The sequence below is a fragment of the Euleptes europaea genome, chromosome 18, assembly GCF_029931775.1.
Source record: "Euleptes europaea isolate rEulEur1 chromosome 18, rEulEur1.hap1, whole genome shotgun sequence".
NCBI lineage: Eukaryota > Metazoa > Chordata > Lepidosauria > Squamata > Sphaerodactylidae > Euleptes > Euleptes europaea.
This window is the reverse complement of record NC_079329.1, coordinates 3,141,204-3,417,649: the sequence shown is the minus strand read 5'-3', so window position 1 is coordinate 3,417,649 and position 276,446 is coordinate 3,141,204. Positions and strand designations below refer to the sequence as shown.

Below are 276,446 nucleotides of genomic sequence, written 5' to 3'. Positions count from 1 at the left end.
GGCGCTCCCGCCCGCCCTGGCCGCCTCCTGCTTCACCTCCAATTTCAGCAGGTCAAACTCGTCCAGATACTCCAGAGCCAGGGGGCTGGGGGGCAGGGCGTTCATCCTGCGCAGGGAGAGAGGGAGAGAGAGGGTGAGGGGTGTGTGGCAGATCGGCAGGGGGAGAGCTCCCGGTGGGGTGAAAACCACGTTCGTGGGTTAGTTTTTGATACAGAGAAGCAAAGCCCTTCTCTTCCCAAAGCGTCCCTTGGGTGGGACCAGAACATCTGGATTCCCCCCACCCCTAGGCCATGCTTCAGTGGAGGAGCATCTGCTAGGCATGCAGAAGGTCCCTGGTCCAGTCTCCACCAGTTAAAAGGACCAGGAAGTAGGTGATGTGAAAGGCCTCAGCCTGAGACCCTGGAGAACTGCTGCCTGTCTGAGTAGTAGGGCTGCCAGGTCCCTCTTTGCCACCAGCGGTTTTTGGGACGGAGCCTGAGGAGGGCGGGCTTTGGGGAAGGGAAGGACTTCAATGCCATAGAGTCCAATGGCCAAAGTGGCCATTTTCTCCTGGTGAACTGATCTCTATTGGCTGGAGATCAGTTGTAATAGCAGGAGATCTCCAGCCACTACCTGTTTGGGGAGGGGAGGGACTTCAATGCCATAGAGTCCAATTGCCAATGCGGCCAATTTCCCCAGGTAGGGTTGCCAGCTCCAGGTTGGCAAATACCTGGAGATTTTAGGGGTGGAGCTTGAGGAGGGCAAGGTTTGGGGAGGGGAGGGACTTTGATGCAATAGAGTCCAATTGCCAAAGCGGATCCCCAGGTCCCACCTGGAGGCCGGCATCCCTAGAGGCAAACCAGCCCCGTGTGAGTCCACACACTGCCCCTCACAAAAGCTGCGATGGTGCGTAAATGGTCAGCCGCGCACACAAAATCACACTTTTTCACTCCATGGGTTTATGGTGTCTGAAATGCTAGCGCTCCAGCTATGCGTACGGAACGGTTGTTTCCTGCTTCTCGCCTTTTTGTCCCTGCAGCTCAGTTTGCACGGCAAAGCGATTGTGTTTTCCACTTTGAAAAAGCAATGCTCTCTCCCCCTGCTTCCCCCCCGCCGGACATTTGTTTCTGCCGGGTGGAATGTAGGACTATGGGTGTCACAGGCCCCTTTTGCAAACCTCTGGGGCAGATGAGCAATGTGCCCCCCTCCACACACTTTTACTCGAAGCCAGCTTTAAAATAGACGGTCCAGCAGTTTGTCCCCCCCCTCATTCTACATGTAAGTGCTATCAAATGGCAACTGACTTAGGATGACCCCAGAAAGGGGCTTTCAAGGCAAGTGAGAAGCAGAGGGGGGTTGCTACCTCCTTCCTCTGCAGAGTCTTGCTTGGTGGGCTCCCACCCGAGAGCTGAGTCTGCTTAGCTTCCGAGACCTGACAAGATCGGGCTATAGCATGCTGCCTCCCCCCCACCTCCATTATGCACAGACATAATGTTATGTTCTTGTTATCAATAGGAACTAGGGTTGCCAGGTCCCTCCTCGCCACCGGCGGGAGGTTTTTGGGGCGGAGCCTGAGGAGGGCAGGGTTTGGGGAGGGGAGGGACTTTGATGCCATAGAGTCCAATTGCCAAAGTGGCAATTTTCTCCAGGTGAACTGACCTCTGTTTGCTGGAAATCAGTTGTAATAGCGGGATATCCCCTGCTAGTACCTGGAGGTTGGCAACCCTAATAGGAACGTCTCTGATTATCTAGCAAAAAAAAAGACTGAAATGCAAGCAGGGATTGTTGCAGCAGATCCTGATTCAAAGCCCTCCTAGATCTCTCGGATCCGGTGAACTCAGGTTCACTTTCTTTGTACCATACGCACCCGTGTGCTGCACGCTTTGCCATATATGCATGGGCTCTGTACACATGTACTTGGAATCGCTTGGTTCATCTTTTCAATCTCACCCCTTCAGTGTCTCCACACGTCCGCACCTTTTCCGTCTTATATCCTTAATGTGATCATATGTCCATTTTTAGCCAGCTCCTGCCATGACCAGATACTGGAGGTAGAGCCAAAAGCTGAAGGTAAGGCTGCCAACCTCCAGGTGAGGCCTGATCTCCCAGATTTACATCAGATCTCCAGACTGAAGAGATCAATTGCCCTGGAAAAAACGGCTGCTTTGGAGGATGGGCTCTGTGGCATTATACCCTGCTGAGATCTCTTGCATTCTCAAACTCTGCCTTCCCCGGGCTCCACCCCCCCAAATCTTAGGAGTTTCCCAGCCCACAGTTGGCAACCCTAGCTGATAGCAGTCCCTGCCTGCCAAAGCCTGAAGTCAGAGGCAACATGGGAGAAAAGCAATTCAAGGAAGGAGATGGAAAAGACTTGTGGAGAGGAGGGGATGCAGTCCTGGGAGGCGGCTGGGAAATCCACCCCCTTGGTAAGCTCTCTGCACTCTGTGCCCACCAAGAGAGAGAGATCCAGGTGCCAGGACAAACAGAGCTATCAGGGCTCAAACCGAATCCGAACCCACCTGTTGGCCTGCGTGTCCATCTCCAGGGTCCAGCTGTTGACCTTCCAACCCTGCCGTGCCCCTGTGCGTCACCGCCAGGGGAGGGTGGCCGCTGCCCAGCCCAGAGACCAGAGCCCAGACACCGGGGTCCCATTTAAAGCTCCGGGGAAGCTGAGCTCATAAGAATACATTAGGCGCCGGCCAATGGGGACCTTGGACTTCATTCGCATAGCAGGGAGAGGGGCAGGGCCCCGAAGCTGTTTTCTCTCCCGGAGGCGATGGGCCTGCCCCCAGCTGGGCCTCCTCCCCCCCCCCCCCAGGGAGAGAGGGTGACCGTGAGCCCTTCCCCCGCCGCAGGCCAGGGCTCTTCCTCCGGCAGGGGCTGGCTGACAAAATCAGAGGAAGTTTTGTGCTGCTCCGAACTTCCTCATCTGGCGAGCAGAAAATGGTTTTCGGGCTGGCTGAGAAATCCGCAGCCGGACATCACGTGCGCGGGATTGCACTGCTGCTCTCTGGATTCACTAATCTGGAGTAGCCGGATCACTAAAGGTGCCCGTAGCTCGCTCCCAGATCCCTTCTGTGGTGTCTCTGCTTTCAAACCCCTCAACAACCCTCTGCCTGCTTTAAAAAAAAAAACACAACCCACAGGCTTAACTCCCTAGTCCTCACTGTTCTACGAAATGAAGTCCCAGATGCATGGAACTGCATGCGGTCCTCCATCAGGGGAAGAAGAAGAGTTGGTTTTTATATGCTGACTTTCTCTACCACGTAAGGGAGACTCAAACCAGCTTACAATCACCTTCTCTTCCCCTCCCCACAACAGACACCCTGTGAGGTAGGTGGGGATGAGAGAGTGTGACTGGCCCAAGGTCACCCAGCTGGCTTCGTGTGGAGGAGTGGGGAAACCAACCTGGTTCACCAGATTGGCCTCTGCCGCTCATGCAGAGGAGTGGGGAATTGAACCCGGCTCTCCAGATCAGACTCCACCGCTCCAAACCACCGCTCTTAACCACTACACCATGCTGGAGGAGAAAAAGTAGTTTGACGGGTCCACAAGACTGCAGCTTATTCTTTTGCGGTCTGTGTTTTTGCCATGTGCACAGATGGGGTGATGCGCTTCACCTCAGGCCGAAAGGAGAGGTCCCTCCCCTGTGGACTGTGCAATCTACATTTCTCTCTAGAGACTGTTGCAGCAGGTTAGAATTCCTGCCTGCAAACCTGAAGAAAAGGATGAGAAAGCCCACCGTCTGAGTAGCTCTGAGCTGCGTCTGACATATTCCTGTCAGCGCATTAATGCCTTTTCTCTTTGCCTCCTTCTCTGGTGACATTGGCTGCCCCGGTTTCATCCCTCCTTCTTTCCCCCATGAAACTAACTGCCCCACGACATTATTTCTCCCTTCTCAAGCACCACATTCCTTCCACAGCTTGTTTTCAGGGCAAAGGCCAAGTTCTGGGACATAGGAAGTGATCGGAAGTGTCTCTGTGCATGTGCAGGGCTCTTTTGGAGTGGTGGACTCTGATCTGGAGAACCGGGTTTGATTCCCCACTCCTCCACGTGAGCAGCGGAGGCTAATCTGGAGAACTGGATTTGTTTCCTCACTCCAACACATGAAGCCACCTGGGTGACCTTGGGCTAGTCACAGCTCTCTCAGCCCCACTGACCTCACAGGGTGGTGCCTGTTGTGAGGAGGGGAAGGGAAGGTGATTGTAAGCCGGTTTGAGTCTTAAGCGCTAGAGAAAGTCGACATATAAAAACCAACTCTTCTTCTTCTCCTTCCTTCCTTCCTTCCTTCCTTCCTTCCTTCCTTCCTTCCTTCCTTCCTTCCTTCCTTCCTTCCTTCCTTCCTTCCTTCCTTATCTGGGCAAGTACAGTTTGTCCCCTCACTCACATGCCAAAGATCATAGTTCAAGGACTTCAACCAGTTTGCCACTATTCCCTAACATCTATTTTTAAAAACAAACCCTACTGTGCTTCTTGGGGGTGAGGTATATTACACATGCTCGAAGGCGGTGTGTGCTTGGGTCCATTTGTTTAAACCACAGTCAAGGAAAAGGCATGCTAAGCATACTTTAAAAAAATCGCCTTTCAATCTTTTTTTTTATTTGTTGAAACAATGTTGTTTTCCTGAGACAAAAGGCACTCTAGGTATGCTCAGAGTCTGATTATTTGAAAAGGGAAGCTGGCAACCTGAACTCTGATGGAGCCAGCGTGGTGTAGTGCTTACAGAATCGGGCAAAGATCTGGGAGACTCAGGTTCGAATCCACACTCTGCCACAGCAGCTTGCTGGGCGACCTTGGCCCGGTCACACACTCTTAGCATGACCTACCTCGGAGGGTTGTGAGGATAAAAACACAGGAGAGGAGAATTACGCTGGCCACCTTGCTGTGGGGTGTAAATGAAGCTAATAAAAACCCAGAATATATATATTTGAATTCCCCAGTCCTCTTTCAGCGCTGCTGCCACTATGCATCACTGCCCTAACACCACACAGCAACTCAGTGTGAACAAAGTGTGCAGCGCACGATTCCAGATCTCTTCATCCAGATTATTTGCCCCCCACAACCTGTTAATGTGTACTTTCAATCGTGGTAAAATTGCAATACTGCAGAGTCGCCGGCTCTGGGTGTGGGAAAACTGCTGTTTTCTGCAGGGGAATTGATCTCTAATTGTCTGGCGATGAGTGGTAATTCCAGGAGATATCCAGGGGCCCCACCTGGACATTGAGAGTTGCTTTGCCCGACCCATAGAAGGATAGCTATTATGCACCTCTGGATATTACATTAAGGAGTATCAAAAGCTGCAACGTTATCTGGAACGCTACGTATAACAGCACAGCAGCAATTTATATGCGACTTAAGAAAAATAATATTGAAATAGGAATTACCGGATGACCTATCTCGCTACTCAAGATTAATTTGAAATATATATATCTGTTATTCTAAGGACACAATGGGGAGAGGCTGTGGCTCAGTGGTAGAGCATCTGCTTGGCATGCAGAAGGTCCCAGGTTCAATCCCTGGCATCTCCAGCTAAAGGGACTAGGCAGGTAGGTGATGTGAAAGACCTCTCTGCCTGAGACCCTGGAGAGCCGCTGCTGGTCTGAATAGACAATACTGACTTTGATGAACCAAGGGCCTAATTGAGTATAAGGCAGCTTCATGCGTTCAATAAGGACTGATACTTTGAATAGACTTGAAACATCGCTGCAGAACATTATACTTTGTAACTCTATACAGGCAATTGAAATTGTATGAGCATTTTGCTACTGTTGAACAGTTGTACAAGAATTTTCTCATCTTTGCATGTCACACTTTTTTTTTTTTTAATAGACATAGGTATAGATAGGAGATAGTATAGATCAGTGGTTCCCAAACCTTTTGGGCCTCCGCCCCCTTGGTTCCACAAACTCAACCCCAGCGCCTCCTACCCTATCCTATAAAAAGCATTGTTCAAAATAGGGGTTTGCATGATGCACTAAAGAAGATAAGAACAATAAAATTTCAAAATAGTAACAATTAATTGCACATCTATTCAAGATCAAATCAAAACTTTTTAGTTGAAATTTATTCAACAAAACTGATGAACTAGTTTGATCCAGTGGTACCAGCTCCTCAAAAGTCTGGGAAAAAATTCTCTAGCGCCCTCCCCCCGCTGCCCCTTTGCCTCTTAGTGCCCCCCATGGCAATCCCACCTTCCCCCAGGGGGTGGTAATGCCCACTTTGGGAACCTCTGGTATAGATAGATTTTGATAGTTATGCCACGTTGTTATAGTGCACAACAAATTGTTAGTTTCATATATACATGGCCAGCGTTGCTGTTTGTTTTAGATAGCCCACCTGGACACTGGCAACCCGACGCCACCCCTATTTGTGAGTGAAAAATATCCTGAAAACAGAAACACAGGGGGATAGTAATTAATTAAGTAATTAACTAGACAGAATCTGACCTATGCACACTAAAAGTCATTGTTGGCCAGTGGGGGAGGCAGACCAGCAAATTGCCAGAATCCAACCCCGCAGGCCGGTTGCCATGACTTCTGCCCCCCCCCCTTCCCTGCCTGCCCCTTTTCTCGTGTGCAGCGCTGGCTGAACAAAAGGCGCAGGGCGCGTTGCTAACCCGTTGTGACAGGGGATTCTCTGCCTATTCAGGGCGAGGTCGCCCTGTCATCGGGCCTCACCCCACTGCCCGCCCGGGCCCTGGGCCTCGCTGCCACCCCTGGCGTGACCTCCCCACCTGACCGGCTTCTGTTGTTCAGCAAGAGAAGGGAGGGGAGAATCCCAGCTCCCGCCCCCCCGTCCCGTCCCGCTAGCTCTGCTGGAGTCCTGTGGATGCCTCCTCCACGGGGGCCCCAAATCCAAGCATTGGGGCCAACCCACAAGAGGTCACCTTTTCACCCCATACTCATGCAGCTGTAGGTGTGGGCACATGGGGGCAGGGATCCTAGGTCTGAACTGCTGTGGGGCAGGTGGAAAGACAAGAGGCAAACATCCCCACATCTGTATCCCTGGCATCTGATTCTATGACCTTTGGCAGATGATGAGAGGGAGGGCATCTTGACCATCTTCTGGGCATGGAGTAGGGGTTGCTGGGGATGTGGGGAGGGGAGGCAGGAGTGAATTTCCTGCATTGTGCAGGGGGTTGGACTAGATGACCCTGGTGGTCCCTTCCAACTCTGTGATTCTATGATTCTACAGCAGGCCCTCTGGGTCCATACTAAAGTCCAGTTTACACATGGGGGGTGGGGGGAAACTTCGATGCCATAGCGTCCAGTTGCTGAAGCGGCCGTTTTCTCCAGGTGACCTGATCTCTGTCGGCTGGAGATCAGTTGTAAGAACAGGAGATCTCCATCTAGTACCTGGAGGTTGGCAACCCTATGAAGTAAGCACCCTTGCTCAGAAGACCCGACTAAATTGTGGTATGTCTGTAAGGCGATAACCCTACACAATGGCTGGGAAACTGCAGAGGGAGGGAAGATGGGGCACAAACTCAGAGCGATTCTGCTGCTGTTGGATCGACAGCTCAGAAAACACAGAATAAAGGTCCTCGTGCGGAAAAGCCCCTGGATAGGAGTCCCGTGCAAGAGAGTCTAGGTAGGGCTGCAATCGGAGGGTCAAAGTTTCTCCTATAGTAAATTGCTGGGGTGACTCAGCCAATCCGCAGCCTCACCCTGGGGTGTGGGTATTCAAGCAGTGGGCATTGAAAAAGGCTTACATTATCACAGCGTGGTGTAGTGGTTCAGAGCAGTGGTTTGGAGTGGTGGACTCTAATCTGGAGAACCGGGTTTGATTCCACACTCCTCCACATGAAGCCACCTGGGTGACCTTGGACTAGTCACAGTTCTCTCCGAACTCTCTCAGCCCCACCTACCTCACAGGGTGTCTGTTGTGGGGAGGGGAAGGGAAGGTGATTGTAAGCCGGTTTGAGTTTCGCTTAAGTGGTAGAGAAAGTGGTGTAGTGGTTAAGAGCGGTGGTTTGGAGCGGTGGGCTCTGATCTGGCGACCCGGGTTTGATTCCCCACTCCTCCACATGAGTGGTGGAGGCTAATCTGGTGAACTGGATTTGTTTCCCCGCTCCTACACATGAAGCCAGCTGGGTGACCTTGGGCTGCATGATTCTTAAGTGGCAGAGGAAGTTGGAATATAAAAACCAACTCTTCTTCTTCTTCTCCTGCTTCTCACTCACGACTGTGGCTTCATTTTCCTTCCAGCTGAAAACCCCCTCTGGATCTCTAGCTCCCAAGACCCCTTCCCGTCTGCGTCCTTCTCTGCCCAGCGGCAGCCGAAAGAGGTATCAGTCTCTGAAGTTCCTCTGCGATGCATATGAGAGTCCTGTAGCCCCTCTGATGTATACAGCGCTCTCATTGAGCCCGGCCTTTTACGAAAGAGGAGAAACAGGTCTCTGCCCCAAGGCATGTACATTATAAAGTTTAAGGTAGGCTACAGAGGAGAGAGAGGTAGAGATGAAGAAAGGAAGAATCTACATTTGTTCCAATTAAATGTGCTTAGATAGGGTTGCCAGGTCCCTCTTCACCACTGGTGGGAGGTTTTTGGGGCAGAGCCTGAGGGGGGCAGGGTTTGGGGAGGGGAGGGGCTTCAAGGCCATAGAGTCCAATTGGCAAAGTAGCCATTTTCTCCAGGGGAACCGATTCTATTGGCTGGAGGTCAGTTGTAATAGCAGGAGATCTCCAGCTAGTACCTGGAGGTTGGCAACCCTATGTTTAGGCCTTATTGCAACTCTCGCCATACTCCACCCTGAAATCTCCAGGAATTTCCCAATCTGGAGTTGACAACCCTAGGGGTAAATATGGGACTAGAAGAAGAAGAAAAGTTGATTTTTATATGCCAACTTTCTCTACCACTTAAGGCAGAATCAAACCGGCTTACAATCACCTTCCCTTCCCGTCCCCACAACAGACACCCTGTGGGGTAGGTGGGGCTGAGAGAGCTCTAAGAGAGCTGTGACTAGCCCAAGGACACCCAGCTGGCTTCGTGTGTAGGAGCGGGAAATCCAACCCAGTTCACCAGATTAGCCGCCACTCATGTGGAGGAGTGGGGAATCAAACCTGGCTCTCCAGACTCCACTGCTCCAAACCACTGCTCTTAACCTCTGCACCACACTGGCTCTTAGTAAAGGCATGTACATTATGGGATTAGAGGATGGAATATAAGCTAGGTCTAAACAGGCGCTGGGGCTCACTCCCAGGCCTCCAAGTTTAATTGAAAATATCTGGCTGGAATTACTCAAAACACAGTCTGCACATGCTCATGGATGCCCTGTTTGCTCAGAGGTCCCAAGGTGTACCCTCTCTTTCCTTTTGCAAGATACACACCCTGTAGGGTTGCCAACAGGCCTGGAGAACAATGCCCTGTCCTTTCAACAGAGGTTTCATGTGTGGAGATGGGCGGCTGAAGCTTTTCGTAGCATGCAGGTCAGCCACACTCCCATTAAGCTTCTGTTCGTGGGACTGGGCTTTTAAATCTTGCTGTTGCCGACTTTAATTCTGAGCTGGGGGGGGGGGGAAGACACCCTCCTTCTTTGGAGTTCTGCAACTTCTCTTTTGGTGCCTTGTGGGTGCCTGGCAGAACCAGTGTGCGTGGGGTGGGAGAGAACTGGTTGCGGCTGGACTGTCTGTCAGTGACTCAGTGCTTTGCCAGCAGGGCCACCTTGACTCAGCACGAATATTCCCAGCTCTCATAGGGTCCCATTTGTCTCCAGTATTGACCTATGCATTGTATGCTGCCCTTCCTCCAAAAAGTCCGTGGTGGCCGACCTGATTCTCCCCTTTTCCATTTTATCCTCACAACAACCCTGTGAGGCAGAGACAGTGTGGCTGGTCCAAAGCCTCGCTTTGTAACTTTTTTGGGGGGGGGGGATTTGAAGAAATTCTAGTCCTGGTTCTAACCATGAAGCTACATGAACCCTGCGGTGCCTTCAGCTGCAAATGGAGTTGCCAACTGATCAGAAAAACAAAACCCAGCCTGTTCTTGTCGCTTGGGGAGAGAGAAGCACAGTCACTTAGAATCATAGAGTTGGAAGGGACCACCAGGGTCATCTAGTCCAACCCCCTGCACAATGCAGGAAATTCACAACTATCTCCACCCCCCACCTCCCAGTGACCCCTACACCATGCCCAGAAGATGCCCGAGATGCCCTCGCTCTCATAAATTGCCTAAGGTAATAGAATCAGCATTGCTGACAGATGGCCATCTAACCTCTTCTTAAAAACCTCCAAGGAAGGAGAGCTTACCAGCTCCCGAGGAAGCCTGTTCCACTGAGGAACCGCTCTAACTGTTAGAAAATTCTTCCTAATGTCTAGATGGAAACTCTTTTGATTTAATTTCAACCCGTTGGTTCTGGTCCGACCTTCTGGGTCAACAGACAACAACTCGGCACCCTCTTCTCTATGACAGCCCTTCAAGTACTTGAAGATGGTTATCATGTCCCCTCTTGGTCTTCTCCTCTTCAGGCTAAACATACCCAGCTCCTGCAACTTTTCCTCATAGGACTTGGTCTCCAGACCCCTCACCATCTTTGTTGCCCTCCTCTGGACACGTTCCAGGTTGTCTAGCTTGCCGAAGGCCGCCAATCAAGCAGCTCTTGAAAGCCCAAAAACTTTAGCCAGTGGAACAAATTGGCATCCTGAATAATGAACATGGATGCTACAACGGAAGAAGCATCACTTATGGAAACTTGGCATGTTGCTGTGTGGGTATACACACTGTTCTGACATTAGAGGTGCCAACCTCCAGGTGGGGCCTGGAGATCTCCCAGAATTACAACTGATCTCCACGCTTCAGAGATCAGTTCCCTGGGAGAAATTGGCTGCTTCAGAGGGTAGACTCTATGGCATTATACCCCACTTATGTTTCTTCCCTCCCGAAACCCGCCCTCCCCAGGCTCCACCCCCAAATCTCCTGGAATTAATTTACCCCAAGCTGGCAACCCTAGCCTTATTAAAAGTAAAAACCCAGAAGGAAAGAAGCACATTGGCAACTTGCAAAAGGCCTGGGGTAGAAGAAACGTTTTTGTGCTTGAAACTCAGCACGTTCTCAGCATCGGGCGAACTGATGAGGGGAGAGATTGCCCTGACCCGGCGTCACCACAGAGAAGGCCCCGCATCCTGTGCTCAGCCGCCTCGCTTTGGCAAGTTGGGGGCCTGCTTCATGGGGGCTCGCTGGCAGAGCTTAGCCAAAGGGCCGGTCTTGCGTGGGAGAAGGCGGCCCTCTGAACACAGTGATCCCAGGCGGTTTCCAGCTTTGGAGGAACAACTAGCCAGACAAATTGTGCCCCTCCATATGAATGCCACTTGGGGTTGCTAGGTCCTTCTTCGCCACCGGAGGGAGGTTTTTGGGGCGGAGCCTGAGGAGGGCTGGGTTTGGGGAGGGGAGGGACTTCAATGCCGTAGTGTCCAATTGCCAAAGCGGCCATTTTCTCCAGGTGGACTGATCTCTGTCGGCTAGAGATCAGTTGTAATAGCGGGCGATCTCCCGCTACCACCTGGAGGTTGGCAACCCTACTCCCACAGAAGCCATAATTGTTTTATTGGGCAGACTTGCCAACCTCCAGGGGGAGCCTGGACAAAACGGCTACTTTGGAGGGTGGACTCTGTGGCCCTTAGACCTCACTGGGGCTCTTCTCCAGGCTCCACTCTGAAATCTCCAGGAACATCTCAGCCCAGGGTTGGCAACCCTATACCAGAGTCAAGACTCCCGAGCGTGGCAGCAGGTCTGGCAAGGAACTGGGTTCATCCTCTGGCGGGAACCGAGAGGCGTCTATTTTAAACCCGGAGTTGTGGGGGGGGGGTGACTTGCACTGTCCAGTCAGCTCAGCTGAGCGGCTCGTGATCTCTCTTCCGCGGACCCGGGGTGACCTCAGCGGAGAAGAGGCAAGAGAGTTTCTTGCACCCGTCAGCAGAGGCGAATGAGGAACTTGCGGAGAGAAAGGGGAGGCCGGTGGGGAGAAAAGTGGAAAGTGGGGGTGGGAGGGAGGGGCTGGGCTAGAGGGGCTGGGAGACCAGGGCCGCTGGACGGGGAGGAAGTGAAAAAGCAAAAAGCAACCTTCCCCCCCTCCCGAAAAAGCTCTCCGGCCTGAGCTCTTTTCGTGTTCTGTGCACCAAAGTAATGTAACGCCAGATCTTGGACTGGCAAAGAGCAAATCTACTGGAAATTTAGACCCCTGAAGACAAGGAAAGCAGGAAGCTAATGTGGTGTAGTCGCTAGAGTGATGGGCTAGGATCTGGGAGAGCCGGGCTCAATTTCCCTCTCCGTGGAAGCTCGCTGGGTGCCTTTGGTCCAGTCACACACTCTCAGCCTAGCCTACCTCACTGGGGTGTTGTGAGGATAAAATAGAGGAGAAGAGAATACATAAGAACACAAGAAAAGCCATGCTGGATCAGATCAAGGCCCATCAAGTCCAGCAGTCTGTTCGCACAGTGGCTAACCGGTAGGGTTGCCAGCTCCAGGTTGGGGAATACCTGGAGGTTTTTGGGGCGGAGCCTGAGGAGGGTAGGATTTGGGGACGGGAGGGACTTCAATGCCATAGAGTCCAATTGCCAAAGCGGCCATTTTTCCAGGTGGACCGATCTCTATCAGCTAGAGATCAGTTGTAATAGCAGGAGATCTCCAGCCAGTACCTGGAGGTTGGTAACCCTACCAACTGGGTGCCTCTAGGAAGCCCACAAACAAGTCGACGGCAGACTGCCTGTGTTCCACTGCACCACATATAATAGGCATGCTCCTCTGATCCTGGAGAAAATAGGTATGCATCATGACTAATATCCACGGATAGCCCTCTCCTCCATGAACATGACCACCCCACTCTTAAAACCTTCCAAGTTGGCTGCCATCACCACATCCTGGGGCAGGGAGTTCCACAATTTAACTATGTGTTAAATGATGTGAACCAGTTTGGGTCCCCATTGGGGGAAAAAGCAGGGTATAAATGAGGCAATTTAAAATAAATTTTTAAAAAGAATACAGGCCTCAGATGCATTAAGCAAAGGAGTCGTACATATGATAGGCTGAAACAAAGCACTTGGCTGCTTATTACACACCTGACTTGCTGAGGTGATGTGATTTATTCGTTTAATTTGTTTTCCTCGCCTCCATTTTAGCTTCACAACAACCACCCTTTGAGGTAGGCTAGACTGAGAGCACCTGACTGACCCAAGGTCACCCAGCAAGCTTCAGTGGCAGCTTGGGGACTGGAACCCAGATCTCCAAATTCCTAGCCTGCTACTCTTAACTGCTACACCACATTGGCTCTCAGTGATGTCACAGAATGCACATGAACATCTTAACTGCTCTGGTTGAGTGTTGACAAATAAGGGCACGTTTTATGACACAGTGAGTGATCCAGTTGGCTAAGAGGGGGAAGAATCTTTGGGAGGGACCACCGGCCTGATACTCTGTAAACTTCCTTGCTGGCTGTCATAACAGGATGCTAAGGGAACACATGAACACATGAAGCTGCCTTCTACTGAATCAAGGTCAGTATTATCTACTCAGACCGGCAGCAGCTCTCCAGGGTCTCAAGCCGAGGTCTTTCACATCACCTACCTGCCTAGTCCCTTTAACTGGAGATGTCGGGTATTGAACCTGGGACCTTCTGCATGCCAAGCAGAGGCTCTACCGCTGAGCCACAGCCCCTCCCAAAAATTAACTGAAGATTCCACCAAGATTTGAACTCGGATCGCTGGATTCAGAGTCCAGAGTGCTAACCATTACACCATGGAGCCTCTGTTGAAGCGCATGGGCATCTCCAAGACGAATGTTGCAATCTGAGTGTCTCTGACTCGGAGCACACTTCGTGAGTCGTGGAGTTGCAGCGGTCACCCAGTGAGTAGGCGCCTTTTCTGCCGGGCTGAGATGTCTAGTGTCGAGATCAAAACGCACAGCAACGTGGGAAAACATCGGATTTTCGCTGTGATCAGGATTCGAACCTGCGCAGGGAAACCCTATTGGGTTTCGAATCCAACGCCTTAACTACTCGGCCATCACAGCTGAGATGGGTGTTGAAGAGCTCAGAAAAATACAGCAAACGGCAACCCGAATTATCCTGCAGTTGGAGGGCCTACCTTACGAAGCAAAGCTAAAGCATTTCAGGCTTTTAGTGCTGGGGAGGGGGGGAAAGGCAAACATGAGGCAACATTACAGAGGTCTGAAGAATCACGCATGGTTTGGAGAAAGGGAGCAGAGAGGAACTTTTCTCCCTCCTAAAAACTGGGGTTACCCTATGAGACTATGGTAGATTCAAGAGGAAGTTGATTTACTTGGGCAGTTCACTGCTAGGAAATGTGGTGACAGCTATTGGCTTAGATGGCCTATTCCTGGCTAGCAGCCATTTGGGTTCAGAGGCAGAATGACGTGAATTGTCATGATGCATACCTGTTCTCTCCAGGATCAGAGGAGCATGCCTATTCTATTAGGTGCTGTGGAACACAGGCAGGATGGTGCTGCTGCAGTCTTGCTTGTGGGCTTCCGGGAGGCACCTGGTTGGCCGCTGTGTGAACAGACTGCTGGACTGGATGGGCCTGGATCTGATCCAGCAGGGCTTTCCTCATGTTCTTATGGAGGACAGGGCAATCAATTGCTACTAGCCAAAATGAATACTAGTCATGATGCATACCTATTCTCTCCAGGATCACAGGAGCCTGCCTATTACCTTAGGTGCTGTGGAACACAGGCAGGATAATGCTGCTGCAGTCTTGCTTGTGGGCTTCTGGGAGGTACCTGGTTGGCCACTGTGTGAACAGACTGCTAGAACTGATGGGCCTTGGTCTGATCCAGCAGGGCTTTTCTTATGTTCTCTCCAGGATCAGAGGAGCATGCCTATTATATTAGGTGCTGTGGAACAAAGAGATCTGGATTTTCTGTGGGCCCTAACCCCTTAACCCAACAACGGTGCTTGTTTGTGTCTGAACCAGGACTCTCCAAAACCAATAGGATGGAAGATCTTTGGTTGCTGGGAGTTTGGAGGGATATTTTCATAGTTAGGCAGTGCCACCTTGTGGCCAGAAGCTGAACTTTGCAGATCATTAGCTAACGTCTCCAGGGCCCTTTCAGCCCTATAACCTTGCCTGAAACCAGACTGAAAAGGATCCCGACCAGATGAGTTATTCAGAGAGACCTGGGGTTAGATCACGATGAGTAGTCATGTTAGTCTGTCAATAGCAGTAGAAAAGAGCAAGAAGCCAGTAGCACCTTAAGGACGAACAAAATTTTCTGGTAAAATATGAGCTGTTAATTTCCTGCATTGGGCAGGGGGTTGGACTAGATGACCCTGGTGGTCCCTTCTAACTCTATGATTCTATGATTCCATCTCTTCTTAAGTAGAGACAAATGAATTAGACACACAATGGCAATGTAAATGTCAAAAGTAAGTAAATGACATTAGCAGGCGTGATTGGATTAGGTGTGATATGCAGAGGGGTAGTATAAAAGGTAAAGGTCCCCTGTACAAGCACCGAGTCATTCCTGACCCATGGGGTGACGTCATCCCGATATTTCCTAGGCAGACTTTGTTTACGGGGTGGTTTGCCAGTGCCTTCTCCAGTCATCTTCCCTTTAACCCCAGCAAGCTGGGTAGTCATTTTACCGACCTCGGAAGGATGGAAGGCTGAGTCAACCTTGAGCCAGCTACCTGAAACCTACTTCCTTTGGGATCGAACTCAGGTTGTGAGCAGAGCTTGGACTGCAATACTGCAGCTTACCACTCTGCGCCATGGGGCTCTTAGAGGGGTAGCAGGCATGGAGAAATTAGCATTGGTAATGAGACAGCAATCCCAGATCTCTATTCAGACCAGGAAAATGCATTGTCTTGGGGTTGGTCTCTCAATCACCTTGCCCAGATAGGGCAAATTAGCGACAGGGTGATAATTGGCCACATCGTTTTTCTGTACTGATATACCCTGTGACTGACTTAGGATGAACACCCATTGTTCATTTACATGATTTCATCAGTAAGGATGGGCAGAGGGGCCATGGCTTAGTGGTAGAGCATGCAGAAGGTCCCAGGTTCAATCCTCGGCATCTCCAGATAAAGGGACTAGGCAGGTAGGTGATGTGAAAGACATTTCTCTGCCTGAGACCCTGGAGAGCTGCTGCCGGTCTGAGCAGACAATACTGACTTAGATGGACTAAGGGTCTGATTCAGCACAAGGCAGCTTCATGTGTTCATGTGAGATCCCCAGCATGTGTGGTGGCTTTCATAGATCCCAAGATCCTGTCGACATCCTTCATGGGAACTGGGTTGAAATGGCCCATGCACAGAACAGACTATGCATGAGGCATATCTCCGGTCTGACCTATGTTCCAACAGCATCCAAGGCAGAATGTATTTCAGAGATTTTATCGCAAAACAAAACAACTTTGCAAAAGCATCACAACTGATTTCCTGTTACTGAAACAATAGATGCTTGGATTTAGGAGCCAGCAGATGCTGAGATCTGTCAAACAGCCGAGATGGTTGTGAACTAGCTGATGCAACAGTGGTGGAGAAATAATTCTTTGTTGTGTTGTGGAAACATTCAGTTGACATAAATGCTGCCCTTCAGAGCAACCAATTGCAACCAGCACACCAACACTGAGAACGAGCACGGGGTAGCGGTTAGCCGGTCAGACAAGGTACCCGGGAGACCCAGGTTCAAATCCCCACTCTACCATGGATGCTTGCTGGGTGACCTTGGGCCAGTCACACGCTTGTGGCCTAATCTACCTCACAGGGTTGTTGTGAATATAAAATAGATGGTAGGAGAACAATGTAAACTGCTTTGGGTCCCCATTGGGGAGAAAGGCAGAGCATAAATGAAGCAAATGAATAAATAAACCTCATCCCGTCCAGGGACGGTCATCTTGCTTCTAGTTAACCCAACTGCCGTCAGGCCCAATCGTTTATGGTATCTGGGTGACCTTGGGCTAGTCACAGTTCTCTTGGAGCTCTCTCAGCCCCATCTATCTCACAGGGTGTCTGTTGTGGGGAGGGAAAGGGAAGGTGACTGTAAGCTGGTTTGATTCTTCCTTAAGTGATGGTGAAAGTTGGCATATAAAAACCAACTCTTCCTCATGTTGTTGATTCTACTGGCTCACTCTAATCTGCAAGTCCTATGAGGAAAGGTTGAAGGAGCTGGGTATGTTTAGCCTGAAGAGAAGACTGAGAGGGGATATGAGAACCATCTTCAAGTACTTGAAAGGCTGCCATATAGAGGAGGGTGCCGAGTTGTTTTCTGTTGCCCCAGAAGGTCAAACCAGAACCAACGGGTTGAAATTAAATCAAAAGCGTTTCCGTCTAGACATTAGGAAGAATTTTCTAGCAGTTAGAGCGGATCCTCGGTGGAACAGGGTTCCTTGGGACATGGTAAGCTCTCCTTCCCGGGAGCTTTTTAAACAGAGGCTAGACGGCCATCTGCCAGCAATGCTGATTCCATGACCTTAGGCAGTTGATGAGAGGGAGGGCATCTTGACCATCTTCTGGGCATGGAGTAGGGGTCACTGGGGGTGTGGGGGGAGGCAGTTGTGAATTTCCTGCATTGTGCAGGGGGCTGGGCTAGATGACCCTGGTGGTCCCTTCCAACTCTATGATTCTATGAATGAATCCAAGAAAGAAAGAAAGAAAGAAAGAAAGAAAGAAAGAAAGAAAGAAAGAAAGAAAGAAAGAAAGAAAGAAAGAAAGAAAGAACTGCTTTGGGGTTCCGATTTCCGAGATCCAGAGCCCCTTGCTTGGTTTATTGGATGCCTCAGCCTGTTGCTTGCCTTCGACCCACCCAGGGAAATCTTCCTTGCACCTCGGTGACAAAGGCAGCCAGTAAGTAACGCAAACAAAGATAGGAATAAAACCAAAAACCTGTCCCCTTCTAGGGGCGTGGCCTCAGGTGGCCAGGTGGCAGCAAGTGGGCGTGACCAGGGGACAAGGGGCGGGGCCAGGCGGCGGAGGGTCCCTGCCCTCTGCTTGCCAGGCGCAGGTCGGTCCGCAGGGCGTCCGCGCCGGGGGCGAGGAGCGGCGCTCTGCACGCGCTCAGGAGCGCTTCCCTGCAGCCGGATCCGGTGGCGGAGGCGTTTCCCCGGGGCTGCCTTGCAAGAGCGGGCGGCTCTTACATCAGGCCCACCGTATGGGGCGGAGGAGGAGGCGGTGCCTATGGGGTGCCCGGGCCGGCCAGGGGGGCGGGACCCGGCCGCCTCCCTCCAGCCCCGGGGCCGGGGAGGGCTCCCAGCCGCCCCTCCCTCCCCCTCCCTCCCTCTTAAAGCGGGCTCCCGGACGCCGGGGTCCAGCGCGAGCGGCCAGGGGCTGGGGACACGATGCCGGCGCCCTACACGCGGATCCTGGGGTGAGCAGAGCCCCCTTCCCCCCCCCTCCCCGGGTACCGACGCCCCCTGCCTGGGCACGATCCCCCACCCCGGTCCTGGCAAGCGCCGGCTCCTTCCAGCGATGCCTCCTTGCCCCGTTCCTGCCCCGGTTTGCGCTTTTGCGCGGCGCACCCCAGGGGTGCGTTGGCCCTATATGCCTGTCCCTTTCGTACCCCCTTCGGTCCCGATCCATGCCCCTCCTTTGCACCAGCCCCCTGCATCAGGGGCGCTTGGAGGAGAGGGTGCTGGAGGAAGGTCGCTCCCTAGCCTTTGGAAACATGGGGACCATGGAGCGGGCAGGGACCCCAAGGAGGGAGTTGTGAAATTCCTGCATTGTGCAGGGGGGTTGGACTAGATGACCCTGGTGGTCCCTTCCAACTCTATGCTTCTATTCTATAACTCTAGTCCAACCCCTGCACAGTGCAGGAAATTCACAGCTCCCTCCCCCCCCCCCATGACCCCTTCTCTATGCCTTAAACACTCCCCCCACTACTTTTCCTTAACTGTTTTCATGAATTGGAGAGGCTTAAAAATAATCCTCCTGGTTGTAAGCAGCATTAAAGAAGATCTCTGGGCGGACGGCCTGATCTTGTTAGATCTCAGGAGCTAAGGGTCGGGCCTGGGTAGTGTTGCTGTGCAGAGGCAGGCGATGGAAATCACCTTAGTTCGTCTCTGGCTATGGGGCTGTCATCACTCGCCTGCGGCTTGACAGTGGAGATGGGCTCTCTCCCCCCAGGAGTAGGAGCTCCCCCCACCCCCAATGCCTGCCCCAGCCATTCCAGCTTTGGCCCAAACTTGTGGGTTACTGTGTGATAAATATTGATTGCCCCGTCTATTTTCCCGGGGTGCTGTCCTCTGCCTTCTCAGCCTCCGCCCTGCTCCCAACTTCATTCATTCATTGTATCTCCCTTTCCTCTGCCTTAGACATTGCATGCACAGAGTTCATTGAACTGGGCACCGCCGTGTGAATGCCCCAGAAAGTGGGGCGGGATCCGGGTAGCAGGGAATGCTTTGGGCTCAGGTCAGAGGGGGCCTTTTTCGGGAACACCCCTGGCTGGTGAAACAGTCCGGCTGGAGGCCAGGAGCACGGCGGAGACCGGACGAGAGTTGCAGGGTCTGGGCTTTGGAGAGTCACAGCTCCCTGCCTCCAACACAGGAAAGAAGACCTGGCTGGCGAGACTCTCCCCGGGCCTGACTTCTTCCTCTTCGCCCTCCACGTCACCCGCCTCCCGGAGGGACTAGGGCCCCCCCTCGCCAACCTTTCACCCACAAGAGGAAGCGGCAGCCCTGAGCCAATTCACATCTCTCCTTTGTTTATTCTTCTTTTATTTCCTTTGCAATTGCACCCAGGCCAGATAAACAGGGGCATGGATAGTCTCGGCCCCAAAGAGGAAGCAGGAAGATAGTAAAAAAAAAACTCCCCAAAATTGCAGCCACCTGTCTCCAACAGGGCACTTATTATTATGTTTGAACACCGGAGTCCAAATCCCGCCTCTGCAACTGACTGGCTGTGTGTGTCCCTTGCCTGCATATCATTGCTCGGCCTCAGTTTTCAGGCTGTAAAATGGGAATAGCGGAGGCCTACCTTCCAGGGTCGTTGTCTGGCCAAATGCAAGGAACTCTGTCGAGCAAATTAAAAGGGCAGCATAAGTGATAGATATGCAGTATTAATTAGGGGCAGTATTAATTAGATGTTCCCCCTCCCCAGGGGTTTTTAACGACTTTATTTAGAGGATTTGTATTCTGCATTTCTACTCTTTTTTTAGTGCTTGTGGGAGCTATCTGACAGCCATCTCCAGAAATTAAAACAGCCAGCGTGGTCCTGTTTTTTTTTTTTTTATGTTTTCTGTGTTTTATGTATTTTATCTGTGCTGTAAGCGGGCACTTGAGCTCTGCAAGGAAGAAAGGCGGCAAAAGAATATTTAAAATAAATAAAATAAATAAATGGTGGTGGCTTGAGCCAAGGTTAGGGGATTCAGTCAGTGGCAGAGGCGGGAAAGCTGAATTCTCTGTAGCAGGTTTCCTAGAGGCCCCTGGTTGGTCACTGTGTGAAAAGACTGCTGGACTTGTTGGGCCTTGGTCTGATCCAGCAGGGTCTTTCTTATGTTCTTTGGTATGGGGCAGTAGGTTCGCTTTGAGTCCTTCCCATAGATGTAGGGACAGACAGAGAAGTGGACCTACAGAGAGCCAGCCTGGTATAGTTGTCATGATGCATACCTATAGCATGGCCTTTCTTATGTTCTTATGAATACTAGTCATGATGCACACCTATTTTCATCAGAGGAGCACGCCTATTATCTTAGGTGCTGTGGAACACAGGCAGGATGCTGCTGCTGCAGCCATCTTGTTTGGGGGCTTCCTGGAGGCCCCTGGGTCGGCCACTGTGTGAACAGACTGCTGGACTTGATGGCCTCGGTCTGATCCAGCATGGCCTTTCTTATATTTTTATATAACATTATATTAGGTGCTGTGGAGCACAGGCAGGACAATGCTGCTGCAGTCGTCTTGTTTGTGGGCTTCCTAGAGGCCCCTGGTTGGCCACTTTGTGAACAGACTGCTGGACTTGATGGACCTTGGTCTGATCCAGCAGGGCCTTTCTTATGTTCTTATGTTAGGTGAAGCGGGCTCCCATAAGGAGTTCTAAGCCCCAGAGAATGTGTGGTTTGCAAAGAGGAAGCAGAGCTGGAGGACGGACTCACACTCCTCTTAGAAAATGGGGGTTCTTATGAGTTTGGGGAGAAGTCTGGCTCTTTTTTTAAAAAAAAATAAGAATTCTTCCTGGAGGAACAGGAAGGAGCTGAGTGGAAGCCCCACGGAAGGTGTTGTGCCTGTCCAGGTACAACATGTTCCCTTATCCTGGCCTATGCCCCCAGGGCATAGCCGGACCCTCCCTCCCTGCTCTGTAGGAAACCTCGGCTGGAGTGAAAGTCCACCCAATGTGGCTGTCCCTTGTACTTTACTTTGCTGCTTGGAGCTGGGCCAATGTTGCCCCACTCCGTCCTGGGCAGCCAGCCAGTCCCGGTCCGTGAGGGGAGACGTGAACCCTCACCTGCTGCAAATCTGGTGTGCAAGGGTCAGGGCGGTTAACAAACAACGTTGGGGTGTGCTTCTCATAGTTAGGTTCACAGGTGTGCGCTGGGAAGGATGGTGTGTGCGGACGCGGCTAAACCATGGCCCGAGTTCCGAATCTGTCACCAATATGCTTTGAGCGTAGGGTGGGCATTGGTGTGTGCCATTTACACGTTGCCATGACTGCGGAGGTACCCGTGCAAGAACCAACATGCCCCTGCACGCGCAAGCAGGAGTGCCGGAGCGTGCTGCGACATGCTTTGAAATCTTTGTGCAAGCTCCCATCGCTCATTGTGCGTGCAACTAAATTTAAAAAGCACCTTAAGCAGCAGCAATGACATTGTACATAAACAGTCCCCCATTATCATAGAATCATAGTGTTGGAAGGGGCCATAAAGGCCATCTAGTCCAACCCCCCTGGACAATGCAGGATCAGCCTAGAGCATCCCTGACAAGTATTCCTCCAGCCGCTGCTTGAAGACTGCTAGTGAGGAGGAACTCACCACCTCCCTGGGGAGCCGGTTCCACTGTTGAACAACTGTTATTGTAAACTCCCCCTCCAATATCCAGCTGGTACCATTCTGCCCATGACTTAAACCCATTATTGCAAGTCCTATCCTCTGCTGCCAACAGGAACAGCTCCCTGCCCTCCTCTAAGCGACAGCCCTTCAGATACTTAAAGAGAGATGTCCCCCCTCAACCTCTGCTTCTCCAGACTGAACATACCCAAGTCTCTCAGCCAAGTTCCTCGTAGGGCCTGGTCTCCTTTGGAGATGCCTGCTTTGTGCCTCAAAAGTGTGGGTGCTTTTATATGCGCTGTGTGGCCAAGCCATGCAGTTTGAACCCTGGTGTGTGTGGTTCATTCCTTCTGGAGATAAACTCCATCCTCCTCACGGTCTCTGGGGTCTCAGGAGGTTCCCGTCTCTAGGGTTTAACCTTTGCCTAGAAGGAGCACGGTTTGGATGTTGTTTATCCAGGTATGCCGCTTTGGGACATAACTATATGCGAATGGGTGTGAGAAAAGACATTTCTTGGAAAGGAGACATTGAAGCTTGTGCCAGACTCGGGTGTGTGTGTGATGTGGTGTCTGCAGGCTCCGGTTTCTGTTATTGGCTCATGGAAAATGTGTATGCTTCCAGATAGGCATGTGAGTTCATGCTTCTTCTTTTTTGACAGATGCCCAGCACTACACCGGGGTGCCCAAAAATCATGCTTTTAATTTATGCTCACAGAGGCATTAGCAGCTCTTATTGTAAATCCGTCCCCCCAATATCCAGCCGGTACCTTTCCGCCTGCAATTTAAACCCATTATTGCGAGTCCCATCCTCTGCTGCCAACAGGAACAGCTCCCTGCCCTCCTCTAAGTGACAACCCTTTAAAGATTCTTGTAGGTTATCCGGGGTGTGTAACCGTGGTCTTGGAATTTTCTTTCCTGACGTTTCGCCAGCAACTGTGGCAGGCATCTTCAGAGTAGTAACACTGAAGGACAGTGTCTCTTCAGTGTCCTTCAGTGTTACTACTCTGAAGATGCCTGCCACAGTTGCTGGCGAAACGTCAGGAAAGAAAATTCCAAGACCACGGTTACACACCCCGGATAACCTACAAGAACCAATGAACTCTGACCGTGAAAGCCTTCGACAATATTTTGAACCCTTTAAAGACTTCAAGAGAGCAATCTTGTCCCCCCTCAACCTCCTCTTCTCCAGAATGAACATCCAGCCAAGTTCTTTGTGGGCCTGATCTCCATTAGAGATTATTACTTTGTGCCTCAGAAGTATGGGTGTGTTTATATGCGCTGTGTGGCCAAGGCATGTAGTTTTAACCCTGGTGTGTGGTTCATTCATTCTTTGCATACTCGTGAACGTTCTTGTAGAACAGGGGTCCCCAAAGAGGTGGCCGTGGGTGCCATGTCACCTGCCAACACCTTTCCTGGTGTCCGCCAAGTGTTCTTAGAAACTGACATGGCTTCCGATTGGCAGCGCTTCTGCCTTAAATATTGAAGTGTCACCATGAGAGTTGTGCATAACCTCGCTCCCTGGCATTTTGTGGTTGGCTCTGCCTCCTGTGGCGGCCATTTTGTTGTTGTGCCCAACATCAGATTTCCAGAGGTGCCCACAGGCTCAAAAAGGTTGGGGACCTCTGTTGTAGAATCTCTTACGTGGTTGTCAAATGTTTTCCTGCAGTGTGCAGGCACAGAGGAGCATATTTATGCATTGACGCATGTTTATGTATTTCATTACTTTGCAAGATGTCTTTGCAAGTCTCTTGCACTGAGATTTATGGGCGTTCTTAGGCGTGAGCATTTGTGTGCGCTTTCGCACCAGTATAGTTTTGCATCTTCTGGCACATGCACAGATATATTTGCAAGTTTGCACGTTCATGCATGTGTAAAGAGTGTACATTTTTGCATAACTTGGGAGAGCCATGGGTGAGGCCCCTGCTTCTGGGCATGCTTGCATGTGCTTGCGGAAGATTTACACACTTGGGTCTATTTTCACCATAGAGGAGCACCATAGAGAAGGGTGTGTGTGGTATGTGAGGTGTAGCTGATCAGAGATGACCCAGCTGGTTTCTTTCTTCCCCCTCCCTTCTGTACCCTTCTGCCTACATTGGGGGTCCTCAAGCTTTTTGAACCTCTGTTGGCATTCTGAAGGCAGTTAAGGGGAGACGTGATAGAGGTCTATAAAATTATGCATGGTATGGAGAGAGTGGACAGGGAGAAGCTTTTCTCCCTCTCTCATAATACCAGAACGTGGGGTCATCTGCAAGAGTCAGAGCCAACCACAAAATGTCAGGGAGTGAATTCATGCAAAAACTCTAGTAGTAACTCCTCAACGTTTCAGGCAGAAGCTGTGTTTAACAGGATGCCTTTTAAAATGAACGGATTGTTTTAAAACACTTTCTGGCTTCCTACAGCTTACCTTCAGCCACGCAGCTAAGATCCTTGCGCTGGGGTGGCTGCTGAAGCAACTTTTTAAAAAGTCTGTACAGCCAATCAGAAACCCTGCTGGGCAGAAGCTCCACCCACTTTCTAAAAACACTTGGCGGGCACCCAGAAAGGTATCAGTGGCCCCCATGGCTCCCATGGGCACCGTGTTGGGGACCCCTGGTCTACATCAGTGCATTCCTGATCTCATCCTTTCTCCCTCTTCTTCCATTGCAGCCTGGGAGCTTCCTCTCTCAAGTGCTGGTCTGCCATCCCAGTGCGCTGGGCCCATGTGCCACGAGTCATCCATGGCGATCTCAGCAAACTTTCGCGGCCGGTGCAAGAGTTTGTGGAGCACGGGGTACGGCTCTGCCAACCAGAGAACATCCACATCTGTGATGGAACCGAGAAGGAGAACGGCAAAATCTTAAACCTTCTGGAGTCGGAAGGCGTCATTAAACCACTGACCAAGTATGAGAACTGGTAAGCGCCTCCGTTGGCCGGATGTGGGGTGGTCTAGCAAGAGAATGCAACAGAGCGCATTGGAGCTGCCTTATACTGACTGAATCAGAGCACCGGTCCATCAAGGTCAGCATGGTCTTTTCAGAGTGGCAGCGGCTCTCCAAGGTCTCAGGCAGGAGTCTTTCACATCACCCACCGCCTGATCCCTTTTAACTGGATATCCCGGGGATTGAACCAGGGGCCTTCTGCATGCCAAGCAGAGGCTCTTTCTCTGAGCCACAGCTCCTCCCTATTATCAGTCAATAGCCTGCAGTGACTCTTGGGAGTGCTGTAGGGAGAGCCAGCATGGTGTAGTGGTTAAGAGCGGTGGTTTGGAGTGGTGGACCGGGTTCGATTCCCCACTCCTCCACATGAGCAGTAGAGGCTAATCTGGTGAACTGGATTTGTTTTCCCACTCCTGCACATGAAGCCAGCTGGGTGACCTTGGGCTAGTCATAGCTCTCTCAGCCCCACCTGCCTCACAGGGTGTCTGTTGTGGGGAGGGGAAGGTGATTGTAAGCCGGTTTGATTCTTCCTTAAGTGGTAAGAGAAATAAAAGCCAACTCTTCTTCTTCTCCTTCTTCGTCTACTCGTGTTGCCCCTGCAGTTGTGCCATGGTGCTCTCAGCCTGGGGAATGTAACCCCCACCGCCCCAAACACGGAGGTATAACAAGGACCACTCACGGATGTTTTCTTCTCATAGCTGGCTGGCCAAGACCGATCCTAAGGATGTGGCCCGTGTGGAGAGCCGGACAGTCATTGTGACGGAGAACCAGAGGGACACCATACCCATCCCTGTCTCGGGAGTCAAAGGACAACTGGGCAACTGGATGAACCCAAAAGCCTTCCAGGAGGCGATGGACGACCGGTTCCCCAGCTGTATGAAAGGTGAAATGGCTCAGGGAAGCAGAGAACACAATATGGGCTCTATTTCCTCTAGGGTAGGGCCCGCAAGCCAGCCGAGGCAGCCACCCCCCTCCACTCTCGATCTGGGCTGGTGAGGCATGGCCCGGCCCCACCAAGTGACATTTATGACATATTCCACCCTAGTAACGTCCGAAACCCCTGCTCTAGGGGATGCCTAGAGAGCCAGCGTGCTGTAGTGGTTAAGAGCGGTGGCTTGGAGCGGTGGACTCTGATCTGGAGAACCGAGTTTGATTCCTCCACTCCTCCACATGAACGGTGGACGCTAATCTGGTGAACCAGGTTGGTTTCCTCACTCCTCCGCAGCCAGCTGTGGTGACCTTGGGCTAGTCACAGTTCTCTTAGAGCTCTCTCAACCCCACCTACCTCACAGGGTGTCTGTTATGGGGAGGGGGAAGGAAGGTGATTGTAAGCCGGTTTGATTCTTAAGTGGTGGAGAAAGTCGGCATATACAAACCAACTCTTCTCCTTCTCCTCATTCCAGTGTGAAGCCCTGTTTGAAGGATCAGGCAAGGAGATCATGAGCTTAGTTCTCTAGCCATGTGACTTGCAGTAACCTCTCTTCCTATTTCTTTACACCCCTATAGATATAGATATAGATAGATAGATAGATATTCCTCTGTCAGCTCATTGATTCCAATCCCCATCCTCCCTGATAACTAACCCATCTTCATCCATTGACAAAACTGTCTGCCCACCATCCATCTGTCCCCACTTGCCCTCCACAACATCCCCTTCCCTTCATTGTGGACCATTCTCTGTTCCTCCTGCAGGCCGTACCATGTACATCATCCCATACAGCATGGGGCCCATTGGCTCGCCCCTGTCCAAGATCGGGATCCAGCTCACAGACTCGGCCTATGTGGTCGCCAGCATGCGCATCATGACCCGCATGGGTGCTGCGGTCCTCCGCAATCTGGGTGACGGCGAGTTTGTCAAGTGCCTGCATTCCGTGGGAAGGCCTCTTCCTCTGGACGGTAGGTGACACCCTATGTCTCAAGTGTGTCTCGCTGCTGGGAAAGAAAGATCTGGCCACTGCAATGCAGGCCCCGGTTACCTCTGGATTAGATTACTGCAATGCGCTCTGTGTGGGGCTGCCCTTGAAGAGTGTTCAGGAAGTTCAGTCAGTGCAGAATGCTGCAGCCAAGGGTGTTGACTGGAGCAGGTTGTTGGGAGCATGTCACTCCAGTCTTGGCCCATCTACATTGGCTTACAGTCAATTTCCAGGCACAATTTGAGATGCTGGTGTTGACCTTTGAAGTGTACATGGCTTGCGACCAGCATACCTGAAGGAAGAATTTTCTAACTGTTAGAGCAGTTCCTCAGTGGAACAGGCTTCCTCGGGAGGTGGTAAGCTCTCCTTCCATGGAGGTTTTTAAGCAGAGGTTAGATGGCCATCTGTCAGCAATGCTGATTCTATGACCTTAGGCAGATGATGAGAGGGAGGGCATCTTGGCCATCTTCTGGGCATGCAGTAGGGGGTCACTGGGGATGTGGTGCGGGAGGTAGTTGTGAATTTCCTGCATTGTGCAGGGCGTTGGACTAGATAGATGACCCTGGTAGTCCCTTCGAACTCTATGATTCTATGACAGCCTACTCCCTTGTAGCTCCACCCAACCACTGCCGTCATTTATTGAAGCCCTGCTTTGGGTGCCCCTGCTTTCTGAAATTAGATGGATGAGGAAGGGTGCCATGGCTCAGCAGTAGAGTATCTGCTTGGCATGCAGAAGGTCCCAGGTTCAATCCCCGGCATCTCCAGTTAAAGGGACTAGGCGACTAGGTGATGTGAAAGACCTCTGCCTGAAACCCTGGAGAGCTGCTGCTGGTCTGAGCAGTCAATACTGTCTTTGATGGACCAGTCTGTGTGATTTGCCTGCCACTTTGACTAATGACTTTAAGCGGCAGAGCATGGACTGATTATCCATCCTGCTGGCTGCCCTGCAGAGTAGGCCTCATTATGGAAATTATTTGCGAGTTTCTCCACGCAGAAAAAAGTGTGGCATGATTGTGGACTTCCATGTGCATAAACCAATAGCTAATTGCATGGAGAAGCACACCAATCTGAATATATAAAATCTGTCTAAAATCTCTGTTTAGTGCCAAATCAGTGGTTGGTGATGGAAAGTGCCACAAAGTCGCAATTGACTTATGGTGACCCCGTAGGGTTTTCAGGGCCAGAGATGACAAAACAGAGTTGGTTTCCCATTGCCTGCCTCTGCATAGCAACCCTGGACTTTCTCGGTGGTGTCTTACCCGAGGACTAACCAGGGCCGACCCTGCTTGTCTTCCGAGATCAGGCTAGCCTGGGCCATTCCCGATCAGGGCAAACCAGTAGTTAATTTCCTAAAACAGGAGCTGGGGCACTCCTCAGTATAAATTCCATGTGCATACAAGTGTTGGTGGGGCACTCCAAAGGATATATACCATGCTTGATCTCTCATGCCTTATGGCTTTGCCTCTTCTGTCTTCTGCCGTGCAGAAGAGCTGGTGAATAACTGGCCTTGTAACCCAGAGAAGACACTCATCGGACACGTCCCGGAACGGCGCGAGATCGTCTCCTTCGGCAGTGGCTACGGGGGCAACTCCCTCCTGGGCAAGAAATGCTTTGCTCTCCGTATTGCCTCTTGCATTGCCAAAGACGAGGGCTGGCTGGCTGAGCACATGCTGGTAAGAGGAGCTGGGTTGAAGGGAGCAGGAGAGGAACTTTTGTAGGAAACCCCTGGTAAAGCCACTGGCAGGGGCTGTGGCTCAGTGGTAGAGCACCTGCTCAGCATGCAGAAGGTCCCAGGTTCAATCCCCGGCATCTCCAGTTGAAGGGACTGGGCAAGGAGGTGACGCGAATAGACCTCTGCCTGAGACCCTGGAGAGCCGCTGCCGGCCTGAGCAGACAATACTGACTTTGATGGACCAAGGGTCTAATTCAGTATCAGGTAGCTTCATGTGTTTAACAAGGGGTGTGCTGATGTTGGAGGGGTTGCTTTGGCCAGCAGTGGCATCCGTCGGCTTACCTACTTTCTCCTGTTGTGCTGCCGGTCGGGGTCGAGCAGTTTGAACCAGACCGTCAGCAGCGTGGGTGGAGGTGATGTCTGGGTTGGGTTGGCGTCACTGATCAAGGCCACATCTGAGCCGAGCAGCCTTTGAGGAGACGCCAGCCAGCAAAGGCCATTGGGTTCACTCCTGGGCAGCCTTGATGTCCCAGTCTATCGCTGGGGAGAAGAGCTGAGGTCGGAGGAGAGGAGGCCGGACATTGGGATCCCAACTGGTGGCCAATTTCTAACCACATCTTTGGGTGCCCTTACTTTTTTCTCAGCCTGCCTGTGTGAGACCTAGTCACTCTTAACCTGACCGGTACTTACGTGGGGCTATTTGGGGGTTGGGTGTGTGGAAAGTGCTGTCAAGTGGACATATTCATGGAGGAGAGGGGTATTCATGGCTGTTAGTTAGAATGGATTCTAATCATGCTGCATACCTGTTCTCTCTAGTATCAGAGGAGCATGCCTATTATTTTGGGTGCGGTGGAACACAGGCAGGATGGTGCTGCTGCAGTCGTCTTGTTTGTGGCTTCCTAGAGGCACCTGGTTGGCCACTGTGCGAACAGACTGCTGGACTTGATGGGCCTTGGTTTGATCCAGCAGGGCCTTTCTTATGTTCTTACGTTTTTATAACAGCTGGTTTATGGCGACCCCATAGCGTTTTCAAGGCAAGAGATGTTCAGATTAGTGTTTTAATGTTTGGTTGTAATGCTTTATTTTAGTGATAGTTTTTTATTATTATTATACAGTTGTGAAGTTATAAAATGACGGTATCCACCCTGAGCCGGCTTGCTGTGGGGGGCGGCCTACAAATATGAAAAATAAATAAGTAAAAAACAAACAAATGAATAAATAGAGGTGGTTTGCCATTGTCTGCCTTTGCGTAGCAACCCTGGACTTCCTTGGTGGTCTCCCATCCGAGTACTAACCAGGGCTGACCCTGTTTAGCTTCTGATACCTGATTAAATCAGGCTAGCCTGAGCCCAGGCTATTGACTGGCTCTGAAAATTCAGGGCCCAGGCTATTGACTGGCTCTGAAAACAGGTCTGGGGGCTGATCCTAAGCTCAGAATGAAGGCTTGCTATGGGGACAGAAGGGAGTCTAGCGAGGGGTTTGGGGAGCCAGAATGGACGGCAAGTGGAAGAGGAGTTGATAGTTGGAATGGCCGAGAAGAGACCAAAGGACAGTGGTGTTTACATTACCTCTCTGGGGACATTGTGAGCAAATATTAATAGGTTAATGAGTGACGAAAGGGCTACTGAAATCCGAAATGGGGAGGATGAGTCTGACGCACAAAGGCGGGGAGGGAGGAACAGGTGAACATGCAAGATCCCCCCCCCTTGGGTCCTGCAGGTCATTGCCCCTTGGGGAGGGGACATGTGGGGAGCAAAGGGCCATGGGTGAAACCATGAGGCCATGGGCTTGACTGCAAAGCATTGTGGAATAGTTTGCACAAGGCCGTGGTGGTTTTCACACGAAAAAGGGTCAACAGATGGAGATGCTTCAGAGCATTGTGGGCAGTTTTGGACTGACTTTCTCTCTATATACACAGCACTGATGGGCAGTTTAGACCTGCCAGATTGAAAACACACGAACACATGAATCTGCCATTCTGAATCAGACTGGTGGTCCATCAGTGTCAGTATTTTCTCCTCAGACTGGCAGCAGCTCTCCAGGGTTTCATGCAGAGGTCTTCCACATCACCTACTGCCAGTTCTTTGTAATTGGAGATGGCAGGGATTGGACCTGGGACCTTTTGCATGCCGAGCAGATGCTCTACCACGGAGTTACGGCCTCTTCCCAGCAATGACCCGTGGATAGATTTTTCCCACAGTAAAATTCTCAAAACGACAGACCATTTAGATTTCCTTCCTGTAATCACTATTGCACGGTCCAGCAGGGTTGAATTTTAAAATTACATGCATGGCAGAAAGGATGTCACCGTGAAGCCACAATTTCTACCCTTTGTTTGGCAGGACCACTGCGGGGTTAAACAGCTACACGGCATGTAAAAATGCAGCAGTCGAAGGGTTAACTTTTGTGTGGGAGCCCCCGCCCTCGGGGGTTGCCTGTCATGCAGGTTTTGAAGGCAGCGAGGCAAAAGGGTCAGGAGAGAAAAATGTGGACAGGCACCTGTAAAAATTTCCATAGGCTTATGGCCCAAATATTATTCATGGCGGTTGACTGCCCACCTGCTTCGTAGCATAATAAACTTGGGTTTCTCAAAAGAATCAGCTCACTTGTAATGCTAATGGCACATCTCAGGTGGAGTATCGGATCAGGTTCAAGGTGCTGGTTTTAAACTTTAAAGAAGAAGAAGAGCTGGTTTTTATATGCCGTCTTTGTCTACCACTTAAGGAAAAATCAAACCAGCTTACAATCACGTTCCCTTCCCCTCCCCACAAGAGACACCCTGTGAGGTAGGTGGGGCTGAGAGAGCTGTGACTAGCCCAAGGTTATCCAGCTGGCTTCATGCAGAGGAGTGGGGAAGCGAATCCAATTCACCAGATTAGCCTCCGCCGCTCATGTGGAGGAGTGGGGGAATCAAGCCTGGTTCTCCAGATCAGCTCCAAACCACTGCTCTTAACCACTACACCACTCTGGCTCCCTTTTTTTTTAACTGTAATATATTTTAAATGTTGTGAGCTGCTCTGGGCCCAGCCGAGGCTGTGGCAAGAGCGGGCTATAAATTTAATAAATAAGGGACAAAACCAGCGCCTTGAATTGTGTCCAGACACAAATTGGGAGCCCGTACAGATGGATTTCACGTCGCAATCTTGGGAAAGGCCCTTTCTGTGTGAGGTTTTGGAAAGCAGCCGCTGGGCTGAGCCAAAGCAGAGCTCAATTTCCGGGCTCTGCCTGAGGCTTCTGATATCGGCCTCTGGGTGCCTGTGGCCCTTAGCGTCTGGCACCTGCGTGATGCGCCCCGCCAGCCTGCCTGTCACCCACTTCTCGGGTTCCCTTTCAGATCTTGGGGATCACAAATCCGGAGGGGAAGAAGAAGTACGTGGCGGCCGCCTTCCCCAGCGCTTGCGGGAAGACCAACATGGCCATGATGAATCCCACACTGCCCGGTTGGAAGGTGGAGTGCGTGGGAGACGACATCGCCTGGATGAAGTTCGACAGTGAAGGTGAACTTGTGGGGTGGGGGCAAAGAGCCGGCAAGCGCTGGCGTAGCACCCCCTCACATGGGGCCTGCCGTGCCCGCTTCTCTCCTGCCTCTATCACATTTCATAGAATCATAGAGTTGGAAGGGACCACCAGGGTCATCTAGTCCAACCCCCTGCACAATGCAGGAAATCCACAACTACCTCTGCCCCCACACCCCCAGTGACCCCTACTCCATGCCCAGAAGGTGGCCAAGATGCCCTCCCTCTCATGATCTGCCTAAGTACATAGAATCAGCATTGCTGACATGGCCATCTAGCCTCTGCTTCAAAACCTCCAGGGAAGGAGAGCTTAGCACCTCCCGAGGAAGCCTGTTCCACTAAGGAACCACTCTTAACTTTTAGAAAATTCTTCCTAATGTCTAGACGGAAATTCTTGATTTAATTTCAACCCGTTGGTTCTGGTCCGACCTTCTGGGGCAACAGAAAACAACTCGGCACCCTCCTCTCTAAGACAGCCCTTCAAGTACTTGAAGATGGTTATCATGTCCCCTCTCAGTCTTCCCCTCTTCAGGCTAAACATACCCAGCTCCTTCAACATTTCTATGCTGCCCTTTCTCCGTGGGACTTGCAATGGCCTGCGTGGTCCTCCGCTCACATCAAGCCTGCGGGAGTGGCCAGATTAAGAGAGAATGGCTGGGTCAGAATCAGCCAGAGGGGGGGATCTCAACCTGGGTCTCTCTGGTACAGAAATTCACCCCCTCTTTGCTCCCGCAGGGCGCTTGCGAGCCATCAATCCCGAGAATGGGTTTTTTGGAGTGGCCCCGGGCACGTCCACCAAAACCAACCCCAACGCTATGCACACCATCCAGCGGAACACAATGTTCACCAACGTTGCCGAGACCAGCGAGGGGGGAGTCTACTGGGAGGGCATTGACCAGATGATCCCATCAGGGGTGACCATCAGCACCTGGCAGGGGAAGCCCTGGAAACCTGGTACGTGTTCGGAGCCGGTGGTGAAGGATTCTGGATAACTGGAGAGGATTTTGGGGGGTCTTGGAGGAGGAAAGGACCAGTCATTAGTAGTGTGTGTGGGGGAGGGGGATTCTTTTATGTTAGGTTAGACTGCAGAAGTGTGTCTGCTCATTCCACCTTGGGTTGCCAACTTCTTGTTGGTAAATTCCTGGATATTTGGGGGGTGGAGCCTTTGGAGAGTGGGGTTTGGGGAGGGGCCTCATTAGGGCATATAATGCCATAACGTCCACCCTCCAAAGCAGCCGTGGTTTTTTTCAGGGGAACTTGATCTCTTTACTACAGAGATCAGTTTTAATTCCAGGAGATCTCCAGCACCCATCTGGAAAATGGCAACCCTAATCCACCACCTCAAAATGTTTAACAAAATCTTTTTCTATGGATGCTATTGCAACATGCATGGAATATTTCATTTGGAACGATAACATTTTGCCTTAGTTCTCAACAAGGTGCTAAGTACTCTGGATTTGGCATTAGTATATGGCATACATCATTTTAAAACACTTTTGCATATTTGCCTATTCTTCCCACCGTTCTGCCTTGCCTATTCTGCATCCTTTACTAAATATGTGGGCATACACAGGAGCTGGGACTAAGCCCCTGATGTATTTTTAAATACCAGAACTCAGCCCAGGGCAGATGAGAAGTTGCAACAAAGGCAGGGGTGCCTCTGATCATGTGCAGAGTGCCTTTCTCCTTGCCATTCGGTGACCCCTTGCCAGCTCTTTGGATGCACAGGACATGTCTTCCGGGACATGTCTGACCTCAACGTTCACCATTTCTAGAAATCAGTGACTGCAGAGCTCCTACGGGCGAGGTGACCTGAACTCTCCCTTCTCTCTCTCTCTCTAGGTGACAAGGAACCTGCCGCCCATCCCAATTCCCGGTTTTGTGCTCCAGCCCGCCAGTGCCCAATTATGGATCCAGACTGGGAATCCCCCCAGGGTGTCCCTATTGATGCCCTCATCTTTGGGGGCAGGAGACCTGTGGGTAAGAGCCGCCTGCCTTGTGTCTCTCTCCCCCCCCCCAGCTTCTGCTGGCTGTACCATATCCTTGGGGTGACCTTTTTGCCATCTCCCAAAGTGGGCTGGTGTAGCCTGATCTCATCAGATCTTGGAAGCTAAGCAGGGTCGGTACTTGGAAGGGAGACGACCAAGGAAGGCTCTGCAGAGGAAGGCAATGGAAAACCCACCTCTGCTTAATCCCTTGCCTTGAAAGCCCCTTGCTGGGGTCGACATAAGTTGGACGCTAAACAGGGTCAGTAGGCACTGGCAAAACCACCTCTGTTAGTCTCTTGCTATGAAAACCCCAAAAGGGATCGCCATAAGTCGGCTGCGACTTGACGGCACTTTACACACACACACAAACAGGGTCAGTACTTGGAAAGGGAGACCACCAAGGAAGACTCTGCAGAGGAAGGCAGTGGGACATTGTTCAGGGCCGAATTGGCCATACGAACAGTATCATTAAAGTGAGTACCAACGGGTTGAATCAACAGGTTCAAATTAAATCAAAAGAGTTTCCGTCTAGACATTAGGAAGAATTTTCTAACCGTCAGAGCAGTTCCTCATTGGACAGTCTTCCTCGGGAGGTGGTGGGCTCTCCCTCCCTGGAGGTTTTGAAGCAGAGGCTAGATGGCCATCTGTCACCAATGCTGATTCTATGACCCTACGCAGATCATGAGAGGGAGGTCATCTTCTGGGCATGGAGTAGGGGGTCACTTGGGGTGTGTGTGGGGTAGATAGTTGTGAATGTCCTGCATTGTGCAGGGGGTTGGACTAGATGACCCTGGTGGTCCCTTCCAACTCTATGATTCTATTCTATGATTCTAAGTAAGAGGAAGGCAGTGGCAGCCCACCTCTGCTTCTCACTTGCCTTGAAATCATCTTGCTGGGGTCGACATAAGTTGGAAGCTAAACAGGGTCAGTACTTGGAAAGGGGGACCACCAAGGAAGGCTCTGCAGAGTGAGGCAGTGGCGGCCCACCTCTGTTTCTCACTTTCCTTGAAAGCCCCTTGCTAGGGTTACCATAAGTTGGCGTGACTTGACAGGACTTTACACGCACACACATTATTCCCCCCCCCCGCAGGAGTGCCCTTGGTGTACGAGGCGTTCAACTGGCGCCACGGAGTCTTCGTGGGCAGCGCTATGAGATCTGAGTCCACGGCAGCTGCTGAACACAAAGGTGAGGATTCTCTGGGTTTCTCCCTCCTGGTTCAGGGGATGACCACCCCTCTGGAAGGCCGAGCTTGTGATGAGCTGCAGACAAAAAATAGCAACTGGGTTGGGGAGAGATCCTTTAAGTCTGGCGATAGATGGCTTTGGAGGCTGGCTGGCAGGCAAACAGCTAAAAGGAGAAGCAAATCTCTGGGAAAGGCACGGGGAAGCTGGCGGCAAGGCAGAGGGCCAGCCAAGTTAGCTTCTCCCAGCGCTGCAAGGTCATATTTATTTATTTGGGACATTTCAATACTGCTTCTTCAGAGACCTGCTGAAGGCAGCTCACCAAGTTAAATATGATAAAATCCTAGAGACAACCTAAAAATCATTAAAATTCACAAATCCTAAGGCACCCAACCATAAAAACAGCACAAACCATCTAGTAGCTCAAAATGATATCTGTAAAACGTGCTAGAAGCAGAGTGTAAAAACAGATCTCTGTTGCCCCCAACAATAGCCGGGTTGCCCATTTTGGACCAACTAAGCTCTGCTGCTTGTGCATGCATGTTTAAAGTAGATATCTCTCCTTTCTGTTCTCCTCTCCCCCACTATATACAGGCAAGGTCATCATGCACGACCCCTTTGCCATGCGCCCTTTCTTTGGTTACAACTTTGGCCGCTACCTGACACACTGGTTGAGCATGGAAGAGCGCAAAGGCGTCCGGCTTCCCAAGATCTTCCACGTCAATTGGTTCCGGAAGGATGCCGAGGGGAACTTCTTATGGCCGGGCTTCGGGGAGAACTCTCGCGTCCTTGACTGGATCTGTCGGCGTGTCGATGGAGAGGGGAGCGCCCAGGAGACACCCATCGGGTACATCCCCAAAGAGGGCGCCCTGGACCTCACGGGCCTCAAGAAAGTGGACCACCGGGAGCTGTTCTCCTTGCCCAAGGAGTTCTGGCAACAAGAAGCACGGGAAGTGAGGCAGTACCTGACCGAGCAAGTGAACGAGGATCTGCCCAAGGAAGTGCTGAAGGAACTGGAGGCCCTGGAGGACCGCGTAAAGAAGATGTGAGGGACCTGGGGGGGAAATAAGAAAGGAATCTGACCAAAGACACATCCCCTGCATCTCCCGTGGGGAAGGGGAGGAGATGACAGGGAGGTTTGTTTACAGAATTCCCCTTCCCCGCCTCTTGCCAGCTGTGCCTCTCTGGCGGTTAGGATTCAGCCGTCTTTGTTTCCTGGGTCGCGAGGCAGCCATCTTGCTACCTGGGCACCATGAGCCAGATAGACTGTTTCTTAGCTACATCTAGGGTTACCAACCTCAAGGTGAGGCCTGGAGTTCTCTCAGAAATACAGCTGCGCTCCAGAGTGCAGAGATTAGTCTTCCTGGAGGAAATGGCAGCTTCGGAAGGTGGCCTCTGTGGCAACCCTCGCGACATCAGCTCTGTTCCCTTTCTCTAGCTCAACTGTTCCTTCGTCAGAACCATCCTTCCATCTTGTTCTGTCCCCTGTGTACGTTGGTTCTCTTTTGCTCTTCTCATTGTCTACTTTTGGGGTCTCTATTTGCTTGAGTGGGTTTTTAATCTTTCACAGATTGTCTGTCCCTCCAATGTCAGCCTTTCCTTTCTAAATCACTCGTGGTCACCATTTTTGAGTGTACAAATTAAGAACCAGTTGCCTTGTTAGCTGTGACGTTGATAGAGAAGAAAGATCTGCCGTCAGCCATGGTCTTCAAAGCAGGCAGAATTGTCTTCAGAAGAAGAGTCCGTTTTTAATACCCCAATTTTCTCTACCTTTAAGGAGTCTCAGACTGGCTTACAATCACCTTCCCTTCTTCTCCCCACAACAGAAACCTTGTGAGGTAGGTGAGGCTGAGAGAGTTTGGAGAGAACCGCGACTGGCCCAAGGTCACCCAGCAGGCTTCACATGAACAATGAAGCTGCCTTATACTGAATCAGACACTTGGTCCATCAAAGTCAGTCTTGTCTACTCAGACTGGCAGCTGTTCTCCAGGGTCTCAGGTAGAGGCCTTTCACATCACCTACTTGCCTAGTCCCTTTAACTGGAGATGTCGGAGACTGAACCTGGGACCTTCTGCATGCCAAGCAGATGCTCTACTACTGAGCCACAGCCCCTCCACAGCTTCATGTGGAGGAGCAGGGAATCAATCCATGCATCAGCTGTGTCAGAGTTGTGATGTATAATATACTGTCCCTCCAAATCCTCAGTCTCTTAATTAAAGCACAACTCCCTCCTTAAAGCATCTTAAATGTAAACGTTCAACCTTGAAAGCTCAATCAGAACTTGAATCCTCTCAACATTGTATAGCTTACCTTTTGCAACTGAGCAGATAAGGTTGGGGACCCTTGTTCTAAGCTCTTGTCTCTATGCAGTTTGCATAAATTTAAAAGAATTAACATAGGCAAACGATCAAAGACCTTGTATTTTTCTTCCACTCTTGAACACATGAAGCTGCCTTATACTGAATCAGACCCTTGGTCCATCAAGTCAGTATTGTCTACTCAGACTGGCAGCAGCTCTTCAGGGTCTCAGGCTGAGGTCTTTCACATCACCTACTTGCCTAGTCCCTTTAACTGGAGATGCCAGGGATTGAACCTGGGACCTTCTGCATGGCGGGAGCAGTTGGGAAGAAACACAGATTGAGAGCTAACCATTGGGCTGCAATTTAATTCAGGTCATTGCTTCTTTTTTAAACAAATAAAGCACATATTTTATTAATAACAAACATTAATGATAATAAAAGTATAAAGGAATAAAAGGCTATAAACTTCATGAAGTTGTAGCACGTAGATGTCTGTCCCTTAGTACGAATAACCAGGTACATTCACACTGCATTTGGGAAGTGTTTTGTGGGCATGTTCACCACATTGCCTTTAAACAGCTTTGAAAAATTGTTAAAACTTCTCCCAGATCTCTGGGAATTGTAGCTGGGTGTGGGTCCTTCTCAGAATTCTTGGGGTGGGGGGGAACGGGACCTGCAATTGTTACACCTCTTCCAATTTGGTTGTGTGAATGCATCTTAAGAGTGTTCACATGGGGAGGAGTGGAGACTCTTCGACTGTGACCACGAAAAGGAAGAAATGCGAAAGGAACACACCAGATCTGTGTTACCTTACATCTCAGTGGACTGAATATGGGGGACCTCTGTGAGTTACTTGGAGGAGTGAACTGGGTTTGGGGTTGTGGACGGGCACACAGATGAAGCATTTGACTGCTTGGGTAAGCTGCTGTTATTGGAGATGAGAATGCACCTTGAAGGTACAAAAACTACACAGCTTTGTCAGGTGGTATCAGAGCTATCAACTTGTGACAAGATGTTCCTATGATGGTTCTTTTCTGAGTCATGAGAATTGTTCCACTCTACATGGCCACATCTCATCTGGAGTCCTTTGTCTGTAAAGATTATATTTGAATCTAGTAGCATCTTAGAGACCAACAAGGTTTTTGGCGTATACACTTTCAAGACAAAGCTCCCTTGGCCATATTTGAGGCGGGGAGCTTCAATTCTAAAAAACTGATACCCTGAAACTCTTGTTGGCCTCTAAGATGCTACTGGATTCGAATCTAGCCATTCTACTGCCTACCAACACGGCTACAGTCTGAAACTATGTTTAAGAAGGTTGTAGACAAATAGGAATGGTTTCAAGGAGGGTAATGAAGATGGCTGGATGCCTTGAGAAGAAGGCCTATGAAGGAAAGTGGAAAAGAACTGTGTGTTTAGCTGGAGAAGAAAATACCAAAGGGTTGTGTTCTTCACGTACTTAAAGGGCTGGCACATGGAAGAGGGCAAGGGTTATTCTTTTAAGATGGCACTGGAGTTTTGTATTGCTACACGGGACTAACATGACTACCTCCTGGAACAAAAATGCTTAAAAGAGGGCAGATTTTATTGTCAAATTGTAAGGGGCCATACAGGCCATCTGGTCTAACCCCCTGCTTTTCAGGCTGGAGGGTTCACATATTAGTCTCAACCTGCTTTTGAAGGCTCCAAGCTGGACACCAGCTATTCTTGGCAGCCGTCTGGTGGGCCGATTCACAAGTCTCTGGAGGGGTAGTAAGATGTGACTCCTGGGTCATTATTTCCCCATCACAGTGTTACATGCTCAGGATCTCCTTTGAAGAAAGGAGGTGAATGCCCCCCCCCAAATGTGGATTACGTTTTAACCCAGCCCTTATTGTGAAACACATTTATATAAGATTGCGCATGCAAATGCAAACCAAGGAAAGCAGTGTGAACAAGATTTTTTTATTAAAAGATTTTTAATAAATTTTCAAACAAACAGAAAAAACAAAATACAAACAACAAATAATATATATATATAAGATAAAAGACAAACAAAAAGTAACAATATAGATAGCTACATAATAAGAATAGTATATCTGTAAAGACGTTCACAGAAAAATAACCAAACATACAATTGTTACATTCTTATTACAATTATCCATTATGTTCCCACCTCCCTCCCCCACCCACCACCGTGTTGAACTTCCGGAGAAGTGTCTAAACAGTTTATTAATAAATCATTTTATCAATAATTTGAATTACAAAACTGAATCTGCAACTTGTTCACTATACTAACAAAATTCGTTTTTTCCAGTTTATCCCAATATGCGAATGCTTTTGACCACATAGTTTTAAAATCTTCCACATCCTTCCCATGCAGGGAATCTGTTAATTTAGCCATCCGCATATATAACCATAGTTTTTCCCTCCGGTCCTTAATTAGAGGTCTATTTACAAGCTTCCAGGATTTAACAATAACCATCCTAGCTGCAGCAAAACTATATTGGCATATGACTCTATCATTCTTATTCATACGATTCTCAAACAGATAAGAGGGCGACTGTGGCTGGAAGAGGAAAACAACTTTTTGGTCTGTGAGATGGAGGTTTTTTTTTTTTACAAATCTGCCTAGCCTTGGGGCAGAGAAGTTGGAGGTCATATAAAGCGTCTCTGTGTCTTTGTTCCTACAACAACACAATTGGTCAAAGTTCAAAGGGTTAACTTCTTATCAGAGAATCCATTCTTCATAAAGGATCAAGTCTCGAGCTGTAGAACTGCAGCCCTACATACATTAACTAGGGAGTGTGCCCTGTTGTGTATCAAGGGACTTGGTTCCGATTCCAAGTGAAGTTTACAGACTCGGGTCTTGTGCTGCACTCATGTAACGTGTGAATGCGGGTTTTGGTGGTTTGAGGCTTAGGAGTGGGCGGCTGTCAGTCGAAGGAAATGGAGATGGAATAGCGAGGACCCGCCCCCCTCCTCCGGGACGTCTTGAACTCGCAAGTCGATACGTGTTTCCAGCGTTCGGAAAGCCCGCCTCGGTAACGTCAATCACTTTTCCCCCGTCCAATCAAAAAGCAATTATTCGTCCCCACCCCCAGAGACTCAGGAACAGGCCTCCTTCCTGAGATGTCAATCATCGGCTCCCAGCGCTTATTTAACAGGTTTCGCAACCCGTACAAGACAACGTCAAGATTGCGGGAACCAACCACAGGAGGACTCTGGAGTCTACGGTCCCGCCTTTCGGGCCTGTTGTCCAATCGGTGAGCCGCTAGGCTATCATCCAGCAGGATCGATGCGCAAGGCAGGTGCCGTTCTGACCCCGCCTCCTGAGAGAGAGCGAGGCCAATCCAAAGAGCGCCTACGCTCTTTAAAGCCCCACGCTCACCCACGTGGGCGCAGAAACGATTAGCCAATCAACCAGCAGCCGGCTTGACCCGCCTTCTCTGCACTCCGGTTAGAGGCGGCTGCGTCCTTAAGATGTAAACAAGGCCTTGCTCTGCGACCGTTAGAGGGTGAGGAGGGTCTCGCTTAGGCCGGGGGGCGAATAGCTTTCGGAGCGGCTTTTCATTGGTCGGGCGGACTCGACGGAAGGGGGAGGCCAGTAGGAGGGAGCAGCTCGGTAAGGAGCGGCGAGCGTTCTGATTGGCGGGCATAGCGGGCCATTAGGAGCGGAACGCTGAGGGGGTAGCAAGAGTGTACCTCCAACACGGCGCCTTCTGATTGGCCGAGCCGTGAGCATGGGCAGTGCCCATTGGCTGAAAGGTGGCTGATGAGTCAGGACGCTGTGCTCTGGTTGGTAGTCCAAGGCTGTTGTCTTTGGTGGTGGTAGGGAAGGGGGCCTCTGGAGCTAAGGGGAGCAGGGGTGGTAATGTGTAGTTCTGCACCACTGTGTGGTGTGTGTATTGAGAGAAGCTCTTCAGTGTTGGATGCTATGTTGGTGGGGCTGGCTGTTTGCAGGGGGTAGTTAGAGAAAGTGCATCATGTAGCCAAGAACGAGGACTCAGGCTGTGGGCTCCAATTGGTAGGTGGCAGCTTAAAACACAGGGGCGAGCCTGAGTCTGAAGAGGTTTGACTGGTAAGTAGCTTTGACTGGAGAGCCAGCGTGGTGTAGTGGTTAAGAGTGGTGGTTTGGAGTGGTGGACTCTGATCTGGAGAACTGGGGTTGATTCCCCCACTCCTCCACATGAGCCGTGGAGGCTAATCTGGTGAACTGGGTTGGTTTCCCCACTCCTCCACACGAAGCCAGCTGGGTGACCTTGGGCTAGTCACAGCTCTCTCAGCCCTACCACCTCACAGGGTGTCTGTTGTGGGGAAGGGAAGGTGATTTTAAGCTGGTTTGAGTCTCCTTTAAGTGGTAGAGAAAGTCGGCATATAAAAAAACCTAACGACAACAGCTAGCTGCAGCTCTGCTGGAAGGGGACAAGGCCACCGCCACCTGCCTTCCCTGATCCAAAGTGCTCTGATTAGTGGCTGAGGATTTTCCTTTCAGGAAGTGTGTGTTATCCCAATTGGATTACTGGACACTGAGAGAGAGAGGACGTTGGGAGGCTGTGGAGAATGCCGTAAGACATGGGCTCCCGCAGCAGCAGCAACGCCGGCTCGGGCGGTCGGGATCGCCAGGGCAGCTGGTTGCCGAGGGACTCTGGGGTCCTGCGCAGCGAGGAGGAGGACGACGAAGACGAGGATGTGGATCTGGCCCAGGTACTGGCATACCTACTGCGCAGGTAACTCACCTCCCCCCCTCCCCTTACCCCTTTTCAGTCATTGCAGCTATAGGGGTGGCTGACCCATCGACTGATCAGTGCGGCTAAGGAACAAGAGAGTCCTCCCTTGGTGAGACTGCGGGTGAGAGGAGCTAGGGGGCAGTTCTTTGCAGAATCGCAGAATGGGACGTGGAGTGGGAATTGGTCATGCCTGTCTGATCCATTAATCTGCACAAAGAGAATTCAGTCCTCTTGGTAACTGGAACCTGGTCGTGGTGGTTGGCGTGGAGTCTACCGGAAAATCCGGTCTCAGCTGATTTCCTGCAGAGCTCTTGTCTGATGGAGCTAGGATTTTACAGTTGGGTGGAGAAAGGAGTGAGAGGACATAGTCCCATATTTCATTGCAGTGTGATATGTTTGATGATATGAAGGGCATAGGTGAATGTTAACGGTACCGTCTCATTAGAAACACAGATTGTGGTAGTACGTTCATGCTCTGAAGTAGGGAGGGGTGGGGCACAGTACAGGTTTAAGTGTGCTGCAGTCCTCTGGAGTGCCGCCTCAGTTGAAGGGTATCATACCAGTATTTAATGAAGTGTGTCACCAGCTCCAGAGGTCCACGGTGGCTGCTTCCCTAAAAGTCAAGTAACGTGTTTTTTTTCCTGTGGAGGGCATGTGATGCCACACTTCCATGCATGCTTTAGACATTACAAAAAATATTTGGGGTCATCATTCCAGCAGGTATTTCACACTGTGGGAGATGTTTCTTGATTTAATAAGTGAACTTCTTCACATATTATCAAAATTATAAGAAGTTGCCCAGTGCAAAGGAAAAGAGGAATGGGCAGGTGTGAAGGGTCGAGGTTGTGTGTTAAAATGTATTGTGGAGGGTTCAGACCCGTTGAGCCAGACTATGTACTTATGTGGGAGATCTGTGATTGAATCTCCTGATATTTTCTTCAGCACTACACATCCTGGTTTGAAGTCCTGATTTAACCCTTCTTCCTCTTCCTTCCAAAATTTGATATAATTTCATAGATAGAAATTGTCCCTGGAACTGTTTTAGTCATGGTAGGGGGGAAAAAGTATCCAGCTGGGGACAACTTTGATGAAGGAATGCAGCCTGGGTGGGGTGCAGCATTGATCTCTGTCCCTTTAGGCCCTGCTTCCAGGTTTAACCAGGAGTCCCTTGCAGCGGCTTTTGAAAGTTAAAGAATACCATGGGACCCCACTGCTCATTGGCCCTGCTGTTACCTCTAACAGTTAGATAAAAGGATGAACCACCTCCTATGGGGCATTCTTCATCACTGCCTCCATGTGTCTGATGTCAACTTATGTACTACAAAGCACTCTGCGGGTCTTTTTTGTTTTTAAACATATTGCCAGCCCTGCCAAGTAGGATTTGGGTGGTCACACTTAGACAAAATGGAACTCTCCGATCGTTTGGTCTTTTGAGGGAGATTAATAGCCTTAGGGTGTTCCTGGACCCCATCACTGTATGTAAAAGTGACGTGGGTGGGTTAATGCAAGCTCTCAGACTTTCTGCCAAGCTTGCATCTTTGTTCCACTCGTAGCTGGTGAACACCTGCCCTGATCCTTGCCTATGTTGGCTCCAGTTGAAATCGCTCAGAGTCCATTATATGAAAACTTCAGAATTAATGGCCAGCTAAAGGGAACAGGAGACAAGCAGTTGGTGTGCCGTTATGTCTAGTGTGAGCGGGGCAAAATGGGCTGATAATCTTTCTTTATGTCTTTCTGTCCCTCTCTCCTTCCCTCCAGAGGACAGTTTCATCTGATGCAGGGCGGGGGAGCAGCCAGTGTCCAGGTGGTCCACGCACTGTCCGACTCGGACGACGACAGTGACAGCGCGTGGGAAGGGCGGCTGGGAGACCAGTACAAACCTGCAGGTACCGGCCAGGACTGCTCGTAAGAGATCTGGGGGGGAGCGGGGTGTTCAGAATGTTAGTAGGCTGCTATCATGGTAAGCTGAGGCTAGCAGGACTCCTAAGCTTCAGCTTGGTTTAGCCCACTCTCCTGGCTCCTAGACCGGGCTGCCGTGTAGAGGGCAGGGAGATGGCTGGGGTGGTGAAGCCTTGTCTTAGTTCTGAGAGTCGGGTGTAGCGGTTGGGGCAGGGCCAACAGAGCAGTTGTGGGGTTCTCTTCTATTCTATCTATGCCTGTCCTGTCTCCTGCAGTGGATTTGGCGCCGGACACCCGTGGCCTGGAGAACAATGAGATCAAAACTCGCATCCAGTTGGCGACGGGCAGGCTGGGCCCCAAGCGAACCAACTGCAGTATCCCCAAGCTGCTTTTCCAGGTGCCCTTTCTGCTGCTTTGGGAGTGGGGGAATGGCATGAGGCCAGGAAGGGATATGAGCTTCTTGTAGTTTTGAGAGGTGGGGTGGGCCAGTCTGGAAGGCCAACCTTTGGGAGGATGAAGGCCTCTGGGGAAAGGGTGGTGGCTCAGTGGAAGAGGCTCCGCTTGGCGTGCAGAAGGTCCCAGCCATTTTGGAATGGCACTCATCGCCCCTCCTCAAAATTCCGGATGTGCCTGCAGGCTCGAAAAGGTGGGCGTCCCCTTTTCTAGGCGGTTTTCCAGCACCTTTTGCCTTGGGATTCAGAATGGATTGTGAGGAGAGATCCCCAGAGACCTGAATGACATGCATCTTTCCCCCTCTCCCCAGAGAGAGCGTGGCCTTTGCCATAACGGCAGTTTCTCCCCCGGCGAGTGCTCACGGGTGGTGTCACAGTGAGTATCTGACCTGGAGGGCCCAGGAACGAAGGGCACACAATTGTGAGGAAAGTCTTCCCTACAACTCCGTCTCTGCTCTACTTCCAGCTTCCTCCCCAACTACTTGACTTTCACAGACTGCTACTCTCAGAAGGCTTTCTGTGGGATCTATTCCCAGGATGGACAGCTGTTTATGTCAGCTTGTCAAGGTAAGTTGGAAAATTACTCCAGAGCTCTCAGAGCTGACGTCCGCTTCCCTGCTTGGCATTATGGGGGAATATCCCAGGACTTGTTTCTCTTGCCGCTGTTTCTGTAGTGTAGTGCTTGGCATTCCAGCTACCAAGTGTCTGGAAATGCCGCCTGCCTGGGCCCCTTTGAACAAGAATACTGTCCCAAACTGCATTGTGGGTATGCCCAGACACAATCCCCAGAAAGGCGCAGGGCCCATAAGTATTCCTTAGACCAGGGGGCCCTGTGGGTGCCTGCTGTTGTCATTCTTGGCACCCGCCAAGCGTTTTAGGAAAGTGGGTGAGGCCAGGTGGGGCTCTTGCCTAGCAAGGCTTCTGAATAGACTATGGAGATTTGATTGGCTGTGCAGATTTTTAGAAGCACTGCTATGGGAGCAGCTGCCACCACAGCACAAGGCTGTGTGATTGAAGATAAGCTGTGGCTGCTGTTTTGTGGCTGGCTCCGCCTCCTGCAGCAGCCATTGTGCAGCTACTCTCACCATGCCACATCAGAATTCCCAAGAGCTTTGGGCTGGGGATCACCAGTAGATTATTGTTTGTAGAGTGTTCACAGTGAAATGCTGTAAAATGTCATAGAGGTGAAGGATTGGGGCACTTGGGAATCCTACCGTAGGCAAAGCCCGCTGTGACTGTTCAGGCAGGTGGGTCTGCCCGCTGAGCCGTCGTGGGCTAAGAGCCCCCTCTGTCCTGCCTCTCGCTGTCCCCCACCAGACCAGACAATCCGCTTGTACAACTGCTCCTATGGAGCCTTCCGGAAATTCAAGAGCATCAAAGCGCGGGACGTGGGCTGGAGTGTGCTCGACGTCGCCTTCACCCCGGATGGGGCCCACTTCCTTTACTCCAGCTGGTCGAACTACAGTGAGTGGGGCTGGCGTGGAGTTGAGGTCCCCTCCCTGGGTAGCCCCTGGCCCCGCAGGGGGAGTGTTCACTCTCTCTTCCTCTTTTCTCCCTCTGCCCTCTTTAGTACACATTGGCAACATCTATGGGGAAAACGAAACCCACACGGCGCTGGATCTGAGGTAACGAGAACCCCACAGAGACCCAGGCAAGAAGAAAAGGGGTCCTCTGTTGGCCTCTCACTTCCTTCTCCTCTTGGCAGGCCCGAAGAGCGCCGCTTTGCCGTCTTTTCCCTCACAGTCTCCTCAGACGGACGGGAAGTCCTGGGAGGGTGAGTTGGCCTCCTGTTCAGCCCCTCCTTCCAACCACCTCTTGAGCTGTAGCATGTGAGCCTTTGCGCTTTGATCAAAGATGCTCCTATCTTTAGTCCAGGGGTCCTCAACATGATGCCTGGGTTTCCATGGCGCCCACCGACACCTTTCCTGGCACCCTCCAAGTGCATTCTGGAAGTGGGTGGGGCCAGGGGAGCTTTTCCTAGCAAGGCTTCTGACTGGCTATTGGAGATGTGATTGGCTGTGCAGATTTTTAGAAGCGTTGTTTTGGTAGCAGCTGCCATCACGGCACAAGGATTTTCACTGTGTTATTGAAGATAAGATGTGGTCGTTGTTTTCTGGCTGGCTCTGCCTCCTGCAGCAGCCATTTTGTGGCTGCATGCACCACGTTGTATAAGAATTGCATGGGTGCCTGCAGGCTCAAAAGGTTTGGGGACCCCTGCCATAGCATATAAGCCTTTGAGCTTTGACCAAGGAGGCTCCTGTCTTTAGTCTAAGCAGGTTGTGTTCTTCTGCACAATTAGAGGATGAAGCTCTCTTTCTTCATACCCAGTCCTTGACCAAGAGGATTCTGGGAACCTTTCTGGTCACAGCATACAGCAGAATGCCTGCTCTGGCTGATCTGGATTAGAGTTAAGCATGCTGCCAGGGGTCCGTTGGCCCATTTGGCCTCCGCTCCCTCATTTGCGTCTCTTCTCCCACTGAGTCCACTTTGGCTTTCGATCCAGGGCCAACGACGGCTGCGTCTATGTCTTCGATATGGAGCAGAAGAAGCGGACGCTCAAGGTATGCTTGTACCTAGGTCCCCTCCCTTGCCTCTCTCGCCACTTTCTCTTCATCTTGGCATCTCCTCACTCCTGGGCCTTGCCTCCTTTTCCAGCCTAAAGCTCCACACCCTTTCCTTGACTGCCCCGCTTCTCATTCTCTCTTCCCCCGTCTCTGTGAGCACAGTGCGCTTCTCCAAGTTTTTGTGTGCGTGCGATTGCTCTGTTTCTCTGCATCGTGAGGAACTGAATTATTCAACCGCACTCGGATGCTGGTGTGCCACTCAACAGCTCCCTTCTCCCCAAGCTTTTCTCCCCTGCTCTAATCAAACTCATTACATTTTTCGTTGTACTTCTGAGTCCCGACTCCCTTCTTTGCAACACTACTCCCACCTTCAGGCTGGGATATAAGGACTCAGGGGTCTCCATTCTGCTCATATCTGACGGAGGGGGCTTTGACTCCGGAAAACTTATACCCCAGGAATCTTGTTGGTCTTTAAGGTGCTACCGGACTCAAATCTTTCCCTTCTGGCAGAAGCCAACTGGAAAAATGAAAGGCCCAAGCCATGAACTGTGCACAGAGGCTGTAAGATTATCTGCCCAGTGGGTGGGGACATTGGGAGCCCCCAAAAGCCTTCATGACTCTGTCTATCAATCTAGTACATTTTTATCCACCCCCCCAAGGAATTAGCGTACATGATTTTCCTTCCTCTACTTTACCCTCATGACAGTCCTGCGAGGGAGGTGGGATGAATGATTGACCCAGGTTCACCCAGGGAGCTTCAGAGAGGGGTGTTGGGGATTCTAACCTGGGTTCTGGTCCACCGCTCTAAGCACAGATGATTGGAGACAAAAGCACGGATTACAACAATTACTCTAGGCACTACACCCTACTGGGTCTGTTTCTTGTTCCTCATAACCAGCCAGCGTGGTGTAGTGGTTAAGAGCCGTGGTTTGGAGTGGTGGACAGATTTGGAGAACCAGGTTTGATTCCCCACTCCTCCACATGAGCAGAGGTCTCTAATCTGGTGAACCGGGTTGGTTTCCCCACTCCTCCACATGAAGCCTGCTGGGTGACCTTGGGCTAGTCACAGCTCTCTCAGAGCTCTCTCCGCCCCACCTACCTCACAGGGTGTCTGCTGTGGGGAGGGGAAGGTGATTGTAAGCTGGTTTGATTCTTAAGTGGTAGAGAAAGTCAGCATATAAAAACTAACTCCTCATCTTCCGCCTCTTCTTTCTCCTCCATCCTGAGCCTACAGCTTAGGAATTCTGTACATGAATGTCTGGCCCAGCATGGGCCGTCTGCTTGGTTAAACCTGCTTTCTGTCCTCCTGCTAAGCTTCCCTCTTCTCACAGATTGAGTCCCACGAAGACGACGTGAATGCCGTGGCCTTTGCTGACACCAGTTCCCACATTTTGTTTTCCGGGGGCGACGATGCCATCTGCAAAGTATGGGACCGGCGCACCATGAGGGAAGGTGACCCCAGGCCGGTGGGGGTCCTGGCCGGTCACCGGGACGGCATCACCTTCATAGACAGCAAAGTAAGCCTGCTGCTTGTTTGATGGAGTGATCTCCCCTGCAAAAGACTAAGAGGCAGCCCCACAGCGTGCCTTAAGGCACGGGAGTGCTGCCCAACAAATTCGGGACACCAGAGGGGTTGCTGGGAGTTCTGCTCTCTCAGTGGCTCTTCAGGGCCCATCAACAGAGGCATAACTTCCAAATTGCAAGATGTCATAGTTCCACTGTGCACTGCATTGGGCAGGCCGCCTCACTTCAAAAAAGATGTGGACAGAATGGAGCAGGTTCAGAGGAGAGCGATGAGGATGATCAGGGGCCTGGAGACCAAGCCCTACGGGGAAAGGCTGAGGGAGTTGGGAATGTTTGGATAAGAGGAGGTTGAGTGGGGACATGATTGTTCTCTTGAAGTATTTGAAGGGCTGTCACTTAGAGGAGGGCAGGGAGCTGTTCCTGTTGGCAGCAGAGGACAGGACTCGCAATAATGGGTTTAAATTGCAGGCAGAAATTAGGAAACATTTTGGATTTGGATATTAGGAAACATTTTTTTACAGTAAAAGTTTGATAGTGGAATCAGCTACCTTGGGAGATGGTGAGCTCCCCCTCACTGGCAGTCTTTAAGCAGAGGCTGGACAAGCACTTGTCAGGGATGCTCTAGGCTGATTCTGCATTGAGCAGGGGGTTGGACTAGGTGGCCTGCATGGCCCCTTCCAGCTCTATGATTCTAGGAAGGAATATGGGTGAGGTCGTCACATAGAGGGAAAGCAGAATGAAGATTCTTTTAAACTGGAGAGAGTCACGCACTTTAACAGACAGTAAATTGTCTTTGTGCTTTAGCTGTGAGACTGTGGAGGTGTTGACCGGATAGGAGCGTCTCTTAAGCAGTTGTTCAGCCTCTTCTCCTCCCCCCCCCCTCCCCAGGGAGATGCCCGATACCTCATCTCCAACTCCAAGGACCAGACAATTAAGCTATGGGACATGCGGAAGTTCTCGGGCCGCGAGGGGCTGGAAGCATCCCGCCATGCCGTCACCCAGCAGAACTGGGATTATCGCTGGCAGCAGGTGCCCAAGAAAGGTAGGTGCCCTGGAGAGGTACCTGGGGAGGAAGGGACGGAGAGCAACACAAGGAGGGGGGTTCTGATTGGTCTTCTCTCCCCCCCTTCCACCTCCCCAGCACAGCGCAAATCGAAGCTCCCAGGCGATAGCTCGCTCATGACGTACCGAGGCCACGGAGTGCTACACACCTTGATCCGCTGCCGTTTCTCCCCCGCCCACAGCACTGGGCAGCAATACATCTATAGTGGCTGCTCGACGGGCAAGGTGGTGGGTGAGTGATGGGGCTGGGAGGGGCCGTGGCTCCATGGCAGAGCGCCTGCTTGGCATGCAGAAGGTCCCAGATTCAATCCCCAGCATTGCCACTTAAAAGGAACAGCTAGCAAGTGATGAGAAAAACTACTGCTAGAGACCCCGGAGAGCCACCTCCCGCCTTAAGTAGACACTACTGACCTTGATGAACCCAAGGGTCTGGTTCAGTATAAGGCAGCTTCATGTGTTCAGGGCTGTGGCAGAACCTCGCCTGATCAACTGGTCATGTGGGTGATTCCCAGCATTCTGTGCAAGCACACAGAATCTTGCTCTGGCCAGAGTGTGGCTGTGGGTTTGGATTTACCAGCTCAGGGAGCCGAAAACGATAGGTAACCATTTGACACATGCCAGCGTCGGTTGTGGATGGAAAAATGTGGGCTTGGAGCTGGGAGGTGGTGGGTAAAGAGGGAGCAGCTCAAAACAGAGGCACCGGGGTCCGTTGGTGACACTTCTCTGTCCTGCTCTCTTCCCCCTTCCCGCCCTCCCCAGTATACGACCTCATTAGTGGCCATATTGTGAAGAGGCTGACTGATCACCGAGCCTGCGTCCGTGATGTAAGCTGGCACCCCTACGAGGAGAAGATTGTCAGCAGTTCGGCAAGTGTCGATGGAAGGGGACGGGAGAGACCAAAGGAGCAGGGGTGGTGGGATTCCCCTCCCCTTCTAGGGATCAGGACCAGGAGGGGTGCCATTGCCCACCTGGGGGAGGGGCCGTGGCGCAGTGGTAGAGCCTCTGCTTGGCATGCAGAAGGTCCCAGGTTTAATCCCTGGCATCTCCAGTTAAAGGGACCAGACAAGTAGGTGATGTGAAAGACCTCTGCCTGAGACCCTGGAGAGCCATGGAGTGGGGCCGTGGCTCAGTGGTAGAGCACCTGCTTGGTCCCTGGTTCAATCCCCGGCATCTTCAGTTAAAGGGACTAGGCAAGTCGGTGATGGGAAAGCCCCCTGCCTGAGACCCTGGAGAGCCGCTGCTAGTCTGAGTAGACAATGCTAACTTCGATGGACAGAGGGGGCGCTGGTTCAGTAGACGGCAGCTTCATGTGTTCATGGTGTGTGCAGCCAACGGGGCCTGGGTAGGCAGGTGGAGCAGCTGTCCCTCGAGCCTTATGGGACACGGGCTGATCTAGCACAGGGGTCCGCAGCCTGTTTGAAGCTGGAGGCACCTTGGGAATTCTGACACACTGGGGGGTGGGTTCAGCCACAAAATGGCTGCTGCAGGAGGCGGAGCCAGCTGCTAAATGGTTCGCCACTACTGGCCTAGAGCATCCCTGACACGGTGCCTACGGGCAACATGTTAGGGACCCCTGATCGAGGGGATGGGAGCCTCAGCATCCGGCCAAGTCTTTGCCTTTCCCCTCTCTTGGGGTGTGCCAGCTGCTTTGCTTTAGCAGCCTGAGAGATAAAGAGCCCTGCAGAAGCGTTTGACCCGCTGTGTTCCTTTCTCCCTTCTGCAGTGGGACGGCTACCTCCGGCTGTGGGAATATCGCCAAACGGAATACGACGAAGACGCTTTCCGGAGCCCCCAGCAGCTCCCCACCACCAGAGAACTGCGCCCCAGATCTTCCTTGAGAGCCTCCAATCAGTAGCCTTTCCTGCTACTCCGCTGGACCCTATTCTTCAGTTTTGGACTTACTGGGGAGTTTTTTTTTTGGGGGGGGGGCAAAACTGACCATAGAACATTGGCGGGGCAGGGGGCTGACCTCAAGTGCGTCCCTATTCATAGAGCACTTGCTGAGGGCTGGCCATAGGGCCAGCAACCACCAGATGACGGAACCGGGAGGGGGAGGTCAGAGCAGGGGAAATTTAGCTAAGAAGTGGGTTGAGCAAAATTGAAAGATCAGGTTCGGGGTTGGGGGGTGAGTGTGAAAATTACAGTCCCCCCCCCCCTGTTCCCAATCTGCTGTGTTTTTGTTAACGGGATAGGGTGGGAAATCATGAACAGGCACGATGCAAACTGCCCCACTAGCCATGGGCTTCAGCTTGCTTTGTGTGTGTGTGGGGCGGGGACAGAGGGGAGGCCTCCCTTGCCTTGGATAAAGCCAGACTGTGATCAGCTGGCCAGTCCAGCAGGGAGCATGGATCCTTCTATTCCCTCACAGGTGCCATGCCAAAAGTTCAGGAATAGGGACCGTAAGGAGTTAGGGAAGTTTTCCCACTGGGGTGGAGCAATGCAGCAGGGTAGGCGCTTTCCGGAGAGCTCCCTTCTGTATTGGGTGTCCGGCCACGAGCTGAAATGCAACCGCGGGAGTAGGGGAGGGTGGGGAAGGGGGCGCCCATCCCCCCCTTGGGATTCTCATTGTCTCACATACCCAGGAGAAATTACTCATGTGGGAGTAATTGGGTGAGATTCATCCCCAAGGGGAGTTGGGGGCAGCTCCTTTGGTGCATTTCCTGTGACGGGGATCCCGGTCCACAGATGCTTGATCTTTTGGGGAACGTCTCTGCCATGGTGGGGATGGCTGGTGAGTGTGTGTGTGTGTGTGTAGTGTGTGCAAGCTTGTGTGTAAGCTTGTATACAGTGGGGTAGTAGGAGAGGAAAAGGCCACCGTTTCTGGGTTGCAGCGAGGGGCTGGCTGGCCTGCCGAGCGACGTTCCTCCCCTGAGCTGGGCCCACCTCTCTTCTTTTGCACCCCCCCCCGTTACTGTTCTGTCACTCACCTGTCTGTCCTTGTCTCACCTCTGCCTTCAGCTCTCCCCACCCCCACTGCCCTTTTAATTGCCTGCTGGGATCCCTCCCCAAGGACAATTTCTAGTCTCTCACCCTTCCCTTCTCACGTCCTACTTGGGGACGCAGGCATGGCGAGTCTCTTTCAAGTGGGGTGGGGTTTTTTCCTCCGTTGAGCCCCCTTCCTAATAAGAAGAAGGTATAATTGTATGTACTAGTTTGGGGGTACATTGGGAAGTTACCCCTAATGTCACTTGCTGGAATTGTTAAAGCTATTACCCTACCCCACTGTGGATATAATGGGGGGGTGGGTCTTCTGCTTTTTTTTAAGCATATAGAGATTGTTTTTTAAAACTCGGAAAAGACAGATAAGGCCTTGATTAAGCTTTTGCATCTGAACTGGGGGTTGTTATGCCGCACAAAGTCAGAGCAATCTGTATGAGAGATGGGGGGGGTGCCCCTCTTTGTGGGGAGGGCCATTTTCCTCCTGAGTGGCTTCCTGTGCAAACTACTGTCTGTGTCAATAAAAGTGGTTGAAGTTTCTCTTTCAGCTTTGCCTCCCCCTCCTCCGTTTTGTCGAGTTTGCTACGCCCTCCCTCTCATTTCTCCTGCTCCCAATCAGCTGTTCGTGCCAAACTCAATATGATCCCAACAGCTGTCGTCAAGCGTCAGTTCTGGGTGACGCTTCTTGTTTGAGGTTTCCCCCCCCTTTCCCTTTCCTCCCCAAACGGAGGAGGGGGCGGGTCGTCTGGGCCCTGCAGGTGGGCGAATCCAGGGGGATGGCAGAGGGATCGGGAGTCAAGAAGCCCTCCTCCCGGCTGACCACGGTAGCCGGCTGGGCCCAAGCCTTCTGCCGGGCCTTGGTGCGTTTTTGGAGCAACCAGCTCGCCTGGCTGCTGGGGGTGCCATGTCTTCGCCGGGCGTACCACCTGTGGCTGGCAGCCGTCGTCATTTTCGGGCCGCTGCTCCAGTTCTACGTGAACCCGCGGGCCATCTTTGCAAACCACCACAACTACTTTAACATGTGAGTGAGCCGAGCAGGGCGGTGGGAACCAGGACCGAAGACTGGCCCGAAGGGAAGGGGGTGTTCCAGCCGCACATCCCCATTTGGGTCAGAGAACCTCCTGGGTCAGCTTCTGCCCTTCAGTCTCTGATCCAGACTGGACGAGTGCCAGCATGGACCTCTCCCCTTCATGAGCACCTTGCAAGAAGGGCCAAATAGGAGTATGGGGAGGGGTGTTGGGCTTAATTTGCTGTTCCTTCCCCCCCCAAAACCCCACACACTTACAAAAAACAGTCTCTGCAGTCTAGCATGAAGAGGCTGGTGCGTGGCATTGCATCTATTTAAGGACTTGGGATCTTGCACATTTTGGCGGGGGGCTCGCATCTGAATAGTAACTGAATGGTAAGGACAGCTAGCATGGCGTAGTGGTTAGAGTGTTGGGCTAGGATCTGGGAGACCCACGTTTGAATCCCCACAATGCTATGGAATCTCGCTGGGTGACCTTGGGCCGGTCGTACGCACTCAGCCTAGCCTACCTCACAGGATTGTTGGGAGGATAAAATGGAGGAAAGTAGAATGCTATAAGTTGCTTTGGGTCCCCACTGGGGAGAAAGGCAGGGTATAAATAAAGTGTATAAAAAAACAATTGGGCCTTTGGCTGCCGGTGTCCTATGGGGTTGGGCGGGACCTGCCCCTCTGATTGCCTGCTGGCCCTATTTTGGCGGCTGCCTTGCCAGTCTCTGTTGCCCAGGCTCCCTTGAAGAAGAAGAGTTGGTTTTTATATATCAGCTTTCTCTACCACTTAAGAGAGACTCAAACCGGCTTACAATCACCTTCCTCTCCCCACAACAGACACCCTGTGAGGTAGGTGGGGCTGAGAGAGCTGTGACTAGCCGAAGGTCACCCATCTGGCTTCTTGTGGAGGAGTGGGGAAACCAACCCGGTTCACCAGATTAGTGTCCACTGCTCAAGCGGAGGAATTGAACCCAGTTCTCCAGATCAGAGTCCACCGCTCCAAACCACCACTCCTAACCACTACACCACACTTGCTTGGTGCACCTGTTGCTGCTGTCATGTATTGTCTCATGCCCCACCTGCTGAGCGCTGGAATGTTCTGGGCGAATGCTACAGCAAGGCCGGTGAGGAGGCGGACAGTGCCATGGGGCGGGCGTGGTGCTGCGCTGCCGTTCCCCTCCCTCTAACCCCTCTTCGCTTCCTTGCAGCAAGTTTGTCCGGTCCGCCTGGGGCTGGACGTGCATCTTCCTGGGGGGCTTCATCCTCCTGGTGGTCTACCTGGCCAGCCAGCGGCTCCTGCTGACCCTGCGCCACCTCTGCCGGCTGGCGGTGGGGGCCGGGCTGTGGCTGGGGGCCACGGAGGCCTTCCTGCTCATCGAGAACCTCACTGGCTACTGCTTTGACTCCGTGCCTGTGGGCGTCTTGGTGAACAACCTCCCGGACAAGCGGGCCTGCCTCCGCCAGGGCCACCAGTGGCACGGCTACGATGTCTCCGGCCACACCTTCCTCCTCACGTTCTGCTGCCTCCTCATGGTAGAGGAGACCTCCGTCTTCCGGCGCTACCTGGCCCAGGGCTACCCTGCTGGCGTTCCCCTCCGCCTCATCTTCCTCCTCAACGTCCTCCTCCTTGGCCTGTGGAACTTCCTCCTGGCTTGCACCGTGGTGTACCTTTACGAGTACAGCCACAAGGTCGTGGGGGCGGCCATCGCCACCCTCTGCTGGTACCTCACCTATCGAGTGTGGTATCGCTCCTCTTGGTCTCCGGGGAGGCCAGGGGCGGGCCTGTTCCTCAAAACAGTGCCCGGAGAGGCGAAGAAACGGAACTGAGCTCGCTTCGAGGTGTCAAGGCCTGGAAAGGGGCCTGGGAACGAAGCATCTGTCCTGAGAGACAAATAAAAATGGGATCCTTTGAGCTTTGTTATGTCAGTGTGGTTTATTGAGGGGGGAGGACAGTTGGGTCTTGGCCTGAAACTGCAGTGAGGTTTAAGTCCAGGAGGAGCCGTGGCTCAGTGGTAGAGCGTCTGCTTGGCATGCAGAAGGTCCCAGGTTCAAATCCCGGCATCTCCAATTAAAGGGACCAGGCAAGTTGGTGATGTGAAAGACCCCTGCCTGAGACCCCTGGAGAGCTGCTGTTGGTCTGAGTGGACAAGACTGACTTCGATGAACCGAGGGTCTGATTCAGTGTAAGGCAGCTTCATGTGTTCATGTGAATACCTTAGAGGGTGTCACCCAGCTGGCTTCATGTGCAGGAGTGGGGAAACAAATCCAGTTCACCAGATTAGCCTCCGCCGCTCATGTGGAGGAGTGGGGAATCCAAACCGGTTCTCCAGATCAGACTCCACCACTCCAAACCACTGCTCTTAACCACTACACCATGAAGCCAGCTGGGTGACATTAGGCAAGTCACAGCTCTCTTAGAGCGTTCTCAGCCCCACCAACCTCACAGGGTGTCTGTTGTGAGGAGGGGAAGGCGATTGTAAGCCAGTTCGATTCTTCCTTAAGTGGCATAGAAAGTCAGCATATAAAAACCAGCTCTTCTTCTTTGTCAGACACATTAGTGAGGTGGCAAAGCTGACTCTGAGTGGCATTCGGCCAGACTGACAAGCAGGGTCTATGACTCTGAGGGGAAGAAGCCAAGGGACATGCCTTGTACCTGAGAGACAGCAAGGGTCGCTTAGAGCCCATGCATTGGGCCTGATCCTTTTCCTGGTGCCGCCAGCAGGTCACGCATAGCGGTGCCACAAGGGTGACCCTGAGCTTGCACAGAGTACATGTCCTTCACCGGGCGCCATCGCAAGCTGGCCCTCCTGGATCGTCTTCAAGGAGCAATGGGCTTGCTTCCTTGCAAGAGAAAAGGCAGGCCTCGCCAGGTCTGCGTGGGTTGGAGACCAGTACTTTATTTTTAAACTTTGTATGCAAGTAAGACTCTGGGACTCCTTGTACCTGGATCCCGTGGGGCGTTTCTGCGAACAGCTTCTTGGGGGGTGGGGGGAAAGGGAGGCAATATTTCAGGCTCGAGAACCTTGAAGAGGATTCCCCGCAAGCTCTGCCCTCCCTCTGCAGCTGGGGCATTATCTCTTGGCAATCACACCCACCATTTCCTGGCACGGCAGAGGTTCTTGCCCACGATACGGCTGCTTCACCCAGGATCATGCCAGGGCTCGTTCAGGCCGTGCCTACTCAGGGGTGCGCCCTTTCTGCCCTGGTGGGAGGGGGGGCTGGGTTGGAATGCCCCCTCTGCCCTCGCACAAAGGAGAGGTGGGTTAAAAAGCCCTTTCTGGCAGGAAATTCATTGGGTGACGTGTAGGGTTGCCAACCTCCAGGTTGAGGCTGGCAATCCCCCTCCGTTACAATTGATCTCCAGGCGACAGAGATCAATTCACCTGGAGACAATGGCCGCTTTGCAAGGTGGACTCTATGGCATTATACCCCATTGAAGCCCCACCCCTCCCCAAACCCCACCCTCCTCAGGCTCCACCTCCTAAATCTCCAAACTGGAGCTGGCAACCCTACCTAGAGGAGGGCAGGGAGTTTGGGAGGGTTCTTTGGGTTGGGAAGAAGGGGCAGCAGGACTTGGGGGGGGGATGGTGGCTCAGAACTGGGCGGACGCAGAGGAGAGGCCAGGTTGGGCTCTGCAGGTAGGGTTGCCAGCCTCCAGGTGGTGGCTGGAGAACTCCAGCTATTGCAACTGATCTTCATGTGACAGATCAGTTCCCCTGGAGAAAATGGCCGCTTCTCCAATTGGACTCTATGGCATCAAACGCCCTCCCCAAACCACACCCTCCTCAGGCTCCATCCCCAAAACCTCCCTCACCGGTGGGAGGTTTTTGGGGCGGAGCCTGAGGAGGGTGGGGTTTGGGGAAGGGACGGACTTCGATGCCATAGAGTCCAATTGCCAAAGAGGCCTTTTCCTCTATCGGCTGGAGATCAGTTGTAACAGCGGGAGATCTCCAGCCACTACCTGGAGGTTGGAGATGAGGGCAGCACGAGGCTCAAAATAACTTCAAAATACAAATAAGCCTTAGCCAATTTAAAGAAATATTTCATTCATCAAACAAACTGAAAAACAAACAAACGAAGGAACCTCTTCAAGAGAGAAATATGTGTTAAATCACACCAATATGCCTAGCAGGGATCATTTATCTCTTTAAGAGGTTCCTTAGTTTGTTTTAGTAGAAAAGGGCAAGAGTCCCGTAGCACCTTAAAGACTAACAAACATATTTTCTGGCAGGGTATGAGCTTTCCTGAGCCACAGCTCACTTCTTCAGATACCTGAAGAAGTGAGCTGTGGCTCACGAAAGCTCATACCCTGCCAGAAAATATTCTTGTTAGTCTTGAAGGTGCTACGGGACTCTTGCCCTTTTCTACCACTGCAGACAGACCAACACGGCGACCCACTGTGACTCAGTTTGTTTGTTTTGCCGTTTGTTTGATGAATGAAACGTTTCTTTAAACCGGCTAAGGCTTATTTGTATTGCGAAGTTATTTCGAGCCTCGTGCTGCCCTCCTCTCCAGTCCCTGGAGCTTGGCCACCCTAACCCCGACCTTGCAGGGACGTTGTGAGGAAGGGGAGGGGCCCCCGACGCGCGCTCCACGCACCTGGGCCGGAGGGCAGGGTGCAAAAAAAGGGGGAAAAAAGCATCCTTTGGACCCCCACCTGCCCGCCCGCCGCTAGGGCAGAAGCCAAAGCATTGCAGCGATTTTCGGTGCTGCGCTCCAACCCGCTGCAAACGCGCGCCCCGTTGCATTGAGCTCCGGGCCGGCTGCCCCTTTCGGATGGCGGCCTGCCTGCCTGCCTGCCCTCGCACGGGAAGTCCCGGCCGCTTCTCTCCGCCCCCTTCGCTTTCATTTTCGCTGCGGGGCGTGTCGGGCCGGCCTCTCCCCGCTTCCTGCAGCCGCTTTCGGGGTCCGCCGCGCCCCAGCCGCGATCATGGCCGATGCCCTGCACGTGTCCCCCGAGTGCGAAGCGCAGGTAAGGGCCGGGGGTCTGGCAGGCAGCGCTCTTCCAACGGGGGAGGCTCCCCGGAGTCGGGGTCCCCAGGAGAAGCTTCACCTGTTGGATTGCTGGGAAAGGCCCAGGGCAGGAGGGGGGGCTTGTGGGGTGCAGGGCGCGTGGGAGGGAGTGTCAAGGGGGGCAGATCAGGGGCAGGGGGAGGTTTGGGAGCTCCCAGTGAGCTCCAGGTTGGCACAGGGGAGATCGACCCAAATTGGCTCCAGGTTGGCACAGGGGAGATCGACCCAAGTTGGCTCCAGGTTGGCACAGGGGAGATCGACACAAGTTGGCTCCAGGTTGGCACAGGGGAGATCGACACAAGTTGGCTCCAGGTTGGCACAGGGGAGATCGACACAAGTTGGCTCCAGGTTGGCACAGGGGAGATTGACCCAAATTGGCTCCAGGTTGGCACAGGGGAGATCGACACAAGTTGGCTCCAGATTGGCGCAGGGGAGATTGACCCAAATTGGCTCCAGGTTGGCACAGGGGAGATTGACCCACATTGGCTCCAGGTTGGCACAGGGGAGATCGACCCAAATTGGCTCCAGGTTGGCACAGGGGAGATCGACACAAGTTGGCTCCAGATTGGCACAGGGGAGATTGACCCAAATTGGCTCCAGGTTGGCACAGGGGAGATCGACCCAAATTGGCTCCAGGTTGGCACAGGGGAGATCGACACAAGTTGGCTCCAGATTGGCACAGGGGAGATTGACCCAAATTGGCTCCAGGTTGGCACAGGGGAGATCGACACAAGTTGGCTCCAGATTGGCACAGGGGAGGTTCTTTCCTCCCCCAAAGTTGTGCGGGGGCGCAGGCATGGGGGAAGAGACAGACAGGCGGGGGGGAGATGGGGGGGCACGAATTGGCACTGTGTTCTGTGGCTTGTCACATCACAGGCCGAGCGGGGCGGCGGACAGGTGTGCAGAGTGATCGGGTGGCGGAGGGGGCGGCTGGCGCGCTGCCCAGGCGCACAATTGTCTGGGACGGTGCCACTTTCATATTCCAGGAGTTTCATGTTTCTTTTTCTCTGGCTCCTTCGCTTTGCAGGTGGAATCCTTCAGGAAGAACCTGTGTGCTCAGGTGAGGTGCAAGCAGCTTCCTCTGGCAGGGCCTTCCTTATTCCCCCCCCCCCTCATTAAAACCTGGGAATTTTGCACTGGGATCCCTCCAGAGTAAATTCTCAGGCCCTAGTCAGAAAATGGGGTGAGAGCGGGACTTGACTCAGCAGCCCCTGAAGCTGGGAACTCAACCTATGAAGTGCTCCAGTTCAAGCCTGAAACCCATGAACATGCTGCATCAGGAGTGCCTCTGAGCACATGCAGAGTGTATTTCTTGGGGTTGCAGGAGCCTCTGAACCAAAGCTTGCCAAGATTTCAGGCCTCACTGGAACAATTTTTTTTTAGACTTTGTGTTTCAGTTTGATAAAGTGCAAATTTGCCTCAATTAAAATTTTTTTTGGTAGAGTGTTTTGTTTGTTTGCCTCTATGGAGTTCTAACCTGGGTGCTCTTTCCTGTATTCCTCACCCCTATTCTCTCCCCAACCCTCAAGGCTGAAGAACTTGTTGCTCAACGTTTCCCAGAAAAGATTGTGGAGCTAAGTAATTTTTTGAAGGTGAGCCTGCTGGCATGGGTGTTGGGGGGCGGGGGATATCTTGGCGGAGAGCTTTTAATGAAGAATAGAGATGGGGGGCTGGTGAGGGGGGGACTCCATGTGTTTGAGAGCCTCTAAGCGTAAGGGGCAGGATTGGGACACTGTGGGTACAAGGAAGGGGGATGCTGCTGTGGGGCTCATGTAGTGTTGCCAACTCTGGGTTAGGAAAATCCTGTTGATTTGGGGGGAGGGCTTCGGGAGGGGTGAGACCGCAGTGGGGTATCAGGGCATAGAGTCCACCTTCCATAGCAGCCATTTTTGCAGGAAAACTAATCTCTGTTGTCTGCAGATGGGTTGTAATTCCACGAGATCTCCAGGCCCCACCTGGAGGTTGGCAACTCTAGGCTATAGTCAGTAGGAAACTTTGGCGTCAAGGGATCCTTCCCTCTCCCCCCAATCAAGAGAAAAGTGTGGGATTGGATCAGGATAGTAGAAGCACCCCCGCAAAAAAATTTTTTTGCCCCCATCAGTAAGCAAAACTGAAGACCGTTTTTGGAGAATGGTACAAAACTGGAATACCCTTATGCTACAAAACAGCAAACTACAAATAAACAGCATAAGCCAAAAAGGTGCAATGTATGTATATATCAAAAACTATCACAACCACAAAGTATGTGTCAATAACACATATTCACAGACAGAGCAATACACAAATATACATCACATATTATAGAAATACTAAGATATATTTTCTCTTCTTTGACGTTTTCTCCTTTGGAAAAGGAAAAGAATAAAATACAAGCTTCTAGCCATATGGACTACTATTCTTCCACTTACCTTTCTTTTGTGATGTATCATTGTTCATATCTCCTGCAAGAGATTAAGAAAACACCATGTGTCAGTCTTAATATTTCTATAATATGTGATGTATATTTGTGTATTGTTCTGTCTGCGAATATGTGTTATTGACACATATTTTGTGTTTGTGATACTTTTTGATGTATACATACGTTTTTGGAGAATGGCACATCACTTCTGAATAACGGGATGTAATGCAGACTTTTTCTATGAGAGGAATGTGGGCGGGGACCCCCACGGCTTGAAATCCGTTTCTCAGAAAGTTGAAGTTTAGCTTACGGCTGTGTATCGGGGAAGGAACGGTTTTGGGGGAAGCTGGCACAGGGGTACCTTTGGGGCATCGGAAATTTGGCGTGGAATTGCAAGCTGGAGGTTTGTTTATCGGTAGCCTCTTCAATACAAGCATGATTTAGTTAGTGTTGGCCTGGATGCCACTGTGATGGTGGAAGGGGTAGAGTCCCTGCCCCAGAGAGCTTACAGATGTCCAAAAAAGGAAAGGAAGTCGGATGGGGCAGAGGATAACAGGGCTCTTTCTTCTCCTCCTCCCAGGACCCTGAACTGAATGTCTCGGACCTCATCTCGCTCCGCGCTGAGTTAGACATCCCCGTGCCAGACCCCAAGAAGGACGAGGAACGCCGGAAGAAAAAAGAAGTGAGTGGAGGCTGGGGGGACGGTGACTTAAATCTCAATTCTTGTATGTGTGTGTGTGGGAAGCTCAGTTCTAAGATGAGCTCGTATTTCAAATGTGAGAAGGGGCAGCTTAATTTGGGGGAGTCCCACAGACCAGCGGGGGGCTGCTTCTTTACACCTCCTTCTGTCTTCTTTTATCCTGCCTTCCCAGCAAATGGCTTTTTGCTTTGTGGCAGAATTGATTGTTGGTTGTTTCAGTTTTCATGCGATATCTCTCTTCTGGGAAGTGGTAACTCTTTTTGTGTCCATTTCATTCTTTTATACCCTACATTTCTCCCCAATGGGGACCCAAAGTGGTTTACAAAGTGGCCTCTATTTTATCCTCACAACAACCCTGTGAGGTAGGTTAGGCTGAGAGTGTGCGACTGGCCCAAAGTCACCCAGTGAGCTCCCAGGGCATGAGTGGGGATTTGTTCCCAGCTTCCCCAAGAAGTTTTATTTGACGTGCAAATGTGTGCATGTTTAAGGTTGCGTTCCCTTTATCCTTTGCATTTCTACATTATTTTAAATGCTGTTTATTTATTAGCAATTTTTAGGGATAATAGCAATAATAAAAATAATAGTAACACATAAAGAAAATGAATGAAATGGTTAATTAACAACCAAAGAAGGACGAACAATAACAGTAACCGGAGAGACAATGTGGTGTAGTGGTTCGAAACTTGGACTAGCATCTGGGAGACCCCGGCTCAAAGTCCCTATTCTGCCAAGGAAATTCGCTGAGTATCCTTGGGCCAGTTGCACCTACCTCACAAGGGTGTTGTTGTGTGGATAAAATGGAGGAGAGGACACGATTGCTGTCACCTGCTTTGGCAGGGAAGGAATCTAGTTCTAGTATTATGGGAGAGGGAGAAAAGCTTCTCCCTGTCCACTCTCCAAACCATGCATAATTTTATAGACCTCTATCATGTCTCCCCTTAGCTGCCTTCTTTCCAAGCTAAACAGCCCTTAACCGCTCCCCATAGGACAGTTGCTCTAGTCCCCTAATCATTTTGGTTGCTCTTTTCTGCGCCTTCTCAAGCTCTGTAATCTCCACGGCCCTCATGGCATCCTGGGAGAAACATCAACATGATTCCTATTTCGAGTTGTGAAACTGGAGATGTGCCCAAGGCCAAATTGTGAGCCTGTGGCAGAGGCGAAAACAGACCCAGCCTTTGACACAACTGCATTACTCCAGCTGAGGCGGGGAGATGTGATCTCATTCAAATGCCTCCCTCTTCTAATTGAGGCTCTCCGCTCTGCCCTAAGCTCTGGTCTGGAGCAATATCTTTGACTTTGACTCTCCCTGCCCTACTGGGAGAAAGAAGCCAGGAGCTGGGAGGCGTGAGCATCTCATTTGCCCATATTTCCTCCCCCATTCCTGTTTCTCAGTGCCTGGCAGAAAAGGGCTGGTCTCTCTCCTCCCTATGATTACTTTTAATTTCTTTTCTTCCTCCTGCAGGGTGGAGGCGCATGATGCTCTCATGACTTTGTGGTTGTGTTTTAGCGGAGATTATGTGCTTCCATGGGTGTGTTTGTGTGTGTCGGTATTTCATTTTGTGCTTTCAGATTATCTGATCCGGGGGTGGGGGTTTCTTGGGAGCAGGGGGTCAAATTTCTCTCTCGTGCTCAAGATCCGTGTTTCTTTCTTCCAACCAAAAGGGGGGAAATCATCAGGTGAAAAACTTGAGAAATCCGAACTGAGGTGGGACACGAACTGGGGGTTGAGAGTCCCGATCCTGCAGCCAGCTTCGACGTGGACATTTCCCTCCCTTTAGAAAACGGAAATATTACAATGGCCTACTTGGAATTGGAATTGAATTTGCACTCACACCGCCTGAAACACACTGAATGGGGAAAGTGTTGGGAAAGAGGTCATTTTTGCACCAAGCGAATTAAAGCTCGGAGTGGAAATGTACCTCATAAAAAGGTAGCAGAATGCTGCCTCCCTTTATTAGAGGAATGCTGAAACAGGAACAATGTTGGCGAATTCTACGGCTTGAAAAATGTATAGGGGACTTATGTAGATGTATATAATTTTTGAGAACTAGGGTGGTGCAGTGCAAGGGTCCCCAACCTTTTTTAGCGTTTGGCCACCTTTGGATCCTGACGCAGCATGGTGGGCACGGGAACAAAATGGCTGCCACAAAATGGCTGCCACGTGAGGTGGAGCCAGCCACAAAATGGCTGCCACATGAGGTGGAGCCAGCCACAAAATGGCTGCCACATGAGGCGGAGCCAGCCACAAAATGGCTGCCACAGCATACCCTCAGTTACAAAGTGATCCTAGTGCTGTGGTGGCAGCTGCTGACAAAGCAATGTTTTTTTTAAAATCTAAACTGCCAAAAAAGCCCCACCTGGCCCCACCCACTTTCTAAAAATGCTTGGCTGGTGCCAGAAAGGCTGTCAATGGGGCACCCTGGCACCCATGCACGCCACGTTGGGGACCCCTACTATAGTGGATAGATTGCCAACAAAGTGTGACTTGGGGAGATCTGAATTCAAATTCCCACTCAGCTGTTGAGCTGATTGGATTACCTTGGACCTGGTCACTCTCTTGCAATCTAACCTTCCTCATAAGGTGGTGGTGGTGGTGGGAGAAAACTGGAAGGGGCACCACACTTGGAGAACCTTGCACAGGGAGGGCAGGATAAAACTGTGGTAGAAAGATTGGGTTCCTTGGTGGGTTAAAACTCAGCCTGGCTGTTCAGCTTAACCAAGAAGGGCATCAATATATGGATACGGGAACTCGCAGCTCATTGTTCTCTTCCTGCCTCTCTCCTGGTGCAGAAAGAAGGAGACGGGAAGAAAGAGAAGGATGGCAAGAAATCGGACGATGAGGATAAAGGTACAGAGGGAGGGCTCGAGATGGCATGGGAGGTCTGGATGGGAGACATGTGCAAGCCAACCATCGCAGTGGCAGGAAAGAGTTGGAACACACACACCCCTCAGTAGGGGAACATACTTCTAGACCAGGGGGGTCCAGCAGGGCTCTTCTGATGTTCTTATGTTTCTCAGTGGCCAGGGGTGGGGGGCACTAGCCAGCGTGGTGTAGTGGTTAAGAGCAGTGGTTTGGAGCAGTGGACTCTAATCTGGAGAACCGGGTTTGATTCCCCACTCCTCCACATGAGCGGCGGAGGCTAATCTGGTGAACCAGGTTGGTTTCCTCACCCCTACACATGGAGCCAGCTGGGTGACCTTGGGCCAGTCACAGCTCTCGCAGGGCTCTCTCAGCCCCACCTACCTCACAGGGAGGAGAAGGGAAGGTGATTGTAAGCCGGTTTGATTCTTCCTTAAGTGGCAGAGAAAGTCGGCATATAAAAACCAACTCCTCCTTCTTCAACGTCTCCAGTCAGCCTGCCAAACTTAGCTCCCCCGTCCTGGCCCAGGGATTATACATGAAGCTGCCTTCTACTGAATCTGACCCTTGGTCCAACAAAGTCAGTCTTGTCTACTCAGACAAGCTGCTCTCTGGCGTCTCAGGCAGAGGTCTTTCACATCACCTACTTGCCTAGTCCCTTTAACTGGAGATGCTGGGAATTGAACCTGGGGCCTTCTGCATGCCAAGTAGATGCTCTACCACTCAGCCACAGCCCCTAGTAGCCACTGATAGGAGTTGGATTCTGGCCTTTCTAAGTGTTCTCTCTCTCTCCCAGCCCCTCCCTGCGGCCCCGTGGCCCACAACGAGAAGATCACGGCCCTCCTGAACCGCATCAAGCCTGAGATCCAGGGCACCAAGGAGAAGATAAATGTGGTAAGGACCTAAGAGAATGTGTTCCGCAACCCACACAACTGTGTACACGTGCACCAACGCGCACGATGACATACGTTCATCTGGCGTCCTCCCTTTCCTCTCCCCAGATCTCTCTGTGGCTGCAGCTTCAGGTTCCCCGGATCGAGGACGGCAATAATTTTGGGGTGGCAGTCCAGGTGAGTTCTTGCTCCAGCACCCCACCCCCAGATGTACACACCCAGTTGTAATGTTAACAAAGACACTCCTACACTCAGCACTGGAATACAGTTTCAGAAACAGGCCTCATCCCTGGTACATGCGTGTGGACAACTGGAGTGCCTCTGAGCAGGTGCAGAGTGTATCATGGGTCTCCAACCTTCCTGAGGCTGTGGGCCCTTTGGGAATTTTGAGAGGGGGTGGTGAGCGCCACCCTTCTACAGGGAGCCGAGCCAGACCCAAAATGGCTGCCAAACTGAATACCTCCTTCCCTCGACACACCTCCTGGGAAGAATGAAATGTTGAAGGGAGAACGAAACCCCACGCTGCCTAAGGAAAGCCCCGTTGCTTACCAGTCCCTCCTCATCCTCTAGTAGGTAACTCTTTCATTTGAAGGAAAGAAGCCAGTAGCAAGCCCTGCCTTACAGTGGCCCCACCCCAGTTTCTTAAAAGCTCAGCAGATGCCAAGGGAGTAATGGCGGGCGCCGTGATGCTCGGGGGAACCCTGGTGTATCACCTTACCCTCTGAGTAACCACAACTAGCCCTCATGCACTGGGGATTAAAAGCACAGGTTCCACATCTATGTAATTTATATTGGAGTTCCTTTTTTGGGGGGGGAATCCCCCAAGTTTGACTCCCTGCCAACGTTCTGTTGTCCTTCTGCTGTGACCCTTTCCGTTTCAGAACCTTTCTTTTTCTTTCTCCTGCCCCAGGAAAAAGTGTACGAGTTGCTGACTTCCGCTCGAACGAAGCTGGACGGATTCCAAACTCACATTGCCAAGTGAGTCTGAACTCAGATCCTTGACTGGGCTTCCTCTTGTATCGCGGGTGGTGGAGGAAAGTGTCATCAAGTCCCAGTCAACATAGGGCAACCCTGTAGGGTTTTCAAGGCAAGAGACGAACAGAGGTGGTTTGCCATTGCCTACCTCTGCGTAGCAAACCCTGGACTTCTTTGGTGGTCTCCCATCCAAGGACTAAGCTTCGCTTCTAAGATCTGTTGAGATCAGGCTAGTCTGGGCTATCCAGGTCAGGGCAGACTTGCGAAGGTGCCAGCCAAAATGTGGGCTGCCCCCTGAGCAACTGGAACAGGGAATGGCTAGATTTGAGTCCGGTACCACCATAGAGACCAATGAGATTTTTGGGGTACAAGCTTTCGAGAAACGAAGCTCCCTTTGTGAGATGAAGAAGGAGAGTTGGTTTTTATATGCCGACTTCCTCTATCGCTTAAGGAAGACTCAAACTGGCTTACAATCACCTTCCCCTCCCCATAACAGACACCCTGTGAGGTGGGTGGGGCTGAGAGAGCTATGACTAGCCCAAGGTCACCCAGCTGGCTTCGTTTGTAGGAGTGGGGAAACCAACCCGGTTCACCAGATTAGCATCCGCCGCTCATGAGGAGTGGGGAATCAAACCCTGTTCTTCAGATCAGAGTCCACTGCTCCAAACCACCACTTTTAACCACTATACCACGCTGGACCTACAGTCCAGCACAGCCACCCTCTGGGGCACAGAAGCAGGCCAAGATGGGGTCATCCGGGTCAGGAGAGGCTTGAGGAGGTGCTGAACAGAATGCAGGCTTCCCCCGGAGCAACTGGGACAGCAAAGCAAGCCAGGGTTGGTCTCCCTCTTCAAAGTATAAAAATCAGCCATAAACTTGGGGGAGGGATTATTCCTCTGAATAGTCCCATGGGGAGGATGTTCCGGACCAAGATCCAGAACATCGTTGCAAGTACCAGCAACAGCCATAGCACTTCTGCCATGAGCCCCATGGGAACATGTCCTCGTTGCCACAAGGTGGATGTGTCATTATGACTGTGTCCCTGGACTCTTTCTCCAGAGACTGTAGAGAGCACAAGGGGAGGAGCTGTGACTCCGTGGTAGAGCCTCTGCTTGGCATGCAGAAGGCCCCAGGTTCAATCCCCTGCATCTCCAGTTAAAGGGACTAGGCAGGTAGGTGATGGGATAGACCTCTCTGCCTGAGACCCTGCAGAGCCGCTGTCAGTCTGAGTAGACAATACTGACTTTGACGGACCAAGAGTCTAGTTCAGTATAAGGCAGCTTCATGTGTATATGTGTGCATGTGTACTACAGCACGGAGCTGGGGGGGCTGCATCCCCCCCATCTGTTGCAATGCAAAGGCCTCCAGGGGAGTGCCCTGCCCTGCCTTGAGATGCAGAGACCGGTGAGTCGGACTCCCACACTGCTAGATCTCTGTGCCAAAGGGGCGGCTTGAGACGATTGCCTTCTCTTGCATCAGGATTGCACCTCAGGCCCTCCTTACGGTTGCCAGAATCTTCCTTTTTGGGGGGAGGGGGAAGGGCTTCCGTCCCTTCAGCAGTAGCCTGCCTGGCAGAAATTTATGTTATTTATAGTCCACCTTTCTCACTTGGACTCAAGGTGGATTACCCAGAGTGAGTCAGTGCCCTTGACAGATGGCATGTTCAGTAAACAGTGCAATAGGAGTAGGGTTGTAGAACCAATCAAAAGTCGAAAAACAGAACTAAAGCTAAGCACTGGGATCTGAGAGACCCGGGTTCGAATCCCCACTTGTGCCGTGGAAGCTTGCTGGGTGACCTTGGGCCTGTTGCACGTTCTCGGCCTAGCCTACCTTACAGGGTGGTTGTTGTGAGGATAAGACAAAGGAGAGGAGAATTGTGTTCATTGGGGAGAAAGGTCAGGTATAAATGAAGTAAATGAATAAAAATAAATCCATTAAAACTTTTGTGCAGCTGCCCAGGGTGGATCTGGGGCATCAGAGCCCCCCCCCCGAAGCAGATAGTGCACCAGATAAGCAAAGACAGGCAAGATGGGGCGGGAGGGGGTCATCCTGTTTGTGATTTTGTGGCTTTCCTCTGAGCCCTTTTTCTGGGAGGGGCCGTGGCTCAGTGGTTGAGCATCTTCTTGGCATGCAGGAGGTCCCAGGCTCAATCCCCGGCAGCATCTCCAGTTAAAGGGACTAGGCAGGTAGGTGATGTGAAAGACCTCTGCCTGAGACCCTGGGGAGCCGCTGCCGGTCTGAGTAGACAATACTGACTTGGATGGACCAAGGGTCTGATTCAGTAGAAGAGTTTCATGTGTTCGTGTGAATGTTTAGGGGCAGTGGCTCAGTGGTAGAGCATCCACTTGGCATGCAGAAGGTCCCAGGTTCAATCTCCAGTAAAAAGAACTAAGCACGTAGGTGATGTGAAAGACCCCTGCCTGAGACCCTGGAGAGCAGCTGCCGGTCTGAGTAGACAATACTGACTTTGATGGACCAAGGGTCTGATTCAGTATAAGGCAGCTTCATATGTTCATTTTAAAGCTGTCGAGTGTAGAACCGAACTCGGGACATCAAATGAACTCAGGGCAGGACTGAGCTGAGCAGAACTGCTTGTTCCTGGCTTGGCAATCACACTTAAGGGTGAAAGACGGCAGCTTTCCATGCGCTACAAATCCCTGTTTCGGTCCTGAGGCTGCCTCTCTCCTGTTTGTTTCCAGGTACTATACTGAACGGGGCGATGCCGTGGCCAAAGCAGCCAAGGGTCCACACGTGGTAAGTTCCATCCCAGCTGGGTTCCCTGGCATTACTGAGGACAGCCCTGTGGGTTATGCAAAATCCCTCCACTACCGTTTTCTCCTTTGGCTGCAGGGCGACTTCCGGCAACTGGTGCACGAAATCGATGAAGCGGAGTATGCCGAAATCCGATTCATGGTCAACGAGCTGCGGAACATTTACGTGAGTAGCGCACCACGGCAGGGTTCCAGCTTGTCTGCATCCTTCTTAAACTGCAGTGCCCAAAACTGAACACAATACTCTAGGAGAGGTCTAGCCAGAGCAGAGTAAAGCGATACCATCACACACGAGGACACACATGAAGCTGTTGTATACTGAATCAGACACTTGGTCCATCAAAGTCGGTATTGTTTACTCAGACCGGCAGCGGCTCTCCAGGGTTTCAGGCAGGGGTCTTTCACATCACCTACTTGCCTGGTCCCTTTAACTGAAGATGCCGCCAGGGATTGAACCTGGGACCTTCTGTGTGCCAAGCAAATGCTCTACCACTGAGCCACAGCCTCTCCCCACTTCGCGTGATCTGGACACTACAGAATGGGAGCTGCAGCAGGGGGGAAATAGGCTCCGGTTGATGTCAGGTGGGCACCTGAAATGGGAGAACAGCCGGTATGTGCTAGGCCTGGGCACCTTTGTTTGCTGGCTGCTGCGAACTCACAGGTCTATTGTAGGGACCCCGGACACTCCGCCCACACACAGCGTTCTGTTATGTCTGCCTGCTCTCGCTCAGCTACGAGTTTCCATTGGGATTTGCCTCTGCGCCAGCCTCTTTCTGATCGTTTGGCCTAGGGCTGTCCCCGCGGCGGCTTCCATTTCTCCTTTTGTCTCCCCCTTCCCCAGGCTGTAGTCTATGATGTTGTCCTGAAGAACTTTGAGAAGATCAAAAAGCCAAGAGACGAAAACAAAGGGATGATCTATTAAGTGACCAATCGGAGACCAGGATAGAAGAGCGTCCCACCTCCCAAGAACGGAAGCTTCCTGTCTTCTTCTCTGCCAGGCAAATCCCTTCCTCTTACAAATAAAAGAGATTTTAAATTTCACAAGGATTTTTATTTGTTTGTTTAATGTTTAAATTACAACTCTAAAAAGTGCAGCGAAAACAAAATCTGGAAATCTGACTGCCTAGAAGCACCACTTTATATATATATTTATATATATTCTTATATATTTAAAGATCAGCTGGAAATATAGATTTGGTGTATTGTGCTATATGCCCATTTATTTGTATTCAGTGAATATTTTGGGTATGTCCTTTTCTGTGCGAAGGAACAAAAACTGCCAACTCGAAATCCACAGCTTCTCTTCATAACCGTTCACCTGGTCCTCTCTCTCTCTTTTTTTCTAATGGTGGATGGGAACAGCTGGGAGGTCTGAGATGATTCTTTGCCCCTCTTCTTGCCCCTCCCTCATCTTGGCTACTACTGACCAATCACAGTCCCTCAGGCACTGCCATTGGCCACTGACACCAGCTGGGCGATTTCTGTGTTGAGCTGCTGATTGGTCCAGTCCTCTCTGATGTCATCCAGGTGGACATCAAAGTCGACCAATTGGGTGTAAGCTTTGGCTTCTAGGAGGGACTTGCAGATGTGGCGAGAAGATTCCCAGTCACGCCACATGATCCTGAAAGAGACCAAGGAGGAGAGTTTATTTATTTATTCGCAAAATTTGTATCTCACCTTTCTGACCATACAAGGACCACACAGGTGTCTAACCATTCATGATGGTTAAAACCATTAAAATCAACCCCCCTCCCAAACAAACATTAAAACATTTTTTAAAAGAATTAAAATACACACAAAACATAAAAAAAACATTGGTTAGAGCTCTGGGGCCATGACTGAGAAGGCCCCGTCCCAGGTTACCACCCCAAAGATGACCGTAGAGGTTGGACAAGAGTTCGATCCTGGATCATTGGGTTCCCAGGAATTGGATGGGAACAGGCCCAGTAAGGAATGGCTAAGAGCCAATATGTCCCCTGGGGACTGTCTGGCTGAGTCCCACCTGTGCTAAGGCCCTAGTGCAGAGGACACCTTTCCTGGGGCCTGCCAAGTGCTTTTAGAAAGTGGGCAGAGCCAGGTGGGTCTTTTCCCAAGCAAGGCTTTTGATTGGCTATTGGAAGTTTGATTGGCTTTGCAGATTATTTAAAAATGTTGCTTTGGCAGCAGCAGCCCCCATAGCACAAAGATCTTCACTGTGACTGAAGGTGGCAGCCTTTTTATGGCTGGGTCTGCCTCCTGTGGCAGCCATTTTGTGGCTGTGCCCACCATGTTGTATCAGAATTCCAATGATGCCCCCCAGGCTCAAAAAGATTGGGGATCAATGCCTTATGGGGTCGCTTTAAGTCGGCAGTGGATCGATCGATGGCCCTTTCCAGAACCACGTCAATTGTAGATAACGGCAACTCACAGGTTTTTGTCTTTTGGGACCCACTGACGATCTTTCTGTTCCAGCATGATTATCGGAGGCACCCGGGGATTGTCTGTAAACTTGAGGTTATCCAGCTGAGGAAGAAATTGGAGTGAGAGAAGGACGTAATTAGGTGCTTTGGTCCCTGGGCTTGAGGGCTCTCTGCAGTTGGGGACCCTGGTGTTAGCGCATCCTTTCATGTTTAGCCTCTTATGTAAATGTCGTTGAGTCTCGCCCTCTGGCCTAAGGAAGGATTCACCCCCATTAGCCCCGCCGATTATCCTTTTAGAGCCAGCATGACCCAGGGCACTGTTGAACACACATGAAGCTGTCTTATACTGAATCAGACCCTTGGTCTGTCAAAGTCAGTATTGTCTACTCAGACCAGCAGCGGCTCTCCAGGGTCTCAGGCTGAGGTCTTTCACATCACCTACTTGGCCTAGTCCCTTTAACTGGAGAGGCCGGGGATTGAACCTGGGACCTTCTGCGCGCCAAGCAGAGGCTCTACCACTGAGCCAAAGCCCCTGTTCTCACCATTATTAGCACCGCATCATCATACAATTCTGCTATCCGTCCGGCGGTCTTTTGCGCGAGAGGGGAAGGGCTGTAGGGAGCAGAGAAAGACAGAGTTAGGGACAACAAATAGAGACACCCCCCTGCCCCATAACCATAAATCCTGTTCCCTAAAAGTACCTCTTGTCGTCAATCCCAGAGTTGGCCTGGTAATAGCCAGCAAGGAGCAAATCCGACTCTGCGCTCCAGAGATCTATCTGCAAAAACAGATGCAGTCGAGAACCGTCAAAGACTTTTCATGGAGTTTTGCTTTTAACCAGCTGATAGGCACAGAAAGGTTGGGGACCCCGATGGATCTATCGGCATCTTTGGAATGCTGACACAGTGATGGGCGCAGCCACAAAATGGCTTCCGTAGCTTCTCTTCAGTCACACAGTGGCGGAAGCGGCTGCCAGAGCAACATTTTTACAAATCTGGATAGCCAATCAGGTCTCCAATGGCCAGTCAGAAGCCTTGCTGGGCAAAACCATTGCCTGGCCCTGGCCACTTCCCAAAAGCACTTGGCGGGCACCAGGAAAGGGGTTGGCGGGTGCCATGCCACATGGGCACCATGTTGGGGATACCTGATGTACATATTGGAAAAAAATCTATGAAGGTGTAATTTAGAGAACTAAATAGAGAATATTTTCTCTGACTTGCCTTCATTTCTCTAACTTTAATATTTTCTTTTGCTAGCCTTGGAATGCGAAATAGTTCTAATGGAAACAGCGTACCAGTGCCAAAGAAAATTAAACAAGTTTAAAACTCATCAGTATTATAAGAGAGCCTCAGCTGAAAAATGGTTTTAGATCAATGTTGTTAGTTTTAGTTGCTTCAACTGTAAGAAAGGAAAGTTGACAGGAAAAGCCAATCATAAAGTTTGAGGGGGTCCTTTGAGACAGCCAGGGTGGTGTAGTGGTTAGTGTCGGACTAGGATCCGGGAGACCCAGGTTCGAATTCCCACTCTGCCATGGAAGCTTGCTGGGTGTCCTGGAGCCAGTCACACACTCTCAGCCTCACCTACCTCAAAGGTTTGTCGTGACGATAAAATGGAGGAGAGGAGAATGACAAGCAGCTTTGAATTCCCACTGGGGAGAAAGGTGGGGTATGAATGAAGTAAATTAAATAAATAAATCCTATCCCAGAATTATTTCTTGTCGTCCCCACCAATGAAAGGGTAAGGAGTGGGAACTTCCACCTGTGACTGCACTTCAAGCCGATTCATTTAGGGCCCTAGAAAGTTTGCAGTAGAAAAGCAGCCCAGGTCTCCTGGACTCTCGCAGGACCCCGCCATTTGCATCCCTTCATGCCCACCTGGTTCAGCGCCACCTCCAGCATCACGGTGAGAGACAGGTTGCTGTGGAAGAGGGGGATGCAGTCCGTAATGCAGAGGCAGTCCGGCTGCCCGGCCACCGTCGCCTGGCGCTTTTGTGCCAAGAGCAGCCCGTTCACGGCTGTGTGGGGGTAGCGGGCAGCGTGGAGACACATCTTGACGTAGGCCCGGGCGCAGATCTCCACTTCTCCTTTCCTAGCAGGCCAAAGAGGGATCATTCCAAGGCTTCCTGTATCTGTCTTACAACCACCCACATGATCACCAGGAATCTTCTAGTTCCGCCCCCTCCCCAGCCATCCCACCCCTCTCCTTGGCTTCCCTACTTCTGGCTTCCCTCAGCCCCTCCAAAACCCTAGCCTTCCTTGCCTTGGCTTTTCTAAGCAACCCACCAGCTTCCTCCCCAACTTCCAGCTCCTTGCCTCGAGCCCCCCCCAGGTCTCCCAGCTGTGCCTCTTCGCTCTCCCAAGATCTGCACACATTACTACTCTCCAAAAATCCCACCTCTGCCAACTGCACCACATCACATGATCTTGTGCCAGTCATTGCCAATATGCTAACAGTAAACTGTAGCAATGTCAAAATTGTCAATGTTTTTCAGGTGATTATCCATAAAACCATAGAGTTGGAAGAGACCACCAGGGTCATCTAGTCCAACCCCCTGCACAGTGCAGGAAACTCACAACTACCTCCCCCACACGCCCCCAGTGACCCCTTACTCCATGCTCAGAAGATGGCCAAGGTGCCCTCCCTCTCACCATCTGCCTAAGGTCGTAGGATCAGCATTGCTGACAGATGGCCATCTAGCTTCTGCTTAAAAACCTCCAGGGAAGGAGCTTTTAACCAGTTGAGGATTCAACCACTAAGAATTGTGCGAGAGTGTCTGTGAATGTTTTATCGATGTGTAAACCACTGGGGAGGGGATAAAACCACAAATAAATACAACACTCCAAATTTAAAAAACCAGTTCACCTGATTGGCTGTGCAGAACAAAATCAAGACCAAAACTATAATTATTATTTACATATCCTCTCTCAAATGGTGAAAGGGATATTGGAATCGCCAGTCTGATAAGGAGCTGGTAAGTAATGCCAAGACGTGATGCCGTGGAGTGCAGTAGTGAAACTGAGGTACCCACTGACCTCTGGGGAAGAGTTGTAAACAGACAAGGACAACCCCATCCACGGCATACCCATGGCTCAGGTCTTTGGGTGTACTAAAATTAGTTTTTGGTTCCTTGGGGTCCCTCCCACTTGAACAACGAGATCTTTATTTTTATTAAACTCACACTTAGTAAAACTTTAATTGCCTTGTAATGGTTTGAGTGACCCAGTGTCGTGTAGTGGTTAAGAGCGGCGGACTCTAATCTGGAGAGCCGGGTTCAATTCCCCACTCCTCTGCATGGGTAACCTTGGGGCAGTCACAGATCTCTCCGAACTATCTCAGCTCACGCAGAGGCAAGCAATGGCAAACCACCTCCGAACCTTTCTTGCCTTGAAAACCCTACGGGGTTGCCGTAAGCCGGCTGCGTCTTAACAGCACTTTCCACCACCAATGATTTGAAAAACAACCTTTAAACCACTCTTCATTGTTCCCTTAATAATTTAACAATTATTTACAATGATTTATTTTTCGGCTCAGGTATTTGTTGTTATTGGCACAGAAACCTTTATTTTTGCATTCCAAATAACAAACTAAAATAAACATGTGAAATGTTCCGATCCAGATTTCTCCCGATGACCTGCACCCCGCCCCTCTAAACAGGCAGGCTCTTGCGCTTCCAAGGTGCTCAGAACAATCCTTCCCCACTCTTATAATCTCCCCCACCCCATGGATCAGATTGCAGTCCGGATTGCCAACCTCCAGGTGCGGCCTGGAGACCTCCTGGAATTACAACTGATCTCCAAGCGAGAGACCATTTAACCTGGAGAAAACAGCTGGAGGTGTGGGCTCTATGGCATTATAACCTGGCATTATATAGGGGAGGGGTTTTGGCACAGTGGGAGAGCATCTGCTTGGCATGCAGAAGGTCCCAGGTTCAATCCCCGGCCTCTCCAGTTAAAGGGACCAGGCAAGAGGGTGATGTGAAAGACCCCTGCCTGAGACCCTGGAGAGCCATGGAGAGGGGCTATAGCTCAGTGGGAGAGCATCTGCTTGGCATGCAGAAGGTCCCAGGTTCAATCCCCGGCATCTCCAGTTAAAAGGACCAGGCAAGTAGGTGATGTGAAAGACCCCTGCCTGAGACCCTGGAGAGCCATGGAGAGGGGCTATAGCTCAGTGGGAGAGCATCTGCTTGGCATGCAGAAGGTCCCAGGTTCAATCCCCGGCATCTCCAATTAAAGGGACCAGGCAAGTAGGTGATGGGAAAGACCTCTGCCTGAGACCCTGAGTAGACAATGCTGACTTTGATGGACCAAGGGTCTGATTCAGTGTAAGGCAGCTGCATGTGTATCTGTGTGTGTTCATGGCATTATACCCTGCTAAGGTCCCTCCCCTTCACAAACCTCCCTAACCCCCCCATGTTCCAAATCTCCAGGAATTTGCAACCTGGAGTTGGCAACCCTACGTGAGCACCTTCCACCCGGACTCCATGGCAGGGGATTCCCGGGAGGGGTGCACTGCACATGCTTCCTTGCCCCCCTCCCTCCTCCACTCACCTTTCCATTGCGTCCAATGGTTGCTGTTCAGGGTCCCCCTACTGCAGCACCCCTCGCTTCCCAAGCTCCCTGATTGGACAGCCACGCACCAATCACAGGGGCAGCCTTTCCCATAGTCCACGCCTGTCCTCCCCATTGGTTGTACCACCTTTCCCATGGATGGTGCCGGCTTTCCCTTGCATCCCTCCGAAGTCCCGCCCCCTTCCAAAGTCCCGCCCCCTCTGCCCTTTCCACGCCTCTTCCTCATTCGTCATCATCACTGAGGCTGGAACAGAGAAGTCTTTATCGAGACTTCCGGTCCCGAACCGATGGCTTTTTTTGCACTTTTAAAAGTTTGAAATGGAAAAAGAAAAAGGCCTCATCAGGGCCACCAAGGTGGCCAACAATTTAAAACATGCATAATAAAATCACATTTTAAAACCATTAAAATCAACTCTCCCCCACCTCAAACTCACATAATTAAAACAAATTTTTAAAAAAACAAGAGTTAAAATATGTACAAAGCCATAAAAACAGCAATTTAAACACTGGTCAGGAAGGAAGAAGAGTTGGTTTTTATATGCTTTCTCTACCACTTAAGGGAGAATCAAACCGGCTTTCAATCGCCTTCCCCTCCCCCCACAACAGACACCCTGTGAGGTGGGTGGGGCTGAGAGAGTGTGACTAGCCCAAGGGCACCCGGCTGGCTTCATGTGGAGTGGGGAAACAAATCCAGTTCACCATGATTGATTTTTATTATTGCGGCGATAGCCAGATAAAATCCAGTTCACCAGATTAGCATCCACCGCTCATGAGGAGGAGTGGGGAATCAAAACCGGTTCTCCAAATCACCGCTCATAACCACTACACCACACTGGAGGGATAGGGTTGGCAGGTCTCCACTCTCCTCCGGCGTGAGATTTTTGGGGTGCAGCTGGGGTGGGATCACACGTACTAGCATTTGGGGGGGGGGTTGAGTGGTAAAACGGCCCACAGCATTGCGTTTACACCCAGAAGTGACTTAACTGCGTAGCCCGTGATCCCCGCTCCTGAGCCGGCTGATGAATTGACGGGCAACCCTAAGGAGATACCACTGAGGGAGTGTCAAATGGAACAAAAAAAAAGTCTTCACTCGCTGGTGGAAAATGGCAACATAAGGGGGCAGATGAATCAGCTCAAGGCAAGAGCTCCAGAGCTCGGGGCCATGACCGAGAAGGCCCTCTCCTGGGGCTGCCACACACTTAACCTAAAATATCAGCCGCAGGTCCCTAAGAACGAGAAACAAAGAACCATTGAAAAAAGGAATTTTATTGAACAAGCTAGCTCTTTCAAGCATCACAAACGCCTCGTGCTCAATGCCTTTCATCAGGCATAGGGATTTCAAGCCCAAAATACGAATAATTTTGTTTTACACCTCAGTTGATGGATTCTTTGGCTGTGTGTGCTGTTCCTCAGAACAGAGGAAGGCCTGAGCAGGCTGCTTGACCAGATCACAGGGAAAAGGCAGAGGGATCAACTTCACAATGGTCCTGACTCAAAGCAAGACAAATCTGGAAAAAAAATGTAGCTAGAGAAAACAATTACGACAGGAAACTAAGATATTTTCTCCACCTTTAATTTCATTCAGTTTCACAGAACAAAAAGAAGTCTCAGCCTGTTTCATTCTGATATTTGTTTCTGACCCAGCAAAGGCGATTGTGTGTCTACTTCTACATCTCTCTGCCCTCTATACCCTTCTCTTTTTGTGTGGTACCCTGGGGAAAAGGGCAGAGACAGTTGCCACAGAATCCACTGAAGAGGACCTCTCAGTACATGGACGGTTTCTCTTCCCCCTTGGGGTTGGTCAGTTTCTCCAGGTTTTTGCTCAAGATGTGGTACAGTTCAGCCTGTGCAGACACAAAACGGGAAATATTTTGAGACTGCCCTCTCTTTCCTCCCTTCCTCAAGCCGTCCGCCCCGTGCCTAATATACTCACATAAAACCCACGGATATCGAGCACCATCATCTGGATTTCCCGGTAGATAGCCTCATCTCGTTCATGGACGAGACACCGGTAATCCATCTGGAACAAATTAAGAAACACAAATCAGACCGCCAAGGGACCCTGCTTCGAGGACATTCGCTACCCCAGTGTTATTCTCTTGGTGGACATCCCAATCCTAGGACTCATGAGTTGCGGCCAAGAAACCTGGGGGAAGACTTCAAATCCATCACTCTACATTGGATTTCCGGTCAGGCTTTGGAGTGGGACAGAGCAGGTTGGACTCCTAAGGGAGGGAACATCTGCTACTCACCACGTGAGTGTCCTTAGAGGCCTTGGCCACAGCTTCGCCACGCTCTGAAAAATACCTAGAAGAAGAGTTGGTTTTTATATGCCGACTTTCTCTACCACAAGGAAGACTCAAACCAGCTTCTAGTCACCTTCCCTTTCCACAACAGACACCCTGTGAGGCAGGTGGGGCTGAGAGAACTGTGACTAGCCCAAGGTCACCCAGCTGGCTTTATGTGTAGGAGTGGGGAAACAAACCCGGTTCGCCAGATTAGCCTCTGCCGCTCATGCCAAGGAGTTGGGAATCAAACCCGGTTCTTCAGATCAGAGTCCACGGCTCCAAACCTCTGCTCCTAACTACCACACCACGCTGGCTCTCTGGAGCAGCCCCCTTTTCTGTTACACCCCCCCCACCACCACCACATACTTGGAAATGGTGGTCTGGAACCCTTCTGCCTTGGTCTTCAAGGCCACAATCCGCTCCAGGACTTTCTCCTGTCAGAGGAAAAGGGGAAACACATGAGATTGAAGGGCAGGAGAAACAAAGGCTTCGTGAGCTAGCGCTGTGGCTCCTCTTACCTGAATCGCCACCCCAAAATCATTGCCGTCTTCTATTTTGGGAATCATGTACTGAATCCAGGTAGCAACCTGATAGGGGATGAAGAGAAGGGAATTGGGTTACAGAGGCTGAGGGCCCACAAACCCCGGAGCAGCGGACACTGCTGTGAAGATGCTCGCAGCGGTGCGGGTCTAAGGACGTGAGAAGTGGGGCGAGGCAGGGGGGCATGCTGCCGAGATGCTCACCAAGACGCATTTCTCTCGGAACTCCCGAACTTCAGGTTTGACCCGATCCAAAAGGGACACAATGGACTCGTTACCCTTAAGGTAGCCACATTTGGGGGCTGAAGGCAAGGAACAAAGCGGTGGTAAACCCACAGAATACCCCAAGAGTCCCCTCCCCACAAACCAGTCCCCTCCCCTCTGATTTCATTTCCACTCACCTTCCTTCTCCTCCTTCTCTGTTTCCATCTGTATGGGGAACAAACCAAACAAAATGTGGATATGCTCTTTCCTTACAGGTGTGTTTCTTGGTGTCGGGATTTTTGGGGGGACGGAGGGGAAAATACCCCTCAAATGTCTCACCTCATCCTCTTTGGGAGGGGGGTCTGGAATGGGGATGTCCAGCGGGGCGCGAAGAACTGACAGATCTTTAAGGTTTAGTTGGTCTTCCTAGAAAAGGAGGAAATACAAAGAGCCCTGCAGGATTAGACCAGCCTCAGTCCTCCATCCGGCCTCCTGCAGTGGCCCACCAGGTGACCCTGGAGGACCCTCGAGCAGGACACAGAAGCCAAAGCCTCCCCCTGTCTTTGCCTTCCAGTAATAGGCATTCAAAGGTACACTGCCTCTGATCATGGAGGCTTCCCGTAGCCGTTACGGTGAACAGGGACAGGGTTGAAAAGTGCAGCAAGAAAGAATCCACCTTGGAGTTCTCATACCCTCAAAAACTGATCCAGCTTTAATATTTTTGCAGGTAAAAATGTGGACAGAAATTCTTCTGCCTGTAGGACAAGGTAGAAAAAGAAATGTAAGAGGACAGGGATATTTGATGAGGTGGTGAGGGGATAAGGGTTGCCCGTTCCTCTTGTTACTGGTGGGGCATGGGGGGGGGCAGTGTTGCCAGATCCAGGTTGGGGATCTCCTGGAGATTTGGCGATAGAGCCTGGGGAGGACAAGGGCCTCAGTGGGGTACAGGGCCATGGAGCCCACCCTCCAAAGCAGCCATTTTCTCCAGGGGAACTGATCTCTGTCACCTGGAGGTGAGCTGTAATTCTGGGGGGATCGCCAGGTCCCACCTGGAGGCCGGCATCCCGACGGGGGACCACAATGCAGCCAAAACCACCTACCTCTTTAGAAAGGGAGTCTCTGAAATCGATCATCTAGAAAGACGAGAAGAGGAGAAGGTGAAATGCAGAAGTCTCTGGGCCCGGGGGCAGTACTTTAGCCCGGGGTTTGTGGGGTGGGGGCCATGTATTCCCAGAGCCTAGCCAGGTGGCTGGGATGCACTCTGCACATGGGCAGAGGCGCAGTTTTCATTCTCAGGTGACAGGTGTTGGACCAGGAGGGGTGTGCGTCTCGTTTTCGAAACCAGCCTCCAGCGGGCATCCCCCGCCTGCCCCTCCTTTCGACCCTACCCACCTTTTTCCTTGTCTCGTTGCTGACTCGGATGGTGCAGGTTTTGGCCATGGCTCGGGGTCCGGGGGGAGCGTCAAACCAGCTTAAGGGGGGGGGGGTCCTTTCCCGGAACGAAACGAGGCTCGGGAGCGAAAGAGAAGCCCGGCTCGTTTTCACTTTCGCATTCACACGTTCCGCCCCCCGGCCCGCCTCCTTCCACCTGTTTCCCCCCCCCAGGTTTTTGTGCGTGCAAAACAGTCGTGGGGGGGCGGAGAACACGCCAAGCACCTCCCTTCACCCCCCCCCACCCAAAAGATACTCAAAGAAAGTCAACTTCCAAGAAACTTTTGCAGATCAGAACTGCAAAAAGCCAGGCTTTGGGTCCGACGTGCCCCAATGCAGATTGCCCCCCAGTGCATAGGGTTGCCAGGTCCCCCTTCGCCACCGGCGGGAGGCTTTTGGGGCGGGGCCTAAGGAGGGCGGGGTTGGGGGAGGGGAGGGACTTCAACGCCATAGAGTCCAATGGCCAAAGCAGCCATTTCCTCCCGGGGAGCTGATCTCTATCGGCTGGAGATCAGTTGTAATAGCTGGAGATCTCCAGCTAGTGCCTGGAGGTTTAGCAGATTAAACAAATAAAGGCATCACTATGCTTGTACCTAAGTAGGTTTGGGAATCAGCACAGTCAAGATACAAAATTATTATTTGTGATTAGGACAAATTACAACTAGTGCTATACAACAAATACTGATCCTACTACTATAATACATATGTTTCACGTGATGTCAACCATACAGGTGTGCAATTATTCTTTGTGACTTGAACCAGTATTGGATCAACGATTAATGACAAATTACCAGACTTTGGGTTTTATAATGGGATTTGATTGAACATGGGGCTGAAGAAAACATCTTGAAGCGGCCGTCCCCCAGCTCATTCTTTTTGGATTATACCAATCATTGGATATCCTACTTGAATTGGACTTTTTCAACCGTATTATAAATTGCATATTTGCATCTAGAACACAAAGAATAATTGTACACCTGTATAATTGCACACCTGTGCTGGTTTCCAAACCTACTTAGGTACAAGCATAGTAATGCCTTTATTTGTTTATAGCAGTAGGATCAGTATTTGTTGTATAGCACTTGTTGTAAATAGTACCTGGAGGTTGGCAACCCTACCAATGCAGATTGCCCCCCCCCCCAGTGCAAATCCCTCCCAATGCTTAATCACTTTGGAACAGGTAGGGGCGTGCACGCTGAATTCAAACGTGCAGGGACGAGAAACCCTTAAGAATCCTGTTTAGATCCTGGACTAAAGGCTTCGCCACCCCCGAGGCGGGAGGGGTCGCCGCGCGCCCCTCTGCACTCTGCACGCGCTCAGAGGCCCCCTCGCCCTGAATGCCGCCGGGGCGCGTGCAGTTCTTCCTCCCCGTCTGCGGGTGTCTCTCTCTGCTGGGCGGGTGGGGCTGGTTTCTTTTTCGGGTTATTTTTTTTCAACGCCTGCATTTCCTGCCCCCCCTCCTTTCTTCCTTTTCTGCTACCAGCTGTTGGGAGTTTCGCAGGACAAGGGGGGGGGCTCTTGGGTCTTCATCTCCCCCCCCCAAAAAATAACAGGTAAGCCCCTCCTCCCACCCTCTCCATTTCCCTGGAGTGCAAGCGCGGGGGGGGGGATAGGAAGCCTCAAACTCCCCCCACCCCTGTAATACATCCTCTCCCTGCCCCCCCTTCCATTATTGGACTAGAAACTAATTCAGAGTTTTTGCAAAGAAGGGAAAGTGGGAGGCAGGAATCCCCCCCCCAAAAAAATTGGAGATTGGGGGGGAGCAATATTGAAAAGGGGTGCCTGCTGCCCATGGCTTTTCAAAGGGTGGGGGGGGCAGTATTCCACCTGCTGCACCTGAGCCTCACCCCAGGGTTTTTTTTATGGGTGGGGGGAGAGAGATCTAGTTTAATGAACATGACAGCTTGCATTTAAAGAACCAGGGCTTCTTTTCAGAGTAGGAAAGTTTCCAGGAAGATCAGCACAAATCAGGGACTGTTTCCCCCCCCCACCGCTCCAAAGGCCACCCAGATGTGTGTGTCTCTTCCCCCCCCCCCCCAGCTCAAGGTGGATTTTCAAGATTCCTGGTGCCCTTCTGATGTTGGGAAAAAGAAATCACCATTTGTCTAATTTTAATAAAAGTTTCTGACTTGACTGTTTCCTATAAATCTGCTGGGTGAGTCATTAAGAAACGGAAAAGCGACAACCCGCACGGATCTCTAGTTCTGGCAATTGTGAGTTTCTCAATTGCGTAAGGAAGGGATTCTCCAAGGCAGCTTCTGGGGCATAAAACTGAGTTAGCCTCAAGGTACCTTAAAGGTGTTTGTTGGAGCCACAACAGGTGAGTGCAGCGACCCCTCTGGAACGGAAAAGCATCCATTCCTGTGGAGCACAATGTAAATGGACTCTGATCTGGAGACCCGGGTTTGATTCCCCACTCCTCCACATGAGCGGCGGAGGCTAATCTGGTGAGCTGGGTTGGTTTCCCCGCTCCTTCACACGAAGCCAGCTGGGTGATCTTGGGCTAGTCACAGCTCTCTCAGCCCCACCTACCTGTTGTGAGGAGGGGAAGGGAAGGTGATTGCAAGCCGGTTTGATTCTTCCTTAAGTGGGAGAGAAAGTCGGCATCTAAAAACCAACTCTTCTCCTACATTAAAAAGAGATTGAAAAAGTTGTGTGGGGTTGGTGGTGCAAATGTGTTTCTTTGGGTTGTGAAAAAAAATCACTGATTTTGGACACGCGTGTTTTGGAATTCAAGGCTGGCTATAGTCCCATTTTCTGCCTGGAAATTAGTTTTAGAAATTTATGCTCATTTATGGTCACCACTCAATTTTTATTAATATACCGAAATTTATTCTTCAATATTATTGTTATTGTCATTTATTGCTTAACATATTCTGTATATATTTTTTCTTTCTTTTTCTTTTGATGAAATTGTATTCAGTTTATATTTTCTGGTTTTTTCCTCTTTCCGTTAATTAACAAAAATAAAATCTTATTTTAAAAACATAATTTTAACGCAGCCCACACACGCACATCCCATTAGTCTCTTGGTCACTTGCAGATAATAGATCTGCACCCTTAATTTTTGACAGTCTTATCTTGCCTGCCTCCTGCCGCCAATCTTCCTTCTGCTGGCAAAGGCATAATCTGCCCCCCTCCATTAATTCGGCAAAAGTCTCGCCAATCCTGCCCACTATGATCCAGGGCATGAAAAATAGGTTCAGGGGCAGGTTAGGAGCAGTGTGGTGTAGTGGATCGAGGGCAGGACTTGGGGGAGGCCCACATTTAGATCCCCACTGGGACATGAAGCTGACTGGGTGGCCTTGGGCCTGTGGCTTTCTTTCTCGGCCAAACCTACCTCGCAAGGCTGTTGTGGGGATGATGCTTTGCTCCTGGCCCTCCTTGCAGGAAGGGTAGGATACGATGATGAATCGCAAATGAAGAAACCTAGGCCTCCACTGGGGGGATCCTCTTTCTTAGGGGTGCCGTCTTAGTGGCTTAGAAGGGCCGACCCCAGGGTGGGGGTCTTGCAAACGAGGGTCTCATCTCTCAGGTGCTGTCTCTGTTTGTCCAGCGGCAGGCATGGAACTCGAACTTGTGTGCCTTCGGGATGAGCTGGTGGCAGCTTTGATCCAGAATCCTTCCGAGCTAAATCTGGACTCTTTGCAACGGCTGGTGGAGATGCCGTTGCCCCCGGTCAAGAAGTACCGAGAGATTGACGTGAAGGGCATTATGCGGGCCAATATCCAGGGGGAGGTAAGAGGGGGAAAGCTGAACTGGTAGGACACTTGGAAGATTTGGAGCAGCAAGAACTGAGTCTCAATCCCCCCTCCCTGCAAAGGCTCCTGTGCCTTTGAAATTCAGCAAGGGAAGCATTTCCTATCGCTGTATCTGCCTGCCAGTGGGATTTCTGCCTGGAATGCAGCTGCCTGAGAACAACCCTGAAGAAAGCAGAGAACATGAATGTGAAAGCCAAGATTGGGGGATTTAGCAAGCAAGTGTTGGCTTGGGGTGTGAAGAGCCAGCTTGGCGGGAAGATTATTGGGTCGTTGTGTCAGTTCTGAGATTAGTGTTCTGATCACGCAAGATAGAAAACAATATTGCAGAATGAGGAGTCTAGCCCCTAAGGTTGTAGAAATAAGGAGGCAAAGGTGTACGCAGAGGCCTGCTGAAGGCTTGGAGGCCAGCGGGACCTGCGATTTATTTATTTTAAACATTTATTAGCCGCCTTTCTTCCTTCTGGAGCAATCTGCATGTGTCGGTGAAGGAGTGGCGTGTAGCATTGTGGGAGTCTGAGAGGTTGCACCTGCAGCGTAGAGTTCCCTGAGATTCTGGGCTGCATGGAAGACTTGTGTGTGTGTGTGTGTGTGTAAAATCTAGTAAGAGACGATTCCAAAGATACAGTGTGGTGTAGTGGTTAAGAGTGGTGGTTTGGAGCAGTGGACTCCAATCTGGAGAACCAGATTTGATACCCCACTCCTCCACGTGAGCGGCGGAGGCTGATCTGGTGAACTGGATTTGTTTCCCAGCTCCTACACATGAAGGCAGCTGGGTGACCTTGGGCTAGTCACAGTTCTCTTAGAGCTCTCTTAGCCCCACCTGCCTCACAGGGTGTCTGTTGCGGGGAGGGGAAGGGAAGGTGATTGATTGTAAGCCGGTTTGATTCTTCCTTAAGTGGTAGAGAAAGTCGGCATAAAAAAACCCAGCTCTTCTTCTTCTCCCAGACCCAAAAAGACCTGCGGTTGATCTCAACTGCTCTTAACATCCTTGAGAAGTACGGGCGCAATCTCTTGAACCCGCACAAGCCTCGCTTCTGGCGCACAGTAAAATTCAACAACCCCGTCTTCCGGGACACAGTCGACACCATTCAGGTGAGAGGGAGATTCCACCCCTGACCCTTTTCTAGTTTTATTTATTTTTTCCTATTTAATCTCCATTATTTGTTGGTTTATACCCCAAACGTGATGCCCATAGGCACCATGATGCCCGCCGACACCTTTTGTGGTGCCCACCAACTGTATATAGGACATGCGTGGGGCCAGGTAGGGCTTTTGCCCAGCAAGGCTTCTGATTGACTATTGTGCAGATTTTTTAAAATGTTGCTTTAGCAGCAGCTGCCACCACAGCACAAGGATCTGTGCTGCGTGACTGAAGTGACGCTGTGGCAGCCATTTTGTGGCTGGCTCTGCCTTCTGCGGCAACCATTTTGCTTCTGTGCCCACCATGCTGTATCGGAATTCCCAATGTGTGTGCAGGCTCAGAAAGGCTGGAGATCCTAGTTTTATATGAATGGAAACATAGGGCTGCGCCAAAGTACCTTCCCTCCCAATTTTACAGGTTTCTGAAACATTTCAGTGGGAATAAGCCTGGTGTGCCTCTCTTGGAGTCTATAGATGAGGGGCCACCACATACAAGGCCCAACTTTCAAACAGAAAGCAGTCTTTTTTCAGATAATGAAGGGCCTCACCTGGAAAATTGTTGTATGTCTCAGAGAGGGACCAGCCTGTACAGCCCCCTGCCTGTTCTGCCCTTCTGATTTTCTGCGTGCCCCATGTTTCTGGCAGGGCGGACGGGACGTGCTCCGCCTCTATGGCTATTCGGAAGAGCAGAGCGATGGACTCTGCTTCCCTGAGGACCTGCAGGAACCGGACACGCTCCGAGTGGCTTCCATCACTGTGGACGTCATGTTGTTACGAGCCGAGCTGAACCTTCTGCTTTCGGTATGGGGGGGGGCACAGTGATGAGGGGAAAGCGTAGTGCTTAAGAATGATGGTTTGGAGCAGTAGACTCTGATCTGGAGAATTGGGTTCGATTCCCCACTCTTCCATATGAGCAGCGGAGGCTAATCTGGTGAACCGGGTTGGTTTCCCCTCTCCTCCACATGAAGCCAGCTGGGTGACCTTGGGCTAGTCACACTCGCTCAGCCCCACATACCTCACAGGGTGTCTGTTGCGGGGAGGGGAAGGGAAAGTGATTGTAAGCCGGTTCGATTCTTCCTTAAGTGGTAGAGAAAGTCGGCATATAAAAAACCAACTCTTCTTCTTTTCTTTTTCCCCCCTTTTAGGACAATCACCCCAACCCTCAGATTTTGCAGGAGTTGTTGCAAGCTGGGAACGGCTTAGAGGTGAGCGAGGGATGGGGACTGTGAGTAGAGGACTGGACCAGAGATGATGAGCATATGCCCATCCTTGTCCGCAGAGGGCCACTTCTCTTGGCTTGCTATGAGAGCCAGGTTGTAGAAATAAGGAGGCAAAGGTGTACGCAGGGGCCTGCTGAAGGCTTGGAGGCCAGTGGGACCTGCAATTTATTTATTTAAAACATTTATTAGCCGCCTTTCTTTCTTCTGGAGCAATCTGCATGTGTCGGTGAAGGTGTGGCGCGTAGCATTGCGGGAGTCCGAGAGGTTGCGCCTGCAGCGTAGAGTTCCCTGAGATTCTGGGCTGCGTGGAAGACTGTGTGTGTGTGTGTGTGTGTAAAATCTAGTAAGAGACGATTCCAAAGATACAGCGCGGTGTAGCGGTTAGATTGTTGGATTAGGATCGAGGAGACCCAGGTTCGAACCCCCACTTCTGCCTTGGAAGCTTCCTGGGTGACCTTGGGCCAGGTCTCAGCCTTACCTGCCTTACAGGGTTGTTGTGAGGATAGTTAAGGAAGAGAGGAGGAGGATGTAAGCTGCTTTGATTCCCCCATTGGTGAGAGAGGTGGGACATCAATGAAGTGAATAAATAATAAATAAATTGCTCCTGAGCTGCTTTAATGGCCCAGTCCACCTCATTACAGCAATTCGCATAGTCTAGCCATATGACTATAACATAATATATTTCAGCATGTGCAAAACAAAATTACAGATACTAACAATAACCCACCTGTGATTACATACATGATTAACACACATAACATACATCAATTAGAATGTGCGGCTAGTAACCTACTGACTCACTTCCCAAAATCCATACTTCCAGTACAAAATTTCTCTAATGACTCAGAACCTATATATGTTGTTAATTCAGTCCAAAATCTCATGAAGATTGTCCAAGAACATGCACGACAATCAGTCCAAGAACATGCATAACAAAGAACAAACACAAGACAGAATTTATCCTCCAGAGGCACTCAAGCCGTTTTATGAAGATTACTTCTTCGGTTGTTTACGTTCTTTATTATGTCTTTGATTCCATATTGCATGTACTCCTATGCAAACCTCATATACTGCTGCATGCAGCTTGTAAAGTTCCTGGCGTTCCTGTCTGGATACCGGTTTGTCTCTTTCCCAGGGCAACCTCATTACTGACGCGGCTCCAGAACGCATTCCTCCGCACCCGGTGCCTGCATTATCGCATACAGGTAATGGGGAATGAAGAGCTGGGTAATGGGTATGGCCCCAGCTCTCTGGGGATTGTGAAATCTGAGAACTTGTGGGTTTTTTTCCCCCCAGAGTGTAAGAAAACTTGCCAAGTTTCTTGCCCTTGTGACAGTAGAGCAGGGATCTTTTTTAGCCTGTGGTCACCTTTGGCATTTCGACACAGTGCGGTGGGCGTGGCCACAAAATGGCCACCACTGTATGCTGCTAGAGGAGATGGAGCCAGCCACAAAATGGCTGCTGCTGCTTACCTCAGTTACACAGTAAAGATTCTTGTGCTGTGATGGCAGCTGCTGCCAAAGCAACATTTTTAAAAATCTGCACAGCCAGTCAAAAGTGTTGCTGCCCAAAATCCCCACTTTGCCCATCCACTTTCTAAGAACACTTGAGGAGTGCCAAGAAAGGTGCCAGCAGGCACCATGGTGCCAGTTGGCACCACGATGGGTACCCCTGCTGTAGGGCGACCCTGAAAAGCGCTTCTGTGCTTCTGAGAGGGCTTTAGCCTTATGCGTGGGGCCTCAAGTCTTACGGCAAAACATTTGTATAGATTATACCAACTGCAGAATGTGGCTTTCCTTGGCTAAAGTTAGGATCCCTGGGAATGACACAGGCTCACATAGATCTTAGGCAGTTCATGAGAAGGAGGGCATCTTGGCCATCTTCTGGGCATGCAGTAGGGATCACTACGGGTGTGTGGGGGAGGTGGTTGTGAATTTCCTGCATTGTGCAGGGGGTTGGACTAGATGACAGGGGGGTCCCTTCCAACTCTATGATTCTATTCTATGATTCTATCTTTTCCCAACTTCTCTGCCCCGCTTCGCACAGAGTACTTGCCGCCAGATTCCTGCCTGCTTTGTGGTTTGGAGCCCCCATCGCTGCATTGCCCCTCCTGTGCCCAGTCTCTGTGCCCAGACTGCGACCACCTCTTCCACAAACACCCGTCTCGGACGCATCACCGGCGGGTGCCCTTGAAGGAGCAGGCATGGCGGAGCACGCTGCCAGCAAGGTACCATCTCTGGGGGAATCAACTTTCATCTCTGCTACTTCCACAGAACAGCTACCCTGGTGTCACGGCAAAGCAGGGAGACCTGGTTGGAAATGGGAGGTTTCAGGGATAGCCATGGAGTTTAGGGTCCTGTAGTTTTAGGATCAGCTTTTTGGGTTTTAGAGACACGAAGGAGCTGGAGATCTGTGGAGGCTGAGTTGGGTAAGGCTGTAAGGCCCAACCTTTTTGAGCCTGCCGGCACCTTTGGAGTTCTGACACAGTGGTGGGTGCAGCCACAAAATGGCTGCTGTAGGAAGTGGAGCCAGTCACAAAATGGCTGCCGCAACTTACCTTCAGTTGCACAGTGAAGATCTTTGTACTGTGAGGGCAGCTGCTGCTGAAGCAGTGTTTTTAATGATCTTAATGGTCGGTTTGATTCTTCCTTAAATGGTAGAGAAAGTCGGCATATAAAAACCAACCCTGCTTCTTCTTCTAAACTCTCTCTGACTCCATCGGCCTCTGTGCATTGACCCTAAGGGAGAAACATGGCATTGTAGGCAAAAATATGGAAAAGAACCTCAATGATTCCTTTTTCTAGGGAGAACACATTACTAACATTGTCCTTGTTAATTCTTGATTCCTTTGTTTGTGGCATGATTCTTCTTAACCAAATAATTTGGTTTCTTTCAGCCTCTCCACTGTGACCCCTGATGTGGCATCTTTGCATCCCCCAATGAACAACAGCTGGCGCAGCCTCCACGCCCAGCCGCCAGCCCTGCGCCCTGCCTGGTTTTGCGCTGCCTGCCGCATCCTGAACGATGCCCGCTCTGTGCTGTGCGTGGCCTGCGACCGCCCCCGGGGCTGCAAGATACCCGCAAGCCTCAGTTCGGAGGAGCAGCTGGCCCGCGGACATTGGTCTTGTCAGGCGTGCACCTTCGAGAACGAGGCGTCCACGGTGTTGTGCACAGTGTGCGAGAGGCCCCGTCTGGCTGGGAAACCCGGCACAGGTGACACCAAGCCCCTGGTGGCCTGGGGGGAGGCGACGGAGGAGCGGCAGAAAGAGGTGAGTCTGTTTGCTGGGCAGGGCGAGCCTGACGCCGCTCACATTCAAAAGTTTTCCCTCCGCAATCATGAGGTCTAGCAGCTTGCTTTTATTTATTTGTCTTTACAAAATGAACGTTCACATTTTCAGGAATCCGTCTTTGGTCCAGAGTTTTCCATAGGCACCTGCAGCTTAATTTGAGGCAGGTTTTAGCCCCAGGATATATTTTATGCACCAAGATCCACCTTTGAAAAACACAAGATATTTATTAAGAAAATAACACCGACCATCTGCCATCCTTTGGGGATTATGAGGCCAGTTTTCCTGGTCAAAAGATAATGTCTGGGCAGATTTTGAGTCCTTTTAGACCACTGCATAGACCTCTCTATGGCTATAGGGGTCTCCAGCATAGTGCCTGTAGGCGCCCAGGTGCCCACCAACACCTTTCCTGGTGCCTGCCAAGTGTTTTTAGAAAGTTGATGGGGCCAGGTGGGGCTTTTGCCCAGCAACGCTTCCGAGTGGCCATTGGAGATTTGATTGATTGTTGAGATTTAAAAAAAATATTGCTTTTCCACACAGCATGAGGATCTTTGCGGTGTGACTGAGGGTAAGCTGCAGCAGCCATTTTGTGGCATGCTGCACCTCTTGCGGTGGCCATTTTCTGGCTGTGGCCACCACACTGTGTCAGAATTCCTAGGGTGCCCACAGGCCCAAAAAGGTTGGGAACCCCTGGGCTATACCATCACTGAACTGTAGTTGTGTTCTTCAATGCCCCTCACCTCTTCATTGTTGCTAGTAAAGATGGATACTAGTCATGATGCATACATTTCTCTCCAGCGTCAGAGGAGCATGCCTATTATATTAGGTTCTGTGGAACACAGGCAGGATGCTGCTGCTGCAGTCGTCTTGCTTGTGGGCTTCTTAGAGGCACCTGGTTGGCCACTGTGTGAACAGATTGCTGGACTTGATGGGCCTTGGTCTGATACAGCAGGGTCTTTCTTATGTTCTTATGGAGGATGGGGCTATCCTTGGTTACTAGTTAAAATGGATACTAGTCATGATGCATCCCTATTCTCTCCAGGATCAGAGGAGCATGCCGAATATATTGGGTGCTGTGGAACACAGGCAGGATGGTGCTGCTGCAGTTGTCTTGTTTGGGGGCTTCCTAGAGGCACCTGGTTGGCCACTGTGAGAATGGACTTGATGGGCCTGGGTCTGATCCAGCCTGGCTCTTCTTATGTAACCCTTCTTCACCACAGCTAGCTGGCTGGCAGTGTGAGCACTGCACCTTCTGGAACCATATCCCTGGGCGAGTGTGCGAAGTGTGCAACCGCACCAGCCAGCGAGGGGGTCCCGAACCCACGCTGCTGCGCTCCAAGCCAGAGGGGGAGGAAAAGCCCAAGAAGGAGCCGGGTGAAATCCTGGCAGAGCCAAAGAGTCTGTTGAAGTCCCTCTCCCACGAGGAGGTGGAGCGTCAGAGGCAGGAGAAACTGCGAGAGGATGGCCAGAAGATGATCGCCATGATCAGGGTGAGCCCTTCCCCGGAAACGGGGTCCCTGCACAACTGTCCACACCTGTCCACGGTTCACTCCTTAGGTCTTTTGAATTTCTGCACCCTTGCTTTTACTACCCAGGATGCACAGCTAAAATATTCCAAAACTGTGCACCAAGGAATCATGGGATGTCCAGTTTTGAAGTGAACTGGGCAGGGTTTTTTTATTATATAGACTGCAGCCTGCTGCTTGTTCAGGGTGTTTTTCAAGGTTGTAGAGCCCTGTGGTGCAGAGTGGTAAGCTGCAATACTGCAGTCAAAAGCTCTGCTCACGACCTGAGTTCGATCCTGACGGAAGTTGGTTTCAGGAAGCCTGCTCAGGGTTGACTCAGCCTTCCATCCTTCCAAGGTTGGTAAAATGAGTACACAGCTTGCTGGGGTTAAAGCGTAGAGGACTGGGGAAGGCAATGGCAAACCACCACGTAAATTATAGTCTGCCTAGTAAACGTCTGGATGTGATGTCACCCCATGGGTCAGGAATGCCCCGGTGTTTGCACAGGGGACTACCTTTACCTTTATTTCAAGGTTGGGGAACAAAGAAGGCAAAGAAGGTAGATGGGGGGAATGGGATAGTCACCTGGGAATAATCCCAGCTTCCTGACTGGGCGGTGAGCTGGCTGGGGAAGTCTGGGGAGAAAGTAACCCCACACTGACGAGGCCGTCAAACAGTCCTGCCGAAGAATGGGATCATCCCAACCCACGGTTACAGTAATGGTCTTCACCACACTGGGCCCTGGAACTATTTGCCCCTAGTCCCCACCTTCTCAGTGACCCTCCACTTCCTGTCTTGAGGCCACACCCACGCCACTGCTGTCGCGCTGGAGTCTTGCTTCCTTCCCCACAGGAAGCCGAGGCGGTTGGCGTGGTACCAGAGCTGGTGGCCGCCGCTCTGCGCTACTCGGGGGCAGAGCGTCCTCTGGCTTGGCTGAATTCGGAGCTGCCCTGCGTCCTGGAAGGGGTGGCGGAAATGGCCACGCAGCGAGGGGAAGAGGAGCCGGGGGGCGGGCTGGGGGCTGTGACCTACCAGGAAGCCCAGACGGCCTGGACGGAGAGCCAAGGAGATGTGGACGAGGCCGTCAGCCGATGCCTCGCTGCTCGCCGCAGCAAGGTGGGCCCAGGTGGGGTGGGAGGGGGCTGGTGGGAGGGGGCCGGAGTAGGCAGAATATTAGTCTCTGAGTGTGAGTAGAATACCTTTTTATTATCAATCGATAGACCTTTATTGGCATATACTCAGAAATATGACGTAAGTAGTAAACAGAATTCACTGTCCATACATTTTCGATTTAAATATGGATTAGACTTTAGTCCTTATATTGACAACAGCCATCAAAAATTCCACCACCTTTAAAGTGACTTCAGGAATAGTATCATTCAACAAAAACCGGCATACAGAGAATTCTTGGTTAGATTTCATTTTATCAAGTCAAGGGTAGAATTGTATTTTTATGAAGACCGTAGTGCAGGTGACAATTTATGATTATATGCTGTAGCGTATCGTGTTGACTCAAGCCACGTACGCATAATCTTTTCTCAAAAGAAATATTTTTAAACCTGCCATTTGGTACCACCTTTTTATTATTATGGGTGAATATTAGGACCTGGTGCCCCTGTGTTGCAGAATGTGACTTCCAGTGGAAGCAAGCTCTGTCTTGGAGAGAGTCAGAGGCCTAGCTGGGATTCGGCCCCTTAATTAGGGTTTCCAGACTCCAGGAGGGGCCTGGAGATCTCCCGGAATGACAACTCAGAGATCACTTCCCCTGGAGAAAATGGCTGCTTTGGAGGGTGGACTCTAGGGCGTGTACCCAGTGAGGCCCCTCCCCAAACCTTGCCCTCCCCAGGCTCCACCCCCCCCCGAAATCTCCAGGAATTCCCTCACCAGGAGTTGGCAACCCTACTTCTTATCCTCGGTGCTGGCTCTGTCCCTGACTAAGGGGAGGGGCTGTGGCTCAGTGGTAGAGTGTCTGCTTGGCATGCAGAAGGTCCCAGGTTCAATCCCTGGCATCTCCAGTTAAAGTGACTAGGCAAGTAGGTGATGGGAAAAACCTTTCTCTGCCTGAGACCCTGGAGAGCCACTGCCGATCTGAGTTGATAATACTGACTTTGATGGACCAAGGGTCCGATTCAGTATGAGGCAGCTTCATGTGTTCATGACTTCCCTTTTCCCAAACAGGTGCGGGAGCTGAAGGTGCTGGGCTTCGCGGAGCAGGCTCCCGTGCTGCAGGCCCTCTACCAGAACAAAGGCGACGTATGGCAGGCGCTGGTGCAGCTGCAGCGCCAGCGGCTGGAGCCCTTCCACCAGCGCTTGTGGGAGAGCGAAGAGCTCCCGTTCGACTTCCACAGCCCCGACCGGCAGGTGAGAGGGAGGCCCGAAAAGCCAGCTGCTCTGGGCACGGCCCTGCGTGGCTTTCACCAACCGCTCTGCCTCTTCCCCCTTTCCAGGCTCTTCTGCGGCGCCTCCTGGCCTCTCTTTCCTTGCCCAGCTGGGGCCGGGCCGAGCTGGTGGTGTCGCTGATGCTGGAGAAGCCAGGCGAAGGGGGATGGGACCTGGCCGACATCGTGGAGGCCGTGAAGGCCTCTCCCAGCCGGGACTTCATCAAGCGCCTGCTGAACTGGGAATGCGCCGTCTGCAGCTGGGCCCTGCCGCGCAACAAGGTAGCCTGCAGTGGGCTGGGCCCCCAGCAGGTGGGGCCCAGGGATTCTGGCGGGGCCTGCTGACCCCTGCCTGCACACCTCCTCTTCCATTTGCCTGCATGCCCTTCCCTCACCCACTGGCTTGCAAGCGTCCCACCCCTTGTGCCACCGGCTTCCTGGGCTGCCCGGCACTGCCAGGGAAAAGCATGTGGGTGGTACAAGCAGTTTTTAAAAGTTGATTTAAGAAGAATGTAGACAAGCTGGGACGTGTCCAGAGGAGTGCAACAAGGATGGTGAGGGGTCTGGAGACCAAGTCCTATGAGAAAAGGTTGAAGGAGCTGGGTATGTTTAGCCTGAAGAGAAGACTGAGAGGGGATATGATAACCATCTTCAAGTACTTGAAAGGCTGTCATAGAGAGGATGGTGCCGAGTTGTTTTCTGTTGCCCCAGAAGGTCGGACCAGAACCAACGGGTTGTAATTAAATCAAAAGAATTTCTGTCTAGACATTAGGAAGAACTTTCTAACAGTCAGAGCGGTTCCTCAGTGGAACAGGCTTCCTCGAGAGGTGGTAAGCTCTCCTTCCCTGGAGGTTTTAAAGAGGAGGTTAGATGGTCATCTGTCAGCAATGCTGATTCTGTGACCTTAGGCAGATGATGAGAGGGAAGGCATCTTGGCCATCTTCTGGTCACTGGGGGTGTGGGGGGGGAGGTAGTTGTAAATGTCCTGCATTATGCAGGGGGTTGGACTAGATGACCCTGGTGGTCCCTTCCAACTCTATGATTTTAAAAATCTCTTTTAATTGTTCTCTATATTGAGGGCCTCTAATCAGGTGGAAAGGTGGCATACGAATATATTAAATAAATTAAAATATTGTGTGGATTGGCTCTTTCCTCCTTTGACGGTCACTCTCCTTTTCCCCCTGGCAAGATGCAATCACTGACGTCCTGTGAGTGTACCATCTGTCCCGAATGCTTTGCCCAGCACTTCACCATCGCGGTGAAAGAAAAGCACATCACAGACTTGGTGTGTCCGGCTTGCTCCGAGCCAGAGATCAGCGACGAACGGGAACTCCTCAGCTACTTCTCCACGCTCGACATCCAGGTGCCCACCCGGCTCCACCCCCAGCCTGGCATTTCTGAAAGTGATAAATCTTCACCCCAGATTTCTAAGTCCTGTGCTAATGCCACTGTTGTTGTGGACTCGCACACCAATTTGGAGGGAACCCTCTCTTCGGTTTAATGGAGTTTTGACATCCTTGTCCCCGAGACAAAGCAAGGAGGGAGGAAGAGTATGGTCCCCTCTTTAAGGAGGCATACGTGCCCCTGCTTCTGAAGAATTCCTGTACCCGGGGATATTGCTGGTGTAAGCGCTGCCCCTTGCCAAGATTTTGCCACCCACCAAAAGCAGAGCAGAGAGGAATTCTGTGACGTGGTGTAGTGGTTAAGAGCGGTGGTTTGGAGCAGTGGACTCTGATCTGGAGAACCGGGTTTGATTCCCCGCTCCGCCACATGAGGGGTGGTGGCTAACCTGGTGAACCGGGTTGGTTTCCCCATTCCTACACACGAAGCCAGCTGGGTGACCTTGGGCTAGTCACACTCTCTCAGCCCCACCTACCTCACAGGGTATCTGTTGTGGGGAGGGGGAGGGAAGGTGATTATAAGCCAGTTTGAGTCTCCCTTAAGTGGGAGAGAAAGTCGGCATAAAAAAAAACAGCTCTTCTTCTTTCTGTCTTTTTTCCCCCTTTAACGCCCCTGGGTAATGCCCGTCTCTTATCCCGCTCCTGGTGCCTACTTCTCTTCCCCAGCTACGCAGCTGCCTGGACACAGAGACGTACGAGCTTTTCCACAAGAAACTGACTGAAAGGGTGCTTATGCGGGACCCCAAGTTTCAGTGGTGCACGCATGTGAGTAAGCCCCTTGGGGGTAGGCCAACAGGCTGTGTATGAAGGGGACGATTGCTCGTAAGATGTGTGTGTTTATGTGCCGTCGGATGTGTGTGTTTATGTGCCATCAAGTCCCTTTGGACATATGGCGATCCTGTGAATTAATGTCCTTGATCTGGATGGCCCAGGCTAGCCTGATCTCGTCAGATCTCAGAAGCTAAGCAGGGCCATCCTGGTTAGTATTTGGGCGGGAGACCACCAAGGAAGTCCGGGGTCGCTACATGGAGGCAGGCACTGGTGAACCACCTCTGAATGTCTCTTGCCTTGGAAACTCTTTAACAGGATCGCCATAAGTCACCTGCAGTTTCACACCACTTACCACCACCACCACCATGAATTGATAACCTTTAGAGCAACCTATCATTGACAGCCTGGCTCAGGTCTTGGCCATGCCTTAGCATGACCAAGAGATGAGGCAGGCCTTAGCAGATAGCCTAGATCTCTTATTTGGTTTAGCTTAGCCGAAGTGCACTTACGTGGGGGTCAGCGAAAGCCAAAAACACTCCAGGTGTCCCTCCCTAGATTGCAATTACCATGGAAGTAAACTGCTTTGCTCAGACCAGTTTGGGGAGGCAAGGGGGGGGTGTTGCTGCATCCAGATCCTCACCAGATCCATTTGCCAAGTGTCTACCAAGGACAAATCTGGGAGGGCGACAGCTCAGATGAGCAGTCCTTTTCCCTTTCGTTATATCCAAGCACGTTAGTCGCACAGAAAACTGGAAGGCAGAAGTTAACTCAGAAGAATTTTCTAACAGAGTGGTTCCTCAGTGGAACAGGCTTCCTTGGGAGGTGGTGAGTTTTCCCTCCCTGGAGGTTTTTAAGAAGAGGCTAGATGGCCATCTGTCAGCAATTCTGATTCTATGACCTCAGGTAGATCATGAGAGGGAGGGCACCTTGGCCATTTTCTGGGCTTAGAATAGGGGTCACTGGGGGTGTGTGGGGGGGAGGTAGTTGTGAAATTCCTGCATTGTGCAAGGGGTTGGACTAGATGACCCTGGTGGTATCTTCCAACTGTATGATTCTCTGATTCAAAGATGAGTGCTGCAAAGTTCCAGCTACCCCTGAATCAGAGTTTGAATCTCTTTGGTGCTTTGTAATAATGAAGATGCCCTTCTGATCTCTCTCCCTCTCCTCTCTAGTGTTCCTTTGGATTCATCTACGAGTCTGAACAGCTGGAAGCGAAATGTCCGCAGTGCCGCAAAAGCTTCTGCGTCCAGTGCAGGCGCCCGGTCAGTGTGGCTGGAAGGGGAAAGCGGGGGGAACAGTGGTGACTCTGAATTAGGGCTCAAAGTGCTTGTGGTTATGATCAGAGAGGTTGCGAGGGGGCTGGGGTGGGGGGTTACACAAGAAAAAGAGGTGCCGTACACGTGAAGATGTGGGACTCGTCTCGGTGAGGGCCAGGTCTCCCGGGTTCAGGGGTGACGTAGAGATTTGCCCCAACTACTATGGGGCTTTAATTTCACTCAGATAAGGGGAAAGTTGCTCTTTACATCTATGAGGCAACCAAAGAGGGGCCTAATGCTGCTCCTACAGCCCACAAGAATCAGGTTTTGGGCCTAGCTGCTCAGTCACATCATGGGTTCTTATCCTTGTTCATGCTATACTGACTTGTATTTATATATTTGTACATGTTGTTATGGGTAGTTTGTGCATTTATTAGATTCTCCCAAAAAGCTCAGGGAATCATAGAGTTGGAAGGGACCACCAAGGTCATCTAGTCCAACCCCCTGCACAATGCAAGAAATTCACATCTACCTCCCCCCCACTTCCCCAGTGATGCCTACTGCATGCCCAGAAGATCCCCCCCCCAACCTTCCAGGATCTCTGGCCAATCTGGCCTGGAGGAAACATACGTGATTCCCTGAAGCACCTCTTTTTCCCCCCTCACAACAACCCTGTGAGGTAGGGTTGCCAATTTCCAGGTGGTGGCTGGAGATCTCCTGCTATTACAACTGATCTCCAGGCAGTAGAAATCAGTTCCCCTGGAGAAAAATGGCCACTTTGGCAATTAGACTCTATGGCATTGAAGTCCCTCTCCTATCCAAACTCCACTCTCCTCAGACTCCACCCCCAAAATCTCCAGGTATTTCCCAACTCTGAGCTGGCAACTCTACTATGGGTTGAGAGGGGGATTGGCTCAAGGTTACCCATTAGCTGAGTGGAGATTCGGAATTTGCATCTCCATGGTCTAAATTCAGCACTGTGACACATCTCCCATACTGCATATCCCAATTATGATTAATTAGGGTTACCAATTTCCAAGTGGGGGCTAGGGATCTCCCAGTTTTACAAATGATCTCCAGACTCCAGGCTATAGAGATCCCTTACCCAAGAGAAAATGGCTGCTTTGGAGGATGGACTCTATGGCATTATACCCGGCTGAGGTCCTGCCCTCCCAAAACCCCACCCATCCCACGTTGTACCCCCAAATCAGCAGGATTTTCCCAACCTGGAGCTGGCAACCCCAATTAGCTAGTTAATTTAATCTGAAATGTTTTCCCCAGGGCTTTCCAGGATGTTTTTAAGTTATCTCATTGTTTACTTCATTCCCAAGTGAGTGTTTTCACTTTCAGTTCAAGGCTACTTGGAAATTCCCTTCACAAAGCATAAATTCTAGCCCACGGCCCACCTCAAAGCCAAACAGAAAAGGCAGATCAGTATCCGCCACTGACCTCAGCTCCTCCAGAGTAATTACAGAGGGTTTGAAAGCAGCTTTGGTGGGAAAACCATCTTAAATACAAACAGACGTTGTGCTGGGAACCTAAGCGCTGTATCTTCTCGATGGAAGATAAAAATGACAGGCGCTGAGGTAATGCAGATGCAAAGGGAAATGCAAGAACGGTAAAACAAACTTATTGGTTTTGAGGGGCATTTGGGTAGGGAGTAATCTTCATTTTTTTTTAAAGAGAGAAGACCGAGGCAATGTTGTAAATTTTTGAATTTCTCAGGGAAGTCTCTAAATCCTTTGTTTCCGGGATTATTGCTTGGGAATCGAAAGAGTTTCTACTACTAAGCTGAAATGTGCCCTTAAACAGAGAGCCTTGATTCTGTGATTCCAGGTAGTGCAAAAGAAGATTTCGTGAAGAAATCTCATGATCTAGGACTGTTAAATTGGGATCCAGCATAAGAAAGACTTCCTCTGGAGGCGGTGAGCTCTCCTTGCATGGAGGTTTTAAAGAAGAGGCTAGATGGCCATCTGTCAGCAATGCTGATTCTGTGACCTTAGGCAGATGATGAGAGGGAGGGCATCTTGGCCATCTTCTGGTCACTGGGCGTGTGGGGGCGGAGGTAGTTGTGAATTTCCTGCATTGTGTAGGGGGTTGGACTAGATGACCCTGGTGGTCCCTTCCAAATCTATGATTCTATGAGATCTAAGGCACGGCTAAAGAAGGTAGAGGTCGCTGAGCGGCCACTTTGCCAACCTCCAGGTGGGGGCCTGGAGATCTCCCAAAATGACAACTGATCTCCAGATTACAGAGATCAGTTCCTCTGGAGAAAATGGCTGCTTTGGAGCGTGGACTCTATGGCATTGTACCTCACCGAGATCCCTCCCCTCCCCAAACCTTGCCCTCCCAGTCTCCACCCCCCCAAAAAAAATCTCCAGGTATTTTCCAACCCAGAGTTGGCAACCCTAGTGAGAGGAGAGCTTTTTCCAAAGTTAAAACTCTCCTGTGACAAATTTAAACTTCTTTTTAAAGATCCTAGCCACCTTCTGAGTTACATTGGGATAAGCTGCCCGATGCCGAAGGAGCTGAGAGTTTAAATCTTCCGTGCATTTATGGTGTTTGCAGCACCCTGCATTTGAGACCTTGAGACTCTTGCCAGCTATGTAATTATGTACTTTCATTCCTTTAGAAAATGACCTGCTTCTTGACAGGGTTTTTATTTTTATTTTTTAAAATTATTTACCTCATTTATACCTTGCCTTTCTTACCAGTGGAGACTTAAAGCCGCTTACCTCATTCTCCTCTATTTTATCCTCACAACAACCTTGTGAGGTTGGGTTTTCAAACTGAGTTACAGATGTCAAATTAAAAAGAAAAACAAGACGTTCTGACCATAGAGTTCCTGGTGATTCCTAGAACTACCCAAAAATGACAAGGGTAGCTCTAGGAATCACCAGAAACATTATGGTCAGAACTTCCTATAAATAGATAAATATATTTGTTTTTTTAAATTTCCCCCTTATCCCAGTTTCTGCCCACCGATCACCCCAATTACATAAAGGTCTCCTGATAAGTTCCCCATAAATGGGGAACCCTATCACTGGGTAACTTTGGGCCAGTCAGACTTTCTCAGCTTAACCTACCTCACAGGGTTGTTGTGTGGAGAAAATGGGGGAAAGAAAGCTGTCTATGTTGCCCTGAGCCTTTTGAGGGAAAGACAAGATAAAAAGCATATTAGATCGATAATAACATACTGATATGTGAAACATGTTACTTGTGTGATACACCAACGATGCATCAGGCATTTGAGAATAACAAACCATGTCATGCTAAGCTGATGTTTCCTACTGATCTGTCTGAGCTAATCAGATTCCGGCTCGCCGTCAGAACCAGGGGTGACATCAGCTTTTGGATCCGCTTTCAGATCAATGCCTTGAGTTTGTGGGACTCCCTTGGGCAATGATATCACAGCTTTCTGGAAGAAGTGGTTTTGCCTAATGGAATCTGCCATGCCAGTCCATAATGTTCTCTTTCCACGCTTATTAACATTTGATATTTGAAGTATTGCTCAAGTATATGGGATAATTAATCCACTCTTCAGATCACATTGCACAAAGCCTATCAGAATAAGGTATAAATTCCCCTATCTTCCATTTAACATGCTGAAGGGAGAGAGAAAGAGTTCTGTGGGAGCTGAAATCTTGCACGCCCCTGCAAAGACATGGAGAACAGAAACCATTTTACAGAATTCGTTTCTTCTGCTGTCGAAGGAAGCCAAGGGGTGGGGGGAGACTCCTTGACTCCTTCTGACCCGTGCTGTCTTTCTCTCTCTCTCTTTCCTTGGTCAGTGGGAGCCGCAGCACCAGGGCTTGTCTTGCGAAGGGTTCCAGGAGTGGAAGCGAACCAATGACCCCGAATACCAGGCCCAGGGCTTGGCTGCGTACCTGCAAGAGAATGGCATTGGTAAGATGTGTTTTCCTGATCTTTGGAGGCTGGTGGCCTAGCTGGTATGAAGTTGCCACATTTGGTCCTCTGGGGAGGGGCCGTGGCTCAGTGGTAGAGCATGTGCTTGGCATGCAGAAGGTCCCAGGTTCAATCCCTGGCATCTCCAGTTAAAGGGACTAGGCAAGTAGGAGATATGAAAGTCCTCTGCCTGAGACCCTGGAGAGCCACTGCCAGTCTGAGTAGATAATACTGACTTTGATGGACTGAGGGTCTGATTGAATATAAGGCAGCTCCATGTGTTCATGTGTAACCACTGGGGTGAGATTGCCCCTCTCCTTTTTCTCTGGATTGGTTCCTTCTCTCCTGGGTTTTGGGAGTAAGGTGGGGCCTGGAGATCTCCCGGAATTACAGACGATCTCTAGTCTGCAGAGATGAATTCCCTTGGAGAAAATGGCTGCTTTGGAGGGTGGAATTTATACCCCTCTGAGGTCCCTCCCCTCCCCAAACCCCTGCCCTCCCCAGGCTCCAGCCTCCAAATCTCCAGGGATTTCCCAACCTGGAGTTGGCAGCCCTACTTGGGAGTGTAATGGTGATTGCCCTCTTAACTGCCTCTTCTGTTCTCTCACCAGCCTGTCCCAACTGCAAGTTCTCCTACGCCCTGGCCCGGGGTGGCTGCATGCACTTCCACTGTACCCAGTGCCGGCACCATTTCTGCAGCGGCTGCTACAGTGTCTTCCATGCCAAGAATGTAAGGATTGCAGAGAAGGGATGCTTTGAGGGGGTTGAATGGGCAGGGGTATGAAGTACACAGGGTCAACTTTGTTTGGCTTCCGAAACATCCTTACCCGCTTGGAAGGTGGTGGAACCGACCATAATTATAGTTATCCCTGGCGCTTTTGATTTCAGTCCTGGCACTGTTTTTAATTTGTCTGTTTTTTAAACTGTGCCTGGCCTCCATATCAGTCCTGCAAGGTGGGTTCCTATTTTACAGAAGGGTTCCTGTACGTTCCCATTTTACAGAAGGGGAAAACTGAGGCTTGGAGACATTGGACTTGCCCAAAGTCACCAAGTGAGACTTGGGTAGAGGGGAGGTTCACCTCTGGTACTCCCTGGTCCGAGTGAGCCCTTCAGTCTGCTGGGCAGCTCTCAGTTCCTTTCTGAATACAGTGAAATGTACAGAAGTGGGTGCTACCTGTAGTATACAGTCTAGGCCAGGGAGAGTATAAGAGGCCAGCAAAAGTTGATTTGGTCCAGCATTCCTAGCATGATTGTCTTTTCCAGCGACTCTTGTCTTCTCATAATGTGACCAAAGTACGACAGCCTCAGTTTAGTCATTTTAACTTCTAGGGTCAGTTCAGGCTTGATTTGATCTTGCAATAATGGGTTTAAATTGCAGGTGGAGGGGTACCGGCTGGATATTAGGAAAATGTTTTTTACAGTAAGAGTTGTTCAGCGGTGGAATCAGCTACCTAGGGAGGCGGTGAGCTCCCCCTCACTGGCAGTCTTTAAGCAGCGGCTGGATGAACAGTTGTCAGAGATGCTCTAGGTTGATCCTGCATTAAGCAGGGGGTTGGACTAGATGGCCTGCATGGCCCCTTCCAACTCTATGATTCTGTGGATTTGTCTGTGGTGGCCGCATCTGCCTCGCTTTACCCAGTTCTCAATCTTCACTCAGAAATGCCCGCACCCCGGCTGCCCGATCAAGCGGTCCCTCCACGCCCACCACCCTCGCGACTGCCTCTTCTACCTGCGTGACTGGGACGTGCCTCGTCTGCAGCGAATATTACAGGTGAGTCTTGGACGAGAGCTGACAGGTAGGGGAATGGTGGTGTTTTATTGAAGAGGGAAAAAGAAGCCAGAGGGAGGCAAGCCCCCTTAGGGAAATGGGGAGGATTGTGGGGTTTTTTTTTGTTGCTATGGGGGTGTTTGAAGCGACAGCCGCAAGTTCATTCTTGATGCCTCCTCCGTTCCAGGATAAAGGAGTTGTTTTCAACACTGAGCCACCTGCTGGGACCCGTGCTGCCACTGGAGGTGAGTATCGAAGGATTCTGTGATGCACATTTAGGCAGAGAACACTTGCATCCCTGCTCCCTACCTCCTGGTGATTCTTGGACAGGGGTCCCCAATGTGGTACTCATGGGTGTCATGGCACCTGCCGTCACCTTTTCTGGCGCCCGCCAAATGTTTTTAGAAAGTGGGCAAGCCAGGTAGGGCTTTTGCCCAGCAAGGCTTCTGATTGGCCACTGGAGATTTGGTTGACTGTGCAAACTTTTAAAAACGTTGCTTTGGGAGCAACTGCCACCAGCTAACATCAACTGCTGCGTGTTGGTAATATTTGCAACTACGCTTGTGCTTTTAAAGAAGCCTGTATTTTAGGCCCTGTGTTTTTAAATACGTTTGGGCACAATATATAATAAAAACAGATTTATTGGTTGTTATATTAGATGGTTTTTAGCCACAAATTGGCTGCCACAGGAGGCGGAGCTAGCCACAAAATGTCCGCAGCAGCTAACCTTCAGTCACACAGTGAAGATTCTTGTGCTATGGTGGCAGCTGCTACCAAAGCAACATTTTGCGTTGAAAATTGGAGTGGAGAAAGCAGTTCTGTTTTGGACCACAAGTGCCGATCAGGACTGTGCTGGAATTAGCACCAGCAGGGCTTTCCTCCTTAAGTGTCCATTTGCGGGACAAAGTGATACCAATTTGACCGCAACAGCTTCCCCTGAGGACCTTAATTGTGGGATGTAATTTTTTTGAGGATACAGAGATTTCTCCTTTGATGATCTTGAGCTTTTTCTCCACCCTCAACTGCAATTCCCAGTTCAGCTAGTTTTAAAATTTGGGGCGTGGAGAGCCCTCCCGTGCGATGGCCTCTCTTTCCTGCTTCCGCAGGTGGGTGTCAAGTGATGGAGCAGAAGGAGACCCCGATGGGGTTGAAGGACGAACCTTGCGGGAAAGAGACCCAAGCTGGTTACGCCGGCCTTTGTCAGTGAGTAGCACCGTTTGTGGGGTGTTGTGGAGTGGGAAGCAGCTGTCAAGAGGGTGGGCTTTCTGAGGAGAGGAGGAGAGGGGTTGGAGGAAGGTTGTGTTGGTGGATTCTTGGGGGCGGGGAGCAGAAGGAGCTCTATTTATTGAGACACATTACATACACATACATATGGAGCTGCCTTATACTGAAGCAGATCATCGGTCCATCAAAGTCAGTATTGTCTTCTCAGCCTTCTGGTTAAGATCAAGTGTAGTCTATCAGACTGGCAGCTGCTCTCCAGGGTCTTAGGTATAGGTGTTTCACATCACTCACTGCTAAATTCTTTGGCGATGCTGGGGATTGAACCTGGGACCTTCTGCATGCCAAGCAGATGCTCTACCCCTGAGCTATGGCCTTTCCCCTAAAACAGATGGGGGAACACATGAAGCTGCCTTATACTGAATTAGACCCTTGGTCCACCAAAGTCAGTATTGTCTACTTAGACCAGCAGCAGCTCTCCAGGGTCTCAGGTCGTTACACATCACTTACATACCTAGTCCCTTTAACTGGAGATGCCAGGGATTGAACCTGGGACCTTCTGCATACAAAGCAGATGCTCTACCACTGAGCCACAGCCCCTCCCCAGTGATTACACATGAAGCTGCCTTATACTGAATTAGACCATCAGTCCATCACGGACAGTATTGTCTACTCAGACCGGCAGCAGCTCTCCAGGGTCTCAGACGGAGGTCTTTCCCATCACCTACTACCTTTTCCTTTTAACTGGAGATGCCGGGGATTGAACCTGGGACCTTCCGCATACCAAGCAATAGGCTGTACCACTGAGCCACGGCCCCTCACCAGCAGACGTTGGCTGGAGGAAGGAGCAGAGTCCCCACAGCCCTTCATATCTTTCCCCCACCTCGTCCAGGGCACACTACAAGGAGTACCTGGTCAGCCTCATCAACAGTTACTCCCTAGACCCGGCCGTCCTCTACAATCTTCAGGAAGTTGAGCTCGTCTGGCAACGCCACCTGCCCCCCGCTCAGCTGCCGCCACGGGGACCTACTGAGGAGGATGAAACATACGCGGGGCGCTTGATCAAGGTGAAACTGGGTTACTTAGGGACAAATGGGGGGGGAGGAATCCTTGGAGAGGGGAGCCTGGAAAAGCTGAACAGGACCTCCTGCTTGACTAAGAGAGCCAGCATGGTGTACTGGTTAAGAGCGGTGGTTTGGAGTGGTGAAGTCTGATCTGGAGGACTGGGTTTGATTCCCCCACTTCTCCACATGAGCGGCGGAGGCTAATCTGGTGAACTGAATTTGTTCCCCCGCTCCTACACCTGAAGCCAGCTGGGTGACCTTGGGCCAGTCACACTCTCTCAGCCCCACCCACCTCACAGGGTGTCTGTTGTAGGGAAGGGAAGGTGTTTGTAAGCTGGTTTGATTCTTCCTTAAGTGGTGGAGAAAGTCGGCATATAAAAACCAACTCTTCTTCTTAACCTCCTCTTTTTTGTTTATTTTTCATCTGACCGTCTACAGAAGCTAATGGATGAGGTGGATCTGGGCACGAAAATCCCACGCAGACAGAAGCAGCCGGATACACGTGGCCTTCAGTAGCCTGGACAGGGTTAAGAGTCGTGATCTGGTTCCCTTCGGAGGGAGGGTGAAGCCGAACAGAAATATACCTTGCAATGGAGCAAGACTTATTCAGCGATAAGACAGAAAATTCCACGCCATGTTCGGGGTTCTACTGACTACTTACTTTTCCCGTTCCTCTTCATCTTTTACGTGCTCCCCAATATTAATCTGTGAACTTTGGGAAATGCAAATCCCCCCCAATAAATTGTTCTCTGATTTAAACAATTACAGAACCTGTAGCTCTCTTTTTGCTGTCTTAGATACCTTTTCCCCCAGAGACAGAGAATGATTGTCCTCACATCCTCACAAATCCCAGGGGCCACTTTGGAGCTCGGCCACCCTAAGGGGCAAATCAGCTGTTTACCTGGGGTTGTCAACTCCAAGATGGGAAATTCCTGAAGATTTCGGGGTGGAACCTGGGAAGAGTAAGGTTTGGGGAGAGGAGGGACCTCTGCAGGGTATCATGCCATAGGGCCCACCCTCCAAAGCAGCCCTTTTCTCCAGGGGAACTGATCTCCGTCGTCTGGAGATGAGGTAATTCTGGGAAATCTCCAGGCCTCACTTGGAGGTTGGCAACCCTGTATTTGCCTGGTGCCAGATTGCTTCTTCCCGATGCCAGTGAGAAGGGAACCAATAAGCTGGCAATAATCTGTTTAAACCTCTGCTCTGCCTTTTGTCTTGATCTGGCAGTCTTATCTCCTTGCTCCTTGAATGGCAATTTGGAGATTAATAAATGCATGCAATTTCAGCGTTTTGATTTCTAAAATATTGTTCTGGAGTGTCTTTAACACATCCCACTGTCTTTGTGGTACTATTGTTTATTTAATACCCGTTCTGGGCAATTCCATGGTGTTCTTGAGGCATTTTGGGCTGGAAAGCGTTAATAAATGCGTGCTATTTCAGCGCTTTGATTTCTAAAATATTGTTCTGGTGTGCCTTTAATGCATTCCACTGTTTTTTGCAGTACTAATGTTTTTTGGTGCCCATTTTGGCTCATTCTGGCTTTTATTCTGTCTCAATAGGGTGGAAGGTTTTGAGCTAAAGACATTCTGTCTCATTTGGGTTGCAGGTCTTTATTTCCCAAATTAGCCCCATAGAACCCAAACGGGACGAAGTTATTCCAGCACGATCCAAATACGAATCACAACAAAAGCAAACGTTTTGACATTGTGCAGGACCTCAGTGGGGTACAATGCCGTAGAGCCCACCCTCCAAACCATCCATTTTCTCCAGTGGAACAGATCTCTGTAGTCTGGAGATGAGCAGTAATTCTGAGAGATACCCAGGTCCCTAATTGCAAACCCTGGTGGAAAAGGCAACAGGCAGCCTATGTCATTTACAGGTGGGGCTGAAAGGGCAGGCGATGGATGCCGGAGGAGGGACCTCCAGGACAGGTGAGGATTTTAACACCCCCCTGCCCCGGAAAAGAAAGAAGCCAGCCCCAAATTATTAAATTATTTCCTTAAATTATTAAATTATTTCCTTAATTGTTTTCCAGACAATCCAAAGGATATTTGAGTTATGTTTCTCCATATATTAATGGCTGCTAGAACAAATCTTGCGAGATATTGGAAAAGCAATAAATTCCCTGACTTAAATAATTGGCTCGACGAGGTTAAAGAAACCTATGCTTTAATTAAGTTGACGTATTATAACGATGATAAAAATACGGAAGAACTGTACGCTCACTGGAAATCAACGATTTCAAGGATGGAAAAAGCACTCCGGTGTGTCAGTTGTAGAGAGGTAGTGATGTAATAATAATGCGGATTTTAGATAAACAGAGTATTACTTGATTAAGCGCTACGGGTATTTTAGTTATATTAGTAGAACTTTTAGTTTTTTAAAAAATAATTTATCATTAGTATTTGATTTTTTAGTAATGTTTTATCTATTGGGGTTTTCCCCCTTTTTCTTTTATTGTATGATTAAATGTTTATAATAACAATTTAAAAAGAAAGAAAGAAAGAAAGAAAGAAAGAAAGAAAGAAAGAAAGAAAGAAAGAAAGAAAGAAAGAAAGAAAGAAAGAAAACACACATGAAGCTGCCTTCTACTAAATTAGACCCTTGGTCCATCAGTCAGTATTGTCTACTCAGACCGGCAGCAGCTCTCCAGGGTCGCAAGCAGGGGTCTTTCACATCACCTCTTTTAGCATTTTTAGTTTTTTTTAAAATAACTTGTATCATTAGTATTTGATTTTTTAGTAATGTATTATCTTTTAGCACTTTTAGTTTTTTAAAAAATAATTTGTATCATTAGTATTTTTAGTAATGTTTTATCTATTGGGTTTTCCCCCCTTTTTATTTTATTGTAAGATTAAATATTTATAATAACAATTAAGGAAGGAAGGAAGGAAGGAAGGAAGGAAGGAAGGAAGGAAGGAAGGAAGGAAGGAAGAAAGAAAGAAAGAAAGAAAGAAAGAAAGAAAGAAAGAAAGAAAGAAAGAAAGAAAGGAAGGAAGGAAGGAAGGAAGGAAGGAAGGAAGGAAGGAAGGAAGGAAGGAAACACATGAAGCTGCCTAATACTGAATCAGACCCTGGGTCCATCAAAGTCTGTATTGTGTACTCAGACCAGCAGCGGCTCTCCAGGGTCTCAGGCAGGGGTCTTTCCCATCACCTCCTTTGCCTAGTCCCTTTAACTGGAGATGCCAGGGATTGAACCTGGGACCTTCTGCATGAAAGGAAGAAGGAAAGGAAGAAAGAAAAACTCCTAACGCGCCGGTCGGTTCTTTGCAAGTTCGGCAATCGCGCCCGGCGATTCTGCTCTTTGCTGCCTCCTCGAGGGCATCCCATAATACAGCTCAGTTGGGAGGGGAGGGGAGGGGGGGCACCCCACCTGACTTCTCGGAAAGGGAGCGAAGGCAAGAAGAAATAGCGAGGGCGGGGAGGGGGGAGTGAGCCTGCAAAAAGCAGCTCCGCCCTGGCGCTGCAACCATTGCAAGCGGAGCCCAGCGGACAGCAGCGGCGCAGCGGCCGGGGAGGCAGGCAGGCAGGCAGGCAGGTCGGTACCGCCTTTGGCTCTTTTGGCTGCGCCGAGTCCCTTCTCCTTCCTCGGGCCTCTTGCGTCGCTGTCCTGCAAGCGGTGGAGAAACCCCCAGGGCAGACCCCGGGAAGCCCCCAAAAGTGTGACGCGCAGCCGGGGCTGGAGCGTGCGGGGAAACACAGCTGGGAAGAGAATTGCCAGCGGGTCGCCGTGTTGGTCTGTCTGCAGTAGTAGAAAAGAGCAAGAGTCCAGGAGCACCTTCAAGACTAACCAAAATATTTCCTGGCAGGGTATGAGCTTTCGTGAGCCACAGCTCACTTCTTCAGATAGTAGAAAAGAGCAAGAGTCCAGTAGCACCTTCAAGACTAACAAAGATATTTCCTGGCAGGGTAGGAGCTTTCGTGAGCCACAGCTCACTTCTTCAGATAGTAGAAAAGAGCAAGAGTCTAGTAGCACCTTCAAGACTAACCAAAATATTTCCTGGCAGGGTAGGAGCTTTCGTGAGCCACAGCTCACTTCTTCAGGTAGTAGAAAAGAGCAAGAGCCCAGTAGCACCTTAAAGACTCACAAAGATATTTCCTGGCAGGGTAGGAGCTTTCGTGAGCCACAGCTCACTTCTTCAGGTAGTAGAAAAGAGCAAGAGCCCAGTAGCACCTTCAAGACTAACAAAGATATTTCCTGGCAGGGTATGAGCTTTCGTGAGCCACAGCTCACTTCTTCAGGTAGTAGAAAAGAGCAAGAGCCCAGTAGCACCTTCAAGACTAACAAAGATATTTCCTGGCAGGGTATGAGCTTTCGTGAGCCACAGCTCACTTCTTCAGGTAGTAGAAAAGGGCAAGAGTCCAGGAGCACCTTCAAGACTAACAAAGATATTTCCTGGCAGGGTATGAGCTTTCGTGAGCCACAGCTCACTTCTTCAGATAGTAGAAAAGAGCAAGAGTCTAGTAGCACCTTCAAGACTAACCAAAATATTTTCTGGCAGGGTATGAGCTTTCGTGAGCCACAGCTCACTTCTTCAGATAGTAGAAAAGAGCAAGAGTCCAGTAGCACCTTAAAGCTGGGAAGGTTCTTCAGCCATCTGCAAGTGCTTGCAGGGCTGTCCTAGAGAGGATGGAGCCGAGTTGTTTTCTGTTGCCCCAGAAGGTCGGACCAGAACCAACGGGTGGAAGTTAAATCCAAAGAGTTTCTGTCTAGACCAGTGGTTTCCAAAGTGGGCAGTACCACCTCCTTGGGGGCGGTGGGATTACCAAGGGGGGCACTAAGAGGCAAGGGGGCAGCAGGGGGGGCGCTAGAGGTGGGCCCCTTCAACTGTGTTGTTCACTAATATACAACAGATCAAGCTTTGGCACCATGGGGGGGTAGTTTAGAATTTCCTGCATTGTGCAGGGGGTTGGACTAGATGACCCTGGGGGGTCCCTTCCGACTCTATGATTCTGTGCTGGCAACTTTGGTGGAAACTTATCAGAATTTTTTCCCCAGAGCTGGAACCACTGGATCAAGTTCTTCAGTTTTGCTGAATAAATTTCAGCTAAAAAGTTTTAATTAATTTCAAAAAGGTGTGCCATTCATTGTTACTGTTTTGAAATTTTATTGTTCTTTAGTGCGTCATGCAAACCCCTCTTTTGAATAATGTTTTTTATAGGATGGGGGGGCGGCGCTGGGGTTGAGTTTGTGGAACCAAGCAGGGGGGCTGAAAAGTTTGGGAACCACTGGTCTAGACATTAGGAAGAATTTTCTAACAGAGTGGTCCCTCAGTGGAACAGGCTTCCTCTGGAGGTGGTGGGCTCTCCTTCCCTGGAGGTTAGACAGCCATCTGTCAGCAATGCTGATATTATGACCCTAGGAAGATGATGAGAGGGAGGACATCTTGGCCATCTTCTGGGCATGGAGTAAGGGGTCACTGGGGGAGGTAGTTGTGAATTCCCTGCATTGTGCAGGGGGTTGGACTAGATGACCCTGGGGGTCCCTTCCAACTCTATGATTCTAAGACTCAGGCAGGTTTACTAGAAAGTGAGTCCCAAAGACAGTTCTGTGGGGCTTATTGCCAGGTTCAGCGTGTTTGGCATGGATTGCAGCCGGCATGGACCCAGGTTGGATGCCACCAGCCAGTTGTTTACATTTTTGTAAGGAAAGTGGGGAAAGAAAAATTATTTCAATGTTGCATTCAACTTCTTCTGAAATGCAGCAACAGTGCAATCCTAAAGAGAGGTAGACCAGTCTAAGCCCGTTCATTTCAGTTGGCTTAGCCTGGAGCAACTCTGCATAGGGTTGCGCTGAGAATAATTGTTTTTAAAATTATCAGCTACTCTTCTACCTTTGGGACCCTGTGTTGGGTGGAAAGCTGGCATAGAAGCGGTTTAAATAAATGTCAGGAAAGCATTATTCCAAGCACGATAAATATTTTAGTCACAATAACTTGTGCTGTAGAAATAGTTTTAAAAACTGGCAACACTGTGTCGTGGTTAGAGCCGTGAGTTTAAGAGTGTTAAATTAGACACACCCCGCCCCAGGGGAGACCTGGGTTCAAATCATCCCATTCAGTTCACTGTGACTCAGGCTGAGTCACTGGCTCAGAGCCTGACCGACTTCATTGGGTTTGTTGTCGATAAAATAAGGAGGGGGGGGAACCACACAAAATGCCCCATAGCTCTTCGGCAGGGCCGGTCTTACCTATGGGGCAATCAGGGATTCTAGGAGGGGCCCCAACTATAGGGCTGCCAACTCCCAGTTGGGGAATTCCTGGAGATTTGGGGGTGGGGTCTGGGGAGGGGGGAGACCTCAGCGTGGTATGATGCCCTCGAGTCCACCCGCCAAGGCAGCCCTTTCCTCCAGGGGGACTAGTCTCTGTCGTCTGGGGATCAGTTGTAATTCTGGAAGACTTCCTGGAAGCTGGCAACCCTACCCAACCACCCAGATGCCATGGTGCTGCCGTCACCAGCCTCTTTGCCGTGTCTGGCGTCGTGGCGGGGGTGGCAGTTTCAGGGCAGCGGCTGGGACAGTCCGCCGTAGGTTGGTGAGAGGAAGGGCAGATCAAAACGTAATGGACAGAGATTCTTAACGGGTTTTCTTTGTCTGTCTCTCGCTTGATGCCCCGGGGCTCAGAGCAGGCACCATCTGGTCAGGCTGTTTATATGGGTGCTGCTAGGAGGCTCCAGTTGAAAACTTACACCCAGCTGGAAGCCATTTTCTTTCTGCTTAACCCGCACCGACTTGGGGCTGGCGCTGGAAGATGGTGGCATCGGGCAGCCGCTCGGCCACCAAGCTGATCTGGAGGCATGTGGGCCAAGACACATGAATGCATGAAGCTGCTTTATACTGAATTGGACCCTTGGTCCATCAAAGTCAGTATTAAGACTCATGCTGCTTTCTCGGTTGCCGCTTGGCATGGGGCCCAAAACCTTGGGAAGCGGTCGGAGCCCTCTGCCAGTTGGGGTAAGATGAAACAGATACCCTGGCAAGCCTCCCGTTCCCCAAGGGCTTCCAGGGCATCGGAAGAAGAAGGTTGGTTTTTCTATGCCGACTTTCTCTACACTTAAGGAAGAATCAGACCAGCTTACAATCACCTTCCTGTCCCCTCCCCACAACAGACACCCTGTGAAGTAGGTGGGGCTGAGAGAGCTGTAAGAGAGCTGTGACTAGCCCAAGGTCACTTGATTAGCCTCCGCCGCTCATGTGGAGGAGTGGGGAATCAAACCCGGGTCTCCAGATCAGAATCCACCACTCCAAACCACCGCTCTTAACCACTACACCACACTGGCTCAGACAATTCATAGAGTTGGAAGGGACCACCAGGGTCATCTAGTCCAACCCCTTGCACAATGCAGGAAATTCACAACTGCCTCCCCCCCCCGTACCCCCAGTGACCCCTACTCCATGCCCAGAAGATGGCCAAGATGCCCTCCCTCTCATCAACTGCCTAAGGTCGTAGAATCAGCATTGCTGACAGATGGCCGTCTAGCCTCTTCTTAAAAACCTCCAGGGAAGGAGAGCTCAACACCTCCCAAGGAAGCCTGTTCCACTGAGGAACCGCTCTAACTGTTAGAAAATCCTTCCTAATGTCTAGACAGAAACTCTTTTGATTTATTTTCAACCTGTTGGTTCTGGTCCGACCTTCTGGAGCAGAAAACAACTTGGCACCCTCCTCTCTATGACAGCCCTTCAAGTACTTGAAGATGGTCATCATGTCCCCTCTCAGTCTTCTCCTCTCCAGGCTAAACATCCCCAGCTCCTTCAACCTTTCCTCATAGGACTTGGTCTCCAGACCCCCTCACCATCTTTGCTGCTCTCCTCTGGACACATTCCAGCTTGTCTGCATCCTTCTTAAATTGCGGTGGCCCAAACTGAACACAATACTCTGCTTTCTTGATAGTCAGGAAAGCACCAAATTCCGTCTTTTGGTGCTGCCTCAGGTTCGCTCCGTTCTCAGATCGCATCAGGGTCTTCTGCTTCGCCTCATAATCCTGCAAGCCTTTCCCAACAAATCTGAGTCTGTGTTTGGCAAGGCACTGTCTTTGGCAATCTTGCTGAAGTGAGGTGTCCCCCCCGCCCAAGAGTTCTGGTTAAGGAACTTCAATGACCCAACACTTCCCCTCTTTGCGTCATTTGTTATGGCCGACAACGAGCAGAGTCGGCAGGGTGGGCCCGAGGTATTTTGCTACCTAGATGTTCCAGAAGATGCTACAAATGCCGTTTGAAAGCCATCATTGTGTCGAGGTTAGACTAGAGTGTCAGACTGACACCTGGGAGAATCAGGTTCGAATCCCCACTCTGCCATGGAAATTCCCTGGGTGACCTGGCCGGCATGGTGTAGTGGTTAAGAGCGGTGGTTTGGAGTGGTGGACTCTGACCTGGAGAACTGGGTTTGATTCCCCACTCCTCCGCATGAAGCCAGCTGGGTGACCTTGGGCTATTCACAGCTCTCTCGGCCCCACCTACCTCACAGGGTGTCTCTTGTGGGGAGGGGAAGGTGATTGTAAACCGGTCTGGTTCTCCCTTAAATGGTAGAGAAAGTCGGCATGTAAAAACCAACTCTTCTTCTTCTTGGGCCGGTCACACACAGCCTAGCCTACCTCACAGGGTTGTTATGAAGATAAAATAAAGGGAGCCAGCAATGGGTCCCCATTGGGGAGAGTAGGCAGGATATAAATAAAGTCAATAAATAAATTTTTCCAAACTGGGGGAAATTAAGATAGTGGTAACGGCATGTCTAAAAAATAAATATATAATTGGCTCTGCTTTTCAGCAATAATTGGCTTCCAAAGCAGCTCATGGAATTTCTTTAAAATATAATTTAAATTCAGTGCGAAAATTCTGTGGGGAGGAAGCTCTTCAGCTGGAGTCTGATCCAGAAACAACAGAGAGGGTTCCTCGATAGTACTTGGAAATTGAGGAAGGGGGCAGTGGGATTGTTCATAATCTTTGACAGTGGTGTGACTCCGGTTTGCCCCTTTTGGCTGTTGTGATTATATTGTTTTATTTATTTATTTATTTCATTTATACCCCACCTTTCTCCCCAATGGGAGCTCAGAACGGCTTAGATCATTCGCCTCACCTCCAATTTAATCCTCACAACCACCCTGTGAAGTCAGTTAGGCTGAGAGAGTGTGACTGGCCCAAGGTCGCTGAGAAAGCCTCCATGGCATGTGGGGATTCGAACCTGGATCTCCCAGGTAGTAGTCCGGCACTCTTAACTACTACACCACACTGGCTCACTGATCCTCTCCGGCTCTGAGCAGCACAATGCAAATGCCTTTAATTGGCTCAGCGACCTATCAAAAATTGTGGGTTTTTCTTATCTCATACGGGTGCTGGTCTCTGCGCTTTCCACCTGCATTTCAGACTTTCCCTTTGCTTGTTTTTTCCCTTTCTCTCTCCACAAATCCTCTAGCTGGCATATCTTCTCTGCTGAACTTTCTCTTTGTACCACCTGTCTAGGATGGCGACTCCAGGACCAGGTATGCGGTCCACCCGGAAACTGCGGCAGTGGACTGTGGAACAAGTAGAGAGTGGGAAGTTCCGTGGGTTGGTGTGGGACGATCCTCCGGCGAAGACGATGTTCCGCATCCCCTGGAAACACGCTGGGAAACAGGAGTTTCGCCATGACGAGGATGCTGCTTTCTTCAAGGTACTGCACTGGACTTAACTACTGCCTGCTAAAGGTACAAAACGGGTCAGGAAAAAGGGCCTTTGTTGGCGTCAGAGAGCGTTGTGCTAAGGAATTGGGAGCCCTGACCTGGGTGGCCCGGACTAGCCCAAATTTTTTAGATCCTGTAAGCTAAGCAGGGTTGGCCCTGTTTCGTACCTGGGTGGGAGACCGCCAAGGAAGTCCAGGGTTGCTACACAGAGGCAGAGGCAATGGCAAACCACCTCCGAATATCTTGCCTTGAAAACTCTGTGGCAGGGGTGTCAAACATATGGTCTGCGGGCCGGATCCGGCCCCTTGAGAGCTCTTATCTGGCCTGTGAGCCAGCTAAGCCCACAAACAAGACGACTGCAGCAGCAGCATCCTGCCTGTGTTCCACAGCACCTAAGATAACAGGCATGCTCCTCTGATCCTGGAGAGAATAGGTATGCGTCATGACTAGTATTTTTACTAGTAGCCATGAATAGCCCTCTCCATGTATGTGTCCACTTCCCTCTTAAAGCCTGTTATTGGAGATTGTATGTGAGTCTATGGCTTTTACTGTATGTTTTAAGGCTTGAATGAGCTGCTCTGAGCCTGGCTTGCTGGGGTAGAGCAGGTTATAAGACTGATATAATAAATAAATAATACATAAATGGGTATGCACCAACATCTCTTCTCAGGCTTGGGCCATCTTTAAAGGAAAGTACCACCCAGGGGAACGCTTCGATTCTGCCGCCTGCAAGACCCGTATCCGCTGCGCCTTGTCTAAGAGCCCGGAGTTTGAGGAGGTGCGGTCGCGCTCCAGGCTGGATATCACAGAACCCTACAAGGTGTATCGGCTGGTCCCGCTGCCTGAGCAGCCTACCGGTGAGGGGCCAAACATTTGCTCACATTGATTCACATTGCAGCATCTGTCTTGTCTAGGAACAGAATTTGGCTGAGCCAGCATGGTGTAGTGGTTAAGAGCAGTGGACTCTAATCTGGAGAATTGGGTTTGAGTCCCCACTCCTCCATATGAGCAGCGGACTCTAATTTGGTGAACCGGGTTGGTTTCCCCACTCCTGCACATAAAGCCTGTTGGGTGACCTTGGGCCAGTCACAGTTCTCCGAACTCTCTCAGCCCCACCTGCCTCACAGGGTGTCTGTTGTGGGGAGAGGAAGGGAAGGCGATTGTATGCCAGCGACCCTGGAGAGCTGCTGCCGGTCTGAGTAGACAATACTGGCTTTGATGGACCAAGGGTCTGATTCAGTAGAAGGCAGCTTCTTTCTTTCTTTCTTTCTTTCTTTCTTTCTTTCTTTCTTTCTTTCTTTCTTTCTTTCTTTCTTTCTTTCTTTCTTTCTTTCTTTCTTTCTTTCTTTCTTTCTTTCTTTCTTTCTTTCTTTCTTTCTTTCTTTCTTTCTTTCTTTCTTTCTTTCGTGTGTTTCCACACAACATTGGCCACACCTCATATTCTGCCCCCTCTGACCTTGTCTCCTAAGGAAAGTCATCCAAGAAGTCCAGGAAGATGAAGATGGAAGGCTCCAGTGGGACCTCAGAGGAGAGGGCAGGAAGCCCCCCTACAAGTGTCCCTCTGATGCCCCACTCCCTTTTACTGTCAAATACGGTGAGTGCTGAAATTGGAAAGGCAGGACTGAGGTGGGCTCAACCCCTGGGGCAGATTTTACTGCATCGGGGGATCCTCCCCATTTGCACTCTCCTTCTCTTCTTGTGCCAAATCTTACGTGCTGCCGGAAGCAGTCCGAGCTTTTCCTCTGCTTTAGGACTGTTTTAATCAAATGCAGTCCTAAATAAATCCGACTTCAGCTGCCTCCTGAAGACTGAAAGTGCCAAGCACACCTCCCTGGGGAGGCTGTTCCATAATTGTGGGGCTGCCACTGAAAAGGCCCTGACTCGTGTACCCGCCAAACGAGCTTCTTTGATTGATGGGACAGTCAGAAGGGCCCCTCCCTGTGATCTTAATTCTCGGGCAGGAACATAATGGGAGAAGACTGATTTGTTTTTTTTGGCTGAGCTTCATTTACAATCCTGACCTGGATGGCCCAGGCTAGCCTGATCTCGTCAGATCTCAGAAGCTAAGCAGGGTCAGCCCTGGTTAGTATTTGGATGGGAGACCACCAAAGAAATCCAGGGTTGCTGTGCAGAGGAAGGTACTGGCAAACCACCTCTGTTCGTCTCTTGCCTTGAAAACCCCAAAAGGGGTCGCCATAAGTCGGCTGCGACTTGACGGCACTTTACACACACACACATTTACAATAATATAAGTGAAAATAAGGCATATTAAAAATGACTTCCAGAACTGGCGGTCCTAAAATGTACTATATTGTGGGCGGGAAGGGGACTTTCGACCCTGGTGAAGGTACAGGGGTGTGCTTGTGTGGGGAAGCACAAATACGAACAACTGAGGTGACATGAAATGTGAGCAGAGTTGTGGCACGCACAATCTGATCTTTCTTCTTTATCCTCCAGGATGGAAGCTCCACGTCAGAGGCCACAGCTAGCCTTTCTCTGGACGCAGCCGCTAATTTAACCTTCCAACAAGAGGAGCTCAGTCCTCAGCCCAGTGAACCAGGTGGGGGAGTGCGCCTCTAGCTGTAAGTTTTGATGGGTTTTCAGGAGTCTCAGGCACTCTTCTTGGGGTTTCTCTGGTGCGCAAGGCCCAGTTTGGGTGCTGTGTGCATACTGAAGTGCCTTCCCTTCTTGTTTCCTGTAAGGAGGTTTGTGTTTAGCGAAGACTTGGGAGAGGAGATCATGCGCTGCTTTCTCGGGAGGGGAAAAAAAAGAAGCGCCTCGAGAAAGAACGGAGCTGAAAGGTCCTGTCCTGGTAACACTCACTCCAGCAGATATTTCGGGATCCCGCCTTTACCTTAAATGAAGGGGCCCCAACCTTTTTGAGCCTGTGAGCGCCTTTGGACTTCTGACATAGTGTGGTGGGCACAACCACAACATGCCTGCCACGAGAGGTGAAGGCAACCACACACACATACAGGAAGCTCAAATGCAGGGGACAAGAGGAGTAATTTTTTAAAATACACTGGAAATGAGGAATGAGAAAAAGTAAAACCAACACTAAGAGCCCCGTGGCACAGATTGGTCAGCTGCAGTACTGCAGTCCAAGCTCTGCTCACGACCTGAGTTCGATCCTGACGGAAGTTGGTTTCAGGTAGCCGGCTCAAGGTCGACTCAGCCTTCCATCCTTCCGAGGTTGGTAAAATGAGGACCCAGCTTGCTGGGGGTTAAAGGAAGATGACTGGGGAAGGCACTGGCAAACCACCCCATAAACAAAGTCTGCCTAGTAAACGTCGGGATGTGACGTCACCCCATGGGTCAGGAATGACCCGGTGCTTGCACAGGGGACCTTTACCTTTTTAAAACCTACACTATGGTGGCAGCTGCTGCCAAAACACTGTTATTTCAAACTGTGCAGCCAGTCAGAAGCCCTGCTGGGGAGGAACCCCCACCCACTTTCTAAAATCATTTGGTGGGTGCCAGGAAAGGTGCTGGTGGGCCCCCTAGTGTCCGTGGCCACCATGTTGGGAATCCCTGCTTTAAAACCTTTCCCTCACTGAGGGCAGAGCAAGAGCCCATGGCCTGTTTCATGAACCAAAGTAAGCAAACAGGGCTGGGGGCAGGAAGTGTCTACATACCCAGGATGATTCACTGGGGCAGGAAATGGATCTGTCGTTACACTGCTGCGCCTGTTGCTGGGCCTGGTTGGAAAGGACGGTGGACGCTGAGCAACTGCAATGTAAATGTCCTTGTGGGGCCAGAGAAATTGAAGACACTAGCCATGTTATTCTTAGGTGTAATTATTATAAGGACATTAGACAGAAGTTGATTCATCCGCCGGTGAACCTAAGGGAGTTTGTTTCAGAAGAAGAGGAAATGAAATTTCTGCTGTGGGAAGGGGGGACACCTTTTGACTTTCCCAAGTTGCTAAATTTTGCTCATTGGCTATTAAGGTCTGTTTGAGAGATACCACTAATGGTAATGTCAAGATTGGTCACGATTAACTCTTAGGTAAATTTTAGCATAACGGTTTTTAACGCAACTATTTTATGATTTTAATGTATTTCTGCTAAGCTATGGAAATACTTTTAGATTTGATACCTACCCTTTTAAAATCTGTTTTAAAGATTGTTTACTATGTTCTGGCAAATCTATGTTTACTATGTCTGGCAATAAATAAATATATAATGCAATGTAACCTTCCCCGTGCACTTTGTTGTGACCCCTACCAGGCATCCCCCCCCCCAAAAAAATGTTGCACTTCTGGGGGAGCAGGAGTCTGTGATGGGGAACGGTTTTCAGATTGGCTGGTGCTTCTCCTTGTACATCGTTCAAATTAATGTGTATGGGCGCAAAACTGTCGTACAACATGCTGCAATCGAACTCTTGTTTGGGAGTGGGCGGTCCCTTCAGTGGAATGGATTATGGCTTGCGGTGTATAATTACAAAGCAGAGGGGTGCTGGGCTCAGTGTAGCCATCCAAACTCCTGATTCCAGGTGCGCAGAAGTCCTCAATTCCAGTTATGTGTTGCAGTTTCCTAGTGGTGGGTGAAATTCATTTTGCACATGCTCATAGGCACTCTGTTCCTTGGCGGTTTTTTGTACATGTAGCAAGCCCAGAACAGGCTCTGGTGTTGAACCCTGGTGAGCGGTGCCTGCAATTTAGCCTGAGAGAATTGAGCTTGATTTTGGGAAAGGGCAGCTTGGCTATCTGTGAAGGGTGGTCGCTCCCCAGTTTCTCACTCCCTGTTCCTTTGCTCTCTTGCCACACCAGCTTCTGACGTGACTGAGATTGACCTCCATTTGACAGCCAAGATTGTGCCGGCGGAGATGCCTCTGGTGATGAGAATCGGTGAGATCCCAGAGGGAGCATCTCTCTCTGCCCCTGCCTTGGAAGGGTCGGTTTCCTTTGTCAGAGGTGGGGAGAGGAAGAGAGTGCATGCGTGCTGGAGAGGGATTGTGACTCAGTGTATATATAGTGTGTGTATAGCACAGACAGCAACTATGAAGCTGCCTTATACTGAATCAGATCCTTGGATCCATCAAAGTCAGTATTGTCTACTCAGACTGGCAGCGACTCTCCAGGGTCTCAGGCAGAGGTCTTTCACATCACCTCCTTGCCTAGTCCCTTTAACTGGAGATGTCGGAGACTGAGCCTGGGACCCTTCTGCATGCCAAGCAGAGGCTCTACTACTGAGCTCACGGCTGGGAGAGCCTCTGCTTTGCGTGCAGAAGGTCCCCAGGTCAATCCCCGACCTCTCCAGTTAAAAGGACCAGGTAGTAGTGTAGCGTGAGACTTATTCCCTCGCAACACTGAAGAGAGATTTTTAACTGAGAATTCCTCCAGAAGCTCTGCTTCTGAAACAATTGCAGCATCATATCCCTCTTTGTTTTCTCATGCCAGAAAAGTTACTACCCCTTCCAACTTTTGATAATACTATATAATCTTTTGGGCTGTTAGTCCTGTTTTCCCTCTTATTCGAGCAAGCAGCAATTGACCAAAACATCTGTTGAATCTTTTTATCTTTTATTAATTAAAGAGAGTCTTTTCATTAAGCAAGACATTATACAATAAAGACATAAAATAATTATATCTACACAAAATGTGGATATTCAGGCTATTATGAGTTCCTAACATTATGAATGCATATCAAAATTGATTACAGCATTTAAAACAAATCAGGCTTCAGCCTGATTTTTTATATAGCTTTTAGGGATTATCCAATAAGCCCAAAGATCCCAATATCTTACCAATATCAGTGATTCTTCAACCTCTGCATCCTGAGATGCAATTCAAAGAAAACCTTTTTGCTTTTCACAACCATGTGTATTTATAGATAAAATTATCTATTTGATCATTCTCTAAAGTTGATTGTCACAATCGTGCGACTACTTCTAAGTATCTGTTTGGCTATCGTAATAAGTGGTAACAGCCCAGATGCAAATGACCACTCAGCAAATACTTATGAGCTCATGCTGAGATAGCAAGGTAGAAGGTCAAAGCCAACTCGTTAAAAGTACTTTCCCACACCTTGTTACTCTAAAACAAAGGATAACATAACCAGCAGGTGCCTTATAAGAACATATAAGAAAGGCCATGCTGGATCAGACCAAGGTCCATCAGGTCCAGCAGTCTATCCTCACAGTGGTCAACCAGGTGCCTCTAGGAAGCCCCCAAACAAGACGACTGCAGCAGCATCCTGCCTGTGTTCCACAGCACCTAAGAGAATAGGCATGCTCCTCTGATCCTGGAGAGAATAGGTATGCGTCATGACTAGTATTTTTACTAGTAGCCATGAATAGCCCTCTCCATGAATGTGTCCACTTCCCTCTTAAAGCCTATTATTGGGGATGAAATCATTGCAATTGCGACAGTAGGTGATGTGAAAGACCTCAGCCTGGGACCCTGGAGAGCCACTGCTAGTCTGAGTAGACATTACAGACTTTGGAGGACCAAGAGTCTGATTCGGTATAAGGCCGCTTTGTGTGTAAGATATGCCCTTTTTTTGTCATGGCCATTCCATGTGAAAACTAGGGTGTCCCGGTCTATTGGTTGCCGTGTGGCTGATCTCCTCCCTTCTCCTTTCCCAGCTGAGTTCTCCATTCAGATGTCCGTCTTCTACAGCGGTGTGCTGGTTCAGAGTGTCTGGCTCCCGCAAGGCGACTTTCTGATCACGTCTGACTCGACGCCACCAGGAGCGCCGTGTAACAGGATGCGCCGTGTGGTGCTGCCATGTGCAGACAGGATGGAGAATCCCCAAAAGCAGAAAGCCACCCTCCAATTGTTGAAGGATCTGGAAAAGGGAGTGATGATTGACAGTAACCGGGAAGGGATAGTCATCCAGTGCCAAAGAAGGTGTAAAGCCAACATCTGTTGGCAGGGCCTCACGGAATCCCAGGCCGGCGGGAAGCTGGACAGCGGCCTCTTCCTTCACGTGTTCAGCACCAAGGCGTTTCAGTCAGGTGAGGTTATGTGTTGAGGAGACACTTTCCAAATGGAAAAACAAACAAACCAAACGTGTTAGTCTGCATTATTTAGATGAGAGATGCTACTCTTAGTAAATTGTCCTGTCGATTCACATCGATATTGTAATGTTCATCTTTGAAAGTTAATTCAACGCCAGCGTGGTGGTGTGGTTAAGAGTGGTGGTTTGGAGCGGTGGACTCTGATCTGGAGAACTGGGTTTGATTCCCCACTCCTCCACGTGAATGGCAGGCACTAATCTGGTGAACTGGATTTGTTTCTCCGCTCCAACACATGAAGCCAGCTAGATGACCTTGGGCTAGTCACAGCTGTCTCAGCCCCACCTACCTCACAGGGTGTCTGTTGTGGGGAAGAGAAGGTGATTGTAAGCCGGTTTGATTCTTCCTTAAGTGATAAAGTCGGCTTATAAAACCTCTTCTTCTTCTGAATTAGTAACCCTACTACAGTGGTCCCCAACTTTCTGAGCCCGCAGGCACCTTTGGAATTCTGACACAGCACGGTGGGCACGACCACAAAATGGCTGCCGCAGTAGATGGAAGCAACCACAAAATATCAGGGGATCGAGGTTATATATAACTAGTAGTAACTCTTCAACATTTCAGGCAGACGTTCTGTTTAACAGGGTGCCTTTTAATCAGCATCCCTGCTGGGTAAAAACCCTGCTTAGCCCCACCGACTTTCTAAAAGCCCTTGGCGCGGGCCAGGAAAGATCCAGGTTGAGGACCCTTGCCCTAGAATATACTGATGCCTGTCCCTACATTTTCTCTCCACAGCTTGGGACCAGTACCAGCTTGGCTTTGCTCCCAAGCCTGAACACCAAGTTACGCTATGTATAGGAGAAGAACTGGAAGGAACTGACAGTTTGAGTGAGAAGCTCATCATCATTCAGGTAAGGTTTATTATAGGTAAGAGCTGATCATGCAAAGGTGCATTGTGGGATAGGAAAGATGAACCACACGGTACAATTTGGAGTCCCATTGTGGGTGGAGAGTATATGGTGAAAGGCGTGCTTTGTGGATTTTCAGAGAAGGGAATTGTGGGTACCCAGGTTAATGGCAGCTTTGCATTGTGGGTTGCCAATCTGACACAGCAACGTCATGGATGGAAGTTTAGAAAGAAATGCATTACGAGCTGTCAGGAGAAGGATTTATTTTATCTAGCAGCTGGGAGGACTTTCATTCATAGGGTCGCCATGAGTCGGAAGCGACTTGACGGCACTTAACACACACACACATAGCAGCTGGGAACTGGGAAAGAAGGGCCTTGGGTGTCAGTAGTGGTACCAAAGTAGAGGTATATTATGTGTGGTAGTTGGAAATCAAGGCAGAAATGCATAATAGGTAGGCAAAAGTCAACTGCATTATGGGTAGTCACAGTTCAGGTCAAACAGCTTTGTAGATTGGGAAGGGGATTGTTTATTTGCAGAAGAGAGGGATGCTGAAGAATGATTGGGAAAAAATTAAAAGTGCATTTTAGGATACTAGAAATCTCCACTTGACTTGGAGGGTGGGGGGCTGAGAAAAAGAGATCTTCACGACTTTTTTGTTCTCCAACCTCCAGATGGCACAGAACTTTGCTGCTCGGATGACCAAGGTAAAAGAGAAGCCTAACCAGGATCCCTTCTCGTTACCTTTTGCATTTCCGCACTCCTCAGCCTGAAAAGTTGGCAGCTCCTGGTTCTGGCTTTCCCTTGGTGAACACGGCCTCGGACAACAAAAGCTCCTGTCGGGGTCATTGAGTATGTGGTAGCACTTTGTGGGTTCAACAGTCCATTCTCCTCTCAGCATGCAACTTCTGGAATTTCCAGGGGCACAGCCCCTTTTGGTGTAAGCTTAGACTTTCTACACCTGCTTTAAGTCTGGGCAGCCTAGTTTTGTCGGTGAAATTGGGCTCCTTGTGTGTAAACTTGTGAAACACTAGAGTGACCGATAAGCAGCAGCTTCTATATATGATTAATTTCAGTTACGTTTTGAGACTGAGAAATTTCCTTTCGGAATCCTGGTAGTGGCGGCAAGCAAATTCCATAATTTGCGCCCATCTGCTATGTCTGCTAGAATCCCACGCCTTCTCTTCTTGCACTTTATTTGAAAGTAGAAAATCCTCAGTCACCTTTGAGATGTCTTCCTGTAGAAACAATAAAAGCCATATAGATATAAGTGCCCAGAGTCTGCCTGGTGTGTTCTTTTGATACAGCTGTGGTCTGTCCATGACTTCAAGTGAAGTCACTTCGCTTCAGCGAGATCCTCAAGGTTATGTTTGAAAGCTATGTTGAATCTTAATCATGGTGAAATTGTACAATTGATTCCACTTTCGATGCTGACTGCATCAAGCCCTGTTTTGTCAACCATTATCTTCACATTTGATGCTGATCTTTGCAATGGTAAAAGTTTATCCAGTCCTGCCAAACCTGAGGGCAGAAGTCCCCAACGTGGCTTCCACGGACACCATGGTGCCCACCAACACATTTTCTGGCACTTGCCAAGAATTTTTAGAAAGTGGGCAGAGCCATGTTTATTTCTGATTAGCTGTGCAGATTAAAAGACATCCTGTTAAACAGAGCTTCTGCCTGAAATGTTCAAGAGTTATTGTACTGTTCCTCATTGTAACCTCATTCCCTGACATTTTGTTGTTGGCTCGTCCTCCTGTGGCAGCCATTCTGAAGTTGCGCACACCACAATGTGCCAGAATTCCAACGGTGTCCACAGGCTCCAAAAAGTTGGGGACCCCTGCCCTTGGGAGTCCTGAGTTGGCCTATTGAAGGTTCAGCCATAATGAACAAATGGAACCTGTTCAGTGGGGAAAGGATAGCTCTGCATAACCCTCCAAAAATCCTCAGAGGGCAGCCAAGAACCATGTTTGGGGAACCTGGTTGTAAAATGGATGAAGATAGTGAGGCTGAGGCATTGGACGAAGCTGAAGACTGAAGTGATAGAGGGAACATGGAAGAGCGCTGGTTGTGCTGAGGTGCATCCTACCACTCTGGCCCTGTATGCAGCTTTCTGCCGGAGGAAGGCTCTCATCAGTTAAGCAGAGAGTGGTAGGATTCAACTCATTGTCTCCTAGAGTAAAATGAGGTAAAAATGGACAATAAGTTTTTATGCCTCTATCTGTACCACTTAGGAGTGGGATGCCTCCTCTGACCAAAGAAAAAGGTGTAATAAGTGTAGCATAAAGCTCTCTGAGCTGGATTTATTTCTCCCCTGGTGTTATTGGAATGAATCTTTGGACCATTCTTCAGGTGGCAACGGAAACCACTTTTGAAACTGGGACTAGCTTTTAACTAGATGGGTGAGGAGGGAAGAAAGCTAGAAGTCAGAACTAACTTGTATTGCTAAAGAATAATTTTCAGCCGTAGGCAATTGTCCTTTCATTCACAACATGGTTTGTCTTTTTCTCTCAGCTGTGTTTGCTTTGGGCTTTTATGTCCTTTGTTCACTGTCTGAGCCTTTCCTTTTCATTGCCTGTACTGGTTTCGATCAGAATCCCTGTATTCTTTGCCTGTTGTACCGAGTTGTGTGGTCTCAGTAAATCATTTAATTTATATCGATTAAACGACTGAGTTAATGTTTTCTGATTGCTTCAGTATAGCAAACAAAGACACAAAGGTCCAGGAAGAACTGAAACAAAGACATTTACAAAAGGTAATTTTAAATAGAATAATGGAACACATAGATCACACAGCAGTACTTTCCCTTGGTGCAAAGAGTATTACCCCAATTCAAGATTTGTCAAAGAAAGCTTTTATTCTCGAAAACTCATGCCCTGAAAATCTTAGAATCATAGAGTTGGAAGGGACCACCAGGGTCATCTAGTCCAACCCTCTGCACAATGCAGGAAATTCACAATTACCTCCCCCCCACACCTCCAGTGACCCCTACTCCATGCTCAGAAGATGGATCTTGTTGATCTCTAAGGTGCTACTGGGCTCAAATCTAGCTCTTCTACTGCAGACCAGTCCGAAACTACGCTATTCAAGAGTCTTTGAGTTGCTGTTAGTAGAGCGGATCCATGAGAGATTCAATCCTGTGCCCATTAAAGTTCCACAACTGATGAACACAAACACGATAACACATTTCAGTGTATGATTCTTAAAAAGTTATTTTGATATCTGGAATGCTTGGTTGCAGGGCATGTTAGCTAGGGCTGCCAGCCTAGGGCCTAGAGATCTCTCGGGATTACAATAAGTCTCTAGATGTCAGGAATCAGTTCTGTTGTGCCTGAGTAATGATACCTGCATCACATTCAGACATACACGCATAAGCTGCTTACAAGCAGAACCACAGAAGCTGCATCAAGCACGTAGGCACATAGACCAAGACTAGATTAATTCCCTATTACTATGTATGGGTGTGAAAGCTGGACAGTGAAGAAAGCTGATAGGAAGAAAATAGATTCCTTTGAAATGTGGTGTTGGAGGAGAGTGGTGCTGATTCCGTGGACTGCCAAAAAAAGCAAATCAGTGGGTTATAGATCAAATCAAGCTTGAACTGACCCTAGAAGCTAACATGACTAAACTGAGGCTGTCGTATTTTGGTCACGTCATGAGACGACAAGAGTCGCTGGAAAAGACAGTCATGCTAGGAAAAGTTGAGGGCAGCAGGAAAAGAGGAAGACCCAGCAAGAGATGGATTGACTATAAAGGAAGCCATGGCCCTCAGTTTGCAAGATCTGAGCAAGGCTGTCAAAGATAGGACATTTTGGAGGACTTTCATTCATAGGGTCGCCATGAATCGGAAGCAACTTGACAGCACTTAACACACACACACACACATGTTGGCACACACTTTCCAAAGGCTGAAATCTCACATAAGGAAAGGCTCCAACAGCCTCCCTCCAACCTATTCCTCCTTTTTGATACTTTCACTTCACCCTGCAAGGGAACACTCTGAACTGCTCAATAAGATAGGCTCCATTTATTAATGTAGCGAGGCTCACGCAGGCGCTGTAGAAACTAATGACGTTGCATTGACAAGCTAACATCGCATGTTAAGAAAATGCATCGTCGTATTGGAATGTCAAACGTCTATAAAACCTCTTGCATTTGCCCTGCTTTGGTGTGACAGGATCGCGGAGCTGTTTGTGTCTGGATCCTGGCTCACCCAGTTAAGACTTCTTGGCCAATAAAGCAAAGCTGTAATCAAACCAACCTCCTGCCCTCATTGGACTCTACGGGAATGGGGGGGAGCACATCAGTTCCTGTAGAGAAAATGGCTGTTTTGGAGTGAGATTTATGGAATTATAATCTGTTGAGGTTCACTTCAAATCCACCTTCAACTCTACAGGAATTTCCCACCCTGGAGTTGTCAACTGTTAGCTGTATCAGTATTCTTTAGGTAGGGAGATGAGAAGTAAATCTTTTGACCAAATAATGTGGGCTGGCGAGCATTCTCCCCCATTTCTCTTTTCAATTACATTTTTAACTTGTCTTTCCTCAAAGGCAGCGACATACATGGTTTGGATTCAGTGTTTGTGCACTTATTTTGCCCACTATTTCCCCCCTCACAACAATCCTGTTAGGTAGATTAGACTGAGGGAGGCTTGGCCAAGGATTCATGGCTGAGGGGGAATGAAACGTTTATGTCCACACGAGGTACCAGATCAGATTTATTAGTACGGCATATGCCAGTAAAACATTTTAGACATGAGATAAGCAGCTCTTTCCAGCCTTCCTTTATGGATGGTTCAGTTTCTGTGAGGAAAATAAGAAATTGGAGGGAAAACGACCCTTTCGCTGTGATTGGATAAGCTTCTCCCCAAGTTTCTTCTGATTGGACAGAAGAGATTGGACACACAGGGATTGGTGTGAAGAGAAAAAAACCTAGAGAAAGGTCCTACGAGGAGGGAGGTGCTAGGCACAATTCTATTGGCTAGAAGTTCGTGGCGGCCCTGATCATTGGACAGGTGGACAAAGTATGAAGGAGGGGGCGTGACAGGAGGGGGCTGTTCCTTTGGGAAAGCGGCAAGAAACCGTCCGCGTGCATGGTCCACTATCCTGATTGGCTGGGTACATTTAAGAAGGTTCGACACACTACGCAGCGATATGATTGGCTGTAGAGGCGAGCCGCGTGTCTCCAAGGGGAAGGCGTTATTCCCCACAAATTCCCATTCGCTGGTTCCCGTTGGGCGTGCCTCCAAACGACGTCGTTGATTGGCCAGCGGGGATCCCTTTATAGTGAAAGATGTTGCTTGTAGCATCAATTTGACCTGGGCAGGTGGAGGGAGAGGAGCTTTAGGCGGGGCTGCTTGCAAATTTATTTTAGCATTTCTTCCTCTTTGGTAGAACGTGATAAAAATGTATTTTTGCATCCCTGTGTAATGCAAGGGATCTTGATAATTGGCCTGATTATCCCTTTAGCTAGCATTACTGGCTCCTGGTATCTTACATTACTCACTCGCTATTCTTTGTTTTTGTTTTCTTAATTAACTAAGCTTTACCTTATCTAGATAAGTTTTTAAGAAATTCAAATACTTTTTTCTTCCCACTGGGGGATTCTTTCTGATCCCAATGAGATTTTGCTGGTGGTAAATCTCATTGCTAATATTTCCTTAATTCTTTGATTAAAAAAAAACAGTTTATGGTTCATGAATTTATAAACAACAGCATTAATCCCCTTTTTATTATTTGTGCTTCTCGTATCCAGTTGAAAGCTTCATGACTACAAAAAAAGGCACAGTTGTCTGTTGTTTCTGAATAGTTACGTTTATTAATGTAGCTTTTCCAACACTGCTTTTAGGATTTCCTATTATCCATATCTGATTGCTAATACAGTAGTTTAACTGCTGATTAACTCTTGCTAATCATTTGATTATTCTTGTCCACTGTTCTTTTCTGCCTATCATTGATATATTCATTGGCAACTGATCAGTTGGGGTTTTAGTGTCCCTTTCTCTTGAATATATATATATATATATATATTCTGGCAGGCCTGTCCTGTTAATTCCTGGGTTGTAAAAACACCCCCCTTTTCCAGTTGACCATTTAAATCCCTGTTAATATCACAATTAAATGTGACCTCTCTTGTGTAACTGGTTTGTTTCATGTTGCCTGTGTCACTATACCATTCGTGCATTAAAATCTTCAATGATTTTTCACTCTTTACCATTATTAACTGGGCATGAATATCAGACTCACTTGACAGCCAGTTTCAGTGAGAAAGAGGGTGTGCATTTTCAGAGTGAAATAGCCTTTGGAAAGCCAGCCACTCGCCTTAATTTTGGATCAGCACTAAATTAATGAATTTCTGAGATTTTTAGGATTTAAATAATTAAACTGTTCTGCCAGCTATTTGGGAGGTTGTGAGTTGGGGAAGAGGTTTCCCTGGTTTAAATATTGTTGCCTAGTGTATCCTGCCAGGGAAGAGGTCATACTTTGAGAAAGTAAAGCACACACACACCCCGGAAAAAAAAGAAATTGGGGGTGGCTTAAAGTCTGTCCCTGCTGGAGAAAGAAGAGTTGCTTTTCCGCCATGTTCTATTACCCCAATGTTTTGCAACGCCATACCGGCTGCTTTGCAACTATTTGGTAATGCCCTTGGTTTGGGGTCATAAAGGGGGTGGTGGACTGTTCCCACTGATTCCCCCACCCCATATTAATAATCCCTCATTTCCCAGGTTGGCAGCGACTGGGGCCACCCGACTCCTCAAACGGGAATACTTGAAAGTCAACATCCCGCAAACATGGTGAGTGATGATAGGTTGGAAGAAGGCGCAGGGATGGAAACAACTAGGCCAGGGGTCCCCTAAACATTTTGAGCCTGTGGACACCTTTAGAGTTCTGACACAATATTGTGGGGAAGGGCTGTGACTCAGTGGTAGAGCATCTGCTTGGCATGCAGAAGGTCCCAGGTTCAATCCCCTGCATCTCCTGTTAGAGGGACTAGGCAAGTAGGTGATGTGAAAGACCTCAGCCTGAGACCCTGGAAAGCCACTGCCGGTCTGAGTAGACAATACTGACTTGGATGGACCGAGGGTCTGGTTCAGTATCAGACAGCTTCATGTAGAATCATGTGGGTTGGAAGGACCACCAGGGTCATCTAGTCCAACCCCCTGCACAATGCAGGAAATTCACAACTACCTCCCCCCCCCACACCTCCAGTGACCCCTACTCCATGCCCAGAAGATGGCCAGGGTGCCCTCCCTCTTATCAACTGCCTAAGGTCATAGAATCAGCATTGCTGACAGATGGCCATCTAGCCTCTGCTTAAAAACCTCCAGGGAAGGAGAGCTCACCACCTCCCGAGGAAGCCTGTTCCACTGAGGAACCGCTCTAACTGTTAGAAAATTCTTCCTAATGTCTAGACGGAAACTCTTTTATTTCAACCTGTTGGTGCTGGTCTGACCTTCTGGGGCAACGGAAATCAACTCAGCACCATGTGTACATCCACAACAAGGCTTCCCAAAAGTGGCTGCCACAGCTTACCTTCAGTCACACAGTGAAGATCCTTGTGATGTGGTGGCAGCTGCTGTGCCAAAGCAACATTTTAAAAAGTCTGCACAGCCTATTAAATCTCCGATGGCCCATCAGAAACCCTTCTGGGCAACAGCCCCACCTACTCTAAAAACACTTGGTGGGCAGCAGGAGAGGTGTTGGCAAGCACTATGGTGTCCACAGGCACCCTGTTGGGGTCCTTTGAACTGGGCATCAAGGTTTGGCAGATTGCTACAGGGATAGGATGGAACGATTTTTTTCCCCTTAAATGGGGGGAAGTTGGGTGTCTTAGTGCCATGACATGCAGCTGGCGACCCCTGGAAAAAAATCCAGTTCACAGATGACCAGTCAAATGCCACTTTACCTGAACTGTCTCTCGGGTTCTTCTTTGCCTTTCTATCCTTGCTCCAAACTGCCAAGTTCTGCGCTGTTGCTATTAAAATACGCAGAACTTAGAGAACGATCATCAGAATATTTCACAATTTTATCAATTTTAAGGCGATAATTTTAACCAGGAGTTGTTTTTATTGATCTTACACTTTTATTTGTATGGGAAGTCTGTGATTCTGCGGGGCGAAACTATTGAGTCTGGAAATTTTGATGTGTTGGCATAAGATTGGTCAGTTGACCGTATTAATAAATTTGATTTGATTTAGGTCACTCATAAGGCTCAGTAAATTCTGCAGCTGTGCCACACGAGCACATGGAAATTTGATAGTTTAAACAGACAAGTTTCTAGCCCATAAGGCTTGCAGCTGAAAGCCTCAGAAGCCGGGGGGGGGGAGGGGGGTTGTGGTTTTTTGTGCTGTGGCTCTTTGGCCCTCCCCAAAGCATTGAGTAGCTAGGAAAGCAGGACAGGATAGAGCTGGGAGGGGGTGGATGAAGGCAGACCCCTCTGTCATAACGACAAAAAAATTTTCCTTCCTATTTGCAGCGAGGAGATCATTGCCTTCATACTCGTCCAGGTCCCGCCCATCATTCCTGGCGCTCCCCGGCCCCGATTCTCACTCTACCTGTCTGCCCAGCTGCAGTTTGGGGTAGTCCGTGTGTACAGCCGCCAGTGCCAATACCTCGCTGGTATGATCCTCTAAGTAACCCACCTGCCATCTGCCCCTTCCTTATGATTCAGCTTCTGATGATTCCCTGCACAACTTTCTTGTTTTCCTTTTAAAATATTACCTGGGATACAAGGGTGTCCCCATCCCACCCCGGTGTGTGTAAAGTGTCGCGAAGTCACAGCCAACTTGTGGTTACTCCATAGGGTTTTCAAGGCAAGAATCATAGAGTTGGAAGGGACCACCAGGGTCATCTAGTCCAACCTCCTGCACAATGCAGGAAATTCACCACTACCTCCCCCCCACACCCCCAGTGACCCCTACTCCATGCCCAGAAGATGGCCAAGATGCCCTCCCTCTCAAGAGATGTCCAGAGGTTAAGGTTGCCAACCTCCAGGTGGTTAGGGAAACAAACAGCACGTGGGCTCAATTCAAATATTACTGCAGTTAATATTCATAATAAACAAACAAGTAGAAGAAACAATATGTGTTATTAGTCACACTAGAAAATCAGAATAAGTAATAAGCAAACAAGATGTTGAAGGCACATCCATCAAGGTTACACAAAGCAAAATAGTTTCAAAAAGCAAGTCCAACCAAAGGCTTAAAAAACAAAAGCTACAGTCCTTGTGAAAAGGAGAGATCCAGAGCTATAATCCGCCTATAAGGTAACTAAAAGGCGGCAAGAGCCACAAACCGTGTCTGTAAGGTTACTGACGAGGCGGCAAAAGCTGCGAGCCGGGTCCATAAATTTACTCATGAGGAGACATGTGTCGTGAGCCGTGTCTGTAAGGTTACTCACGAGGCGGCAAGAGCCGCGCCTGGCAGGGAGGCTGAAACGTTTGGAAGTCACTCTCAACGTGGTGCAGCAGCTCCAGGTGGTGGCTGGAGATCTCCTGCTATTCAACAAATCGCCAGGTGATATAGATCAGTTCCCCTGGAGAAAACGGCCACTTTGGCCATTGGACTCTATAGCATAGACGTCCCTGCCCTCTCCAAACCCCACCCTCCTCAGGCTCCACCCCCAAAATCACCAGGTAATTCCCTACCCGGAGCTTTCAACTCTACCAGAGTTGTCTGCCATTCCCTGCTTCTGCTTAGCGACCTTGCACTTCCTTGGAAGTCTCCCATCCAAGTACTGACCTGGGCTGACCCTGCTTAAGCTTCCAAGATCTGTCAAGATTGGGGCTAGCCTGGGCCATCCAGGTCAGGGTGCCCCATGCATACTAGTCAACATTTTGCTCTCTACCCTTCTCACGTATCCCGCATTGCCCCCAAATTCTGGCTCACTTTGACATGTGTGTGTAGGGTACTGAGGGGAGAAGTTCTCCTGGGTTTTGCACACACACCCATCCTGAACCTCTCCCTTTCAGAAGAGATCCAGCAGACCTTGGAACGGCTCAACCGGGTGCAGCAGCAGATCCGGATTGACCTGACGGACCAGGAGCAGTGAGTGATCCACCTTTCTTTGCCGCTCGTTCCCTGGCTAGTTTGGGGCCAAATAAAACAAAAAAATCTAGTGGCCCTTTCAGAATGAATAACGTTTCTTTCAATATGAGCTACCTTAATCCTATTGGAGATCTCAGCTAGTCAGTAAAGCAAAGTTGCACAGTCAAGAAAATGTGGAATCACGCACAGTATATTGAGATAAGTATATTGGGGAAAAAAGGTGAAACTTACGTTTATTGAGATAAGATTCCCATCCATTTCGTAGCTACTGTCAGGAACTGGATGAAACATTTTGCCCCTTGTTGGTCTAACCTTACAAAGCCGTGGGAAGGACTGTTGTGATAATGTATTTTGGAGTGCTGGGGAAAAGTGGTGCTCAACAGCCTCTTCTGCTCAATGGTTTTAACCCCATTTGTCTTCTTTTCCTCCTGCCAGGCAGATGCTTCTTCTCCCTGACCAGCTGACCCTGATGGAAGCCCTAGAAGAAGCCCCCGACCCCTTTTTTGGAGTGATGGTCCCTGCACTGCCCAGCCCTACTTACATTCCACACGTAAGATGCTTTTGCCTCCATTTCTCCTCCTCAGCCCTGTTTCTCTTCTTTGTATTTGCTTATTATTTTAAAGATCCTCCTTGGCTCTTGAAGCTGCTTGCAGGATTCAGAATTCAGTACAAATGTCCCTTGGAGGTGGGGTAGGGTTGCCAGCTCCTGGTTGGGAAATACCTGGAGATTTAGGGGGATGGAGCCTGAGGAGGGCAGGGTTTGGAGAGGGGAGGGACTTCAATGGGGTATAATGCCACAGAGTCCTCCTTCCAGAGTGGCCATTTTCTGCAGGTGAGCTGACCTCTGTCGCCTGGAGATCACTTGTAATAGCAGCTCTCCAGCCACCACCTTGGAGATTGGCAACCCTAAGGTGGGGGGCTCTGCTGCACCTGAATCCAGGCACTCTAGAGTGGTACTGGAGTGGCTTGTAATTTTATGCCATCTGTCTGGTAGCTCCATAATCGGATCCCAGCATGAAGGAAGCTGCTTTCCTATGCTGGATTGGATGCAGGGTTGCCAACTCCAGGTTGGGAAATTCCTGGAGATTTTGGGGGAGAGGGACCTGGTGAGAGCAGCGTTTGGGAAGAGAAGGGACCTCAGAGGTGTATAATGCCACAGAGTCCACCCTCCAAAGCTGCCATTTCCTCCATGGGATCTGATCTTAGTCTGGAGATCAGTTGTCATTCCAGGATATCTCCAGGCCCCACCTGGAGGTTGGCAACCCTATATTGGAGAGAGAAGTTCAGTCTCTTGCTCCGTCCCTCCCAGGTCAGACACATCCTGGAAGCCCCTACCCCTGAGAAAAGCCCACCGGAACGATCTCCACCACCTACTCCTCGGCGTAGGAGGGCAGGTGAGCTGGGAATTGGGTGGAACTCGCTGGTAGGTTGAGACAGAGAGAATGAGGGTGCAGCTGGATCTTGCGCCAGTTGATAAAGCTGGAAAGCACCCAGCTAGCTGTCTGGCTGCTTCCCATAGCGTAAGGCAATCGGACGAAAGGGTGGTGGTGGTGGTTTGAAGTGCTTCAAGTCATAGCTGACTGATGGCGACCCCGTAGGGTTTTCAAGGCAAGAGATGAACAGAGGTGGTTTTGCCATTGGCTGCCTCTGTGTAGCAATCCTGGACTTCCTTGGTGGTCTCCCATCCAAGAATTAACCAGGGCTGGGCCTTGCTCAGCTTCTGAGATCTGAAGAGATCAGGCTAGTCTGAACTATTATTATTAGTAATAATATTTATTATTGGATGCATGCCTACATATGGTAACATTAGCAAGAATAAATTTTGCCAGATATTGGAAAGGAGCGAATTCTCCAAGCTTAAATACTTGGTTCGACAAAGTAAGAGAGATCTATGTGCTGATTAAATTAACTTACTATCAAAATAACAAGAACATAGAAGAATTGGATAGAATATGGAAACCCACTATATCCAGGATGGAGAAAACGCTTAAAAGTTTAGATTCTGTTGGTGGTGGTTCATAAAGAGAGTGTTTATTTAGAAAGTTACCAGTATATGTTTTATAGGTTTTATTAGTTGTATAAGTACTGGTCGAGTTTCGTTTATTCAAAGTTTTTTAATATGGTATATTTGTAATTTTTAATAAAATTAAAATTTAAAAAATAAAAATAAAATAATATTATTGTTGTTATTATAGCCTGCCCTCATTCCCAGCCAGGCTGGGCTCAGAGCAGGTAACAGCATTTAAAACCATAAAACATCAGCTAAAACTACAATATCCTAACATAAATGGAAACCAATAATAATAAGAGTTGGTTTTTATAATCCGACTTTCTCTACCACTTAAGGGAGACTCAAAGCGGCTTACCATCACCTTCCCTTCCCCTCCCCACAACAGACACCCTGTGAGGTAGGTGGGGCTGAGAGAGCTCCAACAGAGCTGTGACTAGCCCAAGGTCGCCCAGCTAGCTTCATGTGGAGGAGCGGGGAAACCAACCCGGTTCACCAGATTAGTGTCCGCCGCTCATGTGGAGGAGTGGGGAATCAAACCTTGTTCTCCACCATTCCAAACCATCGCTCTTAACCACTACACCACGTTGAACAAGGTGGCATTCTCATAATAGGGAAATAACAGCTACTGTAGACCCAGTCGGGCAGTGTAACCCCCACAAGTCAGGAAGTTGGGGAGAGGATGGGGAGGCCAGCAACGATGTAAAAAAATTGAGGTCAGGGCACAGAACCAGGGGTGTGATGCGAAGGGAGGCAGTGGCAAACCACCTCTGAATGTCTCTTGCCCTGAAAACCCCTACAGGGTCGCCATAAGTCAACTGTGACTTGACAGCAACAAGAAAAAAAATCCTGTATGGGATAGGAATGGGTCATAAATTAAAGCTAAAAATCTGCATTTATTGTTCTTTCCATGTTAATATTTTAGATTACCTGCTGACCTTCTGTCTTGTGTGTTTTAAAAAATAATATTGTAGTATTTGAGACCTTGTTTTAGGTGGATCACGTAATCAACTAACCAGTTTCTGATTGCGACCCAAAGGAGAGCCACCCCTCACCGTCTCGCCTGAGGATATCACCCTCAAAGAAGCTGAGCCCATCAGACTGCTGCAGATTGAAGTATGTCTTGGGCCGAATCTGGAGGTCTGGGGTTGCGGGGAGCTCACATGGAGTTTTGTGCAAACCTAGAGGAACCCCAGGTTTTCAGAACGAACACATGAACACATGAAGCTGCCTTCTACTGAATCAGACCCTTGTTCCATCAAGTCAGTATTGTCTACTCAGACCGGCAACGGCTCTCCAGGGTCTCAGACAGGGGTCTTGCACATCACCTCAAGCCTGGACCTTTTAACTGGAGATGCCGGGGATTGACCTGGGACCTTCTGCATGCCAAGCAGAGGCTCTGCCACTGAGCCACGGCCTCTCCCCTTAAACTGTAAACAGAATCTTAAACAAAAGCATTTTAATTTTTAACAAATTAAACCCCCCCAAGCAGAAAAATTATATCTGCCTGTGCATAGATGTTGGAGGAATCCAAAATAGCACTAGACGTTACCTGGTTAGCGGGCTCTTCAGCAGTGGAAAGCGCACAAGATGCGTTTTCAGTCCCTAGCCACTGCTGATGAACTTGGTTGGTGGCTTCTACCCAGCTCAGGGCCAAGGGCTGGCAGGGAAGGGGAGAATGGGGTTTGTCGGGTGCCCCCCACATGTTACATTCAGAATGGCATATGTACTGCAGCAGCCAGAAAGAGTTATAGCAAGTCTCTTCAGAGCACAGATTCTGGTTATATTGTGGGCCACCTAATTTAGGAATTCTCCAGGAGGATGAAGAAGAGCTGGTTATTATATGCTGATTTTCTCTACCTTTTAAGGAGAATCAAACTGGCTTACAATCCCCTTCCTCTCCCCACAACTGACACTTTGTTAGGTAGGTGAGGCTGAGAGAGCTCGAAGAGAACTGTGACTAGCCCAAGGTTGCCCAGCTGGCTTCATGTGTAGGAGTGGGGAAACAAACCTGGTTCTCCAGATTAGAGTCCGCCGCTCTTAACCACTACACCACGCTAGATCTCTTTTAGTGTGTATTCTAAAAGTGTGCTTATAAACTTTGTGCGCAATGTGGTTTGTATCCGATTGGTACATACAAGTCGCACGGTGATGACCCAGCTGACTTTGGTTTCTGCTTGTTGCAGGGTGAGCAAGATCTGCCCGAAATCACAGCCCAGGAGATCGATATGCTGGTTGAACAGGAGGGGTTTGTGATGCCCGGTGAAGAGAGACTCCTGCCGTTGCCCTCTGTTTCTCCCAGGAAAAGGCGCGCTGAAGGTGAGAGGGCAGGCTGCCTTGCTAACCTGGCTTCCTGTCCTCCCGGCACAATTCAGTAGGTTATCACAGAGATCCTGAACCTTCTTGAGCCTGCAGGCAGCTTTGGAATTCTGACACACTGTGGTGGGTGCAGCCACAACACTGCTGCCAGAGGAGGCAGAGACAGCCACTAAAGGGCAGCATAACTTCAGTCACACAGTGCAGATCCTTGCGCTGCTGCCAAAGCAACATTTTAAAAAATCTGCACAGCCAGTGCAGAAGCCTTGCTGGGCAAAAGCCCTACTCATGTTCTAAAAGCACTTGGTGGGTGCCAGTGAAGGTGTGGGTGGGCAGCATGGCACCCATGGGCACTTGGAGACTACTGAATGTCTTGACTTTTACTTTAAAGAGGGTCTCTCTTGTCTTGAGGGCGCCTTTCTCATGCTCTTCTGCGTATTGGATTCAGACACTCCCCAGTTATGGAACTCCCTCCCACTGCGGGCTCTCTAAAACCCTAGCCTGAAGAAATAATGAGAAAGGAGGAGTGATAATCTTAGGTTTTCTAAGAAGTGCTTCCAAATATCATTGAACGCACTGGAATGTGTTCCCATTCCAAATGGCTGCAAGCAGCCCTCCCATCACACCCCACCTCGTAGCAATCATTGCTTGCATATATCTCTGGCATCTTCCAGTTCCTGCTTTTTCTCTTTCAGAGTCTGTGGAAGAAGTCAGGAGGCGAGAGCCATCAGTGTATTTGGGACTGTCACCTCCCACTAGGTAAAGAGATGGGGGGGACGACTGTTTGGAGACCTTTTCCCCCCATAGGCTGCCAGGTTACATTTTGAGGGAGAAAGGAGAGAAATGAATTCATTTAGGCTAGATAATTGAGAGAGAGAGAGAGCCATCCCCTTTCTTGGTATGTACGCTCTGCCCATTTTGCCTCTGCTCAAATAGGTTTTGCAGGTTTTTGCACTTGAAAACCTGCAGGGGGTCTGTGTGCATAAGCCTGTTCACACCACTCTTCACTTTCTTAACAGTTATCATCTGTTTCCATTGGGGCAGATTTCAGTGTTCCCACAGGCGTGTGCTTTGTCCCATTTTACCCCACACTGATTGTGCCATAAGCATCTCCTTAGTTGGTAGCGCATGCTGCATGAAGAGAGGTTGCACCACCAAAAGTGTGGGTCAGGTTCTCCTTCCATCTCTTAGCCCGCTTCTCCCCACAGAACTGAGAAAGAGCTGTCAACTGCAGGGGAGACAGTTCTGTTGGAAGAGGAGACCCGGCCTTTGGTAGAAGCCCCTCTGTTGCCTTTAGGTAAGCTGTGCGCATTGGAGGGGAGAGGTAGGGGATTGGGGCCGGTGAAAGGAACGGGCTGCTGGGTGTGGGTTTGGTTCAGGACTAAGGTGAATCTGTTGCTGGACACCATGGTTTGGATTCCTTTGCCACGGAAGGCGGGAAATTCAGAGGAGGCCGTGGCTCAGTGGGAGACCATCTGTTTGGCATGCATAAGGTCCGAAGTTCCATTCCCGGCTTCTCCAGTTAAAAAGGACCAGGTCACAGGTGATGTGAAAGACCCCTGCCTGGGTCATAGAATCATAGAGTTGGAAGGGACCACCAGGGTCATCTAGTCCAACCCCCTGCACAAGGCAGGAAATTCACAACTACCTCCCCCACACATACCCAGTGACCCATACTTCATGCCCAGAAGATGGCCAAGATGCCCTCCTGCTCATTAACTGCCTAAGATCATAGAATCAGCACTGCTGACAGATGGCCATCTAGCCTCTTCTTAAAACCTCCAGGGAATAAGCGCTTACCACCTTCCGAGGAAGCCTGTTCCACTGAGGAACCGTCCCTGGAGAGCAGCTGCCAGTCTGAGTGGACAGTACTTGATGGACCAATGGTCTGATTCAGTATAAGGCAGCGTCATGCATTCATGTGAGGTCTTGAATGCTGGAGTTCCCGGGTTCAGTGCCCGGATCTACAGCTAAAAGGAAACATCGGGAAATTATTTTCTCTCACTGAGACCCTGAGGAGCTACTGCCAGTTGGAGGAGATGATACTGAAGCAGCCAGATCAATGTTCCGTCTCTGAGTAAGGCGCCTTCGTAAATTCTTGGGGATCGCAGTCTTCACTAGGGTTGCCAACTGGTCTGGCCTCCCTTTGTGCCTTTCATAGCAGCTCTACCTCCAGGCATCAGGCAATGCTTTCCATGGTATGAAGGGAAGAAGGCCCACCTGCTAAAATCTGACAATCAAGCTGCTCTTGAACACACACATGAAGCTGCCTTATGCTGAATCAGACCCTCGGTCCATCAAAGTCAGAATTGTCTACTCAGACCGGCAGCGGCTCTCCAGGGTCTCAGGCGCCCTGTCACATCACTTACCTGCCCAGTCCCTTTAACTGGAGATGCTGGGGATTGAACCTGGGACCTTCTGCGTGCCAAGCAGAGGCTCTACCACTGAGCCACAGCCCCTCTCTCCTAGGGAATCAGGAGCCCCCAAAATGATTCTCGACACCCCAATGGCAGTTGGAATCCGCAAGCAAAATCCGGTTCTCTTGCTGGTGTCGCTGACCTAAAGTTTTGCTCAATTCCCCACAGAGACGACACCCCTGAAGCCTGGACTGGTGCCTTCTCCCACTTCGCCCTCTCCCAAGCGACAGCCCCCTCTAAGCCCTGAGGTAAGGGAGGGCAGGGAGGAAGAGGGGTGGTCCTCCTGCCAAAGCCCCCTTGGAATGAGCTAAAGGAGCTCAGGAGTTGTGCGACAAACCACCATGGAACTTCTGACAAGTTCTTTTCTACCTCTCCAGCTCCGCCTGCCCGCGTACGAGCCAACCCCCGCCCACCCCTCCAGGCGACGGAGGCAGCTGCGCTTCGTGGATGAAGTGACCCAGATATCCCAGGAGGACCTCCAGAAGCAGATCTTGGATCCACAGACGCAGTGTCAACCCCTGGCAAGTTTTAGGGTTCATTTAATTCTCTTATATCCCATCTTTCCTCCCCAAATTGGCTAACGTTCTCCTCTCTTCCATTTTATGCTCACAACAACCCTGTGAGGTAGCTTAGGTTGAGAGGGTGTGACTGTTGCAAGGACACCCAGCAAGCTTCCATGGCAGAGCCGGGATTTGAACCTGGGCCTCCCAGATCCTAGTCCGACATTCTAAACCAGGGGTGTCAAACTTCATTGATACGAGGGCCGGATATGACATAAATGTCACCTGGTTGGGCTGAACCATGCCTCGCCAGCCCAGATTGAGTGGGGGGTGGCAGCTGCCTCGTTGGCTGGATAACAGCTCTCAAGGGGGCGGCTCCGGCCCTCGGATCTTATGCTTGACACCCCTGCTCTAAACTCTACACCACACTGGCACACTGTGGTTGTTGAATGGTCAGGTTGATGTAGGCATGAGAGTCTGCCTTCCTTCTTGATTAATTTACGTTAGGATAGGCAAATCTTCTATAGTGCAGAAAGAGTGAATTTGTTCTCCAATGTGGGTAGCCAGATTGGACGGCCGAGAACAGTAAAAGATTGATTATCCTGAAAAATTTCAGGAGTCTGTCTTTTTAATGCAACAATTCAGGCTGTAAAGTGGGGCTGCTTGTGAGGACAGAGTGACGAAATCTCAAAGGAAAGGGCGGCCGTTGACAACAGTACAGTGTTTTTTAAAAAGAAAGTCTGCAGCCCCATTCCATTCTGGAGATATGCCTTTCCCTTTCTATGTTTGCAAGGAAAGGGGCTAGAAGAATTGTTTTTTTAAAAAATGAAAGTCGGGAATTCAGAGAGCTGGATAGATAGGTCATTATAAGGTTACAATTATATGTCATTGGCGGGGAATGAGGGCTATCAATTTGAAAAATAAATGAATAAAATTTGCCAGTATTTAAAAAATCACCTGAAAATGTCCCTTTGGAGGTGTGGAGGGGGAGAACGGCCACAGGGTGTGTTTGGGGGGGGGGGCTGGAAAAATCTGGGGAGCCCACCTTGGGGCAACCCTGGAGTAGCCGTGCTGTGTTGGCAGGCGCAGCAGGGAAACCAGACATCCGTCCCCATCTGCGAAAAACCAAGAATGAACTGTGGACTCGTTGCTCTTGCTTAAGTGTTTCCCAGCCCTGCACCCAAACAAGTACAATCCAGGATCTCCTCTCTCTGAAGTGCTCGTTCTGTCTGACACTGGCTATTTCCCTTCCTTACATTAGGAGTCGGTGCTGCTGCCAGCTAAGAGGCTGAGGACCCCGGCAGAGCTCTTGGGCACTCCGACACACGGTGAGGCTTCTCCCCGGCTTTCCCAGGCCAGTCTGGGTGCCCTCGCTTTCCTTCTTTACCCCTTTCCAGCGTGGTGTAGTGGTTAAGAACAGTGGTTTGGAGCAGTGGACTCTTATCTGGAGAACTGGGTTTGATTCCCCACTCCACCACATGAGCAATGGATGCTAATCTGGTGAACTGGATTTGTTTCCCCACTCCTACACACAAAGCCAGCTGGGTGACCTTGGGAAAGTTAGAGCTCTGTTAGAGCTCGCCCCACCTACTCACAGGGTGTCTGTTGTGGAGAGGGGAAGGGAAGGTGATTGTAAGCCGGTTTGATTCTTCCTTGTGGTAGAGACAGTCGGCATATAAAGACCAACTTAGAATAATAGAATCATAGAGTTGGAAGGTACCACCAGGGTCATCTAGTCCAACCCCCTTCCCAATGCAGGAAATTAACAACTACCTCCCCCACACATCCCCAGTGACCCCAACCCTCCCCCCACAATGCAGGATCTCACAATCAAAGCACTCCCGACAGATGTCCATCCAGCCTCTGCTTAAAGACCTCCAAAGACGGGGACTCCGCCACCCTCCAAGGCAGCACATTCCACCGTCGAACAGCCCTCACAGTCAGGAAGTTCTTCCTAATGTTTAGGTGGAATTGCTTTTCTATTAGTTTAAATCCATTACTCCGTGTCCTAGTCTCTGGAGCAACAGAGAACAAGCTAGTTCCCTCATCAACGTGACATCCCTTCAAATATTTAAACATGGCTATCATGTCTCCCCTCAACCTTCTCTTCTCCAAACTAAACAAACCCAACTCCCTAAGTCTCTCCTCATAGGGCATGGATTCCAGACCTCTGACCATTCTGGTCGCCCTCCTCTGGACACTTGTCAACATCCTTCTTAAATTGTGGAGCCCAAAACTGGACACAATATTTCAAGTGAGGTCTGACCAATGCAGAATACAGTGGTAGTATTACTTCCCTTGATCTAGACACAATACTCCTGTTGATACAGCCCAGAATTGCATTGGCCTTCTTAGCCGCCATATCACACTGTTGACTCATGTTCACTTTGTGGTCCACTAAGACTCCCAGATCTCTTTCACATGTACTGTTGTCAAGCCAACTACCTCCCATCCTGTACCTTATGTTGTGTCTGCCTAAGTGAAGTACCTTACACTTCTCCCTATTGAAGCTGCTTCTTCTCTCCTCCACCCGTGGCCAGAGGAAAGCAGAGCAGTTTGTGCTCCTTGCACCTTTTCCCTTTACACAGAAGAACTTAATGATTGAAATATTTCTGATGGGATTCACACCAAACCTCTCTGCCTCCACCATCCCCATGTGAAGGATTTCCTGTATGGTCTTCGCTTCGCGTATCTGAAGAAGTGAGCTGTTACTCACGAAAGCTCGTGTAGAAATATGCATTGCTGGTTTTGAAGGCATCTCCAGTTAAAAAGGACCAGGCAGCCGGCGATGTGGAAGACCTCTGCTTGAGACCCTGAAGAGCCGCTGCCAGTCTGAGTAGACAGAACTGACCTTAATGGTCTGATTCAGTATTCGGCTGCTTCATGTGTTCATGGAAGGCCTTGAATGCCAGAGGTCCCAGGTTTAGTGGCAGAGCCTCTGCTTGGCAGGCAGAAGGTCCCACGTTCAACCCCTGGCATCCCCGAGGGTCTGATTCGGAGTAAGGCAGCTTCATGTGTTCACAGTGCTGCTGGAGTCATTTTTTTAGTTTAGTCTGACAGAGTAACGTGGCCACCCCTTTGCAAGAAACTCTGTGGGCCTCACCAGCTTTTTTTGGGTGTCTCTGAATGCCTTCCAGGCCAGTTTGAGCCTGACTTGCACACGGCTGCGTGTTCGCATTGTGGGTCGTGTGCAGTCAGAACCGCCAGACAGCCTGCCCTGCAAATGAGCAGCAACGCAGTGCACCAATTCCAGAGGGTTTGTTGCAACAGATGCACCCTTTAAAGAAAGGGGATGTTTCACAGCACCAGATGCCACAGGCCGGAGCCTGCTTTGCCCTCTCCAAAGCTTGCTCCACGCTAACTCTCTTAGGCTTTAAGATGTGGTTTTGATTTCCCAGCAGTTGCCAGTCTCTGTGGGAGCGGTGGGGGGGGGGGAGGGGATGCCAGGTCAAGAGGTGGGATCCTGCCACCTTTCAGTCTTAGAATATGCCTGGTCCCTTACACCGTGTGGTTATCCTCAACAGGGTGGATCCATCCAACCCTTCAAAGCCTCTGGGCCCGCTGCGCCAACCTTCAGCATGTGGATTATGCCAGGCGGCGGGCAAGGGAGGAAGGAGCGCAGAGAGAGGAGGAAGAAGAAGAGCGGCGGCCAGCAGAGGTCCCTAGCGAGCTTGAGGTGGGAAAAATCCACCCATCCCCATAGCGGCTGAGGCTAGAGTTGAAGCTGAACAAACAACTGTAACAAATTGGGAGTGTCTGGGGTGGGGAGGAAGGGAAAGAGTGCATCAGCCAGAGACGGTGCCACAGAAATGCCAGCCAGTGGTTTGCCAGGATGTGCCAACCACTCACTCCTCTGCATGACACTGCGAGAAAACACTCCTGTTGACAAGCTGGGGTGAGCGGCCCGCAATTCAGAGGTATTCAAAAAGGGCTCAGCGGAATTCACGGCATATAGAGATTAATTGGCATCTATTAACTCGGACTACTCGGTCAAACCTCCATGTTCAGCGGCAGTGTACCTCTGAATGCCAGATGGCAGGGGAGGGCTGCTGCCTTTATGTCCTGCTTGGGAACATTTGCCTGGCCACCAGTGGAAATGGGACGCTGGACGGGGAAGATTGTTGGCAATGATTTGCCAGGGAAACTTGCTTTGGGCTTTTTGGATGCTCTGGAGTTGAGGAACTCAGCTAGAGAACTTGAAAACCTGGGTCTGCGTTTCTTTTGCTGCAGACTGCAGCTCCTTGCTGGGCGAGACATTGTCTTGAAACCCTTTTTTAACATCTGTACACTGTGAATAGTAGTTGGGTCTGTGTGTGGCTTCCCTGCCTCTTTTGCCTGTTACCCATCGTTCCCCCCTCCCCAAAGCTCCCTTGCCTACTTCCTGCCAACGGCACCTCCCCCCCCCCCAACTAGTCTGTCCCTCACCAAAGTGAGGCAGCATTCTATATTTCCCTTGAGCAGATAGAAAGGCACGTGAACATTCTGTGACATCACAGCAGCGCAACCAATGGAGCGGGTGATAGTGGGGTGGCTCAGAGGAAATACCCGGTTTTTGTTTGTAAGAAAACAACCGAATGGCTACCTAATGGGTGTGTCCACAACCAATGTTCCGGCTGTGTCTTTTTGGTCTCATTTTTGGTAGTGCTTGCTCTTTGTTGCAGGTGCTGCGAGAAGCGGAAGAGCCAAGCGTGCCCCTTGTGGGTTCCTCAGGTGGGTTGGCAAGCATGCCCTCCAAGGCACTCGGGCAGGGAAGAGGCTGCAGGAGCTCTTCCACCTCACAATTACAGGCTATGCAGATCTCCTCCACACCCCTCAGTCCTCTCAGACGGCTAATCCCCTAAATCGCCTGCTCCTTGCACTAGCCAAACGCTATCTGAGAGCCAGCGTGGTATGGTGGTTTGGAGCTGTGGACTCTAATCTGGAGAACCAGGTTTGATTCCCCACTCCTCCACATGAGCGGCGGAGGCTTATCTGGTGAACTGGATTTGTTTCCCCACTCCTCCGCATGAAGCCAGCTGGGTGACCTTCGGCTAGTTACAGCTCTCTTAGAGCTCTCTCACAGGTGTCTATTATGGGGAGGGGAAGGTGATTGTAAGCCGGTATGAGTCTCTCTTAAGTGGTAGAGAAAGTCGGCATATAAAAACCAACTCTTCTTCTTCCCTCCACGTGGCAGAAATCTCTCTCGAGACTACCGAGGAAGAGCTCCGCCTTAGTCTGGTGGCAGCTGAGGAGAGGTGAGACCGACCCCTTCCACTCCCAACCTGGAAGAATTCCACCCCTTCAGGGGGATGCTGGTCTCAGCCTTGGGTCTTTCTCACCCGCAGGATCCTTGTGGAGCCGGAGGAAGCGGCGCTCCCTGTGGTGCCTGAACTCCCTGAAATAAGCTTTGAGCTGCCGCTGGAAAAGGAAATGCTGACCCTGACAGACGTGCGCAGGTGCAAGCACGGGGCTGAGCGACCCGGGGCCCACCTGCAGGTGGGGGATGGGGGAGCACAGAGGAAACCTGGCTGTTTGACGCATCCCAGCCAGAGGCGTCCAAGGCCCAGCCAGCTTGGGAAGCAAAGGCTGCTGGGAAACAAAATGGCTTCCCCGTGGCTTCAGCCAGCAAGAAGCACCTCCAGTTCAGACCTGCTCGCCGTTGCATGTCCTCTCGTTAGCTTTGCACCGGCCCCAGGTTGTGAACACGCAAGACTCACCCTCTTTCCTCCCCCACCCAACGTGGTGTAGTTGTTAAGAGCGGTGGTTTGGAGCAGTGGACTCTGATCTGGAGAACCGGGTTGGATTCCCCACTCCTCCACATGAAGCCAGCTGGGTGACCTTGGGCTAGTCACAGTTCTCTTAGAGCTCTCTCAGCTCCACCTCCTTCACAGGGTGTCTGTTGTGGGGAAGGGAAGGTGATTGTAAGCTGGTCTGATTCTCCCTTAAGTGGTTGAGAAAGTCGGCATATGGAAACCAACTCCTCTTCTTCTTCCGTCATTTCAGGCTGGTGGCTGCTAAACTACAGGAGTTTGGAGAGACGGAGTTCGGCCAGCTGGTGCCTCTCACTGTTTCGAGGGCCATTGCCAGCCGATTCTTCTACCTGTGCCTGGGTAGGTTGCCGGCAGATGGCTGAGACCGAACTGCTGGGCCTTTTGCTCCTTCCTCCCTTGCCGGAGGGGGTCATTCGAAGGCAGCTGACCTTGCTGAGGTGGTTTGCATGACAGGGTTGTGGAGCAGGCAGGCCCACCTCCCATTTTAGAATCATACAGTTGGAAGGGACCACCAGGGTCACCTAGTCCAACCCCCTACACAACGCAGGAAATCCACAACTACCTCCCTCCCACACACACCCCAGTGATTCCATGCCCAGAAGATGGCCAAGATGCCCTCCCTCTCATGATCTGCCTAGTCATCGAATCAGCATTGCTGACAGATGGCCATCTAGCCTCTGCTTTAAAACCTCCAGGGAAGGAGAGCTTACCACCTCCCGAGGAAGCCTGTTCCACTGAGGAATCGCTCTGTTAGAAAGTTCTTCCTAATGTCTAGACGGAAACTCTTTTGATTTAATTTCAGAGTTCAGTAGAAGCAGGGTGAGAATTCACTTAAGGTCCCCTTTAAAACCCCCCCATCTCTTTGTCCTTTTTCCAGTGTGTGTGTGTGTACGGTGGGGGGGGGGGGAGACCCCTCTGCCTGGCTTCCTGCTGAACAGCCTCTTTCCCCCTTCTGTGTTCCTTCCTGCTGTGCTGCAGTTCTTGCAGGGGGCCGTTACCTGCGCCTGGAGCAAGCGGAGCCCTTTGGCCGGATCCTGATCAAGCCTGGCGCCCAGTTTCACCCAAGCTAGCGGCTCCCGCCCGCTGCGACCCATTTGCGGCCCCGGCTGGACCCCGCTGCTTTCCCATCCGTGGGCCCAGACCTGAGAAAGCACAGCGGTTTTCATCATTGCTTTTGCAGTTTCAAGTGAGATTTTTAAAAAAATGCATTGATAGCTCTTTGTTATTCAAACCCTGTTTTGTAACTAAAGTTGCTAGTTTTTTTAAATAAACGTAATATTTCAAGTGTAAAAAACTGTCAAAATACCTTTGAATTGCCAGTATGCTTAGATTCCTCTTAGGGCTACCTGCTGGATCAGTCCAAAAACCCATCCCTGTTTCAGTGGTGGGCCGCATGAGACCCCAGCAGCCACTCCTTTTGGCTGGTTTCCAGCCAAGAAAGCAGAAGAATTGTTTTTTATATGCCAACTTTCTCTACCAAATAAGGGAGACTCAAACCAGCTTACAATCCCCTCCCCACAACAGACACTCTGTGAGGTAGGTGGGGCTGAGAGAGCTGTGACTAGCCCAAGGTCACCCAGCTGGCTTCATGTATAAGAGTGGGGAAACAAATCCAGTGCACCAGATTAGCCTCCGCCACTCACGTGGAGGAGTGGGGAATCAAACCTGGTTCTCCAAATCATAGTCCACTGCTCTTAACCAGTAAACCACACTGGCTGTCTAAGAACCATGACGGCCACAGGAGGCGGGGGAAGAACTTATGAAATTGCCTGAATCAGACCACTAGTTTCTCCAGGCTCAAACAGAAGTTTCCCAGCCTACCTACCCCAAGATCTTTGTAAATACTGGAATTTAACCCGGGACCTTCTGCCTGCAAAGCACACATTCTTCCCATGTGCTCAGGCCCTGCCCAACAGCAAGCAGAGGATGACTTCACCCATCATGCTCTGCTCATGAGTCCACAAGGGGAGGAGCTGTGGCTGTGTTCCCCAAGGGAACATGTCCTAGTTGCCACAAGGCGGGTGTGCCATTATGACTGTGTCCCTGGACTCTTTCTCCAAAGTCTGTAGAGAGCACAAGGGGAGGAGCTGTGGCTCAGTGGTAAGCATCTGCTTGGCATGCAGAAGGTCCCAGGTTCAATCCCCGGCATCTCCAGTTAAAGGGACTAGGCAAGTAGGTGATGTGAAAGGCCTGAGACCCTGGAGAGCCGCTGCCAGTCTGAGTAGACAATACTGACTTCAATGGACCAAGGGTCTGATTCAGTAGAAGGCAGCTTCATGTGTTCACCTACCCAGAAACCTAGAAAGGTCTACCCTCCTGCCCACACAAGGGACTCCATACGATGCCCTCCCCTCCAGGCTAATTACCAATTCAAAACCACAAGGGGCTCCCCTTGGTGGCTTTCCCATTGATCCAGTTATAAGCGCAACAGATTCAGGCTAAGTTATTTTTTATTTTGCAAGGTACACAATATATTTTTTGTCTTTCTCTCAAAAAAATACCGAACCAGAAGGTAAAATGTTAAATACAAACTAGAGGTCGCAGCCGTTCACCGTTCCAACCCAGGCCTCCAGCTGAACTCTAAGAACAGCCCAACACTCGCCAAAGAATAAACCTCAGTGACTGGTGAAGAACTACTAACACCTTTGGCAAAACAACAACCCCAACAACAACCCTTTGAGGGAGTGCAGAGGGGGCAGGGCAGCAGCTCTGGGAATGGTTCCCAACAGGGCAAGGAAGACGAGAGGAGAAGTCCGACGGGTGGGCTCAAAACGGAGCCCACCGACCGCGGGGAGGGAGGCAAATTCATTGTGGCAGTGGGAGCAGCCATTTCGTTTTTAGCAGCGGGTCAAAGGGGGCTGGGCGGGACGGCCCCTGACGGAAACCGCCTGGCCGTTTTAGTGACTGGGCGGTGTGCGGGTGGTGTTTGCATCAGCAAAAGCACTGAACTGTACACACACACACACCATGGGGTGGCAAAGAGAAGAACCGAGACTTGTAATTTGTCAGTCGACTGAACCCTTTGGCCTGGCAGCCAGAGGGGAAGCGGGTCACGCTCCAAGTCACTCCACCCCTGCTCCGTTTTGGTCTGCCTCAGAAGGAAGACGCTAGTCTGATAAGTCTCACACACGCAAAACCCACCCAACACGCACACTGGCTGTTAGCAAACAAAGGAACCTGTGGGCCAGGTGGCCTGAAAACAACCTCACACCGTCCCCAGGGGCAAGAACTAATTTCAACTTCTTCCCTCGTTCCGTCAGAAACACCGTTAAGTCACCGGGGGGGGGGGGAGTTCGGGGCATGGCAAAACTGAGCCCCCGTAAATGGATCCATGATGCCGGCTTTGGCGCAACCAACACAACCGTGGCCCTCGTCCGACCACGGCTGGGAGACCACATCCTCGTCAATAAATAGGGGAGCGACTGCCAAGCAGGGCTCGCTCGCTAAAGCCGTATCTGTGGGCAACTCCGCTCAGCTCGGACAGCCGCCAGTTTGGTTTGGCAATGCAAATCTCCCCCGGCCGTCGAGGCAAATGGTTTGGGATGGTATGTGCTGGTAAACACAGGCCTGAAACTCACGGGAACTTGCGAGAGAGGGCCCCTCCTGGCCGCGCTAGTCAAACCAAGGAAGTTTCACAGGCAAAACCCATCGAGGTTGCTGCCCAAACAACTCCTTCCACAGGCAGAGAATATGGCAAGGCTAACCAGTGACGTTTCAGCTACGAGGCACCTCCGGGTGTGTGAAAACTCTCCCCGCAACCAGCTTACCCAACCCAAAAAAACGGCACCGGAAACAGCACAGCGAACACAGAGGAGACCGCAACCGCCAAGGTGCGCAAATGAATACCTCCCCGTGGAGCGGGTCTGAAGACTCCAACTGGCAACAGGAAACCAAAAACGCGAGATGGGAGGGAGGCCGTGGTATTCTCGGTGAGGGCCGGTCAGTCCCCAAAGTGGAAGTCCATATGGCACAAGGTACGCAACTTGAGTTGCCGGTGTCCGGGAGAAACCCTCTTCAACCATATGGAGCTTGAGGAAGCGGGGGGTCCCATCGCCGCCTCCTCTGCCACCCCCTCAAGAGGAGCTGACTGCTGCTTCGAGCAGGGTGCGGGCTTCCGGAGGCAGAGAGAGTGCGGCTGACTGGAACTCGGCTGGGCAGCGGCTGAACAGGGTGCGGAGGATCGTTGCCAGGGCGTTGCGGGCAGCTGGAGGGAAGAACAACAGTTAGGGCCAGCGGGGGCCACGATGGTGAGCCCATGCAGCTAAGACATCAGGGCCCATGTAGGAGGCAGATGCTCCTAGTTCAGGCCGGGTGCAAAGATTTGAGGGAGGAAACAAAACCAGGATTGTTTCTCCCAGGACCTGAGGAAAGCAGCATTTGCCCATTTGTGGCCCCCCTCCCTGGCCGTCCAAAGGGTCCCAGAGAGCCACACAAGTAAGCAAGGAGGGGTCCTCAACATGATAGCCATGGGCACCGTGGTACAGACACCTTCCCTTGGGACCACCCGGTGTTTTTAGAAAGCGGGCAGGGCCAGGTGGGGCTTTTGCCCAGCAGGGACACTGGAGATCTGATCGGCTTAGCAGTTTTTTTAAAAGTTGCTTCCGCAACACTGGCCACCACCGCACAAGGATCTTCACTCCGTAACCAAGTCTGTAGGCATGAAAGTGTTTTTTGAAAACATGTTCAGTTTAAAGGGCAGCCGGTTAAACAAATTTCTGCCTGAAATGCTGTAGAGTTACTATTAGAGTTATGCATAAGCTCAATCTCTTGTATGTCACAAAGGGTAATTTCTTCAGTTTGGACAATAGCTATCTATAGTAAGTTCTATGCAACCTGGTTGTACGTTAGTTATATATCATGCAAAGGCTGCACTTGTTATATTTGTTTTAGAAACCCACAGTGACAGTCTGAAGAAGAGATATGGAAACGGGGCATTAGCCGGCATACCGTCATTGTTGTGGTTTATTGCTATGGCGTTGTGTAATATTATTAACACTTTTGTTTTAACCTCATTCCCTGACATTTTGCGGTTGGCTCTGCATCTCGCATGTTGTGGCTGAGCCCACCACCCTGCATCAGAATTCCAAAGCTGCCTGTAGGCTTGAAAAAGCTGGGGAACCCCCCACCCCCCGAGTATATTTTAAGTCTTTTCTCAGCCTAACCTCTTGCAACAGATGGGGGTGGGGAGTAACAGAAATGTATGATATTGATTAGTTGGGTGATTTAAAAAAATGGAGAACATAAGAAAGGCCATTTTGGATCAGACCCAGGCCCATCGAGTCCAGCAGTCAGTTCACATAGTGGCCAACCAGGGGCCTCTAGGAAGCCTACAAACAAGATGACTGCAGCAGCATTATCCTGCCTGTGATTCACAGCACCTACTAGAACAGGCATGCTCCTCTGATCCTGGAGGTATGCATCATGACTACTATCCATTTTGACTAGTAGCCATGATCCTCCATGAACATGTCCACTCCCCTCTTCAAGCCTTCCCAGTTGGCAGCCATCACCACATCCTGGGGCAGGGAGTTCTCCAATTTAACTATGTGTTGTGTGAAGAAATACTTCCTTTTATCAGTTTTGAATCTGTCACCCTCCAGCTTTAGCAGATGACCCCGCGTTCTGGTATTATGAGAGAGGAAGAAAAGCTTCTCCCTGTCCACTCTCTCTATACCATGCATAATTTTATAGACCTCCATCATGTCTCCACTTAACTGCCTTCTTTCCAAGGGTGGGGGGGAGAGGAAGCAACCTGACCAGCTGTTGCCGTTACCTGCTGGAACATCGTTATTTCCCAGGACGCTGCCGCTGACCCGCACGATGTCCCCCATCAGCTGCAGCACCTAGAAAAAGGAGGGAAGACACAGTTTTCCCCGAGAGTGCTGAGGGACCCCCTATGTCTGAAACATATGGAAAAAAACCCAACCCTCTTTGCCACCCTGTGATTCTCCATCCTGCAATTTGGAGCAATTTCTGGGGAAGGGATGACTTTGCCATTTCCCCCGTTCCTTCCGGCTCTGGACTGTCCTGCATCAGCTACGTATGGAAACGCCTGGCGCTCCAGAAGGTGGTATAGCTCTGTACATGCTGCAGATACGCTGCAGGGGCTGTGGCATTGTGCAGGGGGTTGGACTAGATGACCCTGGTGGGTCCCTTCCAACTCTATGATTCTATGATCAGACTTGAGGTGCTCTGCCAGGGCTCAGGGAAGCAGGCCGGCCCTTGGATGCAGAGGGCCCCCCCAGGGGGCGGCAGCCACACGTACCTGCTGAGGCTCGCGTTCGTATATAAAGGAGATACAACTAAAAACGGTCTTGTATTCTTCCAAATCCTCCGTCAAGGGGAGATTGCGTAGCAAGACAGGGAAAACCTGTAGGAGTCATGGGGGGGGGGGGAGATACACAGACCACCACTTAACCCTGGATGACCAGCTTGACAGCTCTGAGCCTCCATTTTGAAACCAAGGTGGATTTTTTCCTGCTCATTTAAGACAGAATTGCAGCCACGTGAGCAAAACATGACCCCCAACCCCCCCCCAGACCACTCACCCACATGATCGAAACAGAGGATTTAGCAGGTATTTGCCCCCCAAACAATTGTTTCTTGCCCTGGGCAAGTGAGGTGCTACTGAATCAGGCACCTCCCCCTCGCCGCCCTGGCATCTGCCACCTTATCCCAGATGGGCAGAGGGGCCGTGGCTCAGTGGTAGAGCACCTGCTTGGCACGCAGACAGTCCCAGGCTCAGTCCCCGGCACCTCCAGTCAAAGGGACCGGGCAAGTAGGTGATGTGAAAGACCTCTGCCTGAGACCCTGGAGAGCCGCTGCCGGTCAGAGTAGACAATACTGACTTTGATGGCCCAGGGGTCATTTGATCATGTGATCACTCCTCCATTCTCACCTGCCCAATGGGAACCCCTCCAGGGTTGGTCATCATCATCCGTGCGACGGCCGCACAGACGTTGTCTATCAGCCGGTCTTTGCGCTCCTGATTGATGAGGCTGGAGAGGAGGCCGAGCAGCTTCGGGTACTGTCTGCACCAGGCAGAGGGGAGGTTAAGGGGAAAAAACCAAGAGCGCCGCAGCTGGCAGGGAGCGGGGTGAAGGGTGGGGGGGCCGGCCTTTCTGGACGCTGGTGCAGCTCTTGCCTCCTCGCTAGTGAATTCCACCAGATGAAAAACGGGGAAAGAGGTGTGACAGAGTGGCCGTGGACTCCAGGCCCTTGTGGAAATCAGAACGGCTTCTTCTTGTGAGCACAGAGGAGGAAGCGGGGAGGGGGATTACCTTGGTGTTTATGGGATAGGCTAGTTATAAACATCACCACACACAGTCAGATCCCAGGGTGGAAGACAGGATTATTCCCCGAGAGGTCCCTGTAGGGTTGCCAGGTCCCTCTTCACCACCAGTGGGAGGTTTTGGGGGCCGAGCCTGAGGAAGGCGGGGTTTGGGGAGGGGAGGGGAGGGACTTCAATGCCATAGAGTCCAATGGCCAAAGGGGCCATTTTCTCCAGGTGAACTGCTCTCTATCGGCTGGAGAGCAGTTGTAATAGCAGGAGCTCTCCAGCCAGCACCTGGAGGTTGGCAACCCTAGGTCCCTGCCAACCAAACTCTCGTTAAGGTGGGCTCCCTAAAGGAGATCCCTTCTGCAGATCTCTTGTCAGGGCTGGACTGTGCGGGTGGAGACCATTCACCGGGTACCCTGACCTCCGAGCTCTGAAGCTCAAAACCAGCACCTCGTTTCTTGCGGTTGCAGGACAGAGAGATCTGGCCTGAAGGCCCCCCTCTGCCCGTTACCATGACCATGTTATTTATTTTTTATTTTATTTGCTTCATTTATACCCAGCCTTCTTCTCAGCGAGGACCCAAAGCCGCTTACCTCGTTCTCCCCTCCTCCACTGTATTCACACAACAACCCCATCAGGTAGGCTGGACTGAGAGAGTGTGACTGGCCCAAGGTCTCCCAGCGACAACAGGCAGAGCAGGGATTCGAACCTCGGCCTCCCAGATTCTAGTCCAACGCTCTTAACGAAAGGGATCGCTTTGGGTAAGGCCAAAGGTTGGAAGCCCTCACATGGGCATGGAGTAGGGGGTCACTAGGTGTGTGTGGTGGGGGGGAGGTAGTTGTGAGTTTCCTGCATTGTGCAGGGGGTTGGACTAGATGACTCTGATGAGCACCTTCCAACTCTGTGATTCTATTAAATGAGTGGGACAGCCCAAACAAAACCCCTCACCCCCCCAAAGGCCCAGGTAAGCAACCCTAAGCAACTGACAGGGGTGTAGTGGTTAAGAGTGTCAGGGTAGTATCTGGGAGAACCAAGTTTGAATCCCCATTTTGCCATGGAAGTTTGTCGGGTGACCTTGGGCCAGTCACACACTCCAGGCCTAACCTACCTCACAGGGTTGTTGCGAAAATAAAATGGAGGAGCAGAGGATGGGAGAAAGGCAGGACATAAAGTAAATGAGTAAATAAAATCGCAACTCCAACTGTCCCCACGTGTTCTTCCCAACACAGAAAGAGACGGCATCTGTCATGGTACCAGCCGCTGCCCGTGCCATTTCTCCATCATGACGATGAAAACACACGAACTGTCCTGGGGCTTGGGGCAAAGTTAGCCCCACCCCGTGCTAGAATCAGAGTTGGAAGGGACCACCAGGGTCATCTAGTCCAACCCCCTGCACAATGCACGAATTTCACAACTACCTCCCCCCCTACACCCCAGTGACCCCCTACTCCATGCCCAGAAGATGGCCGAGATACCCTATCTCTCATGATCTGCCTAAGATCATAGAATCAGCATTGCTGACAGATGGCCATCTAGCCTCTGCTTGAAAACCTCCAGGGAAGAAGAGCTTACCACCTCCCAAGGAAGCCTGTTCCACTGAGGAACCGCTGTCAGAAAGTTCTTCCTAATGCCTAGACGGAAACTCTTTTGATTTAATTTCAACCCGTTGGCTAGCTCTTCACTCCCCTCCCCGTGCCCTCTGTGAGAAGGATACTCGTACATGACTTCTCCGCCGTGTTCCACCAGCACGCCCAGCCCAAAGATGGCATTGCTGCGCACCTCCGTGTCTTGGTCCCGTGCGGCCTCCATCAACAGCGGCAGCAAGCGTGGCACAAAGGGGATGCAGGACCGGCCCAAGCCCTGGATGGTCTCGGCTATCATGCCCACTGCAAAGGACTTGTCTGACGCAGAACAGCTGGGTTTCTGGGGAGGGCGGGGGGGGGGAAGGAGAGGGAGAGATCTGCCGGTCAGACAGGGGAGGGGCCGTGGCTCAGTGGTAGAGCCTCTGCTTGGCATGCAGAAGGTCCCAGGTTCCATCCCTGACATCTCCAGTTAGGGACTAGGCAAGTAGGTGAGGTGAAAGATCTCTGCCTGAGACCCTGGAGAGCCGCTGCCGGTCTGAGTAGACAATACTGACTTTGATGGACCGAGGGTCTGATTCAGAAGAAGGCAGCTTCATGTGTTCATGCGTCCCCCCTCCTGGTGGTGGTGGTGGAGGGTAGAAAGCTCAGGAGGCACACCAGTTATGGACACGAAGGGGCAGGGAAGAGGAGAGCGCATGGTTCCCCAGACTCACCGTCTTCTTGATGAGTAAGTGAAGGAAGCCAGCAAAATAGGGAGCGAAGGTCTCTCCGCTGACCGCTTTGGCAAAGACAGGAATCGCTTCCCCGGCATACTCGATCAGCATCGCGTCGTATTCAGCCTGTGTTGGGAGGGGGCAGCAGTGGAACAAGCACAGAGAAGAAAGCAGTGAGGACTAGGCAAGCTTCCCAATGCCCCCACTTACCACTCAAACGCCTCCCCTGCGAGGGAGGACCCGCCTCACTTCAAAAATGAAAAATCTCATTCCAGGGTCTTGCTTTCCATCTTACAAGGTAGCAAGAGACCCAAGTCTTTGTAAAACAGACCCCGCTCCTTTCTTGAGGGCCTTCTATTATAAACATGTTACTATTTCAAATTCAAAAATAAACTTAGTATGCTTATTATAACGTCCACTGCAGGTGTTAAATTTCAAGAAAGAAAGAAAGAGAGAAAGAGAGAAAGAGAGAGAGAGAGAGAAAGAGAAAGAGAGAAAGAGAAAGAAAGAGAGAGAGAGAGAGAGAAAGAAAGAAAGCCACCTGCATTTCATTTTAAAATGCTTCCCACATGAAGAAGATATACAAAACCAGATTCAAGAATATCTCCAGCCCAGTTGCCTTCCCTGTTCCTAAGAGCTGCAGTTCCCAAAGGCAAACACCGTATGGCACTGGAGAGCACACAGCCCCATGCTCACCTCATCCTCCCCCTCCTCGTCCTCGTCCACATCCTCCTCTTGACAGTACGTCTGAAAAGGGATTTTTAAAAAAAAGAGTCAAAATTAACAACACCACGCCTTAAAAGATAAAACGTGGCGGTAAAACAAGTGGTGCATATCCCAACAGCACAGCTCCCAGCTTGGGAGGCTCCCATTAAAAAAAAAAGCCATATTTATGTTCCTCATGAGAACGTAAGAATGGCCCTGCTGGATCAGACCAAGGCCCATCAAGTCCAGCAGTCTGTCCACACAGTGGCCAACTGGGTGCCTCTAGGAAGCCCACAAACAAGGCGACTGCAGCAGCATTGTCCTGCCTGTGTTCCACAGCACCTCATATAATAGGCCTGCTCCTCTGATCCTGGAGAGAATAGAGGTGCATCATGACTAGTGTCCATTTTGACTAGTAGCCATGAACAGCCCCCTCCTTCATGAACATGTCCACTCCCCTCTTAAAGCCGTAGAACATAAGAAAAAGCCATGTGGATCAGACCAAGGTCCATCAAGTCCAGCAGTCTGTTCACACAGTGGCCAACCAAGGGCTTCTCAGAAGCCCACAAACAAGATGACTGCAGCAGCAGCATCTTGCCTGCATTCCACAGCACCTAAGATAATAGGCCTGCTCCTCTGATACTGGAGAAAATAGGTCTGCATCATGACTAGTATCCATTTTGACTAGTAGCCATGAACAGCCCTCTCCTTCATGAACATGTCCACTCCCCTCTTAAAACCTCTTACAGCCTTCCAAGTTAGCAGCCATCACCACATCCTGGGGCAGGGAGTTCCACCATTTAACTATGCGTTGTGTGAAAAGATACTTCCTTTTATCTGTTTTGAATCTCTCCCTTTCCAGCTTCTGCAGATGACCCCACATTCTAGTATTATGAGAGAGGGAGAAAAGCTTCTCTTTGTCCACCCTCTCCATACCATTCAGAATTTTATAGACCTCTATCACATCTCCCCTTAAACCGCCTTCTTTCCTCATATCTTCTTGCGATGAAACCGCTGGGGTGGGGAAGGGGCTGCTCCCCCCTACTTCCCAAGGCGTACGGAAGCAAGGAATGTCCCGAGCGGCACTCACTTTTTTCTCCAGCACTTCCCGGATCACCCGGCACAGCTCGTCCAGGTGCTCGGGCGCCCGGAAGGCCTCCTGCTGGCACACCTTCACCAGCTTGACCAGGGTCTCCAGGATGTCCATCACCACCTGGCGCTCCCGGTCCTCTCGGATCCCCTTGATGTAGGCGGGCAGCACCACGGAGAGCATCTTCTGCAGGGCTGCGGATGAGAGGGGAAGGCCCCGTTCAGAGGTGCGCCCCCCCCCCCCGGGCCTTCCTACGGGATGGGGGAAGCCTGGGCCAATCTTGCCCGCCCCCCTCCGTTAGACTGGAGAGGGTCAGGCCTCCTCTCCCTCCCCTTCCACCCCTCCCTGGCGCCCACTCACCAGCGCCGTTGGGCTCGGACGGATCCCGCTCGCAAACCTTATGCAGTGAGATACAGAACAGCCCCAGAGCGATAAAGGCAGATTTCCTCACCCCGCCGTGGAAGCACTGGGGATGGAACGGCGGAGATTAGCATCCCCAAACACCCCCACCCCAGGCCCCAGCTCCCTATTCCAAATCCTGCAACTAGAATCATAGAGCCGGAAGGGGCCAGACAGGACATCTAGTACAACCCCCTGCTCAATGCAGGATCAGCCTAGAGCATCCCTGACAAGTGTTTGTCTGGCCTCTGCTTGAAGTCCGCCAGTGAGGGGGAGCTCACCACCTACCTAGGCAGCCGATTCCACTGTCGAGCAACTCTTAATGTAAAATATTTTTCCTAATATCCAGCCGGTACCTTTCCTCCCACAATTTAAGCCCATTCTTGAGTCCTCTTCTCTGCTGCCAACAGGAACAGCTCCCTGCCCTCCTCTAAGCGGCAGCCCTTCAAATACTTAAAGAGAGCAATCATGTTCCCCCTCAACCTCTTCTCTAACTGCCATTTCCCACTCTGTGGTCTATTTCCACCCTTGTCCTAACACGCCATCCCTCTTCCAATCCAACCCCAGCTAATTTCCTTTTCCTTCTCTCCGCTCCTTGACTTTCACTGCAGCTGTCCCAAGTTAGCGGCACCTAAGAATGCCCTCACTTGGCCTTAGATAAAGACCCATTTCCTGTACCCAAGGAGGGGGCTTCTACCTCAACTTCCCACCCTCCAGGGTCTCTTTCTCTGCTCCCTTCCAAGTCGCCACCCCTCGTTCACCCGTCCAACCGCAGAATCTGTACATCCACCTCTGGCCACCCTTTACCTCCAACAGTTTGAAGACTTCTGGGAAGCAGCTCTCCAGAAAAGGCAAGAAGGCCACGCTGAAAGGGAAGGAAAAAATGGCATTAGGGTAAGAAGAGGAGTTGGTTTTTATATGCCGACTTACTCTCCCACTTAAGGCAGAATCAAACCAGCTAACAATCACCTTCTCCTCCCCACAACAGACACCGTGTGAGGTAGGTGGGACTGGGAGATATCTAAGAGAGCTGTGACTAGCCCAAGGTCACCCAGCTGGCTTCATGTGGAGGAGTGGGGAAACCAATCCAGTTCACCATATTAGCCTCCGCCGCTCACGTGGAGGAGTGGGGAATCAAACCCGGTTCTCCAGATCAGAGTCTACCGCTCCAAACCACCACTCTTAACCACTACACCACTTCATCTCTATCCACTAGCAACTGAGCTCACAGTACCCCCCACCCTTTGCTTCCCCCAACAAAGTGCAGTAAAGGAAAATAACAATAATAATAATAAGGGGGGGCAGGATGATGTGCCTCATGCATCCTTGGGTGGAAAAAGGTCATTGATTGCTGCCTGCTTGTCTCCTCTCCGGACCTACTTCCCGAGGAAGGCCTGATGAATCTGTTCCTCCTCCAGCCTCCCTTAGTGCGCTCCGACCCACCTCACCCAAACATGCAGCGGATGGAGTTGCATGTGTGACTGAGTCTCCGCACAGCCGTGAATCTCACCGGGTGACTCCCTCTCCGCCCCGCCTACCTCCCGGGGTTGTCTCAGGAATAAAAAAGGGGGGACAGACGAAGGGTGTCTGTGGCCCCTGGATCCTTGATGGAAGGGTGGACCACAAACACGGCGGGCGTGTGGGCGGGCACATACCTGGAGTTCATGGCGATCTCTCCCAAGGCCATGCAGGCATCTTCTTTTTCAACCATAAAGGCATTTCCCACGCTCACCCTGTGAAGGACGTGGCAGAGAGAGGGAGTGAAAGGACTGGGGCCTTCCTCCTCGCTAGCAGCACTATAAGGCCAAACCTTGTACTGAGAGAACCTGTTTAGGTCCAGTTCTTTCTGAACGTATCCCCTGAAAGCTGGAAATCCTGCTGGTCTTTAAGCGCTACTGGATCCCCGATCTTGCCCTCTCTAGGCCACGACGGCCGTTTCCTCCACATCCAATCCAAACTAGTTCTTTGCCTGTCTTGCCTTACACGGTACAGAGTTTGACAAGTCAGGGGGCCCTTTTACTTCTCTGTCTTCCTTGCGTGCTAGTGCAATCGGCCACATAGCAGTCTCCTCAACCTTACTGATACGGGTAAGCTACGTCGAGGCAGGGGACTGCTCAGAAAGGGATCTTTGCCACCTAGGGCTCTTATTAAGGTTTGATATTAGTAATTTTATGACCCCCAACTATTGGCACTGCAGCTGAGTTCTCTCCCGGCCTCAGAAGACGTGGGTGGACGGAACACTGTAGCACAAGCCCTGAATAGCAGGAATTTTAGAATCACAGAAGCATAGAGTTGGAAGGGACCACCAGGGTCATCTAGTCCAACCCCCTGCACAATGCAGGAAATTCACAACTACCCCCCACACCCCCAGTGACCCAAACTTCATGCCCAGAAGATGGCCAAGGTGCCCTCCCCTCTCATGATCTGCCTAAGGTCATAGAATCAGCATTTTGAAGTCAGACGAGCAAATATACCCCAATCAGATCTAAATATAATAGAACTATATGAAGAGATAAGTCAAATCTCTCAAACCCCTACTTAACCTATAACAGACTTTGCCAATCTTTCCTTTCCTCCCAAGCTCCCATGACCCACAGGTCTTGAGCAGTTAAAGGGAAGGGTTTTTTTCTTATTTCTTTAAGGAAAATATGATGGAAAGATACTTGGGCCACCGCCAGTGTTATACTTGGATCTCCATCCACCAGCAAAAAGGGGACTATTTTATCGCCTGTTACGGTGGCAGGTAGTTTCGTTAAAACAGGAGTGATCCGTGGGTCACGTTGGAGTTCGAAATGGGGATGCCCCGGCATCATGTGAGAAGTTCTTTGCCTACGAAGCTTTTCTCAGTCTCTCTCCCCCGGTTCGACACCGCAGGCTAAGCACTGCTTAGGCCCAAGGAGTCATTCAAACGAAAAGCCTCCCTTCATCTTTGACGTTCCCCTTCGGCAGAGTAGAGGGCCCTCCAAGCCAAATTTCCCAACAACGCCCCCCCCACCCGCCCCGGAATGGGTTAAGCACCCCGTCAGCTCCGAATCATCGTCCTCTTCTTCATCGGACAGGCCTTCTTCTCCCTCCACCTCGGCTTCCTCGTCCTCATCGTCGAACAAGAGAAAGGAGTTGCCAGCGCCGTATTGAGGCTGAGCAAAGCAAAAAAAAAAAAAAAAAGGATGAGCGCATCAGACACCCATCAGATGTGCGGAAGGGTCCTGGGAGGGGGTGTCCCCATGGTTATGGCTCCCAGCACTGCTTTAATGTGGCCGCCGCGTCTCATGTCAGGGGGAACCGACACACCCTCTCCGGGCAGCCTCAGAATTCCAGCAGCAGCCCCTCCACCCCTGTAGCTGCTTCCACACAGCTTCCTGGTCAGTGCTGTTCCCAAGCGATGACATTTACTTGGTGCACAAGCACAGAACCCAATTGTCAGCTTTCTTAGCACGCAGAGACCAAGTTTCCAGCCCTCATGGCTGCGGAGACAAGCTCAGAAAATGGCCCTGTCGCTCTTACCTCAACGCCCTCGGTAGACTTGAGAGTACATAGCATCAGCGTGGTGATCCGAGGCAGGTACGGCGCGATGGAATCCTCCAGCACGATAGAGAGGGAGGCGAAGAGGCTGTACCTAGGGGGAGCGAAGACGCCCGGATTAAGCATCCGTATCCTGAAGTTAACCCGGTGTCAGCCCGAACGAGGTCAAATCGAACAGCTAAAAATCCATGCTGCCTTCTCGGCAGCGAGCTCCCGCCTAGCCAGATGCAAAGACCCTTCCGGCCGCGGATCAATGGAATCAACCGCTGAAGATGCCCAGCCTGAAGGAAGCGTCTCCTTGCAATGGAGGTGACCTCACTTAGCAGGGGCCTCACCTGCCTGCTGGCCACACCCACCAGGAATGACTTTGGAGATGGCAACAGCCCTAATCATCAAGGTGCTGTGGCACGGATTTCAGAGCCGAGGTATGAAAGCAGGACCCAGACTTTTCATGAGCTGGCCGGGCAGCAAGCACTCACAGTTCACCTTAGAGCCTTCCTCGGGTTTTCTCCCAAGGTGCCAGGGAACTGTGCCGGAAGGAGCCCCGACACTGAACCACAGATGCTCCTAAATCTTGCTGTTACTGGGCACAGGCACACAACACCGTCTGCTTCAAAGGCCCGCCTCCTCCAGGTCCGGCCAAGGGCCACAGAAGAAGAATTGGTTTTTATATGCCGACTTTCTCCGCCACTTAAGGGAGACTCAAACCGGCTTACAATCGCCTTCCCCTCCCCACAACAGGCACCCTGTGAGGCAGGTGGGGCTGAGAGAGCTGTGACTAGCCCAAGGTCACCCAGCTGGCTTCACGTGGAGGAGTGGGGAAACCAACCTGGTTCTCCAGATTAGCCTCCGCCGCTCCTGTGGAAGAAGCGGGGGAATCAAACCCGGATCTCCAGATCAGACTCTACCGCTCCAAACCACCACACTCCTAACCACGTCTCCACAATTGACTCACGTGCATCTCCGCAAGTCGGGGTCGTCCACTCGGTCGGAGAGGTCCAGGCCCAGCTGGCAGCATTTGTTGGCCAACGGTAGGAAGATGTCCTTGTCCATGGAGCTGGCTAGTATGGCCAGCGTCTCTGGAGAGAGGGAACCGAGTGTAAAAGGTCGCCCGCAGAGGCAAGGAGCAGGGCAGGCGGAGGGGCGGGAGATCTGATTGCCTTTTCCTTCCCTGCTTCCACCACACCCTCACCCTTAAATGTAAGCATCTATGCCTGGCCTTTCTGCTGCTGCCTATCAGTGCATCTTTCAAGATGACACACAATTAAAACATATCAAAAGCCAAAAAAGCAACCTCAAAACTTTGAATATCATAGCAGGACAGTTTTAGAGAACTTTGCAGGGTACTCTAAGCTGGGAAGGCAAGCTCCCCTGCCGGGAGAAGATCTAAATGTATTTGTAAAGGGTAAAAAGGTTTTAAATCCAGAGTGGTGCAGTGGTTTAGAGCAGCGGTTCTCAACCTTTTTCCGACTGTGGCCCCTTCCGACCTTGTTTCCTTCCTGTGGCCCCCCTGTCCTATGGGTAGGAAGGTAGCTATTTAAATGTTTTGTTTGTAAGTAGGCAAGGAACAAAGCATAAATAGCCACACAAAATGCACATATGCAGTTCTTATTGGGAAACTGAAATTTACAGAAAAATACCCCACAAAAAGGGAATACAAAACGCTAATAAACAACAATGTTCACATACAAGGGAGGTCAAAGCCTCTACCACCGTTGCACAAGATTACAGCGATACAAAAACCCACAGTTGCAAACGATGCACAGAAGTGCAATGAAGAAAGTCATGTGTTACGTTTTCATGTGTTTCTGTTTTCTTCTCCCTTCCCTCTGTGGCCCTCCACTGGTGCAATTTTCACCTGTGGCCCCCTTGGAATATCCTGGGGGCCCCCAGGGGGCCATATGGCCCCAGGTTGAGAACCACTGGTTTAGAGCACCAGATCAAGAGCCTGGGTTTAGACATTAGGAAGAATTCTCTAACAGTCAGAGCGGTTCCTCAGTGGAACAGGCTTCCTCAGGAGGTGGTAAGTGCTCCTTCCCTGGAGGTTTTTAAGCAGAGGCTAGATGGCCATCTGTCAGCAATATTGATTCTGTGACCTTAGGCAGATCACGGAGGGCATCTCGGCCACCTTCTGGGCATGGAGTACGGGTCACTGGGGGTGTGGGGGGAAGTAGGTAGTTGTGAATTTCCTGCATTGTGCAGGGGGTTGGACTAGATGACCCTGGTGGTCTCTTCCAACGCTATGATTCTATTAAATCTCCTCTTAGGCAGACCCCTGGGTAAGCTACACGGCTTGGGACCGGAGTATTTGTAGGACAGTCTTCTTCCATACATTCCTGCCCGGGAATTAAGATCCCCGAGAGAGGCCCTCCTCACTGTCCCCTCAGCCCAAGAAGCTTGTCTGGTGGGCACAAGAGAAAGGGCCTTTTTGGTGGCAGCCCCACGGTTATGGAACAATCTCCCCAGGGAAGTGCGCCTGGCCTCCTCATTTTCGATCTTTAGGAGGCAGCTGAATATGGTTTTATTTAGGACTGCATTTGATTAAGTTACTAGCAGTCCAGAACTGTGATTTTAATTTTTGGTGTTTATGTTTTTTTACATATTTTATCACCATCAGCTGCCTTGAGCTCTGTAAGGAAGAAAGGTGGATAATAAATGTTTTAAATAAATAAATACCCTGTGGCTATTCTGTTGTATCAGCTTGAACTACCTCATATGGTTGTTGTGAAATTTAAAAAAGGGGGGGTTTGCAGGGGAGAATCCCAAATGCTGCCGTTGAGCTCCTGGGTGGAAGGAGCAGGAAAAAAAAGAATAGGAGAGGAAATCCTTCGCTTACCTACAGACTGAATCTGGACTGGTCGGAGGTCTTCCCGGGTGGTTAGCAGGTAACCGGTCAGATGGTCCATGATTGCTTGGAAGTAAGGTAAGAGTGTCCCCTGGGCGGCCTGGGCTAGAAGAGGCAGGGAAGAAGGGGAGGTTTGGACCAGGAATGGATCCAGGAGATTCTGGCCATCAGTCCCAAGCCTGAGTCAAAGCCACGGAGCTGCCGGGGGGACAGCCACCTTGTCTAACCCACTCCTAATGTCCTTGAAGAGAATCCAGGAGCCCTGGCTCCCTGCCTCCTCCCCCCCCCCCCGATTTTTAGGAGCAATCTGGGGAACAAAAGAGACAAAAACTGAAGAATACTAGCGGGAGAATCAGAAGATGTTACCCCTGAGTTTGAGAACTTCTGGCACAAGAGGCGAACTGCCACAGCAACTCCCTTGCAACTTCCTAGCAGTGTATGGAAGACCTTGGCCTCCAAAAGGGCTTAACATAAGAACATAAGGAAAGCCCTGCTGGATCAGACCCAGGCCCATCAAGTCCAGTCTGTTCACACAGTGGCCAACCAGGGGCCTCTAGGAAGCCCACAAACAAGACCACTGCAGCAGCAGCATCCTGCCTGTGTTCCACAGCACCCAATACATTAGGCATGCTTCCCGCAGAAGACACATGTCTGAACTGAGCCTGAGACGCCGCTCAGAGAAACCCAGGTTTTGGATTACCAAACACGCCCCCCTCCCCAGTCTCTCAAGCCCCTGTCTGAATGGGTCCTGGGCCATCCCCCTTGCTCCCGGGAATCCCTGTCTCCACAGAGGCTGCTCCGTATTTTCGAAGGAATGCTCTGGCCACGGCAGTGTGGGCAGGGGGTGTTTACCAATGGCTCCGATGGCGCTGACCACCAGCTCCTTGGTGCGGGGACTGCCGGGGGAACTCAAGGTGGTGAACATCCGCTCCATCAGGCCTGGCAGGTAGGGCGAGATCTTGTCTCCTGCGAAGAGGAAGAACAGGAGGATTGGGGCCTGAGAGAGAAAGGAGGAAGGGACAGAGGCTGCTCTGGGATGAATGTGGCTGAACTCGGCTGGAGCGTTTTTATCTTCCCCTTTCTCCAAGAGGCTCATGGGGGAACCAATGATCCCACCCCCTCCTTCAAATGGAAAGAGTAATCAGAAGTAGGTTGCCAATTCCAAGTCGGGGAATTTCTGGAGATTTTGGGGACAAACAGGAGATAATGCCACAGACTTCCACACACACACACACACACACACGGCCACAAAGCAGCCATTTTCTGCAGGGGAACGGAACCCTGTCAGCTAGAGATCCATTGGAATTCTGGGAGATCTTCAGGCCCCACCTGGAGGTTGGCAACCCTAAGAAGGGAGGACTGCCAAAGCGTGAACTATTTTAACCCCCCCCCCCCAACAAAGAGACCGAGGCAGGGCAGTGGAGTGGGCTGTAGGGGGCAAAGCATCAAGGACTGGGGAGACGGGTTCAAATCCCACTCCAGAAGCTCTCTCAGTCGCCTTGAGTCTCCCACTTTCTAGCAACCTCTGGAGCTGACGGGGAAATGTGATGATGAGGTGACCCTCGAAGGAAATGGGGAGGGGCCATGGCTCAGTGGTAGAGCCTCTGCTTAGAATGCAGAAGGTCCCAGGTTCAATCCCTGGCATCTCCAGTTAAAGGGACTAGGCAAGTAGGTGATGTGAAAGACCTCTACTTTGAGACCCCGGAGAGCCATGGAGTGGGGCCGTAGCTTAGTGGTAGAGCCTCTGCATGGCATGTAGAAGGTCCCAGGTTCAATCCCCGGCATCTCCAGTTAAAGGGACTGGGCAAGTAGGTGATGTGAAAGACCTCTACTTTGAGACCCTGGAGAGCTGCTGCCAGTCTGAGTAGACAATACTGACTTTACGGACCAAGGGTCAGACTCAGAACAAGGCAGCTCCATGTGTTCATGTGAAATCAATAATTGGGATAATGCCGCTGAGGCCTTCACAGAGGAAGGGTCGGGTGCTCATACAGGTTTGCCAACTGTGGGTTAGGAAATTCTTGTAGAAATGGGGGTGGACCCAGGGGAGGACAGGGGTTTGGGGAAGGGAAGGGCCTTGGCAGGGTATAATGTCACGGAGCCCACCCTCCAAAGCAGCCCTTTTCTCCAGGGGAACTGACCTCTGCAGTCTGGAGATCAGTTGTAATTCTGGAAGATCTCCAGCCCCCACATGGAGGTTAATGAATTAACGATAAGTTAGCCTGCTGTTCATGTAAGGTAGTCAACAATTAACAACAGAGAGGTAAACTACTAGATATATGCAAAAGAGTATACGTTGTTGAAGAAATCCAAATGGTCAAGGTATAATACCCTGACTATACAAAACAAAATACAATAGCATACAAGAATATTAAGTGAGTCAAGAGTCCAAGCAAGGGGGTCATATAGTAGACCAGGACATATTATGAAGTTGGTCTTCCAAAGAAGCTACCGAGGCAATCAAATGACGTGCTATGTAGCAGACGGTCTTGGACATGATTTTCTGCATAAAAGTTCCCTTGACCTGTATCAAGGCTGGAATTTATGAAGGAAATAATATGTCCTGGTCTACTATATGACCCATTTGCTTGGACTCTTGACTCACTTAACATTCTTGTATACTATTGTATTGTATTTTGTATAGTCAGGGTATTACACCTTGACCATTTGGGTTTCTTCAACAATGTATACTCTTTTGCATATATCTAGTAGTTTGCCTCTCTGTTGTTAATTGTTGACTACCCCACATGGAGGTTCGCAACTTGATGCTCAAGCATAGTTCATTTTGTAAATCTATCGATACTGGGGGAGGAGAGGGAAGGGCTGAGGTGGAGAGGACGGACTGGAGGCCTCACCAAGGTTCTCCACGAAGTTCTCCAGGGCGTAGTAGGCTTTGGCCAAGTGGCTGGTGTGGTTCAGCTCGACCCCCTCCAAGTAGCTCAGGAGCAACGGCATGATCTCGTCAGAGTAGCGAGCGATGTCCGGCTGGTCGGGGGAGAGACAAAGACAGGTCAGCCTCTCCGCTGGAACCCCCCCCCCCCCCGCTTGTGGTCTGCGGCTTTGCGGAAAGGCGTTTGTCGCCTTGGTGGTGCAGCGGCTAGAAAGACGAGGATATTTGAAACCCAGGCTCAAATCCCCGCTTGGCCAAAAAAGGTTGCTGGGTGACTGCGGGCCAGTCACACTCTCTGTCAGCCTAACCTACCTCGCAGGGTCATTGTTGTGGGGTAAAATGGAGGAGGGGAGAACAGTGCTGTAAATTATTTTTGGTTTCCACTGCGGAGAAAAGTGGGCTACAATTATTTATATAAATAAACTGTAGATGATTTCACAACCTCTGGCAAATTCATTATCTCCATTCTGATAAATGCTATTATTGTTATTAATAACAACAACAACAGCATGCCATCACGTCGCAGGTTGTCTTATGGCCACCCAGTAGGATTTTCAAGGCAAGAGATGAACAGAGGTCTTTTGCCCTTGCCTGCCTCTGAGCAGAGGCCCTGTGGTCTCCCACCCAAGTTCTGACCAGGGCCGACCATAGTTAGAGCTTCTGAGACCTGATGAGTTCTGGACTATTCAAGCTGCTGCTGCTTCTATCAACAGCTGTTACGAAAATCAGGCTTTATTCTCAGGTTGCCACCAAAAGGTTTGCAAGTTTTAAAAGACGTGGCATCAAAACCGTTCCGGAGTGTTTAGGATTCTAATGACCCCAAGTGACAGACGCCGCACCAAACCAGAAAACGAATTCACGCTCTTCCAGCTTTGCAGAGCTGTTCCAAAAAGGACGTTACTTTTGTGCTAAGCAGGCTGAGGGTCAGAGGCAGAGATGGCTTAAGACATCCTCCTTGCCCTGAGACAGCGGGGGGAGAAAAATTTAGAAGAAGAAAAAAGCAGTCTCCTGTACTTGTGTGTGTGTTAAGTGCCGTCAAGTCGCTTCCGACTCATGGCGACCCTATGAATGAAAGTCCTCCAAAATGTCCTATCTTTGACAGCCTCGCTCAGATCTTGCAAACTGAAGGCTGTGGCTTCCTTTATTGAGTCAATCCATCTCTTGTTGGGTCTTTTCCTCTTTTCCTGCTGCCCTCAACTTTTCCTATCATGACAGTCTTTTCCAGTGACTCTTGTCATCTCATGATGTGACCAAAATACGATAGCCTCCTGTACTTACTAGAAGTCATTTCAGGAAGTGGCAAAGAAACAAATGGTGCAGAGGAAAATGATTCTTTAATAATGTTTGCAACCTCTATGCTTTTCACATGGAGCTTCGTCTGGGGGAATCTTTCAGATTCTTTTTAGTAACGCACCCATGCATGCATTAATGCAAAGCTGCATGTGAAACACGTAGGGGTCGCAAAAATTATTAAAGAATCGTTTCTCTCAGCACCATTTGTTTCTTTGCCTTCACCTAGCTCTAGGAATAGAGCTAAACCATAGAGCTAAAACCAGAGTTTCTGGGGATTCCTAGAGCCACCGTTTCTCACTTCCTTGACTGACTTCTGATAAGTACATGAGGTTATACCTTTTAAAAAATGGTCTCCTGTGACACTATGCCCCCCTCTCCCACAACCCTTCAAATAGTTGCCAGGCACCACCTCCTCCCCTGCCAACTTGGTGCCCCATGCAACTTGGGCATCAAACTAGACCGGACCTGGAATCGCGGGACGGGCTCCTTCACCGTTTTCTCAGCACATTCTGTCCGGGAATGGAACTGACCGTGCCAACCGTACCCCCAAGTCCTGGTCCCAGCAGCTCTCCCTGACCCCACCCCCACCAGCCTCAGCTCACCTGCAGGTTCTCCGAAAACTGCCCCAGAGCAAAGAGGGCTGCGTTGCGCACCACCTGGCTGTCGTCCGACAGGGCCCGGCACACCACCTGCAGCATGGGCTGGAGGTACCTGGAAGGGGGCGGGAGGCAGGGGAACAAATACAAGAGGAAGAGACCCACAGGATGCTGTGAGTGAACCACTAGCTGCGCTGCCTGATCCGCGTCTGGGGGGGGGGAATTCTGGGGGTGCCGTCTGGACTCAGATCAAGGGTCTGATTCAGTATAAGACAGCTTCGTGTGTTCAAGTACAGCTTTTGTAAAAACGTTACAGCCACAGCCCGCCAATGTGGGGCTCCACCCCCTTCACAGGCTGTGAAATTCGCCAAATAATAGTAATAATAGGAGTCGGTTTTTCTACGCCAACTTTCTCTACCACTTAAGGCAGAATCAAACCGGCTAACAATCCCCTTCCCTTCCCCTACCCCTGTGGGGTAGGTGGGGCTGAGAGAGCTCTAAGACAGCTGTGACTAGCCCAAGGTCACCCAGCTGGCTTCGTGTGTAGGAGTGGGGGAACAAATCCAGTTCACCAGATTAGCCTCCGCCGCTCACGTGGAGGAGTGGGGAATCGAACCCGGTTCTCCATATCAGAGTCCACCGCTCCAAACCACCGCTCTTAACCACGACACCATGCTGGCTCACACACACACACACACAGGGAAGGGGTAGAGGATGGGGGCAGGGATCTCCAGTTTGGGGTTCAGCCGCAGCACTTAAGAACTCCAGAAATGGAACCCTCCCCCCTTCCCGGAAGGTCACGCACTTGGTCCGGATGTGATCCCCGCAGCCTTCGGCCAGCACCGCCAAACACATGAGGCCAGCCTTGCGATGATAGGGGTTGGGGCTCAAGAGGGCGGGCTCCATCAGAGGCGTCTGGGAGGGAAAGCGCAGGGGTGTAACTGAATCCAGCTCCCATGCCCCCTCCTGCCTTATCCTTTCCAGTCCCCCCCACAAAGCACTCTCTGTACTCACCAGCTGGGGGAAAAGCTTCTCTGGGGGAAGGTGCAGAGCCAGCATATCCACTACCTGCCAAGGAGGGGAAAAACCAGGTATATTTATTTTTACTTATTAAGACAAAGAGAGAAGAAGAGTTGGTTTTTATATGCTGACTTTCTCCACCACTGAAGGAAGAATCAAACTGGCTTACAGTCACCTTCCCTTCCCCTCCCCACAACAGACACCCTGTGAGGAAGGTGGGGCTGAGAGAGAAGTGACTAGCCCAAGGTCACCCAGCTGGCTTCATGTGGAGGAGTGCAGAAACCGACTCGGTTCACCAGATTAGCCTCTGCCGCTCATGTGGAGGAGGGGGGAATGAAACCCGGCTCTCCAGATCAGAGTCCACCGCTCTTAACCACTACACCACGCTGGGAGTGGGGCATGCTGGGATTGTGAAAGAGGTGGCAACGCTGAGGGACAGAGAGCACCCGGGGCACACTGAGGGCCGAACAAGCTGGGTGGGGCAACAACACATTCCCCCCGAGGACCTGGGCCGCGAAGTGCTTGGGTGTCTGGACTTCGGCTCGGTCCTCAATGTCCTCCTCTGTCATCTCGTCCTCGGCGTCCATCTGGCCTGGGGGGGGCTCTGTGCTCATGATGGGGAAGAGGGCGTTCAGGATGGGCGGCAGCAGCTTGTGCTTCAGGATGGCCTGGAGGGCGGGAAGGAGACGGGCGCTCTGAGGGGGGCGGCCGGCCCCGGGGGGGCAGAGCCGGCTGGCCGGAAGCCCCGGGAGGCCCCCTCGCCTCTTACCTTGCTCCGGAGTTTGACGAGGAAGCTGATGCAGGACAAGGCCTTCACCCGGAGGTTGTCTCCCAAGGCCGGATTCGAGGCCACCTGAGGAAAAGCAGGGCTCAGTTGGACCGCTGGAGCTCAGCTGGAGCTCCGAAGCAGAAGGAGGGGACAGAACGCAGCAGGAGACAACTCTCGAGAGACCCAGCATCTGGGAAACCCTTAGTTCAAACCTCATCTCAGCCACACCTTGGCAAAGTGCTCTCTCTGTGTGCCTCAGCCCTCTCTTTGCTATATAGGGATCACGCCAGCCTACCTTACAAGGCTGTTGTCTGGATTACAAGGCACCATGTTTAGGGAGGGAGAGATTTGGGGGTTTGTTATTTTATTCCGGTTTCAACTGGAAATGTTTTTTCCCCCAACTATTACTGCAAGCCACCTTGAACCACGAGAAAAGGCGGTGTAAATGTTTCAATAAATAAAATAAATATAAAAATAAATTCTGTTATGAGATATTGTCGAAGGCTTTCACGGTCAGAGTTCATCGGTTCTTGTAGGCTATCCGGGCTGTGTGACCGTGGTCTTGGTATTTTCTTTCCTGACGTTTCGCCAGCAGCTGTGGCCGGCATCTTCAGAGGAGTAACACTGAAGGACAGTGTCTCTCAGTGTCAAGTGTGTAGGAAGAGTAATATATAGTCAGAAAGGGGTTGGGTTTGAGCTGAGTCATTGTCCTGCAAAAAGTATCAAAGGTAATGTGCTAATCATTGTCCTGTAAGTATCAAGATACTTACTACAGTCCACAATAGCCATGCAGATTAGCTTTAGATTTCACACATTTAACAGATCACTTCAGGATACAATGGTTCCATATTAACATACCACACCTCATTAGCACATTATCTTGATACTTACAGGACAATGATTAGCACATTACCTTTGATACTTTTTGCAGGACAAGGATTCAGCTCAACACCCCCCCTTTCTGACTATATATTACTCTTCCTACACACTTGACACTGAGAGACACTGTCCTTCAGTGTTACTCCTCTGAAGATGCCTGCCCCAGCTGCTGGCGAAACGTCAGGAAAGAAAATACCAAGACCACGGTCACACAGCCCGGATAGCCTACAAGAATCTGTTATGAGAGTCTGCCCTTGTGGGACTGGTGAAATAGACTCACTTGCGCATGTCCTTTTTAATTGTTCCTTCTATGCTAGTAAAAAAGGTAAAGGTCCCCTGTGCAAGCACCGGGTCATTCCTGACCCATGGGGTGACGTCACATCGACGTTTCCTAGGCAGACTTTGTTTACGGGGTGGTTTGCCATTGCCTTCCCCAGTCATCTTCCCTTAACCCCCAGCAAGCGGGGCACTCATTTGACCGACCTCGGAAGGATGGAAGGCTGAGTCAACCTTGAGCCGGCTGCCTGAAACAGACTTCATTAACCCGCTGATTATAAACAGGGAATGGCTTTCTGATGAAATCAGGACGTCCTATCTTATGACCACACAGAACCCCAAAATAACTGAATCGGTTGCAAGGTTTTTGCAGTTAGCAATCAGATATCATGAATGGTATGTAGAATTCCTTAATGGCTGATTTGGGATTGCGTTATCCAATTTTATTTATCTGTACTCGGATTTATCCTAATGTATGTTCCTCTTTTTTATATGCCAATAAAGGCGTATGTTTGTGTTTGTAAATTCTGTTATTACTAAGACTAAAATACGCACACAAGTTCTCGTGGTTGTCAAACTCAGCCTCCCCCCTTGCATTTTCTTCTCCCTTCTTGGTTAACTTGATAGAACGAGACCTTTGCAGCCACCATCTCATAAAGGGGAGAAAAGAGATGGAGGGGAGGAGCCGCCACCACCCCATACTCCACCCCATTCACCTCCAGGCAGAACCCAACGACTTCCGAGAGATGCTGCACAACGATGGACACTTCGGTCTCCATCAGTTCGTCGAAGACCTCCATCACTTCGCTGGCCTGGGCCTGAATGGGAGAGAGGCAGTCGCGGTCCCTACAGGCGTCTCCTTCATGCAACCCCCCGGCCAGGCAGAACGCGACGTCTTGACCGACAGAGGTCCACCTACCGCCGGGTGCCGTGCTACAGCCATCCCTTTTGAGAACGGGGATAGCCTTGCCCAAAAGGCAGGACACAGTTGTGAACGAGGGCTGTGACTCCCCAGTCAACGAGGAGCGGATACGGCCGCGCAAATGGTTGTCCGCACATGGGCAAGATGCAGACCGTTTCCCACCCTCCCCGTTCCTCTACCCACATAGAATCATAGAGTTGGAAGGGGCCATACAGGCCATCTAGTCCAACCCCCTGCTTAACGCAGGATCAACCTAGAGCATCCCTGACAAGTGCTTGTCCAGCCTCTGCTTAAAGACTGCCAGTGAGGGGGAGCTCACCACCTCCCTTGGTAGCTCATTCCACTGTCAAACAACTGTTACTGTAAAAAAATGTTATCCCTAATATCCAGCCAGTACCTGTCCGTCCGCAATTTAAACCCATGATTGCATAATAGACAGGAAGGTTTACCCACAAAAAAGGACTCCCTCTGTGCCGACTGCCTGGCAGAAAACTTACAGGGCACGGGCAGGGATGCCAGCTTCCAAGTGTGGCCTGGAGATGGCCCAGAATTACAACTGATCTCCAGATTACACAGATTGATTTCCCTGGTGAAAACGGCTGCTGTGGGGGAGGGGGGTAGACTCTATGGCGTTATTACCCAGCTGAGGTCTCACCCCAAACCCTGCCCTCCCCAAGGCTCCACCCCCAAAGCTACAGGGATTTCGCAACTGTGAGCTGGCAACCCTAGGCACAGGGCATGGCCTACAGAGAGAAGGCACACAAGACATGCTTCATGTTGTGGAAAAAAAAACACCCACAGGCCACAAAGATGCAGGGGCAACTGTTGATCGTGTCAATTAGCTACTAAGAAGGTATGTGGCCCATTTCTCCAGCACTCCCCCCTCCCAGTCCCAAACACGCTCCGCCAATAAGGCCCACAACTGACTTTAAACGCACGCAAGCCCCTACCTCATTGACACGGATCAGTTCCCGGACAGCCGCTATCAGTTTGGGCACCATCGAAGACATCAGATTCTGGGGGAGAGAGGAAACCGGAGCCAGGGGTCCCAAGGAAGAAGAAGAAGAGTTGGTTTTTATATGCCAACTTTCTCTACCACTTAATGAAGACTCAAACTGGCTTACAATCACCTTCCTCGCCCCACAACAGACATCCTGTGAGGCAGGTGGGGCTGAGAGTGTGTAACTAGCCCAAGGTCACCAGGCTGGCTTTGTGTGTAGGAGTGGGGAAACAAATCCAGTTCACCAGATTAGAGTCCGCCGCTTATGTGGGAGGAGCGGGGAATGAAACCCGGTTCTCTAGATCAGAGTCCACTGCTCCAAACCACTGCTCTTAACCACCACACCACACCGGCTCTCAGTAAGCAATATGTTGTACAGAGATGTGATCGAGAAACAAAAAATAAACCAGGGGACTGAGAACAGCACAGCTGTTGGCCCCGGGGCATTTGAGGCCGGGAGCCTTTGCCTTGTAGAGGATATTTTGGAGAAGCAGTTCGCCTCACACCAGGAGTGGGTTGTTCGCTCTGTAGAAGCACTGGATGCGTGCCCCAAATCCAAACAAGACCCCTTTCTCCTCCTAGGGCATGCAGCTCCACTAGGGCATACCGCTCAGTTGCAAAGGATCGCTTCCAGCCTCCAAAACCAACAATGTATTTTTTTTAAATCCCAGAATGAAAAGCAATGATGAAAATGGGTGTGACGGAGAGGCCCAGCTCCAGGATGAGGCCAGAGCTGGGCGGAGGGGTGTGTGTGCGTCGGCAGGCATGGGTCTACCCACCGTTTCTTCCGAGCCCAGCCCCGGTACCATGGTGGTCAGGCTGCGCAGCGAGTAGTAGAGGGTGGACGGCTGGCCGTGCTCCTTCAGGGTCTGGTGGAAAAGGCGCAGCAGCTCCTTGTAGTGGGGCGCAAAGAGATCAGTGTCCAGATCCAGGGCAGAGTTCAAAAGCAGCAATCCCATCTGCAAGCACAAGGGGGCAGAAGCACGCCTTTGGTTAGTCATCCATGGGTAGCCGCCTTAGTCTGTTACTAGCGGTAGAAAAGAGCAAGGGTCCAGTACATAAGAACATAAGAAAGGCCCTTCTGGAACAGACGAAGGCCCATCAAGTCCAGCAGTCTGTTCACACAGTGGCCAACCAGGTGCCTCTAAGAAGCCCTCAAGCAAGACAACTGCAGCAGCATTCTCCTGCCGGTGTTCCACAGCACTTAATATAATAGGCATGCTCCTCTGATCCTGGAGAGAATAGGTACGCATCATGACTAGTATCCATTCTTACTAGTGGCCGTGAATAGCCCTCTCCTCCACAAACATGTCCACTCCCCTCTTTAAGCCTTCCAAGCTGGCAGCCATCACCACATCCTGGGGCAGGGAGTTCCACCATTTAACTATGCGCTGTGTGAAAAAAATACTTCCTTTTATCTGTTTTGAATCTCTCACCCTCCAGCTTCAGCAGATGACCCCGCGTTCTATTATTATGAGAGAGGGAGAAAAGCTTCTCCCTGTCCACCCTCTCCATACCATTCATAATTTTATAGACCTCTATCATGTCTCCCCTTAGCACCTTAACGACTAACAAAATTTCTAAAGCGAAGTATAGTAGGGTAAGAAGAATTGTCTCAAGTATTCAGTATTTCTATTGCTTTGATAGACTGTTTGGAAGGTATTAAGCATTAAATATTGGTACTGTTTTGTTAGAATATTGATAAAGGATTTAAGTAGAATTTTGATCAAGCAAATGACCAGTAAGATCTGAGCGATTAACTTGAAACGAATTCCCTGAAAGATGGTTTACATTGCTTGTAAATTCTGGGAGCTCCCCGGGGCCCCCACCTGGAGGCTGGCAACCCGGAGGGCTCGCCTGACCGTACCTGAGCCTGGGCGGGGTCCCGAGACCGGGCTCCGTGGTGGATGAGCTGCAGCAGCTGCGGCCACTTCTCCAGCGTCTCGTTCTTCAGAATCACGGCGGCCAGCTGGGCCAAGCCGAGGCAGACCTTGTGGCTGAAAGGGAGGCCCGGGCAGGAGGGGGGAGGTGAAGAAAAAAGTGTGAGACCCCCCTTCACAGAGCCCCCAGACTCAGCCTCTCCAGCCTGATGTGCTCCTGCCCCACAACAGAGCTCCAGAGGGGCGGATCCAAACTCAGCTTCCGATGCCAGCCACTGACAGCGTCACCACAGTGAGATGGGCAGAACTGAATCAGATCCTCACCGTACCTTGTGTTGTAAAGAGGTGGTTCTGTTGAAACACTTGCAGCAGCACCACCACCACCCCGATACTCTTCTATTAATCCTGCCTACCTAGTTCAGTTCTTGCGGACAACTATTTTAGGATATTGGTTCTTGTGGGTTATCCGGGCTGTGTAACCGTGGTCTTGGTATTTTTATAGACCTCTATCAGAAAATACCAAGACCATGGTTACACAGCCCGGATAACCCACAAGAACCAATGAACTCTGACCGTGAAAGCCTTCGACAACATTTTAGGATAATTCACAAAAAATTCAAGTTAATGCACGTGGGAAACCCCTCCAATAAAATGCTAAAACCATCCCTTCGGATCAGGCCAGAAGAAATATTTCCAGTTCTAAGAACTTGGGGTGTGTACTGTTCCTGATCCAGCTTTTTAAAAAGCCCAGATAATTTGGTATCTGTGCAGCTGCCTTAGCTTCCAAAGTCCTGGGAATATGGTTGGTTTCATCTGTTTTCTGATGGCCCAATTCTTGTTTTGACAGTCGTATTTCATTTTCACGGACTGGATCTTGAAGATCCACCCCCTCCCCCCAACAATGGCTCTCCACCCCCACCCTGGCACAAGGAATCTCTTTTGAGTCAAGAGGAAAGCACTGAGGGAAAGCCCCCCTGGTCAGCAGAACAGACCTGTGCGAGCCAACCCTCCGGCTTCCACAACTGAGACAATACACAAAGCCCTCAGCAGCAGGCACCTCTGAATTCCCCAACCCGGATCTTCTACCGCGGGGGGCTCCCCAACCTTCTTGAGACTGCGAGTACGCTTGGAATTCTGACATGGCACGGAGGGGGCAGCAACAGAATGGCTGCCACAAAATGCAGGCGGCAGAGCCAGCCATGAAAGGATGGCCATAGCTTAGCTTCAGTCACACAGTGAAGATCCTTGTGTTGTGGTGGCAGCAACATTTTAAAAAAACTGCACAGCCAATCAAATCTCCAGTAGTCAATCAAGAAGAAGAGGAGATGGTTCTTTATATGCCGACTTTCTCTACCACTTAAGGGAGACTCATACCGGCTTACAATCACCTTCCCTTCCCTCCCACAACAGACACCCTGTGAGGTAGGCGGCGGTGAGAGAGCTCTAAGAGAACTGTGACTAGCCCAAGTTCACCCAGCAGGCTTCCTGTGAGGTAGGTGAGGCTGAGAGAGCTGTGACTAGCCCAAAGTCACCCAGTTGGCTTCATGTGGAAGAGTGGGGAAACCAACTCGGTTAACCAGATTAGCCTCTGCCGTTCATGTGGAGGAGAGGGGAATCAAACCTGGTTCTCCAGATTAGACTCCAAAACCACTGCTCTTAACCACTGCACCACGCTGGCTCTCAGAAGCCTTGCTGGGCAAAAGCCCCACCTGACACCACCCGCTTCCTACAAACACTTGACAGGCACAAGAAAAGGTGCTGGCGGGTGCCATGGCGCCCGCGGGAAATACGTTGGGGACTGCTGTTCTAAATGGCTTCCTACCCCATAACCCTCACATTCAAGTGAAACAAACTTAAGTGCTCAATGCACGCAAACGAAAGAAGAGGACGGCTGGAAAGGAACTTCCGCACTCACTCTGTTTCCAGCTGCACGGTGGACAGGACTAAGTTCTTCAGCCTGAAAGAGACAAGAGATCGGGTGCTGGGTTCAGCCAGAACAGAAAAAGGGCCCTGCTGGATCAGACAACATAGTCCAGCAACCTGCTGCCTACAGCAGCTGCCCAGAAGGGCTGTGGCTCAGTGGTGGAGCATCTGCTTGGCATGTAGAATGTCCCAGGTTCCATCCCCGGCATCTCCAGTTAAAGGGACAAGGGAAGTAGGTGATGAGAAAGACCCCTGCCGAGCTGCTGCCTGTCTGAGTAGACAATACTGACTTTGATGGACCGAGGGTCTGATTCAGTAGAAGGCAGCTTCATATGTTAAAGTGGATGTTTCTGAGAAACCCAAAACACGATGGCAGTGGTGCTTCCACAAGGCTGCCCCACCCCAAGAATTGTTATTTCAAGGTACACTGTCTCTGTACATGGAGGCTTCATCGAGTCATCACAGCTAACAGCAAATGACTAGAGTGCACTATAACGATAACCAGAATGGCCTTCTCTATAGGGTTGTTGTGAGGATTACTGAGACCTCAAAGGCTACATCAGGGGTACCCAAATGGGCACCTTTAGTATTCTGACACGGGGTGGTGGGCACAGCCCCCCAAATGGCTGCCGCAGCATACTTTCAGTCACACAGTGGAGATCCTTGTGCTAGGTGACAGCTGCTGCCAAACCAACATTTTAAAACTCTGTGCGGCCAATCAAATATTCTTCAGCCAATCAGAGACCCTGCTGGGCCACAGCCCCACCCACTTTCTAAAAAACACTTGGTGGATGCCCGGAAAGGGGCCAGTGGGAGCCACAGAGCCCGCAGGCACCGCGTTGAGGACTCTGGGCTACATTAACGTTAACTTAAAGGTAAAGGTCCCCTGTGCAAGCACCGGGTCATTCCTGACTCATGGGGTGACATCACATCCCGACGTTTCCAAGGCAGACTTTGTTTACGGGGTGGTTTGCCAGTGCCTTCCCCAGTCATCTTCCCTTTACCCCCAGCAAGCTGGGTATGCTAACTTAGGGGTTTTTTTAAACCATAATCTCTTTTGCTCAAGAACTCGGAGGTCCTCATACACATCCCAATAAGAACTCTGACGGGGAGGGGAAGCCGCCAGGGTGTTTCATCCACCTGCGCTGCCTCCGCCCCCCAACACTTACATGTCCTGCTCGGTGGGATGGAGCTTCCGCCAGTGTTTGGCCAGGCGCCTTCTCACCAGCACGGCCGCAAACTGCCGGATCTGGGGTGGGAGAAGAAGAGGAAGAGACATGAACAGATTCTGGGATATGTGAAAAGAGGCACTGTGAGAATGGTGTGTGAAGTCACAGTGGCTCAGAGCTGCAGGATCCGACTCTTATGTCAAGAGGAGAAGAAGAGTTGGTTTTTATATGCTGACTTTCTCTACCACTTAAGGGAGAATCAAACCGGCTTACAATTACTTTCCCTCCCCCTCCCCACAACAGACACCCTGTGAGGTAGGTGGGGCTGAGAGTCACTAGCCCAAGGTCACCCAGCTGGCTTCCAGTGGAGGAGTGTGGAAACCAACCCGGTTCACCAGATTAGCCTCCGCTGTTCATGTGGAGGAGTGGGGAATCAAACCCAGTTCTCCAGATCAGAGTCCACCACTCCAAACCTCCGCTCTTAACCACTACACCACGCTGGGACCCCTGAGACAGGAAGCACTGCCCTGAGAGGAATAGCTAGATTCGAGTCTAGTAGAATCTCAGAAACCACAATGCAGATCCCTGAGTCACAAGGTGGGAAGGGTGTTGCAAAGAAAGGAGTGGGGATGCAAAGGTACACAATGCAAAATCTAATCTCCTCAAGTACAGCAGGGGAGAATGGCTTCCAGCAGAACATTAGCATCTGCAGTGAGATAAGAATGGCTCCAGAGAAGAATGAGAAGAATGCAGTGAAGTAAGAATGGCTCCTGGAAAAGAAGGGTAGGGTCCATTGTGTGTGTGGGGGAGGGACGATGACAGCAGAAGCAATGAGGTCAGGCCTGAATTCAGCCCTAAAAGACACAAACCTGGAAGCTAGAAACAGAGCTTTGCAGCACGTGCAGAATGCCTTTCGCCTTGCCACTGCCCACACCTAAGGGTGGCGGTTTTACGAGGGAGGGCTTAGCAATCAGTACTTGACCCCCGGCGCCTCCCTGTTGAGAAAGGGAGGCCTGCAAAGTCTTACCTGGGGGTTCTGAGACTTTGACATCACCTGGCAGAGGTGGGGGAGCGCCGTGGGCTGTTTGAGGGCCTCTTTCAGCTGAATTGTCGCCTAGGAGGAAGAAACCCAAAATGAAGAGGTGGGGGGAGGGGAGAAGCCCTCTCCCAATGGAAGTCCCTCCTTTATTTTCCAAGCTTCAGTTTGGTCCCACTGGCTTGAACACGACTACAGGATACCCTTAGAGGGTGCTTTCACAAAGCTTGAATAATGCACTTTCAATGCACTTTGCAGCTTGATTTTACTGTGTGAAATGGCAAAAACAACTTGCAAACCATCGCTAAAGTGCATTGAAAGCCGATTGAAAGTGCATTATTCAGGCTGTGTGGAAGCGCTACCAGTGTGCCTCCTTGGAAGTTAGCAGCACGCAACACAGGTGCATGTCATTGAAACCAGTCACCGACACGCCCCTTCAACCTGCCACGGCTCCCGGTCCAGAGAAGCCTTTGCAAGTGCGCATGCATGTGATTGCGTTTGCCCTCCCAACCCCCCTTTCAAGGGCAGTCATTTTAAGGAGGGGGCAACCGAGGCCATGATGGTGGCACAATATTTTATTGTGGGGGGGGGGGGAGGAACACCTGGAGGGAGCCCCAGGGAGCCTCTGCATTCATTCATCCTTGTATCCCTTATTTACTTCATTCAGAGTCTGCTTTTTTGTGTGTGCCAAGACTGAGATTTAAAAAAACACAATTCAAACAGGAGAGACCCTCGAGGAACAAAGAACAGAAGTGGAAAACGATGCAACTACAACAAAATGCGAGGCAGTCAAAATGGAGTCCCCTCCCCTTCCCCATCTGGTCCTCAGACTCCCGCCCAAGCTGTGTAGAAGAAGAAGAAGAGTTGGCTTTTCTATGCCGACTTTCTCTACCACTTAAGGGAGACTCAAACTGGCTTACAATCACCTTCTCCTCCCCACAACAGGCACCCTGTGAGGTAGGTGGGGCTGAGAGAGTGTGACTAGCCCAAGGTCACCCAGCTGGCTTCATGTGTAGGAGTGGGGAAACCAACCCTCTTCACCAGACTAGCCTCTGCCGCTCATGTGGAGCAGTGGGGAATCAAACCCCGGTCCTCCAGATCAGACTCCACCGCTCCAAACCACCACACCACGCTGTAGAACCCCGCATGGCGCTAGTCCTCAATTTACAGCTCCCAGCCCAGCTGTCCCCCCCTGCAGAGCAAGCCCTTCACCCCTCCCTCCCCCTGCCCTCTGCAGCCTCTCCCCCACACACACACCCTGCATTGCAAGACCCTCCCCCTCTCTCCGCGCCCCCCAAACCGCCTGCCGCTCTACCTGTTGGATGACGGCGTTGTCAGGCTGCAGCAAGTCTGAAAGCATTTTTTCGAACTCCTCGGCTGCCATGGCGCAAGGCAAAAGGGGGGGGAGGGAGGGGCGGTGTAAAAGAGACCAGGGGGAGGCAAGAAAGGGGGGAGAATGACCCCCCCCCTGTAAGGGGAAAAGGGACCCGTCAACGGCAGCCTGCGTGGGGGGGGGGGGAGAGAGTTGCAGCGGGGCCTGAACGGAGGGCCGGGGGCCCAGGCCAGCCCCTCCCCCGGGAAAGAGTGGGTCGGGGGCGGCGTCCCCCACCGGCCCAGGCAGCTCCCAGCGGCAACCGAGCGCGGAGTTCCTGGCAACCGTGTCAACCACCAGCACATGTGGAGCAGGCGAGACGCCCCCTTCCGGGGGGCTAGAGGGGACGGGGCCTCGCGCGCCCCCCGCTGCCCCGGAGGACTCGCTGCAGCAGCAGCAGCACAAGCCCAGCAGGAGAGGAATTTGCAAAGCGGCTCCTTTTCTCTGGTTCCTGTAGGTTATCCGGGCTGCGTGACCGTGGTCTTGGTCTTTTCTTTCCTGACGTTTCGCCAGCAGCTGGGGCAGGCATCTTCAGAGGAGTAACGCGGAAGGACAGTGTCTCTGTGTCAAGTGTGTAGGAAGAGTGATATATAGTCAGGAAGGGGTTGGGTTTGAGCTGAGTCATTGTCCTGCAAAAAGTATCAAAGGTAATGTGCTAATCATTGTCCTGTAAGTATCAAGATACTTACTACAGTCCACAATAGCCATGCAGATTAGCTTTAGATTTCACACATTTAACAGATCACTTCAGGATACAATGGTTCCATATTAACATACCACACCTCATTAGCACATTATCTTGATACGTATCAAGATAATGTGCTAATGAGGGTGTGGTATGTTAATATGGGACCATTGTATCCTGAAGTGATCTGTTAACGTGTGGAATCCAAAGCTAATCCGCATGGCTATTGTGGACTATAGTATCTTGATTCTTACAGCTCCCTGTGGCATTTTCTCAAGGAATCTTTCCTTGTAAGTAAGTATAGTAAGTATCTTGATACTTACAGGACAATGATTAGCACATTACCTTTGATACTTTTTGCAGGTCAATGACTCAGCTCAACCCCCCCCCCCTTTCTGGCTATATATTACTCTTCCTACACACTTGACACTGAGAGACCCTGTCCTTCAGTGTTACTCCTCTGAAGATGCCGGCCACAGCTGCTGGCGAAAGGCCAGGAAAGAAAAACCAAGACCACGGTCACACAGCCCGGATAACCTACAAGAACCAATGAACTCTGACCATGAAAGCCTTTGACGGCTCCTTTTCGTTCATCGCGCAGCAAGCCCGTTTGCAGGGCAGGCTGGGGGGGCCATTTATCGCCCATGGTGCATGGGAGGTTTTGCCTTGTTCCGTTTATGCACGGGAGGGTTTGCCTTGGATTAACCGCTCTCAGACTGCCGGACTTGATGGGCCTTGGTCTGATCTAGCAGTGCTTTTCTTATGTTCTTCTTATGTTCAAGGCAAAACCTCCCAGGTGTATACCATTTATGCATGGGAGGTTTCGCCTTGAATTTGCCGCTATCTAGATGCACATTTTCTCCATCCACATTCTCAAAAATTCCAGATGCTGGGATTGAACCTGGGACCTTCTGACAGGGGACATGCCATATTAGATCTTGAATCAATCCTTTTCTGTATTAGATTTTGTATTAATCCATGCTTTGATTACACTCTGCCCTACTGAGCAGGAATGTTATGGGAAAGAAGGGTGACAGGAAAGATACCTTGAGAAAATGCCACAGGGAGCTGTTGTAAATAACAAGGCTTATAGCGCCAAGTATTTGAAGGGCTGTCACTTTAAAGGAGGGCAGGGAGCTGTTCCTGTTGGCAGCAGAAGATGGGACTCGCAGTAATGGGTTTAAATTGCGGGAGAGAAAGGTACTGGCCGGATATTAGGAATACAGTTTTTTACAGTGAGAGTTGTTTGGCAGTGGAATCAGCTACCTAGGGAGGTGGTGAGCTCCCCCTCACTGGCAGTCTTCAAGCAGAGGCTGGACAAGCACTTGTCAGGGATGCTCTAGGCTGATCCTGCATTGAGCAGGGGGTTGGACTAGATGGCCTCTATGGCCCTTTCCAACTCAATGATTCTATGACCTTCAAGTTTAAAGAGATAACACTCACAAGTCTAAATGCAGGGGTTCTTTTATTAATAAAAGTTGCATTTCAAGATCTGTAAAAAGAAACCATTGGAACAACAAACAAAAAAACAAAACAAAAAAGAGACCCAACCAATTCTTGCTAATATACAGAATTCCTCATATATATATTTTCATAGATAATTTGAGCCATTTTCTCCACCCGTGTGGAAAGGGAGGAGGCAGCTGCTCTCCTCCCATCCTATAAGTCCCAGACACCTGGCGAGGTCCAAGCGCGGAAGAGAGGCAGTCAGCAGTGAAGGATCCCGAGGAAATGGCTCCCTGCTCCCTTTGCCAGGTCGACGTGGGGCAGCTAGCAAATCCTCTTTGGAGACGTACTGCACAGACCCAGCCTCTGAACAGGGCTAACCGCTCACAACTAACTCTCCTACCTCCAACATGCACTGAGGACCCTGCCGGTGCAGACAGACTGGCCTTGGCCCCATTTAGACAATTGTTCCAGAACACTTCTCGCCCCACAAAAGGACCATTTTCACCCTCGGCCCCAAGGAAGGTCAAGGAAAAATTCAGGGAGTGTCACCCCGAGCTACCAAACCTGGAACCCTGCAGAGGAAGTGTCAAGGAACAGGGCATGGTCATCAGTTGGCATCCGTGAGGCCAGCCCTCCCTGTCCTTCCATTAGTTAGGGAGGTTTTTCCCCCTGGTTACAAAGTTTGGGTGACTGACCTCAACCAATGTATAAGGAATCCAATGGAGATAACTCAAGGCAGAGGGGAGGGGAACCCTTCATAGTTTCCAATTGGTCAGGAAGTGGTGCTTGGGGAACAGGGCCTGGTTTATCCTCAACTGGCCAGATACCTCGGCCAACAGGAAAACAGCCATGGCATAACGGTGCCAAGGCACTTGGTCACGCTTCAACCAGCGAGAGCAGAGCAATGTGCTTCTACCCCAGCACACATTGGTGATCTCGAATAATAACAGTAGTGGGGGAGGAGAGGGAGAAATATGCAGCAGTCCCTAATTGGCTAGATCGACTGGGCTCCCTGACTGGCTAGTTGTCCTAACCGAGAGGAGAAGAGAGCGGAAGGACACCATTTTCCCCGCTTCCTGATGAAGAACTGCCAACAACAGCCGGAAAGCTCTCAAACACACCCCTCCAACAGAAAGGTGGATCAGAAAGTAACCAAGTTTTCAGAGAACTCAACTGAGCTCCTCGGCCAAGGCGAAGAGTACTTCCTTGCGTTAGGCCTAGGCTAGCCAACAGGTTGGGAGGTACCGCTTTGAGCCACGCCAATCTCAGCCAATGGGAGAGCCGAGCTTTATTGCAGGCACCAGCCCAGAGTAAGTGGGCGACCGCTTAGTCCATCTTGAGGTTGACGTAGATGTAGCGGATGAACTTGAGGGAGGCAAAGAAGGAGATCGTCCCCAGCATGAGGAAGAAGACGTAGCCAGTGAGCAGCGAGTAGCCGAAGAACTCCACGGTCTGCACCACGCCCGACATGTTTGAGCGCCGCGAGTAGTAGAAGACTGAGTAGAGGAAGATGAAGAGGCCGGTGGAGCCAGCGCTCAGCACGGATCGCCACCACCACCGGTAGTCCTCGCCCGACAGCTGGAAGTAGGTGAGGGCGATGGAGATGCAGGCCCCCACGCTGAGCAGGATGGCGAAGACGAAGAAGAGGATCCCGTAGAGGGTGTACTGCTCCCGGCCCCACACCGTGGCAAAGATGTAGTACAGCTCCACAGAAATGGCACTGCCGAGAGAGATGGGGACATGTCAAGACCCATCAAAAGAACATAAGAAAGGCTCTGCTGGATCAGGCCAAGGCCCATCAAGTCCAGCAGTCTGTCCACACAGCGGCCAACCGGGTGCCTCTAGGAAGCCCCCAAACAAGACTGCAGCAGCATTGTCCTGCCTGTGTTCCACAGCACCTAATGGAATAGGCTTGCTCCTCTGATCCTGGAGAGAATAGGTGAGCATCATGACTAGTGTTCACTTTGACTAGTAGCCATGGATAGCCCTATCCTCCCTGAACATGTCCACTCCCCTCTTAAAGCCTTCCAAGTTGGCAGCCACCACCACATCCTGGGGCAGGGAGTTCCACCATTTAACTATGGGCTGTGTGAAGAAACACTTCCTTTTATCAGTTTTGAATCTCTCACACTCCAGCTTCAGCAGATGACCCCACATTCTGGTATTACGACAGAGGGAGAAAAGCATCTCCCTGTCCACTCTCCCCTTACCTTGCATTGTTGACTTCTATCACCATCCCCCCTGCCATGCATCATGCCTTTGAAAACGATCTGGAAACTTCAGCCTGCTGGGCTATTGCTGGGAGCAGGAAACAGGGATCATAGCACCCAGTGCTTTTTGTTTGTTTCCGGACTCGATTCAAAGCACTGGGCGGCAGTAACCAATGGCGGGCCAGAGTAGCTGAAATACCTCTCCCTCCCGTTCTGCCAATTTGCAAGCCCTGTTCTCTGTTATTCTCCCTGCAGAGGTGAAGCAAGTGGCAACGGGTCCTTTTCAGTGGTGGTGCCACACTTCTGGACTGCCATCCCCTGTGAGGCTCACCTGATATTTACCCTCAGTGTCCTTTAGGCCCCCAGCCCAAAAACATTTCTCTTTACCTGGGCTTTTGAGTGAGGGGTTCCATCTATTTTGGCTGGTTTTATGCTCTGCTTCTACCATAAGAACTACTGCAGGAGTAGCATTTTACTTTTATTTTATTTATTTATTAAAATATTTATATCCTGCCTCTTCTCATGGTTTAAGGAGGCTTACAAAAATATTAAGACCATTTTAGGCTGCTGGGTCTTGTTTTATGCTGCTGTCATGCCCTTAGCTTGTTTTATTGTTGACAATGTTTACGTTGTTATTTTTTATGATTTCATTATATTAATTCTACTTTGTGAGCAACCTTGAGAAAGTGTCTGACGAGACAGCAAACCATATTTTCTAAATAAGGGAACAAACCACATACATTCTGGGGAACTTACGATCACCCCATGTCTCTGTTCTGATTTAGACACACTTTACATTTTCTTTTTTGCGTCCTCCCTTATAATGCTATGAGGCAAATCACTATTACTCCCCTTATACAGATGGGGAAACTGAGGGCAACCCACAAATCTTTGGCCAAAGGTGTACCCAAGTTCAAATCCCTGCTCTGCCATGGAAGCTCGAGGGGTGACTTTGGGCCAGTCACACCCTCTCATCCTAACCTACCTCGCAGGGTTGTTGCGAGGATAAAATGGGAGAAGAGAACCATGTAAGCTGCATCAGAGAGAAAGGCAGGGGACAAAGGAATTAATAAAAATAAATGCAATAAACCTAGCTCTTCCCACACCTATTTCCAGCTCTCTCTTGCCCACTAGGCTAAATGGTCTCTCTATAAAAAACAAAACAGGGCAACGTCAGCATCTTGGAGGCAGGAAGTTGCTGATCAGGGAGGCAGGACTTCCTGTGAACTGGAATTGGATTGGCACAGGCGGGCTCCAAGAGACGTATAGCTATTTCCCCCATCATAAGTGGGCAGGCGAGTCCTGCGGGGGGCACAGGAAGGGAAGCAGGGGGTGGGCTGGCGACCCAGAAAGTGCCCCCTCCCCTCGGTGCAGGGGAGTCTCACCTGAAGGGCAGGAAGCCCCCGATGGTCATGTGAACCAGGGTCGACTTGTACCAGGGCTGGGGAGGGATCTCCCGGGCGATGTTCTTGGTGCGACAGGGCGCGTCGAAGGGGCCGGCCCGGTTCTTGCCAAAGATGCCCCCGATGACCGTGAGGGGGAAGCCGACCAGGAGCCACACCGTCAGCAGCAGCAAGATGGTGGTGGCTGGCAGCGCCTGGGTCGAGCCGTTGGCCCAGTGCACCGAGTTGACCACGCTCCAGGTCAGGAAGAAGGGAGCTGAACAGAGAGAGAGAGAGAGAGAGAGAGAGAGAGAGAGAGAGAGAGAGAGAGAAAGAGGGAAGCACCAGGGTCAGCGGCAGCAGGAGACTGTAGGGGTTACAATCATAGAATCACAGAGTTGGAAGGGGCCACAGAGGCCATCTAGTCCAACCCCCTGCTTAATGCAGGATCGGTCTAGAGCATCCCTGACAAGTGCTTGTCCAGCCTCTACTTAAAGACTGCCAGTGAGGGGGAGCCTCGCCACCTCCCTAGGGAGCTGATTCCACTGTCCAACAACTCTTACTGTAAAAACTTTTTTCTAATATCCTGCCAGTACCTTTCCGCCCACAATTTCAACCCATTATTGCGAGTCCTATCCTGTGCTGCCAACAGGTACAGTTCCCTGCCCTCCTCAAGGATGCTTAAAGAGAGCAATCCTGTCCTCCCTTGACCTCCTCTTCTCCAGACTGAACATTCCCAACTCCCTCAGCCTTCCCTTGCAGGTCTCCAGGCCCCTGACCATCCTCGTCGCTCTCCTCTGCACCCGCTCGATTCTGTCCACATCCTTTTTGAAGTGAGGCCTCTAGAACTGCACACAGTACTCCAGGTGCGGCCTGACCAATGCAGTGTACAGTAGAACTATGACATCTTGTGATTTGGATGTTATGCCTCTGCTGATGCACCCCAAAATCGCATTAGCCTTTTTTATCGCAGCATCACACTGGCTGCTCATATTTAACTTACAGTCCACCCGTACCCCGAGATCTTGTTCCCACACACTGCTGATAAATACATTTCAGCTGTTCAGAGTGGTTAGCACGTCAGATTAGGACATGGGAAACCTAGCTTTGATTCCCACCTCTGCCATGGCAGCTTGCTGGGTGACCTTGGGCCAGTCACACATGCTCAGCCTAACCGACCGCACAGGGTTGTTGTGAAGATAAAACGGAGAAGAGAGAACTTATGTCAGCTGCTTTGGATTCCCATGGGGGGGGGGAAGGTGGGGAAGGAAGGAAGACACATTTCAAGAGGAAGCGGAGACTGACCCACTCCTTCAGGACAACGGAAGGCCTTTCTCAAAGAAGGAGGGGTCCTGTCGGCTGTCCTCCAAGAGAACCCAGTGAGACAGGAGCCTTACCGGAGAAGAGGCTAGTGGTCAGGAGAATGTTCCACACCCAGAGCTCGCCCCCGATCTGGCGGTAGAAATTGCTGGACACATAACCGGAGATGCAACAGGTGAGGGCGTAAAGGAGGATGGCAGCGGAGTTGATGGCCCCGTGCCGGTGGACGTTGAACATGCCCAAGAGCGCCATCACGATAATGCCCGTGCCCAAGGCCAAGAACTGGCTGCCCACGCCAAGGACTGCGCAGAGGAGGGAGCGGCAGGGCGGGAAGCGGAAGACGTCGGTGTGGATGATCTTCCACCCATTGTCCCCCTGGTCAAAGTCGTCCCCTGAAGACGAGGAGGAGGCCTCCTCGTCCAGGTTGTAGCGGGCCAGGTCGTTCTTCAGGACTCGCATGAGGATGACCACCACAAAGCCCACCAGGAGGAACACCAGCACCATGGAGTTGATAATGGAGAGCCAGTGGATCTCCAAGGTGCGAGGGAAGAAGCCATCATCCCCGCCGCGGCTCCCCCGCCTGTCCCCGCGCCGCTCCGAGGCGGTCTCGGACCAGCGGACGCTGTAGGTGTGGGCGACGGAGAGTGAGCCGGGCCCCCGAACATCATCCAGACTGGTGGGCTTGACGTCGCGCACGCTGACGTTGGCGTAGATGATGCGGTCGCCGTTCCACTCCAGGTGGAAATCCAGGTGGGTCCACAGCCCGATCTTGTGGCTGTGGGGCAGAAACCCACTTTCTTCCATGTACCCCACAAAGCCACGGAGGGGCAGGTCGTCCACCACAAATTCAAAGTAGTACAGCTCCTCAATGGCCTGCCGGAGGCGCTCTACCTGCCGCAGAGAAAGACACAGTCGTGAGAGCATCAGAAGAGCTCTGCTGGATCAGACCAATGAGAGTCCACCAAGTCCAGCATACCGTCCCACACAGTGGCCAACTGGTTCCTCTGGAGGTCCAGCAACAGGGCTCAGAGGCCAAGGCCTTCCCTTGATAAGAACATCAGAAGAGCCCTGCTGGATCAGACCAGTGAGGGTCAACCTAGTCCAGCATCCTGTCTCACACAGTGGCCAACCAGTTCCTCTAGAGGCTCAGCCACAGGGCACAGAGGCTTTCCCCAACGTTGCCTCCTGGCACTGGGATTTAGAGGTTGACTGCCTCTGAAGATGGAGATTCCATAGGTAAAGCTTATCCTACCATAGTAAAAATATCAGAAGAGCATTGCTGGATCAGACCAGTGAGGGTCCACCTAGTCCAGCATACCATCTCACACAGTGGCCCACCAGTTCCTCTGGAGGTCCAACAACAGGGCCCAGAGGCCGAGGCCTTCCCCTGATGTTAAAAACATATGTACATAAGAAGAGCCCTGAACACATGAACACACTGTACTCAGAGAAACTAGACCAGACCAGACGTCAGAATCCAGACGTCCCGACTGATCATACCTGCTGAGGCGAGAGTTTCATCTCACAGAGAACCTTCTTTTCCACATTCTCGCGGAACCGGATCTCGTACATGGACTCGGCCATGCGGTCCCCATCCAGGACTTCCCCCAGGGAGAGGCTTTTGTGTTGGATCTTCTCCGGGGAGCACACGGGGAGCTGGTAGTAATGGTAGGTCTCCTGCGGATTGTGGTACGGCCCCACTTTGTTGACATACAGCATCACTGGATCCCCTCGCTGATAGTGGGTCTCCGAGGAAGCCACGGAGGCGAGATAAAGGAGGGAGAAGAGAGGGACAAGGAAGGGGCAGGGGGCCATCGTGGGGTTGGTATCAGGGCGGGAGGGGAGGGATGGGAGACGAGCTGGGAAGAAAGAAAAGCGAGTTGTCAATGAATTTCCTCCTTCGCTGCATAGCTATAATTTTGATTTGCATTCCAGCCACAGCTAATTTGGGATGATAAAACTCCTGTATCTGTGAATCCACAGTTGGTATAGTTTGCCTTAGCTAACATTCAGGGCTGTAGAGATAATCTTTCTTGCTAGGCCACCTTAGCAAATTTTAAAATCTACTGCCCTAGAGTGTTATAGTCAACCAGAGGACCATTTTTGTATTGTTACCTGACTATAAGTCTGACTTACTGTATGTACTAATATATTCCTTTTGTTATAGATTGTCCTAATGGCAGGTAAAGCAATAAAAATGATTTACATTCTTAAAACCAACCAACCAACCAAACTCCTGTATCTGATGCAGGGAGTTTGGACTCTCGAAAGTTCATACCCCAAAAATCTCACTGGTCTCTTAAGATCCTACTGGACTCAAATCCAGCTGTCTTCCACGGCAGACCAACATGGCTCCCCTCCGAAAAGTACAACGTCTCAGGGAGTGAAGATGGGCCAAGCCAGGATAAAGCTCTTTTATCCGTGATGCTGATAACAACACAGGAATTGCCGTCCTGATATATTAAGTCAGAAACGGGTCCCATCCTTACAATCTTACTCGAGCTTAATTTCAAAATCAATCAGCCAAGCTGGTCTATTCCCCCAGCTGGCCTGCAGGCCACCATCCCCAAACCAGCGTGGTGTCATGGTTTGAGTGTCAGACTCCGATCTGGGATGCCCAGGTTCAAATCCCCTCTCTGCCATGGAAGCACACTGGGTGACCTTGGGCCAGTCATGCATTCTCGGCCTAACCTACCTCCCAGGGTTGTTGTGAGGATAAAACGGAGGAGAGGAGAATGACATAAGCTATTTTGGGTACCCATTGGAGAGAAAAGTGGGGCATAAAGGAAGCAAATAAGTAACATGCATCAGCCCAGGACTCTTGACACCTGTGGCTTTCAGCATCGCTGTAGGTGACACAAAAACATAGCCTTCCCATGTGTGTGAATTTGAGGCAGCAGTGTGTGCGTGCTTGGGCTGGAGGGGAAGTTCTCAACATCTACATTCACCCCAGATTCCATCCCCATAACTTTGGACATCACCATTCCAGCAAGGCCCATGAATGGCCCTTGCCTGTCTCCCTTGAAGAGCCAACCCAGCAACATTGTGGGGACTTTTTTTGGGGGGGGGGGGCGGAGTCATGCCTTTGAGCAAGGCTGATTTTTTGGGAGACATTTAATGCTCAGCTCTCTCTGCCATAGGGTTGCCAACCTCCTGCTGGAGGCTGGAGGTCTCCCAGAATTACAACTGAACCCCAGTCGACAGAGACCCGTTCCCCTGGAGAAAATGGTTGCTTTGGAGGGTGGACGGCATTATGTGTGTGTTAAGTGCCGTCAAGTCGCTTCCGACTCATTGCGGCCCTATGAATGAAAGTCCTGCAAAATGTCCTATCTTTGACAGCCCTGCTCAGATCTTGCAAATTGAAGGCTGTGGCTTCCTTTATTGAGTCAATCCATCTCTTGTTAGGTCTTCCTCTTTTCCTGCTGCCCTCAACTTTTCCTCGCATGACTATCTTTTCCAGTAACTCTTGTCGTCTCATGATGTGACCAAAATACGATAGCCTCATTGGTTCTTGTAGGTTATCCGGGCTGTGTAACCGTGGTCTTGGAATTTTCTTTCCTGACGTTTCGCCAGCAACTGTGGCAGGCATCTTCAGAGTAGTAACACTGAAGGACAGTGTCTCTCAGTGTCAAGGGTGTAGAAAGAGTAATATATAGTCAGAAAGGGGTTGGGTTTGAGCTGAGTATTGTCCTGCAAAAGTATTGTCCTGTAAGTATCAAGATAATGTGCTAATGAGGATATGGTATGTTAATATGGAACCATTGTATCCTGAAGTGATCTGTTAATGTGTGTAATCCAAAACTAATCTGTATGGCTATTGTTGAATGTTGTCTTTGTCTGGAGGTTTTTCAGGGCAGGAAGCCAAGCCTTATTCATTCTTAAACTCTCCTCTTTTCTGTTAAAGTTGTGCTGATGTTTGTGAATTTCAATGGCTTCTCTGTGCAATCTGACAAAATAGTTGGTAGAACTGTCCAGTCTTTCAGTGTCTTGGAATAAGACCCTGTGTCCTGTTTGTGTCAGTCCATGTTCAGCCACTGCTGATTTCTCAGGTTGGCCAAGTCTGCAGTATCTTTCATGTTCTTTTATCCTTGTTTGTATGCTGCGTTTTGTGGTCCCGATGTAAACTTCTCCACAGCTGCAAGGTATACGATATACTCCTGCAGAGGTGAGGGGGTCTCTTTTGTCTTTTGCTGATCGTAGCATTTGTTGTATTTTCTTGGTGGGTTTAAACACTGTTTGTAGGTTATGTTTTTTCAAAAGTTTCTCCATCCTATCAGTGACTCCTTTAATAAATGGCAAGAATACCTTTCCTATGGGAGACTGTTTTTCTTGAGTTTTCTGATTTTTGTTTGGTTCAATGGCCCTTCTGATTTCATTCTTGGAGTAGCCGTTTGCTAGCAGTGCGTGATTTAGATGGTTAGTTTCTTCCTTGAGAAACTGTGGTTCACAGATCCGTCTTGCACGGTCCATTAATGTTTTGATTATTCCTCTTTTCTGTCGGGGGTGGTGGTTGGAGTTTTTGTGTAAGTAGCGATCTGTGTGAGTTGGTTTCCGGTAGACCTTGTGACCTAACTGAAGGTTTGATTTACGGATGACAAGGGTATCAAGAAATGGGAGTTTACCCTCAATTTCCTTTTCCATGGTAAACTGAATGTTTGGATGGATATTATTAAGATGGTTTAGAAAGTCCATTAATTTTTCTTCACCATGGCTCCAAATGGTAAATGTATCATCTACGAACCTGAACCAGACTGTAGGTTTGTAAGGTGCTGATTCTAATGCTGTCTTTTCAAAATATTCCATGTAAAAGTTTGCTATTACTGGACTGAGTGGACTTCCCATAGCTACTCCATCAATCTGTTCATAAAATTCTTGATCCCATAGGAAATAACTTGTTGTCAAACAATGGTGAAATAAGGCTGTTATATCTTCTGGAAAAATCTGGTTAATCAATGAGATTGTGTCTTTAACTGGAACCTTGGTAAAGAGGGATACAACATCAAAACTGATTAATATATCCTTTGGATTGAGTCTTAACGGACTGATTTTGTTGATGAAGTGAGTTGAATCTTTGATGTAAGAAGTGGTTTTTCCAATGTGGTCCTGTAGGAGGGTGGTCAAATATTTAGCTAATTCATATGTTGGGGAACCAATGGCACTCACGATGGGTCGGAGTGGAACGGAATCCTTATGAATTTTAGGTAGTCCATATAATCGTGGTGGTTGTGCTTCAGTCTTGCATAGTTTTCTGTGTGTGTCGGGATGAAGAGTGGAATTCTTGATCAGAATGCTAGTTTTCCTGGTAATTTTGCAAGTTGGATCTCGTTTTAGTTTTTTGTATGTGGCAGGGTCCAGAAGTTCCTCAATCTTCTTTTTGTATTCTTCTGTTTTCATGATCACTGTGGCATTGCCTTTGTCAGCTGGTAGAATAATGATTTCTGGATCTGCATTGAGGGTCTTGATGGCGTTTCTCTCCTTGCGTGTTATATTGCTAGCAGGGGGCTTTGCTTTTCGTAGAATTCTTGCTGTCTCTCCTCTTATTTCCTCAGCATCTTCTTCAGGTAGATTACGAATGGCAGATTCTACATTTGCAATGATGTCTTCCACTGGAATTTGGGTGGGAGTGACTGCAAAGTTTCCTCCCTTAGCTAAGATGGAAGTTTCTTCAGGTGAGAGTTGTCGGTCTGTCAGATTGAAGATAATCCGTTTGTTGTCAAGTTTTGGACTGTTCTGTCTTCTTTCCTGTAATTTGTTAAACTTTTGCTTCTGTCTGGAAGTATGGCTGGTTAACCCCTGTTCCATTTTTCTGTAGGTGAGATTATCAATCTTGTCCCAATCATGGCTTCTCATTTTGTGGCTAGTATTGATATGTAAGGAAAACAACTCCTTGTCTGTGGCAGCAAGTTCTCTGCGGGTAGTGTGAATTCTCTCTCGTAAGAGAGCCCGTTCTAGATGGTCATAAATGCGGTTAGCTCGGGAAGTTTTAAAGATTCTTTTACTTGTGAGAAAAGATGGAATGGTTCCAGTGTCTCTGCATCGCAGTAGAAAAGTTAAAGAACAAAGTAGATGTGCTTTCTTGTTCCGAAGTGTTTCCAATCTCCGGGTCTGTTGAAATATTTCCTCCCCGTAGAGGCGTTCAAAATATTGTCGAAGGCTTTCACGGTCAGAGTTCATTGGTTCTTGTAGGTTATCCGGGCTGTGTAACCGTGGTCTTGGAATTTTCTTTCCTGACGTTTCGCCCGCAACTGTGGCAGGCATCTTCAGAGTAGTAACACTGAAGGACCAAGAATTTTATGAACAGATTGATGGAGTAGCTATGGGAAGTCCACTCAGTCCAGTAATAGCAAACTTTTACATGGAATATTTTGAAAAGACAGCATTAGAATCAGCACCTTACAAACCTACAGTCTGGTTCAGGTTCGTAGATGATACATTTACCATTTGGAGCCATGGTGAAGAAAAATTAATGGACTTTCTAAACCATCTTAATAATATCCATCCAAACATTCAGTTTACCATGGAAAAGGAAATTGAGGGTAAACTCCCATTTCTTGATACCCTTGTCATCCGTAAATCAAACCTTCAGTTAGGTCACAAGGTCTACCGGAAACCAACTCACACAGATCGCTACTTACACAAAAACTCCAACCACCACCCCCGACAGAAAAGAGGAATAATCAAAACATTAATGGACCGTGCAAGACGGATCTGTGAACCACAGTTTCTCAAGGAAGAAACTAACCATCTAAATCACGCACTGCTAGCAAACGGCTACTCCAAGAATGAAATCAGAAGGGCCATTGAACCAAACAAAAATCAGAAAACTCAAGAAAAACAGTCTCCCATAGGAAAGGTATTCTTGCCATTTATTAAAGGAGTCACTGATAGGATGGAGAAACTTTTGAAAAAACATAACCTACAAACAGTGTTTAAACCCACCAAGAAAATACAACAAATGCTACGATCAGCAAAAGACAAAAGAGACCCCCTCACCTCTGCAGGAGTATATCGTATACCTTGCAGCTGTGGAGAAGTTTACATCGGGACCACAAAACGCAGCATACAAACAAGGATAAAAGAACATGAAAGATACTGCAGACTTGGCCAACCTGAGAAATCAGCAGTGGCTGAACATGGACTGACACAAACAGGACACAGGGTCTTATTCCAAGACACTGAAAGACTGGACAGTTCTACCAACTATTTTGTCAGATTGCACAGAGAAGCCATTGAAATTCACAAACATCAGCACAACTTTAACAGAAAAGAGGAGAGTTTAAGAATGAATAAGGCTTGGCTTCCTGCCCTGAAAAACCTCCAGACAAAGACAACATTCAACAATAGCCATACAGATTAGTTTTGGATTACACACATTAACAGATCACTTCAGGATACAATGGTTCCATATTAACATACCATATCCTCATTAGCACATTATCTTGATACTTACAGGACAATACTTTTGCAGGACAATACTCAGCTCAAACCCAACCCCTTTCTGACTATATATTACTCTTTCTACACCCTTGACACTGAGAGACACTGTCCTTCAGTGTTACTACTCTGAAGATGCCTGCCACAGTTGCTGGCGAAACGTCAGGAAAGAAAATTCCAAGACCACGGTTACACAGCCCGGATAACCTACAAGAACCAATGAACTCTGACCGTGAAAGCCTTCGACAATATTACGATAGCCTCAGTTTAGTCATTTTAGCTTCTAGGGTCAGTTCAGGCCTGATTTGATCTAGAACCCACTGATTTGTTTTTGTGGCAGTCCACGGAATCCGTAACACTCTCCTCCAACACCACATTTCAAAGGAATCTATTTTCTTCCTATCAGCTTTCTTCACTGTCCAGCTTTCACACCCATACATAGTAACAGGGAATACGATGGCATGAATTAATCTAGTCTTGGTGGCCAGTGACACATCCTTACACTTCAGAATCTTTTCTAGCTCCTTCATGGCTGCCCTTCCCCATCTCTCCTTCTGATTTCTTGGCTGCAGTCTCCCTTTTGGTTGATGGTGGAGCCAAGGAATAGAAAGTCTTCAACCATTTCAATTTCCTCCCTGTCGACCTTAAAGTTGTGTTTATAAGGGTATAATGGATGGCATTATACCCTGGCGAGGTCCCTCCCCAGACTCTACCCCCAAATCTCCAGGAATTCCCCAACCTGGAGTTGGCAACCCTACGCTCTGGGCATGCTTGCAGGGGATGCCCGCTCAGCCCCTGCGTGGCCGTGGTGGGAACCCATCCCCCTCCAGCACAAGCAGGGCAGGGGGGGGCATGCTGCCTTCCCACCCCCACATTGCACCCCCCATGGCACAAGTGCCCCCTCCCCACTTACCAGGCTCCCTGGGGCTGCCCGGGCCACTGCCTGCAAGGCTTGCAACCCCCTTTACGCCCCCACCCCAGCAAAAGAAGTGGGGGAATGGGGGAGGGGGGGTCACCAGAGAAACAGCAGCATACCGGGGTGGAAAGGGACGGAGGAGCGGGCAGGCACCCAGCCCCGCGGTCTTCCCCGGACGGTGCCTGATCCCGCCGCTTCCTTCTGCCGCCTCCCGGCCCCCTCCCGCGCCCGAGCCGCCCCTCTCCGCGTCTCTGTCAACAAAGTGACGCCGCTCCCGGCGCGAAGGATGAATCACCGAAGGAAGCAAAGGGCTGGGACGCCTCGGGGTCCTTCAGGCGGCCGCCGCGGGCAGCCCCAGCCACGTCCGTCTCCTGCTTCCGCCCTCAACTGCCCGCCAGGGGCCTCGTTGCCCACACAATGACGTAGTTCCTAGGCAGGAGAGGGGAAGCGCCTCCATGGAGATAGGATGGAAGCCTTTTCGGCTCGCCCGCCCCGCCTTTCTCTTAAAGGGGCAGTCCCCCTTTAATACCAAAGGAGGACGAACGTTGGTTTCAAGAGGAGAAAAAAAGAAATCGCGAGGAAGGAAACGTGGGGAGGGGACTCTTCTCGGGCCCACTCATTAATCTTGGAAGGGCAGTTGGGTCTGGGGCAGTTGATATGCAAAGGATTAATAAAAGGCAGGTGCGCATGAGCATGTGCAGAATGCATTTCCTGCGCCATCGATATGCAAAGGATTAATAAAAGGCAGGTGCGCATGAGCATGTGCAGAGTGCATTTCCTGCGCCATCAATATGCAAAAGATTAATAAAAGACCGGTGCACATGGGCATGTGCAGAGTGCATTTCCTGCGCCATCAATATGCAAAGGATTAATAAAAGACAGGTGCACATGGGCATGTGCAGAGTGCATTTCCTATGTCATCGAGCAATAGCACAGTTTCATTCTCTTCCTAGTGAGAGCCAATGGGCTGTAGTGGTTAGAATGGTGGCCTATCACCAAGGTGACCCTGGTTTGGTCCCCAGAAAGGACATTGGGTGATCTTGGCTGGGGTTGCCAACCTCCAGGTGGGCCCTGGAGATCTCCCAGAGTTTCAGCTGATCTCCAGATTACAGAGGTCAGTTCCCCTGGAGGAAATGGCTGCTTTGGAGGGTGGACTCTATGGCATTATGCCTTGCCAAAAGTCCTTCTTCTCTCCAAGCCTCACTCTCCCCAGGCTCCATCCTATGTGGGTCCAGACGTTCTCGTCAAGCCTAATCTATCTGTAGATTCTTGTGAAGACAAAAAGATTAATGACAGAACTCAGTATGTTACCCTGAGTTTCCTGAAGGAAGGTCTGTTTTAAAAATACACTAAGCAAATATCTGGCAGGAATTCAAACAAGTGAAGCTTATTCTAGCCGCAGCTGCATAAGAAGGAAGAGGAAATGTTGCATAGATTTTAGAGATACCATCTCTTCAGGGCTGCTTTTTTCTTTTAATCATGTGTACAGTAGAAAGTGAGGCTCCCAATATCCAAATAACATGAAGGCATCACACCAGGGTATCTTTGCCACAAACTTCAACATTCTGAAAAGGAACTGGAAAGGATAACTATAGCGACTACCAGTGATGAACCTTTTTTCTCCCTTGTTATTAGGGTTGCGCCTGGAATTACCACCGATCTCCAGATAACAGAGGTCCCTCCCCTCTCCGAGCTCCACCAGCCCCAGGCTCCACCTCCACATTTCCAGGAATTTCCCAACCCAGTGCTGGCAACCCTACTATGCCTTTGATTAGTTCTCCAATCATTGCAACGCCCCCCACATCACCCCCAGATATCGGATTGGAGCCTACCAAGAAGAAGAAGAGTTGGTTTTTTATATGCCAACTTTCTCTACCACTTAAGGAAGAACCAAACTGGCTTACAATCACCTTCCCTTCCCCTCCCCACAACAGACACCCTGTGAGGTAGGTGGGGCTGAGAGAGTTTTAAGAGAGCTGTGACTAGCCCAAGGTCACCCAGCTGGCTTCATGTGGAGGAGTGGGGAAACCAACCCGGTTCACCAGATTAGCATCCGCTGCTTGTGCGGAGGAGTGGGGAATCAAAGCCAGTTCTTCAGATCAGAGTCCACCGCTCCAAACCACTGCTACACCCCGCTGGCACCCCGCCACCAACCAAGTATAGTTTTCAACACAGCCACTTGGACAGCAAAAACCCAGGCATGGTAGGCCCTGACAGATTTGATACATAACTTGTATTTATCATGGTGAGTTGCCAACCAGGCATAAATATCAGGGAAAGTCCCATAAATGCCAGAAGTCCCCCAGGTCCCATCCGCTGCATCTCCACCCCAAAAATCTCCAGGTATTTCCCAGCTCAGAACTGGCAACCCTAATTTCAGGACCTGTGTCCTAAATTCTCACCCTTAATCTACTTTACACATGTACCTCTTGTTCCTCCTGGATTTTGAGAATGTCAAACAACGAGCGGAAACAGGAGTCCACTCAAAAAGATCAAGGTGACAACCTGGACTTCAGCCGAGTCACCTGGAATACTGGCCGTCCTTCGTGGGATAGCATCTACCTACTTCCTTGGTCTAACGGTAGGCCCCCGTTATTGTCTACAGGAATTATCCCCCAGGTAACTGGAACTCTACTGGCCAATTGGCTTGAACAGCATGTTGGGATGCTACTATGATATCATCAGAACCCTGGGGCGTTGGTGATGGAGACTCAGGTCCTTGAGTAGAACAGGTTGGTGGTGGGTCAAGGGCCAAATCCTCTTATTTCCTTCCCAAAGATAGTGCTGGGAAGGATATCTGGATTCCTCCATCCGAGGCACAAGTAAAGGAGAGGTGGATCCACGCTCTCAATGAACTGAAATAAAAACGAGTCAGATGGATCAAACGCATCCCCGGAGCGGACAGGGATGCATGGTGGAAGAAGCTGACCACCTTTTCTTTACTAAGCTGGGGCTGGCGTTCCAACTGGCTTCACGCTAATCACACCCATCCCATCGAGAACTCCAGAAGCCCGAGCCGTAAACCGATTAAAGGGGGGTTGCGATACTAAACGAGACATTAATCATGGTGGAGCACACGACGTCCACACCGTACATCTCGGTGATGGATCAGTATGGCTACCAGATCGGCAAAGTGATTGGGCACGGATCCTACGGCACAGTCTACGAGGCCTATTTTGCCAAGCAGAAGACCATGGTGGCGATCAAGATTATCTCCAAGAAGAAAGCGTCAGAGGATTACCTCACCAAATTCCTGCCAAGAGAAATACAGGTCATACCTTTGTGGTAGTGGGTGGTTGATGTATGGGCAAGATGGTCGAGTTAACACCTCTCAGTACTGCAGGAAGCTGGCCGGAGACCCAACTAGGGTTGCCAACTGCTATGATTGCCAGGTCCCTCTTCGCCACCAGTGGGAGGTTTTTTGGGACGGAGCCGGAGAAGGGCGGGGTTTGGGGAGGGTCTTCAATGCCATAGAGTCCAATTGCCAAAGTGGCCATTTTCTCCAGGTGAACTGCTCTCTGTTGGCTGGAGATCAGTTGTAATAGCAGGAGATCTCCAGCTGGTACCTGTAGGTTGGCGACCCTAAGGTTAGCTAAGGGTATATCTGTGCCCAAGGTCTGGCAAAATGAAAATGTGTTTGATTAACTGCTTAAATATTATTGGAGAGTGAAACTGGGGGTGGTGTCAGTGGGAGAAAGGGGCACAGCCGTAATCAACCAAGTGACCAACTCTTGAACCTCAAACTCCCGGCCTCCTCCAGGTGATGAAAAGTCTGCGGCATAAATACCTGATCAGTTTCTACCAGGCGATTGAGACCACGTCCCGACACTACATCATCATGGAATTGGCGCCCTGTGGTGACGTTTTGGAGTGGATCCAGAAATCGGGAGCATGTTCCGAGGCCCTGGCGGGAAAATGGTTCTCACAGCTGGCCCTGGGGATTGCCTACCTACACAGCAAGGGCATTGTACACAGGTACATAATGGAGCAAGGGGTGAGGCAGGGATAAGTGTCCAGAGACTGGCCAGGATACTAAGCACTTATTATAAGAAACATCACTGGGGCAGTGACTGGTTCCCCCCACCCCCCGGCCTGAGACTGTGTGTCTTTCACACCTGCATAGTATGCAGGAATTCAATATGTAAGTCCCCCCCACACCCAGGTTAATAAAACAAGAGTCCAGAGACACTAGGGGACCTGATCTCTGTTGACTGGAGATCAGCTGTAATTCCAGGAAGAGGTCGAGGGGGGACACGATTGCTCTCTTGAAGTATTTGAAGGGCTGTCACTTAGAGGAGGGCAGGGAGCTGTTCCTGTTGGCAACAGAGATTAGGACTCGCAATCATGGGTTTTAATTACGGGCGGAAAGGTACCAGCTGGATATTAGGGGAAAATCTTTTTTTACAGTATGAGTAGTTCAGCAGTAGAGTCAGCTGCCCAGAGAGGTGGTGAGCTCCATCTTGCTGACAGTCTTCAAGCAGTGGCTGGACCAACGCTTATCAGGGATGCTTTAGGCTGATGCTGCATTGAGCAGGGGGTTGGACTAGATGGCTCGTACGGCCCCTTCCAACTCTATGATTTGATAAGAACATAAGAAAGGCCCTGCTGGATCAGACCCAGGCCCATCAAGTCCAGCAGTCTGTTCACACAGTGGCCAACCAGGGGCCTCTAGGAAGCCCCCAAACAAGACGACTGCAGCAGCAGCATCCTGCCTGTGTCCCACAGCACCTAATATACTAGGCCTGCTCCTCTGATCCTGGAGAGAATAGGTCTGCATCATGACTAGTCTCCAGGCCCCACCTGGAACTTGTCAGCACCAGTGGTGCCCCTTCCCCTAGAACTGTGCCACCACGTGCCTTCAGGCAGACTCTCCCTTTCTCTTCTCGGCCCATTCCAGGGACCTCAAACTCGAAAACCTGCTCCTGGACAAGCGTGAGAACATCAAGATCTCCGACTTCGGCTTCTCCAAGATGGTCACCCCCCAGACACAGCCGCCCCCCACCCCTTCCTACCGCATGATGAGCTGCTTCTCCCACCTGAGCCAGACCTACTGTGGCAGCTTTGCCTACGCCTGCCCGGAGATCCTGCTGGGCCTGCCCTACAACCCTTTCCTCTCGGACATCTGGAGCATGGGTGTCATCCTCTACACCCTGATGGTGGCTCACCTGCCCTTCGACGACACCAACCTCAAGAAGCTGCTGCGGGAGACCCAGAAGGAGGTGTCCTTCCCCACCCATCTCCAGATCTCTGAAGAAGTCAAGGTGAGGGCCGCTTGGCGGCTATTAAAGGAAGCCGACCTCCAGGTGGGGCCTGGAGATCCTCCGGAATTACAACTGATCTCCGGACTACAGCGTTCAGTTGCCCTGGAGAAAATGGGTGCTTTGGAGAGTGGACTATTTGGTATTGTACCCCACTGAAGTCCCTGCCCTCCCCAAACCATGCCCTCTCCACCCCCAAATCTCCACGAATTTCCCAACCCGGACTTGGCAGGCCTAGGCACAGCTCACACAAAAGGGGAAAATAAAACTCGGTCTGAGGGGAGGGTCCTCAGAGGGGCATAATGCCAGAGTGTGTGTTAAGTGCTGTCAAGTCACCTCCAATGCATGGCGACCCTATGAATCAACATCCATCAAAACGTCCTATCCTTAACAGCCTGTCTCAGGTCTTGCAAATTGAGGGCTGTGGCTTCCTTCATTGAGTCCATCCATCTCTTGTTGGGTCTTCCTCTTTTCCTGCTGCCCTCAACTTTTCCTAGCATGACGGTCTTTTCCAGTGACTCTTGTCGTCTCATGACGTGACCAAAATACGACTGCCTCAGTTTAGTCATTTTAGCTACTAGGGTCAGTTCAGGCTTAATTTGATCTATAACCCACTGATTTTTTTTTTTTGGCAGTCCAGGGAATCTGTAACACTCTCCTCCAACACCACCTTTCAAAGGAATCTACTTTCTTCCTGTCAGCTTTCTTCACTGTCCAGCTTTCACACCCATACATAGAGACCACCCTCCAAAGCAGCCATGTTCTCCAGGGGAACTGGCCTCTGTAGTTTGGGGATCAGTTGTAATTCCAGGAAATCTCCAGGCCCTACCTGGAGGTTGGCAATGCTAGCATCTGGGATAACTGGCCAAGGTTCCAAGCTGGCTTAAGCTCCAGTTGCCTTCTTTTAATTCGCCTGCTTTGCGAAGACCCTTCTCCCTCCTTCGCAAGCTACCTCCATCTGGAGCGGTGGGAAGCCAGTGGAGGGAAGGTCCCTTCCGGCTGCTGTGCCCGAAAAGAGTGCCAGCCCCTGCAAAGTGCCGCCCCAAGCTGCCAGGATGGCCCCTCTGCTGAACTCGCCTGCCCCTGCCTCTCCCCGCCCACCTCGGGCCCTGAGGCTGTATCGAGGGGGTGGCAGGAATGCCAGCGACGCCTCTGATGATCCTGGGAATCCTCCCAGCGAGGACGACAGTATTCCTCTGCTCCCTAAATCGTGCTGCAGCTCGGCCAGTTTCCTCCAGAAGCCCCCCTTCTCCCTAAAAGTGTGGTTCTGGAGGCAAGAGACTCTAAGAAGGGGCACGGAAATAGGAGGGAGCAGATCCTGCAGCGAACCATCCCTCCAATAGCAGCCCCCCCCCCACGCCTATTCAGAACATTTTTATCCTGCCCTTTCTTCCATGGAGCGCTGAGTGGCATACATGACGCCTTCCTTGTTTGTTCAGTCCTCACAACAGCCCTGCAAGGTAGGCTAGGCTTAGAGTGAGAGAGCTAACCCTGGATGCTTCAGAAAGGGAGTTTCAGGGAACCCCCGGGAAGAGCAGCCTATGCCCCAGGCCCCTGCATCTGCCCAGGTGGTTGCTTATAGTCGGCAGTCTGGAAGCCCTAGGTCTGGGCCTCTTCTAATTCCAGTGCAGGATTTGAACTTCAGTCCACAGAACCTGACCTATGCAGAAGAAAGGCCACACCCATGCAGCTGTGTATGAGGATCCCATGACCTTGCCTGCTAGAAAGAGGGCTTCAGGAGGGGGGCTTTCAAGGCAGAGGAAACTTGGAAGCCCACCCTTCCATTACTCTAAATCTTAACTTTGCTTCTTGGCCCTCTGTCCTTACACTCCCTGCCTTTGCACAGTCTATGTTGTTCTCAGACACATAAGAAAATCAGAAGAGCCCTGCTGGGTCAGACCAGTGGGGGTCCATCTAATCCAGCATCCCATCTCACAGTGGGTCCTCTAGAGGACCAACCACATGGCACAGAGGCCGAGGCCTTCCCCTGACGTCTCCCAGCACTGGCATTCAGATGTTTTACTGCCTCTGAACATGGAGGTTCCCTTTAGTCACCACAGCTAGTAGCTGCTGGTAGACCATCCTCTGTGAATCTAATCCTAATGTAAAATTGTCTAGTCCTGTGAATTCCACATTTTAATAACTTGTGTAAAAGTGTATTTCCTTCTCTTTAGCCTAGGGTCAACCTGTATGGAGGGGTTAGCATAAGGAAACCAGGGGAAGTCCTAGATGTAGAGCCGGTCCCTACTTGTCGATGCAGAAGGTATGCCCAAATGATGAATCAGGGAGAATAAGAACGAGTTGGTTTTTATATGCCAACTTTCTCTACCACTTAAGGGAGAATCAGACTGGCTTACAATCCCCTTCCCTTCCCCTCCCCACAACAGACACCCTGAGAGGTAGGTGGGGCTGACAGAGCTCAAAAAGAGCTATGACTAGCCCAGGGTCACCCAGCTGGCTTCATGTGGAGGAGTGGGGAATTAAACCCGGTTCTCCAGATCAGAGTCCACTGCTCCAAACCACTACTGACCAGTTCCCCTTTGCTCCACCTTCCCAGGATCTGGTGCATCGTATCCTGCGTCCGGCTTCCAAGCGGCTCAATATCCTGGATGTGCTGAAGACCAGCTGGGTGCTGAAGTACCTGGCTGAGAAGCCCACCACCGAGATCAAAGCCCTGGAGGCCATCTGCGGCTCCCGCCCGGCAGACGCAACAGGGGCCAAGAACACCACCCCCAGCACCAAGTCCCGCTCCCTGACCTTCATCCCCGACAAGAAGAGGGGCGCCAGCCGCACTCGCAGCACCGGCCAGTTGAAAGGGAACAAGAACGTGGAGAAAACTAGCTGAAAGGGGCCTATTAAAAAGGAGAGAGACTGTCCGAGAGACCCCTGTGCCCATGTGAACTTCCGAGCGGGAGCCGGTTCTTAACGGGATGGCTGTGGTTATGGGGTGGGCAAGCGGAGGGGGAAAGGTAAACACCCACTGTAGAGCCGGGAGCTCCCGAAGGGGGTTTCCCACCGTTCATGCATCCTCCTCTTTAAAGAGAAGGTGCAAGCAAGATTTGGAACGTAACTTTTAACATTTGACAAAAGAAGACAGTGTAAGACCGTCACAGGTCTAAAGCGAGAGATAACTTTTTTAGGGTGGGGGGTCAACAAGTTTCCTGCTGTCATTCCTAGAGCATTTTTTCATTCAGTCTGTGACAAACGTAGGAGACAGTTTTGGTGAAAAGTTGGCAACCCCCCCTTTCCTGTTTATTCCAAGTGTTTTGGGGTCAAAAACGGTACTGTCCAATTCATTGTAGTCATTCTTTTCTATGCAATTAAAAAAACCAAACCGACACGCGGCATTTGAAACACGCGGAATTTGTTAGGGCCTGGATTCCAGGGGCGATTTTCCTGGATAAAAGGGGCTAGCAAAATGCCCCCCCCCCCATGTTGTTCTAAGGGTCCTGTTTCTCGAAGGAACACATTTCGGGACTCCCCAGGTGGAAATCCCTTCAGTCCACATAAATCTGCAGTGGATCCAAGCCTGTTTCTTCATAGTAGACTAATTTTGCAACAATATCCTCTCCAGCTCTCGTTTTTTACGTAACTCATCAAACGGTTTTTCGAGTAAAAGTAGCAACCGGCTGCTTCCTGGGATTTGTCACCTCATGCTTTGAGGCTTTCTTTCCAGAAATCCTTCTCATTTTGGAGGTGATGCTGCTACAGAGGAGTTTAACCCACCGCCCGTTCTCTCTTGCAGCAACAATTTCAGCTGCTTCCACGCGTTGACAAATCCATCACCAGCAGCAGGTACTGAAGACATTTGCAGGGACTTCGGAACAGGCTTTCTACAACATTTCGTCCAGCCTATTTTCTCAGCTGGTTTGAGGGGTCTTGCAGCCCCCCCATGGGTTGAGAATGAGCCCCTCTTTCATGCCTCACCTGTCCCAGGCGATGCTTCAGGTAAGTGATGTCTGCCCGACAAAACCACCCCTGCTCTATCCCAGCTACCTTCATGAGGAAGTCGGTACATGTTGCTGGCATGTTTCTTTGCTATCTTGCGGGTTTCTTGATGAGCACCTTTTTCCTGACGTTTTACAAGAAGACCAGGCTATGAGCACACTGCTAGCGGCTTCACAGCCGTGCCCAGCAGTGCAGGAGACCTTATCACAACTTGCGCTTTTATGAAATGGAATTATCAGTTAAGAAGAAGAGTTGGTTTTTATATGCCAACTTTCTCTACCACTTAAGGGAGACTCAAACCGGCTTACAATCCCTTCCCCTCCCCACAACAGACACCCTGTGAGGTAGGTGGGGCTGAGAGAGTGTGACTAGCCCAAGGTCACCCATCTGGCTTCATGTGGAGGAGTGGCAAAACCAACCCAGTTCACCAGATTAGCCTCCACCGCTCATGTGGAGGAGTGGGGAATCGAACCCGGTTCTCCAGATCAGACCCCACCTCTCCAAACCACTGCTCTTAGCCACTACATCATGCTGATTTTCTATTCCACTGGACTTTCTATTCCACTGGACAGCTGGGTACAGAGGATAGGCACAGGAATGTCCTTAACGGATGAGCCAGATTTCATTCCCAGTTTTTCTGCTGAAAGGGGTCCCGCACAGTATGAAAACCTGGGCAGCCGCCTGCATCCAGTGAGATACGATTCTCGCATTGGTCAAGTCCTGGTTGGCTGCCAGCGCACTTGCCTCCGCCATGGGATTGGAAGACTTCTTGCATGCATTGTCTCCGAACTCTGCTGGAACAATTATGGCCTTGTTCTCATGCGCCTGGAATATGAATTATTCAGGAAGAAAGCAAACAAGATCAACCTGAACGTCTGGGAGAGCCCAGACATATCGGCGGTTGCTTGGAAGCAGAACAGTTCCATCCCGGATGCGTCTCCAGACCGGCTGAAGATCTTTTGGACAGTTTGCGACTTGTTCCCTCTTTGACAGAGGCTGGCCTGCCATGGACAAATGCCCTTGAAATCCTGTGGAAGCAGCTTCCACTGTAAGGAACAGACTTCACGCTCCATGCTCGGCCGTCAGCCACAAGATACGGAGTCCCATGTCAGAGCATGACAAAGGATAATGCTGGTCAAGATATCTGCAAGTGCTGGTTTGTTTTCCTGCTCCGAGGTTTCCATTCAGTTCCGTGAGTGCAACTGGCACAGCCATGTTGTCGCAATGTTTTCCAAAATGTCTGCGACCCGCCCATCTGCCCAGGCCACAAGTGATGCAAGATGTTCCCATCAGCTTCTGCAACGATGCGCTCCTCTTGTGTTTGTTTCTGCTCCATGTGAAGAGATGCAAATGTCAATGCCTTTCCTTGCTTGAAGGCAGCAAGGGATTTTCTTGGCATAATCCCTTCTGTTGGCGCCAAGCATCTTTCCCAAGCAAAAGCAACCAACTGCTTCTGCCCTGCTTGTTCAGCACTGAGCAGAGGCGCTCAGTTCATTTCTGTAGCCATATCTATCATTAGATCGATAACCAATGAGGCAGGATAAAAAGACATGGGATCTTTCCAAATTCTGGAAGGCTTTGCCCCCATGATCTCGCCATTTTATTTGCTGAGGTTCACCAGGTCCCATCAAGGCCAAGCGCAGATGACGCTTGGGGGTGCAACGCTGGCCTCAAAACTGAACGACCAAGCCCAGCGGCTGAACGCAGAATACGATTCTGTGATTCCTCCACCCCTTCTCCCTGTGGCGTTCAGCGATCCTTGTCCATGGTCGGCGTCAACCAGATTGAACCTTCCACCCTTGAAGCACCAACTGAAACCGAGGGAGGATCTGCTACAGAAGCTGGTGCAAGACGTCACGCTGTCTTTCCAGTGGAACTGGTACAGTCATACCTGTGAAGATAAAGCCTCGCTCTTTGGAATGGTCAGTAAACACGGTATTTGGATTCAGCGTGTCCAAGTTCCGCAAAAAACATTTCCCAACATTTCACCAAAAATGTCTCTTTATTTCGTAAATGAGCACGTTTCAGATTAACTGGACAGAGAGATCCTGGATTCTCACCTTGCTCACAGAAGGTGTGTTGCTTCTTTGGGGGAGCTATTTAAGTCACTGAGAGGAGAATCTGAACTTCAGCTGTACCAGGCCACACTTTGTGTCTATCACACTAGGTGAAATCCCCACAAAAATCTGAACCCAACACTTTCACACCCAATCAGAGAACCTGGCCCTCGCGTTAACAACCACCGTAGCACATATTCAAGGAGGAAAGCTATCACGGATAAGGTACTTGTCCCCCTTCAACTCCCCTTTATGAAAAGCATTCAGCTCTTTCCCACAAGAAATGAAATTTGAACATACGAAGTGAAATTCGATTTCCATAGTCTGCAGCCCAGTTTTAGCTCTCCTTTCCCCCAAACCTGGGGTGTCCTGTGTGTTCTGCCCTACTCCGCTGGGCAGAATGTGTAGGGATTTGAACCCAAATATGTGTGTAGGTATTTGAACCCAAATCCTCCCCAGACCCCATCTGACACTAATTACCCACTGGCAGTATAAGTGAGTGCCCTCATAAGGAAGAACCTGCGCCCGCTTCTGTGCTTATGACAACTTGGCCATAGTAGATATATACCTTCCCCCCCGCTCAAAAAAAAACCCATTAAGGAATCAGGATAACATTCTTCTCTTTTCAACAAAAAGGGTCAAAGACATTTCAAGCCAACTTTATTGACGGGGCACAGAGAGAAACAAAGAGTCTGAAAGGCAGCCTTGGGGAGGGGGAAGATGGAGGGATTCCTCCTCTCCATCTTAACTCCTGGCCCCAGGGAGATACGAAAGAGAGAGAAAGCCTTAAAAATCAGCCGATTAGCACAATCGTAAGAGGACATGTAAACATCACCCCAAGCTACAGACACAAGGCCAAGAGAAAGGACAGAAAGTGAACCAACGGAGAGTGACACTCCCCCCCGCCCACCCGGAGCAGCACTTAAAAGACCCAAACCCTAAGAAACCACCCTGGCAGCCTGTACTTAGCTTCCCCGGTGCCTCCTGGCATTTCTTTTTTCACACGCTGGCTGTTGGGGGCGGGGTTAGAAACATCCACACACATTCAGTACAACCAGGAAATAAAAGGGGCCAAGGCTTGGGGGAGAGAAGTCCCCCTCCCCAAAAGGAGCATAACCGCAGGAGAAAAGGAGCTTGCACCTCTGCTGACACCCCCATCCCACCCAGCAGGCATGGGGGGCACAATGTAAATACCAAGGATTCTTCCAAGTCCTATTTTGGGGGTGTTCTCCAAGTGCCCCCCACCCTCTTATGGTTGTAGCAGCGCAGAGAGGTTTTTGTTTTTTTGCAGCTTGGCTGGAAATGGAGGAGTACCGCAAGATTTGGTCCTTTTAAAGGAGGGGGGACCCCTCCTTAGACCCCCAACACACTTCCCCCCCTCCCCCCATAATAGAATCTGTTCATATATGAATCTGTCTATAAAACTCTTTACATTCGGCACATAAGGTTATTTCGGGCAGGGTTGTCTGGCCCATTACCCCTCCCAGAATCTGGAGCTGAAGGAGAAAGGTCTTCATCCCCCCGCCCCTCAAAGAGGAAACGGGGGAGAGGCGAGTGCGAATTCCCCGTCACGCCTCACGACACCCAGGCGGCGAGCTGCTTCATTTCTTCGTCGTCGTCGTCGTCATCCACGGGCATTTTCGAGGCTGGGGAGGGAAGGGGCAGGTGAATGAAAGGGCAGGCCCCGATGATCAGCCCCACCGTGCCCCTTGACTGAAAGTTTATCTGGGCCGCACGTGAACTATCCTCTCTTCTCGGCTTGACAGAGCAGTTCCTCAGTGGGACAGACATCCTTGGGAGGTGGTGAGCTCTCCTTCCCTGGAGGTTTTTAAGAAGAGGCTAGATGGCCATCTGTCAGCAATGCTGATTCTATGACCGTAGGCAGTTCATGAGAGGGAGGGCACCTTGGCCATCTTCTGGGCATGGAGTAGGGGTCACTGGGTGTGTGTGGGGGGGAGGTAGTTGTGAATTTCCTGCATTGTGCAGGGGGTTGGACTAGATGACCCTGGTGGTCCCTTCCAACTCTATGGTTCTATGATTTCTTAGCTCCACGTCTCAAAGACTGTAGTGAAATCCCAGGGTTCTGCTCTGCACGCAGAAGGGCCCGGATTGCAACCTGACATCTCCAGCTAAGGAGAAGACCACTGCTGGAATTCTGGGGAATCCACTTCCAGCCACAATACAGGGCGAACGGGCTGCCCAAGCCAAAAAGGGGCTATGATGTTGGGGGTAGGGGGGCACTGCAGGCAGGGAGGGTCTAGGGCAGGGGTCCCCAATCTCTTTGAGCCTGCATGCACCTTTGGAATTCTGACACGGTGGCGGCGTCAACCACAAAATGTCAGAGAAAGCGGCTATGCATAACCCTAACAGTAACTCTTCAACATTTCAGGCAGAAGCTCTGTTCAACACGGGGTCTTTTAAAATGAGCATACTGCTTACAGTATTTTTCCTGGATACACACAGGATTGTTTTCAGTTACACACTGAAGGTCCTTGTGTTGTGGCGGCAGCTGCTGCCAAAACAACTTTTTAAAAATCTGCACAGCTGATCACATCTCCAATGGCCAATCAGAAGCCTTGCTGGGCAAAAGCCCCAACTGGCCACGCCCACTTCCTAAAAACGCTGGATGGGTACCAGGAAAGGTGTTTACGGAGGATCTCTTAAAAATTCATACGGTTAAAAGTCTCCAGTTCAGGAGACCAAGAGTACAAGTTGCATCTCCAGCCGAGACGGATTCAGGAAGGACTCCTGTGAATGACTGGGGGTGGGTGGGGGTGGCTAGAATCAAAACCCCACCCAGGGACCCCTTTCAGCTCTCTTTTGCTACAAAAGGCAACTGTGGCTTTATCACATATAGGCCACCCCAGTGGTGAACAGTGCATAGGGTATAACAGGATCTTAAGACCCAGTGGGAATCAGCAAGACTTCTTTCTGCCCCCCCCCCCCGACTATACCTGGGACGCTGGGAAGGTGAGAGGCAGGCACGCTGGGAAGGACGGGGGTTGGCTCCCCCACGTTCAGAAGCTCCTTGTCCAGGCTTTCCTGTTCCATCTCTTCCAGCTCAGCCAGTAGCTCATCCTAACGGCAACAGAGACAGGGGGTGAATACAGGACCCCAATAGAACCTAATTGACCCACACGAATGCACTCCCAGGGGGCTTCAGTGTCCAGCCCCACACAAAACAGAGTGTCCAAATAAGAACATAAGAAAAGCCATGTTGGATCAGACCCAGGCCCATCAAGTCCAGCAGTCTGTTCACACAGTGGCCAATCAGGGGTCTCTAGGAAGCTGTTATGTCTCCACGCTTAAGTTCCAAGTCTCTTTATTTCAGTCTGATAAGCAACCTGAAAACACATCCAAACTGCTGCGCTCTCTCCCACATTCTACATATTCTTATATACAAATAGCTTACAATTCTCTTAAAGAGACATACACATGCCTATACCACAGAAGCCCCCAAACAAGACAACTGCGGTAGCATTGTCCTGTTTCCACAGTACCTTAGAATAGGCCTGCTCCTCTGAGCCATCCAAATAGCAATCATCCTCTGAGCAACCAAATAGCAACCAAATCCCCGCTGCTGGGGAACGACCGTTCCTCCCTCACCTCGTCGACGTCGTCCCCGAAGCCGACAGGCTTGGAGATGGCATCAGAGATCTGCTGGGCGATGTCTTGCTGCTCTGTGATCTCGGACATCAGGTCGTCCACCTTGTCGATGTCCCTGGAGAAGGACAGGGAGAAAAGGGGGGACCGCTATATAACTGGACCAAACTCCGCCCTCTGAGAGGGATGAGCCCGAGTGAGAAAGCTCCGCCTTCTTGGAGGGAAGACAGGAAGCGTCAAGAAGGTGGAAACCAAAACGTAAGAATTCAAACTGGGATTTGCATGCAGCAGGGGGTCACCATCCTTTTTGGGGCCTATGGACACCTTAGGAATTCTGAGACAGGGTGGAGGGTGTAGCCACAAAATGGCTGCCGCAAGAGGTGGAGCCAACCACACAATGTCAGGGAGTGAGGTCACGCATAACTCTAATACTAACTGTACAACATTTCAGACAAAAACTGTTTAACAGGACGCCTTTTAAAATTAACATATTGTTGAAAAGCATTTTAATATTTACACACCGTTTACTATCAGCCATACAGGGAAGATCCTTGTGCTGGGGTTGCAGCGGCTGCCAAAGCAACTTCTAAAAAAATCTTCTCAGGCAATCAGATCTCCAGTGGCCAATCAGAAGCCCTGCTGGGTACAAGCCCCACCTGGCCCTGCCCGCTTCCTAAAACACTTGACAGGTGCCAGGAAAGATGTTGGCGGGCACCATGGTGGTCACGGGCACCACGTTGGGGACCCCAGGTCCACAGTGAAGCAGAACTCAAGAACAGGCAGAATTCCTGTTATGAAACTTCACTCCAAAAAGAAGCAGGATCTGCTACAGCATAGCTCAAAGTTGCCTTCGATGAAAGATTCTGTAAATCAAATGGTGTAGTCCTAACCGAATCACCACCTCCCCAGAAGGCATGTGAGCATTTCTGGGGGTTCCTTCCGCCTCTAAACCTTTCTAGCCCTGCCCAGCCTGTGCAAAAGTCACAGCTCCCCACTCCCGGCTCCCACGGTGGTACTCACATGTGCTGGTGGGCCTCTTTCATGGCCCGCGCTGCATCCGACATGGTCTTGAGCACTTCGGTGTTGGTGGTGGCGTTCTCCAGCGCCTCCCGCTGGAACTCGATGGTGGAGAGGGTGCCATCGATCTGTCCCAGCTGCTGTTCATAGCGCTTTTTCCGCTTGAGGGCCTGCAAAGCCGCTGTTGGGACAAAGGGTAGCGGGAATGGCAACAGCTGATCTCTCCCGAGAGCAAGGCAGATCCTACCCCAACTCTGGTTCCCTCCCCATCCCATCTTGCTCATTTCTTTCCAAAAGACCGGCTGCCCACTTGGCCGCAGCTTAGAACCAGAGTACCCCAAAGAGACAGCATAGTTTCACACCTACCTGCCCATCCCCTGAGACCTCTGCCCGAGGCCCTGATCCATCCCACTCCCTGCCTGGCACAGGGACTTCAGCCGGCAGCATTTTGTTGAGGCACTACCTTTTTCTAAATGGCTTTTTTTGGTGGTTTGAATTTATCCTGAAGAAGTGAGCTGTGACTCATGAAAGCTCATAGCCTACCAGAAATTTTGTTAGTCTTTAAGGTGCTGCTGGACTCTTGCTCTTTTCTACTGAATTTATCCTCATTGGTTTAGGTTTAAAACCATGCTGTTTTATTGCCATCTTAAAGAGTTTGCTGGTTTAAAATATGGTTTAAAAAGGGTCTCCAAGGGGGCAAACAGGAAAAGATTAAAATATCAGCATTAAAAGCAGCACTTAAAATTATAAAATAGTTCAATAATAACATATAAACATTCAACACCAAAACTAGGGAGGACAGCTATTGCAGATATTGGGGGTATGCCAAATGAAACAAAAAAGTCTTCACCCACTGGCAGTGGAAGCGGCCCGTTCTGACATGCTGCTTACCAGGCCCATAAGTCAGGGTGGGGAGTAGGAGAGAGATATTTGGCTGGGGGACCTGGCTGGTTTGTGGATATTCAGCTTTAACTTTTATTTTGTAAAAAGGAAGATGTTGCCAAGGCTGGCATTTCCATCGGACTGCTCCTGAAGAACAAAACTGGCACCTCGAGCCAAAAGCAGAAGCTGCAAAGACTCCAGGCCCTGCCGTCAGCCGCCAAATTGGCAACGTTTAAGAACAGAATGAACACGCATGAAGTTGACTTATACTGAGTCAGACCACTGATCCCTCAAGGTGAGTCTTGTCTACTCAATACTATCAGCACTTCTCCAGGGTCTCAGGCGGAGGTCTTTCCCGTCACCTACCGCCTGATCTTTTTAGCTGGTGATGCTGGGGGGTAGAACTTGGGACCTTCTGCATGCCAAGCAGATGCTCTACCACTTCAACAACTGGTTGCAGTTTGGTGTCTGGCCTTCTTATGCACACTTAGAACTACTCTTACTTACATTAATGTGGACTTAGAACGGCTATATGGGATATATATGGCTTCTCGTTCTGTTATTAATAAGTGAAAGAATAGCATTTGTGCTTATAAAAGCTGTTTCTACATTCATATCATTTACTCGGAAGTATTATTATTGGGGGAGGGGGAAATCAGGAGACATCACAGGAAACAGCTCCCACCGGACAGCATCCTAGCCAATGTCCGCAACGATAACTAAATCTTTTCATAGAACATTTACATTCATTTCAATGCAATTAAATAGCTTTCAACGCTTTGGGTGGCCTGTATTTTTAGACAGCATCTTCCTCTTCCTCCTAAGATCTCCAGGTGGAGACGTGCCGGCCAAACCCACCCAGTGGCATCAGCCTCATACAAGAAGCTTCAGAGCAGCTGAAGAGACCTACTCAGAAGACGTCACTGATTCTCACAACTCCCGTCACACCTCCCCATCAATTCTATGGGGAGAATGCCTCCCTTAGACCAAGTCTGCCCTCTCCCAACTCTCACCAGGGTCATCTAGTCTAACCCCTTGCACAATGCAGGAAATCCAAAACTTTCCTCCCATCCTTATTTAGTCTTGGCTCCTCGTAGGGATGCTACAACCCCCAAATTGGCTAGAACAAGAAGCAGCAATTTTTTGCACGTGCTGGGCCTGCTTCCCCCAAGCATCACGTTACATTCCTCTACCCCATCCCTCCCTCCCCCTGGGCCTTGCCAGCTCGACCCTCTCCCCATGGTTACCCCTCTTGTTCTTGGTCCCATGTTTCTTGGCTGCTTGGAGCTCCTGCTGTATCTTCTGCTCCAGGAACTCCTGTTTCTTGACGAGCACCTCTTCGGTCTCCCGCAGTTTCTGGATGGCCTCTTGCGGGGTGGGCGCTTTGGCCTTCTTACCTAAAGAAGTGTGGATGGAAGGAGGGTTTGAGCAAGGGCATAACAAGTGCACCGTAAAGCCTTCAGCTGCAGGGACACTCCACCTTGGCCTAGAAAACAGTGGCAAGAACCACTCCCTAGAGGAGCTGCAGAAGAGAATATTTAATTTAACTTAATTCAATTCAAGAGCCAGCGTGGTGCAGTGGTTAAGAGCGGTGGTTTGGAGCAGTGGACTTTGATCTGGAGAACCAGGTTGGATTCCCCACTCCTCCACATGAAGCCAGCTGGGTGACCTTGGGCCAGTCACAGCTCTCTTAGAGCTCTCTCAGCCCCACCTACCTCACAGGGTGTCTGTTGTGAGCAGGGGAAGGGAAGATTATTGTAAGCCGGTTTGATTCTCCCTTAAGTAGCAGAGAAAGTCGGCATAAAAAACCAACTCTTCTGCTTCATCATTTATACCCTGCCTTTTTCCCCATTGGAAACCCAAAGTGGCTTATAGTGCTGTTTCCCTCCACTTTATCCTCACAGCAACCCTGTGAGGTAGGTTAGGCTGAGAGTGTGTGACTGGCCTGAGGCCACCCAGCAACCTTCCCTGGCAGATTGGGGACTGGCACCTGCGTCTCCCAAGTTCTAGCCCAACACTCTAACCACTACACCACACTGGCTCTCTGGAACAGCCAGCTCTGACATCATCTCCCCTGGACAGGGAGACTCAAGCCACAGCCTGGGGCATTATGGGCTTTTCCCAACATCCCTACTCTGCACCCCCCAAGCCCTCTGCCCCAGTCGATGTTCAAATCTCTTGCATCCAAAAGCAGAGAACTGGTACAGTCCTAACCCCAGAAAACAAGTATTGGGGAGAAGACCCCAAACAGAACTGAACCCTTCATCTCTCCACCCCAAGGTTTTTTGGGGATCTTGTTTTTCTTCTCCCCTCCAGAAAAGAGAAGATATGGAACTCTCTCTACACATATATATATATATATATATATATATATATATATATATATATATATATATACACACACACACACACACACACACACACACACACACACACACATACATATATATACATATCTATATACATATCTATATATATATATATATATATATATATATATATACACACACACACACACATACATACACACACACATATATATATAAAAAATAAAGAAAACAGTTTATTTGCAGCTGCTGACTCAGAGGCCCTAATGGGCAGAAATCTCTGAGCCCCGATTGTACTGAGGGAGAGATATTTATCCAAATTCAAGATGTGACAACCCATCAACATTCAGGGTGAAGCTGATAGCACTACAGACATAGAGGCGGCAGTAGAGTCACAGTTTCACCCAGTTCTTGTTATGGTTTCCTGTAACCCTCCATGACTCTTGCCCCCATTACTACAGACATAGACCCACAGAGATATCCTGCCCAGCAACAAGCTATTCCCTGGCTGTCCTAACACATTTCAATACATTTACAGAAAGGAAAAGAGATTATTACCAATTGCTAAATCAGTGGACCTTCCCTAGTCAGGGGAAGTCTACCTTGCTGTCTCAATAAATATATATAATTTGGAACAGCCATTTTTGGGCTGCTGCTTCTCCTTTCCCATCAAGCAGGGTTTCCTCTCTCCCACCCCTACAGAGCACTTGGTTGCTCCCACACCTCCACGATCCCCCTACGAGGACTAGGCGATACCATCTCCCTCCTGGGGTGGGAAATAAGGGGGGGGTAAAAGTCTCACCCTTCCCGAAAAGCTTCCCCAAGCCGCTCATCTCTCCTGCTGGGATTTTGCTGGCCTTCGTCTTCCGGCTTCACCCACCTTCCCTCCCTCTCTGCCTCCGCCCATCACATGACAAACGGGGAGGGGGGGGGAAAGAGTGGATCTGTGGTCCAGGCCACGAGGAAGCAGTCTTCCTTGTCCTACACAGCAACGTCCGGTTCGCAATCGCCGTGGGAGGAACCCCTCTCCATGCGGGTTAGCAATGGTGAGATTCCATAGGAATCCATGGGGAAAGTGGGCCCGCACAAGGAAAACTAGCGGCCCTTTTTTTTTTTTTTTGCTCGAAGAGGTTTGCAGGTTGTTGTTGTTTTTTTTATTGGGAAAAAAAAGCATTGAGTTGTTTCCTAATTGAATCAAAAGCTGCCTTGAAATCAATGAATGCTGCCTGTAGTGACGACCGAACCGATGCAAGGTATTTCTCTGACATGCTGCAAGGTAAGGCGATGATCTGTTGTATTTGAAATGACCTAATGAGTACCCAGCTTGCTGGGGGTAAAGGGAAGATGACTGGGGAAGGCAACGGCAAACCACCCCGCAAACAAAGTCTGCCTAGTAAACGTCAAGATGTGACTGTCATCCCATGGGTCAGGAATGACCCGGTGCTTGCACAGGGGACCTTTACCTTTTAATTTTTTAGTGTCCCAAGTGCAAATTTGTAGTCAGACATGTGTAGTTTTAGCTGGTATCCATTAGTACTATCCTGTGCTTATTAATGAATTTTTGTATATTTACTTTTATCCCTTTTGCAATTAACGTTTCCTTTATGTATGTACTAGTTGTGGACTGTAATAATAGAGAACTTGATCTATTGTATTGCACAAGGAGATTCTCATCTTGCCTATTTTAAGGATTGTTAAAACAGTTGCTTCCTACAGGGGGAAAAAGGAATTATACTTGGGAGCCGGAAGTGAAGGCTGCAGAGCACCCCCCCTTTTTGCTACCTCTCTTTGGCCCATTCCTGGCACCTGTCCGACAGTGTAGCCAGGGAGGGCTTGGGGAAAGTGAAACCATGTGACAGGCCTCTCGTTCTTAAAGGAACAGTGCCTCTATTTCTCAAACTGGTCCATACCCATTCACATGAACACATGAAGCTGCCTTCTACTGAATCAGACCCTTGGTCAGTCAAAGTCATATTGTCTAAGACTGGCAGTGGCTCTCCGGGGTCCCAGGCACAGGTCTTTCATGTCACCTACTTGCCTGGTCCCTTTAACTGGAGATGCCGGAGATTGAACCTGGGACCTTCTGCGTGCCAAGCAGAGGCTCTACCACTGAGCCACGACCCCTCCCTTGCAGGCTTGCCAATATCTCTGAAGGGAGGCAAAACTTCCTTTAAAAGGCATCCCTGTTTTTTAAAGTCATTACAATTCATCAAGTCACTGTAAGTCAGAAGTGATGGGACGGCACATAACACACTCAGTCTTATTAATTTTTGCCTGTGTCTTGAAAGTTGCCCCCCCCCTTCTTACCGGCACCCTGCATGACATTCAACAGGTGAAGGAAGGAGCACAAGAATTCTCACCAGACAATCTGACAAGCTAAGACAAGTCCTCCTGCTCACTCCATTAATGTCTCCAGTATTGTTAAAAGAGGTAAGCATACTCTCTAGTAACCACCTGCATTATTTTTTAAACTTTTTTTAAACTTTATTCATATCCCACCTCTCTCCCCAGTAGGGACTCAAAATGGCTTACATCATTCCTCCTCTCCTCCATTTTATCCTCACAACAACCCTGTGAGGGATGTTAGGCTGAGAGGGTGTGACTGGCCCAAGGTCACCCACTACCCCATGCTGGCTCTCACACCATGTTTTTGCATCCAGGATCTGTGATGGGGGCAAGAACCGCCGCATTCAGGGGTAGTCCAACACTTTAACCACAATACCATGCTGACTCTCTGATTGCAGTTAGGATACGCCCTATCCAACCAACTCGTATCTTTGGAACATGTGAAAAATTTATTTATTACAACATTTATATCCCGCCTTTCCTCGTGGTTCAAGGCAGCTTACAACAACTGTTAAAACCGTTTTCAGTTTAAAACCAAAAATAAAATAACAGACCCCCAAATCTCGCCCCTTCTGTGTCTCTCTGAGCATGTGCAGAGCACATTCCTCACCAAATAATAACTAGAGCCCAGCCTGCACATCCAAGCTTAGATGCTTCCAGCTCAAAATGGTGCCACGTCTAAGCAGATTTTGAGCTGTAGCTTTTGGGGGGGGCTAAAAATCACTGAGCGCCAGCCCAGTAAATTGGTGGTTGGACCGGATATCAGCAGGCCCTGGCTGCAGCTAGGGAAAATGGAGTGTGCTCTCCCCTCCTACACCTGGAAGCAGGTATTGCCATAGCGTGGCTGGTTCAAAAGAGTTAACGGGATTCTTCTCCTCCCCCATAGAATTTTTGACAGACGAAGATTGAGCAACCATAAACGAAGGCTGTGACTAGCCCCCCCACTCCACCTTTCCCTGGAAGTAATCTTCTACCTGCTTGACATCTTGATGCTTTCCAGACTTGATGTGGTGAAAAGGAGCTCAAAGAGGGGGGGGGGTGCCTCCAGACACACAGAAGCACACCGCAGGGTAACAGTTAAGGGTTTATTGGACGGCGTCAGAATCCTCAACTCCTCTGCATATACCACCATGTGTGGAAAGAGAGAAGGGGGGACCGGCGGGCTTTGAGGCAGGGAGTTGTGAGGTGGCGACATCTCAGGAGCTAGCGAAGGCTTCCAGACCACGCTTGAGGAGAGAGAGGTTCATGCCGTTGGGGACAAGAATACACGTGACTCCTAGGCAGAAGCAAGAAAACGAAAGAAAATAAATTGGGGATCAAAAGAGAAACATCTAAAATTCTTTATAAATACATCCTATTAATCTGTCTCAATCTGAAGTGTTGGAAGTAGATTTAATCTGGATTGTAACTGGATTACAGGAAGATAAATGCAGACTCATGTTTCCAATTCTGCATTCAAACCGAATTACAGCTATCATGTATAAACATATACATAATTCACTCAGGTCCTGACCTGGATGGCTTGGGGTAGCCCAATCTCAGAAGCTAAACAGGGTCAGCCCTGGTTACTACTTGGTGGGAGACCACCAAGGAAGTCCAGGGTTGCTATGCAGAGGCAAGCAATGGCAAATCACCTCTGTTTGCCGTCTCTTGCTTTGAAAACCCTGCGGGGTCCCTATAAATCAGCTGCGTCTTGATGGCTCATTCCACCACCAATTCATTCAGACTGTATGGGGAGTGGGGGCTTTCTGAATTTAGGTATTTTGGGAGTATAAGCAACAGCTAAAAATTGTAAATAGGAGCTACAAGATGGCATTCACTTCATTCTTCCATGGGTCGTCAGCTGAGCATCCATCGCATGGAAAGTTTTGTCCAGTACTCCGCTTTGTGTCAGAAAATACATATACACAAAAGCAAACGATAGGACCGTTCAGACAAGGGGCGGCCTGGTCAGAGGAACTGGGGTGAAGGGTCAAACCTGCAAGTACCTAATTTGCTGACGTCGTGAATGTTCCTGTTTTCATCATCGAAGAAGAGCATCTGGGAAAGAGGGATCCGGGTCTGCTGGCATAACCTGATGAGAGGCAGATACGGGAAGGAGGAATTGGACTCATGAAATCACTTCCCAACCTCCAAGACGGGATTTTCATCCTCCCATTCAGAGTGGTGAGAAGAGGAATTTGGCAAGGGAGGCGGGGGAAATCACCATGACAAAGGGAATTATTCTAGATTACATATGGATTCTACAATTGATATCAAAAGAGTAATGGCTGATCTATTTTTTGACTTCCAAGGAAGGACTGGGTAGAAGGTTTCTTACCTCTGGAAGTGGGTGACTTTGCTGCCTGGATAGATCTCTGTGTAGCGGAGGAAGCGATTCAGGCCAAAGAGGTCCAGGAGTTGGGTGGCCCCCCGGATTTCACCTGTCCTGGGAGAAGAGGCAGGGATAGGGGCCAGGTTTAGGGGTTCACGTGAAAGAGCTCTTAACATCCATTAGCGACACAGGGAGATAACAGGGCTATAAGAGAATATGGCTATAACATATGGCTATAATAATAATATTATAGGGCTGTAATGTAACACAATGATCCAGAAAGGCAACTATCAAGGGAAAGGGATTGTGGACTATTTTATTTCACTGCACGTAGGACTGATTCTCTGTTTGCTGTCTTTCCTTGCTATCACTGCACTATTTTCTACTGACATAATACCATTTTTCTATTGTAATGCACTGTACTTTAGTCAAAATCAACCCGGAAACTCCAACTGGTCCAGAACACCACAGCTCAGCTATTTATTTATACTGCGCCTTCTCCTTTTGCGTCTCGTGAGACTCGAACTACAAACACAGTAAATATACAAGTACGTTGTTGGCACATTTACCTGGGAGTAAGCCACTCTGAATACACTGCTTTTGAACAAACATGAGCAGGGACTGAGTCATATACAAAAATCTGGGAGTGGGTGGGTCTGTGGGCTAAAGCGTAATACGTAGGGTTGCCAACTCCGAGTTGGGAAATTCCTGGAGATTTGGGAGTGGAGCCTGGGGAGGGCAGGGCCCTTAGCTGGGCACAATGCCATACAGTTTACCCTCCAAAACTGCCATTTTTGCCAGGGGAACTGATAGCTGTTGTCTGGAGATCAGTAGTAATTCAAGGAGATCTCTTGGCCCCACCTGGAGGTTGGCAACCTTAAGTAACCTGGGAAACTGGCCTAATCCAGGAGAGGGAGGGGGGCATGGTTTGAAGAGAAATACTTGATCCAGATTTTAATCAGTCCTGATCATCCAAGAATAATCTGGATTATGGACAGAGGGAGAGGGGGAATACAGACTCACCGGGAGGCAGCGGCCATGGGGATCCCCTTCTGATGCAGCTGTTCCAGCACAGCCTGGACTTCGGGGTACAAATTCACAAGCTTCCCATTCCGGTCTCGTATGGAGCCGTCGCTGGGAGAAACACAGACAGGAGTAACCGGGAAAAGGCCGGGTTTAGAGGGGCCGCCTTGTTTTAAGGGAGGGGAAAGATTCTGTGCCTTTAACGCAGCAGGACGGAATCCCACTGGTGCAGATTTCCCCAGCACACACTTCAGGAGGGGTGGTGCAGAAAGGCTTCTCGACAGGGATCCGGCAAGGGCATACATCTCCTCCTCTTCACAGGGAGCCCGTAGCACTGGGCCAGGTGGGTGGGGGAAAAGCATGCAACACCCCCCCATGTTTTTCTCACCCCCCCTCTCGTTTCTCACCTGTTTTTCTGGAAGGGGGGGTCCACGTGGGTGTCCACCCAGAAAGGCCACAGGGTACAATCTGCAAAGAACAGAGAAGAAAAGCAGCTAGAATCCCCTTCCCCATCTTCCTAGGAGGCTGGAGTTGGTTCCCAGTTCCTTCCCTATTCCCAGTTCCTTATTCACATCACCTTTACTTTGGGGTGCAGAAGGAACACAACTTTTCCAGTTCCTTATTCAAATCTTCTTTGCAGTATAGCTTTTGGGGGGCAAAAAGAAGCCAGTGGTGCCAGAACCGGTCTTTGGACCGGGCACCACTTCTTTCATGGGAGAGTCTCTGGAGTGTGGGGGATGTGCAATTTGGGGTGGTCCAAAGATTGTTTTAGGGTGCAGCTGGGCCCCAGTGTCTGGCTGTGCATTTGTCCTGGGGGCACCGCATTTGGGAACAGTCTGCACAAGAACTGGACTTTGGATCAGGACCCAGCATGCGCCCTCTTGGAGGGCACAGTCCCCAGAATGTGGGGGTGTATGATATCTGGTGGCCCAACCCTTATTTTGGGGTGCAGGACTTTTGAACTGTCCTCAATATCATTCAGGAACTAGGAAATGTGAATAAGGAACTGGGAATACGGAACAAACTGGGAACCAACTTCGGCCTCCTCATCTTCCTCCCTCTGCAAGTGATTTAGCCCCCTCCCCCCTAGGGTTGCCAGGTCCCTCTTTGCCACCGGCGGGAGGTTTTGGGGGTGGAGCCTGAGGAGGGCGGGGTTTAGGGAGGGGAGGGACTTCAAGGCCACAGAGTCCAATGGCCAAAGTGGCCAGTTTCTCCAGGGGAGCTGATCTCTGTCGGCTGGAGATCTGGTGGAATAGCAGGAGATCTCCAGCTAGTACCTGGAGGTTAGGAAAATAGTATAGGAGCGAAGAACATTTACAAACAAGGTGCAATTTATATAAGCTACTGAGATACCTATATACATACAATGTACAAACACAAGTAACCACACTATAACCAACACACAGTATGTACAAAATATACAATCAAAGGGCAAAAAGTCTTTCAAAGGTCTCAGCCACAATCTTGTGGCTTCTCATTCATCTTGAATATTGAACTTGAACTCATTACTTGGTACTCTGCTGAGACTTTTGAAAGGCTTTTTGCCCTTTGATTGTATATTTTGTACATACTGTGTGTTGGTTATAGTGTGGTTACTTGTGTTTGTACATCGTATGTATATAGGTATCTCAGTAGCTTATATAAATTGCACCTTGTTTGTAAATGTTCTTCGCTCCTATACTATTTTCCTAACCTTTGGTATTAGTATAGAGGGTGCCTGTTTCTCCCCCAGTACCTGGAGGTTGGCAACCCTACTCCCCCCGCTTACCCCCCCCCCCACTCTGTGCCTTCCCCAGCAACAGGGCGGCCGTCCAACCAGCGAAGAGTGAGGTTGTTAGGCAAGCTCCTCCTGTTGGATTGCTGCCTGGCGAGCAGCCACAGGAGCCTCGCCAGGACAAGAGGGGGGGGGGCAGTCCTCGAATCCAGCCAGGGCGCTGTCATTCTCCAACCCTCCCCACGCTGTCGATCAGGGCTCGTTCACGTGCGGGCGACACTCCGACGTGCAGCGCCAGACACGCAACCAAGGAAGGGCCGCCCATTTAACCAAGGAAGGGTTCACACGCACCCAGGTCGAAGACCACCAGCGCCGGCCGCTCGCCCATCTCCGACCCCCGGGCCAGGCCCAGCAGGCTCCTCCGCGCTGTCCGGGACTTTCCAGCTCGTCCGCCCGGCCCGGCCCGGCCCGCCTCGCCCACGTGCCGCAGACGCTGCCCGGCCGCCGGTTAACTCCTTCGGCGCCAGCCCGGCTGCTGCTGGGGCGGGAGGGACTGTCATTCATTGGTTCTCGTAGGTTATCCGGGCTGCGTGACCGGGCTCTTGGTCTTTTCTTTCCTGACGTTTCGCCAGCAGCTGTGGCCGGCATCTTCAGAGGAGTAACACTGAAGGACAGGGTCTCGCAGCGTCAAGTGTGTAGGAAGAGTGATATATAGTCAGAAAGGGGTTGGGTTTGAACTGAATCATTGTCCTGCAAAAAGTATCAATGTGCTAATCATTGTCCTGTAAGTACCAAGGTAAAGTGCTAGGAAGGGTGTGGTATGTTAATGTGAAGCCATTGTATCTTGAAGTGATCTGTTAATGCACTGGTTCCCAACCAGGGGTCCGCGAGAACTAAATTAAGGTCCACGAAACAAAGTTATAAACCCATAATAAGTTAATATTTTCAATTAAAGGTTCTCTATTATAAAATATATGTATTCAAATATAATTCTAAGTTTAATGTTTAACTAACAGTTATGATTAAAGTTTATTTTCAAATTCCTGGAATTTTTATTTTGAACCTTGGGGTCCCTGCACCGAACAAAAAAGTCCTAGTGGTCCCTGGTCAAAAAAAGGTTGGGAACCACTGTGTTAATGTATGAAATCTGCATGGATATTGTGGACTGTCGTCTTTGTTAGTCTGGAGGTTTTCAGGACAGGAAGCCAAGCCTGAAAACCTCCTGACTAACAAAGACTACAGTCCACAATAGCCATGCAGATTAGCTTTGGATTCACACATTAACAGATCACTTCAGGATACAATGGTTCCATATTAACATACCACACCCTCATTAGCACATTATCTTGATACTTACAGGACAATGATTAGCACATTACCTTTGATACTTTTTGCAGGACAATGATTCAGCTCAAACCCAACCCCTTTCTGACTATACATTACTCTTCCTACACACTTGACACTGAGAGACACTGTCCTTCAGTGTTACTCCTCTGAAGATGCTGGCCACAGCTGCTGGCGAAACATCAGGAAAGAAAATACCAAGACCACGGTTACACAGCCCGGATAACCTACAAGAACCAATGAACTCTGACCGTGAAAGCCTTCGACTATATTTTGGACTTTTATTCGTTTCCATTTATTGAGAGTTTATGCCTGGGAGGTTTTGCCGCTCTCTAAATGCACATTCCCCCCCCCCCCATCCAAATTCTCAAAACTGAACAAAAAGCCCCCATGCAGAGTTTTGAGAAATTGGATGGGGGGAAATGTGCACAGAGAGCGGCAAATCCAAAGCAAAACCTCCCATGCATAAATGGCCAATGGCCACAGGTGGGGGGTATCATTATTAAGACCAACCAAAATAATGCAATACCAAGCAAGCTTTTGGTCATTAATGGCCATTGGCCACTTATGCATGGGAAGTTTTGCCTTGGATTTGCCCCATGCAAATTCTCAAAACTCTGAACGAAACTCAGGAACCCAAAGCAGCTCACACCTTAGGTGACATCCAGAGGGGTAGTAGGCGTGGAGAAATCAGCATTGGTAATGAGACAGGAATCCCAGATCTCTATTAACTCTATGAAGCTCAAGGGTATGAATTCTCTGGGACTTAATAGAGATCTGGGATTCCTCTCTCTGCATTTCAAAGAGTCTAAAAGACAAGACAGTAGATGACATTTGTCCTCCCTTGCTGTTTTATTCTCACAAGAAACCTGCAAGATAGGTTCAGCTGACTGTCTCCAGGTGACCCAGTGAACTCCATGGCAGAGGGGCTAAGGATTTGAATCGAGGTTTCCACCACCTGACACTCTAACCACATCACCTGTTTATTTCCAGAGAAGTCGTTGGTGTTGTATGGTTGGACATGAGTATGGGTAATATTGTGTCAGTCCCACTTCCAAAACTACCATTCCCAGGGAGAAGGAATACATTTTAAAAAGGATTAAGACCAACACACCTGGGGGGACGAGGCCCATCCCTCAACATGCCTGAATCCCTCAACATGCCCGAATAGCGCTTAGAAAGAGCCACCTCCCAATATTAGCTGAGGAATCGCCCCCCAAACCACCCTACAGTCAGGACTGCTCAAGAGACCACCAAGGTTGTGAAAGACCTTTATTGAACATTCAGACATTCCAATGTGGGGCAGGGGGTAACATTTCAATATGGGTGCCAAAAAACAGCAGATGAACAAGCAGCTCCTAAGAACTTGTTGGGATGGAAGAGAATTGGGGCCACAGGGGGGGCAGTACCCCCCCCAAAGGGCACACCCTCCTCAACAGCGCCTGCCTCAAATAGCTTGCGGAAGCATCCCGGGAAGGAGAGACCACCGTCCTGGAAGAGCCCATCATCCTGGAACCAGGAGAGGTGCAGGAGGGTCGCTAACGGCTTCTGGCACACGCAGACGGGGTGGGAGGGATCTGTCCTTCATGGGGCTTGGGGGAGAGTCAGGGAGAGGGGTACACGGGGGGGGCAGAGGGTCCATCATCGCGGGCCTCCCCCTCGCAGTGCCAAGACCAGATGAAGCACCGATCCACCTTGGATCTTGTAGTCGGCTGCGGTTTTCTCGTCGTTCCTGGGGGAAAGGCAAAATAGGGGTGAGCATCTCCCGCCGTAGGACATCTTGAGACTTGCCGAACATGTTCAGGGCACATAATACTTGGAAAGGCAATGAGTCCAGAATGGTGATTCTGCAGGACATTCACCTGTGTAGTGTGATTTTCTCGCCTCCTCCCTCTTGCAGTGACAAGAACCATCCCCGGAAATTCCTGTCCCTAGGGGTTCCCTCTCCTCCAGGAACAGGATTTGGGGGGATAATTAAGGCAGACCTGGGAGAGGGGTAGCGGGAAAACCATGCTCTGTGGGTGGAAGTTCTTGCACACCTGGAAACACAAGTCTAGATTCAATCCAATAACTGCCTCTGCTAGGAGTGAGGTTCTTGCAGCGTGAGTTTTAGAGCAGGGAACTCCAGTCTTTTTGAGCCTGTGGGCAACTTTAGAATTCTGACACAACACGGTGAGCACAGCCACAAAATGGCAGCCCCAGCTTGCTTCCGTCACACGGTGAAGATCCTTGTGCTGTGGAGGTCACTGCTGCCAAAGCAACGTTTTTAAAAAAACCGCACAGCCAATCAAATCTCCAGTGTCCAATCGAAAGACCTGCAGGACAAAAGCCCCATCTGGCCCACATCCACTTTCTAAAAACACTTGGTGGGTGCCAGGAAACTTGCCAGTGGGTATCATGTTGAAGACCCCTGTGTTAAGAGTTTCTCCCATAATACACTAGGGCATGCTCATGATCCCTAGCTGTCACACCAGACGGACCCCCCCCCCCGCCTACCCCCCAAGACTCACATCTGCTTGCCACTGTAGATCAGCCGCTGCTGTTGGGGAGGGATGCCTTCTTTTTCTTCCACGCGCTCCTTTATTCTCTCCACCTTGGCAGAATGGGGGAGAAAGATGGGGAAAAGTCAACGTCCACACCGAACGGAAAGCCACGGCACTCTCTTTCACGTGGTCACAGCATGTCACGTGGTAAAGCCTCCAATCGTCCCTGAGAGGCAGGTCTGATAGAGAAAGGCCAACTTCCCCAATGCTTTGCACGCAGAAGGTCCCAGGTTCGATCCCCAGCATCTCCAGTTAAAAGGACCAGGCGGTAGGTGATGTGAAAGACCTCTGCCTGAGACCCTGGAGAGCTGCTGCCGGTCTGAGTAGACAATACTGACATTGACGGACCAAGGGTCTGATTCAGTAGAAGGCAGCTTAGTGTATTCATGCGACCCCTTCCACAGGCACAGAAAGGCAAGTAACGCAACCCCTCGCCCCAGGGATTCAAGGGCTGTACCTTGTCTGTGGGTTCTATGTCAATCTCGATCTCTTTGCCAGTTAGGGTCTGCAAGGGAAGACAGGGAAACCTCAGCAGCAGCAACATCTGGCCCCTGCGTCTCCAAGCCAATCCCACCCACCCAAGACACTTCAACATTCTGCATTCTGCCTGGTACCCTGGTGGGCCTGTCTCCTCCTCCCGGCCACAGCCAATAACTTGGCAAAGCAGGCCGCTGAGACTGCCCGGTCGGCCGATGGACTCTGCTCTTCAGGAAGCCCACTGCCAGCATCCCACAGATGACACCAATAATTTCACAACCCATTCCCCAAAAAAGGTGGTGCTGAGGAAGAGCCCCCAGTTCCCACTGGCCTCTAGCTCACGTCATCACCCCCCCCCCCAACGCTTCTCATTCAGGATTGTCACATGTGTGGGGCAAAAAACCCCATGTTTTCACATATAATTATAATCCTATGCTGATGGGGTCTGGTGTCAACAAACCAAGAAAAAGAACTTGGGGTTATAGTGGAAAGTGAAATGAAAATGTCAACCCAGAGTGCAGCAGGGGTGCAAAAGGCAAACTCCGTGCTAGGAATCTTTAGGGAAGGGACTGAAAATAAAATAACCAATATTGTAATGCCCTTGTATAACATTGTGGTGCAGCTTCATTGGAAATACTGTATGTAGATCTGGCTGCCTTATCTCAAAAAGGACATTGCAGAACTTGAAAAAGTACAATGGAGGGCGACCCAGATGATTTGGGGGGTTGGAGAACATTTTCTATGAGAAAAGGCTGCAGGGTCTGGGACTTCTCAGCCTGGAAGAAAGATGGATAAGGGCAGACATGACAAAGGTTCATAAAATTATGCATGGGGTGGAGAAAGTGGAGGGAGAACTTTCCCCTCTCCTATAATACTAGCACTGCCCTGACCTGGATGGCCCAGACTAGCCTGATCTCGGAAGCTAAGCAGGGTCAACCCTGGCAAGTATTTGGATGGGAGACCTGCAAGGAATGCCAGGGTTGTAACACTGAGGCAGACAATGGCAAATCACCCCTGAATGCCTAAATTTGCACTTAAATACAGTTTCAGAAAGCAGCCATATTGGTCTGAAGAACAACAGCTAGATTCGAGTCCAGGAGCAACATAAAGGCCAACGAGATATTCAAGGTATGAGCTTTCAAGACTTATAAAAAAGTCATACCCTCCAAAATCTTATGGGGCTCTAAGATGCTACTAGACTCAAATCGAGCTGCACTTAAACACTTCATTCTAAAAGCATCTGCATTTTGAAGCTGGGTTTTGTTGTACCACGGGGAGGGACCATGGCTCAGTGGTAGAGCCTCTGCTTGGCATGCAGAAGGTCCCAGGTTCAATCCCCAGCATCTCTAGTTAAAGGGACTAGGCAAGTAGGTTGATGTGAAAGACCTCTGCCTGAGACCCTGGAGAGCTGCTGCCGGTCTGAGTAGTAGACAATACTGACTTCGATGGACCGGGGGTCTGATTTAGTATAAGGCAGCTTCATATGCTCATGTGTTCAAATTTGGGGAGGGGCCATGGCTCAGTGGGAGAGCCTCTGCTTGGCATGCAGAAGGTCCCAGGTTCAATCCCCAGCATCTCCAGTTAAAGGGACTAGGCAAGTAGGGGATGTCAAAGGCCTCCGCCTGAGACCCTGGAGAGCTGCTGCCAGTCTGAGTAGGCAATCCTGACTTTGATGGACCGAGGGTCTGATTCAGTATAAGGCAGCTTCGTGTGTCCATGAGTGAAGGGATGTGTCTTCTCTCCCCTGGTTGCCTTTGCAACCTGATCAGGCGTATGCCATGTAGACGTTCAATGAAGTAAGCATCCCGAGCACCACGGAAGGGGGGGACTGTACCTGTTTAACTTCTACCTGCTGTGAAGGAATTGTTACTGACCCCCTCTGCCCAAACAGCCCAGAGAAAGAGAACTGGGGGGGGGGGGGGAAGAGAAGACTGCCGGCATCTCTCCCACAATGCACCGCGGCTCAAAGAGGCGCAGAGGCGAGGCGGCGCACTATCTATCCCGCCATGCCTCGCGGCACAAGGTGGGCGCCCCATACAGACCGCCCCGTAGAGACATCCCTCCCCCCATACACACACCGGGGGGTGCCGCCCGCTCCCTCTCGCGCCCCCTTTTCGTCACCTTCACTTTGATCAGCATCGCGACCGCCTCTTCACGGACCACACGCCCACCTCTGACCCCGGAGACAGTTCCAATGGGCTGCGCCTTCGGCTCCTCCCGGTGCGCTGCCTGCGCGACGTCACTTCCGTCGCCACGCCCAAACCAAAATGAGAAAACTTCTCAAACTCCCCACGCTTGATTATGATAAGAATTATAAGAATGAGCGAATCATTCGGGGGAACTGTAAGATTAAACACGAATGTTTCGTTCTCCAACGTCCTCCACGAGTTACCGGTTTTAACACCCTTCTCCCGCGGTGCACGCTGGGAGGTGTAGTCTTTTCTCGCGCCCACAGTTTTAAACTGTATGCGAGGTGTCCCCTGAGGCCTTGCGATTCTCGGTAGCAATTCTGCGGTAGTTTTTCAGGCCGTTAGAAGTCAAGGCTTCGGGGAACTGAGGGAGTTTCCAGATCTACTGAATCGTTGACTAGTACCTCTGTAAATATATCCCGCTGAGCGCCCAGAGGGGGATTGGACTACATCGACCGCCAGGCATTGCGACAGAAACGTATACATTCGGTGGGTTTTGTCGCGAGGGAATGCTGGGAATCGTGGTCCTTTCTTTCGGCGGACTTGATTGGCTCCTGGGTTTGCCGTTCCTGCCATCACGTTATCCGACTACGCTACCGCCGCGCTGCTTTATGGACATTGTAGTTATTTCAACCTCCTTTAGCATGGGGTAGAACTGGCACCAAGACTTCATCTCCCAGGCGGCACTGCGCCGACTAGAATAACGGGACCAGAAGAGCTCGGGGACGGGCGGAGCAGTAGAATTCCAGGCTGCGGGAAGGAGGCGAGAGCAGAATCCCCTCCTGACGCTCAGGTAGCCACAACCGGAAGTTCACATGGGGGGAAATGGGGAGCCGAAAGTGGGTTTCATTGAGACCTCCTGCCATTAGTTTCTCTAGTTGAACCCCACGTGCCTGATATGATCTAGAGCCCCCTCTCTCGTGATAACAGCAGGCAATGTTGCAAAAGGAGCTGCCACCTGGGTTGGCAGCTAGAAATGGTGAACCCAAAGGACCCAGGAGGAAAGGCTGAATTTTGGGGGGTTTGTTGTAGGGCTGGGTAGAGGGCAGAAGTTTGAAAGGTATGCAGAAGTTGGATAAAGTGGAGAGAGCGTTTTCTCCCTCGACCATAATACTATTGATTGACAATACTCAGATTGATTGACAATACTCAGGATGGATGAAAAGAAGCATTTCTTCAGATTGCGTGATCACAGACTCACTGCCACAGGGTGGCTTTAAATGGCTTTAAAAGGATACTGACTGAAACGGCTTTAAAAGGATACTCACATGTGCAGTGCCCCCCCCCCCAAGGCAAAAGGACCCAGGGCTGAATCAAGAACAGGTGCCATGAAAGGGTATTAGCAAGCCAAAACTGCTGGAAGTTACACTGTTTGTGAAAGGTAAGCACTTAAAATCTAAGGAACAAGAACCACACTCATCTGTTAGAGGGAAAGGCCATCGTTAAGATCTTCCTCCACTTCTCTGTTAGAATAACACACCACAAGAAAACCAAGAAACACCAGTGTGCCCTAATTCACTCTCACTGTCCCACTGGTTAACACTGGCCCTCACTGACCATTCCACTGAAACCTTTTATCTACCCTTTCGAGCTATCAGCCCTGTTGTGAAATCACATGGGCTTTCCTCCAGCTTTCTGATGTGATCCCTTTTTGTGTGTGTTTTTGGTGTAGAGGTCCAAAATGCCACACATCGACACAGATATTAAGCTGGACTTCAAGGATGTCCTCCTGAGACCCAAACGGAGCACTCTCAAGTCCCGCAGTGAGGTGAGAAGAAACATTTGGCCTCATCCTACTGGTTGGAAGGGGTATATGAGAGATGGTGGGCCAGAGAGTGAAGCTCAACATTGCAGGAGCTGTTTCCTTACAAGCTAAGCTTGAGGAAGGATGAGCAGACTGGCGTGTCAACTGCATGGCAGTCATGTTTAAAGATGTTTGTGTTCTGGATCTCTGGGGACTAGGAACTTTTTTTTAAAGGAAAGACCTAACTTTCTCAAGTTTTATGCTTAAGTTTTGGGTGCTAGAAACTTCAAGGAATGCTGGATCAGATCAAATGCTCATCTAGTCCACCATCTTGTTTTCCACAATAGCACTGGACTCCACCCAGGTGAGGGTCACAGTGTGATTGGGCTACACCACGGCCAAGGACCAGAGGAGTGGCTTCCCAACATTCTGTCTTCTCCTCTTACGTGGGAGACACCAGACTCTTGGCAGATACCTAAAAATAGGATTATTGTTCTGATGCCCTCAGCCAGTCACATCTAAGATGCCGTCCCATTTTCTAGGTGGACCTCATGAGGTCTTTCGTGTTCCGGAATTCCAAGCAGACATACTCTGGCATCCCCATAATTGCGGCCAACATGGACACCGTGGGCACCTTTGAGCTGGCCAAAGTGCTCTGCAAGGTACGGCTGTCGTTGGAGACTCTTGATAACCCCAAACACTGCAAGGGCAGCCTGCCGGTCCCAGCCAGTCCCATAAGGCCATTAGCGGCTCTGGCCACCTGCTCTACTTATTCCCCCGTTTTGCATCTGGGTTTCCTTCTCCCAGCCCCTCTCACGCACACATGCAGAACACATGAAGCTACCTTATACGGAATCAGACCCTTGGTTCTTGTCAGTCTTGTCTACTCAGACTGGTTTCAGGCAGAGAGGTGTCATTCTTATCACTCACTGCCAGATCTTTTTTTAAACTGGAGATGCCGGGGATTGAATCAGGGACCTTCGGCATGCCAAGAAGATGCTCCACCAATGAGCCACGGCCACTCCCCTTCTGCTAAAGGGGGAAGAGCAGGCTTAACACCAGATTTGCACTTCCTGGTTCCTGTGTGGTGGGTCTCTCCGTTCACCATCTCACCATCTGGTCTTTTCATGCCTCCCCCCCCAGTTCTGTCTCTTTACAGCCATTCACAAACACTATAGCCTGGAAGAGTGGAAGGAGTTTGCAGCCCAGAACCCAGATTGCCTTCAGGTGAGCGAGCACTGACACAGCTCCACTTTGGGTCCAGCGCAGCAAACGAGCCTCAGCTCCTGGGTTCGACCTTGGTGGTTCCCCTGGGGAAGGACGTTGCCGCCTCCTCTCCCCCCATCCTCCCATCGGCTGGTTCTTAGCTGTCGGTCTTGTGCCCCTTCCCAGAACGTGGCAGCCAGTTCAGGCACCGGGCCCTCGGACTTCGAGCTGCTGGAACAGATCCTGCAGGCCGTGCCCCAGGTCCGCTACATCTGCCTGGATGTGGCTAATGGCTACTCGGAACACTTTGTCCAGTTCCTGAGAGATGTGCGGAAGCGCTTTCCTGACCACACCATCATGGTATGCCCCGCTGTTCCCTGAGCACGCTTTGCCTTTCTCGTCCAACAGTGGATAGACTTTTGTTTCTTTCCATCGGTCTTCGGGGCTGGTACTTTCTCCATCATCCGTACCATGAAGGTGTCCTAACCTGGATGGCCCAGGCTAGCCCAAACTCATCAGATCTTGGAAGCAAAGCTGGGTCAGCCCTGGTTGGTACTTGGATGGGAGACCTCCAAGGAAGTCCAGGGTTTTTATGTAGAGGAAGGTGATGGCAAACCACCTCTGAACGTCTCTTGCCTGAAAAACCCTACAGGGTTGCCATAGGTCAGCTGCGACTTGACGGTGCTGTCCACCACCATTTGCCCAGACCTGGATGGCCCAGGCTGGCCTGATCTCATCAGATCTCATAAGCTAAGCAGGGTTTGCTCTGGTTAGTACTTGGATGGGAGACCACCAAGGAAGTCTAGGGTTGTTATGTAGAGGAAAGCGATGGCAAACCAGCTCTGAACGTCTCTTGCCTTGAAAACCCTCTGAGGTCCCTATGAGTTGGCTACAGCTCGATTGCACTTTCACCCACCACCATGAAGGTACCCACAACGTGACAGCTCCACCCGTTGCTTCCGTTTGCCGTCGTGGTACGTTTCAGCCAAGTCTGCCCTCTCCGCACCCTCCACTGAAGCCTGCCTGATCTCCGTGTGTCTGTTTCTCCTCTACAGGCCGGGAACGTGGTGACAGGGGAGATGGTGGAAGAGCTCATCTTGTCAGGAGCCGACATCATCAAAGTGGGCATTGGACCGGGTGACTATCAGCTTCACACGCAGGATCAAACCAGTCTCGGGGAGGCGGTGGGAGGACTGGAATGCAGCCATTTCATGTTACGGGGAAGGATCTGCACTTCTGTTAGTGGGGAGGATGGAGGACTGTAAGGTCCTGGCAGGAGTGGGGTGTCCATCACCCACCATACACCCCCCTAACTGCAGACTTCTTGGCTTGCTCCAGGCTCAGTTTGTACCACACGGAAGAAGACAGGAGTGGGCTACCCCCAGCTCAGCGCCGTCATGGAATGCGCCGACGCCGCCCATGGTCTCAAGGGGCATATAATTTCGGTGAGAAACTCCAGCCCCATGGCCAGAGTTTGTGGGAGCAGCTCCAGGCCTCGTGGGCTAGAGGAGGGAATGCTGGGAGTCACAGAGCATCATGGGAGTTGACCCTGGATGAGTAGTTAAAGTGTGCTGGTTGAGCCTCATGAGAACCACCGGAGAAACTCTTGTTCTCTTCCTGGTAATTTGATCCTGGAATGCGTGGTTTACAGAATACACCCATTTAAAACAATTGCACATCTCCACTGTTCGGACACACCACTGGTTCATCAAGGTCAGTCTTGTCCATTCAGATTGGCAGCAGCTCTCCAGGGTCTCAGGCGGATGTCTTTTCACATCACCTACTTGCCTAGTCCGTTTACCTGGCGATGCCAGGGATTGAACCTGGGAACTTCTGCATACCAGGCAGAGGCTCTGCCACTGAGCCACGGCCCCTCCCCTGCTGTTTGTTTGCTTGGCTCTGCTCTTCAAAATCCTTGCCGAGCCACAGTTTGAATGGCTGTCCAAGTGGGTTTGGCTTGAAACTCCCAGTTGGGGTATCTCCAGAGGATGTTTTCTGACACTAAGGGGTAGGAACTTGCACAGTCATTCTCAACCCATAACTAGACGCCAGATTTCCCTCGGCTGAAGAATTTGGGGGATGCCCTGGAGAGGAGGGAAGCGAGACTGTCCCTCCCACCTCTGTCTTTTGCAGGATGGTGGCTGCAGCTGTCCGGGAGACGTGGCCAAGGCTTTCGGTATGAACCCCCCCCCCCATTTCCACCAGTTAGCTTCTTGAGAGCCAGCATGAGAGCCAGTGTGGTGTAGTAGTTAAGAGCGGTGGTTTGGAGTGGTGATCTGGAGAACTGGGTTTGATTCCCCACTGCTCCACATGAGTGGTGGATGGTAATCTGGTGAACAGGGTTCGATTCCCTGCTCCTACACACAAAGCCAGCTGGGTGACCTTGGGCTAGTCACAGCTTTCTTAGAGCTCTCTCAGCCCCACCTACCTCATAGGGTGTCTGTTGTGGGGAAGGGAAGGTGATTATAAGCCGGTTTGATTCTTTCTTCAGTGTTAGAGAAAGTCAGCATATAAAAACCAGCTCTTCTTGGAGAGGAGGCAGAAGGCCGGCAAGGTCTCCGGGCTGCCCTCCCCCTTGGGGCCGGCGCTCACTTGGCTGCGATTCTCTTCTGGCCCCAGGTGCTGGTGCAGACTTTGTCATGTTGGGAGGGATGCTGGCCGGACACACCGAATCGGGGGGAGAGCTGATCGAGAAGGGGGGCAAGAAATACAAGCTCTTCTATGGCATGAGCTCGGAAGTGTCGATGAAGAAATATGCGGGGGGCGTCGCTGAGTACAGGTATGACTCTAGGGACCAGAACACAGACACTGCTGAAGGGCCACCTACTCCCATGTCCCCACAGTGGCCTACAAGCAGGGCAGCTGGTGTGGCATAGTGGATAGAGTGGCAGACTAGGGCCATGGGTGACCCAGGTTCTCATGTCTGCCTCTCACTTGCAGGGCTTCTGAAGGGAAGGTGGTGGAGGTGCCATTCAAGGGAGACGTGGAGCACACCTTGCGGGACATCCTGGGGGGCATCCGCTCCACCTGCACTTACGTGGGGGCCGCCAAGCTGAAAGAGCTCAGCCGCAGGACCACCTTCATCCGGGTCACCCAGCAAGCCAACCCCATCTTCAATCAGGTGGAACAGCCCTGACCCGGCTCCTCGAGAGGAAGCCGCTCTGGCGTCTAACACCCCCACTGGCCCCCCTCCGCCTACCTTTGAAGACTGGCCAGAAGTCTGGCATCGCCTCATTCCACAAGCTGACCAATTCAACGGGCTCTCCTCCCTCCGGGCCCCTTTCACTCCAGGGAGAGATCTGCCGTCACTTCTGTTAATTCCAGTGCACTCTGACCCCCCTTCCATGCTCCAGTTAATCCAGAGTAACTCCAGAGGCAGAGTGTGCGCACGCTCGGGAGGGGGGAGATCCATGCCCCCAACATGTGAGCAGGGGCAACCCCTCTATTTTCCCGTTCTCCCTCCCCATGATGGGTTGCAAAAATGGAAGAGAGAAATGTCAAAGGTTTCACAGTCTTTACTGAAATGATAATAAAGCTCTAAAGTGACTCCAGGCAGCCTGGCCTAGCTGTGTGCTGGCTGAGCGGAGACAAATCAGGTCTTGGCAGACGTTTCCGCATCTGATAAATCATCGCATCTGTGCGGGGAGGGGGGAGGAGGAAGAGAAAAACGAACCTCTGGGTCACGGGGTGGCCAAGCGCAGGTCCCCCAGCTGGGAAGGGAGGGGGGTCACTCACCGGCTCCGGGTGTCGGCCAGGTGGTCATGGAAGGTGGGGATGAGGGTGTTGTGGTGGGTGCTCTGATACTCGCCCTGCAGGAGGAAAGGGAGGAGGGGTCATCAGTGCCTGGAGCCCCCCCCCCAAACTGTGCCGCAAGGGAGCCCTGAGCAGGCCAGGCCTGACCCACTCCTGGTGTTGGCAGGGCCTGCCGGACTTCCAGAAGAGCCAGGCCATCCCACCCATCAGCTGTTCCTGTTCCCTTTCAGCTCGGCCTCCTCCAGATGTCCTCCCAGCCCCACCCATGGGCTCCTTAATGCCCTCCTGGTGCATCTCCGTGGCTGCATTCGGGCCCTTCTCCCCGACAGCCTCCCACCGATTCCAGCCTCACCTTCTTGAAAGGAGAGTTTTCCTCCCCTTCGCCACTCGAATCGACCACGATGTCGTCGAGTTCACCTGCAAAAGAACAGCAGCGTGGTGGCACCTGCCTTGGCTGGATCGGCTGTCCTCTCTGACTGCCCTCAACTGCATCTCCTCCAGGGGTGGAGGTGAGATCCAGGTTGATTTAGGGCAACAAGCTTCTTACTGTCCTTCTGGGGAGGAAACCTTGGAGTGGTGCCAGGTGAAGCCTCAGTAGAGGAGGGCCCAGGGCTGAGGGGAATGAAGGGCCTGTCCTCACCCCCCCTGCCTCCCCCAACTGCTTGATTCCTCAGCTGCCTGGCCATGAAACTCCACGCCCTTCCTGGTCATGTCACCAGAGCGGTTAGAGTGTTCGCACTGGATCTAGGACACACCAGATTCGAATTCCTACTTAGCCATGGAAGCTTACTGTGGGTGACCTACTTAGAATCACAGAATTGCAAGGGACCACCAGGGTCATCTAGTCCAACCCCACAATTCACAGGGTTGTTGTGAGGATAAACTGTTGGAGAGGAGAATGATATAAGATGCTCTGGGTCCTTACTGGGTGGAAGGGCCATGTCTCAGTAGCAGAGCATCTGCTTGGCGTGCAGTCCCAGGTTCAATTCCCGGCATCTCCAATTAAAGGGACTAGGCAAGTAGGGGATGTGAAAGACCTGCCTGAGACCCTGCTGCTGCCCGTCTCAGCAGACAAGACTGACCTTGATGGACCGAAGATCTGAATCAGCAAAAGGCAGTTTCATGTGGAATATAAATGAATAAATATTCCAACCGCTAGCTCCCCTTGACAATCCATCTCCCTTTGCAACAAGACATTTCAAGAAACAAAGAGCAGCACACAGACAATAGGAGAGAGAAACGCGGGGGGTGGGGGTGAAACAGGGCTACTGTGGCAAGAATAGGGGCTTGCCTGCATGCTAAGAAAGGGGCTACTGACACACCTCCCTGAAATGGCTCACTTCAAAATGCAGGGGCCTACTGAATCTTATGCAAACCTCAGCCTAGCCTACCTCACAGGGTTGTTCAGAGGATAAAATGGAAGAGAGAAGAATGATGATGTAAGCTGCCTTGGGTTCCCACTGGGGAGAAAGGCAAGGTATGCATGAATTAAACAAATCTGAAGGTGGGAAGCAGAGAAAAACCCAGTTACTGTAGGCCTAGTAGCATAATTCTACAGCATGAAAGTGGCAACACCTACCTGCTTGCTGATTGCCTGGCAATGGGAGGCCTGCGTGGTACCCTTGGGAATTCCTGAAAGTGGGCAGAAAGGATGCAGTGAGCAGGATAGCAGCAGCAGAAGCTGGCAGAGGAGGGGGTGGTGGTGATGCTTACTGTTCCGGAACGCAGGGCAGGCCACTCCTCTTTCTCCAGCTCCTGCATGGGTTCAGCGGTTGCTTGCCGGCCTGGGATTTCCCCGGCTGCTGCTGATCGTCCTCACTCTGGCACAAGGGCCTGGATGGGCCGGGAGAGCTGGGAGGCGCAGGGGAATCTGGGAGAAAGAAACAAGCTGGGGAGTGAAGGCACGGGCGGATGGGACTGCGTGCAGGAGAGGATGGGATGGCCGGCGGCTCACGCTGTACCTCCTTGCATACCCACCTGTGGACTGGTACCCCATGTCTGTGAGGTATCTGGAGAGGATGCTGGGATCGGGAGAAGACTGGTTGGGATCCTGCGTGTGAGCAGCCTTTAACAACTAGAGAGGAAAACGCAGAATTAGGGCTCAGGTGTCAGACTTTTGTCAGGGCAAGGTTCCCAGAGTCAGCCACCACCAGAGGCTTTTCAAGGCAAAACTCCAAAAGACCAAGCTGAAATCAGAATCTGAAATACAAGTTCTGAAGGGGAATTCTGACGGTAAGGCCTAAGTCATACTCAGTCATACCCCAAATGCTACGCCTGAACCAAAGTAGTTAGAACTGTATACGCTTACGAACTTTATACATATCTACTCTGTAATCATATCCTTGGAAATAAAACAACAGCTGGGCACATCTGCGGGAAGTGAACTTTCCCTCTTACAGTGGTTTCCTAAAGGGTCAATTTGCCATCTATGTTTCTGACCAACTATGTTTCTTGCCATTGCTAATTATGCCACTGGGGAAATTCAGAATAGTTCTGGTTTGGGTTTCAAGGTGGTTTTTAGACAATGGAATGTTGCCCTACATAATGCTAAGTTGTCTGCTAATGGATCAAGACAGTCTCCAGTGATGACCTAGTGGGTCACTGCCGTCTCTCTCTCCCATCTGCGCAGTTGCTTATTTGTTTATGAATACTATTTTGCTGTGTGTGCATTGTTTTCCTAAGTAAAGCTATATGCTGAAGTTTCGTTTCTCTGAGTCCATTCTTACATGCAGCTTGGTTCTGGCCTGGAGTTCCACCTTTTTGAACCCTGTCAAAATTCAGCCTTACCTAACGCTACCTAACTGTGGCTGCAACTTCTGCAATCTCTTGCATATCATACAGTTTCGTGTCTCTGGTTTGATCTTTTTCTGTATTATTGACTGGATTTTATCCATACACACAATACAAGTATCTGTGGTGTGGGAGACCCAGGTTCGAATCTACCCTTCGCCACGGAAGCTGGCTGAGTGGCCTTGGGCCAGTCACACACTCGCAGCCTAACCTGCCTCAAAGGGTCGTTGTGAGAACAAAATGGAGGAAAGGAGAACGATGTAAGCAGCTTTGGGACCCCCAATAGGGAGAAAGGGGAAGGTATAAATGAAGTAACTAATGGGTTACATTTTGTACTCTTCTCAGATTTACACAGGCTTTTTTAGGTCCTTTTTAAATTTTCTGTCTTTCTCCAGCTGCAAAATTGGGAGTGTTTTAATCAACTTCAGCACATTCAAATACAGCACTGCCTTCCACTGAGACCACCCAGCCCAGGACCATCCACTCCAAAAGGCAGTGTTAGTCTGGCTGGGGTTTTTGCCAGCACTCCTGCTGCGGATCTTTTTTCCTGGCAATACCAGGGAAGTGAACTTGGGACCTGCCACATGCAAAACACGGAATTATAGCCCCACCCATGAACTGCTGCAGATAGATAGCAGGGCAAAAGGGCCAGTGCATAGCTAGGGTCTAGGAAATGCAACATTCCCACTCCTACCTGCTGGAAATTAGGCTTTGGCAGAGCGCTCTCCAGTTGCCACAGGTAATCATAGAAGAGCTCTTCTACTACACTTTGGAAGGTTTTCCCATAATCATTTTCCAGGTGCTTCTATGAGACATAGGAAGGATTTTATTGGCTCAAAGGTCTATCACAATTTTTGCATTGTCTCTAATGTTACGTAAGAACCTCACAGTATTGTTTATCCCCAACACAGGAATCAAACAGTTGCCTATTGTTCAAACACATCCCGCCCAGAGCTTCCTCCCGCCCAGAACTTCCTTTCACCCCTGTCACATGAAGGTGCCTCATATTGAATCATACCCTTGGTCCAGCAAGGTCAGTATTTCAGCAGCTCTCCAGGGTCTCAAGCAGAGACCTTCCTCTTCACCTCCTGCCCAGTCCTTTAACTGGAGAGCCCAGGGATTGAAACTGGGACCTTCTGCATGCCAAACAGATGCTCTACCACTGAGCCACAGCCCCTGTCCATTTCCCGGCCCCAGTGTACCTGCACATAAGTCTCCCGTTCCCTTTGGTCGCTCAGCAACCCCAGCACCAGATCCCGGAAGTTCTCCCGGGCCACCATCACCAATTTCAAATCATGAGCAGTCTGCTGGGAAGGAAGAAACAAGGTGGTGTGTGTGTGGGTTTTTCCATATGGAAACAGTGAGCTGAGCAGCTAGAAATAGCAGCAAAGAGAAAGTACACATGAACACATGAAGCTGCCTTATACTGAAGCTGCCTTGGTCCATCAAAGTCAGTATTGTCTACTCAGACCGGCAGCGGCTCTCCAGGGTCTCAGGCAGAGATCTTTCACCTCACCTACTTGCCCAATCCCTTTAACTGGAGATGCCAGGGATTGAACCTGGGGCCTTCTGCATGCCAAGCAGAGGCTCTACCACTGAGCCACAGCCCCCTCCCTAAGTAGGGTGAGAAGGGATTCAGCCTGCATTCTGAAGACCGCAAGTACTTACGGCTTTGGGGTGGGGTGGAGGCTCTTGCTCCGGAAAGTACGTATCGATAGCACCGTAGATTTTTCCATCTGCCTCTTCTTCCCTCAGCATGTTCATTATCACCTAAGAGAAAACAGTGAAGCATAGAGCTGCCAACCTCCAGGTACTAGCTGGAGATCTCCCGCTCTTACAACTGATCTCCAGCCGATAGAGATCAGTTCACCTGGAGAAAATGGCCGCTTTGGCAGCTGGACTCTATGGCACTGAAGTCCCTCCCCTCCCCAAACCCCACCCTCCTCAGGCGCCCCCCCAAAAACCTCCCACAGGTGGTGAATAGGGATCTGGCAACCCTAGTGAAGCAGGGCCAAGAAGCAAAGCACAACGAGAGAACTGCTTGAACCAAGATGGATGACGAATTGTGAGACTTTGCCAGAATTTCATCACTACCACTGACACCCCTGATGTTGAAGCTGCACAGGCCGCCTCCTGCCTCACCTCAGCCTGGAGGCCCAAGCGCAACTTGGCCAGGTGCCGGTAGTGGACCAAGTCCGGGGACGCGTCCTCCACGGCCTCCAGCAGCGTCAGCACACGGGAGAAGTCCTGGATCCGGTGCTCCCGGACGGTGTGCCAGGCGGCCGCAGCCACCAGCCGTAGGGCCGTGCAGGGGTCAATGGCCACTTCCTCCTCTACGTCAACTACCTCGGCAGCCATCACCTGGGGGGAGAAAAGGAGTGGGGATGGGGGGGTCAGCAGCCCCGGCCATTTTCTGCCACCCCACATTCAACATGTGGTTCTGCCTTCCGTTCCCAAACCCAATGCCCACCAAGCCCCGCCCCTTTATCCAGACCCTGCCCGACTCCACCCACTTAGTCTCTCCCCAGAGCCACAGCCCTGCTACAGTAACCCCTCCCACATGTTACCTAAGCCCCTCCCCTCCCTCATCTCATGCCCCATTGCTACGGTTGCCAACCTCCAGGTGGGGTCTGGAGATCTCCCGGAATTACAAAACTGACTTCAGAGATCAGGTCCCCTGGAGAAAATTGACGCTTTGGCAGGTGGGTTCTGTGGCCATTGTCAGTGGGCAAAGGTAGGAACAAGGATTTAGCCCCCAGCTAGGGTTGCCAGCCTCCAGGTGGGGCCTGGAGATCGCCTGTAACTGCAACTGACCTCCAGACAACAGAGATCAGTTGTCTGTGGAGATAATGGCTGCTTTGGAGGAGTGGGCTCAGTGGCACGGGGACCCCGCTGAGCCTCCCTCCCCTCCTCAGGCTCCACCCCCAAATCGCCAGGAATCCCCCTACCTGAAGGGGGCAACCCTACTCGTTGCTACTGGCAACACGCGCTCACCCTAGTTTCGGGACGTCACTTCCGGAGGAGACATTCACCCTCGCCTCCCCCTCCTCCTCGCCCCCCCGGCCTTTAAAATAAGGCGGGACCCGGCGCTTCGGATTCGACCCGGCGTCTGCCGCCTGGACTGGGCTCGGTGCCTTTAACAGCCCTCGGCAATTTGTTTCCATTGAAGGCGCGCTTCCGGTGCGTTGCTATGGAGATGCGTGCGCCGTCAACGCGCGCGACGCCACTTCCACCAATGGCGACGGAGGCTCCCCCCCCCCGAATTTGTGTCCGTCCTAAAGAACAGCTGCAGCCGCCCCTGGTGGCGCTTGTGGGAGCTGCACCCACCAGAGGCTCTGTAGGTCGGGTTGCCAGCAGGTCCCTCTTCGCCATTGGCGGGAGGTTTTGGGGGCGGAGCCTGAGGAGGGCCGGGTTTGGGGAGGGATTTCAATGCCATAGAGTCCAATGGCCAAAGCGGCCATTTTCTCCAGGGGAACGATTGGCTTGAGGTCAGTTGTAATAGCAGGAGATCAGCTAGTACCTGGAGGTTGGCAACCCAGCTGTATGTAAGGCAGACTCCAAAAGCAGCTTGGAATTTAATTGAGAGAGCATTTCAGAGCATGTGCAGAGCTCTGGTCGTTTGTGGCCCATGTGAGCAGAAGAATGCGGCAGCTACTGTTAAAAGGAAAATCCGAACAGGGTTTGGCAGCCGTGGAAAGTAACTGGAAAGTTTAGCTGATAGGGTTGCCAACCTCCAGGTGGTGACTGGCGATCTCTCCTGCTATTACAACTGATCTCCAGGCAAAAGAGATCAGTTCCCTTGGAGAAAATGGCTGCCTTAGAAGGTGGGCTTATGGCATTATACTCTGCTGAGGTCCCTCCCCAAACCCTGCCCTCCCCAGGCGCCACCCCCCAAATCTCCCAGTTTCCCCCAACTCGGAGCTGGCAACCCTATTCTCTGAGCATGTGTTGATGTCACATCACAACAGCTAGATCAGACCAAAGGTCAATGTAGACCAGCATTCTCTTTATCACAGTGGCCGAGCAGATGCCCAGGAAGGCCTGCAGCAGGGACATAGAGCCCATTAGCCAAAACCTGACCGTATTATTGCCCTCCCCGAGCAATTGCATTCCTAGGTATACTGCCTCTGAATAGGGAGGCTCTGTTCATTATGACTTTCTACTATTGATGGACTGCTTCTCCATGAATTTATCCAGTACCCTTTTGAAGTAATCTCTGGTAATGGTCAGCAGTCAGCCTTAGGGCAGTGAGCTCTGTAGGTTAACTGTACATGGTTCCAAGCAGCCCTTCCCTTGAGTTATACAAAAAATTGTTTTATCTCTCCTGTCCATGCAAACTGGCAGGAGGAGAAATGTTTTCAGGACACATCACGGTGGTTTCAAAGAGGCTTGAGACCATCCTGGCACCTCTCTGTGGAGCCCTTAGCTCTTTTTTGTTTGTGCTCTCTCCCTTTTCCTACTTTCCTAAGGGGAGGGACCATGGCTCAGTGGTAGAGCATCTACTTGGCATGCAGAAGGTCCCAGGTTAAATCCCCAGCATCTCCAGTTAAAGGGACCAGGCAAGGAGGTGATGTGAAAGACCTCTGTCTGAGACCCTGGAGAGCTGCCGCCGGTCTTAGACAGTACCGATTTTGATGGACCAAGGGTCTGATTCAGTACTAGGCAGCTTCATGTGTCTAATGTGTATTTTACAAGGGGTATAGAATAAAACACCAAACCAAGAAGAGGCCTGGAATTTTCCAGGTGGGAACCTAAGAATGAAAAGCACTACCTCCTACAGTAGAAGATGAGCAAATGTTTGTGTGAACACAGCCTTGTACGGAAGTGGCATAAAAGGAAAGGCAAAAGGTTGATGGGGGAGACCCCACCCCCACACTGGCACATAAGGCTGCCAAGCTCCAGGTGGTGGCTGGAGATCTCTTGGGATTACAACTGATCTTAAGGCGATAGAGATCAGTTCACCTGGAGAAAGTGGCCACTTTGGAAGGTGGACTGTAGGCATTACACCCCTTGAAGTCCCTCCCCAAACCCTGCCCTCTTCAGGCTCCACCCCTAAAACCTCCAGGCAGTTTCCAGTCCACAGCAGGCAACCCTACTGCCTTAATTAAGTTGCACTGCCTCATGGGAAATGTAGTGCTCTTGGTAATAATTACATGGTACTTAACAGGACATTTGATATACTTTTTAAACTTGTTCTAACCCAGAATAGATAAAAGCTCGTTTGAAAGAACATTGCTCCCTCCCAAGTTGTCTTCAAATGCTTTATGGACAGCACACGTGGCATCCTGCAATGCATGCTGGATCCTGTAGTCCAGCAAAGACAAAACCTTGCCAAGAGGAATGAGGTGAGAATGACAGCAGGGATTGGCAGTGAATGCAAGGCTACAGTTAAATTATGGGAGTTATAAATTCATGTATGAGTGTCGATTGGAGAAAAGATGTGACGTGGAAGAACTACATTGCCCACAAACCACCATCCTCACAACATTCCACTAGTGGTCCACTTGGGCTTCTAAACTTAAACCTGCCCAAAGCCTTGCAACAAAATAAGTCCACACAACAGGTAGAACAGGACACGTCTTGAGTTAAAAACCATTTATTTTCTAATAAATATCCGCATTTGCGTGAAAAAAAAATCACAGCATTTTGTTCGGCGTTGTTCCTTGGCGTGTCATTTAATTTTAAAATGGTCTCTTCTCGTAAGTCATCAGGTTGGGCTGTCACTCGGCTTGCAATGCATTACTGTGTGTTCCCCCCTCCCATTTCCCCCACCCCACCCCATGCCCAAATATTCCTTTAAAAGCTCAGCTTCAGTGCAAGTCGAAGAAGGCCTTGGCTCCTTGAAAATGTGCAAGCATTTAAATAAATGAGCAAAGGCGGTCCCAATATATCTTACGGTGGGTTATCCTTTCTCCATTCCGTTCCATCGTGTGCATTTCTTACGGCGATCCCTGAACAGCCCCACCTTAACCTATACAAATACCTCCCCAAAGGGGGGTCAGGGTGTGGGGGACACAGTTATAGTGTCCTGCTTTCTGTAGAGGAGAGGTAATTCCAGTAGATCTGGTAAGGACAGACCTAGAGGATTGGGCTCAGGAGCGACTCTGTGTGTTCACCTTGGAAGGGCTTAAAAAAACAACAGCCGCAAAGCTATAAAACCAAAGGGGGCCTCTTTTAGAGTTGCCCATATCAGTGTGTGTGGGGGGGGGCAGAACTGGGCATGTTGGGGAAAAGGACGGAGTGCAATCAGGGCCAAACGTTTAGGTGACCCTTGACAGCTCGAGGGTGGGAAAGTGGGGCAGGAGAGATGCTTTGAACCAGGGGTGAGGGAAGAGGGTGAGAGTAGTAAGTGAACACAAGGGGAGGACAGGTGCAGACGGATTGTGGGCAGACCTGGCGGTTCTGTGTGGGGACACGAAGGGTGGATTACAGCTATGCAGGGTGGCATGAGCGGATGAATACATCTAGCAAATGAGATGAGGGATCTGAGGGCGTTTGGGGGATAGCAAGCTGGTGGTGTGGCAACCTCAGGGCTGATGCAAATAACGAAGAAAGGGAGACGGTAGGGCAGTCTTTCTCAGTGGATGCACAGGAGATTCCCTGGGACAGGAACTGGGCAATTCGGCTTCGACCTTCCCCTCCCCTCACCCCGCTGCTGTGGTTCTGTGGCTCAGGCAGGGCCCCCTTTCCCCTTCTCGCCCCCCCACGTCTGCTGGCATTTTAGATACACAGTACATAGCAACTAGAGTCTGGCTCAGATAGGGCGCCCAGTCCGCTCTCTTCTGGCAGCACCAGGTGACCCACGATAATTGGGGGACCCGCGGGGATCTGGCTGGCGAGACGGGGAGCCCCGTGCCGGAGAAGTACGGGTGTTTGCGGGGCTGCCGCGGTTGGCGGGCTGCCTACCCGGAGAGTCTCGGGAAAGGACAGGAGAAGCCCGAGCAGGGGCGGGGGAACCCGACGGGCCCCGCACGGGCCCTGTGGCCACATCGATCGTCAGCACTCCGTGGACCTGGGAGAGCTGAGGGCTGTCCAGGCTGGCAGCCAGCTGGCGACGGCCTGAGCGCAGCGGTGTGAAAGTGTGGCGCATCTTCACCGTTTGGTGCGGGCCGATATCCCTGTGAAGAGAATGGAGGAGCGTCAGGCATCTTCAGAAACAAGGGAGCCAGCAACAAGGGGGAGGAGGAGGAGAAGCAGAAGAAGCAGAAGAGTTGGTTTCAGTCATTCAGTCATAGGTGACTGTAAGCCTGTCCTCAGTCTATTCCACCTCGGAGGAGGAGGAGTAAGAGGAAGAAGAGTTGGTTTTTATATGCTGACTTTCTCTACCACTAAACAAAGAATCAAACCGCCTTACAATCACCTTCCCTTCCTCTCCCCACAACAGACACCCTGTGAAGTAGGTGGGGCTGAGAAAGCTGTGACTAGCCCAAGCCCACTCAGCTGGCTTCATGTGGAGGAGTGGGGAAACCAACCCAGTTTACCAGATTAGTGTCCATCGCTCATGTGGAGGAGTGGGGAATCAAATCTGGTTATCCAGATCGGAGTCCCCCGCTCCAAACCACCACACTTAACCACTACACCACGCAGGAAGGCAAGGACATACATTTGTCTCTCAGTGAGGTGCCAGGGCTCCAATCAGCTTGGAGTTCCTAAGACCTGCCTTCTTACTCTAGGTCAGTGGGAGTCCAGTTAGGGATATTCTTTGGCTGCAGACCAGGCACATGCTCATGCTTGCAATATTCATATAACATTTGCAAATGCGTAGACTATTTAGTGTCGCTGCAAAAGTCTATGCCTTGACCTGGATGGCCCAGGCTAGCTGGATCTTGTCAGATCTAGGAAGCTAAGCAGGGTCAACCCTGGTTGGTACTTGGTGGGGTGACCACCAAGGAAGTCCAGGGTTTCTATACAGAGTCAAGCAATGGCAAACCACCTCGGCTCCTCTCTTGTCTTGAAATACTTTTGAGGGGTTGCCCTAAATTGGCTGCAACTTGATAGCACTTTCCACCACCAAGGTACATAACATAAAGTGGCCTCCAGTCCATAAATGTTTTGCCTTGATCTGGATGGTCCAGGCTGACCCGATCTCATCAGATCTCAATAGCTAATCAGGGTCGGCCCTGGTAAGTGCTTGGATGGGAGTCAACCAAGGAAGTCCAGGGTTGCTACGCAGAGGCAGGCAATGGCAAGCCACCTCTGTATATCTTTTGCCCTGACCTGGATGGCTCAAGCAACCCCAATCTCATCAGATCTCAGAAGCTAAGCAGGGTCGGCCCTGGTTAGTACTGATCTGATGGAAGTCCAGGGTTGCTACGCAGAGGCAGGCAGTGGCAAACCACCTCTGTTCATCTCTTGTCTTGAAAACCCTACAGAGTCGTCATATGTTGTCTGCAACTTGGTGGTACTTCCCATTGGAACTGCAGCCTTGAAGAAAGGCCTTTGTATTGTGCATTACAAGTCAGGTCCACAAACGCAATAATTGCTGATGGTAATTTGTTGGGTGGAAAGTTTTTGAGGATTCTACCCACAGTTCTGGGTGGAAAATGGATTCGGGTGGGATGGGGCTAGCAGGGAATTATCTGGAGACTCTTGATGGTGGGCAGATGTCAGATGGACCACTCACCCTACTGTCATCTTATTGGGGGTGGAAAGCCCAGATCCCTCCATGTGGAAGATGACGTTAGTCAGTGTGACAGGAAGAGGGTTTTTGAAGACAATCTGGACTTGGGTCTCTTGTCCAACGATGGCTGGGCCCAGTAACTGTGAAAAGAGAGAAAATTTGAGGATTGTGAATCCAAGTGCGGAAGCACAGGAAGAGGGCACAAATGCCCCTTTGGGATAAGTTCACACAAACAAAGAGTCTTATAGCCTGAGAGGAAAATCATACCATACTTTCTGGACCACACATTTTACAAAGAAGTACTCCGCTTTGTTCCCACAAGGAAAACCACATTAACTGAAGACATGCGAATATATTGTTTCCCTGGCCTTCTAGAAAGAAAGGAGTCCTTTCTGTGATAGACAGAGGAACAAATCATACTCTGGTAGCATTCACAGGACCAGGAAAAAGGAAATCTTAAACATCTTGCTTGCTCTAATCCCTGCCTACTCTTTCTGTGAAGCTGAAGTTAAGAAGAAGAGCTGGTTTTTATCTGCCGACTTTCTCTACCTTTTTTAAGGAGACTTCTTACAATTTCCTTCCCTTCCCCTCCCCGCAACAGATACCTTGTGAGGTAGGTGGGGCTGAGAGAGTTCAGAGAACTGTGACTAGCCCAAGGTCACCCAGCCGGTTTCATGTGCAGGAGTGGGGAAACCGTCCCAGTTCTCCAGATTAGAGTCTGCCACTCATGTGGAGGAGTGGAGAATCAAACCCGGTTCTCCAGATTAGAGTCCACCGCTCTTAACCACTATACCGCTCTGGCTCTCTGTGAATCAGAGCTGGGAAACTAGAGAATTTGACCCTTTAGGGTAGGGTTCCCACTTCCCCACTTATGATGGGAAACTTCCAGCCAATTGCAACCCTTGGCCCGCCAATGCTCAGCTGATCGATGGGTATAAACTGGGGCCAAAGGGGTGTGTGTGTGTGACTGTCCTGGAAAGAAACTTTAAAAAGAAAAAGAAGGCCTCGGGAATTTACAGGAACTTCAGACTTACAGAATTCTGGACAATTCCTAAGTTACCTGCAAGTGACCAGGTACCTCTAACAATCACCAGAAAATCTATGGTAATCATATATTTTTTCTTTTTCTTCTCAGGATGCTTCTCCTCCACATCCATCCCACCAGTTATCAGGCACTGCCTGGCAACCCTACCTTCAGGACCCCTTCTAGTAGAGCATTTCTGTGACCTCTCGCCCACAGACAACTTTGGCTCTGCCCTCAATTTTTGTAACTTTGGCTTCCAGCCCTGCCCTCTACTCCTGAAACTTTGGCATCTGGTCCTACCGTCAGAGTGAGATCCGGAGTGCGCAGACGGAAGGTGTGCTCCTTAGCCAGAACTTGACCTGTCTCCGCCACTTTTCCGGAGATGCTGAGCTTCATGGCCCCCTGGTCGACCAGGTGGGGCTTGTACTCGGCGTAGGAGATCAACATCGGAACAGTCTGGGCTGGAGGGAGACGGAAGTGGGGTTACAGAGATCCGTGCCTAATGCAGCAATCCTGAGAAGAAGGGCGGCATCGCACCTTCTTAGTCCGGGGGTGGTCGCAGGGTTGTCGCCAGCCCCGTGCCCTGGAATGCCAACAGTGGTCTTCTTGTCAGGGATAACCCAACTCCCAGCCCAACTTTTCGACTGAGAGTTTTGCCTAAATACCAGAGCGTCCCCATGGTCATTGGCAACATGATGATGTCACTTCCGGTGCACACCGGAAGTCGCATCACCACTTTGATGATGGCGGTTTCCCCCCCCCCCCACCTCCACCAGTTGCCAGGTGGGACCTGTGTTAGAATTCCAAAGGTGCCCACCAGCTCAAAAAGGTTGGTGACCCCTGTCCTCAGCTGTTTCTCAAGGGTTCCCTTATTATCTCAGGAGCATCTCACTTGATGTTGGTGTTTTTTTTGGTGGGGGGGGGTAGAGAATTGGTTAAAAATGTCCCCCTGTGCCTGCAGAAATCGAGGCCTTTTTGGTTCATTCCTTTCAATATATACCTGGCTGTTCTGTCCACAAGTTCCTCAAAGTGGTTCACCATAAAAACGATGCAAAACCACCATAAAACAAATCCAGTAAAATATAAATGCTAACAAACCTCACACACTAAAACAGCAACAACCCAGTAAACCAGTGAACTGAAGTCATGGAAAGCCTAGACCTAGAAGGAGGAGAGTAGGTATTTATATGCCGACTTTCTCTACCACTTAAGGAAGAATCAAACCGGCTTACAGTCACCTTCCCTTCCCCACAACAGACACCCTGTGAGGTAGGTGGGGCTGAGAGAGCGGTGACTGGCCCAAGGTCACCCAGCTGGCTTCATGTGGAGGAGTGGAGAAACAAATCCAGTTCACCAGATTAGCCTCCGCCGCTCATGTGGAGGAGTGGGAAATCAAGCCCGGTTCTCCAGATCAGACTCCACTGCTCCAAACCACTGCTCTTAACCACTGCACCGTGCTGTCACCTAGAGGAAGAGATCCCCCCCCCAAATGGTCTAAAAGATCTGAGTTCTAACAAGGGCATCATGCTCAAAAAGTCATAGGGACCCCTGACCCAGGGTCTTCTTTGCTGTATGAAACCATGGTTAGTGGTGACTCCTTTCTGCATGTGTACACATCTGAGGCTTTAACATGGGGGGTGGTCCCACACATAAACAGATGCCACAGGGGGGTTGAAAAGCCATACTTCCATTTGCCGGAATCTGGACTTGCCGCTGCTCCTTCTTAAAATGGCTGCCTGTTACGCCGGTATAGTACATGACGGCCACGAAGAGGTTGAGCGAGACGTCGCGGGGCATGCTGCTTCGGTTCTTCAGGTTGACCCGCAGGGTGATGTCTTGCCCCGTGTAGGCCTCTTGGGTGTCCACGGTCATGGAGATGTCCTCCCCCCACTCTTTGTTTTTGTAGATGTGGGCCTTGGTGCCGTGTTTGGCAGCTGTTTCCACCGCTTTGCGCTCTTCCTCGGATCCTGGAAGGAGACAGGAGACAAAGAGAGGGTGTTACAGAACATAAAAACATAAGAAAGGCCATGCTGGATCAGACCAAGGTCCATCAAAGTCCAGCAGTCTGTTCACCCAGTGGCCAACCAGGGGCCTCTAGGAAGCCCACAAACAAGACGACTGCAGCAGCATCATCCTGCCTGTGTTCCAGAGCACCCAATATATTCGGCATGCTCCTCTGATCCTGGAGAGAATAGCTATGCATCTGTTGTGACTAGTAGCCATGAATACCCCTCTTCTCCATGAACATGTCCACTCCCCTGCTTCCTGTCTGCTGGCACAACTAGGCACCATATATGCAGGGAGACCAAGAAGGAGCCCACAAGTTGAGATCATGTTTCAGCTGCTCGTTTGATGGGGTGTGTGTATATGGACCCCATTTCCTGAGGAATCTCTATCGCCATACCTTCAGGATGTTTGTAGAGGCTGGTGACGTCCTCACGCCTCTCAGAGCCCACCGCCTTGGTGCTGATCAGGTGGCCAATGGCTTTCTCCTCCACATAAACGATCTTGAAGCTGCCGTCAGACTGGCGCTGCCAGTACACCTTATCGCTGTTCACCTGCAGAGGGCACCAAATAAACTGTCAGGAATACCCCTCACCGTTTCCCCTTAGCCTAAGATAACTCTTGGGGCTATCAAGGCTCAGCTGAGCTTGGAATTCACTCGGAACATCGCCTGCTTTCAACCAGGAGCTGTCCCAGGTCCTGAAGAATCTGCCCTAGGGCAGAGACATTAGCCCCCAGGAAGGGTTGCAAAGGACCCTGTTTTGATAGGTGATATGATAACCATCTTCAAGTACTTGAAGGGTTGTCATATAGAGGGTGGTGTTGAGTTGTGTTCTGTTGCCCCAGAAGGTCAGACTGGAACCAACGGGTTGAAATTAAGTCAAAAGAGTTTCCGTCTAGACCAGTGGTTCTCAACCTTTTTTGCTCCATTCCGCACTTTTACCATTGTTCAGAATATAATTCCCCCTTCCCAAGATAGTCATAAACTTTATTGAATGTTGCAGATTAAATTTAAAAGAAACTACTATTTTACAGATTGTAGATAATCTACAGGACATCACACTTTGCTGAATAGTGATCCCAATTCCCCCCCTGGAACCCTAAAATTCCCCCCGGGGAAGAATTCTCCCCTTGTTGAGAACCCATGGTCTAGACATTAGGAAGGATTTTCTAACAGAGCAGTTCCTCAGTGGAACAGGCTTCCTCAGGAGGTGGTGAGCTCTCCTTCCCTGGAGGTTTTCAAGCAGAGGCTAGATGGCCATCTGTCAGCAATGCTGATTCTATGACCTTAGGCAGATCATGAGAGAGAGGGCATCATGGCCATCTTCTGGGCATGGAGTAGGGGTCACCGGGGGTGTGTGGGGGAAGGTAGTTGTGAATTTCCTGCGTTGTGCAGGGGGTTGGACTAGATGACCCTGGTGGTCCCTTCAAACTCTAAGATTCTATGATAACATTTCTGTGAAACAAATACCTCGGCAAAGCAGAAGGATGCATCGTATTTCATGTAGACCAACCCATTCTTGATGGCCTCGACGGAGCATGGCCCACAGCAGAAGATGCCTGTTGGGGAAAGTAGGAAAGTAGGGTGAAGATCAGAACTGGAAAGGGAAAAGGTGCAGAGTCATGTGAGAGAATGTATCTCAGATGCCACACAAACATTTGGGAGTGGTCAGTGGTATTCTATTGATCTGAGGGACTCCTGGCAACATGATTTCAAGAAACTCCAGCTCAAAATTAAGAACATGGGAGGTGGCTGAGTGTAAAGTGTGACAATAATGCCTTTTTGTGATAATAATGCCTTTTCTACTAAGCAATAGGGATCCCAAGGCTACATGGTCAGTGGCAAGATTTGTTTCAGTCCTTATATCCCTCAAACACTAGATATATGCTGCTCAAGATCAATGGATCAAGGAGATTCTAAGGGATAAAAGGAAATTACTTTTTGTGATAAGCCCTGTGTTGCAGAAATGTTTCCAGAAATTTTCTGGAAAATGGTTCATAAAAGTTATTCATGATATTTGGAACGTTATTATTCCAACGAAGCATAAGATTTTTTCACTGCATTGAAAATGTTTCAGCTACTCATAGGGCATTTGTGCTAAATTTATTGACAGTGGCAAGAATTATTTTAGCTAGATATTGGAAGACACAATTACTAATAAAAAGAATGTCTGTTAAAAGTTTATGATAATCTGCAAATGGTAAAATCAACTGTGCTGCAACGTTTTGGGAAACGTAAAATATGAAGAAGAAAGTTGGCAACCTTTAATTACATATTTAAATGTAGTAGTCAGATAATGCCTAAAATAATGTCTTGTTAGAAATGAATGTATATTAGCCAATTTTCAAATTGAATATTGTTTTGCACAATTATAACAGAAGAAGACGACTTGCTTTTTATATGCCGATTTTCTCTACCTTTTAAGAAGAATCAAACTGGCTTAAAATCTCCTTCCTCTCCCCACAACAATCACCTTGTGGAGTAGGTGGGGCTGAGAGAATGCTAAGAGAGCTGTGACTAGCCCAAGGTCACCCAGCTGGCTTCATGTGTAGGAGCGGGGAAACAAATCCAGTTCACCAGATTAGAGTCTGCCGCTCATGTGGAGGAGTGGGGAATCAAACCCGTTCACTAGATTACAGTCCGCCACAGCTCTTAACCACTATGCCATGCTGGCTCTTAAGTAAGTACGAAGTAAGTAAATGAAGTAAGTAAATAAATAGTGGAAGGGTATAGGCCAAAAACCAGCACTTCTAGCAAGCTAGGTGGGATCACACTGTCTCTTCATGTCACCTGATCCCCATTGGTTTTATAGGTGTACGATCACCCTTGCCCATCTGCAGAGGTGGCACTGTAGCGCAGCCAGGATCACACCCAGAGTTTGCTCAGCTTGAAAGCAGCCAGGGAGAAAGGTCGTTTCAGAGGTTTTAGCTGTGTTGGTCTGCAGTAAAAGAGCTAGATTCGAGTCCAATAGCAACACAGAGACCAACAAGGTTTTGGAGGGTATAAGCTTTCAAGAGTCAAAGCTCCCACTGGGTGAAACGTGCCTGCACTCACCCCTCCTTCAAGACCCCTGAGGCCTTACGTTCTTTCCTTATCCTCCGCCTTCCCTGACCTTGAATACTGCATGGGACATCTCTTCCCAACTTACCACTGCTTGACTCTTGAGGAGTGGCATCTACCACCTGCCAGCCGTCAAACCCTGAAGGCAGGTCAGGACGTTTCATCCAGCAGTCATTCCAGACGTGGAAATTCCTGCATTGGGGTGCGGAAGGGAGGGCTTGGGTTAGACGGCGGCAATATCGGCCCCAATCTCCATCCCCACCGCTTCCATTCTCCCCTCCTGGGAGAATCAGGCAAGCTCCCCCCCTCACCAGACAGAGTCGGCATTCAGATTCTCCAAGGGTTTCATGTTCTCATCGAAGTAAATGTCCATGGTGAGGCTGACGTCGGTGTCGTGCGCCGAGTTGTAGTTAGTGACGGTCCGCGTGGCAATGCCCAGGCACCGCAGCACTGGGGTGAGAGGAAGGAGATGATTGTCAGCAGGGAGACCCTCAAATGCAACCCCAACATCCTCCCAACTAGCTGCAGTTCCTCCCCATTTTGTGTCGTTTGGGACATACATTCCCAGCACTGAAGCAAAGAAATGCTGATATGGACTTACACCAAAACAACAGCCTAAGGGTGAGCTGTGAGTTCCCTTTTCCCTGGGAAATGCCACCCAGGGGAGTTAGGGTTGCCAACTCTGAGTTGGAAATTCCCTGAGATTTGGGGGTGAAGCCTGGGGAGGACAGGGATCTTAGCAGGGTATAATGCCATACAGTCATAAGAACATAAGAAAGGCCCTGCTGGATCAGACCCAGGCCCATCAAGTCCAGCAGTCTGTTCCCACAGTGGCCAACCAGGTGCCTCTAGGAAGCCCACAAACAAGACCACTGCAGCAGCATTATCCTGCCTGTGTTCCAAAGCACCTAATATAATGGGCATGCTCCTCTGATCCTGGAGAGAATAGGTATGCACCATGACTAGTATCCATTTTAACTAGTAGCCATGATTACCCCTCCCCTCCAAGAACATGTCCACTCCCCTCTTAAAGCCTTCCAAGTTGGCAGCCATCACCACATCCTGGGGCAGGGAGTTGCACCATTTAACTCTGCGTTGTGTGAAAAAATACTTCCTTTTATCAGTTTTGAATCTCTCACCCTCCAGCTTCAGCAGATGACCCCACATTCTAGTATTATGAGAGAGGGAGAAAAGCTTCTCCCTGTCCACTCTCTCCAAACCATGCATAATTTTATAGACCTCGATCATGTCTCCCCTTAGCAGTCTTCTTTCCAAGCTAAATGGCCCTAAGTCCACCCTCCAAAGAAGCCATATCCTCTAGGATAACTGATCCCCATAGCCTGGAGATCAGTTGTAATTCCAGGAGATCTCCAGGCCGCACCTGAAGGTTGGCAACCCTAAGGGGACGGCACATCCTTAGGATCGCCTCAATTACTCTCTCAGCTTCTTTTCAGTTTCTCTAGTCTTCCCGCTCACTCTTCCTTTCCTCTATTCCATTGCACCAATTTCCTCATCTCCCTCTACGGCCTCATTTTGTCAACCTCCCCGGTAGCTACCTGTAGTCACGACTCCGGCAAACACCCAGCACTGCCCGTAGAGCACAGGGTAGCCACTCTGGTGATACTTCAGGAGGATGTCTCGGCTGCCCACCCAGGCCGAAGGGTTGGTGCCGCGGGAATAGTCCCCCGTCCAGTTTCCTACCAGGACCCCGTTGTCATCCAGAGAGTTGACCTGAGAGAGAGAGAGAGAGAGAGAGTGAGAAAAAATGCCCAGTTAGCTCCAGGAAAAAGGGAACCCTGCTGAAAATCTTCAGAGCAAAATCTTGCATTCCCCCAGCTCGCCTTTCTTGACATGTTCCACCATGACAGGTTTGCTCCTCTGGGCAGGGCCCTCTGCGGGGCTACCCCGCAAACAGGCGAGATAAAAAAATGGCCTGTACATGTGCATTTACTGTTGTGGCCCCTATCTGATGGAAAGGCCTGCCTGAGGCCCCAAAAACCTCCTGCAGGTGGCGAAGAGTGACCTGGCAACCCTAATTGGATGGATTACACAAACTCTCAGCCTAACCTTCCTCACAGGTTGTTGCGAGGATGAAATAAAAAGGGAGCGAATGTTGTAAACCATTTTGGATCCTCACTGGGGAGAAAAGCAGGGTATGAATGAAGTTAATAAATCAAGGAGCGGCAAACCACGGCGAGACCAGTTAACCTTTCTTCCATAATTTCTGGTTAAGCTGTGGAAGTCCCGGCCACATAATGTTGGAATTATGCAAAAGCCTGGCTGGTTAAGCTGGTCACACAAGGCCAGGCGCATATTAATATTTGCATCTATCGGATCTGGCATGGGAAATTACCGTCATGAACAAGGCAACAACCCTGTTCACCCTTACTTGGGAAGAAGTCCCATAGACTTCTACTGAATTTTATTTCTGGATAAATATGTAGGGGATCAGGCTGTTAAATGCGTCTGTCTGCCCAGTTAAATATCCTGTGATTCCCCATGCTATTTCAATTGTAATTTTAATTCACTATCTTAAAACATGTATTTAATATCGACTTGCCCTTAAGTGCTGAATGTTCCTTTTCTCTTGTATTTTAATTACTGTTGTATTATTTGGTCTGAAAGCCTATGTGCTACACAGACTTACTTGAATAAATGAATGAAATGGCTGTGTTCGTCATTCCCTATTTATGATCAGAGAGCCAGTGTGGTGTAGTGGTTAGAGCGTCTAACTTGCATATGGGAGACCCAGGTGCAAATCTCTACTCTGCCACGGAAGCTTGCTAGATGAACTTGGGACTAGTCACAGTCTCTCAGCCTAACCTACATCACAGGGTGGTTGTTGTGAGGATAAAATGGAGGAGAATGAGGTCAGCGGCTTTGGGACCCCGCTGGTGATAAAGGGGAAATCCCCGCTGGGGATAAAGGGGGAGGGATAAATGAAGTAAGTAAATAAATCTCAGCAAACTCATGAAACATAACCTCCCTGTGTGAATGGGAGGAGCATCAAGTCAGGACCTGGTTTGAGAAAGGGGCAATAAACATGAGCATGCATCTCTGAATGTGTGCAAAGTATTGACTAGGACTTCAGGCAGAAAGATGCAGCTTCCAGGCAATTCTGAGTTTGGGGACTTCTCGCTGTATAAGTGAAGCCACTGGTAGAAGCACGTTTACCAGCAGCTCTGGGTATGTGTTCACTGAACTTGTGAATGGTCCCCACTTTGGTTTGCAAAATGAAGGTGGAGGGTGAAAGAAAGAAAAAGCTGAACCCCAGGAATCAAAGGACCGGAAAAAACCCCAGGATGAGGCAGGCCACAGAGGTAAAGGAAGAGAATAAGAGATTTGGAAACTGATGATTCAGGAGCAGCCTCCAGTCTTATCAGGGAGGGGCTGTGGCTCAGTGGCAGAGCATCTGTTTTGCATGCAGAAGGTCCCAGGTTCAATCTCCAGCATCTCCTATTGATAGGATGAGGTAGGAGGCGATGTAGAATCATGGAACCATAGACTTGGGACCAGCAGGGTCATCTAGTCCAACCCCCTGCACAATGCAGGACATTCACAACTACCTCCCCCACACACCCACAGTGGCCCCTACTCCATGCCCAGAGGATGACCCCTACTCCATGCCCAGAAGATGTGAAAGACCTCTGCCTGAGACCCTGGACAGCGGCTGCCAGTTTGAGTGGATAATATTGATAGGGTTGCCAGGTCTCTCTTTGCCACCAGCGGGAGGTTTTTGGGGCAGAGCCTGAGGAGGGCGGGGTTTGGGGAGGGACTTCAATGCCATTGAGTCCAATTGCCAAAGCGGCCATTTTCTCCAGGTGAACTGGTTATCAGCTGGAGATCAGTTGTAATAGTGGGAGATTGCCAGCTAGTACCCGGAGGTTGGCAACCCTAAGCAGAGGTGTTGTAGACGATAGAGTGTCAGGGGGAAGGCTGGGGGTGGGGAGGTGTTCCCCAGCAGGCATCTCACCATGGCCGAGACAACGCGGGAGACCATGATGGGGTCTCCACGGCTTGCATGAGGCATCCCTCGCCGGTCCAGCATATAGATACAGGCATCCAGCACGCCCTTGTCGAACTGTGGGGAGAAGAGAAAGGAGATTATTGGGTGGGGGCACCAATTCATTCTCATCCATATGTACTCCTGCTCCCCCCTGCAGGCAATGGGGAACCTTAGCTATACTGACTGGGCCCTTGACCTGGATGGCCCAGGCCAGCCCAGTCTCATCAGATCTCAGAAGCTAAGTAGGGTTGGCCCTGGTCAGTATTTGGATGGGAGATAGGGCCGGATTTAGGTTTGATGAGGCCCTAAGCTTTTGAAGGTAATGGGGCCCTTTATATGTCCAGCTGTCCTTTGTCAACAACAAATTGTTGCTGTTTTTCGTGTTGAATATATGCTATATGGTAATTTATGGACCTAATAGGTATCTAAAGCCATTTGCACATAACAAAATATGAGCAAATTAGCGATATCTTAGGGAGCAGGCTAGCAGGTGGGGAGCATTACTTACATCATAGGAGCCTACACAACACAAAACACTGTTGCTGTATGTAGGTTTTATTTTAATTGTTTTTTATCTTATATTTTGGAAATGTATATCCAGGTTTTTTTCCTTTAAATTTTTTTTGGGGGGCCCAAGAGAGTGGGCCCCTAAGCTATAGCTTGTTTAGCTTATACATAAATCCGGCACTGATGGGAGACCACCAAGGAAATCCAGGGTCGCTACGCAGAGGCAGGCAATGGAAAACCACCTCTGTTAGTCTCTTGCCTTGAAAGGAGCTGTCATAAATTGGCTGCAATGTGACAGCCAACCTCCCCACTGCCAAACCCGACTTAAGCTCAGTCAGTACCTGGGCAGCAAAATGTCAATAAACCCCCGGAATTACTTTCTCAGCTCCTGCAGAAATGAATGATCAGGGTTCCTGCCATGGCTGCTGCTCTTTTAACTGCAGCAACAACAGCTCCACCCAGGGGCAGATACAGGAACAACCCCACAATGCACTCCAAGTGACTTTGGTGTGGCTCAATGACTTCTGCTCGTTGCTACTTTGAAAGAAGCTGGGAGCGGGGAGAACAGAGGAATTCAGACATGGCTCAGAAGAGGGAGGGACATGCCATTTGTGGGCCGGGATGAAGGCCTTGGCAAGCAGGGTTATGTGGATGGGAAGCACGAGGAGACCTGGTTGACTGGAATGGGGGGCTAACCAAGTGTAATTCTGTCATGAGCCCCCACCCCATCAGTCGCCACTCATGCACCTTAATCTAGCTCTGCTGAACAGGGTTGCTAGCTCCTGGTTGGGAAATTCCTGGAGAGTTGGGGGTGGAGGCTGGGGGGGCGGGGTTTAGGAATGGGGGGGACTCAGCAGGATATAATGCCATTCAGTCTGCTCTCCAAAGCATCCATTTTCTTCAGAGGAATTGGTCTCTGTCGTCTGGAGATCAATTTCTGGGAGATCTCCAGGTCCCACCTGGAGGCTGTCCACCCTACTGCTGAAAGGTCCAGAAGGGCCTACCTGCCCATAATTCCACGTCCGCTCCCCAATCTGCGACTCGGTCCCATAGTAGATGCGCCCTGATTCGTTCAGCACGTACTCCCCCAGCGTGCTGGTCTGCGGCATGTAAACGGGGTCATCTGAACAGCAGAGAAAGAGCAGAGAGGATGAGTTTCTGCAGGCCCTGAATATTAGAATAGAATCATTGAGTTGGAAGGGACCACCAGGGTCATCTAGTCCAACCCCCTGCACACTGCAGGAAATCCACAACTACCTCCCCCCCACACACCCCCAGTGACCCCCTATTCCATGCCCAGAAGATGACCAAGGTGCCCTCCCTCTCATGATCTGCCTAAGGTCATAGAATCAGCATTGCTGACTGATGGCCATCTAGCCTCTGCTTAAAAACCTCTAGGCAAGGAGAGCCCACCACCTCCCGAGGAAGCCTGTTCCACTGAGGAACCGCTGTAACAGTTAGAAAATTCTTTCTAATGTCTAGATGGAAACTTTTTTTTATTTAATTTCAACCCGTTGGTTCTGGTCCGACCTTCTGGGGCAAACAGAAAACAGAAATCCTCTCTAGGACAGCCCTGAAAGTACATGAAGATGGTTATCATACCACCTCTCAGTCTTCTCCTCTTCAGGCTAAACATACCCAGCTCCTTCAACCTTTCCTCATAGGACTTGGTCTCCAGACCCCCTCACCATCTTCATTGCCCTCCTCTGGACACGTTCCAGCTTGTCTACAGCCTTCTTAAACTGTAGTGCTCAAAACTGAACACAATATTCTAGGGCAAAGTACTGAACTGAACACAATACTCTATTCTGCAGCTTCAAAACAGAAAGCACGTTTTCAACCAGGGAAAGGGTGGAGAGGGAGACAACAAGAGATCTGCCAGTGGACAAGTCACTAGTCCAAGGGCGTCTTCCCTGGGAAGAAGACTCAGTGCTTTTAATTGATTGCTAGCAAGCAGACGTTGGGCAGACTCAGCCTCCACTCCTCGATGACATCTAAGATTTCTCATTTTTTTACATTCATACTCTTCCTCCAAGGAGCTGAGGCCCACTCAACCTTGACAATGATCTTGTGGGGTGGGGTAGTTTCGGGGGGGGGGAGAGAGAGACACACACACACACAGACAGACAGACAGACAGACAGACTGGCGCAAGTCATTTAGTAAGTTTTATGGCTCAGTGATGGTTTGAACCTGGGTGTCTCTGTTCTAAGTCCAGCCCTCTCCACTATATTGCACTGGCTCAAAACACCTTTATGCCAGAAAAAAAGTCACCTTTAGCATTTCTGCTCATCAATCAGGTGTTACAAACACAGGAACCAAGCCGGAAACAAAAAGAGGAAACCCTTTGCAAAGCAAGTGCATGAGAAATGATGAAAATGACAGAATTAAAAACGTCATGGAGCAGAGGGGACTTCAGCAGGGTGTGATGCCACAGAGTTCACTCTCCAAAGCAGCCCTTTTCTCCTGGGAAACTGATCTCTGTGGTCTGGAGACAGGGTTGCCAGGTCCCTCTTCTCCACTGACAGGTGGTTTTTGGGTCAGAGCCTGAGGAAGGCGGGGTTTGGGGAGGGGAGGGTCTTCAATGCCGTAGTGTCCAATTGCCAAAGCAGTCATTTTCTCCAGGTGAACTGATCTCTGTTGGCTGGAGATCAGTTGTATTAGCAGGAGATCTCCAGCTAATACCTCGAGGTTGGCAACCCTATCTGGAGATTAGTTGTAATTCCAGGAGAACTCCAGGTCCCATCTGGAGGCCACCAACCCTACTAGTTACGGCTGTTGTGAATGCTGATTTTCTCTACCGAGACTTTGTCTTTAAATGCCATGGACCAGAGCTCTGGTAGTTTGGGGACATTCTGCTCCAGGGTTGACGTTTCTCCCCTGTCTTTCCACTCATCTTTAAAGGGAGGCTAATCTTTCATACTAGTATTTTTATAAGAGCCCCATGGCGCAGAGTTGTAAGCTGCAGTACTGCAGTCCAAGCTCTGCTCACGACCTGAGTTCGATCCCGACTGAAGTCGGTTTCAGGTCGCCGGCTCAAGGTCGACTCAGCCTTCCATCCTTCCGAGGTCGGTGAAATGAGTACCCAGCTTGCTGGGGGGTAAAGGGAAGACGACTGGGGAAGGCACTGGCAAACCACCCCGTAAACAGAGTCTGCCTAGGAAACGTCGGGATGTGACATCACCCCATGGGTCAGGAATGCCCCGGTGCTTGCACAGGGGACCTTTACCTTTAATCTTTCATGCTTCTGCTGAAGTGGCCGTGAGCCCAGAAAAGCTTCGGCATACTCTTCAAAATTCCCATCCTTTTCTACCTCAACATTCACAAAGAGCCCTTGACATTCCTGCAGACAGCGTGTTTGTTCTCTTTTGCACAGCACTCCCAGACCGCCTGTTTGCCTTTTCCTGCACTGTGCGCCAGGGGAGCCTGTTTACTTTGGTTCCTTACCCAACACGTTTGGGTGGGAGATAAAACATTCCACTTCCCCACCCTGGGTCCAGCCTTTTCCTGTCCCTCGGAGGTCAGGGAGAGAACAGGGATGGGGTTGTGGGACCGAGATAAGACACGGCGGGTGGGGGTCTCGGTGCCTGGAACACCCAACCCCGGCCTACTGATCTCCTTCCAGCAGTTACAGAGTTGGGAAAACTTCACCCCACCACTCGAGTTTCCAACCTCCAGGTAGGGCCTGGAGATCTCCTGGAATTACAACTGATCTCCAGGTTACAAAGATCAGTGCTCTCTAGAGGAAATGGCTGCTTTGGCGAGAGGGCTCTGTGCCTTGATACCCCACTGAGGCCCTTCCCCTCCACAGGCTCCACCCCCATTTCTCCAGGGATTTCCCAATCAGGAGTTGGCGACCCTACCCACCACGCACCAAAAGCACGCACTGGAGTAGAATCATAGACTGAGAGTTGGAAGGAGCCATACAGGCCATCTGGTCCAACACCCTGCTTAATGCAGGATCAGCCTAGAGCATCCCTGACAGGTGCTTGTCCAGCCTCTGCTTGAAGACTGCCAGGGAGGGGGAGCTCACCACCTCCCTAGGTAGCCGATTCCACTGCCGAACAACTCTTACTGTAAAAAAACTGTACCTTTCCGCCTGCAATTTAAACCCATTTTTGCGAGTCCTCTCCTCTGCTGCCAACAGGAACAGCTCCCTGCCCTCCTCTAAGGAGCAGCCCTTCAAATACTTAAGAGAGCAATCATGGCCCCCCTCAACCTCCTCTTCTCCAGACTAAACATTCCCAACTCCCTCAGCCTTTCCTCCTAGGGCTCCGTCTCCAGTAGCTGCCAGCCTCCATCTTATCCAGTGGTGATTTGCAGCTTCTGGTGTGGGGAGACAAGTCTACAGTCTCTAGGGAATACCGGCCAATGTAGAATAATTTTCTTTCAGAGGTTTTTCCAAGCTGACCTCAGGGGAAGATTGGGGGTGTTCAAACAGCCCCAGAGCGACCCATAACAAGCAGCCCCTGCAGTGCGGGCACCGACAGGGCTGCGGAGTCCGTTCGGCCCGGACTTGTGCCGCATCAAGAATGCCAGCAGGTGTCGGCTTGCCCAGAACTGCAGGCGCTGCTGGGTTTGACTGGCTCCTGGCCACCGCTGGCCCTCCCTGCTGGGGACATTCCCAGCAAGTGAAAGGTCTAGTCCAGGGGCCCCCAATCTTTTTGAGCCTGCAGGTACATTTGGAGTTCTGACATGGCACGGTGGGCGCAGCAACAAAATTGTTCTCACAAAACAGCTGCTGCGGGGGGGTCAAAGCCTGTCACAAAATGATGGCCACAGCTTCACTTCAGTAATACAGTGAAGATCCTTGTGCTGCGGTGGCAGCAGCTGCCAACGCAAAATTTTAAAAAAATCTGCACAGCCAATCAAATCTCCAATAGTCAATCAAAAGCCTTGCTGGGCAAAAACTCTACCTGGCCCTGCCCACTTCCTAAAAACAGTTGGTGGGCACCAGAAAAGGTGTCAGCGGGTGACATGGCTCTCGTAGGGTTGCCAGCCTCCAGGTCTCCCGCTGTTACAACTGATCTCCAGCCGATAGAGATCAGTTCCCCTGGAGAAAATGGCTGCTTTGGCAATTAGACTCTATGGCACTGAAGTCCCTCCCCTCCCCAAACCTCACCCTCTTTAGGCTCCTCCCCCCAAACCTCTGGCTGGTGGTGAAGAGGGACCTGGCAACCCTAGGCACTAGGGTTGCCAGCTCCAGGTTGAGAAATACCTGGAGTTTTTTGGGCAGAGCCTGGAAAGGGCAGGGTTTGGGGAAGGACTTTAATGCCATAGAGTCCAATGGCCAAAGTGGCCATTTTCTCCAGGTGAACTGATCTCTGTCAGCTGTAGATCAGATGTAATAGCAGGAGCTAGTACCTGGAGGTTGGCAACTCTACATGGCACCCACAGGCACCACATTGGGGACCCCGGGTCTAGTCTGTCCCTAGCTAACCTCCAGCTCTGACGTAACATCCTGATTACTTTTTGATTACGCCGCATCTAATCTCAGGCGTATGAGAATTCTGTGGGATCCTAAACAGGACAGGGGCTGGAGAAACTCCGGTTAGTCTCTTTCCACAGGCTGCCGACTGTTTCCTTTTAAAAAAATCTTTAAGATACGGCCCAGCCAAAGCAAAGCATCCCCATTATCAACCAAAGAGTCTGGCACATGTCAAACTCTTTCCTGTTGATCTGGGCCGGATTTTCGAGCGTTTCGCTTTGGCTGCCCTGTTTAATGCAAAGAAATACAAAAAAAGCTAATTAATGCCATCTGATCCTGACAGCAAGCTCCAACCAATTCACATCTGCTGCGGTTTTGTTTATGAGACATTACAGGCGATAACCAGAAAGGGCAAGTCAGAACGTTCCCTGCCTATTACGAGAGCAGCTTGCAGAACTGGAATCAGTTGGGGAAATTAAGAACGGAAGGCAGGCGGGAAGGTGACTGGATGCACTTTGGGGGTATTCAGCAGACAGGGAATTCACTGTGTGCATGCTCAGGAACACTCTTGTCTTTGCATCCTCGTATCATCAGGTTCGTACCCCGGCATTCAAGACAAGGTTGCCAACTAGGGTTGCCAACCTTCAGGTAGTAGCTGCAGATCTCCTGATGTTACAACTGATCTCCAGCCAACAGAGATCAGTTCACCTGGAGAAAATGGATACTTTGGCAATTGGAGTCTATGGCATTTAAGTCCCTCCCCTTCCCAAACCCCGCCCTCCTCAGGCTCCACCCCAAAAACCTCCCACCGGTGGCGAAGAGGGACCTGGCAACCCTATTGCCAACTCCGGGTTTGGAAATTCCTGGAGATCTGGAGGTGGAGCCTGGGGAGGGCAGGGCGGACGTGGGCAGGGAATAATGCCATAGAGTCCACCCTCCAAAGCAGCCCTTTTCTCCAAAGGAACTGCTCTCTGTCATTTGGAGATCAGTTGCAATTCTGGGAGATCTCGAGGCCACACCTGGAGGTTGGATACCCTAATTCAAAGGAAGCCTTGCTTTGAGCCTTGATACTGCAGAGAGATTTTTGCAAGAATGATCGTTTCGAGGAGGGATCACCACTGCTAGTAAATACGCACAGCCCGCTGAAATTTCTTGGGAAGAGGGTTTGCATGCATGCATGGGTTTCTTAGCAATGTTCGGTTCCCCATCAGAATACTTACCAGGACACCAAGGGTTGAAGAGGACGTAAACGTCATAGCGGGGGTCGAAGGGCGCTGGGTATTCTCCTGCCTTGCTTCGGGTCTTGACGCTGAACTGGTATTTGCCAATCAGGGCGTTGGGCGAAGTGGTGACCCGGAGGGCCATGGTCTTCCCACTTGACTCAAGCAACTCCGCTCCCCAACTCCTGTCTGACAGTCGGGTGCCCACCGGGACCAGGACGTGCGTTCCCTTGGAGGTCTGTGGGTTGGGCCCTGTTGGAGAGATGTGAGAAATCAGGAGAGGGTCTGAGACAAGAAGCGGCAGCGTCGCTGAGAGATAAGCTGCTCCCTCCACCCACCCACCCCGGGTCTATCTGTAGACATGCATAAATCCCATCTGGTGTTGGCTTCCCTTACACTAGGGTTCTCTTCTCATATTCCAACGTGACCTTCTGATCAGTTGGGAGCGCCATAAAGCCCTTCCAGGTCAGGTCAACCTATGAAACATTCTTTAGCACCAGTGGCGGCCCAATTAATGGTTGGAAGAGTTGCTATGTCTGGTGTGCAAAGGAACCCAGAAGACCACCCAGCAGGGAGTGGGCAAGTGGTCAGCTAGTTAGGGCTGTAAGGTTAGAGACCTTTCCAACCTTTTTTCACACCTCTTGTCTGTCCTTAGACCAATATTCTTAGGGGACAATTTCCTCCTCCTTCTCGGAAGTCATTCTACCCTCTCTCTCTCCTTAGCGCGATAGACAGCTAGATGCTCTGTCTCTCAGCTTTCCTATCCTAAAATGTAGTTCCCTCAATAAAGGCAACTTTATCTTTAATCAGTGAGTCTGACCCTTCTCTGTGTACTTAGCATTCGCTGTCAACATTAATGAGCCAGGACAGGGGATGATGATGAAGAAGAGTTGGTTTTTACCTCTTCCACTTAAGGCAGAATCAAACCAGCTTACAATCGCCCTCCCTTCCCCTCCCCGCAACAGACACCCTGTGAGGTAGGTGAGGCTGAGAGAACTGTGACTAGCCCAAGGTCACCCAGCTGCCTTCATATGGAGTAGTGGGGAAACAAATCCAGTTCACCAGATTAGCCTCCGCCGCTCATGTGGAGGAGGAGTGGGGAATCAAACCCGGTTCTCCAGATGAGAGTCCACCGCTCCAAACCACAGCTCTTAGCCACTACACCACACTGCCCATGGGGGCCATGGTGCCCACCAATACCTTTCTTGGTGCTCACCAACCTGAGAAACATTCTCAGTCTTTTGCAGCTCCTGACTCTTGTCCTCTTGTCCTCCTGACTCTTGTCCTCCTGAACTCCCCATCCTCTCAGAATTCAATCAGGTTCCACTCACTTGGCCTGTGGAATGTGCCTCGCCCTTACGTTGGGCTTGGCATGCCCCCCTCTGATCCTACCAGGCAGCCACCCCACAGATCCCAGCACCAGGGATTTCAGCCTGTCGGCTGGGCACCTGGGGAATCCACTTCACAATGCCCCATCTAGCCCAGCTCCCCTATTTTGCCCCAGTGATCTGGATGTTGCCTGGATTCTGATCAGAACATCTGGATTGTTAGCTGGCTCAGATTTCAAGCTTTCTGTTTGTTTGTTTGAACCAAGTATATTTCTAGCCCTGGCGGATGCAGAAATATGTGGCCAAATGCCACTGAGAGCCTGCTCCTGCCTTCGGTTGTTCTAGCCCAGAGTTTCTCAAACTTTTTGAGTCACGGAGCACTTTTCAGGAGAGAAATTAGAAGAAGAAGAGTTGGTTTTTATATGCCGACTTTGTCTACCTCTTAAGGGAGACTCAAACCGGCTGATAATCACCTTCCCTTCCCCTACCCACAACAGACACCCTGTGAGGCAGGTGGGGCTGAGAGAGCTCTAACAGAGCTGTAACTTGCCCAAGGTCACCCAGCTGGCCTCATGTGGAGGAGTGGGGGATCAAATCTGGTTCTCCAGTTCAGAGTCCACTGCTCCAAACCACCGCTCTGAACCACTGCACCACGCTAGCTAGTCATGGAGCACTAATTTTCACCGAGCACCTATATACTAAACCGAATGTCAGTAGTATTTTTCTTTCCAATCTCGTCACGGAACACTACGAGATGTTTCGCGGAGCACCAAGTGCTCCGTGGAGCACCGTTTGGGAACCTCTGCCCTAGCCAATGAGGGAAGCTACTGCTTTGACAGCCACGTCCTCTCAGACCTGGGGAAATCCTGGCAGGGAACAAAACCCCAGCTCAAAAGATGCTTCCTGATATGAGCCTTTCCCCAACTTTCTGAGGTCATTGCCAAGGCACGTATGCAAGGCTGCAATTAACCATTTGCATAATTAGCAAATTTGATTTGCATAAGGCGCAAAATTAGGCCGCCCAGATTTGGGAAAGAGGAATGCGCATCCCGCAAAAGGCCCTGCTCTATTCACACAGGTCCTTCCTGCCTCTCCACCTTAAGGCTGTTTCTGTCCTGCCACGCTCTGTCTGTCAAGGATCGAGCTCATACTTGGCATCAGTAGTCACGCGGCTGTCATGGCATAGGTGAGCCCTATAAAGCAGAGGGTTCCTGAAAGCAGAGCTAACGCCAGCCCTCAGAGGAACAGCCACCCAAGGCTCTCCTGCTTACTTCTGCCTCAGGCAGATGGTGGTTGGGGAGAGGGGGGTGCCATACTCTTGCTTTTTAAAGTAAGGAACAAAATCCCATTAAGTAAGGAACATCCCAGGAAGAAATGAGGAGGGCCAACGTTATCAAATGGAAAAACTCCACATTAGCACCAGGTCTGACAAGATTATTTACCTGAGTGGTTTTTAACCTTTTAACTGCAACAGGTAGTCAGCCAATGCACAGAGGTTTCCCCAGAAAATGCCTTATACTGAACCAGACTCTTGAGAGCCAGCGTGGTGTAGTGGTTAAGAGCAGTGGTTTGGAGCAGTGGACTTTGATCTGGAGAACCGGGGTTTGATTCCCCCACTCCTCCACATGAGCGGCGGAGACTAATCTGGTGAACGGGATTTGTTTCCCCACTCCTCCACATGAAGGCAGCTGGGTGACCTTGGGCTAGTTACAGCTCTCTTAGAGCTCTCTCAGCCCCACCTACCTACCAGGGTGTCTGCTGTGGGGAGGGGAAGGAAAGGCGATTGTAAGCCGGTTTGATTCTCCCTTAAGTGGTAGAGAAAGTCGGCATATAAAAACCAACTCCTCCTTCTTCCATCAAAATCAGAATTATCTTCACAGATTGACAGTAGCCCTGGTTGAGATCTTTCACACTCCTATTACATGATCTTTTTAACTGGAGATACCAGGGATAGAACCTGGAACCTTCTGCATGCTAAGCAGGCGCTCTGCCTCTGAGCCACACCCGGGGTCTCAGGCAGGGGTCTTTCACACCACCTACTGCCAGATACTTTGACCTGGAGATGCTGACGGGGATTGAACCTGCAACCTTCTGCAAGCTAAGCAGAGGCACTTCCACTGAGCCACGGCCTCTCCCCAGTGCCTAAGCATTATACGTCAAGGGGAACAGGAATGTAGGATGTCAAAACACAGGCTGCTTTCCCGCTGCCTGTCACAGGCCCTCTCCCATTTCATGCCTCCTAGAGATCGGCACAAACAGCTGGGAGAGGCTGAGGGCCGGGCAGAATCTCCTGCCCAACCAGCCTCCCGTTTGTTGATGTTGCTTCTTCAAGAAAGGCACGCTTTGAAGTGCGGCCTGAAGCCGTCAAGGAGGCAGCTGGGGTTTCATCTCACTTTGCTCTGGAGGTCAGGAGGAGCAGCCAGGGCGGGACGTGGAGCCCTGCCTGTGGGGAGCTTGCTTGAGTCTCTGGTGGGCTCGTGTTTTGATAGGGCAGACCCACATCATTCTGCTGAGACAGTTCAGACCACGAGAGAACGCTGATGTCGCATTCATGAGGGATCAGTTCCCCTGGAGCAAATGGCAGCATCCAAGGGCAAACTCTATGAATATAGACCATAGAGTCTAAGAGAAACTGAAGTCATAGAATCAGAGTTGGAAGGGACCACCAGGGTCATCTAGTCCAACCCCCTGCACAATGCAGGACATTCACAACTAACTCCCCCCCACGCCCCCAGTGACCCCTACTCCATGCCCAGAAGATGGCCAAGGTGCCCTCCCTCTCATGAACTGCCTCTCATGAACTGCCTAAGGTCATAGAATCAGCAGGTACTGAGCACAAATCTCTAGGAATTTTCCAAGTCAGAGTTGGCAACCCTACTGCCTGCGCATCAGCCCTTTAACTCAGAACTCAGAAGAAGAAGAGTTGGTTTTTATATGCCGACTTTCTCTACCACTTAAGGGAGAATCAAACTGGCTTACAATCACCTTCCCCTCCCCACAACAGACACCCTGTGAGGTAGGTGGGGATGAGAGAGTGTAACTAGCCCAAGGTCACCCAGCTGGCTTCATGTGTAGGGGTGGGGAAACCCACCCTTTAACTGGAGATGCCGGGGATTGAACCTAGGACTTTCTGCATGCCAAGCAGATTCCGAGATATGCTGAGATAGAGCTAGCCTGGGCCATCCAAGTATCATAACTATACGTACCATAACTTTAACTAAATAAATAAAGTTGCCTTGTCCAGGGTTCTGTTTTTGTGTCCTAATTTTTCACTTGTGGTTTGGGTGGGGGCTTTGATGATAATGTTGTATATTTGGGGTGGGGGAGTAGTGGATCAAGAATTAAAGGACACGGAGATAGTGCTGGTGGAAATTGCTGTCAAGTCGCAGCCAGCTTATGACAACCCTGTAGGGTTTTCAAGGCAAGAGACGTACAGAGGTGGTTTGCCATTGCCTGCCTCTGCGTAGAGACTTCCTTGGTGGTCTCCCATCCATGAACTAACCTGGGCTGACCCTGTTTAAGCTTCTGAGATCCAACAAGATTGGACTAGCCTGGACCAGCCAAATTGGGTGCTTAGACCGACGCACAGTCGGGCAGTTCTGCCGTGAAGGAAAATAGCAGACACGATACATGTTCCAGGCTCGGTAAAGCATATGGGATGTCAAGGCGCTGCGTCAGCACTTTTGGAAAAGAACCCTTAAGTCAGGGAGAACTATCGAAGGATGGAAGCCCCACGCCCACCTGCTGGCAGGCAGCACTGCTGACTCTGGGAGATGGAGCATCCTGCGAAGGGAAATTGGGGCTCAGGATTTGTTCCCATCCCGGCCGCCTTGAGCAGTAGGTTAGGGCAAGAAGGGAAGGGGCCAAACCTGTTCTCCCGTGGGGTGTGGCCCCACGTCTTCCTCTCACCTCCTTTCTGCTCCCTCCCACACCACATGTTCCAGCTGGTGTGAGATTCTGACACTGTGTCATCAGCATCGTCTCCTGACACCTCCCTGCCCCCCCCCTTGAGGTTTGCGTCATCTTGTTTCTGGCAGGATCCACTGCCTTTAGCAGCTAGGAAGCAGGCAGGGACCCGGCAAAGGTATCCCCCAGAAGGGAAAGAGGGAGAAGACTGCACCTACTGAATACCTGCCTGCCTGCCACCTCTCAACAAGAAGGAATATATGAAGCATATTTATAGCAATACGTGGGTGGGTTGATCTAGTGAGTGTGGGAAATCTGTCACTACCGTGTCACCACTGGGGCTCAGCCTCGGGTTGCCAACTCCAGGCTGGGAAATTCCTGGAGATGAGGGGGTGGAACCTTGGAGAGGGCAGGGTTTGGGGAGGGGAGTTATAATGCCATAGGTATAATGCCATAGGGTCCTCCAGGCCCTACCTGGAGTCTGGGAAACCTAGCTCAGCTCCAACTTGGAATGAGCCCCCTGGAAGCTTCTTGGTTAATCCCAGATATCGGGGGGGGGGGGGGCTGTGGGTATTTGTAAGCAAGGAGACTACACGCACTGCAACTGAGTGCATGACAGAAAAGCAATATGTAAATATTTCAAATGAATCATAGAGTTGGAAGATACCACCAGGGTCATCTAGTCTAACCCCCTGCACAATGCAGGGAATTCACAACTACCTCCCCCACATACCCCCAGTGACCCCTACTCCATCCCCAGAAGATGGCCAAGATGCCCTCCTCTCAAGAACTGCCTAAGGTCATAGAATCAGCACTGCTGACAGATGGCCATCTAGCCTCTGCTTAAAAACCTCCAGGGAAGGAGAGCTCACCACCTCCCGAGGAAGCCCGTTCCACTGAGGGACCGCTCTGTCAGAAAATTCTTCCTAATGTCTAGAAGGAAACTCTTTGGATCTAATTTCAACCCGTTGGTTCTGGTCCGACCTTCTGGGGCAACAGAAAACAACTCGGCACCATCCACTATATGACAGCCCTTCAAGTACTTGAAGATGGTTATATCCCCTCTCAGTCTTCTCCTCTTCAGGCTAAACACACCCAACTCCTTCAACCTTTCCTCATAGGACCCCTCACTATCTTTGTTACCATCATTGTTGAATAAAACAAACTCGATCTCCAGACATTAACCTATTGATTGTTCAAATCAATCTGTGGTTACTGGCAAAGAATGAAGGGTTTTGGCCTGAACATCCCTAGCTTAGCGATTCAAGCTAAAAGCTAGGGCTGATAATACAAAGTCACAGGACACCCCTGAAGTCTCCCACCGTCCTATAATAAGCTCCCCTGCTATGATTACAGGATAATCTCTTTTATGGATTGTTTGTCTGGGCGGAAATCAGAACAGACAGGCAATTATGCAGCCAATTGCTCAATCCCAGGAGGAATTAATTTGGAGAAAAGAGCAGCGTGACCCCAGTTCATAAAAAGCATGTAAGTTCCCAGGCACAAGGCCACAAGAACCCTTTTGATGGACTGGAGCAAAGGGCCATAGGGTTGCCAACTCTGGGTGGGGAAATTCCTGAAGATTTGGGGGATAGAGCCTGGGGAGGAAACGTTTTGGAGAGGGGAAGGAGCTCAGCAGGATATAGTGCCATCAAGTCCACCCTCCAAAGCAGCTGTTTTCTCTGGGGGAAATGATCTCTGGTGTCTGGAGATGAGTTATAATTCCAGGAGATCTCCAGGCCCCATCTGGAGGTTGGCAACACAACCAAGGGTGATGATTCAGCCCTGTGCTATTCTTTCATCAGGGGCCAGCCATTCGTTTCTGGAAAGCTGTGGAGCACAGCGCAGCTTCCCCTATTCCCCAGTTTCCCTTTGATGCTCAGACTTCAAACTAATGTAATAAATTACCCAACTAAAGGCATCCCACCCGGTGATTAATATCTAGGAAGTGATAATGGTGGGGGGCCCATCTGACTGGGAGAACTCTATTCAAGACTCAGGCACAATGGAAGGAAAGGCTTGTATTTCTGTATGTTTGGTTATTTCTGAATGACTGGATTTATTGAATTTGTCGTGCTCATGACCTGTTGGTCTGCGAGCATAAATAACAAAAATAAAGAGAAGGAAAAGGAGGAGGCCAGGTGCCTTCTCCTTCCCGCCAAAGGCCTCAGCTAGGTTTGTGCGAACAAATGTAGAGATAATGCCGCAGAGAGATGATGAAGAAGAAAAAGTAGAGTTGGTTTTTATATGCCGACTTTCTCTGCCACTTAAGGAAGAATCAAACTGGCTCACAATCACCTTCCCTTCCCCACAACAGACACCCTGTGAGGTAGGTGGGGCTGAGAGAGCTCTAAGAGAACTGTGACTAGCCCAAGGTCACCCAGCTGGCTTCATGTGGAGGAGCGGGGAAACCGACCCGGTGCTCCAGACTAGCATCCGCCACTCATGAGAAGGAGTGGGGAATCGAACCCAGATCTCCAGTTTAGAGTCCACTGCTCCAAACCACCGCTCTTAACCACTACACCATGCTGGCTCTCTGTGCTTCTCCAACCCACGTCCCTCCTCTAAAGTTTCCCCCTCGCCAGGGTGGGGAAGGGGCCCCTTCGTTTTCTGTTCCCTGCTTCCCAAATGCCACATCAGCATCCTGAAGCCGGGTGGCCGTCCCAGGAGGAGGTGGTGTTGGCCTCCTGCCGCAGACGGACCACGTCCGGGTCGCCAACTGGAGAAATTACAGAGCTGCCTTCAGCTAATCAGCGGGTGGGATCGTGTCCCGCAAGGCCTGAGGTGGCGAGGAACAGGAAAAGGGTGGGTGGGCAACTGGCCACGGGCTCAATTAGAGGAGAGGTCCAGTTTGGAACTCTTGGCCGAGGGAACCGCGTCCATTCCAAAGCCTGACCCTGAGCAAATTTAGCAACCACTTCTCAGGGCTGCCGAGCGCTGAATTCCTTTCCCACTTGAAAAGAGGGAGGCTGATAAGAAAGCGTCACGGGCACAGACCAGTTCCACCGGAAAATTAAACGTTCTGTCTCTGAGTAAGGCTTGCCTCCACAGTGCCAACCAATAGGAGACGCTATTCTAGGGCAGAGTCGCCACCCGGTTTTCCACACCTGGCTCCTTTGCCTAAAAAGGCTGTACGACAGGTAGAAATCCAACAGGTTGGCTATTCCCACAGCGGGAGGTGCAGGAGGAAGGCTGGCCAGTGCGATGTCTGCCTGTGTTTCAGTTGTGCAAGCGGGAGAAAAATGGCTAACCTCATCGGGGGCTCTAAATATCTAAAATGAGGAGGAGGGGGGGAATCAAACCTCTGATCCCTTCCTCTCAAGTGTGTGTGGATTGGTTTGCTTTTTCATTGGGGTGGGAGGGAAGGGCACTAGAGCTAAGCCCTAGAACACCAGCTCCATTGTGATTGTGTGTGTGTGTGTGTGTGTGTGTGTGTGTGTTAAGCGTTGTAAATTCACTTCCAACTTATGGTGACCTTATGAATTAATGACCTCCAAAATGTTAGAAAATAAGCATATATATATATATATATATATTATATATATATATATATATCTTTTGTTAACAACAGCATCATTGTCTTACACCAGACATCCATTAAATCCACTTTACTAGTAATTTGTACACAGTAGGCTTGCCAACTCCAGGTTGGAAAATTCCTGGAGATTTGGGGATGGAGCATGTAGAGGGCAGGGCTTGGGGAAGGGAGGGATATCAGTGGTGTATAATTAGGATTGCCAACCTCCAAGTATTAGCTGTAGATCTCCTGCTATTACAACTGATCTCCAGCCAATAGAGATCCGCTCCCCTGGAGAAAATGGCCACTTTGGCAATTTGGCATTGAAGTCCCCCCACCCCAAACCCCGCCTTCCTCAGGCTCCGCCCCCAAAACCTCCTGCCAGTAGCGAAGAGGGACCTGGCAACCCTATGTATAATGCCATAGTCCGGCCTCCAAAGCTGCCATTTTCTCCAAGGAACTGATCTGTGGAGTCTGGAGATCGGTTGAAATTCCAAGAGATCTCCAGGCCCCACCTGGAGGTTGGCAACCCTAGACCACAGCCATCAGTGCCTGATAAGCAGTGCACAACTGGGTTGTTTCCCTCTTACACATGGGTGTGTGTTAAGTGCCATCAAGTAGCTTCCGACTCATGGTGACCCTATGAATCAATGTCCTCCAAAATGTCCTATCTTGGACAGCCTTGCTCAGGTCTTGCAAATTGAGGGCCGTGGCTTCCTTTATTGAGTCAATCCATCTCTTGTTGGGTCTTCCTCTTTTCCTGCTGTCTTACACTTTTCCTAGCATGACTGTCTTTTCCAGTGACTCTTGTCTTCTCATAATGTGGCCAAAATACGATAGCCTCAGTTTAGTCATTTTAGCTTCTAGGGTCAGTTCAGGCTTGATTTGATGTAGAACCCTCTGATTTGTTTTTTTGGCAGTCCACAGTATCCCTAACACTCTCCTCCAACACCACATTTCAAAGGAGTCTACTTTCTTCCTATCAACTTTCTTCAATGTCCAACTTTCACACCCATACATAGTAATAGGGAATACAGTGGCATGAATTAATCTTGGTGGCCAGTGACACATCCTTACGCTCCTCCATGGCTGCCCTTCCCAGTCTCAATCTCTTACACATACCTTAGCGTTAATTGATCCGTACTAGGGTGGCTTGAAGTGCATCACAGAGCTTTTTCTATGAACTGGAGGGGAACTGCTGCTATACTCTGCATTGCCACAAGGAATCCTTTGGTTAAACAATGCACAATTCTAGAGGTGTGGGGGGGTCTAAAATCGTGGGTGTGATGGGTGCGCAGTGGCCCCGTGGTAAATTCAGGGTGTCAAGGGCAGGGGAATCCACCAGCATCCATGCAGCAAAAGGGTAACGCCACATACAAGAAGCTGAACATGCCACTCACCATTGAGGAACTCCAGGCAAACCCGGTGCTCTTCGGGGTCGTAATCCTGCTGGAACTGAATCCTGATATCGAACGGCTGCCCACGGCGGACGATGAGGTGGTCGTATTCGTACTCGTCCGTGTGGTGGCTGGACCGGTTGCTCCCTGACCGGCTGCTCATCATGTCGATGCCGCTGACCACAAGCATGCCCTCTGGACAAAGAAGAAGACCGTCACCCATCTGGGCTGTTCCAATCTCTCTCCTGCGGGTGGGCAGCGTGGGGCTTCTTTCCATGGTGGAAAGGGCCGCATTGGAGGACTAGAGCTGACAGCCAGCTATATAAGAGGCTGCTCAAGCAAACTAGGATTAAGTTTTATTGTAAGTGTTACAACATTCCCTTCCCGGTGGAGGATGCTGCTGGATTTCAAGTTTTTTTTTTTGGAGGGGGGGGGGGAAAGAGGGTTGTAAAATATATAAAAATACTGACTGTAGTAATTTAATCTCTAACAGGATTGATTAAATTGACAAACGTCAGGGATCAGTTTTAAAGTGTCCCATGAAATAGAGTTTCAACATCAAAACGTTTCAAAAACTCTCAAGGTCCAAATTTTGTACACTTAGCAAAGCTGCACAGGAGAGTAGAAGGAGCAAAGCTGCACTGGAGTGTAGAAGGAGAAGCATGGCCACGGTGCATTTGACACTGCTCCGCATCAGTCAGATCCAAATTCCACTCAGTCTCTGCTGTGGCCGTCTGTGCCAGGTAGCTGATGCCCTCCTCGCTGCTCACTTACCACGGATGACAGGATCCGTCCGCCGAGCTCCGGGCATCTCCCCTGGTGCTGGTCCCCAGTCGCCATCGTCCCCCATGCCCGAGCAGCACCCGCAACATCTATAAAACCAATTCCGTTTCTTCCTCCTGGGCACTGGCTCCGGCTGGCTGGCATTTCGCACACGGGCGCTGGCGTTGGCCCACCGGCCCGCATCTCCTCTGGGATCTGGCACTGGCATGGTGTCTGAAAGGAGGAGAAGAGACCATGAGTGCAATGCCACAGCTGGGCATGGGGGCGGAGGGCACAGCCGAATAGGTGTCCAACTCAGCTGTTTAGGATGCTACACCCCAGAGGCAGCTACATCTCAATGGAGACCGATGGTAGTGCGGAAGAGAACCAGGTAGGGTTAGACTATGGGATACTGTGATTTCAAGGGTTTAAAAAGAGTTTCAGAAGGATTAAGAGAAGTGGGTAGTCAGCTAAATAATTACAATTAACTAGTTAGGTTTTCTATTTGACAGTTTAAATTGTTCATATACCTTGGAGGGTTGTTTTATGTAGTTTGCTTTTAGCCACTTGTTTTATTTCTGTTGTATGCCGTTAGACAATAATAACAACAACAACAAGGAACCAATAATAACAACAACAAGGAACCACATAGGGTTGCCCACTTTGGGCTGGGTCATTCCTGCAGATTTGGAGGTGGAGCCTGGAATAGAAGGGGTATGGGGAGGGGAGGGACCTTAGCAGGGTATAATG

At 50.4% G+C, this 276,446-nt stretch overlaps 19 protein-coding genes and 4 non-coding genes across 23 annotated transcripts in view; 10 read left to right on the top strand and 13 right to left on the bottom strand.

Annotated features, from left to right (window-relative positions):
• Nucleotides 1-2,597, bottom strand: part of NRL (neural retina leucine zipper) — a 5,403-nt gene extending 2,806 nt beyond the window's left edge. The window contains exons 1-2 of the mRNA XM_056863289.1: nt 2,499-2,597; nt 1-106 (exon numbers count right to left, since the gene is read on the bottom strand). The exon at nt 1-106 is cut by the window's left edge and continues 285 nt beyond it. Coding sequence (XP_056719267.1) covers nt 1-106; nt 2,499-2,518 — 126 coding nt within the window. The 5' untranslated portion in view covers nt 2,519-2,597. The remainder of the gene's footprint in view (nt 107-2,498) is intronic.
• Nucleotides 2,598-13,643: 11,046 nt separating this feature from the next.
• Nucleotides 13,644-13,715, bottom strand: TRNAQ-CUG (transfer RNA glutamine (anticodon CUG)). The gene has a single exon. It is a non-coding gene; the product is annotated as a tRNA-Gln (tRNA).
• A 183-nt stretch (nt 13,716-13,898) lies between these two features.
• TRNAS-CGA (transfer RNA serine (anticodon CGA)) lies at nt 13,899-13,980 on the bottom strand. The gene has a single exon. It is a non-coding gene; the product is annotated as a tRNA-Ser (tRNA).
• A 10,614-nt stretch (nt 13,981-24,594) lies between these two features.
• On the top strand, nt 24,595-36,148 carry PCK2 (phosphoenolpyruvate carboxykinase 2, mitochondrial). The gene is made up of 9 exons (XM_056863274.1): nt 24,595-24,796; nt 25,518-25,702; nt 26,512-26,715; nt 28,218-28,405; nt 31,739-31,901; nt 32,655-32,873; nt 33,762-33,899; nt 34,998-35,093; nt 35,684-36,148. The coding sequence occupies exons 2-9, from the start codon at nt 25,645-25,647 to the stop codon at nt 36,136-36,138; spliced, it is 1,521 nt and encodes a 506-aa protein (XP_056719252.1). The 5' UTR covers nt 24,595-24,796; nt 25,518-25,644; the 3' UTR covers nt 36,139-36,148.
• A 5,766-nt stretch (nt 36,149-41,914) lies between these two features.
• Nucleotides 41,915-51,454, top strand: DCAF11 (DDB1 and CUL4 associated factor 11). The gene is made up of 14 exons (XM_056863287.1): nt 41,915-42,098; nt 43,857-43,984; nt 44,273-44,394; nt 44,761-44,825; nt 44,916-45,016; nt 45,767-45,913; nt 46,020-46,074; nt 46,155-46,223; nt 46,953-47,010; nt 48,345-48,530; nt 49,426-49,579; nt 49,679-49,831; nt 50,359-50,465; nt 51,323-51,454. Exons 1-14 carry the CDS (start codon nt 41,944-41,946, stop codon nt 51,452-51,454), a joined length of 1,632 nt encoding a protein of 543 aa, XP_056719265.1. The 5' UTR covers nt 41,915-41,943.
• A 1,858-nt stretch (nt 51,455-53,312) lies between these two features.
• FITM1 (fat storage inducing transmembrane protein 1) lies at nt 53,313-55,378 on the top strand. The gene is made up of 2 exons (XM_056863278.1): nt 53,313-53,557; nt 54,760-55,378. Exons 1-2 carry the CDS (start codon nt 53,313-53,315, stop codon nt 55,376-55,378), a joined length of 864 nt encoding a protein of 287 aa, XP_056719256.1.
• Nucleotides 55,379-58,472: 3,094 nt separating this feature from the next.
• On the top strand, nt 58,473-70,199 carry PSME1 (proteasome activator subunit 1). The gene is made up of 11 exons (XM_056863279.1): nt 58,473-58,523; nt 59,592-59,624; nt 60,094-60,156; nt 61,543-61,644; nt 64,453-64,510; nt 65,319-65,416; nt 65,524-65,592; nt 66,326-66,393; nt 69,090-69,144; nt 69,241-69,327; nt 70,003-70,199. The coding sequence occupies exons 1-11, from the start codon at nt 58,482-58,484 to the stop codon at nt 70,081-70,083; spliced, it is 756 nt and encodes a 251-aa protein (XP_056719257.1). The 5' UTR covers nt 58,473-58,481; the 3' UTR covers nt 70,084-70,199.
• A 376-nt stretch (nt 70,200-70,575) lies between these two features.
• EMC9 (ER membrane protein complex subunit 9) lies at nt 70,576-76,115 on the bottom strand. Its single transcript, XM_056863658.1, has 6 exons — nt 76,108-76,115; nt 73,435-73,648; nt 72,262-72,338; nt 72,103-72,172; nt 71,569-71,663; nt 70,576-70,782 (listed from the first exon to the last, which is right to left on the bottom strand). The coding sequence occupies exons 1-6, from the start codon at nt 76,113-76,115 to the stop codon at nt 70,602-70,604; spliced, it is 645 nt and encodes a 214-aa protein (XP_056719636.1). The 3' UTR covers nt 70,576-70,601.
• Nucleotides 76,116-77,840: 1,725 nt separating this feature from the next.
• Nucleotides 77,841-80,599, bottom strand: PSME2 (proteasome activator subunit 2). Its single transcript, XM_056863472.1, has 11 exons — nt 80,552-80,599; nt 80,260-80,292; nt 79,852-79,914; nt 79,499-79,585; nt 79,357-79,384; nt 79,160-79,257; nt 78,935-79,003; nt 78,783-78,850; nt 78,381-78,435; nt 78,062-78,148; nt 77,841-77,972 (listed from the first exon to the last, which is right to left on the bottom strand). Exons 1-11 carry the CDS (start codon nt 80,597-80,599, stop codon nt 77,892-77,894), a joined length of 717 nt encoding a protein of 238 aa, XP_056719450.1. The 3' UTR covers nt 77,841-77,891.
• A 3,555-nt stretch (nt 80,600-84,154) lies between these two features.
• Nucleotides 84,155-105,783, top strand: RNF31 (ring finger protein 31). Its single transcript, XM_056863657.1, has 21 exons — nt 84,155-84,328; nt 85,297-85,443; nt 86,137-86,292; nt 86,637-86,706; nt 87,845-87,916; nt 88,758-88,938; nt 89,608-89,980; nt 91,219-91,488; nt 92,356-92,619; nt 93,682-93,864; nt 93,951-94,163; nt 95,071-95,244; nt 95,948-96,046; nt 97,225-97,314; nt 101,100-101,214; nt 101,826-101,944; nt 102,872-102,985; nt 103,170-103,227; nt 104,089-104,185; nt 105,096-105,270; nt 105,706-105,783. The coding sequence occupies exons 1-21, from the start codon at nt 84,155-84,157 to the stop codon at nt 105,781-105,783; spliced, it is 3,222 nt and encodes a 1,073-aa protein (XP_056719635.1).
• On the bottom strand, nt 104,732-104,803 carry TRNAT-UGU (transfer RNA threonine (anticodon UGU)). The gene has a single exon. It is a non-coding gene; the product is annotated as a tRNA-Thr (tRNA).
• Nucleotides 105,784-114,722: 8,939 nt separating the features above from the next.
• Nucleotides 114,723-123,562, top strand: IRF9 (interferon regulatory factor 9). The gene is made up of 8 exons (XM_056863656.1): nt 114,723-114,911; nt 115,592-115,778; nt 116,391-116,515; nt 117,379-117,481; nt 119,693-119,770; nt 121,510-121,881; nt 122,677-122,792; nt 123,464-123,562. Exons 1-8 carry the CDS (start codon nt 114,723-114,725, stop codon nt 123,560-123,562), a joined length of 1,269 nt encoding a protein of 422 aa, XP_056719634.1.
• Nucleotides 123,563-129,369: 5,807 nt separating this feature from the next.
• Nucleotides 129,370-146,896, top strand: REC8 (REC8 meiotic recombination protein). Its single transcript, XM_056863655.1, has 19 exons — nt 129,370-129,425; nt 129,515-129,583; nt 131,266-131,408; nt 132,760-132,835; nt 133,271-133,385; nt 134,145-134,217; nt 135,883-135,959; nt 137,030-137,162; nt 137,855-137,918; nt 138,368-138,456; nt 139,745-139,824; nt 139,954-140,097; nt 141,338-141,404; nt 143,601-143,752; nt 144,738-144,786; nt 145,250-145,310; nt 145,401-145,511; nt 146,059-146,165; nt 146,805-146,896. The coding sequence occupies exons 1-19, from the start codon at nt 129,370-129,372 to the stop codon at nt 146,894-146,896; spliced, it is 1,758 nt and encodes a 585-aa protein (XP_056719633.1).
• A 3,003-nt stretch (nt 146,897-149,899) lies between these two features.
• On the bottom strand, nt 149,900-180,975 carry IPO4 (importin 4). The gene is made up of 30 exons (XM_056863357.1): nt 180,931-180,975; nt 179,607-179,693; nt 178,580-178,659; nt 177,403-177,444; nt 175,475-175,604; nt 174,387-174,566; nt 173,558-173,623; nt 172,402-172,503; nt 170,531-170,614; nt 170,268-170,429; nt 169,756-169,809; nt 169,547-169,656; nt 168,748-168,856; nt 166,818-166,947; nt 164,815-164,928; nt 163,954-164,067; nt 162,073-162,196; nt 161,100-161,211; nt 160,614-160,732; nt 159,251-159,328; nt 158,403-158,460; nt 157,557-157,662; nt 157,197-157,390; nt 156,098-156,148; nt 155,402-155,527; nt 154,820-155,028; nt 152,725-152,857; nt 152,092-152,196; nt 151,600-151,669; nt 149,900-150,030 (listed from the first exon to the last, which is right to left on the bottom strand). Exons 1-30 carry the CDS (start codon nt 180,973-180,975, stop codon nt 149,900-149,902), a joined length of 3,225 nt encoding a protein of 1,074 aa, XP_056719335.1.
• TRNAS-AGA (transfer RNA serine (anticodon AGA)) lies at nt 165,530-165,612 on the top strand. Its single transcript has one exon. It is a non-coding gene; the product is annotated as a tRNA-Ser (tRNA).
• Nucleotides 180,976-184,402: 3,427 nt separating the features above from the next.
• On the bottom strand, nt 184,403-189,818 carry TM9SF1 (transmembrane 9 superfamily member 1). The gene is made up of 4 exons (XM_056863377.1): nt 189,534-189,818; nt 188,111-188,924; nt 186,717-186,990; nt 184,403-184,841 (listed from the first exon to the last, which is right to left on the bottom strand). Exons 1-4 carry the CDS (start codon nt 189,750-189,752, stop codon nt 184,448-184,450), a joined length of 1,701 nt encoding a protein of 566 aa, XP_056719355.1. The 5' UTR covers nt 189,753-189,818; the 3' UTR covers nt 184,403-184,447.
• Nucleotides 189,819-200,143: 10,325 nt separating this feature from the next.
• TSSK4 (testis specific serine kinase 4) lies at nt 200,144-204,486 on the top strand. Its single transcript, XM_056863378.1, has 3 exons — nt 200,144-200,358; nt 201,281-201,644; nt 204,199-204,486. Exons 1-3 carry the CDS (start codon nt 200,147-200,149, stop codon nt 204,484-204,486), a joined length of 864 nt encoding a protein of 287 aa, XP_056719356.1. The 5' UTR covers nt 200,144-200,146.
• A 4,541-nt stretch (nt 204,487-209,027) lies between these two features.
• On the bottom strand, nt 209,028-216,390 carry CHMP4A (charged multivesicular body protein 4A). The gene is made up of 6 exons (XM_056863379.1): nt 216,278-216,390; nt 214,396-214,545; nt 212,270-212,447; nt 211,253-211,367; nt 210,601-210,724; nt 209,028-209,292 (listed from the first exon to the last, which is right to left on the bottom strand). Exons 1-6 carry the CDS (start codon nt 216,306-216,308, stop codon nt 209,222-209,224), a joined length of 669 nt encoding a protein of 222 aa, XP_056719357.1. The 5' UTR covers nt 216,309-216,390; the 3' UTR covers nt 209,028-209,221.
• A 2,627-nt stretch (nt 216,391-219,017) lies between these two features.
• MDP1 (magnesium dependent phosphatase 1) lies at nt 219,018-223,260 on the bottom strand. Its single transcript, XM_056863381.1, has 6 exons — nt 223,224-223,260; nt 221,566-221,626; nt 221,159-221,269; nt 220,142-220,249; nt 219,810-219,895; nt 219,018-219,097 (listed from the first exon to the last, which is right to left on the bottom strand). Exons 1-6 carry the CDS (start codon nt 223,258-223,260, stop codon nt 219,018-219,020), a joined length of 483 nt encoding a protein of 160 aa, XP_056719359.1.
• A 2,569-nt stretch (nt 223,261-225,829) lies between these two features.
• Nucleotides 225,830-229,448, bottom strand: NEDD8 (NEDD8 ubiquitin like modifier). Its single transcript, XM_056863383.1, has 4 exons — nt 229,358-229,448; nt 227,217-227,264; nt 226,727-226,809; nt 225,830-225,948 (listed from the first exon to the last, which is right to left on the bottom strand). The coding sequence occupies exons 1-4, from the start codon at nt 229,373-229,375 to the stop codon at nt 225,858-225,860; spliced, it is 240 nt and encodes a 79-aa protein (XP_056719361.1). The 5' UTR covers nt 229,376-229,448; the 3' UTR covers nt 225,830-225,857.
• Nucleotides 229,449-231,098: 1,650 nt separating this feature from the next.
• On the top strand, nt 231,099-235,513 carry GMPR2 (guanosine monophosphate reductase 2). The gene is made up of 9 exons (XM_056863370.1): nt 231,099-231,193; nt 231,712-231,831; nt 232,313-232,396; nt 232,562-232,735; nt 233,431-233,512; nt 233,714-233,820; nt 234,509-234,551; nt 234,995-235,154; nt 235,316-235,513. Exons 1-9 carry the CDS (start codon nt 231,107-231,109, stop codon nt 235,509-235,511), a joined length of 1,053 nt encoding a protein of 350 aa, XP_056719348.1. The 5' UTR covers nt 231,099-231,106; the 3' UTR covers nt 235,512-235,513.
• A 454-nt stretch (nt 235,514-235,967) lies between these two features.
• On the bottom strand, nt 235,968-241,276 carry TINF2 (TERF1 interacting nuclear factor 2). Its single transcript, XM_056863654.1, has 10 exons — nt 241,061-241,276; nt 240,587-240,688; nt 240,121-240,222; nt 239,613-239,723; nt 238,106-238,202; nt 237,842-237,998; nt 237,708-237,760; nt 236,481-236,545; nt 236,111-236,184; nt 235,968-236,010 (listed from the first exon to the last, which is right to left on the bottom strand). The coding sequence occupies exons 1-10, from the start codon at nt 241,274-241,276 to the stop codon at nt 235,968-235,970; spliced, it is 1,020 nt and encodes a 339-aa protein (XP_056719632.1).
• Nucleotides 241,277-245,636: 4,360 nt separating this feature from the next.
• TGM1 (transglutaminase 1) lies at nt 245,637-275,927 on the bottom strand. Its single transcript, XM_056863367.1, has 14 exons — nt 275,709-275,927; nt 274,938-275,129; nt 264,787-265,038; nt 259,145-259,263; nt 257,601-257,708; nt 255,184-255,358; nt 253,939-254,077; nt 253,716-253,819; nt 252,038-252,126; nt 250,967-251,120; nt 250,248-250,529; nt 248,863-249,023; nt 247,542-247,678; nt 245,637-246,036 (listed from the first exon to the last, which is right to left on the bottom strand). The coding sequence occupies exons 1-14, from the start codon at nt 275,923-275,925 to the stop codon at nt 245,673-245,675; spliced, it is 2,493 nt and encodes an 830-aa protein (XP_056719345.1). The 5' UTR covers nt 275,926-275,927; the 3' UTR covers nt 245,637-245,672.
• Nucleotides 275,928-276,446: the final 519 nt, after the last annotated feature.

Coding starts and splice junctions, on each gene's coding strand:
- PCK2 (XM_056863274.1), top strand. CDS start 25,645: ATGAACCCAAAAGCCTTCCAGGAGGCGATGGACGACCGGTTCCCCAGC. Junction 26,716..28,217: donor AAGGCCTCTTCCTCTGGACG/GTAGGTGACACC, acceptor TCTGCCGTGCAG/AAGAGCTGGTGAATAACTGG. Junction 35,094..35,683: donor GGCAGCTGCTGAACACAAAG/GTGAGGATTCTC, acceptor CACTATATACAG/GCAAGGTCATCATGCACGAC.
- DCAF11 (XM_056863287.1), top strand. CDS start 41,944: ATGGGCTCCCGCAGCAGCAGCAACGCCGGCTCGGGCGGTCGGGATCGC. Junction 43,985..44,272: donor AGACCAGTACAAACCTGCAG/GTACCGGCCAGG, acceptor TGTCTCCTGCAG/TGGATTTGGCGCCGGACACC. Junction 47,011..48,344: donor AGAAGAAGCGGACGCTCAAG/GTATGCTTGTAC, acceptor CTCTTCTCACAG/ATTGAGTCCCACGAAGACGA.
- FITM1 (XM_056863278.1), top strand. CDS start 53,313: ATGGCAGAGGGATCGGGAGTCAAGAAGCCCTCCTCCCGGCTGACCACG. Junction 53,558..54,759: donor CACCACAACTACTTTAACAT/GTGAGTGAGCCG, acceptor GCTTCCTTGCAG/CAAGTTTGTCCGGTCCGCCT.
- PSME1 (XM_056863279.1), top strand. CDS start 58,482: ATGGCCGATGCCCTGCACGTGTCCCCCGAGTGCGAAGCGCAG. Junction 60,157..61,542: donor AGCTAAGTAATTTTTTGAAG/GTGAGCCTGCTG, acceptor TCCTCCTCCCAG/GACCCTGAACTGAATGTCTC. Junction 69,328..70,002: donor ACGAGCTGCGGAACATTTAC/GTGAGTAGCGCA, acceptor CCCCTTCCCCAG/GCTGTAGTCTATGATGTTGT.
- EMC9 (XM_056863658.1), bottom strand. Junction 72,339..73,434: donor TGGAGGTGGCGCTGAACCAG/GTGGGCATGAAG, acceptor CTGTTTTTGCAG/ATAGATCTCTGGAGCGCAGA. Junction 70,783..71,568: donor GTCCCAAAAGACAAAAACCT/GTGAGTTGCCGT, acceptor GGTCTCTTTCAG/GATCATGTGGCGTGACTGGG.
- PSME2 (XM_056863472.1), bottom strand. CDS start 80,599: ATGGCCAAAACCTGCACCATCCGAGTCAGCAACGAGACAAGGAAAAAG. Junction 79,915..80,259: donor GAGACTCCCTTTCTAAAGAG/GTAGGTGGTTTT, acceptor CTTGTCCTACAG/GCAGAAGAATTTCTGTCCAC. Junction 78,149..78,380: donor CCTCTAAGGACACTCACGTG/GTGAGTAGCAGA, acceptor AATTTGTTCCAG/ATGGATTACCGGTGTCTCGT.
- RNF31 (XM_056863657.1), top strand. CDS start 84,155: ATGGAACTCGAACTTGTGTGCCTTCGGGATGAGCTGGTGGCAGCTTTG. Junction 89,981..91,218: donor CGGAGGAGCGGCAGAAAGAG/GTGAGTCTGTTT, acceptor TCTTCACCACAG/CTAGCTGGCTGGCAGTGTGA. Junction 97,315..101,099: donor GCGTCCAGTGCAGGCGCCCG/GTCAGTGTGGCT, acceptor TTCCTTGGTCAG/TGGGAGCCGCAGCACCAGGG.
- IRF9 (XM_056863656.1), top strand. CDS start 114,723: ATGGCGACTCCAGGACCAGGTATGCGGTCCACCCGGAAACTGCGGCAG. Junction 121,882..122,676: donor CACCAAGGCGTTTCAGTCAG/GTGAGGTTATGT, acceptor TTCTCTCCACAG/CTTGGGACCAGTACCAGCTT. Junction 122,793..123,463: donor AGAAGCTCATCATCATTCAG/GTAAGGTTTATT, acceptor TCCAACCTCCAG/ATGGCACAGAACTTTGCTGC.
- REC8 (XM_056863655.1), top strand. CDS start 129,370: ATGTTCTATTACCCCAATGTTTTGCAACGCCATACCGGCTGCTTTGCA. Junction 137,163..137,854: donor CAGGAAAAGGCGCGCTGAAG/GTGAGAGGGCAG, acceptor TTTCTCTTTCAG/AGTCTGTGGAAGAAGTCAGG. Junction 146,166..146,804: donor ATTCTTCTACCTGTGCCTGG/GTAGGTTGCCGG, acceptor GCTGTGCTGCAG/TTCTTGCAGGGGGCCGTTAC.
- IPO4 (XM_056863357.1), bottom strand. CDS start 180,975: ATGCTTTCAGACTTGCTGCAGCCTGACAACGCCGTCATCCAACAG. Junction 162,197..163,953: donor AGTCCAGATTCAGTCTGTAG/GTAAGCGAAGGA, acceptor CCCTCTCTCCAG/AGACGCTGGCCATACTAGCC. Junction 152,197..152,724: donor GAGGGGTTCCCATTGGGCAG/GTGAGAATGGAG, acceptor TGACTCCTACAG/GTTTTCCCTGTCTTGCTACG.
- TM9SF1 (XM_056863377.1), bottom strand. CDS start 189,752: ATGCTGTATGTCAACAAAGTGGGGCCGTACCACAATCCGCAGGAGACC. Junction 188,925..189,533: donor TGAAACTCTCGCCTCAGCAG/GTATGATCAGTC, acceptor TCTCTGCGGCAG/GTAGAGCGCCTCCGGCAGGC. Junction 186,991..188,110: donor GACCACTAGCCTCTTCTCCG/GTAAGGCTCCTG, acceptor CTCTCTGTTCAG/CTCCCTTCTTCCTGACCTGG.
- TSSK4 (XM_056863378.1), top strand. CDS start 200,147: ATGAAAAGTCTGCGGCATAAATACCTGATCAGTTTCTACCAGGCGATT. Junction 200,359..201,280: donor AGCAAGGGCATTGTACACAG/GTACATAATGGA, acceptor GGCCCATTCCAG/GGACCTCAAACTCGAAAACC. Junction 201,645..204,198: donor AGATCTCTGAAGAAGTCAAG/GTGAGGGCCGCT, acceptor CCACCTTCCCAG/GATCTGGTGCATCGTATCCT.
- CHMP4A (XM_056863379.1), bottom strand. CDS start 216,308: ATGAGCGGCTTGGGGAAGCTTTTCGGGAAGG. Junction 214,546..216,277: donor GGGGAAGCTTTTCGGGAAGG/GTGAGACTTTTA, acceptor ACACTTCTTTAG/GTAAGAAGGCCAAAGCGCCC. Junction 209,293..210,600: donor TCACCTTCCCAGCGTCCCAG/GTATAGTCGGGG, acceptor TTCCCTCCCCAG/CCTCGAAAATGCCCGTGGAT.
- MDP1 (XM_056863381.1), bottom strand. CDS start 223,260: ATGGGCGAGCGGCCGGCGCTGGTGGTCTTCGACCTGG. Junction 221,270..221,565: donor CCCCCCTTCCAGAAAAACAG/GTGAGAAACGAG, acceptor TGTTTCTCCCAG/CGACGGCTCCATACGAGACC. Junction 220,250..221,158: donor CCCATGGCCGCTGCCTCCCG/GTGAGTCTGTAT, acceptor CTCTTCTCCCAG/GACAGGTGAAATCCGGGGGG.
- NEDD8 (XM_056863383.1), bottom strand. Junction 226,810..227,216: donor ACATAGAACCCACAGACAAG/GTACAGCCCTTG, acceptor CATTCTGCCAAG/GTGGAGAGAATAAAGGAGCG. Junction 225,949..226,726: donor ATCTACAGTGGCAAGCAGAT/GTGAGTCTTGGG, acceptor CCTTTCCCCCAG/GAACGACGAGAAAACCGCAG.
- GMPR2 (XM_056863370.1), top strand. CDS start 231,107: ATGCCACACATCGACACAGATATTAAGCTGGACTTCAAGGATGTCCTC. Junction 232,736..233,430: donor TTCCTGACCACACCATCATG/GTATGCCCCGCT, acceptor TCTCCTCTACAG/GCCGGGAACGTGGTGACAGG. Junction 233,821..234,508: donor TCAAGGGGCATATAATTTCG/GTGAGAAACTCC, acceptor TGTCTTTTGCAG/GATGGTGGCTGCAGCTGTCC.
- TINF2 (XM_056863654.1), bottom strand. CDS start 241,276: ATGGCTGCCGAGGTAGTTGACGTAGAGGAGGAAGTGGCCATTGACCCC. Junction 237,761..237,841: donor CTGCCCTGCGTTCCGGAACA/GTAAGCATCACC, acceptor GCCCACTTTCAG/GAATTCCCAAGGGTACCACG. Junction 236,546..237,707: donor GCCAGGCAATCAGCAAGCAG/GTAGGTGTTGCC, acceptor GTTCTTTTGCAG/GTGAACTCGACGACATCGTG.
- TGM1 (XM_056863367.1), bottom strand. CDS start 275,925: ATGCCAGTGCCAGATCCCAGAGGAGATGCGGGCCGGTGGGCCAACGCC. Junction 275,130..275,708: donor GACGGATCCTGTCATCCGTG/GTAAGTGAGCAG, acceptor TTCTTTGTCCAG/AGGGCATGCTTGTGGTCAGC. Junction 255,359..257,600: donor CCCGCGTTGTCTCGGCCATG/GTGAGATGCCTG, acceptor TCTCTCTCTCAG/GTCAACTCTCTGGATGACAA.